At 43.9% G+C, this 234,286-nt stretch overlaps 2 protein-coding genes and 2 pseudogenes across 2 annotated transcripts; 1 reads left to right on the top strand and 3 right to left on the bottom strand.

The window, feature by feature from the left end:
* Positions 1–13,266: 13,266 nt before the first annotated feature.
* LOC126416418 (TOG array regulator of axonemal microtubules protein 1) lies at positions 13,267–76,509 on the bottom strand. Its single transcript, XM_050084138.1, has 6 exons — positions 76,344–76,509; positions 68,402–68,551; positions 58,789–58,981; positions 48,232–48,380; positions 33,581–33,739; positions 13,267–14,454 (listed from the first exon to the last, which is right to left on the bottom strand). The coding sequence occupies exons 3-6, from the start codon at positions 58,960–58,962 to the stop codon at positions 14,331–14,333; spliced, it is 606 nt and encodes a 201-aa protein (XP_049940095.1). The 5' UTR covers positions 58,963–58,981; positions 68,402–68,551; positions 76,344–76,509; the 3' UTR covers positions 13,267–14,330.
* Positions 76,510–87,088: 10,579 nt separating this feature from the next.
* LOC126417347 (5S ribosomal RNA) lies at positions 87,089–87,206 on the top strand (annotated as a pseudogene).
* A 2,576-nt stretch (positions 87,207–89,782) lies between these two features.
* Positions 89,783–160,553, bottom strand: LOC126417066 (uncharacterized). Its single transcript, XM_050084959.1, has 3 exons — positions 159,350–160,553; positions 109,106–109,206; positions 89,783–90,249 (listed from the first exon to the last, which is right to left on the bottom strand). The coding sequence occupies exons 1-3, from the start codon at positions 159,508–159,510 to the stop codon at positions 89,783–89,785; spliced, it is 729 nt and encodes a 242-aa protein (XP_049940916.1). The 5' UTR covers positions 159,511–160,553.
* LOC126417352 (5S ribosomal RNA) lies at positions 155,566–155,683 on the bottom strand (annotated as a pseudogene).
* Positions 160,554–234,286: the final 73,733 nt, after the last annotated feature.

Below are 234,286 nucleotides of genomic sequence, written 5' to 3'. Positions count from 1 at the left end.
TACACCTCCTGATCAGTGCATTTGGGCTAGGTGTTGGCAGCTGTGCTACATTTACAATCCATTTTAGAACACAGAACGAGATGTTCTGTCATGATCGTATGGATAGATCTGACCTAAAATCGATAGAATTGCGAAAAATGACGAGAAAATAGGTATAAATTGACCGAATATAGACCGAAATGCAGTTAAATTGAGGAAGTAGTTTGCTATCTTCTGGTTCGCGCCGAACAATTTGTATATGGGACCAAGTATGCAGCAACAGGAGGAATCCAGGAAAATGTGGACATCGAAACGAAGGGAATAAGGGAGGCAGTGATTTTTTTCCCTTTGAGGTAGCATTATACTGTATGTCTATTGAGGTACCAGTGACACACGCGAGTTGACTACTGTACTTAATGCTTTTTGGGGAACGATTCATTTCTAAACTTACTCCTATCTGCGTTAAAGGATAACAGAGAGTGAACTGGGTGATCGATTGAGATGGAGTTGTAACGAAATATGATTTAATGGCTGACAGATTCATTCTAGAGAAGGATAAGTTGATGGAGGTCAATTTTTTTTGTCAAGTGTTCTGTCCGGTTGCATCAGTCACGTAACATAGCCCTCGTTCTACTTGTATACAGCTACGTGTTCCGTATGTGTTTTAAAGCACTGTCTACGTGCGATCGTTAACGGTAAACCTGTCTGTCATCAGAGGACTTCCATCTCATGTGCAAAGAAACTTGACACACTCCTCTAAACGAGCTTTGGTTTATGCGATCGCGCCTGTCGCATCTTGTGTGTGTAAAATCGAGCCTTCAGCATCATGACTAAGTTATCGGTATGAGCTTGTGATGCGCTACAATCTCAGTGTACACATTTGCCTGACATATGTTGTGTTTACAGAGTTAGTGGCGGAATGACTTGTAATTTTCACATGTCGGACGCTGTTGCTATGCGTTCATCTGTTTCTTGTAAGATGTATCCACCGCTACTGTCATTTTATATAGGCCTGATGCAGGCATGGTATAATTTCCGAACCGTGATCGGATGTGAACAGCTGACACTAAACGTCTCCACAAAGCTATATTGTGCTCGTATGATGCAAAGTAAATGTTTTGTGGAAGTAGTTTTTTCGTTTTACGATTCGATAAGATAGTTCAGCGTAGAGAAACTGTGAAGAAGGATGTATGTCTGATAGGCCGGAAAGGTAATCTATCTAACATTATAGCCCGTTTTTAAGTGCAGAACGTTGTAGTCTTAGGAGTGCGTGTGTTTATGTTCTCTCTCTTACCAATACCTTCCAAGTACAGATCCTAGACTCTAGAAGAATAGAGTTGAGAGTGCTCTGTGACTCCCATACGCAGGGAGATGTATCGTAAATTAAGTACTATGCTCGAGGTCTTAGAAATATGTAGAGTGCTGTCTTGTATACTTCGATGATTTAAGTGTTTGAGAATTAACTTTGAATGGGGGTGGTAAGTAATCATCTATCCATGTTCGCAATGATACTCGCCGAGTAGAGAATGGATGGTTTAGCTATGATACTGAAAATGAGAAAACATGCTGTCACATGATTGGCTGGTGTTGAAGTTAGTGTAAAATTGTTCCCGCTATCAAGTTTCATGTTTATTATTAGAGTACATGGATGGTGTCTTTTCCATCCCATTCCTGCATTGGTTAGCAGATAATGATTGACTGATATGGCTTGTTTGAGTTGGGGAAAACGTTTTCGTGGATGGATGGCAGCTTCCGGGAGTTGCTAGCAGCGAAACAGTGATCCTGTAGATGAGTGCAATATGAGGAATGAGTGGATATGGAACACGGAGCCATCATCTATTCCGTCACTGTGACACATGAGTTTAAATGTAGAGGTCGTCAATCACTTTCGGACAGTAGTTTGGAAACTCTCCATAACGCTACCAAACTCTTCTAATTTCCTTATGTTGTAAGTGTGTTTTATTTAAAAATGATAGATTGTTATGCTATCCGCCATAAGAATACTATTTACACCGTGCAATGTCTAGTTTTCTGTGAGAGGTCGTGGATCAGAGCATCTTAATGTCAGTTTTGAATCTGACACAGACCTCGAAGTCGTGGCAGAAAACGAAATGTTTGGCAGCGTACAAAAGCGTGTTAGAAAAGAGTTTGAATCGGGACCAGAGGGAGCGTCTCATACGATAATTTGCTTAGTGTATAGGTGATGAAACTTTAAAAGTGGTCTCTGCGGGGTCTGTATATTTAATAGAATCGTGTCATAAACACAACAGGAGTAGCAGTAGCAGTTTGACGTGAGAGCCGGTGAGGAAGGGGCTATATCGCTAGGAATGCTTCGATGGCAGCATTCTACGCTATTCTGGGCACGTATTGTGAAATCTCTTTCTTCGCACTGGAGGCTGACGGCAGCTATGTCTCATGGCGCTCACATCGGTGCCTTGGTAACTTCTACTTGTTATGAGCTTTTATAGTTCGTAATTTTTATCTCTTGGGCTGATTGATTTGAATGGAAGTGGATCTGTAGTACTTGTATGTAGTTTGGGGATGTACCACATTGCCCGCATTTCCACCGAATGGTCAAAATATGGTCCTGTTGCAGTATCTCAGCTCGATCTGTTTCTACACGGGTTGCATAAGGTGTTGGATATGTCTTTCTCCGACTTCTGCTCAGTTCAGACTCAAATTGGAATGAGCACTTGTGGAAAGCTGTAGAAATGGGTGCGACTGCAATATGTGTAGGGTGTGATTAAAATGAGGTTGTAATTTTACTGTAGCTGACAGGTTTGAGGAAGGTGACTCGTTTAGAGATATGAGAGTGCGCGAAATATGATTGACTTGTGGGTGTGAGCCTATGCAAGTATGTGTTTGAATGGACGTAATTTCTAACATATAGCATAACGTTAGAGATCTGAGAAGTTAGTGTATATTTTTCTTCTTACGACCCCAATCAGCACATCATCTACTACTACTGTCTGTCATTGCCTATAACTGAGCAGATATATCGCGGAACCTCTGATATGGTCTGGAGACAGAATGCGTTGCAAAGACTAATGAATTATGTAGTTGGGTGCGGTGTGATGGATTCGCAAACAGCGCTTGCATACCACGTTCCTTAGCCAAATCACTTTCAAAGTTCAATGATTCTATCCCTAGGCTGTATCGCTGGCTGATAATAGGTATTCCTATGATCACCGTCATGGTATTTGTCCAGAAAAAATGACCTCATTCATAGGTAATGTCGTACATCGATTCGTAATGAGGGTATAAGTTTTAACATGGATACTCGTGTGCACCTACAGAACCAAGACTGTTACAGTAACGTGCGCTAGTTGCTGAGATTGTTTTATTTTCTTTAAATTCTCACCGATTACGTGTGTCTTTCTAGGACACAGTGGCAGGACTCGGAATAAGAACTTAAGAGACATGCACGCCCATCGATCAGTATTGTTTTGTGTGGTAGGCAGTCAGTTATTGACGAAGTAATATACTTAGTATTACTGATGGGTGCGTGATATGTTCGCATTTGAGCATCAGGTTTATAAAGTATGTGTGCTTTTGGAAAGGAGATGAGGATGCCCTGTTGTGGGGGAGGGGGGGGAGGGCAAGGATTTGACTTGGAGTACTGTGATAGCAGTAGGGGGAGATTGTCCAGTTGTAAGGACGGCACAGCAATTTCCAGAGCCACTGCCGACAAGAGGGTGTATTTCCGATACCTCGCTCATTCTCGGATGTTGTTCGATTGAGGGCGCGATCGTAACATTTAATTGTAGGTACAATGATAAAGATATATGCGACCGGTTTTCAGGCATGATTCCGTGTATGCGAAGTCCGTGGTAGTAATGACTGACGTCTCATGTTAACAGCAGCATCCGTGCGAATGTAGAGGCCTCTTCGATTGAAGGAATGTATATGAATTAACTTTGCCCTCGTCTAGATGGGCAAATAGCGAACTAATACTTATTATGTGTTGGGCGGCTTCCGTGATCAAGTGGAACTTTAGGAAGATGGTCTGATTGTGATGGAGTGTTCTTCCCTCCAATGTAAATTGTTCGGTTGACTGTTCGTGCACATTTCAGGTCTTTATTTAGTTGAGAGAAGATCGAATGTGGTCTGTGGAAGATACGATTGCCTGTTCTCTAGACATGGGAAAGACCTTAGTTGGCTTGTACATTAAATGGATGATTTGGAGTATGTTAGATCAGCGAGATCGGTATTCGCAGGTGGAAATATGATTTTTCATGTTTTTGTTTCTAGTTACTCAGTGGTCTAGAAGACACTCCACGTAGCTAAAGTTTAGTGTTTGTATAGAAATGATTTCGAGTCTATATGTCGGGAATTATGTTGCATTGGCGATCAGGAGGCTACTGCTTTGCAGTTGATATCGCGAAGTATAGGGAAAAAGATGGCGGAAATATGTGTGTTCTTGTAATCCCCGAGTCTGGAGATGTGCGTAGAAAAGCGAGCAGGCAAGGAAGCAGAGACCGTAACACGTTTGTGTCGAGGGGGAAACGTTCGCCAATTTGTAGAATAGTTCTGAGAGTGACTTCAGATCGCTGATTTAAAACGGGTGATTTTGTATGGTGGGGGGTATGAATTGTATGTTTACTAGATCGACACAGTACTTGGTGATATATTGCTGGGATGGTGATTGGTTTCATGCTCCAATATTCTTGAGAGTCTGGTATGTGTATATACTGTATTGTAAAGTTACTGTGGTTGACAGTGTGTACACTGTGTATATATTGCATTGTAAAGATAGTATGGTTTATGTTATGGCGTGACTAGAGAGGATGACTGCGTTTCCTATCATGAGAGACGTATAGATTGAGCAGATTGATAATGACGAGGGTATGAGATAGAGTTTTAAGTGGAAAATTATATGCGCTATTGATACTGAAGCACAGTCGTCAAGAGGAGAGATTAATTGTATATTGATTGGTGTCATAGTATAGCAGTAATCATAATATTTAATTGTAGTTACCCTGGTAAATATGTTCCTTGCTTCGAATATTCATGTGAGTCAGGTATGTATTTGATAATGTGAAGAGAATTCTGCAGGTTTAACTGTCAATGCAATTTAGCGATCTGTGTAAAATAACCGCTGGAGGTCAAAGAAAGAATAGGTGGATGGTGCTTTGATACCGGCGGCATCAGTAATTCGGCGAGTAAATTGGATTAGGGCAAATGATATTGTTGGATCATTAAGATGCTTTGTGCTGGGATGTGGGAGGCTCTACACTGTGTGAACATTTGCATATGTTGAGAGCAGGATTGGTATAATATGATGGGGTTAGGCCCACGAGGAAGACTGCATTGGACGTTAGTGTGCGTAATTTTCGTAACGAGGTTCTGTTAGGGCATGAATTTCCATGCATAAAAGCTGAGAGCAGACGAAAACTAGCACAAAAGCGCACGTTAAGTACTTCTGTGGGGACTATGGAATTTGCTAGAGTTAGACTTGGTTATTATTTTAGATAGCGAGGAACGGCCCATGCACTTGGTTCTGCTTGGAGTGCATGCTATGTAAATAAGCCCCCGCCCCTGTCTGGTCGTGTCATCAATGGTGGCTACATACAACTTTCGTCTGCTTTCGGGGGCATCTCGTGACTGCACTCCTTCCTGATCATGTCAGCACGTGTGTCTAGGTTAACACATATTTGGATGGGAATTTCTCAGAAATGAAATATGAATAAGATGCCATCGCTCGCGGGACGTGGGTGGGGCCTGTGCATGGTTTGACAGTTGATGGCCTCGTCGACTATACGTGCGACCAAGTCATCATCAGTGTCTAGCGGAAGGGAATTTCTCATGTGTTATGTATGAAAGGGGGTGCCACCAACATATGTTTATGGAAGCCAAGCACAGGCTGTGCGCAGTTTGACATCTGACGGATGCGTCACTTATTGCTACCCCCTGTATACTCTACTGGACAGGGGGTGGCGGACTGTGCTTGCATGCATTGATTGCATTATTTTGTGAGCGGCTCTGTAGTCCCTGCTATTCACTATTTGGACAGTTTATGAGTACTGATCATGTCTACACATCTGTGTGAAGAATTATTTAGGAGCAGTTTGCTATTATGTACTGTAATTACGAGTTGGTTGCACGTCTGTGGGCTGTGCAACATGACCCCAGGCACATAAGGGTGGATGTTTTGTATCAGTGTGATAGATGTAATCTATCCTTAAATAAGTTGTTTGACAATAAATAGAGTGCACTCGATCCTTACTCTCCCCAGCAGACCAGAGCAGGCTGAGTCGTTTCCCCACCATTTCCCATTACCATCTTGGTTTGTGTCACGAAAAGGACGACAGCGTCCTCTGCTGGTGGTATTGAATACTATACCTCGTGGAGAATACGCTGTTTGCCGCCATCATGGATAACTGCACTTGCGCCATCAGCTGGTGTCACGGAGGCGTCTTCTGTCAGCGACGAAATGTACTAAGACAGCTGGGGTTTTGAACTCGTGGTGAACCCACTAGGTGGCGCCATTTTAGATTACGGTATTTACGTCATCAGCTGATGTCACTACAGCGTCCTCTAGTGGCATCGATATGAACTAAGTCAGTTGGGCTCTGGACTCAGTGGCGAATACACTGGGTGATCGTGTGCCTCTAATTCTTTAAATAAAGGCTGATGTATGATTTCAACAGTTGACGATTAGCAAGCAGAGTCTTTTAGATGGATTATTATTTTGACAATTTAGGAGTTGTTTGGCTATCTGTACATAAATGCATTGCATTATTTACGAGTGGTTTGCATGTCTGTAGGCTGTGTAATGCGTCATTTTTGACAGTTTTCAATTAACAAGCGTGTGTGTAGAGCCTTATACATGAGTTATGTAGGAGTAGTTTGCAGGTCTGTATGCTGCGGAGCATGTCAGAGCGTGTGTTCTGTGATACATATACTCCACCCCTAAATAAATTGCGTCCAAATTCCTCTCTCCATCAGACTAGTGTGGGTTGAGTCCTTTTACCATTAGTGCAGGCCTATTCACCGGCTGCGGCGACCAGGCAGTACCACGTGCTCGCTAACTGTCAGACGACATGGCAGCTGTCAACAGCCCCAATGTGCTCCCCAACTGTCGGACGGCGAGGTGTGTTCGGGACGTCAGAACAATCTTGAATAACAGTTCTCGCGTGATAAGCTGATGTCACGACAGCTCGCTGCCCTGTTGTACGAACATCTGTTGTCAGTATGGCATGAAGTACCCCGACTGCTGCCGGCTGCTACCGATCAAAACTGTGGGGTTCATACGCTGCTGTAGTTCCCAGTACCTGTACTGTACAGTGTAGTGTGTCGTTTTGTTTGTTCAAAAAATGGTTCAAATGGCTCTGAGCACTATGGGACTTAACTTCCAAGGTCATCAGTCCCCTAGAACTACTTAAACCTAACTAACCTAAGGACATCACACACATCCATGCCCGAGGCAGGATTCGAACCTGCGACCGTAGCGGTCGCGCGGTTCCAGACTGTAGCGCCTAGAACCGCTAGGCCACCCAGGCCGGCGTTTGTTTGTTGACTGTGTGTTCCGTTGTACATCTTACAAAGATGAGTGCTGTAACAAAAAAAGAGGAGACTTGTGACTTTGCACCTAAAATTAGAAGCACTAAGATGACTTGACAAAGGAGAAACAATAAAAAAAACTTGCTCTCGAATATGGTGTCGGTGAAGTTACTGTTGGTACTCGCGATGAAACCGACTTAAATTGGAACAGTTATCTTCACAGTAATGCTCACACGAATCTCTCAGTCGAAGAAGTATAAAGAAGTCAGATTTCGAAAAAAAAACAAGTGAGGCATTGTTCATGTGGTTTACCCAACAGAGACAGAAGGGTGCTCCGATTTCTGGCCCAATCTTGCAAGAAAAAGCTTTGTTTTTCAGAAACCAGCTGCAGGAAGGAGACGAAAATTTCACCGCTAGTGTGGGCTGGCTCGACAAGTGAAAGAAGAGGTATGGAGTGCGTCAACTAAGATGTATGTGGAGAAAAACTCTCTCGTGACGCTCAGGCCGTTTCAAAATTTATCGCCGAGTTAAAAAAAAATCATAACTGACGAAAATTTGTGAAGAAAAAACTGCTCCTGGGCACAAAAAAAGCAAAGAGCGGCTCACAGTTATGGCAGCTTCAAATGCAACTGGAAACCACAAACTAAAACTAGTTGTGATTGGGAAGTCTGCCAAGCCAAGAGCATTCAAGAATGTATCCATCTCAGCTCTTCCGGTTGTCCATACACATCAGAATAATGCCTGGATGAATCAGGAAATCTTTGAGAACTGGTTTTTTAACTCATTTGTACCTGACTGCAAGAATTTTTTAAAAGAAAGGGGACTGTCATACAAAGCAATTTTGCTCATGAATAATGCGTCCTCACATCCGAATGCAGGAGAACTGCAGTGCGACGGTATCTGCGCCTTGTTTTCCCACCAAACGTTACCTGTCTCATTCAGCCCATGGATCAGGGCGTTCTGGAATGTCTAAAAAAAAGTATCGACGGTGATTGCTACAATCCTGCATTCCGAAGGAAACGAAAGCATTGTAGGAGCTTTGAAGAAAGTGACTTTGAAGGACGTCGTGTACTGGATTAGCGAATCTTGGAGCGAAATAAAGTCAGACACAATTTCTAAGTCATGGAGGAAAATTCTACAGGAAAGTATGCCAGACACAGAAACTGAAGATTTAGCAGATGAGGACGATCAACCATTGTGTAACTTAATCAGAAGATTGCCAGGGTGTGAAGAGGCAGAAGAGGTGGAGGTAGGCGAGTGGTTAAATTCGGACGAACAGTTGGAAGTGACAGACTCTTGTATAATTGAGATAGTTAACATTCCATCGCAGTGTGAGAGTGACCAGGATGACGAGGCAGAGGCTGCACCGATGATGAGCCACACCGATGGCTACGCTGCTCTCGAGGCCGCCATATGCTACGTGGAACAACAGCCTCCTGCGACACCAACTGACCTACTTCTCCTGAGACGGTGGCGTGACATTGGCACGAGGAAACATTGCAGCTTCGCCAAACAAAAGAAACTTCACTATTACTTGTCTAAATAAATAATTATTGTTATTCTGCCAATGCAAATGCATGTGTAAATACTTTTATTTTAATAAAGTTCATATTTTGACCTGTATTACTTACAATAACATAATATTTCTTTTTCCCATTTAAATTTCGATAGTCCGAGTTTTCGATAGTTCGAGATGGTTCCGGTCCCGTTCACCTCGAACTATCGAGACTCTACTTTATTCCCATTCCAATCACATGTGGAGCATGGGAGGAATTACAGCTTAAAACATTTTTGGCTGTCAATTTGCTTTAGATGAAGAGGCGCACGTATGAGTACAATGATGGTTCTGTAGCCAACTACAGACATTTTTCCATGAAGGTATTGACCATCTCAGAGTGGTATAAGTGTACTAACACTTATGGCGATTAATTTTGAAATAATAAACAGTGTACTCATTTTTTTCATCTTTCTCATTGTATATTGGCTAGAGACGGTCAGAACTCCTAGTCTGGGAAATATTAGTATACAATGGTAAGGTTTTTTGCTTGAAATACTAATTCTCATTGCTTTCTTTTACAATAAAAGAAAATTATTGCACACTGCAGAGTACTCCTACAGCAGTGGCCGATGAGGCTGTGTACACTCACTGGAAGTACTTTTTCGATATTATACTTTTTTATACTTTGTAGTTTCCTCAAGAGACACAGGACTCATGAAATTTTGGAGCATACATGTTCAGTATGTTGTTGCAGGTTAACTTAATTCCAGTGAAAATGCCCAGAAGCTTTATGGCCGCTGTGTCATCCAGCGATGCATTATCACTGAAGCTACATGTCATCATCTTCGTTTTGTCTTCGTTAATTTTCATATTGTTCAAGGTAACCCAAGCCTTGTTCTGACTGGATAGGACTTCTGCTGGGTGAATAGCATGAATGACACACTCCATTTCTGAGAACATCGTTGTGTCATCTGCAGACTTTCTAGTGCTTTATACTCTTCGTCATCTTAACCCTGACTTGTATTCGTAACTAAGCCAAGTAGTCCTGTTTTCATTGACCTGCCCTTCTAAAAGCCATACTGTGAACCATAAACTAAGTTATTTCCTTCAAAATAACTCAATAATTGATCTTTCATTATGGACTCTATTACTGTGGCTAGTACTGGTGTTATAAAGGGGTATCCTGTAAGGAACGTAACTTTCGTGAATGATAATGTCGCTGTAAGTCTGGCGAAATATACTTCTTGACTGAAAATTCCCAGAGCCAGTATTCATAGAATTCTGAAAGAAGATATGCACCTTTTGGGCTATAAAATTCAACTAACACCAGAAATGAAGCCAAACGATCACGAAAGGCCCACTGGCTGCTTGCAAATTTCATCAAAAATATTATGTTGACTGATGAGGCTCATTTTCTGTTAAACAGCTTCATGAACAAGCATAGCCGCAGAATTTGGGGCACAGAAAACCGTCTAGCAATTGTAGAGATACCATTAAATCCAAAATGAGTGACTTCGTGATGTGGCATTTGGGCTGAGGGAGTAATTGGGCTTTACTTTTCCAAAGATAATGCCAGAAACGCATTAGCAGTGGGCGGCGAACGCTACCGCAATAGCTTAAGAGCGTTTTAATGCTCTGAACGTTTGTGTGAATGCTCAAGAGCTTTGATTTCAGCAAGATGGCGCAGTCTGTCACACATAAATTGCAACAATGGATTTATTACAAGGAGGGGTAGGGGTAGTGAGAGAGGGGCAGGAAGAATTGATGGGCAGAGAAAGTGGAGAGGAAGAGATGGACCAAGAGATGTGCACATTATACATCACACCACACACACACACACACACACACACACACACACACACACACACACAAACTCACACACTCACTCACACTCATACACACACACACACACACGCACACACACACACACACACATTTGTAACATAGCTCCAATAGGAGCAGAGATATGGACAAAACTGAGTTTTTTCAGCCAGTGACATGTAGGCTATGCTGCCCAACAGGCATGATGTGTGGGAACTGTATCGACCTGCCTAATCGACCTGCTTTGTAGGGCAGCGCACACATCAGTGGCAGAAAAGTTGTCAAACAGCTGATGCATAGGCTGCCCTGTACGACCTGTCTTGTGGTATAATAGTGTCAGCCTGCTTCATTGATCTCTTTTCCAGGAGATGGGTTGTCCCCACTCCTCTTTAACCTGGTACTGGACAAGATTATCAAGATGTAGGAGAAAGAAATACCTGGAATGAATATGACAACAAAGGACAAACGAATCAATATAAAATGCCTTGCTTTTGCTGATGACCTAGCAATAAATACGTGGACTCCCAAGGAAGCCAAACATGCTATTGAGAAACTTCATGAGGTTGCCATCAAAACTGGACTCCAAATTTCTTACGAGAAAACACAATTCATTGACTCCAAAAGTTCAAATCTGAAACCACTTGCAATGAAATATGGTGACATCAACAAGTTAGGTACTTCAAGTACTTGCGTGAAACGATCAGCAACACTGGCAACGAAAAAGTAGCTCACAAAACACGAGCAGAAAAATTGCGTAAAGTTTATACAATGACCTGGAACACATACAATAAGAAATCGCTATCCACCCAATCCAAACTTCACCACCATCATACAGTCACTCTTCCAGAAGCGCTCTATGCAACTGAAACAACATCATTAACCATCAACATTAAGAACACTGAGAGAAGGGAAAGACAAATACTTACGAAAATATTTGGACCCAATATTCAAGATGGTATCTGGATGCGCAAAAGCTCTGAAGAACTGTACGCAAAGACTGAACTTTTCGTGTCAGTTGCATGGAAATGACGATTGAAACTCTACTGACATTTAGCAAAAATGGACGCCTGTAGAATGACCAAGAAAATCTTTCTTATCATCAAAGGAACTCGCCAAACCAGAGCACACTGGCTAACAGAAAGCCAAAATGACCTCACGGAACTCAGTATTGACCCACTTGGAACCACATGGACTGCGTACAGACAAAATATCAACTCTCATAAGTTCACAACCAAACACTCGACGGAAAAGAATCTGAAATTGAAAAACGCATGGACATGAGAAAGAAGACAGACACATAGTGATAGGATGAGGAAGTTTTGGGAAGAAAAGAAGAACAAGAAAGCTAAGAAGACCAGTGCTAATTAATGGTTCGTGTGCTCCTCAGAAGGCGAAACGAATAAATAAGAAATAATATTCGGCTGTAGATGACTCAAGAATATCCACAGTCAAATATGATACACACTGGGTGATCAAAAACCTGTATAAATTTGAAAACTGAATAAATCACGGAATAATGTAGATAGAGAGGTACAAATTGACACATATGCTTGGAATGACATGGAGTTTTATTAGAACCAAAAAAATACAGAAGTTTAAAAAATGTTCGACAGATGGCGCTGGACAGCAAAACGTCAGTGACTGCGCGTGACAATCGTGTATGAAAGGAGCTGTAATGAGAGAGAGAATCAGATGCGTCAGCAGTCGCAGCATGTTGACGTTACCTGAAAAGGAGCTTTTAGTGAAGCTGTATTATCAGAATGGGGAATGTGCTAGTTCAGCGTTACCATCCTACCGCCATATGAAGGGGATTTAAACGGGTAAAGGTCCATTGACAAATGCAGCTGTGGCGAGAATGATTTCGATGTTCGAAGCCACGGGTTGTTTAGACGGTAGATCCCTTAGTGGCCGACCGAGCACAAGGCGTAATGCTGCTCATGGTTTTCTGCTTATGTTTCTTCGATCCACAATCCATGTAAAATATTGTGGGCATGTGGAAGGATGAAACAATAAACGTGCTACTTATTGTTTCACTGAGATGTCATTTTAAGCTAAATCATACTACCTCAAAATTTACTTGGTGCTATGTGGAGAAACATTATGAATCCTTATTAGCTTTAGCATCAGCAGATACCGTCACCAATCAGAAATCATTGTTGTGGAAGTATTTGTACAAGTGAATCAAACCCCTCATCACTCTACCATCCTTACAGACACAATACTTGGAAATTTCGTCCTTCATTTCTGGAAATAGGCAAGAAAAAGTTTGCAGTTGATACTTCAGGCTGTGGTCAGGTAGGTCATAAGATAATATTTGCGAGTAGTTGGACAACAGATGGTAGCACCTATTAGTCTGCACATTTTAAATGTGTAGAAAAAAGTTGACCTATCAAAAAAGTACAGAAAAGTGCAACTAAAACATAAGTAGTAGTAGTATTTATTTCATTTTGACTTTGGTCAATAAGTTAATTATGGACATTTTATCAGCAAGAACTCAAAGGATACAGTGCCTAAAATTCCTAACTCATGTCAGAATTTATGTAACATCATATAACAACTGTAAACAATTTTTATCAACAGTAACATCACAGAAACAATGCAAATAAGTCAACAGCAATATAAGATAAATATCCTGCAACATCTCTTTACAGTGAGGAATTAACTTTACTTTTCTGTGGTAATATTACGAATATTTTGACATTTCTTTGTACAAAATGCATATAAGCTTATCATAGAAAATACGTTGTAACATATTTTGACATACATGAATAACATTAAAAATAGCTTTCTTGATACACAAAATTCTCTAGGTGTATTTAAATGAAAATAAACTATCACATAACAGATTCTTTGACTTACATCAGCCAATTTAACTTTTAACAAACGTATTTGATAAAGGTCTCATAATTAATTATACATTACCCTTGATCTAAAAATTCCTCATTTTTCTGTTGGCAAAATAATGGCTGTATTACTGTATGCTGTATTTGGACTTCCTTGTCCATTATAGGATGCTTGTACAGTTCTTTATCGATACTGAATGATCATTTGATATGTATCTTATACAATATATACTATTCTTCAATATATTAATGTACTTAACAACAGTATCACATATATGGACGGAATTATATGTACATTTAGAGCTTTCTTAAACTAAGCTGAAAAATTCTGTAGGACAGGATATAATTAGAAAATGAAGTATCACATTAATATTATGAGATAATGAAGCATCACATTCATTAAGTGTTAAACTAAACACCTGTTTCAAAATGTTATGTTACAGATAGGTTTTGTACATTATATGTGCATATACTGCAACTGGCATAGCAAGATATGACAAAATGGCACTACTGTGTTAACAAAGGAATTTATGTAGAAAAGTATCATGGAAGGGATGTTTATATTATCCCTATTAGAAACATTCGATACATTACTCCGTTCTAGCCCCAACAGAAATTATTTACATTACTTCACAGACATAGAACTGTTAACAACCTAAATCTGTCAGCATCTTCAGTCATCCACATTATTTCAGGCTCTGGAGAGTTTTCGAGATGTTTCGTAGTACCTGTTGTGGTACTACTTCTGAGAGAACAGTTGCAAAGTTTGGGTGGAATACAAGGTGCCTGAACATTGATTTCGCGTGACATCTGCAAAAAAAAGTGACGATATTAGTATATTTCTTGTGTAAAATTTGGAAGTTAGAGTTTATGTATCTTATAATGTCAATACATATCTACATTTCCATATCATACTACTGGTAACATGCAGACATGGATGTAATCGTCAGATCAATGGATTCATTGTCGCACTGGAGAATGAAATATACAGTAGGATCAAGTAGTAGAGTTGACATGCATGGGAGAGAAGACTCACTTTCTGTTTACGTACTTGCTGATATGTGGCGGAAACAATCTGTTAGTAGTGAGTTAGTAGTTATAGAGGAAAGCAATGCTACAAATTCGCAAATTTTAGGAAGAAATTTTCTCACCGACTGGCTGTGCTGAATATGTGAAGTTTCATGAGCATAGTACAGTTTCTTATATGATGTGCATGCCAACGAGTTAACGAAAAACTGAAAGGTGGAAGTGATAGACAGATTAACGACAACAGCGTGTGGAGTTTTTGATGCTATTCAGACACTTTTACACTAAAAAGGCAAGGTGTGTCTCCTTCGATATTGCTTTAGAACGGTTGATGCATGAAAGAAGTATGAGAGAAGCAGCATAACTAAAAACAGGCATCAGTTTATTGTGAAGCAGTTTCACGCTTTTAGTATAGTTTGCCTAAATCCCCTGTGTTATGCTTGCAGGTTAAATACATCATGCCAACGAATCGAGCTTCTTGGAGTGAAGGTGATTTGAGAAATGTGGTGAACGCTGCAATGAGTCAGAAAAATTCAGTGAGGATAAATGTGTAGAATGTCTGGAATTTTACTCTGAAACCCTATCTAAAGCTGAATGATTACAGTATGTAATGTGCAAACGGTAGTTGCGAGAAGATATTTCAGTTTATGACAATATGTGTGCCCTTTGTGGAAGAAATTAAAAGAAACAGCAAGAAAAATTACAGTTATACAAAAGAAGAAAATACTTTCTATCTTGTAATTTCTAAGTGTTATTCTGACATCTTCATTGTTTCCATTGGCTTGAAATTGTAATACAAGCTTCTTAAGCCAGTTGTAAACCAGTAGGCAAAACTTGCCTTGATAATGAAATGAACTGGTTCCAGAGCACAACCAAGAGCCGTCTCTTCTACCCATGGTGCTTCAGCTTAACTACCATAGGAGGAGAGCTGGCAGAATAGAATCTTATTAGAAACTTCTTAAAATTCCGATTTCAATGATGTGTTTGTAGAAGCAATCTTTCTTCAAAAATGGGTAATGAGTGCCAAACATTTGGCAACCATTTATATTTTTACATATGCACTTTAACAGGATTTAGACAATGTTTTCGAAATGTGCAACATCACTCCTCACTTTATCGTACAAAGCTTCGAGAACAATGAAGCATCCTCGCATTTTCCTTTCCTTGATTAAAATCCATTCATAGGACAGACACAGGAGAGAAGTTTTTGTATATGCTACGACAGTCTTGAAGTAACCACCACATCCATATCATTAGAGCATTAGAAATTGTTGAAACTGCTGGATCAAATAAAATTAGAAGCTGCTATAAATTAATAAAGTAAGACTTTCGGTGAAACTTGCTTCCTGTACTTTTGGTTAATTCCCATTCCCAATAGCTGCTTATATGTGTCTGGCGCTATTAGTCTGAAATGCCAATTCATTTAGAGGTGTAAGTAACAAGGGCAGTCATTCTTGGCATAGTCTTAGATATTATAGCGTCTCCTAAATTTCCAAAATTTGCATCAACACAGCTTCAAATGGTTCAGATGGCTCTGAGCACTATGGGACGTAACTTCTGAGGTCATCAGTCCCCTAGAACTTAGAACTACTTAAACCTAACTAACCTAAGGACATCACACACATCCATGCCCAAGGCAGGATTTGAACCTGCGACCGTAGCGGTCGCGCAGTTCCAGACTGTTGCGCCTAGAACCGCTTGGCCACTCTGGCCGGCCAACACAGCTTCCCCTGGTAACTGTTTGAGCTCTGTGCCAGTACATGTAAGTCGCATACATTGGTAAGAGCTGAGTACTATGAATAACGATACCAGTGAGGTGCACTCATTATACTCAAGAGTAGTTAAATATTACTATGTGCAGAAATTAGTGCTATAGTAACAAGACGTCCCGTTTCCGTTAGCTGAAGATGGAGGCAGAGGTCGGACTGTTTGCAATAAACCCTGGTCAATTATATTAACATACTTTGTCTTATTTTGAAGCTATTTTTCGTATTTTTGCCTCAAAGGTGAAGCGACAACATTTTTTTTTGTAATCACACATTGTTACCAGCGGTATATAAAAGGTGGACTGAAAGTCACAAAGGAGATACAACTACGAATAACGTTTTTTATTATTGCACTGTAGAATAGTAGGTAAGAGCAGGAATAAAATTTTGTTAAAAGCGAAGAGAGACGTTCCTAAGTCTGCTGGCTATGCAACGGTGTCTTCTAGATCTGTATCTACATACATACTCCGCAATCCACCATACGGTGCGTGGCGGAGGGTACCTCGTACCACAACTAGCATCTTCTCTCCCTGTTCCACTCCCAAACAGAACGAGGGAAAAATGACTGCCTATATGCCTCTGTACGAGCCCTAATCTGATCTTTGTGGTCTTTCCGCGAAATATTAGTTGGCTGCAGTAAAATTGTACTGTAGTCAGCCTCAAATGCTGGTTCTCTAAATTTCCTCAGTAGCGATTCACGAAAAGAACGCCTCCTTTCCTCCAGAGACTCCCACCCGACTTCCTGAAGCATTTCCGTAACACTCGCGTGATGATCACACCTACCAGTAACAAATCTAGCAGCCCTCCTCTGAATTGCTTCTATGTCCTCCCTCAATCTGACCTGATAGGGATCCCAAACGCTCGAGCAGTACTCAAGAATAGGTCGCATTAGTGTTTTATAAACGGTCCCCTTTGTTACGCCCAAATATTTAATCGAAGTGACTGTGTCAAGCGCTACACTATTAATGGAGTATTCAAACATTACGGAATTCTTTTTCCTATTCATCTGCATTAATTTACATTTATCTATATTTTGAGTTAGCTGCCATTCTTTTCACCAATCACAATTCCTGTCCAAGTCATCATGTATCCTCCTACAGTCACTCAACGACGACACCTTCCTGTACACCACAGTATCATCAGCAAACAGCCGCACATTGCTATCCACCCTATCCAAAAGATCATTTACGTAGATAGAAAACAACAGCGGACCTACCACACTTCTCTGGGGCACTCCAGATGATATCCTCACTTACGATGAACTCTCACCATCGAGGACAACGTATTGGGTTCTATTACTTAAGAAGTCTTCGAGCCAGTCGCATATTTGGGAGCCAATCCCATATGCTCGTACCTTAGTTAGGAGTCTGCAGTGGGGCACCGAGTCAAACGCTTTCCGAAAGTCAAGGAATATGGCATCCGTCTGATACCCTTCATCCATGGTTCGCAAGATATCATGTGAAAAAAGGGCGATTTGCATTTTGCAGGAGCGATGTTTTCTAAAGCCGTGCTGATGCATGGACAACAATTTCTCTGTCTCAAGGAAATTCATTATATTCGAACTGAGAATATGTTCGAGAATCCTGCAACAAACCGATGTTAAGGACATTGGTCTGTAATTTTGAGGATCCGTCCTTCTACCCTTCTTATATACAGGCGTCACCTGCGCTTGTTTCCAGTCGCTCGGGACTTTACGGTGGACAAGAGATTCGCGATAAATGCAAGCTAAGTAAGGAGCCAATGCAGTAGAGTACTCTCTGTAAAACCGAATTGGAATCCCATCAGGACCTGGTAATTTAATCAGATGTCAACACGGGAGGCCTGAAGTATAAACAAGCTGGAAGATCGTTTTTTCAGACTATGTGACAGGGATGCCAAGACAATTACTCAGAACTGTGACGACTGTGCTGAGCAGACATAAAGCTCTACTGTAGCGAAGCTAAAGTTAGTAACTTCAGTTAAAGATGCCATAAGGACGCCATTCAGGACACAGACTTCGTATAAAGAAGGGCTCTGAAACATTGAAGTTACATACCAGAGCACCCAACAGCACTGACGAGCTCAGAAAACGAGAACAAATTCAGTCACCAGAGAGAGAGATAGGGGGGGGGGGGGAGAAGAGGATTCAGTTATCTGCCTGCCATAAAACCTCTGGTCCCCTCAAGCCCTTTATCAGGGTGAGGATACTCCATCTGCAACACAGATACTGATGGAAGACTAGCTTTGTTAAGTTGCAGGAAGCTCAGGTTAATTTAACAACTGTCTACAAGCTGCCACCAACTTGGAGTCCATTTATGCAAGTCTGGAGCCATCTGTCTGCAGAGGGGACTTCTGATGTGCAAGCTGCGGTGCTGCCGGTCACAATGGTGACTGACTGAGGATGGGGGCCAGGCCGATCTTCTGTGGATGAAGAACTGGGCTGCCTATCTACAAGCTGCTCAACCTCGGCTCTGGGCGCCTGAGTCACCACTATTGGGGTAGTACGAGGGTCAATCCAAAATAAATGCACACTATTTTTGTAAAAATACAGTTTTCATTCTGCATGTGTGAAAGTTTTACAGTGTTTAGATACATCCTTTCCGCTTGTTTTCAAACTTAGTTCAACGTGTTCCCGTGAGTGGCGCTGTCACAGCATGTCTTCAAGATGGCTGCTACACTTGGCGTTCGTCAAAGGCAACGTGCTGTCATAGAATTCCTGTGCTGTGAAAACGAGACAGTGGGAAACATCCACAAGAGGTTGAAAAAGGTGTATGGAGATGCTGCTGTCGATCGCAGTACAGTTAGTCGGTGGGCAAGCAGGTTACGTGATGAAAGCGGGCACAGCAGTATTGAGGATTGTCCTGGCAGCGGCAGGCCTCGTACTGCACACACTCCAGACAATGTGCAGAGAGTTAACGGATTGATGACTGCTGACAGACACACCACAGTAAACGAATTGTCACGCTACGTCGCAGAATACTGAAAGTGTTGGCGTTAAAAAAGGTTTGTGCCAGGTGGCTTCCCAGGATGTTGACAGTGGCTAAGAAAAAAAAACAAAAAAAAAAACGGTATGCAGCGGACTTTTGGAAGATTACGGGAATGGTGGAGATGAATTCCTTGGAAGAATTGTGACAGGTGATGAAACATGGCTCCATCATTTTTCACCAGAAACGAAGAGGCAGTCAGTGGAGTGGCATCATGCAAATTCACCCAAGAAAAAAAATTCGAAACCACACCTTCTGCTGGAAAAGTTATGGCTACAGTGTTTTTTGATTCCAAAGGACTCTTGCTTCTGGACATCATGCCAAGTGGAACCACCATAAATTCTGATGCATATGTGACGACACTGAAGAAACTTCGAGCTCGACTGAGTCGTGTTCGACCACACCGGCAAAAGCAGAATGTTTTGCTGTTGCACGACAATGCACGGCCACATGTCAGTCAAAAAACCATGGAAGCGATCACAAAACTCTGATGGACAACACTGAAACACCCGCCTTACAGTCCTGACTGGCTCCATGTGACCATCATCTCTTTGGAAAACTGAAAGACTTTCTTGGTGGAACAAGGTTTGAAGATGATGACTGCCTTGTGCACGCTGCCAAACAATGGCTCCAACAGGTTGGTCCAGAATTTTACCGTGCTGGTATGTAGGCGCTGGTTCCGAGATGGCGTAAGGCAGTTGAGAAGGATGCAAATTATGTGGAGAAATGAAAATATTGTTCCTAAAGTATGTCTCTACACACTGTAAAACTATCAAACACGTAGAATAAAAGATGGATTAAAAAAAAGTGTGCATTTCTTTTGGAGTGACCCTCGTACAAGCACTGCCTTACCGGATGTATTACTGGCACTGCCACTCAGGCTGTTCTTTGTGTTGCTGGTGAGTCTCAGCAAGTTCGTTGCTGGACACTGACGAGCTACCTCGCACTTTCAAGCAGTGCAGACTCAGCACGGCTGCTAGGCAGTCGAGAAGAAGACAGAGTGACTGTAAAACTCTCGCCAATAAATGATTGAGAGTTGAATAATGTTTCATTGGCAACTCTTCGCTCCACACCACAGGGTCACTCACCTCCACTCTTCGCTCGACTTCCTGACAGTAACACGACCCTGGTTCGAGTCGTAAAAGTATTTCTTCTTTTCACCTTTCTTTTGTTTCCGATTCTGAAAGAGGAAGAGTGGGAGACTGACCATGGAAAAAATGACCACCGTTCAATGAACCAGACTTCTGGAGCTTTACTTCAAAAACCAGATGTCAATTGTTCTCACACGGTGAGCATATCGGCAACATTTCAACACCAGGACTGGAAATCCATCCTCCGTCGCTTGATTCAACGTTTCAGATGAACAGCGTTCAGTGTGCAATCTATCCTGACGTTGCAGACCCAGTTCAGCCTATTCAGCGGACAACATCCACCGAGCCCGAGACAGTGTTGGTGAGGATACAGGAACTTCAGTACGAAGACATTCTGGACGATTGGAGTTGGCAAGGACGCTACATTAGCGAATTATAAAATTCGATTTGGATCTCTTTCTCGACTGAATCCAACTGGTGCAACAGTAAAACACACACGGATTATCGTCAAAGCCTTGTATGTGCACTTCCAATACAGTTGTTGGCCACGGAAAACAATTATTTCATCCACAAGTTGTTGTTGAGCGACAAGGCGCATTTTTCACCCAATGGATTTTTGTTAACAGACAAAATTATCGGTTTTGGGGCAGTAAAAACCTATACTCCATACATGAGCAGGAACTGCATCCACTGAAATGCGCTATGTGATGTGGTATGACGTCAGAAGTGATCACTGGGCCATACTTCTTTGAAGATGATGAAGCCGAAGCATGACGGGACTGGTGATCGATATCGAAATATGGCTGCGACTACCGTGCGTCCTGCAGTGGAGAACAGACTTGAGACACGGCTTCAACAAGACGGGTCAACGACGCAAAAGGCAGGGGCCTCCTTTGGGCTTCTGAAGACGATTTTCAGCCATCACATCACAATAACATGAACTAGCCCCCCCATTTGCCTGACCTCACTCCACCTGATTGTTTTCTTTGGCGATATCTGAAGGACGAAGGGTATGTGTACAAACTACAAATAGCACAGGAGATGAAGGAAAACATTCGTGCAAAAATACGGGCAGTCGCACCAGAAGTATTGACCCCTGTCATGCGCTACACGAGACCCGTATCTGTGAAACCTATGACGTCAGACAGCCATGTGAGATTATTCCACACATATCTGTAAACAGTCTCTCACCTTTAGCCTTTATGTCATATCAATGGAAACTAAAGAAAAACCAAAAAAGTTATTCACAATTATAAACCCTACGTGACTTTTGGCTCACCCAGTGTTAGATTTTATTCAAAGAGAGTGATATGGTGTGATTCCGTTAACTGTTCATCTGAAATATTTCCGGAAAAGATCAAGATATCGTAATAATTGTGTTTGCTCCTTGTTGAACAGTGAGAAAGTCCTCAACAAACGACATAGCTATATGAATTCGAGGACTGTCGGTGTCAACTTCGAATTTCGATATGAAATTGTACCAGTTTTTTGCTGCTAGTATTGTATTACGCAATGAAACTGATTCGGTGGCGTTTCACTCTTTAAAATTCGGTCGCTTAATTCGAAGTAATTACAATATTTAGAACTTAGGATTTATCTGTTTTGAGTATGAAAGTGATTGGTTTGTTAGGCGGAAGTTTGTGATCTCATATGCAAATAAAGAAATGTCGGCGGTCCAATAAAGAGGACATAGTGCGCTGCACCGCAGCAAAATTACAGACCAGTATCCCTAACTTCTGTTTGCTGCAGAATCCTTGAACATATTCTCAGTTCGAATATAATAAACTTTCTTGAGGTTAAGCAGCTTGTGTTAACGAATCCGCATGGGTTTTGAAGGCATCGCTCGTGCAAAACACGGCTTGCCCTTTTCTCACATGAACTATGGATGAAGGGCAACAGGCAGATTCAGTATTTCTAGATTTCTGGAAAGCATTTGACACGGCGCCCCATGGCAGGCTGTTAGGAAGGTACGAGCATATGGAATAAGTTCACAGATATGTGAGTGGCTCGAAGACTTCTTAAATAATAGAACCCAGTATGTTGTCCTCGACTCTGAGTATTCATTAGAGACAAGGGTACCGTCAGGAGTGCCCCAGGAAAAATACGAGGGTTGGAACTTAAACAATGGCAACTATTTATACACAACCGACACAAAAGAGTTACATGCTTGCAGCTGTTACTGTCCTTCAAAGTAGTCACCAGAGTTGTGTAGAACCCGTTACTAGCGATGTGGAAGGCGTAGTATACCGTTAGCAGAGCCTGTTCTGTTTGGAGCGGTCTATTGCCTGTCGAATCTCTGGAACAGTTCTGAAACGAATGCCACGAAGTGGTTCCTTCATCTTCGAAATCAAGTCCGGGGAGTATGGTGGATGGTGCAGTACTTCCCAGTCCCATCGACCGAACAGAGCAGCCACAGATTGCGCTGTATTCGCCCGCGCATTGTCGTGCAAAATGATGGGTGGGTTGCGCAGTATATGTCGCCGCTTCTTTCGCAAAGCTGGTCGCAGGTGATGCTCCAAAACCGAACAGTAATACTGTGCATTGACGGTCTGTCGTGGAGGAACGTAATGGGTTAGGATAACACCATCACAGTCGTACACGAGAATCACCGTAACTTTCACCAGAATGGAGCTCTGACGCATTTTCGACTTTCGCGGCGACCCCTAATGACGTATTAGTTGGATTGGCGTTTCAGTTTTGGCTCGTACGATGTGGCCCACGTGTCATCCAATGTTACGATACGGCGTAAGAAAGCCTCTCCCTAGCGCTCATAGCGCTCCAAGTGCGTCTGAGCAGCGTCGTAACGCATCCATTTCTGCATTTCCGTCAAGTCATGCGGAACCCATCGTGATGCAATTTTTCGCATGCCTAGGCGTTCCTTCAGGATGCGAAGCACAATCGTATGAGCTAATCCGGTTTCGTGGGCGAGCTCACGAATCGTATGGCGTCGATCACTGTCCACTAACGCGGAAACAGCATGCACTTCTTCTTCAGAGACGCTAGGACGACCAACCCTTCGTTGAAGGCTTTTATCCAACGTGCCGCTGTTCTGTACGGCAATGCCGATTTCCGGCACGCCTCTGACCTTGATGACACTGTCGTGCTGTAACCTTGGTGACACTGTCGTGCTGTACGACCTCTGGCACACTCAATCTTGATCCAACTCCGTTGTTCCTCTTTCGAAAACATAGCGACACAAGTGACTGTGTTTCCCTCGACTGTGCGCACGCCGGTGACGTGGGAAGGGCGAGTCCGTTTGCTCGGAGGTAAGGTAGGTGTGCCAACAGCGTGTGCCATCAATGACAATAGTAGATTCCATTGCATAGTGTCTCCACAGCAGTGTATCCACTATTAAGTTCCAACCTACGTATCTAAATGATTTGGTGGACAGTGTGGGCAGCAGTCTGATAATGGGAATCTCTGGAGGGAAGGCGGCGTTCTTTTCGGGAAACACTACCGACAAAATTTAGAGACCCGACATTTGAAGCTGACTGCCGAACGATTCTGCTGCAGCTAACATACATCGCTCGTAAGGACCACGAATACAAGATACGAGCAATCAGGGCTCATACGGAGGCGTACAGACATTCGCTTTTCCCTCGCTCTATTTGCTAGTGGAACAGGATGGGAAATGACAAGTAGCGGTACAGGGTACCCTCCGCCACGCACTTTACGGTGGCTTGCGGATTATCTATGTAGATGTAGATGCAGACATAGGTTTAGATAAAAGGGGCACACAGGAAACGTGTCTGTGTTGCTCACGTGTATCGAGTGCTAGTTAGTTAAAAAAAAAAAAAACGAGAGTTGTGCAGAAAGTAATGGTTCAAAAATGGCTCTGAGCACTATGCGACTTAACTTCTGAGGTCATTAGTCGCCTAGAACTTAGAACTAATTAAACCTAACTAACCTAAGGACATCACAAACATCCATGCCCGAGGCAGGATTCGAACCTGCGACCGTAGCGGTCACGCGGTTCCAGACTGAAGCGCCTTTAACCGCACGGCCACACCGGCCGGCGCAGAAAGTAAGTTCTGATCGGTCGCGAAATGGAAACCACTGGGAAAATCCGGTAAAGCTTTGCGCAGATGTGTTGGACAGTGTCTCTAGTATGCCTGTCGATCGTGTCGCGTCGCTCTTTTCAGTTTTGAGTGAACAGAGAGCACGTAAAGGTACGTAGGGAATAGCGTCTCCCGCCAAGTATGAGGGTCTGGTTGGAGATTTCGCCTGTGTTATACAGCCCACATAACACAACTGTCGGGCAGTTCCTTCTTCGTGCCAATTCTCGGCCGCACACTGCAGGGGCAATGTAGATGCTCCTGGAGCGTTTCCGATGAGAAGTGTCTGATCAACCACAATACAGTACGTAATTGGCTCCCCCTGAGTCTCACCTCTGCTCACAAGAACCGCTGGCTATGAAGACAAAATTTTTCCACAGACAACGAGATGCAGACCAGTGCAGATAACTGTCCGAAAGCACAGGCGGCTGCTTTCTATGACGAGTATATTGGAAAGTTGATAGAACACTACGACAGAATTCGAAGTTGGAGCTACAACTATGTAGAGTTTTGTGACGGCTCCCAAACCCAAGGTCCTCGGCGGTACTCGTGGGGCAGCCATTGTATGAAGCGTGGGTAGTGACCAGGATGTAGCTATGTCTGCTGGCCGAAAAATAATTAATGACAAGAATTGCGCCGGCTAGAATGAAGAGATAACTTATCTTTATTTCTGACGAAACTTGCACCAGCAATACAAGTCCAAGTAATATCCAAGAGTAATCCGTGTACTGAGCCTAGTCGAATACAACAGCAATTATCACACTGCAATGGCTCCGCTATAAACTCCGCGAAAGGCTAGCAATAGACAATCGACAATAGACTGTCCGTCTCGGGCCAGCGCTCCTCCTCATATGCGAAAGGCAGAGGGCGCTGCGGGCCCGAGCTCAGCCATGGCGCGACCTCTTCCGTCGGCGGTAACGCCCTGAGACGCCGACGGCCGCGACAGGAGCTGTGGCCAGCGATGTCACGGTCAGGGCGCGCGTGCGCGAGTTGGTTGGTTGGTTGGGTCCGTGGATACAACATAGAGTAGTAGGTGGAAAGTGTGCCTAAAGCCGTCGGCACACGGACCGTGCATCCGAACGTTGAGCGTGCCGAGTTTCTGACGTCAGAGCGTGGAATAGCACGTTCGGGAGTTTTTCCGAACGTGCAGAGCAATATCTGGCATGTCAGATATTCTGAGCGTGTGTCTGAGCGTTGACCAATGAGATGGGAGAACGCCACATACGTCACACGCACGCGTCTCCTTTCAGTACAGAGTTGTGAGGCGCCATATTGGCATTCATCTCAAGCCTATATGTGTATATGCTGTTTCTGAGCACCAGCAAATTGAGAATCACTGGGAAACCCGTTGTTAATTGTGTGGTTCGTTCTAATAAAATAATGAGAAACATGACATTCGTGGCAAAAGAATTATTGTAACTTGCGTATTATGAGAGTATGCTATTTGAAGGCAGCGACACACTGAAGATCCACGCAAAACGCATTGTACTTGGTACAATTTGTTATAATTAAATTTCAATTAGTAACATAATTATCTACGATTAACGTTTTTAGCAAGGGTAATACAATATGGCTAAGTCCAGTGAACGAGTTGTTGGTGTAGCGTAATGAGTAGCGTCTCTTTCCACTAATCAGTATAGATTTGGTCGGTGGCTCGCGTCGTAGGACTTCCAAATTTTTTTTCCTAACATTCGCGTTTTTATTAGGTTCTCATACTTTATTATTAGTTTAATATAAGTATATGTTATAATATTTGATGTTATGTAAATATACGTTCACCTTTCTTTGAGGGGTGACTTTGTTCGATTGGCTTAATCTACAGGACAGCTTGCGCTACTTCTATAAAGATATTTTGCTCCTTTTTCTTTTACGCTTCGTAATTCACATGTTGCAAAGATTCTGCTACTGGGTAGGAATAGTGATCAAGTAAGACTGACCTTGGGGTTTTACTAAAATGTGGGAATGATGAAATAACGTTTATCTTGTGCGGAGAAGTATTTCAAATTTGTACCGCATTGTTTGTAACGGAACTTTTATAAGCCTGTGTCCTTATTGATTGGACATGGTACTTTCCTTTTCGCGGACGATGAAGGAAATGTGCATTTTAATAGAGCCGACGTGAAAATTTTGCGTTCGCCCGTTGAGTAAACAGTGTGATTTACTAACTAGAAACATCCCTCAACTGCCGCCGGAGTGCGTTGCGATTGCGTATAGCACGTAGGGGCCCACGTACCGTATGCACAAGTCTCATCGTCCCTCAGCGTTCAGCAGCACGTTCAACTTGGCACGCTCAACGTTGACGTTCGACAGCACGGTCCGTGTGCCGACGGCTTAACTGTTGCAAATGGAACGTTTCTGGTTTTCTCTGTAGTTTCCATTTCGCGACCGATCGGAACTTATTTTCTGGACAACCCTCGTAAATAAACGTCTTTCACAAACCAAGAGATACGAGGGCAGTTCAATAAGTAATGCAACACATTTTTTTTCTCAGCCAATTTTGGTTGAAAAAACCGGAAATTTCTTGTGGAATATTTTCAAACATTCCCGCTTCGTCTCGTATAGTTTCATTGACTTCCGACAGGTGGCAGCGCTGTACGGAGCTGTTAAAATGGCGTCTGTGACGGATGTGCGTTGCAAACAACGGGCAGTGATCGAGTTTCTTTTGGCGGAAAACCAGGGCATCTCAGATATTCATAGGCACTTGCAGAATGTCTACGGTGATCTGGCAGTGGCCAAAAGCACGGTGAGTCGTTGCAAAGCGTGTGTCATCATCGCCGCAAGGTCAAGCAAGACTGTCTGATCTCCCGCGTGCGGGCCGGCCGTGCACAGCTGTGACTCCTGCAATGGCGAAGCGTGCGAACACACTCGTTCGAGATGATCGACGGATCACCATCAAACAACTCAGTGCTCAACTTGACATCTCTGTTGGTAGTGCTGTCACAATTGTTCACCAGTTGGGATATTCAAAGGTTTGTTCCCGCTGGGTCCCTCGTTGTCTAACCGAACACCATAAAGAGCAAAGGATAACCATCTGTGCGGAATTGCTTGCTCGTCATGTGGCTGAGGGTAACAATTTATTGTCAAAGATTGTTACAGGCGATGAAACCTGGGTTCATCACTTCAAACCTGAAACAAAACGGCAATCAATGGACTGGCGCCACACCCACTCCCCTACCAAGAAAAAGCCATACCCTCAGCCGGTAAAGTCATGGTTACAGTCTTCTGGGACGCTGAAGGGGTTATTCTGTTCGATGTCCTTCCCCATGGTCAAACGATCAACTCTGAAGTGTATTGTGCAACTCTTCAGAAATTGTAGAAACGACTTCAGCGTGTTCGTAGGCACAAAAATCTGAACGAACTTCTCCTTCTTCATGACAACGCAAGACCTCACACAAGTCTTCGTACCCGAGAGGAACTCACAAAACTTCAGTGGACTGTTCTTCCTCATGCACCCTACAGCCCCGATCTCGCATCGTCGGATTTCCATATGTATGGCCCAATGAAGGACGCAATCCGTGGGAGGCACTACGCGGATGATGAAGAAGTTATTGATGCAGTACGACGTTGGCTCCGACATCGACCAGTGGAATGGTACCGTGCAGGCATACAGGCCCTCATTTCAAGGTGGCGTAAGGCCGTAGCATTGAATGGAGATTACGTTGAAAAATAGTGTTGTGTAGCTAAAAGATTGGGGAATAACCTGGTGTATTTCAATACTGCATAAAACAACCCCTGTTTCAGAAAAAAATGTGTTGCATTACTTATTGAACTGCCCTCGTACTACATGTGCTATTTGTTCTTCACAAGAACGTGTAAGGAACGCAAAGAGAAGTGTTGAGTTGGTTGCACAAAGATGTCCCACAGACGGCGTCCGGCGTGAATGACAACTGAGCAAACGTGCAACAAATTGTTACTGGAAGGCCACTGGAATACTACGCAGAGGGAAAGAATATAGTGTGCAACGAGCGGAGCGAACGAAATTGGTGTTCTGGCAGCTGTCACTCATTGTTCGCAAGTCAACTGCAGAGAAACCGCGAGTGCCTCTGCAGTAAGTGAGGCCAGCTTTGTTCGCATTTTGCGCGCAAACAGCTTCCATCCGTTTCACGCGTGACTTCACCAGGAGAACTGTTACTCGGTTCTCTTGTAACTTCAGGATAATAGGTTTTTTCTTCAAAGAATTATCTTTAGCGATGCAGTTACCTTTACAGATCATGGACAGCTGAACGTAATAGCCGGCCGGAGTGGCCGAGCGGTTCTAGGCGCTTCAGTCCGGAACCGCGCGACTGCTACGGTTGCAGGTTAGAATCCTCCCTCGAGCATGGATGTGTGTGATGTCCTTAGGTTAGTTAGGTTTAAGTAGTTCTAAGTTCTAGGGGACTGATGACCTCAGAAGTTAAGTCCCATAGTGCTCAGAACCATTTTTTGAACGTAATAAATGTTTAAATCCGTATCTAACTGCGTCAAATTTGCCAACAGAGGTAACTTTTGTAGTTTAAGTAACAACAGATAAATTAAGAACTTGTATGTTTACCTCTCCTCGGTTCTCATCTTTGGGATTAGTTGTGTGCTAGAAAATGAGCTTATAATGCGAAACATATGTCGTACAGCGTAATAAAGTTTGTCGAACAAGACTAAAAAAGTGTAAGAACACAGTAAGAAATACGTGTTATTAGGCGCTGAGAACCCGCAGTGGCTGAGGTAGGTGAACATTTGAGGAAGTGGAGTGCGAATATTTGTTGGTGCATTGTTAGAGACTGCATGATTCGTCTTTCCTTCATCGAAGAAACCTCTAAGGTTAAAAGATATGCACAATTTGTAACCGAAATGTTGCCCTTTGTCAATGAGGAAGTATCACTTGGGAAATGTAGACGTACGTGGGTGCCCCGCTTCGCTCACCCGCCTCCTTCGTCGCTGGATAGCACGTGCCTGTTAGGCGCTCCTGGAATTTTGACTCTGTGGTAAACCCAAACATGAAGCCTGTGCACAAGTTCCGACGACCTAATAAAACATCGCAGTGTTGCAGCAAGCGTTATGACACAGAAGGAACCTCCTCTGGTAGTACAGGTTCCTTGCTCACGAGCTGCAGTAGACGGTGGGGATTTCAAACAACTGATGACATAAATGGAATATCAAGGAAGTGTTTATGAGTACATTCTTCTGTGATTTCCCTTTTGTTGCTGTTACTGATGTAATTTTGTAACGTAAGTGTACATCTCGATTTTAGACTCGAAATGCGAAGTTATTATTTTTAACAACCTTTATACATTTTTCTTGTTTCACAAACTGATCAGTTTCTGACGGGGACCTTTCCTTGAAGACTCTGGCACAGAAGCGGAAGCAGAACTCTTACTGTACTTAACTGACGAACAATCCCAAGTTCCTACGTCCTTTGCCTTCCAGTTGGTTTGTCAGTCAAGTGTCGTTAGCGTCAGTTTTTAAATCTTTGTTTCACTATTTCGCTTTTATGAGCAGACTATTTTAGCTGTGTCAAGCTGGAGTACCCCATCAGCCTGATGCGACAGTTTCGTGTAACAACACGAACTTCCTCATAAGACAGCAGTCGGATTCATGTCTGTGTAAAAAGGGGAGTCCACGATATTGGGATCACGGATTTGCTTCAAACTTTGTAATCCTTTAGTAGGCCATTAAAACAACATAATGTGCAAGCAGTAAGGTGTAGTACTCTGGCAACGCCGAGAAAATCGCAAGAGAAATTTTAGGCGTCTGTTATGTAACTGATGAATTTGTACGAATGTGCCGATAGTAGCAAGTCTTTATGGTCAAGTGATTAGCGTTCGCGCTTGGCAAGTAGGGCGAAGCTATGGATCGAATACTGCTAACACTTATATTTTAATTTATTTTTCGATTTTCATCACTGGTGTAATTTATATGATTCTGAGAGAACAAAATCACATGCATTTTGATGAAGTTGTAGTAAATTTCATGTGTTATTTGACTAGTTACCATTTGTAATTAAATTTTCAAGGAGGAGGGCCAGGCTTGGAAAACCGAAGTCAAACCTCGATAAGTAATGATAGCAATGACGTTACGCACAATCAGTAATATAGTAAGTCACAATGTGCCAGACCAAAAGAGTAATGCGCGATTACCCGTCGGATGTGCTCTCGACATCACTCGTTGCAGGATGATATTTATCATACATTCAAGGTAAACATAAACTGACACTTGATGTAAATACTTCATGCAAATACACGTGTTTTTTTCGTTATATTACCTCTCAAATGTCATACAAATTAAATAATACGACCAGCGATGAAAAATAATAGATTAATAATTAATTTTGAACAAGAGTCGCCGGCCGCTGTGACCGAGCGGTTCTGTGCGCTTCAGTCCGGAACCGCGCTGCTGCTACGGTCGCAGGTTCAAATGGTTCAAATGGCTCTGAGCACTATGGGACTTAACTTCTAAAGTTATCAGTCCCCTAGAACTTAAAACTACTTAAACCTAACTAACCTAAGGGCATCACACACATCCATGACCGAGGCAGGATTCGAACCTGCGACCGTAGCAGTCGCGCGGTTCCACACTGTAGCGCCTAGAACCTCTCGACCACCCCCGGCGGTCGCAGTTTCGAATCCTGCCTCGGGCATGGATGTGTGTGATGTTCTTAGGTTAGTTAGGTTCAAGTAGTTCTACGTCTAGGGGACTGATGACCTCCGATGCTAAGTCCCTTGGTGCTTAGAGCCATTTGAACCAGTTTTGAAGCAAGAGTCGAACCCTCGCCTCAAGCACTTTCGGCTTACGAAGCTCGAATGCCAATCACTTTTTTTTTTATCTAATTTTGTTCGTTATTGTTCGTTGCATTTGCTCAGGGCGGATGTCCCAGGACGTCCGTTCAAGTTAATCGTTGATCTGTTCAATCGGTTTTTTTTTATTACAGAGGACAGCGAACATCGATTTACCACCACGAACTCGAACGTCCGACACCTATACACAGGTACATAAGCCACATAATAGACGTGTAAAACTTCTCTTGCGATTATCCCGGAATTGTCAGAGAAGGGCACCTTACTACTTGAACATTATGTTGTTTTAATGGCCTACTGAAGGTGTACAAAGTTAGAAATAAATCCATGATCCCAACGTCGTAGCGTCCCCTTGTGAATACTGTGATTTCTCCGAAACTACTAATCGGATTTTTAAGAGTGAAATGCCATTGAATGTTTCCCTTTTAGAAATACGGTACTAGTAGCAGAAATTACTAAAGTTCTCGTATCTGAAAAAGTGAAGCTGATACCGATATCCTTGTAATTAATATGGCTATGAAAGGAGACAATACATCATTGGGCGAAGATTTGTTCATAATTTACACTACTGGCCATTAAAATTGCTACACCAAGAAGAAATGCAGATGATAGACGGGTATTCATTGGACAAATATATTATACTAGAACTGACATGTGATTTCATTTTCACGCAGTTTGGGTGCATAGATCCTGAGAAATCAGTACCCAGAACAACCACCTCTGGCCATAATAACGGCCGTGATACGCCTGGGCATTGAGTCAAACACAGCTTGGATGGCGCGTACAGGTACAGCTGTCCATGCAGCTTCAACACGTTCCCACAGTTCATCAAGAGTAGTGGCTGGCGTATTGTGACGAGACAGTTGCTGGGCCACCATTGATAAAACGTTTTCAATTGGTGAGAGATCTGGAGAATGTGCTGGGCGGGGCAGCAGTCGAACATTTTCTGTATTCAGAAAGACCTGTACATGTGGTCGTGCATTATCCTGCTGAAATGTAGGATTTTGCAGGGATCGAATGAAGGGTAAAGCCACGGGTCGTAACACATCTGAAATGTAACGCTCACTGTTCAAAGTGCCGTCAATCAGAACAAGAGGTGACCGAGACGTGTAACCAATGGCACCCGACACCATCGCGCCGGGTGATACGCCAGTATGGCGAAGAGGAATACACGCTTCCAATGTGCGTTCACCGCGATGTCGCCAAACACCGATGCGACCATGATGGTGCTATAAACAGAACCTGGATTCATCCGAAAAAATGACGTTTTGCCATTCGTGCACCCAGGTTCGTCGTTGAGTACACCATCACAGGCGCTCCTGTCTGTGATGCAGCGGCAAGGGTAACCGCAGCCGTGTCTCCGAGCTGATAGTCCATGCTGCTGCAAACATCATCGAACTGTTCGTGCAGGTGGTTGTTGTCTTGCAAACGTCCCCATCTGTTGACTCAGGGATAGGGACGTGGCTGCACGATCCGTTACAGCCACGCGGATAAGATACCTGTCACTCGACTGCTAGTGATAAGAGGCAATTTGGGATCCAGCACGGCGTTCCGTATTACCCTCCTAAACCCACCGATTCCATATTCTGCTAACAGTCATTGGATATCGACCAACGCGAGCAGCAATGTCACGATACGATAAACCGCAATCGCGATAGGCTACAATCCGACCTTTATCAAAGTCGGAAACATCATGGTATGCATTTCTCCTCCTTACACGAGGCATCGCAACAACGTTTCACCAGGCAACGCCGGTCAACTGCTGTTTGTGTATGAGAAATCGGTTGGAAACTTTCCTCATGTCAGCACGTTGTAGGTTTCGCCACCGGCGCCAACCTTGTGTGAACGCTCTGACAAGCTAGTCATTTGCATGTCACAGCATCTTCTTCCTCTCGGTTAAATTTCGCGTCTGTAGCACGTCATGTTCATGGTGTAGCAATTTTAATAGCCAGTAGTGTATTTGGGCGAAAACAAGATTAAGGTGTCTTAACCTGTTCAGGAAGTATTTGAGCTCAGCTGGATACCCATGTATAATGCAGTTAAATTCCGACCTCTCTGTTACTCTGCGCAGAGTACTGTAGTCGAGCATCGTAACACGTGAAGCGAGCACTGTGGTGAAAACAAATGGACGAAACCATTGTCCAGCAGGGAGAAGCAGGGGGTCGGTGTTTTCATCTCGTTCGTAACTGTGTGACGTACTGTAAACTTTGCAGATAGCTTCCTCGGAGAGTGACACGAGGTCGCTGTCGTCGCGCACGCGTGACGTACCTGGTGTCCAGACTGCCCTCGGTCAGCAGCGAGGAGCCGGTGACCAGCAGGCGGCTGCGGAGGTCGCGGGGCGCAGACAGCACACGGTCTGCGCCCAGGCGCGCCGTCAGCGCCGCCAGCAGCCGCGCGGCCACTGTGCGAACCACGGCGTTCTGGTGGCTGCCGGGGAGCGGAAACAGCGTGAGCTAGCATTCTGACTGACACACACACACACACACACACACACACACACACACAGTCTCTCTAAGCAGTTAGTACACACATGACACACGTGACTTCAACAAAGTCCGTACACTGTACTGTGACCAGGGGCTAGTGTAACTGGTTAATACAAACCATACAAAAATGCACGGAAGTATGTTTTTTAACACAAACCTACGTTTTTTTAAATGGAACCCCGTTAGTTTTGTTAGCACATCTAAACATATAAACAAATACGTAATCAGTGCCGTTTGTTGCATTGTAAAATGTTAATTACATCCGGAGATATTGTAACCTAAAGTTGACGCTTGAGTACCACTTCTCCGCTGTTCGATCGTGTGTATCGGAAAGCACCGAATTACGTAGGGATCCAAAGGGAACGGTGATGGACCTTAGGTACAGAAGAGACTGGAACAGCACATTACGTCCACATGCTAACACCTTTTTATTGGTCTTTTTCACTGACGCACATGTACATTACCATGAGGGGTGAGGTACACGTACACACGTGGTTTCCGTTTCCAATTACGGAGTGGAACAGAGTGTGTCCCGACATGTCAGGCCAATAGATGTTCAATGTGGTGGCCATCATTTGCTGCACACAATTGCAATCTCTGGCGTAATGAATGTCGTACACGCCGCAGTACATCCGGTGTAATGTCGCCGCAGGCTGCCACAATACGTTGTTTCATATCCTCTGGGGTTGTAGGCGCATCACGGTACACAATCTCCTTTAACGTACCCCACAGAAAGAAGTCCAGAGGTGTAAGATCAGGAGAACGGGCTGGCCAATTTATGCGTCCTCCACGTCCTATGAAACGCCCGTCGAACGTCCTGTCAAGGGTCAGCCTAGTGTTAATTGCGGAATGTGCAGGTGCACCATCATGCAGATACCACATACGTCGACGCGTTTCCAGTGGGACATTTTCGAGCGACGTTGGCAGATAATTCTGTAGAAACGCGATGTATGTTGCAGCTGTTTGGGCCCCTGCAATGAAGTGAGGACCAATGAGGTGGTTGCCAATGATTCCGCACCATACATTTACAATCCACGGTCGATGTCGCTCTACCTGTCTGAGTCAGCGAGGATTGTCCACGGACCAGTAATGCATGTTCCGTAGATTCACTGCCCCGTGGTTTGTGAAACTCGCTTCATCGGTAAACAGGTAGAACTGCAACGCATTCTCTGTTAATGCCCATTGACAGAATTGCACTCGATGATTAAAGTCATCACCATGTAATTGCTGATGTAGCGACACATGAAACGGGTGAAAGCGGTGACGATGCAGTATGCGCATGACACTATTTTGACTCAGTCTACCGGCTCTCGCAATGTCCCGTGTACTCATGTGTGGGTTCATGGCAACAGCAGCTAACTCACCAACTGCCCCCGCTTCTCCTGTGACGGGCCTGTTACGGACCCGTTTGCGTGCTACGACCATACCTGTTGCATACAGTTGGCGGTAGATGTTTTGCAATGTGCGGCACGTTGGATGCTCTCTGTCCGGGTACCGTTCTGCATACTCCCTGCAGGCTTCAGCTCCATTTCGTCGACACTCGCCATAGATGAGTATCATCTCCGCCTTTTCAGAGTACGAATACACCATGGTCACAGTTCCTACAACACTACACTATCACAGACGTCTGGTAACACGGTGTACTACAGTTGGTCTGCGTGCGGAGACGAATGCAGAATAACAATAGCAGCAAGTGCTACATGCGGACACTGCGTCAGCCAGACCAAACCACAACAGTGCACTACAGCCACACTAGCCGGCCGAAGTGGCCGTGCGGTTATAGGCGCAGCAGTCTGGAACCGCGAGGCCGCTACGGTCGCAGGTTCGAATCCTGCCTCGGGCATGGATGTGTGTGATGTCCTTAGGTTAGTTAGGTTTAACTAGTTCTAAGTTCTAGGGGACTAATGACCTCAGAAGTTGAGTCCCATAGTGCTCAGAGCCATTTGAACCATTACATCCACACTCGTAAACACGGTCGTCATCGTAAACATGTCCCTGCAGATGCTGCTCGCTGACCGTGGCCCGTGTTTGTTACAACACGCAACTGAACGTCGGAGGTTTCAAGCGTCAACTTTAGGTTACAATATCTCCGGATGTAATTAACATTTTACAATGCAACAAACGGCACTGATTACGTATTTGTTCATATGTTCAGATGTGCTAACAAAACTAACGTGGTTCCATTAAAAAAAACGTAGGTTTGTGTTAAAAAACATACTTCCGTGCATTTTTGTATGGTTTGTATTAAACAATTACACTAGCCCCTCTCCTCACGTTCGGTCTGTGGAATCGGTTCGTCAGTATTTGATGTGGTTTACGAAATATATCCAGCGGTAACGTTAGGTGACTCACCCTATATATATATATATATATATATATATATATATATATATATATATATATATATATATATATATATATATATGTGTGTGTGTGTGTGTGTGTGTGTGTGCGCGCGCGTATATAGAATATTAATGCTTTTATTTGGAATTAATTTTTTGGAAGGCAGGAACCAAAAAATTTGCCCCCCCCTGACCGAGATCCTGGATCCGCCCCTGACTGTGACACACTCGACAGTCTCCCAAAGAGTACTTGACATACTGACGTGCTACCGTTGCCATCGATAGTTGCCTCTTGAAAGAGTATGGAGAATGAAACTTCGTGGCAGATTAAAACTGTGTGCCCGACCGAGACTCGAACTCGGGACCATTGCCTTTCGCGGGCAAGTGCTCTACCATCTGAGCTACCGAAGCACGACTCAAGCCCGGTACTCACAGCTTTACCTCTGCCAGTATCTCGTCTCCTACCTTCCAAACTTTACAGAAGCTCTCCTGCGAACTTCTGTAAAGTTTGGAAGCTCTCCTGCGAACTTCTGTAAAGTTTGGAAGGTAGGAGACGAGGTACTGGCAGAAGTAAAGCTGTGAGTACCGGGCGTGAGTCGTGCTTCGGTAGCTCAGACGGTAGAGCACTTGCCCGCGAAAGCCAAAGGTCCCGACTTCGAGTCTCGGTCGGGCACACAGTTTTAATCTGCCAGGAAGTTTCATATCAGCGCACACTCCGCTGCAGAGTGAAAATCTCATTCCAGTATGGATAACGATTGTTAATCAGTCATTTGTGAGCTTTGGGGTTGGGGACTAGGAATATTAACGGACGAGTGTTTTATAGAACACTGACCGTTGCGTTGCCAAAAATGGTTAACACTTTTCACTGCACTAGATGTCTGCTTTTACATCAGTGTTCATCAGTGAAAGTGTGGTGTAGCCAACAGGAGTCCCCCCGGTTCCTGCTATCGACATCACAAGGACGCTGCTCGCTATTGGAGCGTCGCTGGCCACACCGATTAGACGGAAGTAGTGAGACACGTCCACCGAAGTTCTCTGCGTCGCCATCGGCAGCCTGTCTCGAAACGGACTGAAGCACCGACACGAGACCAGTTCTGTGCCAGGCCACATTCCAGTCAACGTCTAGTCCTCAGAGAGCAGCAAGAAGAGTACCGTGTCTGGCTACAACACGGTTAGAGAGGATCAGTTAGACTCTTCAAGTTAGTTGGAAGTCCTTCCATATGTTTGTGAACTTTGTCTTTGAACAGTGCTACGATGATGAGCTACTAGTGAACAACAGGGTTATGAGAAAGTGCTTCGTGCTGTATTTCTGACCACATTATATTTCAACACAAAGACTGGTTCTGTCTGTCGTATGAATGTACCTACGCTTGTAAGTAGGCTGTTTAGGTTTTTATGCTGGTAACGCCACGTAGCCCTCTATATGAAAAACACTGGCTGTGCTGTGTGCAGTCTGTGGCTGGTTGGCATTGTTGGAACATTCGCTATTGTATTGTTGGGCAGTTGGATGTGAACAGCGCGTAGTGTCGCGCGGTTGGAGGTGAGCCGCCAGCAGTGAGCAGTGGTGGATGTGGGAAGAGAGATGGCGGAGTTTTGAGAGCGAATGATCTGGACGTGTGTCCATCAGCAAAAAGGAAATTTGTAAGACTGGAGTCATGAAATTATATATATATATATATATATATATATAATGACTTTTGAACACTATTAAGGTAAATACATTGTTTGTTCTCTATCAAAATCTTTCATTTGCTAACTATGCCTATCAGTAGTTAGTGCCTTCAGCAGTTAGAATCTTTCATTTAGCTGGCACTATTGGCGCTCGCTATATTGCAGTAGTTCGAGTAACGAAGATTTTTGTGAGGTAAGTGATTCATGAAAGGTATAGGTTATTGTTAGTCAGGGCCATTCTTTTGTAGGGATTTTTGAAAGTCAGATTGCGTTGCACTAAAAATATTGTTTGTCAGTTTAGTGTTGATCAGAATAAGTAAAGAGAGAAATGTCTGAGTACGTTCAGTTTTGCTCAGCTGTTTGAAAATCAAATAATGTAAGAGATTTATCAGCACAGTAATTCATAAATTTTTCTAAGGGGACGTTTTACGCTCTAATCCACAGCCACATCAAAGAAAATCTATAACAAAAGATAAGTGGTCATTTATCACTTGTTTGGAGCCCAATTCATTTGTGGCAACGCATCAAAAAAAAAAAAAAAAGTCTATATATTATAGTGAAATGGCCGAGCGCGAGCGGTTCTAGGAGCTTCAGTCTTGAACCGCGCGACCGCTATGGTCGCAGGTTCGAATCCTGCCTCGGGCATGGATGTGTGTGATGTCCTTAGGTTAGTTAGGCTTAAGTAGTTCTACGTTCTAGGGGACTGATGGCCTCAGATGTTAAGTCCCATAGTGCTCAGGGAGGAGGAGATTAGCGTTTAACGTCCCGTCGACAACGAGGTCATTAGAGACGGAGCACAAGCTCGGATTAGGGAAGGATGGGGAAGGAAATCGGCCGTGCCCTTTCGAAGGAGCCATCCCGGCGTTTGCCTGAAGTGATCTAGGGAAATCACGGAAAACCTAAATCAGGATGGCCGGACGCGGGATTGAACCGTCGTCCTCCCGAATGCGAGTCCTGTGTGCTAACCACTGCGCCACCTCGCTCGGTCATAGTGCTCAGAGCCATTTCAACCATTTTATAGTGATAAGTGCACTTTCTATATCTGTGCAAGTGTGAATGAGGTAAGAACTGGCTGTGCTATGACAGTTACAGTATCGGTAAATGTGGAGTTGAACATAATTCAGTGAGATACTTTAAACTGAGTGTCATTAGAACTCGTGAGTGCAAATACTTTTGTGCATGCATCACTTCTAGACATCAGCAGCCAACCACATTGCAGATTAGTTATGCAAACACACGTGAAAGACAGGTGTTGTGTTTTCATACTGCTCTAAATGGAATGGCCAAAAGTCACAGGAAGGGTTTTTCCACTTGAAACGTGCTGTGTATGACGCTGAAATGTTGCTGCTGGATGTGGTGTATGGCACAGGCGTAGATACAGTCTCTGAGTAATCTGTTACAGACAAGTGTTAATAAATATGGCAGCACATCATGATTTTACAGAATTTTAATGTTGGATGATTACTGCTTCAAGATGCATAGCTCACAGCGTATCTAAAATTACACAAGATACGGCTTCGCAAGGTCAACAGTGTCTAGAGTAGATCTTCAGTGTGGCAGAGACAGTGGTTCCACATGTGTAAACCACTGCACTGGAGCACTGCAAAAGTTCGGTGACCGGATGTCCTGTTACCTTTGCAGAGCTGTACTGTAACTTAGATATCTGCTGACTCACAAGTGGATGTCGGAATTCTTATGTTGACATCTTGACACAGAATGCAATGACTGGTATGGGCCTGTGATCAGTGACCAGTGGTGGCGTACAGCAAGATCTGATGAAGCCCAGTTTCAGTTGTTGGTTGTTTGGAGGTTAAGGGACTAAACAGTGATATCAGTCCATTGTTCAAGAGGTACCAATCTGCAGTCATTGTTGTTGTTGTTGTTGTTGTTGTTGTCTTCTGTCCTGAGACTGGTTTGATGCAGCTCTCCATGCTACTCTATCCTGTGCAAGCTACTTCATCTCCCAGTACCTACTGCAGCCTACATCCTTCTGAATCTGCTTAGTGTATTCATCTCTTGGTCTCCCTCTACGATTTTTACCCTCCACGCTGCCCTCCAGCACCAAATTGGTGATCCCTTGATGCCTCAGAACATGTCCTACCGACCGATCCCTTCTTCTAGTCAAGTTGTGCCACAAACTCCTCTTCTCCCCAATTCTATTCAATACCTCCTCATTAGTTATGTGATCTACCCATCTAATCTTCAGCATTCTTCTGTAGCACCACATTTCGAAAGCTTCTATTCTCTTCTTGTCTAAACTATTTATCGTCCATGTTTCACTCGATACATGGCTACACTCCATACAAATACTTTCAGAAACGACTTCCTGACACTTAAATCTATACTCGATGTTAACAAATTTCTCTTCTTCAATCATTGATGTCCATCAGAAAATTGATCAGATTATGAAAGCATGTAAGAGCGATAAAACTGAGGCGCTGAAAGCAATATTGATGCCAGAGCTGAGAAGTAAAATTATGTGTGACAGAGCAGAGGAAGGTTCTCCCAGGGCTCATCTGTGTAGAGAGAACCCCCGGCCACATACACCTGCTGCCAACCTGACTAAGAGTGAAGACAGTTACAGAGTAAATAATCGTTTCTAGTCAGGTGAAGGCTCAAAGTATTGAACTACAGTTGGGCAGATAATAATAAAACGAGGTGACAGAAATAACCAGGTCAGCAAGTGGGTGGAGCCAGGCAAGTTTCCCCAAGGGCTCTGTATGCGGCAGGAGCAGCCCCTCCCATTGCTGTCCCACCTCCGATCCTTTGTAGTCTAAGAGGCGAACAGCATGCATCGCAAGGCCACCCCTAAAATAGAAAATAGGGTGCAATTCAACGAGAAGAAAAGAGAGATGACGAAGACAGCTGATGAACGAAGCAGTGTCAAGTGCCTTTCAAACCCAGCATGTGACAAGAGGTGCACCATCCCCAGCCACTTTGCACCTGCTTCAAATGCAGTTTAAGATATTATATCTGAGAATAAAAACAATTTTCAGGGAGAAAACCGAGAACGACTTCCAGTGTCCTTTTGTCGTTCAGCAATATTAGAGGCAAAGAATCTGGAAGACCTCACTTAACATGGGGAGCCAGAAGGAGGGAGCATTCCAGCAGGGTGTGAGCTGCTGTCTGTAAGGCCCCACAACCACAACGTTAGGTTGGTTCGTTGTTGTTGTTGTTGTTGTGGTCTGCAGTCCAGAGACTGGTTTGATGCAGCACTCTCCATGTTACTCTATCCTGTGCAAGTTTCTCCCAGTACCTACTGCAGCCTACATCCTTCTGAATCTGCGTAGTGTATTCATCTCCTGGTCTCCCTCTACGATTTTTACCCTCCACGCCATGGGTTAATCTGGTATGAGAGATGTGAATGCGATATAAGAGATGGGATTCCTTCTGTGAGGAATAGAAGGAGAAGCGGCATGCAGCACTAGACTCCATGGCAGTTGTAATGGTACTTGAATTACGTAACCATTACAGCACCTCACCTCAACCTCTCGATACCAGCAATATCCTACTGTGTTTCTGTAAAATAGTTAACAGATTTCTGTAACAACATTCAGATTTGATTTCAATAATGTATAGGTACTTCGATACATCGATATTTTTATATTGCAATGATATTATTCTTATGTGTATTCTTTCTTTTGTCACTATGATCTTTGACATACTTGTAACTCTGATTTTTGGGCGTTTAAGCGGTTATTAGAGAGTCAAGTTTTGGTCGTCATATTAAAAAGACGCAAATTGTAGTCAGTTTATGAAATGTGAACTTTAACAGTGAGGAAGATATTTTCAAGTGTGTTTTATATTGTGAAGTGATGTTTTGGAACGAGTTACGTGATATTGCAACAAAAGTAATAAAAAGGAAGTGTAACTTAAATTCGGAGTGCTGATTACTTTTTTACATCACCATTGTCCTAACTTGAAAAAGTTTAATCTTCAAGAATGGTTGATGAAACACATCTATAAAACTTTTGAATATCGCAGAATAACACCTAGGCCTCTTTGCATCCGAGCTTGGAATTATCACTACCTATATTTTCGACGATTGAGCCATGAGTTCACAACAAGACCAGCGTGGGAAACATGAAAAGATGAGTGCCTAGATTATCCATTATTTCAAGAAATGACTTTATTAAGTGTGCTCTAATGACACCTGCCACATAATATAACACCTGCCACATAATATAACACCTGCCACATAATATAACTTTGTTGTTGCCTGAAAATGCAATATTTAGCAGTGTGAGCAACAGTACAATCATAATTAATTTTTGACCTTTGTTGTGGTAGGGTTGTTAGACAGTGCAGGATTTATTGGAGTGGACAGTACCCCACCAGATGTCATTCCATCTATGAGTGAGGAGAGGTCGTAATTGCACCCACAAATTCGGAATTTGGCTGGTCGAAGCGAGTGTTGGGCAAGTAATCGTTTCTTTTGTGAAATGGTCGACCATTTCATTTGGTACAATACCCACACGAAATCAGACACAGAGAATGACTACTGAACAGATAGTATGACTAAGGTCAGAGAGAAGGTCATGAATAGCAGATATCACAGGATGATAAGAGTAACATCGATCAGTGGCCTGGAGTACTTTTTGAGTCACTACAAATACACCGTCGAGAGGCGTCTGTTTATTAAAACTTTGTGCTCTGTCTTTGACAATCAGCTTCACTGTAAATACATTAAACGTTCCTGGCATCAAATGTTGCTCCTGACCAGCATGAGTTGTAACAACATATCCCATCTCATCCTTGGATTTAGAGCAATCAATGTAAATAATGGTAGCACCCTGATACTCTGAAGAACAGAGACATGCAGACATCGAAAGGCAATGGATGCGGACAAGAAATACAAGACATAAGAAGAAAATTATTACAAAAGAGTAACTGTAATTTATTACAATGAAGATAATATTATTTGGAATCAAAATCAGGTCAGTGCATTAAATTTTGTGCAACGTTTTCTGATTTTATCCTCAAATACGGTTGCTGAATGTCGTCCATGTCCAAGGTTGTTTATATTATTTGTTCATTTATTTACTTACTTGTTTATTTCGTTATTTGGCCATCTAGGGACCACAATAAGCTTACAACAATTGTGATAAGTGTTATCCTTCCATTTTCTTTTTCAAGCCGGATGTTTTTCACTAATACACTGCATCTAGCAAGACCTTCGTCACACCACTTGGCACCAGTCGTTCAACTGTCTTGAAAGGTCCCAAAAGTTTCTACAGTTGTCCTGAAGGTGTTCTGATTGCATGTGTCTTCTGCTCCTATATCCTTTTCTTCCAGATATTTTTTGATATTTGTACCACAGCATTCTTGTTTTTGGTTTCGAGTAAAAAATGTTGATCACGTCTTTCATTCATTTGGAGTCCTGCGTTCAGCCATAAAAGCGAACTCTGCATCAGTTTAGTGTCTCCATATTTTTTTCTGTTTTAGACTAAATTTCTTGTTTTTATCTCTGTTCGTAGATCCCATTTTATGGCATGGACCCAGTATATTGTGTAAGATCTCTCTATCTCTCTTTTTCTTTATACTTCTGGAAGTAAACATCTCTCAGAGAATGCAGACACGCTGGTCTAGATGAACTCTGGTGTTTTAAAGGTTTCCAGGGGATATGCCACATAATGTTGTGGAAATTGGAAGGTGGAATATATAAATGAACTGGACATTTATTTTGCAGATAATTTAAGAATGAATGGAAATTTCATGTTACGAGAGCGAAATAGTCGTGTGTGACATCTGTGGAATAATCGACTTACGGCAGTGAGAGTGGTATCTCTGAACTTGTGTAGCTTTGGCTCAATTGTAGAGCGCAGGTGATTGAATCCCGGATTTCCGCGCGTTTGCCGGTCGAACTTGAAGGAGTTGGCATTCGCGCTGTTGCAGTTACATGCGATATGGGAGCGAAAAATTCAGTATTGTGGAAACAACCCGATGAATCCACAAGTAAGATGAATTTTTCGAACCCTGTGGACAAGGAAGATTTTTTTTTTACAATGTACAGCATTTGCTAAAATTATTAAGAAATTACTTTATTGACGACAGAATCACCTTGCGTGATGGTACCATATTTACAAAACTGTAATAGAAGATCTTCTGCAGTACAAGACAAGTGATCTTTCGATCACCTATCACACTTAGGAAGGTGACTTGAATGTGAGAGGACGTATACATCAAAACGTTAGATTGGCTGCACAGCTATTTCCACGTCGCACTGCACAAGCTGTGAGGTATGTCCTCCATAAAGGTCGTGAAGGAAGTTTCAAACGAATTGACATACAACGTTTTCGACGTGTTAAACTCGAGGTACACCTTAGATCAGAAAGTACCTCTTAGAAGTGTTTATGGTTTAAACCTCAGAAGTCAAGAAAATTTCCTGAAGAGGGTTTTCGAAATTTCCTCGAATATGCGAGTAGGGAAAAGAAATAGGTTCTCCCATTTCAAAAAGGATTTGCTACATCAATAAATTCACTTTTTGGACATTTTTACAGATGTGAAAAATGCTGGGGCAACATACATCGTGATTGTCAGGTTGAATCAAGATTGTTTCGAAAATTTCTTTTCTAAAATTCGTGATCTTGGTGCTTTTTACAATATACCACGCCCTTTGAAGTGAAAAATAGAATACGTCCACTAATACTGACTAATAATGCGCCTAATATACCTTTGTCCCTTGATGCTTCCATTGCAGAGGACAGAGACCAAAATTCTGCAGAAGTAGTGTGAGAGTTCCAGAACTTTATTTCTAGCGAGTTGTGCAACAAAGTATTTGACACATAACATCACAGTATTTTATATGATGATTTGTTTGGTGGTTGCGATCTTGGTGATTAAGCGAGCTCCAGTGAAGACGTCGCAATGCCTTAAAATACTTGGCAGGATACATCGCGTTCAAGTGGAAAAGCATCGACAGTTCATTAGGAATTACAACTGCAAAATGCCATTCGATGCAAAATTAACAGCGAAACAAGACTGGATAAGTGTGCTTTCGCAACGTCGGCTTACTTCTCCATCACCAGAGTGGTTTATTACAATATAAGATTTCGAATTTATTTTTGCCTCTTTTCATGGAGCAATATATTTCACGTTGCAAAAGCGTGATGGAATCATTAGCAGCACTAGTACAATCAAGATTTCCCGAAATCTAAAAGGGAATCATTGATTTGTGTGTAAGGAAGAGAACTTTCAGCCGCATTAGATTTTTGGATAAAGGAGCCAAATGAAATGCAATGAAGAGGGCATCGGCGAAAAGAAATTTTAATTATCTTATGTTTACCGTTAGAAATATGTTCTGAAATAGTGTTTTGTTTTCTGCACTAGACAGTGCCACAAGTTCCTACAAGAAATCGTAACACGACACGCACACAAATGTCATAAAAATGGTTCAAATGGCTCTGAGCACTATGGGACTTAACATTTGTGGTCATCAGTCCCCTAGAACTTAGAACTACTTAAACCTAACTAACCTAAGGACATCACACACATCCATGCCCAAGGCAGGATTCGAACCTGCGACCGTGGCGGTCACGCGGTTCCAGACTGAAGCGCCTAGAACCGAATGGCCACAACAGCCGGCACACAAATGTCATACTAACAAATGTAAATCCACCTGATGACGCGGGTTTAAACCACTGAAACGCGTCGTGGAGATAAATAAACAGTGACTGGTAACAGTAAACTTGTTGTTTCATTTAGTGTGCTCTGAACTGCACCGCTTTCAGCAACAGAATTAAATTTTCCGGGTCAACATCGTAAGGAAAGTTTCGTCATCTTTATCATAACATTCTCTACATATGTTTCAACTAAAGTCGATCGCAAAATTGTAAGATATTCTGCGCAGTCACGGTCTTAAGCTGGAATTATTGGTGAAGAGCACCTACAGCTAACATTGGATATTGAGAAGTGTTGTCATCAATGCTCTTTACGCTTTGTTTTTCCTTTAGAATATTTCTAACAGTGATTATTTCGAACCATCTTGATCCCCATCAACGAGATGCTCAAAATCGAATGAAAAGAGACACGAAAAATATTTTACTCTCTGAGATACCCACTAGCGAGTGCGCGACTGCGTGAGCGCTGGCTGCCAAGTGACGCAACACGTCGCTGACCAATGAGAATGTACTTGCCGGAATGGTCACCCTCTCTAGGTACCATGGTAGGGCGGAGAGTAGTCGAGTGTTGGACACGGAGTAAGCTGGCAGAACTTTAAGCATAGTGCATATTGGAGGAGGATTTTACTGAAGAAAATTGTTAGGTATTATTAATCTGATGGAGGGACTTACAGACGCAGCATTTATGGAAAACAGAGAATGGATTCGCATTATGGATATGTTTTGTAAGGTAATAATTTTTTTGCTGCGTGTACTGATATCTTGATTCTTGCAACAGAATAGTCCATTTCCCACCTCAGTTTAGGTTAGTTCAGTTTAATTAATTTCAATTTGCATAATAGTAAAAGCATTGCCTTGTAAGACTTCTGTAAAGGAAGTAATGTTTTTGGTTTTCTGTGAGTGTTTTGTTCATGTGAAATAAGAGTTTAAAATACAGCATTGTCATTATAATGAAGAGATTAGTATTTTCATTGCAAGTAAGAAGTTTTATTAGCATGAGAAAATCGTCTCAATCTTTCTCCCTGTAGCTTAGTTTTACTTTAGCATCTGTCAAATGACGCGATTTCTTCGTCCTGTGCTCTTGATGCTGATTACGCTGTAATTTTTCAGGTGGGATTATTTTCATTTTTTGTTAGTTTTTCCGTTTCTCATCTCACGTTTCCATTGCGCAAATTCTAAGCATTTTCTTTGTAATTCAGATTTTTAATGGACCAATGAACAGTGTATATTTCTACACAGTTACTACATGATTTCAGTGTTCAAATTTTTTTGGGCAGTGCGCAGTTTGATTTTGGTTGTGATTTTTGAGTAACAATTTTGATTTAATGGGATATCGTCTCAGTTATGTGACTGGATTTGTGATTTCCTGTCAGATAGGTCACAGTTCGTAGTAACTGACGGAAAGTCATCGAGTAAAACAGAAGTGATTTCTGGCGATCCCCAAGGTAGTGTTATAGGCCCTTTGCTGTTCCTTATCTATATAAACGATTTTGTAGACAATGTGAGCAGCCGTCTTCGGTTGTTTGCAGATGACGCTGTCGTTTATCGACTTATAAGGTAAACTCATCTGAAGATCGAAACAAATTGCAAAACGATTTAGAAAAGATATCTGAAAGGTGCGAAAAGTGGCAGTTGACCCTAAATAACGAAAAGTGTGAGGTCATCCACATGAGTGCTAAAAGGAACTCGTTAAACTTCGGTTACACGAAAAATCAGTCTAATATAAAAGCCGTAAATTTAATTAAATACCTAGCTATTACACTTACGAACAACTTAAACTGGAAGGAACACATAGAAAATGTTGTGGGGAAGGCTAACCAAAGACTGCGTTTTATTGGCAGTACACTTAGAAAATGTAACAGACCTACTAAGGAGACTCCCTACACTACGCTTGTCCGTCCTCTTTTAGAATACTGCTGCGTGGTGTGGGATCCTTACCAGATAGGATTGACGGAGTACATGGAAAAGTTCAAAGAAAGGCAGCACGTTTATCGCGAAATATGGGAGAGAATGTCACAGAAATGATACGGGATTTCGGCTGGAAATCATTAAAAGAAAGGCGTTTTTCGTTGCGACGGAATCTTCTCACGAAATTCCAATCACCAATTTTCTCCTCCGAAAGTGAAAATATTTTGTTGATACCGACCTACATTGGGAGGAACGATCACCACGATAAAATAAGGGAAATCAGAGCTCGTACGGAAAGATATAGGTGTTCATTCTTTCCTCGCGCTATACGAGATTGGAATACTAGAGAAATGTGAAGGTGGTTCGATGAACCCTCTGACAGGCACTTGAATGTGATTTGCAGAGTATCCATGTAGATGTAGATATAATTTCCTGCACAGTAAACGCCAGTTAGGTTAGTCTTTATGTAAATGTGTGCACTGAGACATGCTGTTCGCTTTCAGTTCAATGTTTTTATAACAGAGGAAAGTACATTCAGTTTTGAGTAAAAAACAGCCAAACATTTAAATTCTCTTGAACGAACGAACGATAGAGTCTGAGCAAATAACTTTCAAAATTATGTAATATTTTCAATAGACAGTATGAGAATTCTGGATGCTTAAAATACCTGTTCATAATGTATTCTGTAATGCACGTGGTGTACTGGACAACACACAAATACATTGATATTAAGGAAAAGGTTGTGTTATGTGATAAAACCAGATTTCACATATCTGGACCCGCTAATAATCAAAACATTAGAATACTGTGCTAACGAGGTGCAATTTGTTTCCAATGACAGCTGTGTGGAGCAACCTCAAATACTTTCACCGTTAGGCTGTGTCGGAACCTACCTGGCACCTTTGGAGACAATAAGTTGGACGGCACGTGCTGGAGGCAATACATCCGCCATCTTGTCGAGGGCGGCGTTGCAGTCAGCTCGCAGGAACCTGTTTGTGTCTGCGGATCGGTGAAACAGCGAGCCCACCAGTTCCTCCACATCCTGCGGAACACAAAAAAACTATTTGATGGAGGACCTTAACATGTTTACTGTATATTACATGATGCTAATAGAGTCAACTGTAATAAAATCTACTTTATCCATTTTATAATTTTCAAGAAACACTTTTTTAAATTTATTAACAAAAAATATTGAGTTTTTCTGCAGAAAATATTTTTTGTGAACTTTCTAATGGGGAATAATAATGAATGTAGTACCAGAGGTGGCTTTTTATGTTATGCAGAGTCTCTGAAAACGTCATTCAGTTATCTATGATAGAATAATGGGGCATATGTATTGAAAATTTTAGTTTGCGGGAAATTGACTTTAAAGAAAAAACTTTCGAAATTTGTTACTTACAGTTAATTAAAACTGTCCTGCTGCATATGATGACCCTTCTTTGGCCTCTAGCAGGTCTTTGAGCTTCTTTTTCATCTTCCTGGATGTTTGTCTTGCTTTCTTGGCCATAATAGTTGCAGACCTGTCTATATCGGCTATCCTCATTTTATCGCAGTGTTGCAGCCCAGTGATCATATTTTCACCAGGATTAATTCCCAGCTTTTTGGTACCCAACACTTTCCAATGTTACCACAGTTGAATGTAATAACAGCATCATGAACTCCTAGTTTCATTGTATGCATGCCTACAAATACAGTTTTAGGAAGGCGGTTCCAAATTATGCTGTTGAAACATTCATTTGGGTTCTGTGTCTGCCCATGCAGACATTCACTTAGAAGGTCAGGATGAGCCAGGTCTCTGAAAATAGGTTTAATTGCTGTAATAACAGCAGCAGGAAGAGGATGCTGGTGAGAATAAGATTCTCCAGTTGCCGGAGCCCTATTGTATTTGCACCAAGAACTTTCTCCTGATGGACACAATCCATGACATGGCTTATCATCAGTAGAGGACTTATGGAAGAAAATGGCCCAAACATCTCTCTTCATTGCCTCCAGATTGTCTTTATTTCTCCTAATTGCCAGCCCATAGTATACCTGCAAGTTTTCTATTTCAGTTTTAGTTAACCAACCCTGTCCAGTCGACAATTTTCCATCTTCCAATTTTTTCCTCCCATATCAACAGTTAGTTTTCTCAGCCTTGTTCCCAAACGTTTTTGAACATGGCCTACACATTCTATTTTGCTAATAATGGCATCTCCATATGGCTTAGAGTTCATCACATTGTTGTATGCCTTACTGTCACCATCGCCCAAATATTTGGTGTACCGTACACCTCTTGTTTCTATGGAGTGATGAAATATTTGTTGTACCCCATGAACTTCCATACCACCACTTGTTCCTCTAAAATTAGCCACACAAAATGGTTCAAATGGCTCTGAGCACTATGGGACTTAACTACTGTGGTCATCAGTCCCCTAGAACTTAGAACTACTTAAACCTAACTAAGCTAAGGACATCACACACATCCATGCCCGAGGCAGGATTCGAACCTGCGACCGTAGCAGTCGCGCGGTTCCGGACTGCGCGCCTAGAACCGCTAGACCACCGAGGCCGGCTTAGCCACACAGTTGTGGTCTTTATGTTCACTGACTTTAAAACATTTGCAGTATTTAGACATTATCTCCACATCACACTTTACCGATATCTACACTCGTGGCAGTCACTACTCCATTTAGAGAAGTATGTCCTCTTTTCTGCCAACTTCCATCAAGTGCAACTGCAATATCCGAACATCCATCATTTTCTTCCACTGCTTCCCTAGCAGCCAGTTTCATGCTTTCCTCATTGACCTCACATACAGCTTTCTCTAACATTGCAGCCAGTTTTTCACATTTATTTCGTGGTTAATGTAAGTTCATCGCTGAACAAAATCTTCTCCCTGCAGCCATGCCCTAGTCAATGGATCATAAGGCATAAACTAATCTAGTACTGATTTCATAAGAGCCACTTGCATCTGGTTTTGAAGAACTCATAAATGAAATCACAGCTGAACATTGAGTGCAAATTAAATCCAAAGCAATTGCTAGGCCTTTTCTCCCACTGGCACTCTCACAAATTTTCACACTCTGTGACTCACCACACTGTCTACATTGTACAAATTTAGAAATTACATCTGATAATATTCTCAAATTTATAATAATGTTACTGCACCCCTTGTCACTTACAATAAATTCGTTGTAACTCTCTTGAAATTGTGAGAGCTTCTTTGATGATGCACTTGTTGAAGAATTACAAATAGAAACATCGTTGCCAGGCGACATAACCCCTTGTACAGAAAGCTTTCTAAACTTGTTTCCTCTAATTTCTCGTTTCTCGAAAATGCCTTTACGTTTTGTCATCTTAAATAAACACAACAAAACACACGTAAACAAGCCCTGCAAACGTAAGTATAACAACTACTCGCAATCACACTTGAACAAAACTAACCGTGTGTTTGAAAGTGTGTTGTTTACAAACAGCAGAAACAAAAGAATACCGACCGTTGCATTCCAAGGATAGCCAAGACACTCAGGAATAAAAAAAATTCCCTAACGTGCAATGTAGGGGATGTAAAGATCTAAAATATATGCAGAAAAGTGGGTGACAGAAAAGTGGGCGTGGCACATAAACACATGTGGTAGGAAGATGCTCTTTAAATGCTCGAAAAACTTTTTTTCAGCAAAATCCTTTTCAGAGTAGTTAAATAAAACCTTAATCTATCGAAATATGATGAAAACCGAAAATCGATTTTTTTCGGCCTGAACCATGGTGTGGTCTCCTTAAAATCCAATAAAACTTGTGGTCGCAAAGAAAACAATTCTGTGTATTATTGTCCCATCAAATTTGAGGTTATTAAATACGTAGCATTTGTTCATATGAACAAGTAATGAGTGAAGTCTCAACCTGGCATTCATCTTAAGGTATTTAGGGATACCATGATGAAAATAAGAATGTCTTGTTGGAGAGTGGATCCCACAAGGGAGGTCAGAGTTTAGCGACCCATCAACGACGAGGTCATTAGAGACAGAGTGGAAGCTCGGACTGGGAAATGAAATCAGGCTGTTGACTGTGAGTCTACTCTCCTACCAAAGCGCAATCTTCCTTGGCGGTTTATTAGTTAGTTAATTGGTTACATGTTCCATAGATCATTTGAATGGTTCTTTTATCGAAATGATGAGGAACGAGTTAGTTTACAGCATATGTACACATGATTAGTGTTAACATCAATGGAAATATAATTTTTTAGTCCTTATCAAGCAACTACACTTGAAAACTAGTTTTAGTCCTTGTTTTTGGTTACTGATTTTTTTAAGAGTCGTCCACGGAATAGAAGGAGTTGTCTGGAAAAAATGATTTTATGGTAGATTTGTAGATTTAAAACTTGCTTTGTTATCTGTCAGACTTTTACAGTATTGAGCAAATGATCAAAAATTTTTGTAGCTGCAATCTGAACTCCTTTCTGAGCCAATGACAGTTGTAATAGTAGATAATAGCCGGCCGCTGTGGCCGAGCGGTTCTAGGTGCTTCAGTCCGGAACCGCGCTGCTGCTGCTGCGGTCGCAGGTTCGAATCCTGCCTCGGGCATGGATGTGTGTGATGTGCTTAGGTTTAAGTAGTTCTAAGTCTAGGGGACTGATGACCTCAGATGTTAGATCTCATAGTGCTTAGAGCCATTTGAACCATTTTGAATAGATAATAAAGGTGATCTTTTCCGCTGATGTTGTGGATATGGATAATTCTGGACGAATTTAGTTAGGGAGTATATGTATTGTGATAGTACAGTCAAAATGACCAACTCCGTGAAGAGGCGCCTGCGTGACGACTAAAAGTAAACGGCACACTTTATTCTTACTGCTCGTTTCTGTGCAATCAGTACTTTTTACCTCTTAAAATTAATCCATAAGACATTACTGAGTGGACATACGTGAAATACGTAAGAAGGTTAATTCGTTTATTTCCAGGGCTAACAATTATATGAAGAGCAAAAGTTGCTGAACTTAAATGTTTTTTAGCAGGTGAGTAATGTTTCTTCATGTTCAACATTCCATCAGTAAGTGCAACCGAAAGTGTAGAGCAATCTACCCAGTTTACCAACTTATCTTCATGTGCTACAACAGTTGCTGATATACCTCTCTCTCTCTCTCTCTCTCTCTCTCTCTCTCTCTCTCTCTTTTTTTTTTTTTTTTTGAGTCATCAGACTTTTGATTGATTTGACGTGTGCCGCCATGATTTCCTCTTCTGTGTCAACCTCTTGATCTCAGAGTAGCACTTATAAACTACATCCTCAATTATTTGCTGGATGTATTACAATATCTGTCTTCCTCTACAGCTTTTATCTTCTACAGCTCCATTGAGTTCTGCAGAGTCTATTCCCTGATGTCTCAACAGATGTCTTATTATCCTTTTTCTTCTTGTCAGTGTTTTCTATATGGTCCTTCCCTCGCTGATTCTGTGGAGAACCTCGTCATTTCTTACTTTATCAGTCCACCTAATTTTCAACATTCTTCTGTAGCACCACGTCTGAAATGTTTCTATGGTCTTTTGTCCCATTGCTCTCACAGTCCATGTCTCACTGCCGTACAGTGCTGTGCTCTAGACGTACATTCCCAGAAATTCCTTCCTCAAATTAAGGCCTATGTTTGATATTAGTAGGCTTCTGTTGGTGAGCAATACTCTTTTTATCAGTGCTAGTCGGCTTTTTATGTTCTCCTTGCTCTGTCCGTCTTACGTTATTTTGCTGTCTAGGTACCAGAATTCCTTAACTTCATGTACTTTCTGACCACCAGCCCTGAAGTTAACTTTCTAGCTGATCTCATCTCTTGTATTTCTCATTACTTTAGTGTTTCCCTGGTTTACTCTGAATGTATACTTTGTACTCATTCCATTCAGCAGATCCTGCAATTCTTCTTCACTTTCACTGAGGACAGCCGTCTCACCAGCGAATTTTATCATTGACATCACTCACCTTGAATTTTAATCCCACTCTTGAACCTTTCTTTTATTTCCATCATGACAGTGCTCATAAGAGGTCAAACGATGTGCTGTACTGGTTTGACAATGGACTCGTATTTCGTAGGAGTGCATTGCAAGTCACTGTTATTATTTAGATTTTCTATGGTTTCCTTAAATAATCTAGGAGAATGCCAGAATGGGATCTTCGAAATAGTTATGTCAGATTTTCTGTTCCCAGTGACTTAGTCTTTGACATACTTGAATAATCATAGTTGAAATCAACAGCTGTATTGTAATCCAACGTCGTTTATTCAAAACATGCATGAGTTTCTACGCAGAGAAGTGTCATCTTCAGGCCCGAGGCGTAATCTGCCGTCAACGTACGAACCACAATCATAAAGGCCAACGGAGTCTTCAAATGGAAACAGTACACATTATTAAGCATCTTACGCCAGCACATGCAACCAACAAAGTCTAGTGCAGCGGGGCCAAAAACCAACTGGATTCAATAACTTCCAGTAACAAACCCACCAATGGTCAAACGGCAACTCAGATTTTACCTGTTTGGCATTCGTGAAAAAATCTTTTGTTTCTATGTTGACGTGAAAGAGGGCAAGCAGTTCAGCATACGAGAAGCAATATAAATTTAAGAAACATCTGAGAGAACACGCTTCGAAGATTCACCCTGAAAGCTTGAATGTAATCACATCTTTCCAAAAAAAGTCACCAGTCTTAAATTGGTCAGCGTAAAGCCAGTAATAAAAATTTCAACTATGAATTGAGCTTCAAGCGCCACCTGTGAGATTGTCATGGTGAGACTTCAAGCAACGCATCTGGAAGGAAGAAAGTAAAGTGCTGTCTTTGCTTTTGAAGCATCATCAGGAAAGTGCTATGTAGGCTATCTAGACGTGATGCATTATATTACTAAAGAAAATTTGCAGCTCTCATCGTTTTCTGATTTTGAAGAATGGAAAGCAAATACTGAGAAGACAAAAAGACATGTCTCAGTTAATAAAAAACGTGCCCTCTGAAGTGGCTGGTGATAATACTGTGAGACGACTTTATACCTGCCATCGCTCAGATCACTCGGTCTCGAAGATTAAAGTTATTAAGACCGCAGACCGCTAGTGGGCCTGCCAATTAATATTTGCTTCGACCTATGGTGGTTACGTCAATGATTTGTGTCACATTGATTAACTGAAAGAGAAAGAGCCAACATAGCTGCAGATGTGCTGGAAAAAATTAAATACTCAGTTGCTGGCTTTGAACTGGGAAGGACTGATCTCCTGGCGAGGAATGATTTTGCAAATATTTACAGTGATACAACCTGTGCTCATCCGTCAGACATCAGAACGACGCAATTACTGCAGAGGCTTGGGTGGATGAAATCATTGTCTGCTATTCTATGAGCCCCGAGGGATAGTTAGCGAAAGTCATCCAAGCCTGTAAACTTCTGATTTTGTGTTAATTTAATGAATTAAGCGCAGAGTGAAGAAATATCGACATGAGTTTGTTTGTATGGCTGCAATGCTTGGACTAAATTGGTACGACTTTGAAATAACAACGTTATTTCAGAACGAAGCTTTCACTCTGCAGCAGAGTGTGCGCTGATATGAAACTTCCTGGCAGATTAAACTCCTGACCTTTGCCTTTCGTATTCTACCGTATAAGCCGCACTGAGGCACAAGTTGTGATATAGCTGTGGCTAGCATATGGTGCCCTGGAGCCCTTCTGTGCACTTTGTAGTGGTAATTTGCGTGGCTAGTGATATTTAAAGGACCATATAAAGAGGCACACAACACTGGGAATAATGAGGCAGTCCGCTCGCCACTCAGACTGTTAGATCCCTGGATTTCACAGGTGATAGAGACACTCTAATGAGGCTTGCAGGAGTCCTGAGTCACTCAAAGAAGGACGGGATTTTCAGTGTTGTGCTGTATGGTACTGTCCAGAGCCCAACTAGTAGGTTTGAGTATTATGGGTTGGCCTACCAGCTGCTAGTATCTGGAGAGGACTCACTGTTCTTGAAGAGACCAAGCCTGTTTCTGTGGGAATGGGACCTAGAGCAGTTACCGTCACGTTCGCTTGGTGTGTTGGAAATTCTGCAATGTACGAACAGTGGTCCGACTTGCCTATTGCCGCATGATATTACACAGGGATTTCCATTACAAACTTTGAGAGGGGAGTGTGGCCTAACTGGCACTCTACTTGATATGTTGTAAGTTGGGAAATTATTTAACATTGCAGTTTCACGCCATTGGAAAGAAGTAAATAAGATTTTGCCTGATTGCTGTTTGCTGCAGTGCAGGTGCAAGTGGGGGATCGGTTGCAGGGACGCATGATTGTGAACACTCTGGAATCACTGGTCTTAGAAGAGACTTCACTTGCTCGATTGGTGAGGGGACGATCATTCTGGTGTTCTGCGCCGGGACGTCATGCTGATGACTTAGTGTGACCCACAGATTCTGGGCTGGTGCAGATCTCGTGCTGATCCCATCTTCACGTCCATTGACGTAACACGAGATTCATGAGCATTTTGTGCAGAACCAGCTTGATAAATGGGAGTTTACCATTTTATAAGGGCACACCGATGCCACAGTGTTGTTAGATTCCAATTATGAAGATAGGTTCTTTTGACATAACTACATAAGCTTCTGCGGCCGGTATCATGATCATTAAAATTCTTCTGGGTATTGTACCGTGTCACTGTACAAAATATTTTAATTATAAACTTAAAACCAATGTTTCGATCACAACAGCCTTTCTCAGGGCAGCAATTGCCTGAGTAGGGCCGTTGTAATACTGTCCAATCGTTGGTTTTAAGTTTTTAAGTAAAGTAATTTATACAATGACATGTTATGATATGCAGAAGAATTTTAATCATCATAGTTTCATTTACTTTTAGTCTGGACAACCAACAACTGTGTAGCGAAATTCATACTCATTGTGGTTACTCACATCAGTGACAGATGTGCAGCTCAGTCCATTATAGTTCCCTGCACGTCATATTTGTACTGATAAATAGTCTATCATGTTAGATTTGTATTGCCAGTCTGTTGGTTTTCTTGTATATGAAGTCGAATTTTTGCAATAAATAACCATTATACTTTGATTTCAGTTTCATTTAAAGTAGGTAGTGTTCCCTTCATATCATTTTAATTATCAATTATTTTTAAAATACAGTTATTAACTGATTTTGTAGCAATTCCCCGCCCCAAGTTACAGCCAAATTTCGGATAGCTTAGTTCCATTTTGTTAAGTGTATTATCATTGGGTCTTAAGGGGTATGTTGGAGTCTAGATGGTTTCTGACTCCAGTAAGGATTTCCAAGTTCACACACGTAGGATATTGCAGAATTGGAATATAGTATCAGAATGATACAATAACAGAATGTGTCAATGGCTAAAACAAAGTACACAATGCATGTTCTTGACAAAGGTTATGTGGTGAGGGTTCCATTCTGTTGAGAAGTGAAAGCACAGGAAAAGTGAAGTCCAAAGATCTTAAAACATCGATCTTTATTCACTCGAGGAGACATATACGGTCATATCAGAAATATTCAGAAGGCAGTATACAGAGTCTTTTTACCTTACCCACTGTTTTTTTTTTCTATGAAAATTTGGGGGGGGACGGCAAATTAAAATTACTGTGGCTTGATTCCTTGCATTACTACAGAATTAAATATCTTCCATAAATGTTTCCCTTTATGGCCGAGCTTAGGTCCACCATATTTAAGAGACGCCTGTGAGTTTCCCCTTCTCATAGTGAATCTGCACCCTTTGTGGCATCCGGTCCTGGACGGACGACAGGGTTCGTTTCACATTTCCTGAAGGCTGACTCTTTCGGCCTTTTACTTAAATGAGAGCGAAATGCTCGTTAACTCGCAGCAGGTGAGACGGCACGGCCTGGCGGGCATTGTATACAAGAGTATATCAGGGCAGCACAGGGCACAGATGTGCTGTGAAGAATCTATATGTCATAGTTACAACAGTGCCGAGTAACCTGTAGGGGCAGAAGGAGGCTGAGGGAAGCTGACGTTGTAATTATCAAAGAGCGCTCCACTTGCCTGCTCCAGAGAAACTAAGTCAGAGGCACAGGGAAAAGACGTATAAATAAGCGACCCTGGAGGCTCAGTCAGTCCTGTCGCCATTCTTTCTGCACCTAGGACAAGAGAAAATGACGACTGTCTAAGTTGTAGGCCAACCACGATGACCTCTGGTGATGGATATTTGTGGCCAACTGGCTACCTGAAACTACCGCCAACCACTGTTGCACGGATGCACCATATCTTTGGCAGGACTGGCCGCACCTTGAAGCTGCACTGGCGCGAGGAGCGAGAGATCTGCTAGCCTCTGCTCTCTGGGTGACATCGGCCGGTGGTCTGGAAGCTGCTGCATGCAGGGCGTGATCTCGCGGCCTCTCAGGTGCAGAGCTGTCTGTGGCCACTTACTGAGCTGTTCTGGCAGACGACCACGGCTGCTAAGGCTTACTACAACGAAGGCAGTTGGCCGTTTCCCTTCAGCACTCTACATGGGGTGCACAAATCGTGCTTGAGGGATCAGTCAGTCGAGTCATGGGCTGCTGGTGCAGCCAACACATACGGCGGCAACTTAGCCATGGCGTAAGTAAGAGTGCTACGTCTGGAAGGCTGGGCGATTGGACGCCGATACAGCAGATTGTGCCATTGGCATTGGCATTGACGCACACACATACTCTGTGTGGCGCCACTTTCTGGGAGCTGTGGGAGGCTGGCTGTGTACCTTCAATGCAATAAAGTCAATGACCCACTTTCCGATGTTTCTCTTCGGCGTGAGTCAACCCTATCTCCCAAACCGTACCTCTAAGTCATTCTGACATATTAGAACCCCTGAGCTTGGGGGTTGCAACAATTTGTTCTCAGATATTTGGCTTCTTTTGTGGATGAACCACGTAGCAAAGGTATCAAAGTCCTCACAGAATCGTCGTAAAGGATAACCAAAACAAAGCAATCAACAGCACAAAATACACTACTATGAGTGAACACAGTGGGAACAGGTTAACTTTCAGTGTCAACAGATGCTACCAGTTTCATACCACTAACGCTAAAATCAAAACTTTCTTCCTTAGAATGGTTTAAGTCGATTTCTCATTCTGATTTGCTTTGTTACACTGACAGTCTGTATGCATTCTGCCATCTGAAATGTATTGTGGAATGTTTTGACATTCTATTCTACGACATTCAGTCTGAGTCGACCTTAATGTGAGAACAGCATCGACATAGAAAGAAGGTAATATTGGATATCTTTCAACTTATATATGATACACTATCACTCTTATACATATCTAAAGCTTACCTGAGACATGTAAGTGGGCAAGAAAGTCACACTGCCTCCATCAGTTTCCATCCCAAAGTAACTGCACTTCTATAATGTTACTAACAAACGATCAGACTTTCGATTCACATCACAAATTCCAAAGCACAGATTCCGCTGCTTGCGAGTGAACTATCCAAATGGCAAGTACGAACTAAAGTTCGCGTCTTACCAGGTCCGGCGTGCGCCGCAGCCCCACGAAGAACTCGCCCGCCGCCTGGCAGGCAGCTCGCGCCACCTGTGAGCGCAGGTTGCGCACGTGGCGCGACAGTGCTGCCGCGACGGCAGGCGCCTGCAACAGCACCGAGTCCGGGTGGTGGCGCACCAGTCGCACCAGCACCGGCATGGCCGACAGCACCTGTTCCCTGCAACACAGGCGTGGGCCACACCTGACGAGTACTCCGTACCGGTAACAGTCAGTGGGATATACCGGGTGGGCTGAGGCCACTCGTATGTATATCTGACACATATATCCCTCCACCTCCAGGCACCCCATATCTTGTCTCAGGGCAACTTAGACAGCCTCCCTCTTCTTGACCCAGAATTTCTACCTGTCCTACCAATTTTAGCCAAGTTCCCATACACTTTCCTTAGCTCAGCCCTCCAATACCTTTCCTAGTCTCCTCTACCAATCTCACTTCTTCTTGTTCAAGCTTCCATTTACGAGGGGTGTTTGAAAAGTCCGTGCAAAGTCCAAGAGATGGCACCACCAGCGCGTACCGAGGTCAAGTTTAGTTAGTAACATCTGTGGAAAGAATGCACACCAAGTTTCAGCGATATTGGTCCATTTCTTTGTGTTTGGCATTCGTGTCAATCAAGAAAGTCGAGTGATTGTCAAAAAATGGACGAAAAAGAATTTCATGTGGCCATTAAACATTACTTTATGAAAGGCAAAACGCCTCAGAAGATTAAAGAGAAGCTTGATAAACATTATGGTGACTCTGCGCCTTCGATTAGAACAGTTCATAAGTGGTTTCAAAATTTTCAGAGTGGCCATATGGACACAAGTGATGCTGAACATTCTCTACGCCCTGTGGAGGTTACGACTCCACAAATCATTGATAAAGTCCATTATATGGTGATGGATGAAAGAAGAGTTAAGGTGCATGAGATTGTTAGTGCTGTGGGCATCTCGAATGAATGGGTACATAATATTTTGCATAAACATTTGGACATGAGAAAGCTACCCACAAGATGGGTTCCGCAATTGCTCAGGCTTGACCAAAAACGGAATCGTGCAAGTATGGTTTGCAGCTGTTCAGGAACAATCCACAGGACTTATAGCGTCGTTTCAACACTGTGGATGAAACATGGATACATTACTGACCAAGCAACAATCCAAGCAATGGATTACCAAGGGAGAATCTGCACCAAAAAAGGCGAAGACCATTCCTTCGGCCAGAGAGGTTATGGCGACTGTCTTTTGGGATTCAGAAGGGATAATCCTTATCGACTATCAGGAAATGAGTAAAACTATTACAAATGAATATTATTCATCGTTATTGGATTGTGTGAAAACCGAGCTGCAAGAAAAACGCCGGTGATTGGACCGCAAAAGAGTCCTTTTCCATCACGACAATGCACCAGTACACACCTCAGCAGTTGTGGTCGCAAAATTTATAGAAATAGGATTCCAACTCGTTTCACATCCCCCTTATTCTCCAGATTTGGCTCCCTCGGATTACTATTTGTTCCCCAATTTGTAGAAATGTCTGGTGGGACAAAGATTTTATTCAAATGAGGAGGTGATTGCAGCAGCTAATAGCTATTTTGCAGACTTGGACAATTCCTATTATTCGGAAGGGATCAACAAATTAGAACAGCGTTGGACGAAGTGCATAAGTCTAAAAGGATGCTATGTCGAAAAATAAAAAAAAGGTTTACCCCAAATACGTAAGTAGTTTTTATTTTTGCACAGACTTTCCAAACGCCCCTCGTATATATTCCACTTCCCAGCCCAAAATTATCCCCTAACCCCAGAAAAAGCGATAAATTTATGTGTATCGCCGTAATGGATAAGCTTAATCTTTATCTGTATCGCCCTGTTGCCCTTCATCCCCACAACTTTCCCGCCAACATAGCATTTACCACTGCAAACTGAACTTGAGAGACTTGCAAAATTTATCATCATCATCATCATAATCGCCATAATCATCATTGTTATCAACATCATCATCATGACTGAACTAGACACACTGTCACCACTTGTAAATAATCAACAGCAGTAATCTTTATTTTGTTTTTAATTCTAAAGAAAGGACGAATGTTCCGTATTCAGGGATATGACAGGAACAATTGCTTGAAGGAAAACGGTTTAGTAAAGAGGTTCTCTAAAATGCATAACTTAGAGCTATGAGCACTTGTTCATCTTCACATCTGTGAAACAAGTCTCTTGTACTGAAAACGTACTCATAGGACTTAAGGTGTGCAGTTTAAAGCCCATGTGTACTAGACAATTTTTTTTATGTTTTGGTGCTTACTACATGCTCCTAAAATATGGAAAGCAAAAATCTTGCTATAGAAGAGATTAGTTTCATAGTATCAAAGATGCAGAAGTGCTCATAGCTCTTAGGATATGCACTTCAGAGCCCATTCAGATGTTCATTCCTACCATACCCCCGAGTTTTGACTATTCCTCCTGGGACACCCTGCCTAGTGTTTCAAAGTCTTTGCATAAAAAATTTCTAGAGATTATAGATCACCTCATGAGGAAAAGACTTTAGTTAGAGACAAAATGTATATCGACACTCCCAGCGACGCCAGGCCACTTTTATTTGAATTCGCTAGTCCTGGAACGACGAGATTTCACCAAACTAGTGTGCTGTATCTCCATACTACCCACACCAGTAAATCGATATAGTGATTTTCAACAAGAAAAACAGAAGAGTGAGTATCTCTAAGAGTGTTAAGATATTTTAGGAACGTATTAGCCACTTCATCTTGTCTCCGTTCACGCAAAGTGATTGCACAATAGGCAACACACGTTGCACGCACACACCACGGGTTCCCTACGCCGTGCTGCCAGTCAACAATAAAGAGACACCCAGCGTCATAAAAAGTTGCTGCACACGACGTAACCTATCATCCCAACATGTCTGATGTAAAGACTTTGCAGTACCCTGTCTATAGCCAGTTCCACAAGAAAGTGTACGCCATAATTTTAAATGCAACGTCTGCAGTGACATCGCTGGTAGTGGTCTTGAATCTGCAATCACTGCGCTTTTGCGCAGTGTATACATAAAGTGTGAGAGTTGAATGTGTTGTTTTGATGGCTGCAGTTTAATATTTTGCGTTTATTTAAAGCCAATTTAAACTTTGAAAAGTGTGCAATATTTAGCAAAAATGTTTTCTGAGCTATTTGGTTTGAAAGAGGATAATGATCCGAAACATAGCAGCCAACTCCAAACAGGGTGGAAACAAGACACTGGAGTGTCGATGATGGATTGGCCTGCAATGTCTCTGGACGCAAATCCGATCGAAATATTTGATCGATCATTAAGAGGAACCTTAAAGGAAAGTCGATATATGTTTCGAAGCAGCTGCCATATAAAATCAGGACGATATCGAGATAGTTACTGAGAGAATATGCAGAAAATCTCGTGAAAAGCATCCCAAAAAGGTGCCAAGCTATAATCGATAATGGCAGCGATTGGATTAACTGTTAGGTAATTGTGCGATTAGTAATAAAATGTATTTTCGTGTAAATGTATATATTTAAGATATTGTCTTTTACTTCATACAGATAACTGCGTACACTCTTTTGTGGAGCTGATTGTATATGCAATTCGCCTGAAGAGCAACAATATGGTTGCTGCCAGTTGTGGGGGAATTAAATGATAAATAAATTAAAAGTAATTATATCATTAAACTCCCTCTAAACTAGCACTGTGAAGATAGGCAGACTCGGGAGAAAGAGGAGAATGGGAAGAAAAGTGAAGAAACACTGTAAACCATTCTCAAGTTTTCTTCACAAACTGAAATCGTCTAATCCAGTGGTAGGCAATCGTTAATATGCAGGCGACATGTGATCCACGAATATTGCGAGACCCGCAGAGCCATTATTATTTTGGTCGCGGTGCAATGGTTATTTCGCTTTTAGAGCACATTCACACTCAATTGTTCCTCATAACGCCATGTCAGACTGCTATGCAACGTAATTGTTGTAAAATGACTTTATTATCTGAGCGTTCTGTGGTTGTAAACGAAAAAAGAATTCCATGAAACAGTAAAAATTCTATTTAAATTTCACCTCATGCCTAGCCTCATACGTGCTGTCAGGATAGTCAATGAATTCACATGGGCCGAGTGCAGTGGAACACAGGAGAAAGGGGAAGGGGGGCACCTCGCAGCAGCAAATCCCCATCACACAGTCTACATCAGCTGTGTTGTCTGTTATTATGCCCCCTAAGACAAAAAAAAGTCGACACACCACAAAGGAATTTTCCGTATGGGATGTAAATCGGTAGATATGATGTACATGTACAGACTGTAGCGGCACCACTGTTTAGGATAGGGAAAGTTAGTTTTTTCCAATATTCTGAGCACAAGTTACAGCCAGGTGTGGGCAGGATTGCAGCGAGTTATGCATACCAACAGTTGTGAAGTTGAATAGAGGCCACAGGGCAAGAGGATACGTAGTGGTTTTGCATGTCGCAAATCACAGGCAGAAGGGGCCCACTGGCCAACCTAGCATGCTATGAGTATGTGACGCGAAGCGGTGCATAAGGAAAAACAGAGGCGCACAGCTGCATATAAATAGGTGCGGGTTTCTAACGGGATTCATTCAAGTATGGCAGGTCTCCTGGACGGCTGGGCTACACGCAGCAGTAGATGGGGCTCCAGCATTCCAGTCCACGGCGGGTCGCTGGTTCGACCCTCTGAGGACGACGCAGGGTCCATAGCCAGCCAGTGCCGAGCCACTCCACGGCTCACTACCATGGACAGTCGTCCTGGCTTCCAACACACGCCGGAGGCATTCCGAGGCGAGGGACACAGATTCAGACTCTGGATCGCAGGCGCTTGTTTTCGCTGCGATCTTAGCCAAGCTGGCGAGAAGCACACAGCTGGCCGCCTGCAGCTCCCACCGAGCAGCGCTGAGTCGGCAGAGTCGCCGACCACTGAGTCAACTGCTGGCATTCTGACGACAGCCGCAATCTGTTGCCGTACAAGACCGACTCACAGCTGTGCGTGCACGAGTCACTGAGGAAGCCATTCTGCGTGAAGCCATTTTGCAGACAGCGAAGTGGTGTCCTCAGCACTGCGGGACCCAGTGACACAGATTGAGAGGAATGGAGGCACTGTAGTTGGAAACAATAAATCACTTGGAAAACTCAGACGAGTCTTAATACGGTGCCTTCTACCTCTTCGCGCTATATTTGGTGCTGCTGCTACATTCGGTGGCAGAATTTGCCACTACAAGACAAACAAATGACTACAATTTCAGAAAAATCGGATTTTTATTCAAGAGAAAGAGCTTCACAAATTGAGTCAATAACGCGTTGGTCCACCTCTGGCCGTTATGCAAGCACTTTTTCGGCGTGAGATTGATTGACAGAGGTGTTGGATGTTCTCCAGAGGGATATCGTGGCAAATTATGTCCAACTGGTGCGTAAGATGTCAAACTCCTGGGCTGGTTCGACGGCCCTGCCCATAATGTTCCACACGTTCTCAGTTGGGAACAGATCTGGCAACTTTCTGGTCCAAGTAGAGTTTGGCAAGCATGAAGATAAGAAGTAGAAACTCTCGCCATATGCGGGAAGGCATTATCTTGATGAAATGTAAGCCCAGGATGGCTTGCCATGAAGGACAACAAAATGGGGTGAAGAATATCGTCGATGTACCACTGTACTGTAAAGCTGCTGTAGACGAAAAGCAAAGTGGCGTAGCTACGAAAAGAAATTGTACCCCAGACCATCACTCCTGGCTGTCAGGCGGTTTGGCGGGCGACAGTCAGGTTGGTACCTCACCGCTGTGTGGAGCGTCTCCAGACACGTATTTTCTGGTCATCAGGGCTCAGATTGAAGCGGGGCTCATCACCGAAAACAATTATACTCCAGTCAAAAAGATTGCAGGCCGCCACAGAAATGATGTATAGACAGTGTTTCACAGGATTTAATCTTCGAATGCCTTGAGGCAGTTCACGTTCAGACATGCCACACAGCACAAATAGTCACCTAAGAGGTCTAATTATACACTACTAACCATTAAAATTGCTACACCACGAAGATGACGTGCTACAGACGCGAAATTTAACCGACAGGAAGAAGATGCTGTGATATGCAAATGATTTGCTTTTCAGAGTATTCACACAAGGTTGGCGCAGGTGGCGACACTTACAACGTGCTGACATGAGGAAAATTTCCACCCGATTTCCCATACACAAACAGCAGTTGACCGGCGTTGCCTGGTGAAATGTTGTTGTGATGCCTCGTGTAAGGAGGAGAAATGCGTACCATCGCGTTTCCGACTTTGATGAAGGTCGGATTGTAACCTATCGCCATTGCGGTTTATCGTATCGCGACACTGCTGCTCGCGTTCGTCGAGATCCAGTGGCTGTTAGCAGAATATGGAATCGGTGGGTTCAGGAAGGTAATACGGAACGCCGTGCTGGATCCCAACGACTTTTGTATCACTAGCAGTCGAGATGACAGGCATCTTATCCGCATGGCTGTAACGCATCCTGCAGCCACGTCTCGATTCTTGAGTCAACAGATGTGGACGTTTGCAAGACAACCATCTGCACGAACAGTTCGACGACGTTTGCAGCAGCATGGACTATCAGCTCGGTGACCATGGCTGCGGTTACTCTTGACGCTGCATCACGGACAGGAGCGCCTGCCATGGTGTACTCAGTGACGAACCTGGGTGCACGAATGGCAAAACGTCATTTTTTCGGATGAATCCAGGTTCTGTTTACAGCAACATGATGGTCGCATCCGTGTTTGGCGACATCGCGGTGAACGCACGTTGGAAGTGTGTATTCGTCATCGCCATACTGGCGTATCATCCGGCGTGATGGTATGGGGTGCCATTGGTTACCCGTCTCGGTCACGTCTTGTTCGCATTGACGGCACTTTGAACAGTGGATGTTACATTTCAGATGTGTTACAACCCGTGGCTCTACCCTTCATTCGATCCCTGCGAAACCCTACATTTCAGCAGGATAATGCACGACCGCATGTTGCAGGTCCTCTACGAGCCTTTCTGGATACGGAAAATGTTCGACTGCTGCCCTGGCCAGCACATTCTCCAGATCTGTCAGCAATTGAAAACGTCTGGTGAATGGTGGCCGAGCAACTGGCTCGTCACAAGACAACTGTCACTACCCTTGATGAACTGTGGTATCGTGTTGAAGCTGCAGGGGCAGCTGTACCTGTACACGCTATCCAAGCTCTGTTTGACTCAATGCCCAGGCGTATCAAGGCTGTTATTACGGCCAGAAGTGGTTGTTCTGGGTACTGATTTCTCAGGATCTATGCACCCAAATTGCGTGAAAATGTAATTACATGTCAGTTCTTGTATAGCCGGCCGCAGTGGCCGAGCTGTTAAAGGCGCTACAGTCTGGAACCGCACGACCGCTACGGTCGCAGGTTCGACTCCTGCCTCGGGCATGGATGTGTGTGATGTCCTTAGGTTAGTTAGGTTTAAGTAGTTCTAAGTTCTAGGGGACTTATGACCACAGCGGTTGAGTCCCATAGTGCTCAGAGCCATTTGAACCATTTGAAGTTCTTGTATAATAGATTTGTCCAATGAATACCCGTTTATCATCTGCATTTCTTCTTGGTGTAGGAATTTTAATGACCAATAGTGTAAGACATCCAAATACATGGCAATCCAGAGTGATCATCTGACTATCTTGCAGCATAACCGACATTTGTCTGAAAGTATACAACACAATCCAGCGAACTTTATCAGAGACTTTGAGCCGTCATTAGTTATCCCGATTGACTGCGTCTCGCCCAATAGTGTGGAATCACTATCATATGAGTTGGACCGTTACTAAAGGGATACGTTTTCTATTCGCAGGTAAATTCTTAGTCAGTCTTCAGAAACATTCTGTATTCGCCGTGCGTTAAAATGTTAGTTTGTACCTCCATGGCGGTGGGGGATGGGGACTGGTATGAGTTAGCGTCACGTTTGGTGGGCGTATGGGACATCGAACCACAGGGAAACAGATGAAATACTACACACACATACTGTCAGATGTGCAGACGTTATTCTCGTATAAGTTAATGCCCGTCTGCCTCGGACTATTTTGCTGAAAGAATATCTTGCAGGTTAAAGGATGGATTCCAAGGTCGTTCAGCGGCGTCTCTGGATCTTAAAACTGCAGTAGCTGTGTGAGAAAGCAAACTGCAGATAGTTATACAACGCTTCTCAGGAAGGTGTGCGACCACTTTTGGAGATACTGAACTCCCCGTCTCTGCAGATAATGAACTGTCTGATGCTCCCATCTATGATCCATCTGCGACGCTGTTGTGGGGAACGTAATCGTTTTTGATGTTTATCACCTCGCATTGTGTCTAGATCGTTATAAAGTCAACATCGTCCGTTGAATGTTAGAAGTCTGAAGTATTGAGCTAAACCAACGCGTTGTGTTTGTGTCTGATGTGATAGAAGAAGAAACAGGAGTCGATTTAGAAGAGATAGGGGATCCAGTATTAGAATCGGAATATAAAAGAGCTTTGGAGGACTTACGGTCCAATAAGGCAGAAAGGATAGATAACATTCCATCAGAATTTCTAAAATCATTGGGGGAAGTGACAACAAAACGACTATTCACGTTGGTGTGTAGAATATATGAGTCTGGCGATATACCATCTGACTTTCGGAAAAGCATCATCCACACTATTCCGAAGACGGCAAGAGCTGACAAGTGCGAGAATTATCGCACAATCAGCTTAACAACTCATGCATCGAAGCTGCTTACAAGAATAATATACAGAAGAATGGAAAAGAAAATTGAGAATGCGCTAGGTGACGATCAGTTTGGCTTTAGGAAAAGTAAAGGGACGAGAGTGGCAATTCTGACGTTACGGCTAATAATGGAAGCAAGGCTAAAGAAAAATCAAGACACTTTCATAGGATTTGTCGACCTGGAAAAAGCGTTCGACAATATAAAATGGTGCAAGCTGTTCGAGATTCTGAAAAAAGTAGGGGTAAGCTATAGGGAGAGACGGGTCATATACAATACGTACAACAACCAAGAGGGAATAATAAGAGTGGACGATCAAGAACGAAGTGCTCGTATTAAGAAGGGTGTAAGACAAGGCTGTAGCCTTTCGCCCCTACTCTTCAATCTGTACATCGAGGAAGCAAAGATGGGAATAAAAGAAAGGTTCAGGAGTGGAATTAAAATACAAGGTGAAAGGATATCAATGATACGATTCGCTGATGACATTACTATCCTGAGTGAAAGTAAAGAAGAATTAAATTATCTGCTGAACGGAATGAACAGTCTAATGAGTACACAGTTTGGTTTGAGAGTAAATCGGAGAAAGACGAAGGTAATGAGAAGTAGTAGAAATGAGAACAGTGAGAAACTTAACATCAGGATTGATGGTCACGAAGTCAATGAAGTTAAGGAATTCTGCTACCTAGGCAGTAAAATAACCAATGACGGACGGAGCAAGGAGGACATCAAAAGCAGACTCGCTATGGCAAAAAAGGCATTTCTGGCCAAGAGAAGTCGTGGCGGGCCGTATCAAACCGGTCAGTAGACTGATGACCAAGAAAAAAAAAAAAAAAAGAAAAGGCCCCGGTACCTGTAGCAGCATTGTACTCACCACTCGTGGCTGTCGAGGTTCTGCAAGCAGTTGGAGAGAGATTCCCTCGGCGTGTCGACAGGCGGCAACGCCGGCGGGAAGAGCTGCAGCTGTTGGGACTGGGCCTGCAGCTGCAGCTGCGACGAAGAGCGGCCGGCGCCCTTTACCACGCTGCAACCGAACACAAAAAATGGTTAAAATGGCTCTGAGCACTATGGGACTTAACATCTGAGGTCATCAGTCCCCTAGAACTTAAGAACTATTTAAACCTAACTAACCTAAGGACATCCATGGCCGAGGCAAAATTCGAACCTGCGACCAAAGCAGTCGCGCGGTTCCGGACTGAAGCGCCTAGAACCGCCCGGCCACCGCGGCCGGCACCGAACACAAACACGCTGTTTCTGTAAGTCCCAAAAGAAACAAACCTGTCGCATATTCTTTCCGACCGATACTGCAGTCCTCAACAAGTAGCTCAACCGTCTTTTGGTAATCTGAAACGTTCAATAAACTCCTACTTGTCGCCTCAAGACCGTGACACAATCTCTCAAAATGAAAGAGTATCTCTTTAGCATTTACGCGGGAAGGTCGTGTGAAATTAAGGACTGCGGACTTCATGATTACGGAATCCCTTTGTGGAATACGTTTGCTGCTATTATTATAAGAAGAAGATAGTTAATGGGAATTCAGAAAATGTATGGAAGAGGAAGGCATGAGCAGCATTCTTGTGGATGTGGAGGGCTTTTCCCATTTGGGATTCAGAATTGGAGTGAAGTTTCTGCTTGGCTGCTTTGTACACAAACGTATCCCACAAAGGTATTCCGTAATCATGAAGTCCGCAGTTCTTAATTTCACACGACCTTCCCGCGTTTAATCCCTCACCATAGCGTTTGCCCCCCCCCCCCCTTCTTCCTTTCTCACGCTGTGTCTCCCACGTCCCAGGCAAACCCAAACTCCGTGCAGTCAAATTCAAATGGTTCAAATGGCTCTGAGCACTACGGGACTTAACATCTGAGGTCATCAGTCCCCTAGAACTTAGAACTACTTAAACCTAACCAACCTAAGGACATCACACACATCCATGCCCGAGGCAGGATTCTAACCAACGACCGTAGCGGTCGCGTGGTCCTAGACTGAAGCGCCTAGAACCGCTCGGTCACAACGGCCGGCTCCGTGCGACCGCCAGCTCTCAGTGCTGAGTTCAGAAGTGTAAACTGCGTTTACAGCCAACCAGAAACTTCACTCCAGTCCTGAATCCCAAATGGGAAAAGCCCTCCACATCCACAAGAATGCTGCTCATACCTTCCTCTTCCATACATTTTCTGGATCCCCTTTAAATATCTTCCTCTTGTAATAATAGCAGCAAGTATAACAATAATTACTTTGTGAGTTTCAACGTTCTGGTGCAATCTACCATTTATAATTCTCCTTGGATACTTGCATGTCCGTACATGTCCTTCTCAGACCCCTGTAAGGTTACATGGGAACGGGACTTACAGCTGAACAGGAATACGAACCTCACTGCGTTCATGTCGAAACTTCTCATCACTGATACCTGAAGGCTACGTTAAAGACACACTGAAACATTTCGTGTTCCGACTGGGGATCGATTCCGCCATTTTTCCGCTTCCAGGCACGAACTTTGCCACTGACTCCCAGGCCTGACAACTGTCTCATTACTCATGACGACTTCAAGGAAACCTCATAGCACTTTTCCGATCCCAAGTTCAAGCATAGCGTCCAAAATGTCTTACCTACAATGTCAGCCTAACCCACGGTTTCAAATATCCGCTAAACTCTCCCTGTTGCAAATCCAATCACATCCTTAAAGAATGTCCTACCTTACGTTTCCCATAGTTATGTATCATACGACGCAGTATTTCTGACGATAAAGCTATGGAGTAGAAAACCTCTCCCGCATTGTACAAACGGTGCTTTCACGCGAGTAATCACCACTAACCGTACAATTAGGGTTGGTTTTAGACCAGCGCTCTGAGTAGCAAGCAAGTGACTGCTGACCAGGTTAATTGTCGTAGCACTCACACACACACACACACACACACACACACACACACACACACACACACGCAACATCTTGTCATGTCAACTACTTGTCCTCTGAAGCTGAGTTACATTTACGTTTAGGGCGCGCTACATAGATGCTACTAGCGCCTGGGGTTATCTATTACTGTCTTCTAATTGTATACTCAGTCCGCCCCAATAGCTGAGTGGTCAGCGCGACGACGGATTGCCGTCCTACGGGCCCGGGTTCGGTTCCCGGCTGGGTCGGGGATTTTCTCCGCTCAGGGACTGGGTGTTGTGTTGTCTTCATCATCATTTCATCCCCATCCGACGCGCAGGTCGCCCAATGTAGCGTCGAATGTAATAAGACCTGCACCAAGGCGGCCGGATCTGCCCCATCAGGGGTCTCCCGGCCAATGACGCCAAACGCTCATTTCCATTTCATTGTATAGTCAAGTTGCGTACATCGGCTGATTTTATGTTAACTGTGTGCCACAATGGGGTTATTAGCGCCAGGGAGTACTTGAGCTGAAATAATAAGAACGTGTGCCTCGGAAATATCAGCATGACTCTTAGTTCGATGACCAGTATTGCCAAGGACCTTTACTTAGAATTTCAGGGAGGTCTGGAATGGAATCCACTGAACTTAACCAGAAGAAGTAACCTAAAGAGAACTTGCGGCTCTGGTCTTGTAAGACTGGCATTAAATATCGGGAAATCTGTGTCCCTCTCACGTACTAGTTCACCACTGCCATAAAAAAATAAAGTCTAATTTTGAAGACAAGCGTATCCTGTGGGAAGTAAGTAAGTAAGTGAACAGCAGGACCGAAGATAAAAGGATGAACGAGATGTCTGATCTGATAAATATAGTGACTGTTGATCTCTAACGTTATTAGAGAGTGCGAGACAGATGTCTTCTTAGTTACTTAGTTAGTTAGTCAGTTAAATGTCCCATAGATCATTAATTATTTTATCGAAATTATGTGGAACGACTAAGTTTACAGGATATATATACATGATTAGATTAATGAACACATTTTTTTTAGTCCTACTCAGGCAACCATTTAGTTTTTTTATGAACTTATATTTTTTGCAGGCTATCTGTTTTTTAAACAGAAATTTGTCCATGAACAGTTGTCCAGGAGAAATGATTTTGCATACATATATCAATTACATACATGTGCACTGATGAGCCACAACATTATGACCATCTGCTTAATAGCTTGTATGTCCGTCTTTGGAACGAAGTGCATCACTAATTCTGCGTACTAGGGATCCGACAATTTGTTAGAAGGTTTGTGGAGGGCATGTAACACGCGTAAATAACAGACCTCTGGTTCGCGTACGCTGTGATGGCGCTCGATAGCGACCCAGAAGGATGTCTCCCATAGCGTAATACTGCTCCCACCAACCTGTGTCCGTGGCGCGCTGCACGTTTCGAGCCTCCATTTACCTCGATGACGGCGTTTGTGGAGACGACCATCGACCTGGTGTACCAAATTATGATTCACCCGAAGAGCGGACGCGTTTCCATTGATCAACGGTCGAATCGCGATGGTCCCGTGCCCAATGTGATCGTAACTGACGATTCGTTGGGTCAACGTGTGAACATGTGGTGGTGACCGGCTGCGGAGCTCCACGTTAAACAACGTACGATGAGCGGTGTGCTACGAAACACTTGTGCGTGCACCAGCATTGTACTCGTTCGGGAGAGATGCCACAGGTCACCCTCTGTCTACTTTACAGAGAATGCAAGCCATCGCACCCCACGTTCTGTGAAGAATCGTGGATGTCCAGCCATTTAGCGCTTAGTGGTAGTCCTTCTACCTCTTTCCGCAGATGCTCACGACATTAGCAAGTGAACATCCAACCAGCTTCGTCGTTTCCGAAATACTCGTTCACAGGCCCCGTGTAATAATAATCTGCCCTTTGTCAAAGTCGCTTATCTCAGTCGATTTCCCCATCTGCAGCCCATATCTTCGCTAGGGTAATCGCCGTCCGTGTCTGCTAGGCTTACCGCTTTGATACCGCGTCACATGCCCAGGCGGCTTACAAACTTCGCGGTGGGCAATGTCCATAATCCAGAATGAAATTTTCACTCTGTAGCGGAGTGTGCGCTGATATGAAACCTCCTGGCAAATTAAAACTGTGTGCCGGACCGAGATTCGAGCTCGGGACCTTTGCCTTTCGCGGGCAAGTGCTCTATCGACTTTTTTTTAAATATATAAGACGATGACCTTTATAGAACAAAATATTCCTGGGAAACGTCAATAAGTGGACTTTTTTTTTACATAATGGTGTTACAATAACAAACACAAACTGCTTCTATCTCTTTTTTTATAAGACGATGACCTTGTAAAATAAAATATTTCTGGGAAACGTAAATAAGTGGACTTTTTCGTTATAGTGAAAAAAATATCCTGCTTCTGTCAGTACAAAACAATAACGGACCACGTTCCTCTTCTTGGACACGTACCTTGCTAATCCCGTTATACGAGGGCTATCCACAAAGTACATTACGTTTTGGAATTAAAAATAAATAAAGTATTGGAATTTTTTTTTATTATATACAGATGAAAGCCAGACTTAAATAATACTTTTCTGCATAGTTGCCATTTAAATTAAGGCACTTATCGTAGCGATGGACGAGCTTGGAAATTCCTTCGTCGTAAAATTCGGCCGCATGCGCCTTCAACCACGTGCTTACCTCTTCTTGAAGCTGTGCGTCGTCATCAAAACGCTGCATAGCCAACCACTTCTTCATTGCTGGGAATAAGTGGAAGTCGCTCGGTGCCAGGTCGGGACTGTACGGCAGATGAGGAAACAACTCCCACTTAAAAGATTCGAGAACTTCACGAGTGGCATTTGCCGTGTGGGCCCGGGCGTTGTCATGAATCAGCAAGATCTTTGAGCCCAACTTTCCCCTGCGCTTGTTTTGTATTGCTCTTCTGAGGTAGTGCGGAGTTTGGCAATACCTTTGAGAGTTTGTTGTAGTGCCTCTTTCCAGGAAATCCACAAAAATCACACCTTTTCTGTCCCAAAAGACAGTCGCCACGTGGTTGAAGGCGCAGGCGGCCGAATTTTAGGACGAAAGAATTTCCAAGCTCGTCCATCGCTACGATAAGTGTCTTAATTTAAATGACAACTATGTAGAAAAGTAGTATTTAAGTGTGGCTTTCATCTGTATATAATAAAAAAAATTCCAATACTTTATTTATTTTTAATTCCAAAACGTAATGTACTTTGTGGATAGCCCTCGTACCTCGCCTTAGTGCCGAGTACATCTTCACCTGTGGTGGTGGATCCTTTCCACTGTCCTGGTTCTTTCTTGTGCTGATATTTATAGGCAATAATTACATTCTCCTACCCGGGATACCCCAACTGGGTAGGGGATCAAGCAAGGCACTCCCTAAAAATTAGCGTAATATGTTCGATATCTCGGATGTCTCATAAGCTGTGAGTGATGTTCTTGTAGTAAGGCCCAAGAGTCGAGTATATTCTTACTGCCGTCTCGGAAAAGATAAAGCACAGTCAAACCTCGAATCCAAGTCACAGGGCTTGTCTTTGTTCTGGGATAATAGGTCATATCTGGGAGAAGTAGTTTCCGTGGTTCTATTGCTTGCGACACCACCCGAAGGAGGAAGGCAATCATTTTTTGGACCAAACACCATACGTCCGCCGAAGGCCCGATATCAGGCGATGTTCATCTGTGTCTATTATAACATTGCACTGCGGACACAATGGCTCGCCCGCCATATTAATTGTATGCAACCTGGAACGAGTCACGTACTTCCCATTTACCACCTGGTACCACAGTGCGCGCTTTCCCGTATCAAGGTGCTGAGCTACCCAAGTACGACTCACGATCTGCCCTCACACCTTCAATTCTGCCACCATCTCGTGTCCTACCTTCCAAACTTCACAGACGCTCTCCTGCGAACCTTGCAGGAAATTTCATATCGACGCGCACTCCGCTGCAGAGTGAAACTTTCATTCTGGAAACATCCCCCAGGCTGAGGTTAAGCCATGTCTCCGCTATATCCTTTCTTTCAGGAGTGCTAGGTCTGTAAGGTTCGCAGGAGAGGGTCTGTGAAGTTTGGAAGGTAGGAGACGAGGTACTGGCAGAACTGAAGCTATGAGGAGAGGTCGCGATTCGTGCTTGGGTAGCACAGTCGGTAGAGCACATGCCCGCGAAAGGCAAAGGTCTCGAGTTCGAGTCTTGGTTCGGCATACAGTTTTAATTTGCCAGGAAGTTTCAGCGTTCATAATGGTTTTGCTGAACAGGGCAAGTGTTAGTTGTAACTTTGGAGATGTCAGTTTCGAAAAAACCGACTTTTTTTTTTTTTTTAGCAAAACATGGCAACCGTGGCGCCACGTTACAATGTGTTGATGCAAATTTGATCCTCGAAACATACAAATAACTGAGTAACTAACTAGTACAATGACTCTCACGGTCTGGCCTCGTGTTGTAAGGAACGTCAGCCTTTGTGACGTGGGTCTGTGGCAGTGCGATATATACACTACTGGCCATTAAAATTGCTACACCGAGAGGAAATGCAGATGATAAACGGGTATTCATTGGACAAATATATTATACTAGAACTGACATGTGATTACATTTTCACGCAATTTGGGTGCATAGATCCTGAGAAATCAGTGCCCAGAACAACCAACTCTGGACGTAATAACGGCCTTGATACGCCTGGGCATTGAGTCAAACGGAGCTTGGATGGCGTGTACAGGTATAGCTGCCCATGCAGCTTCAGCACGATACCGCAGTTCGTCAAGACTAGTGACTGGCGTATTGTGACGAGCCAGTTGCTCGGCCACCATTGACCGAACGTTTCCAATTGGGGGAGAGATCTGGGGAATGTGCTGGCCATTTTCTGTATCCAGAAAGGCCCGTACAGGACCTGCAACATGTGGTCGTGCATTATCCTGCTGAAATGTAGGGTTTCGCAGGGATCGAATGAAGGGTAGAGGTACGGGGCCTAACACATCTGAAATGTAACGTCCACTGTTCAAAGTACCGTCAGTGCGATCAAGAGGTGACCGAGACGTGTAACCAATGGCAACCCATACCATCACGCCGGATGATACGCCAGTATGGCGATGACGAATACACACTTCCAATGTGCGTTCACCGCGATGTCACCAAACACGGATGCGACCATCATGATGCTGTGAACAGAACCTGGATTCATCCGAAAAAATTACGTTCTGTCATTCGTGCACCCAGGTTCGTCGTCAACTACACCATCGCAGGTGCTCCTGTCTGTGATGCGGCGTCAAGGGTAACCGCAGCCACGGTCTCCGAGCTCATAGTCCATGCTGCTGCAAATGTCGTCGAACTGTTCGTGCAGATGGTTGTTGTCTTGCAAAAGTCCCCATCTGTTGACTCAGGCATCCAGACGTGGCTCCACGATCCGTTACAGCCATGTGAATAAAATGCCTGTCATCTCGACTGCTAGTGATACGAGGCCGTTGGGATCCAGCACGGCGTTCCGTATTACGCTCCTGAACCCACCGTTTCCATTTTCTGCTAACAGTCATTGGATCTCGACCAACACGAGCAGCAGTCTCGAGATACGAAAAAGCGCAATCACGGTAGGTTACAATCCGACCTTTATCAAAGTCGGAAACGTGATGGTACGCATTTTTCGTCCTTACACGAGACATCACAACAACGGTTCACCAGGCAACGCCAGTCAACTGCTGTTTGTGTATGAGAAATCGTTTGGAAACTCTCCTTATGTCAGCACCTTGTAGGTGTCGCCACCGGCGCCAACCGTGTGTGAATGCTCTGAAAAGCTAACCATTTCCGTATCGCAGCGTCTTCTTCCTGTCGGTTAAATTTCGCGCCTGTAGCACATCTTCGTGGTGCAGCAATTTTAATGGCCAGTGGTGTATATGGACTACATGTTTGAGAAGTTATTCATCTGACCTGGAGCGTGACGTCAGCGTCCCCCTGCCCTGAGCAGCGGCAGGCTTGACGAGCAGCGCCCCAGCCCGCCTGCTCGCCGGCTGCGGCCTCCTGCTGCCGCCCGGGGCTGCCGGAGGACCCTCCACGTCGAGGCGGAGGTCGATGACCGGCGGCCGGGTGACGGAGGGAGCGTGGGGCGGCAGCACGGGCCCGGCGGCGGGGGCGGGAGTGGGTGCCGGGGCCGGGGGCGGCGCGGGCTCCGCCGCGGACTCCGCCTTCGGCTCCTCTGGGGGCGGAGAGGGCGGCTGCCGGTGCTCCTCCTGCCGGGCGGGCTCGTCTTGGGGCGGGGAGGGCGCGCGCCTCTGCTGCGGCACCGCCTGCGGGGGCGTGGGCGTCGGAGTCGGCGTGGGCGTGGCCGCTGTTGTAGCTGCAGGCGTGGGCGTGGCCGCGGGGGCTGGAGTGGGCGTGGCCGACGGTGTCGGGGCCGGCGGGGGCGTCGCCGCCACCCCCGCCGTCGGCTCCAGTTGCGGCTGCGGCGAGGCGGTCTGCTGCTGCGAGAGGCGTAAAGTGTACATTCTGAGAATGGAAGTCGTTATGGGTCTGCGTAATGTTAGCCAAAGCTGCTGCCTTATACAGAACAACAGGCTATCTTTACAACACATTATAAATGTAGCTTATGTCTGTCCAAATGTTTGTAGAGTATCGTGTAAAAATTTGAAGTAAATCGATCAAGAACTTTTCGAGATTTTTGGTAACGACACTTCCCCTTTGTACATCACATATGTATTTACGTATTACAATAACAGAAACTGTGTAGAGGTTGTCTGTCAAAATGATCGTTAGAGAATTGCGTAAAACTTTGAAGCAAGGTGGTCAAGAACTTTTCGAGTTTTTTGCTAACAACGTTTCGGCTTTATCTGTATATTTATATATTAAAAATATGTAGCCTATGTCCATCCGAATGTTCGTTAGTTTATCATTTTAAAATTTGAAATAAATCAATCAAAAACTTTTCGAGATTTTTGCTAAGAATGTTGCTCTCTCTCTCTCTCTCTCTCTCTCTCTCTCTCTCTCTCTCTCCCTCTCTCTCTCTCTCTCTCTCTCTCTCTCTCTCTATATATATATATATATATATATATATATATATATATATATAATCTGTATGCTATGTCCGCCCGAACTTTTATTAGAGTAACGTGTAAAAACCTGAAGTAAATGGCCTAGAAGTTTTAGATGTTTTTGGTAAAAATCTTCAATGTAACTGCTTTTATATAGTAGTACAGTTTTTAAATGTATATTTATGTACCATTTACATTAAAAATGTGTAGCATATGTTCGTCCAAAGGTTTATTGAAGTATTACGAAAAATCAGAAGGAAATCAGTCAAGAACTTTTCAAACTTTTCTCTGAAAACTTTGTCCCTTTATGTAGTATATATAGCATGTATATTTAAAGTATATGTAGCCCACGTCCGTCCGAAAGTTTATTAGAGTATCGTGTAACAATCTGAAGTAAATCGATCAAGTACTTTCCTAGGTTTTTGATAGCAACGTTAAACTACGACTTGTGTTTGTACAGTAGCACAGAATGTAATAGCTCTAGAGGGCCTATTTCAATATTTTTTCTTTATTATTTTGCCTCATTCCTTATGTTTAGCAATAAATATCAATACATTCATATATTACAAGAACATAAATATTTCAATGCATCTGCATATATCTTTGCTACAAGAGAGCCTGTTTTCGACTATCGAAACGGAACACTCGAGGGCGATGGCGAGAGCAACACTCATTATTGACGTGGGGCATGGCTGGAGTGTTGGTTGTCATCCTTACAGACACGGATAAAACAAGGAAACCAAGATGTGCACCATACCTTACGCAGAAAGACAGTGATTAATAATGACATGGGTAAACTGTGGACTGAACGCCCTGTTTTATGCGTGCTTGAACTGAGACAGTTTTCGCGTGTGCAATGGACGCAAATCGGTAGGCCGCTGGAGAAACAATGCGTGAGCACGATATCAGTTTTCCACGTTTGGAGAATACTGCTTTGATCTGAACAACCCTTGAACTGTGTCGTACAAATCAGTGAAGTGAAACTGTTTTGCTGTTGTCTTGGAGGACGATACTGTGTGGACGAATATTCTCCGTACTTCAAATTGTGCACACTCTGAAACTGCAATACCGCGACATCAAGCTCACAACGACAGCTATGACAGTAGGGGAGTCCCATGACTACCTGAAACCGACCTGGAGGCCTTATTTTCAATGCAGAATTGCCGATTGCAAGTTCCAGCATGTCGCACCGTCGCTACCACACTATCTCGGAATCCTGGAACGAGGTGAGGTGCAGCTATTGCTCAAACTTTCTATAAAGACTTCGAAATCAGGGGCTTCCAGTTGAAAAAGTCCTTTAGTATCTCCCTTCTGCTAAAAATACAGTTTTCTTCCAGTCATAATTATACATTTTCTCAATCTGCGACACCATTGTTACTGCAACAGTAACCAATGTAGTGTTCGCTCCTATTCCTCACTAAAAATTTTCTGCTACTTAGTAAAATTCATTCAATGTACCTGCATGTTACGCAGATCCTAATTTCTCAAGTAAGAAATAAATAACTGTCGAATGAACAGATTTGCAACTCGCCATTGTACGGCGTGCGCGTGACCCTATCGTAAGTAAGGTTTGTTCTGATAGGCTGCGAACTGAATATCGCGCGTCATTCGATTTTGACAGTTGGTGTTCACACGTTTAGGGCTGGTTTGGGAGTAACTGAGCGCATTAATGGGGGCATGTACTCTTATTATTCAACAAAATTAGTACTACAGACTGTACTTGCTGTCATCATCATCATCATCAGTGTTCTGCCAAAAAGCAGGTTTTCACATGGAAGTTCTCCAGGCTGTCCGGTCTTCTCCCATCCTCTTCAGGTCTGCATAATTTCCTCTTCCCTTTACGTCGTCTGTCATCTTGTATCTCCTTCTTCCTCTCAGTCTTCTCCCACAAACCAATCCTTCCAAAGCATCTGCTAGCAAGCACTCCCTTCTCAATGAATGTCCCAACCAGTTCTTTTTCCTTTCTCTTACAACCTTCAGCAGACATCTTCTCTCACCAACTCTTTCCAATACTCTTTCATTACTCACTCTTTCCATCCAGCTTATTCTCCCACTCCACATCCACATCTCAAATGCTTCTAACCTTTTTTCATCCTCTCGTCTCAGCGTCCATGTTTCTGCCCCATATAGTGCCACACTCCAGACAAAACATTTGCCCAGCCTTTTCCTTTGTCCTTCATCAAATTTGCCACATAAGAGTCTCCTCTTTCTGTTGAATGCCTCCTTCGCTAAGGCAATTCGAATTTTCACCTCCTGGTGACATCTCAGATCTTCAGTTATTGTGCTTCCAAGATATTTAAATGCACTTGCTTGGCTAATGGTAGATTGTCCTATTTTAATATTGGACAGTCTGCGTCTTGTACTGATGACCAAACTCTTTGTTTTTGCTGTGTTTATTTGCATCCCATATTCCACACAAGCTTCATTCAGATCTTTCAGCATGTTATTCACTGTCCTCTCACTTTCTGCCACTATGTACTTGTTGTAACGACACTTAATATCAGAAAACTATGTTTATTTAATTTTCTTGGTCCTGAGTTTTTCATGTTTGAGTAAAGGTACAAGTCAAGTACATGCGTACAATTTTGATGCTTTGGTGAGACTTCAACGCGTGGAATTAGTCACTTAAGTTGGTAATATAAAGAGCTTAGGTCATCACATAATTAAACGATCATTTACATTATTGATATCTGTGTCGACTATTTCCGTTGTGTTATATACCCGAACATGTTTCCAGGGTTTTATGTTGTCTTCAACGCTTCGCTTTGCTCCGTTTCTTGCCTGGAAATGACAGCAGTACTGTCCAATAATACACTTAATCGTGGACATTACTTGCACGCAGTCAGCTTCTGCATTACACTGACGGAGATGAAAGTGTGAACGAACGCTACCAACCTGATACTCCAGAACTTCCATGCCTGTGGGATATATTGACTAAAACATCATCTTTAAGTGACCCTACTTTCAGTATAGAGAAAATTAAGGTGACCAGATGCAATTGCTTAAAAAGGAGGAAAAACAGCTTCAAAAAGGAGGACAAAGGAAGAAAAAAGAGGCCATATCAAAGGGTCAACTGCAGATGAGGATACCACCCGTCAGCTTTCGACAAGTCACGTGTCTGCCTGGAATTACTCGTAAAACTAGTAGTTAATTATTACTGATGGTCAGGTGGTGGTTAACTGACAATATAAAAAATTAAAAACATTGATTGTGGTGACAATGTGGCGTCAATGGTTTTGTTATGTCATGAACACGGAATTGTTTACAAAGCGAAAAACGTAAGACCATTCACGTCCCTTCATTCGACGCTCCGCTACCAATTCAAGCAGCAGCTGACGACATGTAAACTGCACTTTATTTCTTACCTTTATTTGCCACTGAGACGTACGTTCCAGCTCCACATATCTTACATTCCGCTTCAAATTCATTTCTCCCTTTCTTAAAGCCGGATATTTGCAGGAAAGGATATCACAAAATGTACACTTTCGTTTAGGCATAGCCAAATATTTTACGTAACTCACTCGGTTAAAAAATACACTCACAAATCACACTTGCACTACAGGAAGCCAAGCCAATACAAAGCGAAGATACGAAACGAAAATTTTAAACAATCGATATTTGCCTTCGCTTATAGGTAGATCAACGGTAACATCGACGATCCTGGTGCCACCTACCAGCACCGCCTTCGTGCATGTTTATCACGAAGGCTGTGCCAATAGTCAAAGAATTTAAGGAAAGAGCCAATAGAACAGGACGAATTGTAAATTTAACTGTATTACGCTCAACTTTGCGAAAAAGCCGGACATTGTAAAAATCCGCCTGGATCCCGGACAAAGAGCTAAAAAGGAGGACATGTCCGGATTAATTCGGACGTCTGGTCACCCTAGAGAAAAGTCACTCCTACAGATGCAAAATGGTGTGAGTACACGATGACTTTTTATAACGTCTAACGTTATTGGAAATTTTCAGATGCGTATTGCAAAAGCGTGCCTGAAGGACGTGCGACGTGCACAGCATCTTTCGGACTGTGAGAAACGTGGAGTCACTGGCATAAGGGTCATGGCAGCGTCATATCGACAGACCGCGCGGACAGTTGGCTGCAGTGCGATGACTTCAGAATCAGTAATGACGAGATGCACTCTGGACAACAGAGTAGCAAGGAGGGTAGGCGCTGTCCCTTCCAGATGGACTACAACACATTTAGACTCGAAGCCTTTCCGTTGAAGAAAACACGTACCAGGTCCCTCCCAGCCTTTTAAAGAGACGGTACTTCTCAGCCTTGTGTAAATTGAATACATCCTCATGTAATTTTATTCTCTTGTGGGATTTTTCACCAGAAATGGGGTATCGAAAGCAAAAGGATCGTACTATCCTCTGTTAATTCCACTTTCAAAGTGAATAAGTTTTCCCTCTTTCATACAAGGATCTCATCAGAAGATCCGATAACTGCGGGTCGCGTACTGTAGTCGTTGGTACAAACGATATGCACACATTAAATTGGCTCAGATTAGAGTGGAGGTGGCGTAGGCAGAAGCATGCACTCTATACTGTAACACATATAATGGTGACTTAAGCTGCATAAGCACTGGACGCATTGCAGCCATTCCCTACCACCTTAACGAGTGATAATTTATCTTGAAATCACATAATTTCCAGCTAGGGCGTTTACTACATTACAGTTTATTAACACTGCTGCTAATTATCTGCTATGTAATCAGCAACAAAACTTGTGCCACCTCAGTCGATGAGACAGTCTTGTCAAATTTGTCATCATGTGCATGTAATCAAAAACAGAATATTAATGAGGAAAGTGATACGTGTCAGGAATAATTCAGAGCTGCTTCACTTAACATTTTGTATCACTGCTGCTCCAAGAGGTGCCGAACAAAAATGGAAAGCAAAAACTGTTGACGCTTTCATTAATCATAACAGATTGTTGAAAAGATCGGGATTGTGTCATTCATTATTTAAATAATGAAACACTGCACCGTTTTCGTATTTTTTCATTCTTAGCACTACGCGTTTCGAGAATTTCTCAGTCATGACCAAATATTAACGTGTTTTCTGTACTGATCTCTCTCTCTTGCACTGCAGTCCTCTTTTTGAAGTAGTGACGTACTGTGCCTCCTCCATTATGAAGAAAATCACACACACTGTGAAATTGCACAAACAGTATGAGTGACGATGCAGTATAGTGCAAGAGAGGCACAAGAACACACATACAAATGTCACACAAAATACTTACGTAAATATTTGCACTTGCCTATGAGAATAAACTCTCTCAAGGCGTAATGCTAAACACGAAAAAAGTGCGTACCAGCTGCGCCGTTTCGTTATTTAAGTTAGAAACGTTTGAGCCACGCGAAGAGAGCAAACAGCCACAGGTGGCCAAACAACGAAACACGCGAGGTTTGCGTTCGAGTAACGCAAAGGTTTCATGATGATCACAACGATGGCGACGCTGCGCATCTGCCGTAGACACGCGTTGAGAACGATTGCAATCGGTTGTGATACCGTTACTCGAACGAAGCTGGTGAAGCATCTGGGGATACTCGTAGATTCTTTAAGACTAAACAATGATTCACAGAAATGACGCATAGCAAAACCAATCACATCAAAGTAATCACGGCACTGAGGTGCATGTTTTGAGACAACGTAATGCACCCAGGAACACTGTCGAAAGTGATCGTTTGTGGGGAAGCTTACTGTTGCGTGGGCATACTGGCCTCCAAATCTTTGAAAACGGTTCACTCCACATCAATAATATTATGACAGGGTAATTCTTCCATATTTGCGTCTTTTCAGAGGTGCTTCCGGCCAAAAGTTAATTTTTGTGGATGACAACACGCGACCGCATCGAATTGTGTACGTGGAGAAGCTCTTGGAACGACAGGACATTCAGCGAATGGATTGGCCACCAGTTCCCCCCGACTCAGATGCCGTCGCACAGGCGTGCGGTGCACTGAACAGATATATTGCAGCACGTCCGCGCGCACCAGCGATCATCCGGCAGCTGTCAATCGCCTGGTGGAGGAATGGACGACCCTGTTACAAGAACTCCTTACGAACCTTGATGTCAGCATCGGAGAATCGCAGAGCACGGACTACTGTCCGCGGGAATCACACGGTCTATTAAGAACCATGTTCCGCCATTTGTAAAGTCCAGGAGTCATCATAAATCGCGATGACTTCTACATCTACATCCATACTCCGCAAGCCACCTGACGGCGTGTGGCGGAGGGTACCTTGAGTACCTCTATCGGTTCTCCCTTCTATCACAATCTCGTTCGTGGAAAGAAAGATTGGCGGTATGCCTCTGTGTGGGCTCTAATCTCTCTGATTTTATCCTCGTGGTGTCTTCGCGAGATATACGTAGGAGGGAGCAATATACTGCTTGACTCTTCGGTGAAGGTATGTTCTCGAAACTTTAACAAAAGCCCGTACCGAGCTACTCAGCGTCTCTCTTGCAGTCTCCACTGGAGTTTATCTATCATCTCCGTAACGCTTTCGCGATTACTAAATGACCCTGTACCGAAGCGTGCTGCTCTCCGTTGGATCTTCTCTATCTCTTCTATCAACCGAATTTGGTACGGATCCCACACCGGTGAGCAGTATCAAGCAGTGGGCGAACAAGTGTACTGTAACCTACTTCCTTTGTTTTCGGACTGCATTTCCTTAGGATTCTCTCAATGAATCTCAGTCTGGCATCTGCTTTACCGACGATTAATTTTGTATGGTCATTCCATTTTAAATCGCTCCTAATGCGTACTCCCAGATAATTCATGGAATTAACTGCTTCCAGTTGCTGACCTGCTATATTGTAGCTAAATGATAAAGGATCTTTCTTTCTGTGTATTCGCAGCACATTACATTTGTCTACACTGAGATTCAATTGTCATTCCCTGCACCATGCGTCAATTCGTTGCAGATCCTCCTGCATTTCAGTACAATTTTCCATTGTTACAACCTCTCGATATACTACAGCATCATCCGCAAAAAGCCTCAGTGAACTTCGGATGTTATCCACAAGGTCATTTATATATATTGTGAATAGCAACGGTCTTACGACACTCCCCCATCATCCGCAAAAAGCCTCAGTGAACTTCCGATGTTATCCACAAGGTCATTTACATATATTGTGAATAGCAACGGTCTTACGACACTCCCCTGCGGCACACCTGAAATCACTCTTACTTCGGAAGACTTCTCTCCGTTGAGAATAACATGCTGCGTTCTGTTACTCTCTTCAAGCCAATCACACAATTGGTCTGGTAATCCATATGCTCTTACTTTGCTCATTAAACGACTGTGGGGAACTGTATCAAACGCCTTTCGGAAGTCAAGGAACACGGAATCTACCTGGGAACCCGTGTCTATGGCCCTCTGAGTCTCGTGGACGAATAGCGCGAGCTGGGTTTCACACGATCGTCTTTTTCGAAACCCATGCTGATTCCTACAGAGTAGGTTTCTAGTCTCCAGAAAAGTCATTACACTCGAATATAATACGTGTTCCAAAATTCTACAACTGATCGACGTTAGAGATATAGGTCTATAGTTCTGCACATCCGTTCGACGTCCCGTCTTGAAAACGGGGATGACCTGTGCCCTTTTCTAATATTTTGGACGCTACGCTCTTCTAGAGACCCACGGTACACCGCTGCAAGAAGGGGGACAAGTTCCTTCGCGTACTCTGTATAAAATCGAACTGATATCCCATCAGGTCTAGCGGCCTTTCCTCTTTTGAGCGATTTTAATTATTTTTCTATCCCTCTGTCATCTATTTCGATATCTACCATTTTGTCTTCTGTGCGACAATCTAGAGAAGGAACTACAGTGCAGTCTTCCTCTGTGAAACAGTTTTGGAAAAAGACATTTAGTATTTCGGCCTTTAGTCTGTCATCCCCTGTTTCAGTACCATTTTGGTCACCGAGTGTCTGAACATTTTGTTTTGATCCACCTACCGCTTTGACATAAGAACAAAATTTCAGTGTAATTATTGTCGTTAAATAAAAGTGTCATCTATTTTGGTCTGCTTTCTGTACTGTATCGTAACAGTTTCTTTATGTATGGCCCACTTTCATTGGACTATGTCACTTGACAGTGACGCGTCATGCTAAAGTTTTGCATACAACTGTGTAATACGTGACGAGCCTCACGCCTTGGGAAGAGTCGTCGCACTTCTCACGATTTTTTTCGGAGGACTAGCGTCTGTCTGCAGGCAACGTCATTCGAAACACCGTAAGCAGAGTAGTACGAGGACCGCATTCCATGTGAATATGGCTTTTGTGGGGCAGGCTATTGCAACCGTCGCGAAGAGGTGCAAGGATCATCAATGGCGCACTCGATAAAACAACCACGCACAAATCACCTGTACCCTAGCTTCGCCTCGAGTAGAAACAAGGAATGAAATGAGGCGAGACGAACGCCAGGTTTCTGGGACAGCTTAATTATTGAAACTATCCAAATATAAACTTCGGGAAACCTAATAATGTGGGATTGGGGGTTAAGTTTAAGGAAATGTTGGAATTCTGCCCTAAATTTACTAAGATCTCGCCAGTCGCCTCATCCACGGGAGCAGGAAGGTGCTTAGAGAATGAGCGTGTCACGGAACGAGAGTGTGGGCTCCGAAAAAGGCAGGTTTCGAACCTGCGACCGTAGCAGCCGCGTGGTTCCAGACAGAAGCGCCTAGAACCGCTCGGCCACCGTGGCCGGCTGACGGACAGGGACTGCAGAGCATTGCAGAGGGTAGTTGTATAAAATCGGCTGCAGTCAAACTCAGCTATAATGAAGTGGCAGTCCATCAGCAATACGTCAGTCCGGTCAGAGTCCAGGTAGTAATCATAACAAAACAACTCGCAGCACACATGACTAGCTCGGTCGTCGGAATATTGTGCAGAAAAAATGGAAAGAACAACTCCGCCGAATACACGAAAGTGCACCATTAATAAGTCGTGCCAAACTTACCTGATATATCACAAAATAAGGGAAATTAAGACTCATCTTGAGATATTTATTGAACACTTATAAGACCAATGTTCACAAAATAAGAGAAATTAAGACTCATCCTGAGATATTTATAGAACACGTATAAGACCAATGCTAAATTATGCTTCGGAAGCTTGCTTATTAACGTCAAAAGATATTGGAAAGCTAGATGCCGTCGAGGCCAATGGCTTGCCACAGTGGTAACACCGGTTCCCGTCGGATCACCAAAGTTAAGCACTGTTAGGCTTGGCTAGCACTTGGATGAGACACCGCCATGGTCTGCCGAGTGCTGTTGTCAAGTGGGGTGCACTCAGCCCTCGTGAGGTCAGTTGAGGAGCTACTTGACTGAGAAGTAGCGACAGTGGTCCCGAAAACTGACAACGGCCGGGAGAGCGTTATGCTGACGACATGCCCATCCGCATCCGGTGACGTCTGTGGGCTGAGGATCACACGGCGGCCGGTCGGTACCGTTGGGCCTTCAAGACCTGTTTGGACGCTGTTTTTCGTTTTTAGATGCTCTTGAGAGAAAGAAGAATCGTTGGGCCAACCCTATGAACGAGGAATGTAGAAGAAGTAGAATCATAGGATGTATGCTGTACAGTATCTAATCAAAAGTATCAGATAGCCTTATATAATTAAAAACTGAGCACTGGATGCCACGAAGGCAACGGCCTTGCCGCTGTGGATACACCGGTTCCCGTCAGATCACCGAAGTTAAGCGCCGTGTGGCGTGGCCGGCACTTGGATGGGTGACCATCCGGGCCGCCACGCGCTGTTGCCGTTTTTCGGGGTGCACTCAGCCTCGTGATGCCAATTGAGGAGGTACTCGACCGAACAGTAGCGGCTCCAGTCAAAGAAAACCCTTGTAGCGACCGGGAGAACGGTGTGCTCACCACACGCCCCTCCTATCTGCATCCTTAGCTGAGAATGACATGGCGGTCAGATGGTCCCGATGGGCCATTTGTGGCCTGAAGACGGAGTGCTTTTGGATGCGACGAGAGGCGGACCCGCCAGACTGAAAGAAGGCGGGGAGTTTTGTGTTGCCAGTAGAGGAGCAGTAACGGCATAATGCGTCGATCAGGAGAGCTCAGTTACTTCCAGTGTGGACTGGTCATTGGATGTCACTGACTAACAAATCCACTAGGGACATTTCAGTGCTTCTAAAATTGCTTAAGTCCACTGCTGGTTCTGTGACTGGGAAATAGAAACGTGAAAGAATGACTACGGGTAAATGGAGACCAGGGAGATCTCACATACTAACGGACGGGGACTGCGCAGCGTTGCAGAGGGTGGTTGAGTAAAATCGAATTAAATCATTGGAAGATATCAGTCGTGAGTTGCAAAGTGCTAACAGGAGTTCAGCTAGTGCTGTGGCTGTATGTGGCAAGCTAAAAATAATAGGGTACAACAGTCGAGCAAGTCCTAATATGTCACAAATTTCTTTAGTCAGTGCTAAGCGACGGTTCAGATGGCGCAAAGAGCGACGCCACTGGACACTGGATGGCTGGAAGCGAGTGATCTGGAGTGATGAATCACGCTGTACCCTCTGGCAATACAAAGGAAGGCTTTGGGTTTGGTGAATGCCTAGAAAACGTTACTTGCCATCATGTCTAGTGAAGTACAAAGGAGATGGTACAAAATTGTTAAGGCTTTCGTGGCCACCTGTTGACAAACTGCCTATTGGCTTCTTTCTCGGGTTCTTCGACTGACGTTCATCTAATGATTTTTCTGACGTGGAGAAATCGGCCGTGGCAGAGCACGCACTGAATGAGACCGACCACGTAATAAAATTCGCCGACACGGAAGTTCTGGCTGTAGAGAAGCACTATCACACGCTCTTGTTCAGAGAAGCTGTAGAAATACAAAAACACGCGAACAGTTTCAACAAGAAAGAGGAAAGCCTTAAGGTAAACGGATCCTGGCTTCCCGTACTGCAGCGAACGACCGTCGCAGATAGCAAGAGGAGAACCGCACCGGAAATGACCGCGGAGAAGCCCTCGGACGTTGGCGCGCCAGGTACATATAGTCTGCGGCCACGAGCTATGCTCCAGTTCACCACCGGCAATGGAGTGTGAAGCTTTAACAATGCCGGCCACTCGTGCTGGCGAAACGTCAGAAAAATCATTAGATGTACGTCGGCCGAAGAACCCGAGAAAGAAGCCAATAGGCAGTTTGTCAAAGGAGATGGTGTTGGGGAAAGCATGAGTACTACGTGGTTGTGCTGTCGTCCCCTCACTGTTCTTAGGAAAATGCTAAATGTGGAGGGATTTAAATGTGGAGCCCAATGGAACACCTTTGCGATGAATTAGAGAACGTCGACTTCGTTGCAGATTCCAGTGTCCTACATTAAAACCTTCTCTGATTTGGACTCTCGAGGAAAACTGGGCTGCCATTCCTCCACACCCATTCAGACGCTTCACTGAAAGTGTCCCCAGCAGAGTTCAAGTAGTCATGAAGGTGAAGGACTGATACAGCCCATATTCATGTTCACTAATGGGTGTCGAAATACTTATGGTCAGACAGTGTATATAGTACTCACCTACGGGATGGCTATGACCCACCCCGGTTAGCCAACTTTATTTGCTTAGTGGCATAGCTCCACCCAACATCAGACGAGCTATAGCAAGCGAAGCAGAGCGCCTCAAGCAGCTGCGCGACCAGCGCCATCCTCTCTTCGGACAAAGCCTTCCACACACACGTCTAAAATCAAGACGGAGTTTCGTCACCTCAGTTCAACCGCTCGAAACCTCAAAACAAAAGGCCAGATTGTCAAAATGGCAAGCAACACTGCCTACGGGAGACCAGGCACCTCTAATCTCACCCAACGAACAATTGGCCTCTGGAAATGAACTAAAATGGCCATTATGGAGAACCCTCAACCGCCTACGAACTGGGGTAGGCAGATGCAACGTAAACATGTGTAAATGGGGATACCGAGACGGGACGGACACGTGCCAGTGCGGACAGACCCAAACAATGGACCACCTCCTGGAATGCAGCAACATGAGGGAAGTGTGCAGGAAAGAAGATCTGGCAAACGCTACGGCAGTGGCAGTTAAATGCGCTGAATTTTGGCGGGACGTGATATGATATATATACTATGTTTGTCTTTATATTGTAATGTGACTCCCCATTTTGGATTTGTTTTATTTATACATATGTGTATTGTATTTGTATTTGTGTGTATATGTAATATTTGGGTTGTCTATGGCTTGGACACGATTAATAAATAAATAACCTACTGAAGAGTAGTGAAACCAGTGAGATTGAAATGTGTGGGGCACATGTGACAGGGAAACGGCGCGGGTGAGGTTCAAAGAGTTTGGAGTCGACCGAGAACCAAATGGACAGATAAAGTCACGGAGGAGCAGGACTGGGCTGTAGTGGATGGAAGGTTTGAATGTTGGATCGTGATAACTGGCGGAGAATTATTGTAGAGCCGGAGTAAAAAAAGGAGTAGAGGAAGGCTGAGGGGTTCAGGCGGCCAGTTTTGCCCCGACCTATTTGCGAGTGGGACAGACAGGCGAGGCGCGCCGGCTCGGCTACCTTCCCACTGAGGGCGCGCAGCTTGGCAGAGCGGTGCGACTGCTGCAGGGCGGCCGCCGCCTCGGCGGAGCTGCCCGAGGAGTGCGGCGGCTCCAGGATCTGCGACTGCGCCGCCTCCGCCTCGTCTAGGCTGCGGCAGTCCAGCGACGCGTCCAGCTCCAGCTCCAGCTGCGTGGCGGCGGACGGCGGCCGCGGGCTGACTGCGGCGCTCGGCGGCGGCTCCACCGGCGGCAGGAACGACAGCTCGGCCGGCGGCGTCATCACAGAGGCCGGCGGAGCTTAACGGTGGGCAACACACAGACAGTCAGTGTCAGCGTCGGTGCAGCGTGAGCAGCTGGCTGAGTAAACACCAGCGTCATAAACTCTAGCACCAAAGAAACTGGTTCAGGCATGCGTATTAACATACAGAGAAATGTAAACAGGAAGAACGCGGCGCTGCAGTTGGCAACGCCTATAAAGGGTGGTCCATTGATAGTCACCGGGAGGAGTGGCCGAGCGGTTCTAGGCGCGACAGTCTGGAACCACGCCACCGTACGGTCGCAGGTTAGAATCCTGCCTCGGTAATGGATGTGTGTGATGTCCTTCGGTTAGTTAGCTTTAAGTAGTTCTAAGTTCTAGGGGACTGATGACCTCAGAAGTTAAGTCCCACAGTGCTCAGAGCCATTTGAACCAAGCTATTTGATAGTGACCGGGCCAAATATCTCACGAAATAAGCGTCAAACGAAAAAACTACAAAGAACGAAACTCGTCTAGCTTGAAGGGGGAAACCAGATGGCGCTATGGTTGGCCCGCTAGATGGCGCTGCCATAGGTCAAACGGATATCAAATGCGTTTTTTAAAATAGAAACCTCCATTTTTGTATTACATATTCGTGTAGTACGTAAAGAAATATGAATGGACCACTTTTTTCGCTTTGTGATAGATGGTGCTGTAATAGTCACAAACGTATAAGTACGTGGTATCACGTAACATTCCGCCAGTACGGACGGTATTTGCTTCGTGATACATTGCCCGTGTTAAAATGGACCGTTTACCAATTGCAGTAAAGGTCGATATCGTGTTGATGTATGAGTATTGTGATCAAAATGCCCAAGGGGCGTGTGCTATGAATGCTACTCGGTATACTGGGCGACATCATCCAACTGTCCAAACTGGATAGTTACGTTATTTAAGGAAACAGGAAGTGTTCAGACACATCTGAAACGTCAACCACGACCTGCAACAAATGATGATGCCCAAGTAGGTGTTGTAGCTGCTGTCGCGGCTAATCCGCACATCACTAGCAGTCAAATTGCACGAGAATCACCAATCTCAAAAACGTCGGTGTTGAGAATGCTACATCAACATCGATTGCACCCGTACCGTATTTCTATGCACCAGGAATTGTATGGCGACGACTTTGAACGTCGTGTACAGTTCTGCCACTGGGCACAAGAGGAATTACAGGACGATGACAGATTTTTTGCACGCGTTCTATTTAGCGACGAAGCGTCATTCACCAACAGCGGTAACGTATACCTGCATTATATGCACTATTCGGCAATGGAAAATCCACGAAGGCTGCGACAAGTGGAACATCAGTACCTTGGCGGGTTTTTGTATGGTGCGGCATTTTGGGAGGAAGGATAATTGGCCCCCATTTTATCGATGGCAACCTAAATGGTGCAATGTATGCTGATTTCCTGCGTAATGTTCTACCGATGTTACTACAAGATGTTTCACCGCATGACAAAATGGCGATGTACTTCCAACATGATGGATGTCCGGCACATAGCTCACGTGCGGTTGAAGCGGTATTGAATAGCATATTTCATGACAGGTGGATTGGTCGTCGAAGCCGGATCTGACGTCCCCGGATTTCTTCCTGTGGGGAAAGTTGAAGGATATTTGCTATCGTGATCCACCGACAACGCCTGGCAACATACGTCAACGCATTGTCAATGCATGTGCGAACATTACGGAAGGCGAACTACTCGCTATTGAGAGGAATGTCGTTACACGTATTGCCAAATGCATTGAGGTTGACGGACATAATTTTGAGCATTTATTGCATTAAAGTGGTATTTACAGGTACTCACGCTGTAACAGCATGCGTTCTCATAAATGATAAGTTCACAAAGGTACATGTATCACATTGGAACAACCGAAATAAAATGTTCAAACGTACCTACTTTCTGTATTTTAATTTAAGAAACCTACCTGTTACCAACTGTTCGTCTAAAATTGTGAGCCATATGTTTGTGACTATTACAGCACCATCTATCACAAAGCGAAAAAAGTGGTCCAACTAAAACATTCATATTTCTTTACGTACTACTCGAATATGTAATAAAAAATGGGGGTTCCTATTTTTAAAAAACGCAGTTGATATCTGTTTGACCTATGGCAGCACCATCTAGCGGGCCAACCATAGCGCCATCTGGTTTCCCCCTTCAAGCTAGACAAGTTTCGTTCTTTGCAGTTTTTTCGTTTGACGCTTATTCCGTGAGACATTTGGCCCGGTCACGATCAATGGACCACCCTGTATAAGACAACAAGTGTCTCGCGCAGGTGTTAGATCGGTTACTGCTGCTATGATGGCACGTTATCAAGATTTAGTTTGAACGTGGTTTTATAGTCGGTTCAAATGGTTCAAATGGCTCTGAGCACTATGGGACTCAACTGCTGAGGTCATTAGTCCCCTAGAACTTAGAACTAGTTAAACCTAACTAACCTAAGGACATCACAAACATCCATGCCCGAGGCAGGATTCGAACCTGCGACCGTAGCGGTCTTGCGGTTCCAGACTGCAGCGCCTTTATCCGCACGGCCACTTCGGCCGGCTATAGTCGGCGCACGAGCGATGCGACACAGCATCTTCGAGGTAGCGATGACGTGGGGATCTTCCCGTACGACCATTTCACGAGTGTACCGTGAATATTTGGAATTCGATAAAACATCAAATCTCCGACATCGTTGCGGCCGGAGAAAGACCATGTAAGAACGGTCAGCGGGCCAGAAGTGCAACCCTTCCGCAAATTGCTGCAGATTTCAATGCTGGGCCGTCAACTAGTGTCAGCGTGCGAACCATTCAACGAAACATCGACGATATGGGTTTTCGTAGTCGAAGACCCGATCGTGTACCCTCGATGCCTGTACGACACAAAGCTTTACGCCTCGCCTGGGCCCGTCAACAACGACATTGGGCTGTTGATGAGTGGGAACATGTTGTCTGGTCGGACAAGTCTCGTTTCAAACTGTATCGAGCGGATGGACGTGTACGGGTATGGAGACAACCTCATGAATCCATGGACTGTGCATGTCAGCAGGTGCTTTTGAAGCTGGTGGAGGCTCTGTAATGGTGTGGGGCGTGTGCAGTTGGAATGATATGGGACCCCTGATACGTCTAATACGATTCTGACAGGCGACACGTTCGTAAGCAGCGTCTCTGATCACCCGCATCCGTTCATTGTGAATTCCGACGGAGTTGGGCAATTCCAGCAGGATAATGCGACATCCCACACGTCCAGAATTGCTACAGAGTGGCTCCAGAAACACTCTTCTGAATTTAAACACTTCCGCTCGCCAGCAGACTCCTCAGACATGAACATTATTGAGCATATCTGGGATGCCTTGCTACGTGCTGTCCAGAAGAGATCTCCACTCCATCGTACTCTTACGGATTTATGGACAGCCCTGCAGGTTTCATGTTGTCAGTTCCCTTCAGCACTATATTATTCGAGTCCATGCCATGTCCCGTTGCGGCTGCGGCACTTCTGTGTGCTCGCAATGTCCATACAAGTTATTAGTCAGTTGTACCAGTTTCTTTGACTCTTCAGTGTATAACGCAAGCCGGCCGGTATGGCCGTGCGGTTCTAAGCGCTTCAGTCTGGAACCGCGTGCCCGCTACGGTCGCAGGTTCGAATCCTGCCTCGGGCATGGATGTGTTAGGTTAGGTTTAATTAGTTTCAAGTTCTAGGCGACTGATGACCTCAGAAGTTAAGTCGCATAGTGCTCAGAGCCATTAGCACATTTTTTTTGTATAACGCAAGCAAGTTTGAGAAGTAGCTCCCACAAGAGTGTGGAAATACACTGCCGGAAAAAAATGCAACACCCTGAAACGACTGCGTTGACTGGCGCAAGGGTGTAATAACTGCATATTAGAGAATCGTGATGTTAGTTATTCATTTGTCACAGTCACCGGTGATCAGATGGCGCTAAATAGGCCTGTTCGTGAGCCCCGTGTTTTGAATCTGCAGGCAGTAATTGTGCTGAGTTTATAAATCAAGAATTTTTGTAACATTCATTCTAGGTCCAGCCACACCCCACCGACGAGTACTTATTCCAGTAGAACAGATTCAGCCATTTGAACGAGGCCGCATTGTGCGCCTTTGGGAAGCTGGATGGAGGAATCGACGGATGCTGCACTGTGTGTAGGATGTACCGGTGGTGTGTCGCTGTTTTCAACTGTAATGCGTGGAACATTTCCGACACATGTAGAGCAGGTTCTTGACGTATCCGCAGTACAGACGCAGGTCAAGATCGACGCGCTGTGCGACAGCGGTGGTCGATCGACCGGCACACACGTTCGAAATCCGGACAAGTGTTGCACCTACTGTGTCATCAGGGACCATAGGACCCGTCTGCTTGCTGCAGGGTTAAGATCATGTGTTTCTGTGGCCAGGATACCACGATACCGTCGACCATGGCCACTCTGGTGTTGTGAAGGATTTGACTGGGGAGTGGATTGTCTTCAGTAATGCGACTGAGTTCTATCTGTATGCGAATGAAGGACATACATATGTATGGCGCAGACTTGTGAGCTGCCTGTTCCGGAGTTCATTCGCCCATGACACGCAGGTCCCATCCCAACAGGCTTCATGTTGTGTGGGGCCGTCAGTTACAACATTCGGTGTTTTTGCAGGGTAAAGTGACGAGTGACCGCCACAATGCACTGGCAATGGCTGCTGCCACTTCTTCGGCAGGAAAATGATGTGCTTTTTCAGCAGGACAATGCACGTCCTCATACGTCTACTGGGGCACATCGTGCTTCCCTGGCCAGAAAGACCATCAGATCTCTCGCCAAGTAAACAAGTGTGGGACATGATGAAGCGGGAACTTACTTCGTTCTCCATTGTCTGCATGAACCATTGCCGAACTGCAACAAACAGTGCTTGGGGCAATCTATCGCAGGATGCCATTCTGCACCTTTACGATCGTTTGCATGCGGGAATACACGCCTGTGTTGCCGCCAGAAGGTGGGCGATGTGTACACTGTGTACTGATACGACAGTTTGGGCACCCTTCACTGTGATATGTGTGTTTCATTTGGGTAAAGTTCTTATCAGACACTCATTTAGTGAAGAATTACCTGTCGCCTCACTTGACGATACGATGACCTTGTCCTTGAGCGTGCTACATTTGTTTTTCTGCTGGTGTTGTTTCTTGCATCTTGCTGCACGTACTTGCCGAAATTGCGAGATGCTGGAAGATTTTCTCAAACTTGCACAAGTTTTGTATATTCCGTACTCGTACGAATACGTCAGCGTCGAGAAGGGGAATGGCGCAAAGACTCGTGGACCGTAAAAAATGTAGCATTGGCATCCATAAAAAAATACACAATTCGCCACAGTCAGCCACAGAAGTGCGAAATGAATTTACCAGTTATCTTGTTTCACCACAAGGGGAAGTAGAATGGCTGTATAGACGCCTCTGAATTTTAGCTGATTATTTAATCAAAACTAGACATGATTGTCTTAATGGGAATTCCGAGATCGTTCATTAAATAAAAATATGGCGTTTCAGTCTTTGATCGCTATTCTTTACTTTCAATGACCGGTTTCGAGCTAGCTGTTATGACAGCGAACTGATTGTTCTGTACTGACGAGTTACTCTGTAATTGCAATATATGATCTGAAGATGGGCAGCTAGCCCGAAACCGGTCATTGAAAATAAAGAGTAGCGATCACAGACTGAAACACCATATTTTTATTTTGATTATTTAATGTTATCGCAAGCATAAATGTATTGCAGTTTTAATAAAAATAGTAAATACTGTTTGCAAAAATCTAAGAGTAATTAGAAGGCGATCTGTTGCTGATACAGCGTGCCGCATTTTTGTATCCTCTTTTTGAATATTTGGCTGTACAGTAATATGGTGTGTTCGAAACTTGCATACGACATTCTCAGAAACTTTGGAATCTGAACGATGTCCTCCAATTTTACTTCGTTCATTTGTGTTTCTTGATAACATAAATATGTACGCCTTTGTATCCATTTCTTCGCACGAACATTCCTTTTTTCCTCGAGATTTCGTTTTTCACGATTTTTCCTTATTAGTGAGAACGCAAGACCATGGCGACTCTTCTTCGACTAGCCTTTAACATGAAGTGACTCTAGCGGAAACAGTTTAGCAGATGCTTGCAGCAGGTTCCTGAAAGAAATTTGTGAAAGTGGCTTGCAGATGTAAAGTAGCGCCAAGTTTATGTTCTAATGTAACGACTCAGCAAGGGCTTGCAGAAGTTACTTGCGGAAGTTATTTACGAGTGGTCAAGCGCCTTAAAGACGGGAGTGCTGTGCTGAACGTACTGATACCAGACGCCGTTCTCGGATCGTTACATAATGATATTATGGCGTGTGGCGTTACACGCACGCTAGCAGAGATAGAGCTCAACAGTCTAAGTCTACCATATCGACCAGGGTGCGCTAAGTTCTTTGGGAGACGGACATTCGTTGGCCAGTGCCGTGTAGACAACGCGACTTTTTCGATCCGAACTTACACGCATTTTCCAGTAGACAGTAGGCACAGAGTGTGTAGGAGGCGAGAGTAAGCACGGGGGCGTGGTGCGAAGGGAGGTGGGTGGAATTTCTTGTGAATCAAAGTTACAGTAAATATTGGGATTATTGAGATTGAGATAAATGCCGACGGATGATAAGAAGCGCAAGTACGACAAAGACAAACGGTCGGGTCGCGGCGCTATCATACCGCTTAGGCAGCTTCGGCACGGCTCCACATACTTGTCGCTACTTTCCTTATTGATGAGTCACTTTTATTTATAAACAGCTCTGCACGTACACTGCATGACAAAAAAGTCAAGCACCAGAAAACGTGATCGGACATCACTGTAACTTCGTATTCGTACACACCGTCAGTGGGAATGTAAATGATTAGAGCTGCAATCCTCTGTGACAGGCAGAACGGCCACAGAGTTCATTAGTGTTGTTCGTGTTTAGTGTTGTTACCAGGCCTCTTAGGGTATATGAGGCGCGTGAAAAGCATCACATGTTCAGTGAGCATCGTGAAGTACACGGAGACGCCACGTATTCGTATGAGGCGATGTTATCAGCGCCTGACAGAATTTGAAAAGGGCCTCTTCGTGCGTCTCCATTTATCCAGCTGGTCGAATTGTGCAATGTCCAGATTTGTGGGACGTTCGGATATCAGAGAGGCCCGTCGCTGTCCAGCACCATAGCATGAGGCTGACTCGTCGTGAATGTTCCCGTCGATCATATCTGACCACCATAGGTCGGATCTTATCGACGGCGTCATGTTTCTACTACCTCTGCTCACGGTACTGGAGCAATTTACTACTGGTATTTATACTTCAACATAAGTGACTATGCAGGGTGGTCCATTGATCGTGACCGGGCCAAATATCTCACGAAATAAGCGTCAAACGAAAAAACTACAAAGAACGAAACTTGTCTAGCTTGAAGGGGGAAATCAGATAGCGCTATGGTTGGCCCGCTAGATGGTGCTGCCATAGGTCAAACGGATATCAACTGCGTTTTTTAAAATAGGTACCCCCATTTTTTATTACATATTCGTGTAGTACGTAAAGAAATATGAATGTTTTGGTTGGACCACGTTTTAGGCTTTGTGACAGATGGCGCTGTAATAGTCACAAACATATGGCTCACAATTTTAGACGAACAGTTGGTAACAGGTAGGTTTTTTAAATTAAAATACAGAAAGTAGGTACGTTTGAACATTTTATTTCGATTGTTCCAATGTGATACATGTACCTTTGTGAACTTATCATTTCTGAGAACGCATGCTGTTACAGCGTGATTACCTGTAAACACCACATTAATGCAATAAATGCTCAGAATGATGTTCGTTAACCTCAATGCATTTGGCAATACATGTAAAGACATCCCTCTCAACAGCGAGTAGTTCGCCTTCCGTAATGTTCGCACACGCATTGACAATGCGCTGACGCATGTTGTCAGGCGTTGTCGGTGGATCACGATAGCAAATATCCTTCAACTTTCCCCCACAGAAAGAAATCCGGGAACGTCAGATCCGGTGAACGTGCGGGCCATGGTATGGTGCTTCGACATACATTAATTCGCCAAGGTCGCTGATATTTCAATTGTCGCAGCCATCGTGGATTTTCCGTTGCCCAGTAGTGCGTATTATGCCGGTTTACGTTACCGCTGTTGATGAATGACGCTTCGTCGCTAAATAGAACGCGTGCAAAAAATCTGTCATCGTCCCGTAATTTCTCTCGTTCCCGGTGGCAGAACTGTACACGACGTTCAAAGTCGTCGCCATGCAATTCCTGGTGCAAAGAAATATGGTACGGGTGCAATCGATGTTGATGTAGCATTCTCAACACCGACGTTTTTGAGATTCCCGATTCTCGCGCAATTTGTCTGCTACTGATGTGCGGATTAGCCGCGACAGCAGCTAAAACACCTACTTCGACATCATAATTTATTGCAGGTCGTGGTTGACGTTTCACATGTGGCTGAACACTTCCTGTTTCCTTAAATAGCGTAACTATCCGGCTAACGGTCCGGACACTTGGATGATGTCGTCCAGGATACCGAGCAGCATACATAGCATTTTGATCACAATAGCCACACATCAACACGATATCGAGCTTTCCCGCTATTGGTTAACGGTCCATTTTAACACGGGCAATGTATCACGAAGCAAATACCGTCCGCACTGGCGGAATGTTACGTGACACCACGTATTTATACGTTTGTGACTATTACGGCGCCATCTATCACAAAGCGAAAAAAATGGTCCAATTAAAACATTCATATTTCCTTACGTACTACAGGAATATGTAATAAAAAATGGGGGTCGCTATTTTAAAAAACTCATTTGGTATCTGTTTGACCTATGGCAGCGCCATCTAGCGGGCCAACCATAGCGCCATTTGTTTCCCCCTTCAAGCTATATGTTTCGTTATTTGTAGTTTTTTCGTTTGACGCTTATTTCGTGAGATATTTGGCCCGGTCACTATCAATGGACCACCCTGTATATGTCTTTGGATCTCAGGAGAATATCCACTATGGAAAACAGTGATGATGCTGCTCATCACATTACTGACATTATGATAATCGCCTACTATGATTGTTGGTAATTTGTTGCCGAGTACCTCATGTATCACTGCACATGACTGAGGAAAATTACATGGAGTTCAGATGTGTTGGTACACTGAATGCAATCCACATTGGTCACTATTAAGTTGTTGAACCTGCACAAAACAAAACTAAATGGACTTTGTGATGCAGTCACGTCAGCATGCTAATAGGCTTCAGCCTGACTCTTCCTTTCCCTTGTCCAATCCTATACCATTATCTTGACGATTAGGATTGTATACTGATTCTGCTTTACATGATTTATTTGTGAGCAATCTTATTTACGAGACAATTTACTCTTTGTATATCCAGATTATGATTTATACTAGTGCACCTGAGCACTATCAGTTCTTTCGAGTTTAATGATGTTATACAGTTAGATAAATTTACCACACTTTTGTAGTAAATTTATGTGTCAAATTTGTTAAACCTCGCTGGAAGGTTGTGAAAGGAGTCTATTGGGGCAAATTTGTATGTGGCACTCGAATATGATTTTATAAACGATGTATGTCTTTGATAGGCTTTATACCGCTGCCTCTGTAAGGCTCCAGACCCTGATTATGGGAGTGTTTCGCGCAGTTGTAGGTAGCTGTCTGTGAGCGAAAGACGTTGCAGTACGCAGTTTTTATGGTGTGCTGTGTGGAACCACCAAGTGTTAGTTTAATTTAGGATCTACGAGAACATGGAAGCAGAAGTCTTCATGCAAGCCAGGTTCAAAAATGGCTCTAAGCACTATGGGACTTAACATCTGAGGTCATCAGTCCCCTAGACATAGATCTACTTAAACCTAATCAACCTAAGGACAACACACATATCCGTGCCCGAGGCAGGATTCGAACCTGTGACCGTAGCAGCAGCGCGGTGTCGTACTGAAGCGCCTCGAACCGCTCGGCCACAGCGGCCGGCTGAAAGTGTGGTGTTTCGGAATTAATTTGTTGAAGCGTGTGATCTTTTGGTCGTAGAGACAATTCGGCGTGGCATATTCTGTGTTCTTTATGGAATACTTTGGAGAGCACTTCTGACACAGAAGACCACTGAAATGACGAACGTTCAACTCGCTAATAGTGGTGGGTCAGTGATTGTTAGATCGAAAAATTAACCGGGTCGGACTTGTAGAAATTCTGGCTGCTTTTTCGAGTGAAATATGTTGTATAGACGGTGAACTTGGAATGATAGAGCATTTGCCTTATTAAATACGGACTTGATAGCCATTTCATGTGCTTCCTTATGAATAAAAAGACGTTAATAGAATTTTCAAATTCTTACTGCAATTAAACTGCATTATCCTACCGCCCGAAATTTGTGAAAATGAACTTACAGTAACTGATTTGCAATTTGAGTTACGCAGCCTCTGTGTGGTAGGTATTAGGTAGTGGTTTCATCAATGCTGCCTTACACTGCCAAGCGTGTATCTACTACTGCAGAGTGAACGGACGTCGGAAGGAAGAAATATGGAGGTAGGTGAACTTTTCAATGAAAGTGACTGAGAGAGAGTAAGGAGACTAAAGAACGACCGAACGACCAAGCCCCGCCGCACAACATTTCGCTACATCTTCCAGCTGCTTCTCTACATAGTCGCAGTTCCGACTTACAAGGAACTGCTTGAGTGTGAGGTTGCAAAAGCCAATGATGTTACGGCATTCGATATTCCGCACCCATATTGTTTACCATGCAACCACAATATTGACTGTAATGGCAACAGGGGTGGGACTGGAGGTATCCAGTGGTGAGCTCAACATGAGGGTGCGGACCATAGTGGAACTGCTTAGTCGATGAGTAACTCACAACAGAGCTACAGAGCTACAGTGCTACTTGTGTTCATACAGAGCAGAGTAATGGCAACGATAAAGAAAGTAAACACTACATTATATTTACAACAACAGTTACCGAAGTTGACATGTCGTCAGAAAGGAACCCAAGGAATTTCGCCGAGTGAGAAAGAAGATGAATCATAGCGTTTCTGCAAGATGAGTCAGTGGGAAGTGCGTTATCGAACACGCTCGGCTGCGCAGACAGTGCACATGAGGAGTATTATGATGATACATGCTTAACAAGTGAAAGTGATATAGAAACAGGCGTCGAAGCATGTAGTTCATCATCCTTGCGGATAGGGAGCCACAATTCCCATCTCCCGTGAAACATAGTAAAGGACAATAGTCGTCCGAGGAGCGGGTACTGGACATAATTACGTACGTGCAAGATCATCCGCAGCATAGTAAAAAAACAATTACGAACGGGGTTTGAATAGGTCCGCAGCAATATGACAGTATAGTGCATAAGAAAAACTACGGATGTTTAAGAGAGGACAAGGCGCACTTGTTACAAAAACTGGTGTTTGTGCCTTTCAAGGCTGCTCGATGCAATTAACATGATGTGCATGATGGTGACCTACAACGTTGTGCACATCAAATTAAGCGCGACATAGACTACAGTCAATTCAAGGGAAGAAGTGGATGGTTACGCGACTTCAAACAATGCTACAGAATTGTAAGACGTAAGATATGGAAATTTCAAACCAAGCGTCAACTTGATGATGCACAGCAAATTGCGGAACAGGCCCGAAAATTTGTAGATGAGGTAAACAAACTTATCCCATCGTTCAGTACGGAATTTGTTTTCAGCTCCTACCAATAGTGATTCGAAGAGGAAATGCATATGAAATAAACCCTGGAAATTAGAGGTATCAAGAGAGTTGTATCAAGATCAACTAACATCAATGCGTTAACGCATTCGTATACAGTTATACCGAAGGCTAATCTAGATGGTGAACTGGCTGGAAAGTCATTTATTCTGCTGCGAGAAGTTGGAGGTTCTCTGCCCCCTACGATTCCTTCTCGTGCGCGTGATCTTGCGTGGACGGTAGATAATATTTACGCCATAGCAAGCAAGAGTGGGAAAATAGAGGTAAGGGAATTACAAGTATGGTTTGAGCACTGCGTTTGGCCAGTAGCTGGCCAAAATAATTTATTTTTCCTTGATTCCTGATTTGCGTATAAAAATCATACTCCTCAAGAGAAAATTATCCCTCCTGAAAAGTGCATGATATTGGATTTCATACCAACTGGAACCACTGGACAATTTTAGTCTCTGAATGTTTGTTTTTTCTGTGTCTAAGAAACATATTAGAGCACTATCAGCAGCTGCGCCTTAAAGGATATCCAGTTTCACGATGAGCTCCACAACAGACTGTTTCGCATTCGGTTGCTTGCCATCACATTTCATCAGTTCTCATCACCCTGTTACTATATGCATTCTTTAAGAGTGGGTACCTAGCGGAACGTCCTGCATGGTTTGTAGCTCCCAAGGAGTTCGCCTTCGGTGTTGATGACAAGAATATTCGTGATCACTGTGGCACGCCATTTTTCATTCGGTGTTCATGGTTCAAGTTAATGGTTTATTTTGAATATTTATTGAATGCCGACGATGTCCATTTTGTGAAGTGTAATACACACGTACCGGAGAAGGTTGATCTCTGCAACTCCTGGACACTCATTTTCTGTTGCCCTCCTGATGCACATGGTGAGTCATTAGCAGTTAATATTTTTCTTGTCATAATTGTTAACGTAACACTGTCAAATGAGCCTTACTAAACACTGAATTTGCGACCTCGCATTCAAGGGATCTCTTGCTAGACATTAGTCTTAGCGTGGTACCGACTTTCCAATAGCGGCTGCCAATTCGCTACACTGGTCTGCAGCTAGTTCTCTGTGCCAAGATGCTGTCCTCATAGTCAGCGGTTCATTTGAACAAAGAGACGAAAATGAGAGGGAGCCAAGTCTGATCTGTGTGGTGGGTGGTTAAACGCTTCCCATCGGAAACACTGCAAGAGCGTCTTCGTTGCACGTGCAGCGTGCGGCCCAGCTTTACCATGAAGGAGGCCACGCATGTCAGCCACGTTATGTGGGCTGCATAAAATCGGGCGGAACCCTGCGACACGAGGAAATCGAATGACAGCACTTGGCGGGAGATCCTACTGTTCTAGGCATCTTTACGTGTTCACTGTGTGCTGAGAAATGAGAAGAGCGACGTGACTCTATCGATGGGCATACTAGAGTCACTGCGAAACACATCTGCGCAAAGCTGCATAGCATTTTTACTGTGGTTTTAATTTCGCACCCGACTGGAGACTGAAAAAAATAGCCCTCGTGTCTGAGCTGTTTGTTGCATCGTAGGTCTAATCTCGTCCTCCGACAGAGTTTGGAAGAGATAGAGAAAGGCATGCAGAAGTTCCTCAGTAAATATTTGAGTGTGTAAAAGGGTATTGCCAGTATGTGATCTGATCTTTCTCAGTTCGATTAACGCATGCGTGTAGCCCCGTATTTCTGTCGCTACAATTGTATTGTGACTTGTTCACGGATGTTCTTATTTGTTTATTTTGTTTTCCTTCCTGTCATTGTCCCACGGCCGCGGAATTAGCTTTTATTTATTTTCATATTTTGGCAACTATTTATTATAATTTTGTGGATAGGTGTCTTGCCGTCATGACAGACGTAATTTAATTTACGGGAAGGAAGTTTTGTGCAAAAATAAAGTGAAATTTGTTGTGAGTGGTATCGTGTTTTAACTGTTTGCGTATTGTGTTTTCTGAGGCGGAGATTGGGGACCACATCGGGTTACGTTCAGTGAAGCGTGGGTAACCGCCCTCAAACCACACTAGTTCTGGCCGGCCTGTGACAGCAAGGGTCGCTTAGTCCGGCTCTCGTCCGTATATCATACGCTTCTGCGACGAGCAAACAAGTCAGTTGGCACAGACAGTACACGGGAAATACGTGCCTATGTAAAATCTTGAATCGCGCATATTTCTGACAGATCCAAAGAAAAATAGCGTAGCTAACTGTTTTGGTAACCATGAATGCTATGAAGTCTGCCTTCACCCTAATGCATATTAATAGCACCTCTAACAAACAACTGTGTGTGCTGGACAGAAAAATAATTGTAAGAATAATAATCAGATGGGCTCTGACTTGTAAATAAAATTAAGTAACAAGAGTAAATTAGTCTACACTGAAGCGCCAAAGAAACTGGTATAGGCATGCGTGTTCAAATACAGATATATGTAAACAGGCAGAATACAGTGCCTATATGAGACAAGCGTGTGGCGCAGTTGTTACATTGGTTACTCCTGCTACAATAGCAGGTTATCAAGATTAAAGTGAGTTTGAACGTGGTGTTATAGTCGACACACGAGCGGTGGGACACAGCATCTCCGAGGTAGAGATGATGAGGAGATTTTCCCGTATGACCCTTTCACGAGTGTACCGTGAATATAAGGAATATGGTAAACATCAAATCACCGACATCCCTGCGGCCGGAAAAAGACCCTGCAAGAACGGGACCAACGACGACTGAAGAGAATCGTTCAACATTACAGAAGTGCAACCCTTCCGCATATTGCTGCAGATTTCAATCCTGGGCCAGCAACAGCTGTCACCATGCGAGCCATTCAACGAAACATCATCGATATGGACTTTCGGATCCGAAGGCCCACTCGAGTACTCTTGATGAATGCACTACAAAAAAACTTTACGCCTCGCCTGACCCGTCAATACTGACATTAGAGTGTTGATGACTGGAAACATGTTGCGCCTGTCGGACGAGTCTCGTTTCAAACTGTATCGAGCGGATGGACCTGTACGGGTACGGAGAGAACCTCATGAATCCATGGACACTGCATGTCGGCAGCGGACTGCTCAAGCTGGTGGAGGCTCTGTAATGGTGTGGGGCGAAGACACGACTCTGAGGGGTGACACGTACATAAGCATCCTATCTGATCACCTGCATCCATTCATGTCCATTGTGTACTCCGACGGACTTGGGCAATTCTAGTCGAACAATGTGACACCCCACACGTCCAGAATTGCTACAGATTGGTTCTAGGAACACTCTTCTGAGTTTATACGCTTCCGCTGGCCACCAAACTCCCCAGACATGAACACTGTTGAGCATATCTGGGATACCCTGTAAAGTGCTGTCCAGTAAAGATCTCCACTCCCTCGTACTCTTACGGGTTTAAGGATAGCCCCGTCCAGTAAAGATCTCCACTCCCTCGTACTCTTACGGGTTTAAGGATAGCCCCGTCCAGAAGAGATCTCCACTCCCTCGTACTCTTACGAGTTTATGGATAGCCCTGCAGGATTCATGGTTTCAGTTCCCTCCAGCACTACTTCAGACATTAGTCGAGTCCACGCCACATCGTGTTGCGGCACTTCTGCGTGCTCGCGGGGCGCTTACACGATATTAGGCTGGTACACCAATTTCTCTGGCACTTCAGTGCTAAACTTGAGGTTCAGTGGCGATCCTAGTACTCAGGTATGTAGCAGTGATATTGTGGTTTTACAGATCACTGTCGACTGTATCAGGGACCAGCAGGAGAACCGTCTACGCGTGTCTGGTGCCCACGCGCAACGCTACGGGGCGCTGCTCAGAAGAAACCCTGATGACATCAGTACTGACAAAGCACGCCCATAGGTGGGTAAAATACACTACTGGCCATTAAAATTGCTACACCACGAAGATGACGTGCTACAGACGCGTAATTTGACCGACAGGAAGAAGATGCTGTGATATGCAAATGATTAGCTTTTCAGAGCATTCAAACAAGGTTGGCGCCGGTGGCGACACCTACAACGTGCTGACATGAGGAAAGTTTCCAACCGATTTCTCATACATAAACAGCAGTTGACCGGCGTTTCCTGGTGAAACGTTGTTGTGATGCCTCGTGTAAGGAGGAGAAATGCGTACCATCACGTTTCCGACTTTGATAAAGGTCGGATTGTAGCCTATCGCGATTGCGGTTTATCGTATCGCGACATTGCTGCTCGCGTTGGTCGAGATCCAATGACTGTTAGCACAATATGGAATCGGTGGGTTCGGGAGGGTAATTCGGAACTCTGGATCGCAAAGGCCTCGTATCACTAGCAGTCGAGATGACAGGCATATTATCCGCATGGCTATAACGGATTGTGCAGCCACGTCTCGATCCCTGAGGCAACAGTTGGGGACGTTTGCAAGACAACAAACATCTGCACGAACAGTTCGACGACGTTTGCAGCAGCATGGACTATCAGCTCGGAGACCATGGCTGCGGTTACCCTTGACGCTGCATAACAGACAGGAGCGCCTGTGATGGTGTACTCAACGACGAACCTGGGTGCACGAATGGCAAAACGTCATTTTTTTCGGATAAATCCAGCTTCTGTTTACAGCATCATGATGGTCGCATCCGTGTTTGGCGACATCGTGGTGAACGCACATTGAAAGCGTGTATTCGTCATCGCCATACTGGCGTATCACCCGGCGTGGTGGTATGGGGTGCCATTGGTTACACGTCTCGGTCACCTGTTGTTCGCATTGACGGCACTTCGAACAGTGGACGTTACATTTCAGATGTGTTACGACCCGTGGCTCCACCCTTCATTCAATCCCTGCGAAACCATACATTTCAGCAGGATAACGCACGACCGCATGTTGCAGGTCTAGTACGGGTCTTTCTCGATACAGAAAATGTTCGACTGCTGCCCTGGCCAGCACATTCTCCAGATCTCTCACCAATTGAAAAAGTCTGTTCAATGGTGGCCGAGCAACTGGCTCGTCGCAATACGCCAGTCACTACTCTTGATGAACTGTGATATCGTGTTGAAGCTGCATGGGCAGCTGTACCTGTACACGCCATCCAAGCTTTGTTTGACTCAATGCCCAGGCGTATCAAGGCCGTTATTACGACGAGAGGTGGTTGTTGTGGTTACTGATTTCTCAGGATATATGCACCCAAACTGCGTGAAAATGTAATCACATGTCAGTTCTAGTATAATACATTTTTCCAATGAATACCCGTTTATCATCTGCATTTCTTCTTGGTGTAGCAATTTTATTGGCCAGTAGTGAAGTATGCATTGTCGCACGTGTCTTCTGATTGTATTTGAGATCGCCCTTACACGAGTTACATCCTCTGACAATTCTACATGGCACGTTGTCACTAACAATCATAAAATTTCAAGGCGAAGTGGTGGAAATGTATTTTTAACGTAAGAAACACGCAAACATCTGCATTTATACTCTGGGAGCCACGTTATGGTGTGGAGCTGAAGGTACTTTCTGTACCACTGACTCTTCTTCCCGTTAAAGCCGTAAACGGTGCGCGGGAAAATATATAGCTGGGAAGCCTACATGTGAACTTTAATCTCTCTCATTTTACCTTTGTGGACTTCTCGCGAGATATATCTCTCGCAATGCCTGTCTCTGGAGTTAATGAGCATCTCCATGACACATTCGCTCTTAGTAAACGATCTTGTCGCAAAAACGTCCTGCAATTTTTTTTGTATCCTCTCTATTTGCTCTGTCATACCTTACTGGTATGGCTCCTAGACTGACGACTTTTTTACTTATAATTCCAATGTATGAAATAAAATCATATCTGCATGTGATAGTAATGGGTTAATCCAGGATATAGACTAAAAAAGAAAGAAACAGGAGGAAATATTACTACGCTGATACTAGTTACTGAACCATGTGTATTCCTGAAACAAAATAACTCGAGTAGCACTTCTGAATAAGTTGAAAATATGTTGGCATAGTTCCTTCTGTCCCGCATTATGATCTACAAAATACATTGATTTTCCATTATCCTTTCATCCCCAGGACACAGTGAAGGCTGGAAGTAATACAAATGTTGCTCTCCAGCAAAAGCAATTAAAAATGAACCTAGATTTATATATATTTTTTAAAAAAGATGAAATATTATTTTTCTAAAACTAAGGAGATGGTTAACACTTCTGAGAATAAAAACGGGTTAAAACCTTGTTTTTTAAAGAGCTGTTAGCTGCACCTATGAAGATAATAAAGTATTGCACTGAACTGAAGTGAAAGGATCTACTCCACGAAATGGTGATTAAAGAGATGGAAGACTGATTGTTTCTGTCGAAGTGTAGTCAGCGAGGGAGCAGTTAGATTTTTATACAGGGGTAAGGCGAATATACTATGGAAAAATTAGTGGTGTGAGGACATGGTATTTTGGGATAAGTGTAATTGCGATGGAGATGATGTCCTGTTTAAGAAAAGAAAAGCTGGAAAGGGAAAAAAGAAAAAGGAGAAGGATAGAAGAGATAGCAGAAAAAAAGGAAAAGGAGACAGGGAAGAAGCAAAAAAGAAAAAGGAGAAACACGGAAAAGGACAGGGTGGGGAAAGAACAGGAATCGGGGGAGAGGACGGGAAAAGGGGTAAGAACAGGAGAAAGGAGAAAAGGGAAAAATACGCAAAATGAGGGAACATGAGAAATGGAAAAAAGGTAAGAATATGAGGAAGGGAAAATAGCAGGAGAAAGGGAGTGAAACTGTGATATGGAAGGAGAATGAAAGAGTGAGAGGAATTTGGAAGTAAAGGGGAAAGAAAAAGAGGGAAAAGTGGAAGAAAGAACAGGGACAAATGAAATAATAGGAGAAGGCCAGAAAGATGACGAACCAAAGAAAAGAGAAAAAGATTAAGAAGTAAAAGTGGAAACCGGAAAGAAGAGGAAAGCCTAGGATTTCTTCTGTGACGAAAAATGGGGAGAGTTGGGTTGATCTGATAAAAACGAGTTTGTGAGTTGCACTGTGAGAGGATAGGAAGTCCAAGTAGGTGTAAGGTTGAGTGATATTTTGGTACAAAACACAAAAATTAAGATGAGTGAATATAGTAGAAGAGAACTAGTTTATTATGGGGAACTTCAGAGGCCAGTAAAGAAGCTTTTTTGTGTGTATAAGCAGAAGTACCTGTGTTGTATTGAAAGTGACTATTACTTACCAGTGAGCAGTATGGATGTGTCCTGGCGGACGTTGCCAGCTCTAGCCAGCACCGGTTTCTGCGGTATGGCGAACTCCTCGACTGTGGTGCTGCGTGAGTCCCTGAAAATGCAAAAAAACGTTGCTGTATTAACGAACAGGGCGTGTAGTGCTGCGTCAACGTCTGTAGTTATGTAGAAATTCAGTGTTTTCCATTACAGTTGCAGAAATACTGCTGCCATCTGTGGTGTCACTGTCTCCATCACAACAACACTAATGTTAGTTACAACTGCTGCAATAAACTGAAAAAAGTGCCATATTAGTTTCATGACAGTACCGTAATTATTCGAATTTCAGAACTGTATTTGATGTATGATGTAGATTTCATATGATGTACATGCACCTTGTGCTGCAATCATTAATGCCATTAAAGGGCGTGGCATAAAATCAAAGAAGATTTAAATATGTTTGTTTGGAATAGCCCTGCACGCAAGACGGCAAAGCATCAACTGTGATGGATCGCGACCAACCAAACAGTTTCCAGATATTTTCGGTGGGTACCATTTTGTAGCCGGTATAAACAAACCGGGAGGTCTCGTCCTAAATGTGGAAGAGGCTCTGCGAACGGATATGGAACCCATCGTCGTGTACAGCAGGCCGCAAATTGTATCGTAGCTCGTATCGGCACGAATGCCACCTCCCTGTTGTGTTCTGAGCGCTCCCTCGTTCTCCTCTGATTATTGACTGAACTGATATTTAAATCAGCTTGCTTCACTCGTGGCATGGAAGCACGTTCCACAATTTGCAGTTATCTTACACAGACCCTGTAGCAGACCTTTGGTTTGGAGTCGAGAGGAAGACCTAAACCGGAGCCTCAGAATATCATGTGACGATCTCGGATGCAAATTTCTTCACCACCTATGGTGTCACCGCCAGACACCACACTTGCTAGGTGGTAGCTTTAAATCGGCCGCGGTCCATTAGTACATGTCGGACCCGCGTGTCGCCACTTTCAGTGATAGCAGACCGATCGCCACCACACGGCAGGTCTAGAGAGACGTACTAGCACTCGCCCCAGTTGTACGGCCGACGTAGCTAGCGATGCACACTGTCGAAGCTTCGCTCATTTGCAGAGCAGATAGTTAGAATAGCCTTCAGCTAAGTCAATGGCTACGACCTAGCAAGGCGCCATTAGTAACATTGCATGTATCTATAGAGTCTCCCTTGTATCGTCAAGAACGATGTATACAAATGATGGATTAAAGTTAAGTATTCCAGGAGCTACGTACTTTTCTTTATAGCATTCATTACTTATCCTGTTTCAGACTTCACGCCCATCTGCGTGAGCTTAGCGCGTGCCTTTCGGCTTCCTCGCATTGTGTCTAGGCTGTCTTGCCTAGACACAACACCACCACTGTCAGGTAGCAGAGTACGTGAGACGTGATTTTTTTCTTTTTTAAATTTGAGAAGTTCCTCTGTAGACTCGATGCTGAATCTGAGAAAGAAGTGGATGAGGCACGGTAATCACATATGACAACATTCATCCTTAAAAAAAGAGAAACTTTTAAAATGGTATCAATTAACTGCACGAGAGTCCACGGTAAGGTCCCAAAAAGACAAACCTATTAAAAGTAATAATGCCCACGTAGTACTAGGAACGGAAAGCTGGCTGAAACGGAAAGTGAATTACCAGCCAAATCCTGATTTAAAAAAAAAAGTGAGAATTCAGAGAGTGTATTTTACGAGAAGAATAGGGGGACATGTTATGTCCTCCTGAGTATATCTTGAGAAATAAATACGATGGAAAAACAAGAGAAATTAGAGCTCATTCAAAGGCTTACCGACTGTCGCTTCTTCCTCGCACGCCCGACCAGGAAAAGAGGCAACCAAAAGTATGAAAGACATTCTTATACCAACTAAAGCTCATATTACGCGGAACTTTATTTTTCTGTGACTAGTTTCGACGTGGCGTCATCATGTGGCAGATTTCAGTGTATGAACTAAGTGTCCGTGGTAAGGACTTTGCTAAAATGTAGCAGACGTATCTTCTGCCTGACCCTGTAAGATGGTCTGCCGTTTATGGAAGAAATGAAGTAATTCTCCCATAAAACAGGTGCATCAGTGGCTTTTAAATGATTTTTGCTGTGTCAGGACCTAAATTCCCTCTCATATAATGAGGATACATTCATGTTGCTCATTGGTATTGGACACGTGCCAATGGTACGGCGTTTTCTAGTCCAGGTGAACTGTAGCAACTTCATTAGCTGTCTTGTCGAGGCCGGCCGTGGTGGCCAAGCGGTTAAAGGCGCTACAGTCTGGAACCGCGCGACCGCTACGGTCGCAGGTTCGAATCCTGCCTCGGGCATGGATGTTTGTGATGTCCTTAGGTTAGTTAGGTTTAAGTAGTTCTAAGTTCTAAGGGACTGATGACCTTAGAAGTTAAGTCCCATAGTGCTTAGAGCCATTTGAACCATTTGTCTTGTCGAGGATACACACTGCTGCGTATGCGCAGACGCTCTGCACAACGTTATAATCAGAGGGCGCCTCGCAGCTTGCGGTATCATAGCATAATAATAAGGCGCATATTAGATGGCGCTCATACCAGGGACTACTTAATGCTACAATTCATATTTGCGCCACATCCGCCATTAGTTACGTCTGTCAGCACACAGTCCTGAAACCCGGAACTGTTTGATGCAGCCGCCAGATACACTGAAGCGCCAAACAAGCTAGCATAGGAATGCATATTCAAATACAGAGATGTGTAAACAGACAGAATACGGCGCTGCGGTCGGCAACGTCTATATAAGACAACAGGTGTCTGGCGCACTTCTTAGATCGGTTAGTGCTGCTAGACGGCAGGCTAGCAAGATTGAAGTGAGTTTGAAAGTGATGTTATAGTCGGCACACGAGCGATGGGACTCAGCATCTCCCAGGTAGTGACGAGGTGCGGATTTTCCCGTGCGACCATTTCACGAATGTATCGTGAATATCAGGAATCCGGCAAAACATCAAACCCTCTACATCGCGCCGGGGATAGATCCTGCAAGAACGGGACCAACGACGACTGAAGAGAATCGTTCGTCTTGACAGAATTGTAACCCTTCCGCAAACTGCTGCAGATTTCAATGCTGGGCTGTCAATAAGTGTCAGCGTGCGAACCATTCAACGATACATCAACGATGTGGGCTTTCGTAGTCGAATGCCCACTCGTGTACCCTCGATGACTGCACGACACAAAGCCTTACGACTCACCTGCGCCCGTCATCAGCGACATTGGGCTGTTGATGAGTGGATATATGTTGCCTGCTCGGACGAGTCTCGTTTCAAATTGTACCGAGCGGATGGACGTGTACAGGTATGGAGAGAACCTCATGAATCCATGGACTCTGCGTGTCAGCAGAGGACAGTTCAAGCTGGTGGAGGCTCTCCTTTGGCGTGAGGCGAGTACAATTGGAGTGATATGGGACCTCAGATACGTCTAGACACGACTCTGACAGGTGACACGGACGCAAGCATCCTGTCTGACCACCTGCATCCATGCATGTCCATTGTGCATTCCGACGGACTTTGGCAATTCTTTCAGGACATTGCGACGCCCCACACGTCCAGAACTGTTACAGAGTGGCTCGGGGAACACTCTTCTGAGTTTAAACACTTCCGCTGGCCACCAAACTCCCCAGACATGAACATTATTGAACATACCTGGGGTGCCTTGCAACGTGCTGTTCAGAAGAGATCTCCACCCCCTCGTACTTTTACCAATTTATGGACAACCCTGCAGGATTCATGGTGTCAGTTCCCTGCAGCACTACTTCAGACATTAATCGAGTCAATATCACGTCCTGCTGCGACACTTCTGCGTGCTCGCATGGGCCCTACACGACATTAGGATGGTGTACCAGTTTATTTGGCTGTTCAGTGTACAGTCGATGGTTTCACCAGGACGACAGTGAACCCCGTGGAGGAAATGCGCGGTGTCAGACGGCTAGCGGCCGAGAGGACAGACTTATTATTCGGCCGGGTAGGATCGTATGTCCACGTCACGCACACTGGTGTCCAAAATTAAAACAACAAACCGACATTTTGCAAGGCTGCATTTATTTTGCCACAAAACAGTATAATCAGCTGATAGTATAGTAGTATGTAAAGAATACGGAACTTAAAAACTGCAACAAGCGTAACGCTAGGCAAAAACGTTCTTTGTTTTTTTCTAACTTAACGGATTTACATACACATTCCGACAGCTGGTTAAATCGCTCATTATGGGGTGTGACCACCCCTTGGAGAAATACAGGCCTGACAAACGACGAGGTATGCTGTGAATGATGTCATCAATCTCATGTTGAGTCAATAACGCCTATTCTTTCTGCAGCGCTACTTGCAAGTCTTGGAGACTATTTGCATCCCAGACGTGCTCTATGGGACTCAAATCGAGAGAGCGGGCAAGCCGCGCCGTGCTTGCAATATCTTCCGTTTCCAGGAAAACATCAACCACGCGTTCTGTGTGAGGTCGAACATTATCGTCCATGAAGTCTGGACCCACAGAACCTCGCAGCAACTGCACCTTGGGTTCCAATATCTCTCCATAATAACCAACAGCATAAACCTTGCCGATTTAACCGTAGAATTTCATGAAGAGGTGTTTGAGTGGTCAACATAATTCCTGTCCACACCATTAGGGATCATCCTCGATATCAGTCTGTCTCCACAATGGTTGCGTCCAGAAATCGTGTTCCACGTTCCCTCCAGATGGGAATACGTCGAGAATCACTGTCCGGCCTAAAACGTGAATCATCTGCGAAAAGAACATTGGCCCACTGTCCGACCGTCCAGATGATATGTTGACGGCTCCACTCTATACGTTCCCTTCTGCAAGATGCGTCAGATGTACACATGCATCAGGTCTCCGACAATAAAGGCCAGTCTGCTAAAGCCTTTTGTACACCGTTTGCCTCACTACAACAATTCCAGTGGATGCTGCGAGGTCAGATGCCAGTTGCCGTACGGTACTAAGGCAGTACCGTTGTGCCCTTACAGCCAAACAACGGCCCTCTCTTTCTGATGTTACACGTGGTCGACACTGCCCTGGTCTTCGGGATACAATTTCGATCTCTATAAATTGTTGCCACACCCGAAAAACAGTGGAACTATTCACATTAAGCCATCGGGCCACATCAGCTTTTCGCGACGGCACTTATATGTAAAACATTCTCGTTATTCTTGCCGTGTCAGTTCTGGATAAAACTTGAGCTTTAGACGATTACCTCTATCGTCATCGTCAGGAGCTGACTGTCTTCACTGCTGCTGTGGTAGCCTTCTTTATAGCCCGTGGACAGCTTCTGATTGGTCAGCTTATGATTGGTCGGCGATTACGTACTGCCGCCGCAGATTATGTCACTGTGTGCGCCGGTGGCGCCACCGCTTCCGTTAGAACGTAAACCTTGGAAAGAACGTCTCTGCTGCTTCTCTGCATCAAGCGCTCGTTTCCATGCACAGCTCAGATGGTATCCGCTATCGCGGTTAAAGTCCTTTATGCTCATTCTTATTTCAACAGCCTCCTTAATAACAGAATCCCAGTACGTGGAGGCATGGGACAGAATTTTTGTTTCATCGAACAAAATTTTATGTTTGTTCGTGAGGCTGTGCTCCGCAATTGCCGATTTCTCCAGTTCTCTATTTTTAATGTGGCGTTGGTGTTTTGCACAGCGGCCGGAAACGATAAGAATCGTCTGACCTATATAATTACTTCCACACTCACAGGGTATATTATAAACTCGATGGACCCTGAGGCCGAGATTCTCCTTAACTGGGCGCATCATCTCCTTAATTTTCTTAGGAGGACAAAAAACCGGTCTTATACCTCGTCTACGCAGGACTCTTCCTATTTTGCTGGAAATCGCGCCACAAAAAGGAAGAACCGCAATCGGTGTTTCATCCTGTGAGTGTGCAGCATTTTCACGTTTCCTTTTTTTGGAGAACGCTGCCCTTATATCGCGTGCACCATAGCCATTCTTTCGGAACACGTACTTCAGATGGTTAATCTCGGACCTTGAGTCGTCCTCGTCAGAAACAGTTTTTGCTCTATATACCAACGTGTTCAAAACGGCTCTCTTCTGAGCAGGATGATGGAAACTATGTGCATTAAGGTATAAATCGGTATGCGTCGGCTTACGTTATACAGAGTGGCCGCCGGCCGTTGTGGCCGTGCGTTTCTAGGCGCTTCAGTCCGCTGCTACTACGGTCGCAGGTTCGAATCCTGCCTCGGGCATGGGTGTGTGTGATATCCTTAGGTTAGTTAGGTTTAAGCAGTTCTAAGTTCTAGGGGACTGATGACCACAGATGTTGAGTCCCATAGTGCTCAGAGCCAATTGAACCATCTGAACCTTAATTTTGGACGCCAGTGTACACGGGCTTGTCCGCAGCGAGGCAAGTAGCCACAAGGACAGCACGTCGACGTCTGCAGCGCCGCGCGCTGTCAGCAGTCAGCACGGAGGCCCAGCGTTGCGGCCACTCTTGATGCGGCAGCGGAAAGGCGCGGACTGACGGCGGGCCGCCAGATGCCCAGCACCGGCACACAGGAATGGCAGTCACCGTGTCGCGATCCCGCGTACATTACCGCGGTGGACGTGTCCGCATGTGGAGACGCCGAGGAGAACGAATTTTGCCACACTGCATTCGTCATCCTCATAAACACCTGGCGTGTGTCTCTTCGCAGTTTATGGGCGCTCAACAGCAAGGCTATCAGCGCCCGTACGAAAATTAAGCGGTTAAAGTGGCTAAAAATGTCGTCATATAATAATCTCACGTAGTGATTAAAATTCTTCTGGGTATTATGCCGCGTCATAGCTAAAAAACTAACAGCAATATTAAACTGAAAAAAAATCATAAGAAAGGTAGCTAAAACTAAAGGGAGCAGAACACGAGAAGAAGGCAAAGAAGAGAAGCTTCCACTGGTACACTTACCATACGTAGAAGGCGTCAGTGAACGGCAAGGCAACGTCCTCCACCGACGAGGTTTCAAACCGATTTTTCGAAGCAGTCTCAGGATCCACGAAATGATAGGCTCCACCAAGGATGTAGTCAACAATCTTAACACTGCAGGTGTTTACGAACTACGGTGTGAGTGCGGAGCTGCCTACATAGGAGAAACCAGGAGACCTGTCACCTTACGAGTAGCAGAACACGAACGCTATGTACTATTACAACAACATAATAGATCGGCGATAGCGGAACACCAGCGTGACTGTGGACAACCTATCAGGTTCCAGGAAGCCCGAGTACTGGCGAAAGAATCGTGGATGCGAGAACGCAAAATACGGGAGGCGATCGAAATTATTAAGCAGCCTGACAACATCAACAGAGAAAATGGCTACAAACTCCCGGCGTCCTGGCTGCCGGCCATCCCAGTCCAACGGGCCGCGAGCGGTCGCGGGGCAGATGCTACACGGGACTCGGACGTATCTGCACAAACATCTGTAGTGCAACTGTCAGTCCACTTCTGCGCACACCAGGAGGAAAACTTGCCGGCCAGAAGCCGAACGCTGATTGGCGCACAGCTACCAATCGTCGACGACATGGACATCCACGAATAGCCTCTTTCCTTCCATCTTCCCTTACGTCATGACTAGACAGTCATATGAGAGGGCCAATTAAAAGTTTTCAACAGTGACGTCAGACATCGATAGTCTGTAATAAATAGAAGCACCTATCCCCATGCAAAACCAGTCGTGCCCTGAGGAAGGCCGTTGCAATTCGGCCGAAAAGTCGGTTTTAGTTTATTATTGCTGTTAGTTTTTTAGCTATGACGCGGCATAATACCCAGATGAATTTTAATCACTATGACACTGGCCGCGGAATCCTACGTTCTTACATCAATAATCTCACATCCCTTAAGTTAACATAAAATGCCTGAAATGTGCTAAAACTTTGATTGGAAACAAGGACTACAAGAGAAGAGATAAAATAACTAGACAAGGGAATGTGACTGGTTGACCACTTACAAGAACCATGAATGAACCGACCAGCCGGGTAACAGATTAAAAACGTATCCCTCAAATTGCAAGTAACATTTCGGGAAATGGACAAAACCTTAAAAAGTCCTACCACATTAGTTCGTTTGTGAACTGAAATAGAGGGCGAATTCGTTGGCACATGAGCCGATGCCCTCTCGTCTGAAAATAAAACACAATATACTAAAATGTGGCGCACTATGGCCTGTACGACACAAGTACCACGCACTGGAGGGTCCTTCCACCGATACAAACTGGCGTGACGGTACGGGGTACCCTTCGGTACACCACACGATCGTCTCGTGTCAACATAACCAATAATATGGACAGCAGTCGTCACTTTTTTAAGATCGGTTGCTGTACCGTACCCTCGAGGTCTCTGAGGCATTTTTGAACAAGATAACGCAGGACCGCATGTTCCCCGTGCTGTCCAGTTCCGCCTCGATACAGAGGGTGATCGACTGCTGCGCTGACAAGCACAGTCTTCACATCTCTCACCCCCTGAAAAAATCTAGTCACGTTTTGCCAAGAGAGTGGCAGGCCATCAGTAGCCAGCAACCTCGGTTACTGAACTCTGACAGAATCGAAGCATCACGCGATGATGTAGCCGTACCATTCATTGAAGTGCAGGTTGACTCGACGCCCAACCTGGTTAGACACGTCGTCGCTGTCAGAGGTAGTAGCGCCGCGTACCCAGTTATGATCCCTGTACACCCCCCCCCCCCCCCCCACCCCACCCCTTACCCCAATCATACACACAGAGCAAAAAAAAAAAAAAAACTTTCCGACAAATATGATCATGTATTAAGTAAAGTCGTATGGCTATGTTGGCTGCGACACCCCAAGGGGTAGGTTCAACCACGTAAGCGGAAAGAGTTTCCTTCCTTCGCGGTCTAATGGAATCTTCCCTTGCGGACATGTGAAACTTGTGTCTTACACGTATTTCTAGAGTATAGGTGACAATAATGGGTGCTTGTATAGTGTGCTGTTTCGCCTCTGTTCTGTTATGATAATAAGAGGAGGGAGAGGGTGAAAGCAGGGGTCGGCACACAGCGTACTCTTTTCGAACAGCACCAGCGGAGGGGGGAGGGCCGACCTTAACGTCTCCAATCGATGGATGGATGATCGTCAACAGTGTCACATGCTCCCACTTATGAGACGCTGCGAGCAAGTCGGAATTCAACCCAGGATATTGTCGCGAACGCTGGTGATGAGTAACTTAACGCCACCACCTCTTCTCCCCCTTCCAACCATATAGTGGCAGTGAAAATTTCGTTCATCATCACAACGGAAAAGTTATTAATTGGTGTTCTGCAAATGCGCTTGCTCTGAACTTTAACAAAACACAGTACATCCAGTCATTCAGTGTTCATGTGAAAATTGATAGAAGGAACAGTAGCATGACTCTTACCTCCACCTGACAGTAACATGTAAGTAAACTACAAATTGCAAAGGGTTATGATGAGCAACGGAACTTCCGACTCTGCCTTGGGAAGCATTGTAAAATTTTTATAATATAATAGAGGAAGAGGGTAAGGATGATTCCAGACATTGCCATGAAGAATTGCTTTAGATATTGTCTCTCGAGGAACTGAAGCCACAATTGCTCCTCTCAGAGAGTGTTCACTACTGTAGATGGCTGGATCACAGTTGATAATGATGATGATGAATTGGACAAAATGTTCCAGCATGGTATGGGAAGCTTCACCTTAGCTTGCCTGGAGAATTACATTATTCCTGACAGCATTAACAGCATATCTAGTTCATCTCCCCGGAATACTCTAATCATGCTATTTCCTGCGCTTTGGATTGATTGGGCTGTGAGATTTTTTTAACAGGAATTACATAATAGTTATTCTAGTCGATTAGAAACTTGACTTCTCAAGTTGTGACAGTTGCAGGCCTGTGTCAAAAGTGACACAATCTACACTGGACAGTTCAATTGAAAAATACTTATAAATACGAGGTGTGGCTAGAAAAAAATCGGACTAGTACTGGTGAAACAATAAAACGAATGCAATAAGGCTGAAAGTCACGTGGCCTGTCACGTGACTCTCGCTCCGCCTACTGCTCGAGTTTCATCTGCCTCCTGCACTCAGTCTGCCCGTAGCGTCTGTTTTAAGTAGTTGACGTTTTGTCTGTGCGTCGGAAAATGTTGAGTGTACAGAAAGAACAGCGTGTTAACATCAAATTTTGTTTCAAACTAGGAAAATCTGCAAGTGAAACGTTTGTAATGTTACAACAAGTGTACGGCGATGATTGTTTATCGCGAACACGAGTGTTTGAGTGGTTTAAACGATTTAAAGATGGCCGCGGAGACACCAGTGATGACACTCGCACTGGCAGACCATTGTCAGCAAAAACTGATGCAAACATTGAAAAAATCGGTAAACTTGTTCGACAAGATCGCCGTTTAACAATCAGAGCAGTGTCTGAGCTAACAGGAGTTGACAAGGAAAGTGTTAGGCAGATTCTTCATGAAAGTTTCAACATGAACAAAGTGTGTTCAAAAATGGTTCCAAAGTGTCTCACAATTGAACAGAAGGAACGCCGAAGAATGATTTGTTCTGACATCCTGGAAAACATTTAAAGTGATCCCACCTTCTTACAAAATGTTATTACTTGCGATGAATCGTGGTTTTTTACTTACGATCCCGAAACTAAACGCCAATCGATGCATTGGAAAACTCCTGGTTCTCCACGACAAAAAAAAGCACGAATGTCAAAATAGAAATTCAAGGCAATGATGATTGTTTTTTTTGACATCAAAGGGATTGTGCACATTGATTGGGTACCAGAGGGACAAAAAGTGAATCAGCATTACTACATTAGCGTCCTGGCTACCCTACGTGAACGAGTACGGAGAAAACGGAACGATTTGTGGAGAAAAAGGTCATGGATCCTTCACCAAGACAATGCCCCAGCTCACAGTGCGTTGTCAGTGAAGACGTTTTTGGCAAAACACAACATTCCCATCTTAGATCATCCACCCTACTCACCTGATTTGGCCCCCTGTGACTTTTTTCTCTTCCCTAAAGTCAAGTCAGCTTTGAAAGGAACTAGATTTGAGACTGTTGAAGCAGTAAAAGAAAAAGCGACGGAAGTAATGTATGGACTTACCGAAAATGATCTGCAGCATTGCTATGAACAGTGGAAAATTCGTATGGAGCGGTGTAGAGACCGAGGAGGAGATTACATTGAAGGAGATAACATGAAATTGTAAAGAATTGTAAATAAATGTTTTTTCCAGCATCAGTCCGGTTTTTTTCTAGCCACACCTCGTATACTCGATATTAAGTGATAATCAATCACAATTCATATCGGCTTAATAAAATTCTTCTCTTTTTGAGGCCTCTTTGTCAACGATAAAATTGCAGTTAGCAATACACCCCGGAAGGCGTCTTGCAATAGTCGCCGATACGTCGGAATTTTATAGTTGACAACGCGGCCTCAAACACAGAAGAAATTTATTGACTGTGACAACGGCCGCGGAAGCCTACATTCACACAGTACATCCAATTTTCTGCTGCATAAATATAACATATCAAGAGAAGTCAGAGCCAGGGTAGAGCATGCTAAGATTTTGGGTGTACATATAGATGATAATCTTAATTGGAAAATTCATATTTTGGGTCTCCTAAAGTGACTAGGTTCAGTAACTTTTGCAATCAGAATAATTGCCGATTCTGAGGATACAGAAATTAGTAAGCTAAAATACTTTGCAAACTTTCGCTCTGTGATGCCATACGGAATAATATTTTGTGGTAACTCAACGCTTGGGCAAAAAGTATTCACAGCTCAAAAGAAAGTAGTTAGAATAATGTATGTGGCTCATAGTCGCACATCTTGTAGGCATCTGTTTAAAAGGTTAGGAATTCTTACAACAGCCTCACAGTCTATTTGCTCTGTAATGAAATTTGTTCTCAGCAACATGGACCTCTTTATAAACAACAGTGACATTCATGATTATAATGCCGGAAGAAAGTAGGACTTACACGATCCTCTACTTAACCTATCGTTGGCACAGAAAGAGGTAAAACACGTTGTAATAAAACTTTTCGCTAAATTAACCAGATGAAATAAAATGTCGGACAGACAGCACTAACAGTTTCAAAAATAAACTGAAATCGTATCTACCTTGACAACTCCTTCTATACCATAGATGATTTCATGACTATGCATTTTGTGCCATTTAAGGGAATGGGGTAGGTAATAAAAATTTAAAGCTTAAAAAAAAAGGGAACCTTGATTCATGTGTGCATTTCTTTTGCACTAGACACGTTCCACATCATAACGGTTACCATGAGACTGATCATTGGAACACGTAACTAACTAACCCCTCAAGACGATCGCCACCGAACATGCGTCGTCCATTAGCGACCGCGTCTGAAGCTGCGGAGGTGGTTTGGTAACGTGTTATGCCCTCTACATTGTATACGCTCAGTAAGAAAAATTTCGTCGTCATCTGTCCTTCACGATATTGCAATTGCAGCGGCGAGCAGTGTACTATGTTCAGGTTTTCTTTGGTTATCCTTAAATCTCATGAGTCGAACGCCGGAGTCATTCTTTCAACAGACCTAACCAGTTCTTCCTCCCCCCATGAACCATGGACCTTGCCGTTGGTGGGGAGGCTTGCGTGCCTCAGCGATACAGATGGCCGTACCGTAGGTGCAACCACAACGGAGGGGCATCTGTTGAGAGGCCAGACAAACGTGTGGTTCCTGAAGAGGGGCAGCAGCCTTTTCAGTAGTTGCAGGGGCAACAGTCTGGATCATTGACTGATCTGGCCTTGTAACACTAGCCAAAACGGCCTTGCTGTGCTGGTACTGCGAACGGCTGAAAGCAAGGGGAAACTACAGCCGCAATTTTTCCCGAGGCCATGCAGCTTTACTGTATGGTTAAATGATGATGGCATCCTCTTGGGAAAAATATTCCGGAGGTAAAATAGTCCCCCATTCGGATCTCCGGGCGGGGACTACTCAAGAGGACGTCGTTATCAGGAGAAAGAAAACTGGCGTTCTACGGATCGGAGCGTGAAATGTCAGATCCCTTAATTGGGCAGGTAGGTTAGAAAACTTTAAAAGGGAAATGGATAGGTTAACGTTAGATATAGTGGGAATTAGTGAAGTTCAGTGGCAGGAGGAACAAGACTTTTGGTCAGGTGAATACAGGGTTATAAATACAAAATCAAATAGGGGTAATGCAGGAGTAGGTTTAATAATGAATAAAAAAAATAGGAGTGCGGGTAAACTACTACAAACAGCATAGTGAACGCATTATTGTGGCCAAGATAGACACGAAGCCACACCTACTACAGTAGTACAAGCCAACTAGCTCTGCAGATGATGAAGAAATTGGTGAAATGTATGATGAGATAAAAGAAATTATTCAGGTAGTGAAGGGAGACGAAAATTTAATAGTCATCGGTGACTGGAATTCGAGAGTAGGAAAAGGGAGAGAAGGAAAAATAGTAGGTGAATATGGAATGGGGATAAGGAATGAAAGGGGAAGCCGCCTGGTAGAATTTTGCGCAGAGCACAATTCAATCATAGATAACACTTGATTTAAGAATCATGATAGAAGGTTGTGGACGTGGAAAGGGCCTGGAAATACTAGAAGGTATCAGATAGATTATATAATGGTCAGACAGAGATTTAGGAGCCAGGTATTAAATTGTAAGGCATTTCCAGGGGCAGATGTGGACTCTGACCATAATCTATTGGTTATGACATGTAGATTAAAACTGAAGAAACTACAAAAAGGTGGGAATTTAAGGAGATGGGACCTGGATAAACTGAAAGAACCAGAGGGTGTAGAGAGTTTCAGGGAGAGCATAAGGGAACAATTGACAGGAATGGGGGAAAGAAATACAGTAGAAGAAGAATGGGTAGCTTTGAGGGATGAAGTAGTGAAGGTAGCAGAGGATCAAGTAGGTAAAAAGACGAGAGCTAGTAGAAATCCTTGGGTAACACAAGAAATATTGAATTTAATTGATGAAAGGAGAAAATATAAAAATGCAGTAAATGAAGCAGGCAAAAAGGAATACAAACGTCTCAAAAATGAGATCGACAGGAAGTGCAAAATGGCTAAGCAGGGATGGCTAGAGGATAAATGTAAGAGTGTAGAGGCTTATCTCACTAGGGGTAAGATAGATACTGCCTACAGCAAAATTAAAAGAGACCTTTGGAGAAAAGAGAACCACTTGTATGAATATCAAGAGCTCAGATGGAAACCCAGTTCTGAGCAAAGAAGGGAAAGCAGAAAGGTGAAAGGAGTATATAGAGGGTCTATACAAGGGCGACGTACTTGAGGACAATATTCTGGAAATGGAAGAGGATGTAGATGAAGACGAAATGGGAGATACAATACTGCGTGAAGAGTTCGACAGAGCACTGAAAGATCTGAGTCGAAACAAGGCCCTGGGAGTAGACAACATTCCATTAGAACTACTGACGGCCTTGGGAGAGCCAGTGCTGACAAAACTCTACCATCTCGTGAGCAGGATGTCTGAGACAGGCGTAATACCCTCAGACTTCAAGAAGAATATAATAATTCCAATCCCAAAGAAGGCAGGTGTTGACAGATGTGAAAATTACCGAACAATCAGTTTAATAAGCCACAGCTGCAAAATACTAACGCGAATTCTTTACAGACAAATGGAAAAACTAGCAGACGCCGACCTTGGGGAAGATCAGTTTGGATTCCGTAGAAACATTGGAACACGTGAGGCAATACTGACCTTACGACTTGTTGTTGTTGTTGTGGTCTTCAGTCCTGAGACTGGTTTGATGCAGCTCTCCATGCTACTCTATCCTGTGCAAGGTTCTTCATCTCCCAGTACCTACTGCTACCTACATCCTTCTGAATCTGCTTAGTGTATTCATCTCTTGGCCTCCCTCTACGATTTTTATCCTCCACGCTGCCCTCCAATACTAAATTGGTGATCCCTTGATGCCTCAGAACATGTCCTACCAACCGATCCCTTCTTCTGGTCAAGTTGTGCCACAAACGTCTCTTCTCCCCAATCCTATTCAATACTTCCTCATTAGTTATGTGATCTACCCATCTAATCTTCAGCATTCTTCTGTAGCATCACATTTCGAAAGCTTCTATTCTCTTCTTGTCCAAACTATTTATCGTCCATGTTTCACTTCCATACATGGCTACACTCCATACAAATACTTTCAGAAATGACTTCCTGACACTTAAATCTATACTCGATGTTAACAAATTTCTCTTCTTCAGAAACGCTTTCCTTGCCATTGCCAGTCTACATTTTATATCCTCTCTACTTCGACCATCATCAGTTATTTTGCTCCCCAAATAGCGAAACTCCTTTACTACTTTAAGTGTCTCATTTCCTAATCTAATTCCCTCAGCATCAACCGACTTAATTCGACTACATTCCATTATCCTCGTTTTGCTTTTGTTGATGTTCATCTTATATACTCCTCTCAAGACACTGTCCATTCCATTCAACTGCGCTTCCAAGTCCTTTGCTGTCTCTGATAGAATCACAATGTCATCGGCGAACCTCAAAGTTTTTACTTCTTCTCCATGAATTTTAATACCTACTCCGAATTTTTCTTTTGTTTCCTTTACTGCTTGCTCAATATACAGATTGAATAACATCGGGGAGACGCTACAACCCTGTCTCACTCCCTTCCCAACCGCTGCTTCCCTCTCATGTCCCTCGACTCTTGTAAGTACGATCTGGTTTCTGTACAAATTGTAAATAGCCTTTCGCTCTCTGTATTTTACCCGTGCCACCTTTAGAATTTGAAAGAGAGTATTCCAGTCAACATTGTCAAAAGCTTTCTCTAAGTCTACAAATGCTAGAAATGTAGGTTTGCCTTTCCTTAATCTTTCTTCTAAGATAAGTCGTAAGGTCAGTATTGCCTCACGTGTTCCAGTATTTCTACGAAATCCAAACTGATCTTCCCCGAGGTCGGCTTCTACTAGTTTTTCCATTCGTCTGTAAAGAATTCGTGTTAGTATTTTGCAGCTGTGGCTTATTAAACTGATAGTTCGGTAATTTCCACATCTGTCAACAGCTGTTTTCTTTGGGATTGGAATTATTATATTCTTCTTGAAGTCTGAGGGTATTACGCCTGTCTCAGACATCTTGCTCACCAGATAGTAGAGTTTTGTCAGCACTGGCTCTCCCAAGGCCGTAAGTAGTTCTAATGGAATATTGTCTACTCCGGGGGCCTTGTTTCGACTCAGGTCTTTCAGTGCTCTGTCAAACTCTTCACGCAGTATTGTATCTCCCATTTCATCTTCATCTACATCCTCTTCCATTTCCATAATATTGTCCTCAAGTACATCGCCCTTGTACAGATCCTCTATATACTCCTTCCACCTTTCTGGATTTCCTTCTTTGCTTAGAACTGGGTTTCCATCTGAGCTCTTGATATTCATACAAGTCGTACTCTTATCTCCAAAGGTCTCTTTAATTTTCCTGTAGGCAGTATCTATCTTACCCCTAGTGAGATAAGCCTCTACACTCTTACATTTATCCTCTAGCCATCCCTGCTTAGCGATTTTGCACTTCCTGTCGATCTCATTTTTGAGACGTTTGTATTCCTTTTTGCCTGCTTCATTTATTGCATTTTTATATTTTCTCCTTTCATCAATTAAATTCAATATTTCTTGTGTTACCCAAGGATTTCTACTAGCCCTCGTCTTTTTACCTACTTGATCCTCTGCTGCCTTCACTACTTCATCCCTCAAAGCTACCCAGTCTTCTTCTACTGTAATTCTTTCCCCCATTCCTGTCAATTGTTCCCTTATGCTCTACCTGAAACTCTGTACAACCTCTGATTCTTTCAGTTTATCCAGGTCCCATCTCCTTAAATTCCCACCTTTTTGTAGTTTCTTCAGTTTTAATCTACATGTCATAACCAATAGATTATGGTCAGAGTCCACATCTGCCCCTGGAAATGTCTTACAATATAAAACCTGGCTCCTAAATCTCTGTCTTACCATTATATAATCTATCTGATACCTTTTAGTATCTCCAGGATTCTTACCTTACCTTACGACTTGTCTTAGAAGAAAGATTAAGGAAAGGCAAACCTACGTTTCTAGCATTTGTAGACTTAGAGAAAGCTTTTGACAATGTTGACTGGAATACTCTCTTTCAAATTCTAAAGGTGGCACGGGTAAAATACAGAGAGCGAAAGGCTATTTACAATTTGTACAGAAACCAGATGGTACTTACAAGAGTCGAGGGACATGAGAGGGAAGCAGCGGTTGGGAAGGGAGTGAGACAGGGTTGTTGCGTCTCCCCGATGTTATTCAATCTGTATATTGAGCAAGCAGTAAGGGAATCAAAAGAAAAATTCGGATTTGGTATTAAAATCCATGGAGCAGAAATGAAAACTTTGAGGTTCGCCGATGACATTGTGATTCTGTCAGAGACAGCAAAGGACTTGGAAGAGCAGTTGAACGGATTGGACAGTGACTTGAAAGGAGAATATAAGATGAACATCATCAAAATCAAAACGAGGATAATGGAATGTAGTCGAATTAAGTTGGGTGATGCTGCGGGAATTAGATTAGAAAATGAGACACTTAACGTAGTAAAGGACCAAAGTAACTGATGATGGTCGAAGTAGAGAGAATATAAAATGTAGACATGGCAAGGAAAGCGTTTCTGAAGAAGAGAAATTTGTTAACATCGAGTATAGATTTAAGTGTAAGGAAGTCATTTCTGAAAGTATTTGGAGTGTAGCCATGTATGGAAGTGAAACATGGACGATAAATAGTTTGGACAAGAAGAGAATAGAAGCTTTCGAAAAGTGGTGCTACAGAAGAATGCTGAAGATTAGATGGGTAGATCATATAACTATTGAGGAGGTAGACGTCAAAGTATAATCCTCCTTCCTGCGTGCTAGAACATTCTGATCATAAATAACAACAACAACGAGCGACAAACGAATAGTGCAACCCCCATGCTTTCGCTCTACGTGTGTTTGTACACACAGGTGAAAGAGCTGCGCAGTAGACGGTCTTTACGGCTACCTGTAAACGTACGCCGTTTACGACCCGAGATGCGAGGGTTAATTTTCCCGTCGTTAGCGTCGTTAGACTGTCGTTTGCACAGGCGACGGATCGACGCCAGCTCAGCGGCGCAGTTTACAGCGACGGCTGGCAGTGTGGAGATAGGCCGAGCGACGACGCACTGCGACTGTTTGCCGAGTATAATCTGCACTCCGCCATCTTTCCATTAGGGGCAGCATTTTAGCCATCAGTAGATAGCACTGCGCACGATCGTCCTAGAAATGCGTGTTATCGCGAACGCCGTTTCTGCACAGAACTGCGAATTCGAGCAATGCACAGCGGACATTGTCAAAGATTATTTACAGTTACATCGTCCGCCTAAAAAGTTCCGAGATTGATTTTATTCCTGGCGTATAAGTGCCATCGGAGTAACTAGGCTGACAGCTTGAACCGGCACCTGCAAACAACATACACTGACGGATTAAAATCGCACCACCAACAAGGCGTTGCGCGACATAAACGAATGTTCGTAGGCACGTATCTACCTCTGAAAGAAGATGTCTATTCGGTTTTCGCGCCAGTCGCATAAGAGTGGCGCTGGTAGTGCCACTGTGAAAATGGAAACCAGGTCTGCTTTAAATCTCGCTGTAACGGTCGTGAATGATAGTTACCTATGAGACAGCACGTGGTGGGGAACCTCACTGGGTTTAGTTGGTTGGTTTGATGCTGAAATGGACCAAACTGCGTGGTTATCGGTCCCTTGTTCCATTGAACTAAGTCCATGGGATAAAACGGAGCCGGCCGGGGTGGCCGAACGGTTCTAGGCGCTACAGTCTGGAACCGTGCGACTGCTACGGTCACAGGTTCGAATCCTGCCTCGGGCATGGATGTGTGTGATGTCCTTAGGTTAGTTAGGTTTAAGTAGTTCTAAGTTCTAGGCGACTGATGACCTCAGAAGTAACATAGTGCTCAGAGCCATTTGAATTTGATAAAACGGAAAGCAAACAGGACACAGGACATACCACAGGAGTTCTAAATGGACAAAGAAAAACACAAAAGCTGAACACACTAGGGACAACAGAAGACAAGAAAAGCACAGACAAACAAGAAACAGGCAGAAGTGAAACAACAGCAGAGCAGATGTCCTGGGCTGGCTGATCACGAGGATAAAAAAAGGATGAAGCAGCCGCTCTGCAACACATTAAAATCTCTAACCTGAAGGTACTAGGGTAGAGAGCACAGCGAGACAAAGGACAAGAACTAAAATTTAAACCGAAGAATAAAAACCAGCGCCCGCATCTCGTGGTCGTGCGGTAGCGTTCTCGCTTCTCACGCCCGGGATCCCGGGTTCGATTCCCGGCGGGGTCAGGGATTTTCTCTGCCTCGTGATGGCTGGGTGTTGTGTGCTGTCTTTAGGTTAGTTAGGTTTAAGTAGTTCTAAGTTCTAGGGGACTTATGACCACAGCAGTTGAGTCCCATAGTGCTCAGAGCCATTTGAACCAATAAAAACCAGCGTCAAGGAGAAAATGTAAAACCAAGTTAGCCGTGGAGGCATCTTCTCCTAAAATCGAAGGAAGGGAGTCAGGGAGATTAAAATTCCGTCGTAGAGCGGCTAGATGTGGAAAGTCCACCAAAAGGTCGACGACTGTCAAACGGGAACCGTAGCGACAACGTGATGGGGGCCTTACGCCGGAGAAGATAGCCATGCGTCAGCCAAGTGTGACCGATGCGAAGGCGGTAGAGGGCCACAGAGTCCCTGCGAAAAGCCCGCAGAGAAGACTTCCACTCAGTTGTGGTCTCCTTGATGGCGCGGAGTGTATTGGGCGTGAATAAGCTGCGACGTTCGGCATTTCAAATCCCGAGAACTTCGCGGCGTAACACCGATCGGAGGTCAGATTGGGGTACACCAATCTCCAGAAGCGGCTTACGAGTGGCCTGTTTGGCCAGCTTGTCAACGAGCTCATTTCCCGGGATTCCAACATGCCCCGGAGTCCATACAAAGACTACTGAACGACCAGATCGTTCGATGGCATAAACTGACTCCTGGATAGTTGCTACCAGAGGATGGCGTGGGTAGTACTGATCAGTGGCCTGCAAACAACTCAGCGAATCACTGCAGACCAGGTAGGACACACCGGAGCACACTGGGTTTGAACGAGGTCGTGCAATAGGGCTACGGGAAGCTGAACCTTCCTTCTGCAATATTGCAGACAGACTTATCAAGAATGTGGCCACTCTATGCTGCTGGCAGCGGTGGTCGCGAGGATCTATGGTCGCAAGAAGACCGGGCTCCGGCCGGAATCATGGCACTACCGAGAGGGAAGATCATCTTTTTCGGCGTGTGGCTCTGGCGCATCGTACTGTATCTGCATCAGCAATATGAGAAGCAGTTGGCACCATAGTGATGCAACGAACTGTTGGAAATCGATTACGTCAAGGACTGCTCCGTGTTAGACGCCCCGTGGCGTGCACTCCTCTGACCCCAAACCACCGCCATTTGCGACTTCAGAGCTCATTGAATGGCAGCGAGGAGGTCCGTTGTGTTTTCTGATGATAGCTTGTTTTGCCTCGGTGCCAGTGATGCCCGTGTGTTGGTTAGAAGAAGGGCAGATTAGGGCCTGCAACCAACCCTCTTCCGTGGTAGACACACTGGACCTACACCTAGAGTTATGGTCTGGGATGCGATTTCATGTGACAGGGGGAGCACCCTCGTGGTTATCCCCCAAGAATGCAAAATCGTATGTACGTCTGGTGATTTGACCTGTTGTGCTACTATTCGTGAACTACATTCCAGGAGATGTTTTCCAAGATGATAACGCTCGCCCACATACCGCTGTTGTGACCCAACAAGGTTATGCGCAGACTCGGTGAATAAAGGAACATACCGAAAACACTGACAGGGAGAAAGGACTGTATGATACGACATCTGTTAAGACATCAGCGAATAACCTCCATGGTACCAGAGAGAGCCGCAGAGAGCAAAACCTGTAGGGGAAGAGAGAGATTGGAATACGTCCAGCAAATAATTGAGGACGTTGGGTGCAAGTGGTACTCTGAGAAGGAGAGTTTGGTGCAGGAGAGGAATTCGTGGCGGGCCGTACCAAATCAGTGAGAAGTCTATGAAAAAAAAAAGAAGAATAGTGACGTATAAAATTAAGCCACAGTCTGTCAAATGTCCATGTTGCCTATTGTACATCCAACAGGCAGCTATAAGTCTGTCAGTCTGCTCCTCTCCTTTTTTTACTCGGGTTTCATACATCAATGACAATGTAAAAAAAGGAAAAAAACAATGTCGATGCAAAAACATGAGAAATGTGCAGACACGCTCTTCACACGCATTTCTAGTACCGCCTGAAACATTCGTTTATGGCCCTTCGCTCCGTGCGGGCAGGCTCACGAAAAGACAATAGAAGGCAAGAGACCTAGAGGAAGATCACGAGACAGATAGCTGGTGGGAGTAAAGGAATTTGTGAAGAAGACATGAGAAGAATGGCACAGAGTGGAGAAAGAAAGTGGTGGGAGAACAGATGGAGAGCGGTATGTTCCAAAGAGACCGAGCCAGGGGCTCCATACTATAGAGCAGGATGATGACAAAGACACAAGTCGAAACAAGGTACTTATTTACGACTTGTACGGCAACCAGATGGTAGTCGAAGGGCATGAGAGGGTAGCAGGGACAGGGGGCAGAGTGAGACGATGTTGTGGACTATCCTTCATGTTATTCAGTCCGTACATTGAGCAAACAGGTAAAGGAAACCAACGACACATTTGGAAAGGGATGTTAAGTTCAGCGAGGAGAAATAAAAATGTTTGAGGTTTCAAAAAATGGCTCTGAGCACTAAGGGACTTAACTTCTAAGGTCATCAGTCCCCTAGAACTAATTAAACCTAACTAACCTAAGGACATCACACACATCCACGCCCGAGGCAGGATTCGAACCTGCGACCGTAGTGGTCGCACGGGTTTGAGGTTTAGAGACGGCAAAGATCAGTTGAACGGAATGGATGTTGCCTTAAAAAGAGATAAAATGATCATAAACCAAGGAATATAGGCAAATCAAATCAGGCGATGCTAAGAGAAATATATTAGGAAACCAGACTGTAAAATAAGATAAGTTTTCTATGGCTGAAGTAGAGAGAGAGTACAAAATTCTGATTGGAAATAGCAAGAGAAGGGTTTCTGAAAAAGAGATATATAAATTTAGGTGTTAGGAAGCATTTTCTGGAGGTGTTTATCTGGAGTGTAGTCTTGTGTGGATGTGAAACATGGATGATAAACGACTCACACAAGAAGAGAACAGAAGCTTTTGAAAAGTGATGACAGAAAAATGCTGAAGAACGGGTGGACAGGCCATATAACTAATGAAGAGATACTGGACACAACTGGCGAGGAAAGAAACTTGCTATACAACTTCACAAAGGTAAGGCGTCAGTTGATAGGCCTCATCCTGTGGCGTAAAGGAGTCGTCTTTTTGGTAACGGAGGGCAGTACTCAGGGTAAAAATTGTAGCGATAGACTAGTTTTTGACTACAATAAACAGGCTGAAGTGCTTGCATTAGTGAAACAGAGATGAATGGGTTTGCACAGGTCAGACTGGCGTCGAGTGGTGCATTAAACCGATCTTCAGACGGAAGTCCAGGCAACAGCGCAATTGCTGGGTTCACCCATGAGCTCAGTCCAGACTGCCACCAGCGCCGTCACTGCAGTCAGCTGGGAATTAGGACACAGCAGGTGTTCGGTTGGATCGTTAACCGCTCGCTGTCAAATCTTTTGCGAATGGAGAAATCATCGTGAGATTTTCAGGCAATATTTCCTGTGGATGCAGTTATTTCCACGGTCTTCTGTATCCCCACGGTGTTTACCATAGCTGATTCTTCGGTCTTTAAAGGCAGCATTCCATCCCAAGGACACGAGGGTTCCCTTAATATTCATCCGTTCCTTCGCCCTTTTTTCTTTGACAAGGTCACTGACTGCCTGAGGATGACTTCGCTGGCCCCAGTTATTTCAATAATTTTAAAGACTGGTTCTGTCTATAATAGATGTACACCAAATTAAAAGCTGGGTCTGACATTAACTCTTATTATAGGATTTATTTTATTGAATATGTGAGCGTGAGAAAACATTAAATGTCAACATAGCGTCATTGAGTGTTATCGTCTGTTAAGCTTCTTATATTCTCTACTTTCTTAAATTCACTATTTAATTCAAGATTTTCTGAGTTTATCACATAATTTTTTTTGTAAACGGAGCGCACACTGCTGCGACTGCACCTCACTTAAGAGGAAGACAACTGATGCGAGAATTTTATTACATCTGACCACTGCTCACAGGAGCTCAAATAGCTCTCGTATCGCAATAACATATGAATATTAGAGGCTGACGTCGTTGGTTATTATATTTCCACTGATAACTTAGTAAGTGACCATTTTAGGAGGGTATTGTTTCGAATCTACGAGTACAACGGAATTTTCTCGCTGCAGCACACTGTGTTAATACGAGACCTCCTAACAGCTTAAACCTGTGCGTCAGACGGTCTAGAAATGGGATCTCTGCCATTCATAGAAAATGTAACTTTCCACCAGTCGTGGCAGTAGTTCTGGCTGTTCGCTAAATTCTTTGTGATGTCTGTAGAGGTTGACTGACGCGCGCTAAAATAGCGTATTTAGTACAGCAGTACGGGCGTCCGCAGAAATTTATCCAAGGGGGAGCAAGGTTATATAATCGTTAATTTCTTATACAACTGATGCTTTGAATTTGAAGAAATTTCGTGTCTCAAGAATAAAATTTCAGAAGTACAGAAATCGTACTGTATACTAGACCACTGATCGTCATTCATTCAGTATGTTTTTGACGGTAAATTATTTATTAATTATTGACATCTCATAAGTCTACGCAACGCATTCCCGCTTATATCAGTAACTTGCCTTTTGTTACCACCTTTTTGAGTTAATTTCAGATCATTACATCGCCATATCATTGATTCAAATGTATTCGTCGAGTTAAAAAGTAAATTATTCAAAAAATATATTTCCATTCACACACCAATAAGAAGATGAAATTAAAAATCGTAATTAGAAAAAGAATTAGTACGAACAAATATTGCCGGATATTAGTTAAAATATTCATCAAAAAATGCTGTTGTTTAATACTCTTCGCAGCAAACTTAAAAAGAAATAAGGCTTACAAAATCACTTTTACAACATTGATACTATCTATAATGCTTTGTTTGCTTACAAAATCATGTCACTAGATTTATTTGATTATTGTCATGCCTCATATTTTTTAAAATATTGACTGATATAATTAAAGTTGAACAAAATGTAACGTAAAAGCTACATTTTTGGGTGTTTGCGCAAAGTGTAAACTTAGGCCAATATTCAACTGGATGTATGTGGGAAACTTCGCAACCCCCCCCCCCCAAAACTGACATACGACTGAATCACGGCGGTTCTTGTGTCCCCAGTTTGATACTATATTGTGCAGCCATGCCAACTGGGTTCCAGAATTTGTAAGTGTATGACTGTATTACATTACACAGAATTCGAGGGGATGCTAACCTCCTGGGCCAGACAATTTTTGCAACCTCGAAATTTCACAAATTAAATTAGTTTTCGGGAGTAGAAAATGTTTTTTTTTTCCTTTTTCTAAAACTGCTGCGTTTGGGTCCACACAGATAGTTACTGCATAAAACGGCGGTGGTTTTCAGAGACTACTAAAAACTGCTCTGCCGCCTAGAACTAAATGTAGTCTTACCAACTGAACACAGCTCTTGTTTGCGCGCTGAGAATAGGCCAACTACTGATGTACAGCGACAAGAAGGAAGTCTCCTTGTGGAAATCGGGGACCGATGTCTCGGTATACTATAGACAGGTTTATGTAGTACTGGCGAGGGAGTAAAGAAGTGTCTTGGGCTACTTCGACACTGTTCTGCAAAGGTTCACAAGACAAACAACGCCGAAGCTGCCACCGTCACAAGCAAACAGCACGATGTCTCGTGAACAGCCTGACAGAGCAGCAAACCTAAGTTATGTAGTGATTGTTAAACCAACCAGTATTTCTCATTGTGCACAGTAACGCTAAATCTTTGGTTTAGTAGAACTACAACAAACAGTCTTAGCTAGAGATGTAGGAAAATTCTCTAATGAATTAAGTCTGAAACATAGATTGCAGCGGGGAGGATACGTCTCCCCCTCATGCTACACCCGTCCCCCTCCCCGACCCAACATCAGGTTATAAAGTTTAAACGATCCAAACACAAAAAACCAAGAAGACTCCACAAGTATGCCTGAATGTAAATCTTTCAGAAGACGGAATTGACAAGGCCAACAGTGTGAACCCGGGCGTTAGGGCCTCTGAATCTTTCACAACAGTTCCCGCACGTTGAACTTCTGGATACAAGATGCCGGATGTGGAGTGCACATCACGCGAGTACGCGGGGGAACGACCCGCGCGTTGGCCGTTGCACCAGCACAGCGTGACTCAGCGTTTGCGCAACCCGAACGGAAGCAAGCAAACAGTTGGCATCGCTCCAGGTCGCGTTCGCTTTGTGCATCCGAGATTGCCAGTGAACTAGAGAAACAGGAAGTACAGCTCACGAAGTTGCCTGCAGATACGGAAATCAAAGACCAACGTCGATTTACCTTAGGCAGTCACGTGAATAATCGAAACCTTTACCTCCATGTTCAGCTCGGTTCTTGTGTGCTCTGTTTCTGTAACCGCTATAGGAAACCGGTATTTACTCTCAGTGAAATTAAAATGGCACGTAACTGTGCGTTCTGAAGTGTATTTTAAGACGATCGAATTTGATGCTAACATCTATCTGGGCAACGGCTCATGTAGTTCGCGTGACGCAATGTGGTATTAACTACCATGTCACTAATGAAAGCGGTCTTAATTCACATAAAAATTGAATGTGTCTGCTTGCAGAATGAAATATTAAGTTCAAATGGCTCTGAGCACTATGGGACTTAACATCTGACGTCATCAGTCCCCTAGACTTAGAACTGCTTAAACCTAACTAACCTAAGGACTTCACACACATCTATGCCCGAGGCAGGATTCAACCTGCTATTGTAGCAGCAGCGCGGTTCCGAACTGAAGCGCCTAGAACCGTTCGGCAAATGTTAAGTCTGTGTAGCTTACTTAGCACTAGTACGAATAAGTTCGTTTCATCTTCATTATCCTGCCAGGTGTTCAGCAAGAATCACAACATACGGCCTCAGACATCTTTTATCACTTGCCCAATAACATAATATTTCTGACCTAGACTCACCACAAAGAAATTATTTGAATGAGACGGAAATACGTAGATGTGATGTACATCTACATCTGCATCTACGTGGTTACTCTGCAAATCTCACTTAAGTGCCTGGCAGAGAGTTTATCTAACCATTTTCACAATAATTCTCATTATTCCACTCTCGAACAGCGCGCGGTAAAAACGAACACGTATATCTTTGCGTGCGGTCTCTGATTTACCTTATTTTATTATGGTGATCGTTTCTCGCTATATAGGTCAAAGTGTCAACAAAATAATTTCGCATTTGGAGGAGAAAGTTGGTGATTGAAATTTCCTGAGAAGATTCAGTCGCAACGAGTAGCGCCTTCGTTTTAATGGTGTCCATCGCAAACCCTTTATTATGCCCGTGACACTCTCTCCCCTATTTCACAATAATACGAAACATGTTGCTCTTCTTTCAACGTCCTCTCTGTATTGCGTTAATCCTATCTGGTGAGGACCACAGACTGCGCAGCAGTACTCCAAAAGAGGACGGACAAGTGTAGTGTAGGCAGTCTCTTTAGTAGATCTGTTACATTTTCTAAGTGTTCGGCCAATAAAACGCAGTCTTTGCTTTGCCTTCTCCACAACATTTTCTACGTGTTCGTTCCAATATAAGTTGTTCGTAACTGTAATTCCTAGGTATTTACTGCCTTTAGATTTGACTAATTTATCATGTAACCGAAGTTTAACAGAATCCTTTTAGCGTTCGTGTGGATAACCTCACGCTTTACATTATTTAGGGTCAACTGACAATTTACGCATCATTCAGATTTTTTTTCTAAATCGTTTTGCAATTTGTTTCGATCTTCTGATGAGTTTACTAGTCGATAAACGACAGCATGATCTGCAAACAACATAAGACGGCTTCTCAGATTGTCTCCTAAATCGTTTATACAGATGAGCAACAGCAAAGGGCCTACAGCACTACCTTGGGGAACGCGCGAAATCACTTCTGTTTTATTCGATGACTTTCCGTCAGCTACTACGATCTGTGACCTTTCTGACAGGGAATCACGAATCCAGACACATAACTAAGACGGTATTCCATAAGCACGCAATTTCACTACAAGCCGCTTGTGTGGTACAGTGTCAAAAGCCTTCTGGAAATCTAGAAATACGGAATCAATTTGAAATCCCTTGTCAACAGCATTCAACACTTCGTGTGTGTAAAGAGCTAGTTGTGTTTCACAAGAACGATGCTTTCTAAATCCATGTTGTCTGTGTGTCAATAGACCGTTCTCTTCGAGGTAATTCATAATGTTCGAACACAATATGTGTTCCATATTTCTACTGCTTATCGACGTTAATCATATGGGCCTGTAATTTAGCAGATTACTCCTACAACCTTTCTTGAATATTGGTGTGACCTATGCAACTTTCCAGTCTTTGGGTACGGATCATTCGTCGAGCGAACGGTTGTATATGATTGTAACAATGGATCTATTGCATCAGTATATTCTGAGAGGAACTTACTGGTATACACTCTGGACCACAAGACTTGATTTTATTTAGTGATTTAAGTTGCTTTACTATTCCGAGGATATCTACTTGCATGTACAGACAAAAATACGAGGGTTGTCCAGAAAATAAGTTCCGATCGGTTGCTAAATGTAAACGACAGTGAAAAGCAGAAACATTTTATTTGCAAGAGTTAGCTACACTTTCCAGATACTTCTCTACATAGTCGCCGCTCCGACAGAGACATTTGTCGGAGCATTATACTAAATTTCCAACATCACCATCATAGAAGGCAGCTGCCTGTGCTTTCCGATAACTCTCTACGCTGGTCTATAGCAAGTAGCCTGCGCCCAGGTGTTGTCTTCGTATCCAGCGTTTCATGTGATCAGAGATGATACTCAGGACGAGCCAATTAGGGCTGTGTTGTGGGTGATCGAACACTTCCCATCGAAATGGCTGCAGGAGCGTCTTCACTGCCCCTGCAGAGTTCGGCTGCGAATTGCCATGAAAAAGGAAGTGCGTGGCAGTTGTGTTAGGTGGGCTGCGTTCATTAAGGCGAAACCTCTCAACGAGCCCTCCTCCTTGGCGGGAGACGTCGTGGTTCTAGGCATCTTTACTCTCTCACAGTGCGCTCACAACTGAAAAGAGCGTCTTGATGCGATCGACGGTCATACTAGAGACACTATCCAACACATCTGTGCAAAGCTTCATCGAGTTTTCACTGTGGTGTCCATTTCGCGACTGATCAGAACTCACTTTCTGGACAACACTCGTATAAACAAATGGCAACACGTTCAGAAAAATTGATTGATTTATTCATGAGAAAGAGCTTCATAAATTGACCAAGTCAGTAGCTCGTTGGTCCACCTCAGACCCTTATGCAAGCAGTTATTCCACCTGGCATTGACTGATAGAATTGTTGGATATTCTGCTGAGGGATATCATACCAAAATCTATCCAATTGGGGCATTAGATCGACAAAATACCGAGCTGGTTGGAGGGGCCTGCCCATAATGCTCCAAATGTTCTCAGGTGGGGAGTGTTCTGGCGACCTTGCTGGCGAGTGTAGGGTTTGGCAAGAATGGAGAACAGGAATAGAAATTCTCGCCCTGTGAGGGCGGGCATTATTTTGCTGTAATGTAAGCCCAGGATGGCGTGCCATGAAGGGCAACAAAACGGGGCGTAGAATTTCGTCAACAATTCACATTGCTGTCAGCGTGCCGCTGATGACACCCAAAGGGTCCTACAATGAAATTAGAAATGGCACCCCTAACCATCTCTCCCAGTTGTCGGGCCGTATGGCAGGCGACAGTCAGGTTGTTATTTCACAGTTTTCTGGGGCGTCTCCAGACACGTCTTAGCTTTATATCGCAATCTCACAGACAGGAGTAGATATAGTCACGAATTCAGTTTCGAACCGAGACCTGATGAAACTCGAAGACATTTCTGTAGACGCTAATGTAAAATCATTTATTCTGGGAAATAGAATAATACCATTTGGTATTTTTTTGTGGTCTTTCCGCATCATTTGTGTAAATTATGACACATTTTAGGCAAGTTTAACACTAAGTTAATTGGAATTAGAAGAAGGGATCGGTTGGTAGGAAATGCTCTGAGGCATCAAGGGATCACCAATTTAGTACTGGAGGGCAGCGTGGAGGGTAAAAATCGTAGAGGGAGACCAAGAGATGAGTACACTAAGCAGATTCAGAAGGATGTAGGCTGCAGTAGGTACTGGGAGATGAAGAAGCTTGCACAGGATAGAGTAGCATGGAGAGCTGCATCAAACCGATCTCAGGACTGAAGACTACAACAACAACAACAATTGGAATTAATAGAGCTACGAAAAACTACGAGGGTGAGTCAAATGAAAACCTTAAATATTTTTTAAAGTATTATTTATTGTGCAGAAGTGGTAGAAAGCTGTATCACTTTTCAACATAATCTCCCCCACGCTCAATGCAAGTCCTCCAGCACTTACAAAGCGCATAAATTCCCTTAGAAAAAAATTCTTTTGGTAGTCCGCACAACCACTCATGCACCGTGTGGTGTACCTCTTCATCGGAACGGAACTTCTTTCCTCCCATTGCGTCATTCAGTGTCACTCGGCGGTTTTCCTTCACTATGGTTTCAACTGCTGCAATGTTCTGTGGAGTCACAACTCGTTGTGCCTGACCTGGACGAGGAGCATCTTCCACTGAAGTCACACCATTTGCGAACTTCCTACTCCATTCATAGACTTGCTGCTATGACAAACATGCATCACCGTACTGAATCTTCATCCGTCGGTGAATGTCAATAGGTTTCACACCTTCACTACGCAAAAATAAAATAACAGAACGCTGTTCTTCCCTGGTGCAAGTCGCAAGTGGGGCGGTCAACTTTATAATGATACTGCGACGGTATGTGTGCATCTGCACTATGCTGCCGCCTACAGGCCATTCTGCACGCTGTTTGTAGCACTCTTACCCGTGCCCTGAAGACGGAGTGCATTGTTGTCAGTGCAGGCGTGTAAGATCTTCAAATGCAGTATGATAAGATTGTCTCATACTAGTCCATCTCAAACAGCTATTACAAATTCTTACTCTGAAACACAAGACTTGGCAAATTTCAACGTATTACAAAACAGGAAAGACCGCGGTTGAAGTGCGTCATGCAGTACTTCAACTGAAAGAGCAGCCATGTTTACCAGTTGCAAAACAGAAAGACCTGTTCACGATATTGCCATTTCTTTCTCGACAGCACAGGAGGCAACGCCTCTTCTTCGGCCATCGCCTATTGTTCTTCTGCCTAAATAGCAAAATTCATCTACTACATTTAGCGCCTCATTTCCTAATCTAATTCCTTTAACGTCACATGATTTAATTCGTCTGAATTCCATTACCCTTGTTTCACTTTTTTGAAGCTCATCTTATAACCTCTTTTCAGCACACTATCCATTCCATTCAACTGCTCTTCTAAGTATTTTGCTGTCCTTGAGAGAACTACAATGTCATCGGCAAACCTCAAAGTTGTCGGTTTTTCTCTCTGAACTTTTACTTCTGCTCAAAATGTTTCTTTTCAATCCTTTACTGCTTGCTCAGTGTACAAGCGAATAACACCGGGGATAGGCTACAACCCTGTCTCGCTCCCTTCTCAATCATTGCTCTCTTTCATGTCCTTCGACTCTTTATAACTGCAGTCTGGTTTCTCTACAGGCTGCATATACGTTTCGGTGTCTGTGTTGTATCCCTTTATTTTACTTTATTTTATTTTCTGAGTCATCAGTCTTCGATTATATTCTTTTCCGGTTTAATCATAGCCCACATTTCACTACCACACACCGCTGTGCTCCGAACTTACATTCTCAGAAACTTCGTCCTGAAATTAAAGGCTATGTTTAATACGATTAGACTTCTCTTGGTGAAGAATGCCATTTCTGACAGTGTTTGTCTACTTTTTACCTCCTCATTGTTCCGCCCGTCATGGGTTATTTTGCTGCTTAGGCAGCAGAATTCCCTAACTTCATCTACTTCAAGATCACCAATTCTGATGTTAAGTTTCTTGCCGTTCTCATGTCTGCTAGTTCTCATTACTTTCGTCTTTCTTAGATTTAATATCAGTCCATATTCTGTACTCATTATTCTGTTCATTACTTTCAGGAGACTGTGTAATTCTTCACTTTCCCTGAGAATAGCAATGTCATCAGCGAATCTTATCATTGATATCCTTTCACTTTGCATTTTAATTCCGATCTTGAACCTTTCTTTTGTATCCGTCATTGCTTCTTCGATGAATATATTAAACAGTAGGGATAAAAGACTACACCCCCGTCTTACACCCGTCTTAATCCGAGCATTTAGTTCTTGGTCGTCCACTGTTATTGTTCCCTCTTGCAAATATTGCATATTACCTGTCTCTCACTATAGCTTACCCCTATTTTTCTCAGAATTTCCAACACCTTGCACCATTTTACATTGTCGAACGCTCCTTCCAGGTCAGCAAATCTTATGAACGTGTGTTTCTTTTTCTTTAGTCTTGCTTCCATTATCAACCGCAACGTCAGAACTGACTCTTTGGTGCCTGCATCTTTCCTAAAGCGAAACTGATCGTTATCCTCAATTTTCTTTTCCATTCTTCTGTGTATTATTCTTGTAAGTACTTTGATACATGAGCTGTTAAGCTGATTGTGCAATAACACTGTGAAACAATGAAAATGTAAATAGAATGAAAATCGCCAATTCCTATAAATTCTAATGTGCTGATCGCGAATATCACAAAGACAATTCAAATTTAGCTCTAGTTGTCATTTTACACTGTTTTATTACGGTGAGATAATTATAAACGGATTTTTATGTTAAGTTTAAAATCAAATAGTATAATGGTTTGTCAAAGTCATAATAACTAGTAACAATGGATTATATTATTGTCCCTGGTCTTACTTGTGTGCAATATTTTGGATATAAACATTTTGATACCAATTTTAGTGATCTTTTTGTCTCCTTCTTCTTCAACTTCAGTGAATACTTTTTGCACATTTGTTTCCAGATTAACTACCAGTTGTTCAAGTTGACTGCTATTGAAGTGAACAAAAATGCCACGAGTTTGTGTTAACAGTGCTAACACATTTTGCTATGTGTGTGGAGAAGTGACATTTGCTTCACAAAAACAGCAAATAACTACATTGATTAAAAAAGCTTACAGTTGTTATTTTGGGTGCAAAGAAAATTTCTCGACCTCCGCTATCGGGAGGAGAAATGTAGGGTCCTCCTGAATAGGTCTGGCGTGCACTACGCGCCGGAAGCGGCTACAAGGGTAGCGGATTACGTGTGGAGTGCATATGTAGGTTTTTTTAGGTTAGAGAATTCCCTTCCTAGGCCCGCCAAGATGCCTCCTGAGACATGACAAGGTAGTAGTAGGCAAAACGCAACAGGGAATAACAATATTAATATTGTAATAGTAAACTGCAGGAGCGTCTATAGAAAGGTACCAGAACTGCTCTCATTAATAAACGGTCGCAATGCCCACATAGTATTAGGGACGGAAAGTTGGCTGAAATCAGATGTAAACAGTAATGAAATTCTAAACTCTGATTGGAATGTATACCACAGAGACAGGCTGGACAGTGAAGGGGGACGCATGTTTATAGCGATAAAAAGTGCAGTAGTATCGAAGGAAATTGATGGAGATCTGAAATGTGGAATAATTTGGGTGAAAGTCACGGTTAAAGCAGGCTCAAACATGGTAATTGGATGTCTCTATAGGCCCCCTGGCTCAGCAGGTGTTGTGACACAGCACCTGAAGGAAAATTTGGAAAATATTTCGAGTAGATTTCCTGACCATGTTATAGTTCTGGGTGGAGATTTTAATTTGCCGGATATAGACTGGGAGACTCAAACGTTTATAACGGGTGGCAGGGACAAAGAATTCAGTGAAATTTTTTTAAGAGCATTATCTGAAAACTACCTTGAGCAGTTAAACAGAGAATCGACTCGTGGTGATAACGTATTAGACCTTCTGGTGACAGGCCCGAACTATTTGAAACAGTTAACGCTGAACAGAGAATCAGTGATCATAAAGCGGTTACTGCATCGATGATTTCAGCCGTAAATAGAAATATTAGAAAAGTTAGGAAGATTTTTCTGTTTAGCAAAAGTGGCAAGAAGCAGATTTCAGAGTACTTGTGGCTGAACACAAAAGTTTTGTCTCCAGTACAGATAGTGTTGAGGATCAGCGGACAAAGTTCAAAACCATCGTACAATATGCGTTAGATGAGTATGTGCCAAGAAAGATCGCAAGAGATGGAAAAGAGCTACCGTGGTACAACAACCGAGTTAGAAAACTGCTGCGGAAGCAAAGGGAACTTCACAGCAATCATAAACATAGCCAAAGCCTAGCAGACAAACAAAATTTACGCGAAGCGAAATGTAGTGTGAGGAGGGCTATGCGAGAGGCGTTCAATGAATTCGAAAGTAAGGTTTATGTACTGACTTGGTAGGAAATCCTAAAAAATTTTGGTCTTATGTCAAAGCGGTAGGTGGATCAAAACAAAATGTCGAAACACTCTGTGACCAAAATGGTACTGAAACAGAGGATGACAGACTAAAGGCCGAAATACTAAATGTCTTTTTCCGAAGCTGTTTCACAGCGGAAGACTGCACTGTAGTTCCTTCTCTAGATTGTCGCACAGATGACAAAATGGTTGATATCGAAATAGACGACAGAGGGATAGAGAAACAATTAAAATCGCTCAAAAGAGGAAAGGCCGCTGGGCCTGATGGGATACCAGTTCGATTTTACACAGAGTACGCGAAGGAACTTGCCCCCCCCCCCCCCCCCCCCCGTTCTTGCAGCGGTGTACCGTAGGTCTATAGAAGAGCGTTGCATTCCAAAGGATTGGAAAAGGGCACAGTTCATCCCCGTTTTCAAGAAGGGACGTCGAGCAGATGTGCAGAACTATAGACCTGTATCTCTAACGTCGATCAGTTGTAGAATTTTGAAACACGTATTATGTTCGAGTATAATGACTTTTCTGGAGACTAGAAATCTACTCTGTAGGAATCAGCATGAGTTTCGAAAAAGACGATCGTGTGAAACCCAGCTCGCGCTATTCGTCCACGAAACCCAGAGGGCCATAGACACGGGTTCCCAGATAGGTGCCGCGTTTCTTGACTTCCGCAAGGCGTTCAATATAGTTTCCCACAGTCGTTTAATGAACAAAGTAAGAGCATATGGACTATCAGACCAATTGTGTGATTGTATTGAAGAGTTCCTAGATAACAGAACGCAGCATGTCATTCTCAATGAAGAGAAGTCTTCCGAAGTAAGAGTGATTTCAGGTGTGCCGCAGGGGAGTGTCGTAGGACCGTTGCTATTCACAATATATATAATTGACCTTGTGGATAACATCGGAAGTTCACTGAGGCTTTTTGCGGATATTGCTGTGGTATATCGAGAGGTTGTAACAATGGAAAATTGTACTGAAATGCAGGAGGGTCTGCAGCGAATTGATGCATGGTGCAGGGAATGGCAATTGAATCTCAATGTAGAGAAGTGTAATGTGCTGCGAATACATAGAAAGAAAGATCCCTTATCATTTAGCTACAATATAGCAGGCCAGCAACTGGAAGCAGTTAATTCCATGAATTATCTGGGAGTAAACATTAGGAGTGATTTAAAATGGAATGATCATATAAAGTTGATCGTCGGTAAAGCAGATGCCAGACTGAGATTCATTGGAAGAATCCTAAGGAAATGCAATCCGAAAACAAAGGAAGTAGGATACAGTACGCTTGTTCGCCCACTGCTTGAATACTGCTCAGCAGTGTGGTATCCGTACCAGATAGGGTTGATAGAAGAGATAAAGAATATCCAACGGAGAGCAGCGCGCTTCGGTACAGGGTCATTTAGTAATCGCGAAAGCGTTACGGAGATGATAGATATACTCCAGTGGAAGACTGCAGGAGAGACGCTCAGTAGCTCGAGAACATACCTTCACCGAGGAGTCAAGCAGTATATTGCTCCCTCCTACGTTAATATCGCGAAGAGACCATGAGGATAAAATCAGAGAGATTAGAGCCCACACAGAGGCATTCCGACAATCCTTCTTTCCACGAACAATACGAGACTGGAATAGAAGGGAGAACCGATAGAGGTACTCAAGGTACCCTCCGCCACACACCGTCAGGTGGCTTGCGGAGTATGGATGTAGATGTAGATGTAGATGCAACAGTTGTGCCAGCAACCTCAGGAATTGGATGCATGGGAAAGGAGTTCTATGCCCTCTGCAGTGCGCATGATCTGGCGTGAGCCAACTAACCATGTCAGTCACTGCTACTTTTGTATGGCTCCTTCTATCAAGAAGGGAATATCTACGAAGAAGAAGCGGACAGTGATCTATCCTAACATTCCATCTGCTATACGACCAGTTCTACATGGGGAAGGACTGCCAATACCTGAACCACCGACAATGTACGAGATTACTTCTGATGGGGATTCTGAATGTCCTGAACCATGTACATCACAAGATCTAGAGTTTCTTCCAAATATATCATCAATTGATGATTCACAAAAATTGTCTCAAAATGAGTTAAATGAGCTCATTAGAGATTTGTAGCTCTCTAAAGCTAAGGCTGAGATTTTAGCACCAAGATGGTAGCAGTGAAATTTTCTGGAAAGCAATGTAAATGTTTCATTCTACCGCAGAAGAGAGCAGAAGATAGTCTTGTGGCATGTGTAGACATAAATGGTCTAATGGAGGCTCTGAGAATTAATTACAACCATGATGAGTGGAGACTCTTTATTGATTCGTCAAAGTTGAGTTTAAAAGCAGTGCTTATACCTAGTGGTAATGAGCTACCTTCTATTCCAGTTACCAAAACATGAAAATTTTACTAGAAGCCATCGAGCATAATGACTTTCAATGACAGATTTTTGGTGAGTTGAAAGTGGTTGCACTGCTATACGGTATGCAGTTAGGGTATACCAAATATTGCTGCTTTCTCTGTGAATGGGATAGCCGAGCTTGTGCATTTCATTACATTTAACATGAATATCCCATCAGAAAATCTCTTCAACCAAGTATAAAGAACATTAAGAGTGAACCTCTAGTTGACCCTAAAAAGATTCTGCTCCTGCCCTTGCAACATCAAGTTGGGTCTCATGAAAAACTTTGTTAAAGGAATAAACAAAGATGGTGACGCGTTTAAGTACTTAAGGCAAAAATTCCCTTATTTAAGTGATGCCAAAGTAAAGGAGGGCATCTCTGTAGGCCCACAGATTCGAGAGCTCTTTGGAGGCCATACTTTTGATGGAATCATACAAGGTGATGAGAAGCATGCATGGGAATGTTTTAAGACAATCTGTTTACAGTTCTTAGGGAAACAACGAGCAATAAATTACAAGGAGATTGTAGATAACATGTTTTCATTTTATGAAAAACGTTGTTCGTCATTGCAACATGTCACTGAAAATGCGTTTCTTACATCTCTCTCTCTCTCTCTATTCGTTTAGTCGGTTCCGACTCTTCGTGACCCCATGAACCAAATCACGCCACTTTTTCCTGTCTTGCACTATCTCCCGTAGACCTTCCAGGTTGGAACACATTGCTTCTGTGATGCCATCGATCCATCTCATCCTCTGACGTCCTCTTCTTCTAGTTCCTTCAATCTTCCCCAGCATTAATGTTTTTTCCAGCGAGGCATGCCTTCGCATTGTGTGTCCAAAGTAGGCCAGCTTTTGTTTTAAGATTAGACCTTCCAGGGAGAAATCTGGTTTAATTTGCTCCAATATTGATCTGTTGGTTCTCTTTGCAGTCCATGGAACTCTAAGAAGTTTCCTCCAACACCACAATTCGAAGGAGTCAATTCTTCGCCGTTCAGCCTTTCTAATGGTCCAGGTCTCACATCCATACATCACAACTGGAAAGACCATAGCCCTCACAATACGGATCTTTGTTGCTAGTGTTATATCTCTGGACCTTATAACCTTGTCAAGGTTTGACATCGCCTGTCTACCGAGCAACAGGCGTTTCCGGATTTCATGGCTGCAGTCACGGTCAGCAGAGATCTGGGAACCGAGATAACTGAATGTGGTCACTACCTCCATGGTTTCTCCTGCTATATCCCACGAATTGGTAGGTGTAGTTGCCATAATTTTCATTTTCTTCACATTCAGCATAAGACCAGCCTTTTCACTTTCGTCTTTCACCTTCAGTAAGAGTGTTCTCAATTCTTCTTCACTTTCTGCCAACAGGATCGTATCATCCGCGTACCTAAGGTTGTTTACATTTATTCCAGCTATTTTAATTCCTGTTTCTCCTTCATCTAGCCTCGCATTCCTCATGACATGTTCTGCATACAGATTGAATAAGTACGGTGACAGTATGCAGCCTTGCCGGACCCCTTTCTGAATCGTTATCCATTTCGTTGTTCCATACATAGTTCTCACCGTGGCTTCTTGGTCAAGGTATAAACTCCGTATCAGATGAATGAGGTGATCTGCTACGCCCATGTTTTTCAGTACGTTCCATAATTTGCTGTGATCGACGCAGTCAAAGGCTTTGGCATAGTCAATAAAGCAGAGGTACACATTTTTCTGGAATTCTCTCGCTTTTTCCATAATCCACCGAATGTTTCTGACATAGTCATCTTGATTTCTTCCCCAAAGACTGTGGTGCAGTAAGTGATGAAAATGGGGAGCGATTTCATCAAGATATTGCCACATTTGTGACGAGGTATGCCGGAAAGTGGAGCCTTACTATTTTAGGAGATTACTGCTGGACTGTCATAAGGTATGTTCCCGAGTATGTGTATAAACGTCAAGCCAAGCGAAAACGGTAGTCTTCTGAATTTATCTCTGAACAAAATATGTAATTTTTCTTTTGTGCTTTATATAGTTCTGGTACAAAGTAGACTTACAAAGTATTTTCATTCACGTAATATTATCTTCGTTTTTTCTTAATATTTTACTGTTGTACTTCCAGAATGGCACTGAAATTTGTCAATGCATAACATATAACATAGTTCAAGTAATTAATCACTTAAAATTTGTTATGCTGAATCTTGGAACATGAATGCATATTTAGATAGTGAGTTATTTATACAAAAATGTAGATTACTTTCAAAAAACTAGAGCTAAATATTTAAGTAGATGATGATTTTGTACTGAAATAAACAGAACTAACTCAAAATCATGCAATTTATACACTTTCACTTCAAATTTGTTGTTCAGTGTTATTCTCGCCTTGTGAGCTCTTGTAGTCTTCGGAATTGTGTGGAGGATTTTTTTCCAAAAGTCAGATGGTGTGCCGCCAAACTCATACATTCTACACACCAACGTGAATAGTTGTTTTGTTACCACTTCCCCTAATGATTATAGAAATTCTGATGGAATGTAATCTACCCCTTCTGTCATTTTCGATCTTAAGCCTTCCAAAGCTCTTTTAAATTCTGATTATAATACTGGATCACTTATATCTTCCATATCAACTCCTGTTTCTTCTTCTGCCACATTATCAGACAAGTTGAAATGTTCAAATGTGTGTGAATTCATAAGGGACCAACCTGCTGAGGTCATCGGTGTCCCTAATCAGACAACTCACGGAAGGTTGTTTTGAATTTTCTGTATGGTGAGTCAATCCTTGCGACAATAATTTATTTTTAGATTTCTTCACTTTCTCATGCAGCCATTTCTCCTTAGCTTCCCTGCACTTCTTATTTACTTCGTTCCTAAGTGGCTTGTATTTCTGTCTTCCTGAATTTCCCTAAACATGTTTTAAGTATTTTTAAGTTTTTCTCAGTTACCCATGGTTTCTTTGCAGTTACCTTCTTTTTACCAATATTTTTGTTTCCAACTTTGTTATTATCCTTTTTAGAGATATCCATTCCTCTTCAACTGAACTGCCTACTGAGCTATGGCCTATTGCAATATCTATATCCTCAGAGAACTTAAAGCGTATCTCTTCATTCCTTAGCACTTCTTTGCATGTTGACTCTTCCTGATTTGTCACTTAAACTTCAACCTACTCTCATCACCAATAAACTGTGATCTGAGTCTATATCTTCCCCTGTGTATGCCTTACAATCCAGTGTCTGATTTCGGAATCTCTATTTGAACATGATGTAATCTGACTGAAATCTGCCCGTATCACCTGGTCTTTTCCAAGTATAGCTTCTCCTCTTGTGATTCTGGAACAGAATATTCGCTATTATTAGCTGAAATCTATTGCAAAACTCAGTCTTCCTCCTCTCCCATTACTAGTACCAAGCCCATATTTTCACGTAATCCTTTCTTCTATACCTTCCCCTACAACCGCATTCCAATCATTCATGACTATTAGATTTTCATCTCCCTTTATGTACTGAATTACCCGTTCAATATCCTCATACACTCTTCCTACCTCTTCCTCTTCGGCTTGCCGCGTTGTCATGTGTACCCGAACTATCTTTGTCGGTGTCGGTTTGCTGTCGATTCGGATGAGAGCAACGTTATCCCTATTTTAGGGATACAATATTTGTTCACGAGCACGAATAAAGGAAGCTGGCTTTTAAAGATTTACTTTTTAACGGATCCACTTCAAAAAAATGGAATGCTGCGGTAGACAATTGCTTAAGAAGTTGAGGCAATCACAGTCAGATATGACTTTTGTCCCTCTTCCTTGGTTGCATCATTCTGTAGGGTATTTTCAAAAGTGGTTTTTAGAAGTAAATGTTTCTGAAACACACAGCTGCGGAACAAATTTAGACAACCGACACAAATCTTAGTAGAGGAAAAGACCACAGTTTCAACAAGGCTAGAGTTACAACTAAATGCTAGTTGAGTATATTTATCAAAACATAAGAGATTTTTTTAACAAAAGGAATATACTTTATGCCATTTTTAGAACATTAGAAGTGGAATGAGAAGACTCAGTTCGATTATTCATTCTTTTAGATAATGTTGCAGCTTCTGCATAGGAGGGGTACCTTGGTGTCTTTTTTTGGAAACAGTTCATCATACAAATACCACTCTTGCGCACATAGCTTTACTCCAGTGTAAGCTTATTCATAGTTACAGTAAATGTTGTCCAATACTAATGTAACGGTGTCAAAGCAGACAACAGAGATAAACATATAGTTTAAGTCGTCACTTGACAGATTAGGAAGTTCATTTGTCTTAGTTTTCGTTTGGTTGCCATCCTTGGACTAAGTTACGTACTGGGAAACGGGTTTATAACACGAAACAGGTCGAAACAAGGGCAAAAGGGGTCTCGTTTAGTTAATACAATATATAGTGTTTCACAAAGGACGAACAGCTGAATTAATTAAAATGGTTATAAGTGAAAACTCTGTTTACAGAGGTGTTCTTTTTTCTCGAATAATTGCAGCACGCAAAGAAACACTTAAGCAGCCATTCATCCCGTGCCTCTACGCGACTCATGAAGGAAAAATCGAAGTAATGTCTCACTGCTTATATTCGCCTGATTTATCACCTAACGACATTTGTTTGTTCCCTCATGTGAAAAAGGAAAATGAGTGTACAGTGTTTTTCGTACTGGGAAAATGTGATCACTCTAAAAATGAGATTGCTTACAAAATTCTAGTGCAACCCATCCTAGAATATTACACTAGTGTGTGGAGCCTATCCGAAATAGGACTAACATTGGGCCTTTGGGCATTGAATGTATAACGAGGAGGACCATGTGACTGGTGACAGGTTTGTTTGACTGTGGAGATAACGTCACGAAAATGCCGGAAAACCTGAAGTGGTAGACATTCCTAGTTAGACGTACCAGGTCTGCGAAAGCCTACTTACATAGTTCCAAAAAACAAAGTTATGTGAGGAATCTGGGAATGTACTACAGTCCTTACGAAGGACTGCGAAAACAAGATCAGATTAAGAAGCACGTGTGGCGGAAATATCGTGTTACGAAAAGACTTCACCCGGTTGGACACCTGAAAATACTACCAACACACAAACAGTCCATTCAAGAAACATCATATTACGAAAAGACTGCACCCTGCTGGACACCCGAAAATACTAGAAACATACAAACAGTCCATTAATCGGAGAAGCTTAAAATCAGACAGAACTTTCCTTATTCTTGTGTGATCGAAGCGCGTATTGTCCTGGTGTCCGATTCTCGATGTATCCGTAGGCACATTTATTTTGCTCGCGTGCGGATGACTGCTGCTAATGAGCTATATCGAAGGAAAACCTTTTACATCACGTGGAGTGTGCACAGGGCTGTCATAAAAATGAGAAAATCAAACTGTTGTTAAGCCGCTAGGTATTTTTAAAAAAATCTGCGTGGTTTTTCGCAGTGGTGGGTCTGAACCGCGGCAACTGTTTATGATCTGAGACTAGTTGATGACGTTTCACACCGGTCGTTTCATTTAGAAGTTAGTGCGAATGTGCCGGATAATAAATTGTTGTAACAACAATCACTGTTGCATCCCTAGTTTGACTTAAACATCATCCCTGCAAAGTAGTTTCAAATAGGTTTGTTCTGCATAAAGGACCAAACAACAGAACAGCCAGAGGACATAATCTGTATAAGCAATATCACAGAAGGAAATGACACGTTAAAGTGTTGCATTCGTAGTGCATTCCGTTAAAAAATCGCCATCGTCTGCCCATTGCGCTGTTTACACCTTTTAGACGACGGTAGCATCGTTCAGCGTTCCTCTATAACACGCCATAAAATGGACGTTATTTTGGAGACACACGCCATAACATGGACATTATTTTGGAAACTCGCATGTTCTTTCGCTCTATGATTCTAGTCATATCTGTAACACAAGCTATACTGATCTTTTTTTTCTTTTGTCTTCGATGGGCCAATTAAGAACAGTGTGTCAACTTCAATTCATCACTCGTGTTCTTTTCTTTTCTTGCAGTGCTCTGTCTGTTCACTATGTTTTTTCTTCCTGTCTTCTGACCGCTTCGAACCAGTTTGTTTTTCCTCTCTCCACCCACAGAGACGCATTTAACCAGGCATTGTACGCGCGCTACATGCAGGAATGGAATGGGGCGAAACCCTCATATGTGGTAGTTAGGAAAATAACCTCCGCCAAATACAGGGTGTTTCAAAAAGAACTTTACAACTTTGAAAATCCATATAAATTAATTCATAGTACCTACAGATGTGATTGCAGTGTCGATTTGTAGGGAAATACATCAAGTTTTGTCTCGCGTAGTTCGCTAGTGCCGAATCGCACCATAAGGAGCGTTAGCGGCAGTTGCGTTAAAGATGACTGCCTTCACTGGACCCGAGAGTGCTAGCTGTGTGTTTTGGTTTGAAGAATCGAAGTCGGCGACAACAGTTCAGCGTAATTTCCCGCCGGCCGAAGTGGCCGTGCGGTTAAAGGCGCTGCAGTCTGGAACCGCAAGACCGCTACGGTCGCAGGTTCGAATCCTGCCTCGGGCACGGATGTTTGTGATTTCCTTAGGTTAGTTAGGTTTAACTAGTTCTAAGTTCTAGGGGACTAATGACCTCAGCAGTTGAGTCCCATAGTGCTCAGAGCCAACGTAATTTCCCTACTAAGTACGCTAAAGATCCTCCTAGTAAGCCTATAATTTATGATTGGCATAAATGTTTTGTAGAAACAGAGTGATCGGCAAGACATGGAAAATCTTTAGGTCGTCCAAGCACATTCTACGACGCCGTTGAGCGAGTGAGACTTCGTTTTGTCGACGGTCCTACGAAATCGACCCGGAGTGTATCTCGCGAACTGCAAATCCCACATACGACTGTTTGGCGAGCGTTGAGAAACTGTTTGCATTTGAAAACGTACAGACTGACGATCGTACAAGCAATAAAAGACCCTAATAAAATTGCTCACAAGAACTTCTGTACGGGTATTTGAAATCGATTACATGAGGATGAAAATTTCTTGGACAAAATCATATTTTCTAACGAGTTGACTTTTCACTTAAGTGGCAAGGTTAACACAACAGCTGTAGGGTTTGGGACAGTGAAAATCCACAACAAACATTGCAACATGTTCGTGATAGCCCTAAACTGAACGTTTTTTGTGCATTGAGCAAGAACAAAATGTTCGGCCCCTTTTCTTCCGTGAGAGAACCATCAACGAGATAGTGTTCCTGGATAAGTTACACCAATTTTTGATTCCACAGATCGATGTGGATGACCAAGAACGAAATGTTTACTTCATACAAGATGGTGCACCACCCCACTATTTGGCTGACGTCCGAGATTTTCTCAGTGACGGCTTTCCAGGTCAATGGATGGGTCGTGATCCGCCAATTGCATGGCCCCCACGTTCCCCAGACCTGACACTACTCCATTTTTTTTATGGGGTTTCATCAAGGATATCGTGTTTGAACCTTCTGCGCTGGCTTCTCTACCTGAACTTAGAGAAAGAATTTACACCGCCACTGAGCAAGCTACACCTGCAATGCTACAGCGAGTTTGGGAAAAAATTGACTCCGATGGTATGTGAGCAGGATAACCAACGGAAGCTACATACAACACGTTTAGTGTAAAGTAAAAAAAAACTTGGTGTGTTTCCCTACAAAATAACACTAAACTCTGCTCTATATCTTCTTTCAATAAATTTATATGAATTTTTAAAGTTGTAAAGTCCTTTTTGAAACGCCATGTACTTCCCAGCGGTTCGCAATGTATGGAAGCAGAGTGGACCTGGAAGAAATCTTAACATGCTATGTACGCACTGCGCAGCGGTTTATAGAGCGTGTACACTACCTGATGAAAAGTATCAGGAGACTCCCGCGTAACGCGGAACCGACCACCACGTGTCACGAGGGCGCAGCTGCCAGTGTAAAAGGATGCGGTGAGTACTGTGCTGTCAGTAAACAAGCAACAACCGCAGGACGGTTCGGTCACGAGAGATCAGTGAATTACTGTAGATTGTGGACTAGTCACTGGATTCCACCAAGTAACAAATCCATCAGGGATATTTCAATCCTTCTAAAGCCGCCTAGTACCACTGTAGGTGATGTGACTGTGAAGTGGAGACGCGAGGGGACAACCGCAGTTAAACCAAGACCAAGGAAGACATCAATAAGTGACGGACAGCCACCGTCGAGCGTCGCGATGGGTGGTTGGAAAGAATCACATGAAATCAGTGGAAGGAATCACTCGTGAATTCCAAACTGCTGCCGGCAGTCCATTTAGCACAGTGACTGTGCGTATGGGGTTCAAAAGAATGTATTCAATGGACGACCAGCTCCTCGTAAGCCACACATTTCTGTAGCCAGTGCTGAGCGACGCTTGAGGTGGCGTAAAGAAAGACGCAATTGACGGTGGATGACTGGAAACGAGTGATTTGAACCACGCTATATACAGCACCAATTCCATGGGAGGACGTGGCCTTGGCGAATTCCTGGAGAAAGTAACCTGTGATCGTGTAAACTGCCAACAGTGAGGTACGGGGAGGTGAGGGTGTTTTTGTGGTTAGGGTGTGGTCCCCTTATTGCTATTAAGAAAACGCTAAATGCGAAAGGACGTGAACACATTTCACAGCAATGCGTACTGCGTATACTAGAGCAACAGTTCAAATGGTTCAAATGGCTCTGAGCACTAACAGCTGATGTCATCAGTCCCCTAGAACTTAGAACTACTTAAACCTAACTAACCTAAGGACATCACACACATCGATGCCCGAGGCAGGATTCGAACCTGCGACCGTAGCGGTCGTGCGGTTCCAGACTGAAGCGCCTAGAACCGCTTGGCCACTCCGGACGGCAGCAGTTCAGATACAGTTATTGTGTCAGCAGGGCAATGCACCCTATGACACAGTATCTGTGAGGCAGTGGTTTGTGGCCAGTAACAACATTCCTAAAATGATCTAGCCTGCCCTGAGTCGAGTCCCCACTTCTGTAAAATATCTGTGAGTATGCGTACGGAACGATTTGAAGTGGAATGATCATATAAAATTTATTGTTGGTAAGGCGGGTGCCAGGTTGAGATTCATTGGGAGAGTCCTTAGAAAATGTAGTCCATCAGCAAAGGAGGTGGCCTACAAAGCACTCGTTCGACCTATACCTGAGTATTGCTCATCAGTGTGGGATCCGTATCAGGTCGGGTTGACAGAGGAGATAGAGAAGATCCAAAGAAGAGCGGCGCGTTTCGTCACAGGGTTATATGGTAAGCGTGATAGCGTTATGGAGATGTTTAGCAAACTCAAGTGGCAGACTCTGCAAGAGAGGCGCTCTGCATCGCGGTGTAGCTTGCTGTCCAGGTTTCGAGAGTGTGCGTTTCTGGATGAGGTATCGAATATATTGCTTCCCCCTACTTATACCTCCCGAGATCACGAATGTAAAATCAGAGAGATTCGAGCGCGCACGGAGGCTTTCCGGCAGCCGTTCTTCCCGCGAACCACACGCGACTGGAACAGGAAAGGGAGGTAATGACAGTGGCGCGTAAAGCGCCCTCCGCCACACACCGTTTGGTGGCTTTCGGAGTATAAATGTAGATGTAGATGAACGCAATGAGATGTGTTAGGACGTCGACTTCTCTTCGGACAGCAGCTTAGAACACCACTACGTTCTCTGTTTTCGGCCCTTGAGGAAGAATGGGCCGCCATTCCTCCACAGACATTCAGACACGTAACTGGAAGCGTCCTTGGCAGAGTTCAGGTCATCGTGAAGGCGATGTTCGACCCATCCCATATTAATGTCTGTCAACAGGTGTTCGGATGCCTTTGACCAGATCGTGTGCCCCTGCATATCGTTTTGGTAGGGACTACGAAAACAAAATTAGAGTAATTATAGTACTCACGGAGGCATTTTAGCAATCACTGCAATCTCGCTACATACACGAATGAAATGCGAAGAATGTCTAACGTGTAGTAGAATGCAAAATACGCGCGGCACATCGGTTTGTAGAGAATGTCCGTTGACGAAAATTGTGGTGGTGGGGGAGTAGTATTGGAGTAGTACTCCGTGGAAGAGAGAAATTAACATATTTCAATGATGTACGTGTAATACCAAACGGGTTTCAGCAGATTAGGAATCTACTCAGCAGATTATGAAACTGAAGTCCATCCTTTCATATCTGAAAGTAAACTAAACTCCTCCCGAAAAGGCCATGAAAGCCCAACGGTACCGACCGGCCTCCGTATCATCCTCAGCCCACAGGCGTCACTGGATGCGGATACGGAGGGGCATGTGGTCAGCACACCGCTCTCCAGGCTGTATGTCAGTTTGCGAGACCACCGGAGCCGCTACTTCTCAATCAAATAGCTCCTCAGTTTGCCTCACAAGGGCTGACTGGATCCCGCTTGCCAACAGCGCTCGGCAGACCGGATGATTACCCATCCAAGCGCTAGCCCAGCCCGACAGCGCTTAACTTCGGTGATCTGACGGGAACCGGTGTTACCACTGCGGCAAGGCCGTTGGCATCTGAAACTAAGGAACGGGAAATTCGTGATCATCTTTGTCGATTTCAGAAAGGCCTTAGACTCAAGTGATCGAACCACCTTATTTTAAATTCTTGAAGAGAGTGTCTTAGATAACGAAACAGAAGTGATTATTCAGCAAACCGCGACTAACACGACCTTGAAAGTGAGGTTCAGAGGAGAGTTGTCTGCTGCCTTTCAAACCACGACAGGAGCGAGACAAGGAGCTCAACTATCGCCTCTGCTCTACAACTGGATTTTTTTTTCTGGAAAAGTCTTCCGAGAATGGTGGAAAGAAATGGACAATTCAGGGGTAGAAAATGAGGTAAAGCTAGACTACAAGTATATGAATCTTACAATCGACTGTCAAGGCTTTACAGATAATCTACCCATCTTTCACGCTCCATACATGCGGCAGCAAAACAACTTAAACAACTGAAGACACAGGCAACGAAGGCGGGGCTTTAAATCTCCTCTGAGAACGTGCAGTTTATGGCAAACAAAATCAGCGCCAAGAGAACTGTAGGTAGGACTGGGTAAAGTTAAACAGGTAGAAAAGTTTAAATACCTAGATGAATGAATGAAGGATAACCTGTCAGAGACGGAAACCTTCGTGTCATACGTTAAAATTATGGAAGTGGTCTGTTAACTAGCTAAAGTCACCTACAACAAGTGATTAATACCCCCAAACATCAAAATTAGACACTAATCCACTGTTGTTCGACTAGAGCTCTCTATGGGGCAGGGACTCTTACAATAAATTTGAGGCCAAAGAAAGAAAGATTTTGAGAAAAATTCCGGGTCGTATATAATAAACAGCGACAGAACTACGAACCGCACGTGTGTGTTGGGTGGAAAGGTACATGCTCTTATGGGTTACAGTATTTAATGATTTTGAACAAAAAACGTCAAATGAACGTATGTCTAGTTCTAAACAGTTTCCGAGGAAACTAATGAAAAGAATGGGGAACTGAAGAAATGTAGATGATAATAAATGAAATATTGTGATCTAATGTTTTGTTTAAATGTGTACATTTCCTCACAACTGACGTTCAAAAACTCCACCGTGACTGCAGTGCATTTTGCAGCTCCTGTTGACAGTTGCTGTGTTCTTGATCTGAACTCAAGCATACAGCCCTTTACTTGAGTAATGCTAACTACTAAAGGCCTAACGGTACCGACAGACCGGGATGTCATCCTCGGCCGATGGGCGTCACCGGATGCCGACATGGAGGAGCATGTAGTCAGCACACCGCTCTCCTCGTCGTCGTCAGTTTTCGTGACCGGAGCCGCTACTTCTCTGTCAAGCAGTTTCTCAATCGGTATCACAATGGCTGAGTGCACCCTGATTGCCAACAGCGCTCGTTCAGACCCGGACGGTCACCAGTCGAAGTTGTATTCAAGCCCATCAGTACTTAACTTCGACGGGCTGTTGGGAACTGGTGCTACCGCTGTGGTTGGGTTTGAGTACGTGCGTGTAAAATACGAACGAGAAGTTGCATGTAATAAAGAAAGTTTTGGCTGATGTTTTTGTCGAAATGTCAGTAACTGGAGGAGTGAGCGCACATGGTGTACAAGTCAATTTTCGTGAAGATAGGTTGGAATCCTACTGCTGGAAGCAGCGGGCCAACTAAGTCAATGTATATGTTGAGGAAAAACACGTGGTTTCTGAAGAATGACCTATGATCTGTAAAGACAACACTACGTAGCCTAATGTTGCTGCGGATGTATCCGCATGTGAGTGTGGTGAAGAAGAATATGCGACTGATGCCCCTGGTTTTCAAACAGTTGTATGCTGTGTGCGGTTAAGAAAAGGATATAAGTTTATTTGCAATTTTTTGTACAGGATCAACAATATTATCATCCCTCAAAGCATGTACCTCCCCCCCCCCCCCCCAATTCACCCATATAAGCAAGTGGAGAAGGTATGTGACACGATTCGGAAAAGAAGGACTGCCTTTTTGGCCATGTGACGCGAATGAGCCCACGACGGATGCAGTAGTATGTTAACGTTCTTTCTGGATAAGACAGCAAAGGGGCAGGGTTCACAGAAGTTGTAAAAGATGTAAGAGAAGTGGGAATTTCTCCTAAATTCATGCAGGAGCGAGATCCGTTTAAGGAAAAACTAAGAATACTCAAAGATTTCCAGGAAAGGCCGACGCTGAAGGCAAGGAATGCGTGGGTCCGAGAGAGAAAATACCAGCGCCGGAAACGAGTGCGGGAACACAGGGCGGCAGTTGAAGCACGTGGAAGGAGACGGTCGAATTGACGCGGTCGCTAGATAGCCGAAATGACGGAGGAAGAGGATATGCATGCAGTGAATGTCGTGAAACTTCCTGGCGGATTAATACTGCGTGCCGGACCGAGACTCGAACTCGGGATGTTTACCTTTCGCTGACCAATGCTGTACCGACTGAGCTACCCAAACACGACTCACGACCCGTCCTCACAGCTTCACTTTCGCCAATACCTCGTCTCCTACCTTCCAAACTTCACAGAATCTCTCCTGCAGACTTTGGAGAACCAGCTCTCCTGAAAGAAAGGATATTTCGGAGACATGGCTTAGTCACAGCCTAGGGGATATTCCCAGTGCGCTGGTGTGAAACTTCCTGGCAGATTGAAACTGTGTGCCGGACCGATACTCGAACTCGGGACCTTTGTCTTTCGCGGGAAAGTACTCTACCACCTGAGCTACCCTAGCACGACCACCAATTTTAACCTGACACGAATTTTCATATCGGCGCACACTCTGCTGCAAAGTGAAATTTCATTCTGGAAACATCCCCCAGGTTGTGGCTAAGCCATGTCTCCGAAATATCCTTTCGTCTAAGAGCGCTAGTTCTGCAAGTTCTGCGCCGGCCGCGGTTGGTTCAAATGGCTCTGAGCACTATGGGACTTAACGTCTAAGGTCATCAGTCCCCTAGAACTTGGAACTACTTAAACCTAACTAACCTAAGGACATCACACACATCCATGCGCGAGGCAGGATTCGAACCTGCGACCGGAGCGGTCGCGCGGCTCCAGACCGGCCAGGGTGGCCGAGCGGTTCTAGGCGCTATAGTCTGGAACCGCGCGACCGCTACGATCTCAGTTTCGAATCAAGCCTCGGGCATGGATGTGTGTGATGTCCTTAGTTTAGTTAGTTTTAAGTAGTTCTAAGCTCTAGGGGACTGATGACCTCAGAAGTCCCATAGTGCTCAGAGCCATTTGAACCATTTTGCAAGTTCTGCAGGAGAGCTGCTGTGAAGTTTGGAAGGTAGGAGACGAGGTACTGGCAGAATTGCAGCTGTAAGGACGGATCGTGAGTCGTGCTTTGGTAGCTCTGTCGGTACTTGCCCGCGAAAGGCAATGGTCCCGAGTTCGAGTCTCCGTCCGGCACACAGTTTCACAGCGCACACTCTGCTGTAGAGTGAAAATTTCATCCTGTAGTGAAGATCCTCTTCTGAAGAGGTGCTCTCGCTTCAGTTACCACAACCAAATCCGACACGCGCGCGCAACAGTCTGTCAGAGTGGTTGGCTCGAGCGGGGGTATCGAGTGGACGCGTGGCGTGCGCGAGCGGTGCCGTGGCAAAGAGCGCGGCGCGGCATGGCGTGGCGTCACGTGACGTCAACGCGCGATCGATGGCGGCCGGCCGAGTGCGGGCGGGCGGCAGGTGGTGTGTGTATACCTGTGCGGCGGCGGCTCGCCCACGCCGTGGCCCATGTTGTTGTTGGCGTCATCTCCGCCTGCCTTGGCGGGCGTCACCGGAAACACCTGCGACTTCTTGAGGAAGGCGACGCGCCGATGCCGGCGCTGGCGCCAGCGGCAGCAGAGCGCCGCCGCCAGCATGCCGACGTCCCGGCGTCGCGCTACGACGGCCAGCGCACGTCTCACACGCACCGGCTAAACGTAGTTCCGCACGTTACTCCAGGGAGCAGTAGCCACAAACACACGCTCGTGAGAGACACTGCTCGTCTACTGTGTCGACCAAAACAATTGTATGTTCGTCTGGAAGATTCTCCAGCGAACAGTCGCCACGGCCACACACACGGGTGAAAAGCACTGGCTGTCTACTGCGTCGAACAGGACAATTTTACGTAGTTCTGCTCGTTCCTCCAGCGGACCGGCGCCACGAAAACACACGCTAGTATCACTGATTGTCACTTCCGTTGTTGAGAATTTTACGTAGCTCCGCAGGTTTTTTCCAACGAATGATACGGTATTATCGTTGCGAGGCAGGGTTGTTCACTCATGTTCTCAGACAGAAAAGCTTAAATCAAACGATTATCCGTCACTGGCTGCAATTTCAGACACTAGCAGATGAACCGACAGGGGGTACGAAAATATTATACGATTCCCAAGAGAAGCGACGCCTTTGCGTGCAGATTACACTAGCGAAACACATCTCACAGTAGCTGTCATCTGGAGGCGTGTCTTGCTCGATGTGTAGTTCGTAACTCTCAATTACTGGCGGCTTTTTATGCGACTCTCAATCGAGCGGATATGGTAAGTCCAGAAGATCTGCTTGGACTGTATTGGTACAAGAGAAATGTGCGCGCCATAGAGTAGTGACAGCAAGTGGTTTCGGAAATGTGCTTCCATGTGAGAATCCTGAGCCGTGTCACCTCGCCATCCTGCAGTCTTCCAGAGTCGTTGGTCTTTCAGCGTCCAGATGCGTTGAAATAACTGCGAGCCTGCACAGTAAGTAATGAATTACAAGGGAGATTTTTGCCTTTCAGTATCTGGAAACACCACTGTGGCAATAGATTTACGAGAACTGCTGAGGTTCGTCCGTCGCACCGGCATAGACTGCAGGGCGTAGCTGGCGTTGCTTCGGGCAGGTGTCGTCTGTTTCTCGCCTCCTCGCCCGGCTTCCGGCTGCGGGCATCCCGGTGCGGGCGTCGCAGCTGACTGACGCACGGCCGCGCCGTCGCGACGGAAGCCGGCGTCGGCGTCGGCGGGTCACGTGACACCCGGCCGCCGCCGCCACCCACGCAAGCACGCCGTGTTGCTCGGAGGGGCGGAGGTGGGGGCGGGAGGGCACCGGCGCCCCAGCGCGCGGACGACGTTCTCGCTCTTCACACGTCTGCCAGTTAAAGCCGACACTGGCGGGACGTCAAGGGGGAAGCGCCCGTGCAGTGGGACGAGTTTTGCGATGTCACAGAGTGGAATTTCACGTAGAGTGGAAAGGAGAATCAGACACGTCAGATTCCTGCAGAGTGGAAAGGAACGTGGCCAGTGACGTGTATGGTCGTTTTCTACGTCACAAGCACACCTCCGGGAAAAGCCGTATTGGATTATGTCGTACGCAGTTCAGTCGGCATTAAATGGTTCTCGTGTTATAATTTACGTGCTGTGAGTCCAGGGTGTCTCAAAGAAAGGTGTCACATATTCCTACAGGAGCTGGTGCTGGTCAAATGGTTCAAATGGCTCTAAGCACTATGGTACTTAACATCTGACTTCATCAATTCAAATGGTTCAAACGGCTCTGGGCACTATGGGACTTAACTTCTGAGATCATCAGTCCCCTAGAACTTAGAACTACTTAAACCTAACTAACCTAAGGACATGACACACATCCATGCCCGAGACAGGATTCGAACCTGCGACCGTAGCGGTCGCCCGTTTCCAGACTGTAGCGCCTAGAACCGCTCGGCCACTTCGGCCGGCAGGTCATCAATCCCCTAGAACTTAGAACTACTTAAACCTAACTAACCTAAGGACATGATACATATCCATGCCCGAGGCAGGATTCGAACCTGCGACCGTAGCAGCAGCGCGGTTCCGGATTCAAGCGCCTAGAACCTCTCGGCCACATTCTCCATTACCGCTGGTAATTCGTGTCGCAAAAATCGTAGATATACAGTGCTTGTTAATCTGTTTGATGAAGTGTATGGCCCTTATGAGTCTGTCGCGGACGATTTTAATTTTAATAAAGTCTACCTGCTGTAGAAATATTTGACACTTTTTTAAAACTGTCTATATATTCTCATAGAAACAGCACATTGATCTGCAGAAAACGGGTTTGTTAGTATGGCTTTTTACGATAGTTCGACGACAACCAGGAAACGTCAAAAACACTGTCGTTTGCTACGCAACGAACTGGTGTACCGCTGAAATAGTAGACAGGTGCAGATACTCACGATGGAGGAATCTGAGATGTGTTGTCAGCCCTATTTGTAGCCCAATCCGGGTAACAGATTAGAAAGAGGCCATTTCCAGTGAGCTATTTACATAGCCACGCACGGTCTTTTGCTCCTTAGTCAGTAAATCTTCTATTAGAAGAATTTTTCTTTCCCTTAATCCTAAGCTAAATATACGCTTACTATGCTAACGTCTGTCACCTACTGGTTGCTATGTCAGGCAATACAGTGTCAGGACTTCTACACATGTAGGCTTGTTTTCATATTAGAACTTAAGAACTTTTAACATCGTGTAGCCCCGTCAACAACTGTGACAATTAAACATATAACAAGTCAGTCTCAGTTGCAAATAGAAATAAATCTTTACCTAGGTTTCAGCCAAAATAATTTGGCCTTCCCCAGAAGCTATTGACACTAAACTATTACGTGCCAAAGTTTGGCCACGTCAAGTATAAAACTATAGCACCGTAGTACCCAATCATAACTCTACATTACTTAGTTGAAGAGAAACAGCAGGCTGGGTGGACGAGGTCGGTAGGCCGCGAGAGCTGCCAGGAACTAATCGCAGCGAGCAGCTATGTACTGAGCAGAAAGGAGAAAGATGAATACTCCCCGTACACTGATGTCATACAAGTCATGGCATCCCTCCTAACATCGTGTCGCGCCTCATTTTGCCCGATGTACTGCGGCAACTTGACGTGACATGGACTCAACAAGTCGTTGCAAGTCCCCTGCAGAAATACTGACCCATGCTGTCTCTATAGGCGTCCAAAATTGCGAAAGTGTTACCGGTGCCGGATCTTGTGTACCAACGGACCTCTGGATTATGTCCCATAAAGTTTCGATCGGATTCATGTCGAGTGGTCTGGGTGGCCAGATGTTTCGCTCGAACTATCGAGAATTTTCTTCAAACCACTCTCGTCTCGAACAGTTGTCGCCCAGTGACAAAGCTCACTGTCATCCATAAAAAGGCCATCGTTGTTTGGGAACATGAAGTCCCGGTATAGCTGGAAGTGGTCTCCAAGTAGCCGAAAATTATCATTTCCAGTCAATGATCGGTTCAATCGGACCAGAGGACGCAGTTCATTCCATGTAGACGTGGACCACATAATTATGGAGGCACCGTCATCTTGTTTGCAAGGCACAGTGCCTTGTTGATAACTTGGATCTATGGCTTTGTGGGGTCTGCTGCACACTCGAACCCTATCATCAGATCTTACCAAATGAAATCGGGACTCATCTGACGAGACCACGGTTTTCCAGTCGTCTAAGGTCCTACTAATATGGTCACGAGCCCAGGCGAAGAGCTGCAGTTAGTGTCGCGCTGTTAGTGTTCGTCGTCTGTTGCCATAGTTCATTAACGCCAAATTCCGCCACACTGTTCTAACGGATACTTCGTCGTACGTCCTACACTGATTTCTGCGCTTATTTCACGCAGTGTTGCTTGTCCGTTTAACACTGGCAACTCTAGGTAAATTCCGCTCTCTCGGTCGTTAAGTGAAGGCCGTCGGCCACTGCGTTGTCTATGGTGAGAGGTAATGCCTGAAATTTGGTTTCTCAGCACACTCTTGACACTGTGGATCTCGGAATATTGAAACCCCTAAGGAATTCCGAAATGGAATGTCCCAAGCGCCTAGTCCCAACTACCATTCCACGTTCAATGTCTGTCAATTCCCGACATGCAGCCATAATCAGGTGGGAAACCTTTTCACACGAATCACATGAGCACAAATGACAGCTCCGCCAATGGACTGTCCTTTTATACCCTGTGTACGCGACACCACCGCCATACCGCCATCTGTACATGTGCATATTGCTATGCCATGACTTCTGTCACCTCAGTGTGTTAATGTCTACCAATAGGTGTCCGGATACTTTTGATCAGATAGTGTATAATAGTCAATACTTGTCCAATGTTTACTGGAAATAAAGTCCCGTTTAACGTCACCAGCCACGAGTAGAAAGTGAAAGTTTTCTTAGTTCTTTGCTGTTCAGCTTAAACACGAAAGATACTGACCGAGGCAAGTTAAATGCACACACTGAAACATCCCCTTAGAAAAATTTATAAATGACAGTGCTGGAAAACCTCTACGTTATTTGATTTTGAAACAGCTGAGCAAAACTGAACGTACTCAGACATTTCTCTCTTTACCTATTCTGATCAACTCTAAACTGACACACAATATTTCTTTTTTTTAGCGCAACGGAATCTGACTTTCAATAATCCCTACAAAAGAATTGCCCTGACTCACAATAACCTATACCTTACATGAATTACTCACCTCACAAAAATCTTCGTTACTCGAACTACTGCAATACAGCGAGCGCCAGTACTGCCAGCTAAATAAAAGATTTTAACTACTGAAGGCACTAACTACTGATAGGCATAGTTAGCAAATGAAAGATTTTGATGGAGAACAAACAATGTATTTACCTTAACAGTCTTCAAAAGTCATAATATATATATACCAGTTCATGACATCCAGTCTTAGAAATTTCCTTTTTCTGACGGACACATTTCCAGATCGTCCGCTCTCAGAACTCTGCCATCTCTCTCCCCACATCCACCACTGCTGGCGGCTCACCTCCAACTGCACAACGCTACGCGCTGTTCACAGCCAACTGCCCAACACTACAATAGTGAATATTCCACGCCACAGGCGTACACAGCACAGTCAGCGATTTTCATACAGAGCGCTACGTGGCGTTACCAACATAAGAATCTAGACAGCCTACTTACAACACCTTCACCGCGCACTCGTCGCTGATTAACTGCGGTTTTACGGACGTAGCTCCACAATGGCGCCGTCCCTAGCTCTGAGTGTCTGTCAGTTCGGCGCTTTCTACCCTATAGTCATCTCATTGTTTCTCCTGCACCCCAACTAGTATAGCTAAGCCAACTGCTTGGTATACTACGAGTAGTTAGTACAGTTGACTGCTGACGCGGAGATCCTGGATTGTAGATAAGGCAACCAAGAGAAACTCAAATTGCAAGAACATTTTAATGTTTTTTTAAAAAATTAGACGCTGGATATAGGTTCAAAAAATCATTTATACTACACGTCGCTGTTTTCAGGGATAAGAACTAATCTGTACAGCACCAAAACATCAAAGTACGTCCCTGCTATCATAAGTGTAACATTTTGTTGTCTTTCTTATTATTTTTATGCTCTAAAACATCGTCGTTGCTAAAGAGGAGAGAAACTCTTGCTTTTTAAAATATACGAACCAAGTAAAATACAAGAAATGTGCAACTCTCCCAGAATATAATAGCGTCTTAAACAAAAGCAATCCAGGGAATATAACAGCTAAGTACGTGCTACAACCAGACGTCAAACTGTTTCTGAAAGTAATGGGAATGGCTCTTGTATGGTTAACTGGATACAATAGAACAGACTGTAAAACGAAAGGAAAGAAGCAGGTCAAATTTTTTTTTTTTTTTTTTTGGAGGAAATCATGGAATTAGCTCTGGGGAAAGCGAAAATAGTGCAAAATTGAACTCCCGGAGACGGTGTGCAAGATGAAAGACGAAAAATGCAAGATCGAGTCAAAAGAGAGATTTGACGAACACGTACAAGAGGAATCAGTAGATATGAAGATTAAAAAAGAGGAGTAGCCGGCTGATGATGAAGCAGATGAGACTAAACCGACTCTGTGGACCCTAAAAAGCATCATGGCGCTCTCTTAAGCTAAAATGCAAAGGACTAAGTTCATTAAACAGCGAACTGGGTCTATTCTTGTAATTGTGTGGTGCTACAAACCTATTAACCTACCAAACTTTCCTTTCTTTGTGATGTGATGTTTGTATATGCTTTTCTTTTGAGATCCCCACCGGCTACAAATAATAGAACATTGTACACTGTGAAGTGATTTTCACTTATACGTGAAGTGTTCGAAGTTCGCAGAGGATGCAGTTTTCTGTAGGAAGGCAGCAACGCTTGAAGCCTGTAACGAAATGTCAGCCGAGCTGCAGACAGCAGCTGCAGGGGCTCGCAGTGACCCCGACCGCAAATACGAGGGCTGCCAGAAAGTAAAAAATGGTTCAAATGGCTCTGAGCACTATGGGACTCAACTGCTGAGGTCATTAGTCCCCTAGAACTTATAACTAGTTAAACCTAACTAACCTAAGGACATCACAAACATCCATGCCCGAGGCAGGATTCGAACCTGCGACCGTAGCGGTCTTGCGGTTCCAGACTGCAGCGCCTTTAACCAGAAAGTAAGTTACGATTGATCGCGAAATGAAAATCACAGTGAAAATAAGATATGTTTCATTTGTAACAGTTAGCTACACCTTTCAGCTACTTCTCTACGTAGTCGCCGTTCTGACTCAGACATTCGTCGTAGCGTTGTACCAACTTTCCAATACCCTCATCATAAGGCAGCCGCCAGTGCTTTCCGTCAATTCTCTACGCTGGCCTAAAGCTCGTTGTCTGTGCCAAAATGTTGTCTTCATAGCCAGCGGTTCGTTTGAGCAGAGATGAAACTCAGTGGGAGACAATTACGGGCTGTGTTGTGGGTAACCAAACATTTCCAATTGAAACGATGCAGGAACATCTTCATTGCCCCTGCAGAATGAGTCTGAGAACTGTCTTGAAGAAGAAACCGCACGACAGTTATGTAATGTTGGTTGCATAGCTTCAGGGGAAAATTCTCACCCGGCCCTCGTACTTGGCGGGATACACTATTTTCTATAACATCTTTACGCCCTCACTAGGAGCTCAGGAATGAAAAGAGCGACATAATTCTACCTAGAGTCATACTAGAGACACTGCCCAACACATCTTTGCAAAGCTTTATCGGATTTTCATAGTCGTTTCCATTTCGCGACCGATCGTAACTTACTTTCTGGGCAGCCCTCGTAAATGTAACTGTTGCGCGTAAATTCAAATACGTCCGGATAGCCGGGAGCGTTAACGAGCCGCTTACGGGATTCGGGTAGGCGAGCCTGCCCCTAGTCGAATACGCGTCGGGGATTGACGACGAGGGATGCGGAGCCTGCCGGCCTGGACGTGGGTTTTAGGCGGTTTCCCACGTCCAGCTAGGTGAATACCGCTCTGCTATCCAAGGCCCGCCTCGGGTACACGCTACGCAAAAGTTTCAAAAACGTTCCCATATTTGAATAGGAGATTTACTCTAGACGCAGACAGATAGATGTGCCACACAAATTCTGTCGTCTGTCCGCCTCGGTGGCTGCGTGGTCATCGCTGCGCATTGCTAAGCAAAAGGGCCCGTGTTCGATTCCCGGCCGGGTCGGTGATTTACTCCGCTCCGGGACTGGGCGTTGTATTGTCCTTACGTTCGCATCGTAATAGCCACTATGTCCGCCTTTGGCACGGATAACAGCGTCATGGAATGAAAGCAATGAGGCCTTGGTAGGTCGCTGGAGAGTGCTGGCATCGCATCTGCACACGGAAGTCACCTAATTCCCGTAAATGCCGGGCAGAGGGGCGATTAGCTCTGACGTCACATTCAGTCACATCCAAGTTGTCTTCAATCTGGTTCAGATCTGGGGAGTTGAGGGCCAGCACATCAATTGCAACTCGCCACTGTGGTCCTCGAACCATTCCCTCACACTCCTGGCCTTGTGAAATGGCGCATTATCTTGTCTAAAAATGCCACTGCCGTCGGGCAACATGATCGTCGTGAAGGGGTGTACGTGGTCTGCAACCAGTGTACGATACTCTTTGGCTGTGATGGTGCCTTGCACGAGCTCCTCTAGACTTACGGGTGCAGACGTGAATGTTCCCCAGAGCATAATGAAGCCGCTGCCAGCTTATCTCCGCCTCGCAGTACAGGTGTCAAGGAGCTGTTTCCCTGGGAGAAGATGGATTAGTGCCTTCCCGTCGGCATGATGAAGATGGATACATCAGACCATGCAATGCTCTGCTACTGCTCCCAAGTCCAGTGTCGATGATCACGTGTCCATTTCAGTCGTGGTTGCCGATGTCGTGGTGTTACATTGACACATGCATGAATCGTCGGCTGCGGAGGCGTATCGTTAGGAGTGTACAATACACTGTATGTTCAGACACACTTGTATTCTGCCCGGCATTATAGTCAGATCTTAGTTCCGCCGATGTTAGCTGCCTGTCGTGTTTTACCAGTCTGCCCCGCCTGCGACGTCCGACATCTGTAATGAGCAGTGGCCGCCCGACCCCTCGGCGTCTGGACGTGGTTTCACCTTGGTTACGCCACGTGTTAAGGCACTCTCCGCAGCATTCCTCGAACATCCGACAAGCCGTGCAGTTTTCAGAAAAGCTCGCGCCGAGCCTCCGGACCATCACAATCTGTCCTCGGTCAAACTCAGATAGATCGCGCGCCTTCCCCATTCTACACACGGACAGTAGGCTCACTTCACCGTACGCGAGCCTGACTAGCAGTTATTCCTGGCCAAGTGACGCTGCTAGCGCCTGGACGTTGCATTCATATATACACTACTGGCCATTAAAATTGCTACACCACGAAGATGACGTGCTACAGACGCGAAATTTAACCGACAGGAAGATGATGCTGTGATATGCAAATTATTAGCTTTTCGGAGCATTCACAAAAGGTTGGCACCGGTGGCGACACCTACAACGTGCTGACATGAGGAAAGTTTCCAACCGATTTCTCATACACAAACAGCAGTTGACCGGCGTTGCCTGGTGAAACGTTGTTGTGATGCCTCGTGTAAGGAGGAGAAATGCGTACCATCACGTTTCCGACTTTGATAAAGGTCGGATTGTAGCCTATCGCGATTGCGGTTTATCGTATCGCGACATTACTGCTCGCGTTGGTCGAGATCCGATAACTATTAGCAGAATATGGAATCGGTGGGCTCAGAAGCGTAATACGGAACGCTGTGCTGCATCGCAACGGCCTCGTATCACTAGCAGTCGAGATGACAGGCATCTGATCCGCATGGCTGTAACGGATCGTGCAGCCGCGTCTCGATCCGTGAGTCAACAGATGTGGACGTTTGCAAGGAAACAACCATCGGCACGAACAGTTCGACGAAGTTTCCAGGAGGATGGACTATCAGCTCTGAGACCGTGGCTGCGGTTACCCTTGACGCTGCATCACAGACAGGTGCGCCTCTGATGGTGTACTCAACGGATCGTGCAGCCACGTCTCGATCCGTGAGTCAACAGATGTGGACGTTTGCAAGGCAACAACCATCGGCACGAACAGTTCGACGAAGTTTCCAGGAGGATGGACTATCAGCTCTGAGACCGTGGCTGCGGTTACCCTTGACGCTGCATCACAGACAGGAGTGCCTCTGATGCTGTACTCAACGACGAACCTGGGTGCACGAATGGCAAAACGGCATTTTTCGGATGAATCCAGGTTCTGTTTACAGCATCATGATGGTCGCGCCAGTGTTAGGCGACATCGCGGTGAACGTACATTTCAAGCGTGTATTCGTCATCGCCATACTGGCGTATCACCCGGCGTGATGGTATGGGGTGCCATTGATTACACGTCTCGGTCACCTCTTGTTCGCATTGACGGCACTTTGAAGAGTGGACGTTGCATTTCAGATGTGTTACGACCCGTGGCTCTACCCTTCATTCGATCCCTGCGAAACCCTACATTTCAACAGGATAATGCACGACCGCATGTTGCAGGTCCTGTACGGGCCTTTCTGGATACAGAAAACGTTCGACTGCTGCCCTGGCCAGCACATTCTCCAGATCTCTCACCAACTGAAAATGTCTTGTCTATGGTGGCCGAGCAACTGGCTCGTCACAATACGCCAATCACAACTCTTGATGAACTGTGGTATCGTGTTGGAGCTGCATAGGCAACTGTGCCTGTACACACCATCCAAGCTCTGTTCGACTCAATGCCCAGGCGTATCAAGGCCGTTATTACGGCCAGAGGTGTTTGTTCTGGGTACTGATTTCTCAGGATCAAATTGCGTGAAAATGTAATCACATGTCAGTTATAGTATAATATGTTTGTCCAATGAATACCCGTTTACCATCTGCATTTCTTGTTGGTGTAGCAATTTTAATGGCCAGTAGCGTAATTATTATTTGCTTTTACGGCCTCATTGGACCACTTTGGTCAATCATTTCCTGGTCCTCTTCGTCAATAAGCGCATGTTTCGTTCTTTCTCAACTGCCCAGTATCTTTTCATTCGTTCTGATCTTTCCTATCTTTCCTCACCTGTAAATACCCTTTCCATTGTGTGTCGTTTGTCTACTTTTGGTTTAAATCTTACTTTCTTGTCTTTGAGTTTCTCGAGATTTTCTGTCTTGTTTTGCACATCATCCAAGGTTATATCTAGTTCTCCCATATACTCTTTAATTTCCTTGATCCATCCTACTTGTTGCTTCACATTCTACAGTTTCTGCATAATTTTTCTCGCTATTCTGGTTTCTGGTCTCCTCACTATGTGGTCAAAGAAAGAAACCCTCTTTTTACGTATAGTATCTGTTATGGGCTCCAGTTCCCTGTACACTACTTCATTCGGCACTATCCGCCACTGTCCTTCCTTCTGGTATTTTTTATTTATGCATGTTCTAGGTATTCTTCCCTCTAGGTTTAGTATTTTGTCGATTCTGTTTCTCTGAGCGACTTTAAAAAGAGTCTAGCTTGCGTATGTTACCTCTGGCTGAACCACCGTATTGTACTGTTTTAATTTTGTTTGAATTGATAGACAGTTCTTACTGTGCATAGACCATGTTAGTTTTTGAACTTTTGTATTTTACTGGTTCTTTCTTGCCAAGCAGGTTTTTCATACAAGTTGTGTGTTATAATCTCTCCATACACAAATATAAATATTTGTTCTCTGTCCCGAGGGGAATTGGTGGCTTTGGGAACGATATCCGGCCACAAGCTACCGCTAACATTGCCGCCTCCCAAGTAACAGTGCTCATCTAATAACGAGACTGAAAAATGAAAGGAAGCACATGCAGTAGAAGAACAAGTGGAACATTACGCTAAGTAGATGAAGATACACAGAACAGTACACTTACACAATTACAAAATATACGACAAACCACTGTAAACCATAACTGCCGTAAAATACCTATGGGTAACCTTTGGTAACGGGCCAGAGTGGAGTGTCTACATAAAGAGAAACTGCAAGAAATCATATGGCAGACCGATACTCAGTGGAAGAATCTTAAGGATATCTAATTCACCCAAGAAACAAGTGGGTTACAAAACACTTCTTGGGCCGATTCTTGAATACTGTTCATCAATCTGGGAATCTCACCTTGTTGGATCATTACCGAAGATAGAGAACATCCAACGAAGAGTTGAGCGTTTCGTGACGGGACCGTTCACTTGGAGCGAGAGCGTTACGGAGGTCTTCAAGATGTTCCAGCGTCAGGCGTTTCGTATCACGCAGGCCTTTACTGTTCAAATTTCGAGAGAGAACGTTCAGGAAGGAACGGGAAACGTATTACTTCCTCCCACACATAATCACAACATGTAAATCAGAGAACTGCAGCTCATGCGCAGGTTTACAGACAACCGTTCTTTCCGCACGCCCTTTATGAATGTAGCGGGGAAGGAGGGGAAGGCAGTGCTACCAGAACCTTCCGCCGTGCGCCGTAAGGTGGCTTGCAGAGTGAACAAGTAGATTGTGCAGGATTACTGCAGGAAGATGTAACAACCTTTTTATTTTGTGAGCAGTTCATGATGTAACGAGACTTTTGGCAAATGACAGTACACAGAGGGACACGTAATTTTGTTACACAGTCGGTAGTGTTAGCTTCTGGATCAATCGGGATAGTGGCACAAGTTTCAAAACAGCGAACGAAACACTTTTTATGGCTGTTGAGAAGAAAACCAGTCTCAGGACTGAAGACCACAACAACAACAACAACAACGAGAAGAAAACGACAGCTATGTAACGCTTGTTAATATTCTCCCTGAAACTTGTTAGGGAAATGCACTAAAACTGAGAGGGAAGTCTGTCACACCCACGGTTGTAGTTTGGGATGAAGTGCCAGACGCATTACCGGTTCAAAAAGTAATTACTGCAGGAGTTAAGCTCCTTCACCTAGCTGATTTGTGATAATCATACACAGGGGGTGGACAATAATATAGAATCACCAAAAACGCAATACATCACCACGCCCGATATGCTGCAGCAAAATTGTCATTCGAAACAGCTTGCGGTCGTCTCGGAATACGTATTTATAGGTCCTGCCGGCCGAAGTGGCCGTGCGGTTAAAGGCGCTGCAGTCTGGAACCCCAAGACCGCTACGGTCGCAGGTTCGAATCCTGCCTCGGGCATGGATGTTTGTCATGTCCTTAGGTTAGTTAGGTTTAACTAGTTCTAAGTTCTAGGGGACTAATGACCTCAGCAGTTGAGTCCCATAGTGCTCAGAGCCATTTGAACCATTTTTATAGGTCCTGTATGGTTTTCAAGGAAATTCCACACCATTATTTCAGTAAAAGAGCGGCAAGTTCAGGTAACGAAGACAGCGGTCACAGACTCTTCCTTCCAAAGCAGAACACAAAGGCTCGATAATACTGAGTTCTAGTGAGTGTGGCGGCCAGAGGAGATGGAGAAATGCATCCTGGTGCTCACAAAACAAGTCATGGACGATGCAGCCCTGCCGTCTTGGAACGCAGCATCACCATTCGGGAATTGTACCGTGGGATGGAGCTGGTCATCCAGAATGGTTACGGAATCCGCGGCAGCAATGCGACCTTGTTAAGTACCCATGGGGACCATGAGGACCACGATATGGGTGCCCAAATCTTCACCAAACCTCCTCCATGTTTTACTCTTGAGACGTAATATCGGCCAGAAGTGTGAAACAAGGCTCACCCGACCAAACGACTGCCAACAATTCTTCCGTAGTCCACTTTTTACGCCTTCGACACCACGTGTTTCCCTTTCACGGGCGTTTGCATCGCTGACGAGTGGTTTTGGAGTTCCAAGTCACCCTGCAGTTCCCAGCTTACGCAGGTCACCTGGTGTCGCTTTGGGGATGTCAGGGTGCCCGAGGACGACAATCAGCTCTGCAGTGTCTTTTGCGTCTGTCGTCCACTTATTTCTCCCCGGAATCCTCTTCAATTGTTGTGCGTCACGACAACGGAACACACAGACTTTCGTCCGAGCTGTGAGTTAACGAATGATGTTCTTCCGCTTTTCCTATATGCCGTATAGATCTTCGATAGAGTGCCTCTTGAAACAGCAAACAGTTCGGCTACCTTGGTTACGGAAGCGCCTACCTTATGAGTACCAACACACTGCCCATTTTCGAAGCCACTTAGCTTCGATATAAAGCACTCACAATTACACAGGCCACTATTCTGACCACGACTGACACCTGAACTACACAGACGCCATCCGTGGTCAAGAACAAATGAGCAACCTGCAGGCCTGGCTATCATCTGCAATTACGTCCAAGCACGTATTTTGATCCGAGTTTCCATATCGCTGTTCAAACCGTGTACATGGCGTTACGTATTCATTCCATTAGGCGTAAACGATACGTTTCCGTGCACTGGTTTGTCTTCAGTATTCCGGCTACTCGATCAAGTCCTTTAAGAGTGTAGAGGAAATACAGCAACGTCCTGCATTTTGTCTATGTGTCGGCTAACAAGACGATAGAGCTGACCGTATGTACACTACTGGCCTTTAAAATTGCTACACCAAGAAGAAATGCAGATGATAAACGGGTATTCATTGGACAAATATATTATACTAGAACTGACATGTGAGTACATTTTCACGCAATTTGGGTGCATAGATCCTGAGAAATCAGTACCCAGAACACCACCTCTGGCCGTAATAACGGCCATGATACGCCTGGGCATTGAGTCAAACAGAGCTTGGATGGCGTGTACAAGCACAGCTGCCCATGCAGCTTCAACACGGTACCACAGTTCATCAAGGGCAGTCACTGGCGTATTCTGACGAGCCAGTTGCTCAGCTACCATTGACCAGACGTTTTCAATTGGTGAGAGATCTGGAGAATGTGCTGGCCAGGGCAGCAGTCGAACGTTTTCTGTATCCAGAAAGGCCCGTACAGGACCTGCAACATGCGGTCGTGCATTATCCTGCCGAAATGTAGGGTTTCGCAGGGATCGAATGAAGGGTAGAGCCATGGGTCGTAACACATCTGAAATGTAACGTCCACTCTTCAAAGTGCCGTCAATGCGAACAAAGAGGTGACCGAGACGTGTAACCAATGGCACTCCATACCATCATTCCGGGTGATACGCCAGTATGGCGATGACGAATACACGCTTCCAATGTGCTCTCACCGCTATGTCGCCAAACACGGATGCGACCATCATGATGCTGTAAACAGGACCTGGATTCATCCGAAAAAATGACGTTTTGCCATTCGCGCACCCAGGTTCGTCGTTGAGTACACCATCGCAGGCGCTCCTGTCTGTGATGCAGCGTCAAGGGTAACCGCAGCCATGGTCTCCGAGGTGATAGTCCATGCTGCTGCAAACGTCGTCGAACTGATCGTGCAGATGCTTGTTGTCTTGCAGACGTCCCCATCTGTTGACTCAGGGATCGAGACGTGGCTGCACGATCGCTTACAGCCATGCGGATAAGATGCCTGTCATCTCGACTGCTAGTGATACGAGGCCGTTGGGATCCAGCACGGCGTCCCGTATTACTCTCTTGAACCCACCGATTCCATATTCTGCTAACAGTCATTGGATCTCTACCAACGCGAGCAGCAATGTCGCGAAACGATAAACGGCAATCGCGATAGACTACAATCCGACCTTTATCAAAGTCGGAAACGTGATGGTACGCATTTCTCCTCCTTACACGAGGCATCACAACAACGTTTCACCAGGCAACGCCGGTCAACTGCTGTTTGTGTATGAGCAATCGGTTGGAAACTTTCCTCATGTCAGCACGTTGTAAGTGTCGCCACTGGGGCCAACCTAGTGTGAATGCTCTGAAAAGCTAATCATTTGCATATCACAGCATTTTCTTCCTGCGTCTGTAGCACGTCATCTTCGTGGTGCAGCAATTTTAATGGCCAGTACTGTAGTTTGGAGCCGTCTATCCGACAGTTACGGAAAACTCTGGAATGGAGCATTGGTGACTTCGGATGGCAATGATGTTCTCCACATTTGTGAGGTAATGTTTCTTCGTTCGGGACGACATTTATATGTTTTAAAATACGTGACCTAATATATGACGGGAAGGTTGTGACCTGGGATAAACAAGTCTCCTTAATAACAGAAAGCGCTCACGAATTGTAGGTTGGCGTGGCAGCAGGATGATCCCACATTGCATTCAAGCTAAGTGTACAGACTGGAGAGAAATATTTGTAAATATTGCATTTTTGTTACTGTATGCTACAAACATCTGTTGTTATTTGGCAGCGTAGGATGGAACCAAGCATGGGTTTGTGAATATTATGAAAATTGCATAACCCTGAAGAAATGATATTTTTTCCAACTAAAATAAAATTCAGATGAGAAGCATAAGGAAGAGTTCATAAGAAAGGCAATAAACAAGACGTTAACAACTCAAAAAAAAAAAAAAAGAAAAATATTTCCAGCTGCACATAAAATTCTTTCCAAGATTCTAGTTATTAGAGTTGAAACAGCACTGGACAGTTATTTAGGCAAAAATAAAATTGGTCTTAGGAAGGACAGATCATTTTCTGAACAAATATTTAATATGAAATTAGTCGTTCGCTACAGGTTACGGATTTCATAAGACACTGTAGCAATGTTTATTGATTTCAAATAGGCCTTTGGGTCTGTTGACAGAGAAACTATCGATAAAATAAACCGAGAATTTGGTGTAAAGTCTAAATTTCTAAATGACGTTCGTGATACACAGACACAATCCTTGAAGTTGAATTTTTTGGAAAAATATCTCATCCCTTCAAAATAACCACAGGTGTACCGCAAAGTAATAGCCTATTATTAGTTCTTTTTAACTGTGTCTTAGACAGAACACAGAAAATTTGGAATGAAAAACTGAATGGATAGAAGTTCGGGGTAGGAAACCAAATTAGTTTTTTTTTTTTTTTTTTTTTTTTTTTTAAGCTTACGGGACTTAACTGCTAAGGTCATCAGTCCCTAAGGGTACACACTACTTAACCTAAATTATCCTAAGGACAAACACACACACCCATGCCCGAAGGAGGACTTGAACCTCCGCCGGGACCAGCCAACAAAATTATTATAATAAACTGTTCAAATGTGTGTGAATTTCTTAGCGACCAAACTGCTGAGGTCATCGGTCCCTAGACTTACACACTACTTTAACTTATGCTAAGAACAACACACACACCCATGCCCGAGGGAGGACTAGAAGCTCCGGCCGGCCGAGGTGGCCGAGCGGTTCTAGGCGCTGCAGTCTGGAACCGCGCGACCGCTACGGTCGCAGGTTCGATTCCTGCTTCGGGCATGGATGTGTGTGATGTCCTTAGGTTAGTTAGGTTTAAGTAGTTCTAAGTTCTAGGGGACTGATGACCTCGGAAGTTAAGTCCCATATTGCTCAGAGCCATTTGAACCATTTTTTTCGAACCTCCGATGGGAGGGGCCACCCAGTCAGTGACATGGCACCTCTATCCGCGCGGACACTCCGCGCGGCTAGAGTAAACTGTCTCGCATTTGCGGATGACTTTGGTATATTTCCTAAAATGTGACATCTGCTGTAATGCAAATTACTTTTGTACGAGAAATAGCCGTTAGGAACAGTTTAGGAATTCAGGAAGAAAAAAGAGTTTTTAACGGACATTAAAAACGCACAAAAATTTCTAAAAACAGATATTGGCCAACAGAGAAGGTTAAAAAATTGAAATATCTTTGGGAGGTAATCCAAGAACATGGTTTGAAAAAAGCTTCTATATCAGAAACGATGAAAAAAATGGGAAGGGCATATGGTATAAATAAAAACATTTGCAATAAAACAGTGCCTGTTGAAAACTGCAAACGTAAGGCCTTAAATGCAGTAGTGTATTCGAATGCTCTACATGCAAGTGAATGTCTAGCATTAAAATATAATTTAGATAAATCAAAAATATTAGAAAAACGAATCACTAGGAAATATTAGGCCGACGAAAAACTATGGAAGGTTGGAAATTACAAAGTATCGATGACATTTATCGTAACATAGCAAACATATCAGAAGTAACGAGAAAAACAAGACAAATTTTTTGGACATTTATATCGAATGCAAGGCAGTAGATTAACCAAAAAGATCTTCATATTTGTAGGATAAAATGTCAATAAGAAATTGGACCCACAAAGTAAAAAAATGATTTAGGAAAAAATAATATAAAAGTTGAAGAAACAACTGACGAAGATGTGTTTAGAAAAGTACGTAATATCGAATGATTACAAGCCAGGAGAGCGAAAAAAAAAATGATCTGAATTGTTCAGAAAACAGGTAGAAAAAAATAGATAAATAAAGCACAGGAATAAAAGAACAACGAATAAGGAATTGGAATTGGCACATGGTACTTAATTGACCGACCCAAGAAGAAGAAAAATTAGTACAGAGTGTGATACGCATGTGACTAGAATCACAGAGAGAAAGCGCGTACGTGTTTCGAAATGTATGTCCATGTTATGGCGTATTGAAGAAGTGGACTGAACGTTGTCTGCTGTCGTCTGACATGTGTAAATAGTGCAATGGACATTACACAGAGATTATTTAGCGACATGAGGTAAGCAAGTAACATTTCAAGGTGTCGTTTCTTTCTGCGATACTTCTTATACAGATTTTGTCCTTTGGTTGCTCTGTTGTTTCGTCCTCTATTGCAGAACATTTTTTTTAAACTATTTCGGAAAGAACGGCATTTAAGCCAAACTAGAGACGAACAGTGATTGTTGTTACAACAATTGGAAATTGGAAATTTGTGGTAAGGGCTTAAGGGACCAAACTGCTCAGCTCATCGGTCCCTAAGCTTACGCACTACTCAATCTAACTTAAACTAACTGACACTAAGGACAACACACACAGCCATGCCCGAGGGAGGACTCGAGCCTCCGACGGAAGGTTACAACAATTTATTGTCCCGCACACTCACTAATGTCAAAACGAAGTGACCGATTGCAGCCGTCACCGACCACTCTCAGATCATAAAACGCTAGCCTCGGTGCAACGCCCACCACGGATATAACCCCGTAGCTTTTTCAAAATACCTAGCGGATTAATACCGGTCTGATTTTCTCTTTTGTGGGACAGCCAGACTCCCTCTCTCTGATGCGAAACGTTCTCTTCCTTCGATATAGAAAGTAATCAACAATCAGACACTCTCTCCCTGATACGAAATGTTCTCTTCCTTCGGTATAGAAAGTTAATAACAGTTGTTAGAATCTGCCGCGGACTTCAGCAAAATAAGTATGTCTATCGATACAAGAATAAGTGAATGGAAGAGGAAACGACAAGCGGTTCCGTCACGCAAGAATAAGAAAAATTCTAGCATACATGCTTCTAACTCTATGCTGTGTTATGTAATATGCTAACAACTGAACGTGGAAGATCAATACAGCTGTATCGAACTTACAAAAGAAGAACGAAGGCAGTACCAACAAGTGTGCCCAGAACGTATACGTCTAAATTACACATAATAGCAGGTAAACTTCGATTGGGGCTAAACTTTTCAGTAAGAAGAAGCACAGAAATCCGTAACTCTACGGAAAACAGAAATATTGAAAATTGAAAATTAATAATAATAATGGTCTGGAGTAGGATACTTTGGAACGGAAACTTTGGGTCGCAAAGCGGTGTACTACTTATTATTTATTCACCTTGTGCATAAATTTTCCGGTACATTACGAATGTCGTCACCCTGTAAACATGGTTACCGTAAATTAAAACTGTAAATACACGCTGATTGGAGACATTTCGATTCAACCGATTTGGAAGTTTGTTTTTGATATCACTATCAACCTAAAAGACTTCCAGACCAGTTCCCCACCCCTTTTTGTTACCTTTTCCTGTCAGTCCAATCGTTGCCTTCATCTGCCCTAAATGAAGAAACTCTTTCGACTTCACTGCTAATTTACACTATTTTCTTTCCTATATATTGGCTATACACTATTTTTACTTCTTTGTTTCTGACTTTCTTGACAACTTTTAAAATTGTTCTATTGTGCTCTTACCATTTTAATTGGAGTTTATCTGTACTGAAAGGCAAACAGTACAGTTTTATGACCAAATCGAATTTGGTGAATGGAAATTTGTGGGAAGGTCTTATGGGACCAAACTGCTGAGGTCATCGGTCCCTAAGCCTACACACTACTTAATCTAACTTAAACTAACTTACGCTATGGACAACAAACACACCCATGTTCGAGGAAGGACTCGAACCTCCGACGTGGGGAGCCGCACGGACCGTGACAAGGCTACTCATACAGTGCGGTTATCTCGCGCGGCCCGAATTTGGTTCAAAATGTCCTATTAAACACATTATTTTTCCATTTATACAGTTTAATTATATGAAAACTTCCTGTAGGACTGCTGAGAATGATTTTGATGTTCTCGTATGGATTACTTCCAAATCTTCACCATAGTGATGAAGTCTACTGGAGACTCCATAAACGACGCACATATTCCGCAGTATAGTAACATCGATTGAGTCAAATGCTTTCTCAAAATTTGTGAATCTCAGGCCATTGGTTAATTCAGATTCATTGTTAAGTTTCAATAATTTCAATTGCGATTTTCGAGTGGACTATTCCGTTACATGCACTTCTAGGGGCAGATAATTCCTTTCCCAATTAAAACGCAATGTATTTTCTATACTGGCGGTAATGTCTGTTTTCTTCATTATGGAATACATAAAATACTGCATTCTATGGAATCGTCTTCTTACAAGAAATTCTGTGATAAAGTTTATAAGTTACTGTTTATTACTTTTTCCTTAGACATCCAATTTTTATCGAGACACCACCATCTAATGGCACTTTTCCTTCCTTCATGTGTCGATGGTTTAATAGAACCTCATCTGGCATTACTTAGAGAAAGCTACTTTTATTATTGAGTATGCATTTCTGATTCATATCGTGAGCTACATAAGCAGTTAAATCTTGAAGTAATTGTAAAATTTTCTTTATTTGAAGTCTTATTTGATCATTTGTCACATTAAGTGATGAAACATAATTTACACCCTTCAAATTCTTATTACTTTTAATATTTTCAGCTATTTTTCATTGCAGTTTCTCACATGCTCGTTAAGACATTTCCGAATAATTTTTTTCGGGATTACGTGTTCTACCACGTTCCTTTGAAGTTTCACAGCCTCTGATAGCTCGGAATCTACATGATCAGTTCGTTTACAGACCACGTGTCAGTTGCGACCTCAAGCCAGCACTGTAAGATAACAGATACTCAGTGTCCATGTGGTTCTTAATACTATGATGTTTCGGGCAGCGTAACTTGCTGTGACAGTGCGAGAGAGAGTGAGAGAGAGAGAGAGAGAGAGAGAGAGAGAGAGACAAAGATATTGTTTATTACTCTGTGGCGATCAGCGCTCACATAATTATTCTTAGGATATAGAGCTTTTGTTCTTCTTAAGAGAAAATTTTACTAGAAGAGAGCCATTCTTGTGATGTAAAAATCGACGCCATTGCGAGTTTTGATTCACATTGTAAAATATATGTGTATATGGAAGGAAATCAGTTAATAGAACAATAAAATATTGTTCATTTCTAGAAGGTACGTATTATTCTACACCCAGCGTATGCTTCTACTGTGATTTAATAATAAATACCAGCTTGAGAACAGTTCCGACGGGAGCGTTCAGTTCTAGTGAAATAGTTCGATTTTTTCTTCGGAAAAGAAGTCACTTCATGGATCATTCAAATCCACAATAGTACCTGGACATTTCTCAGAACTGAAAGCAATCTGATTGCTATTCAACAGAGCCCCGAAGAATATTTCTCCGTACTTTGGTTACCACTTTCAGCTCAACACGGTATCTGCAGCATCTGGAGCGGAAGCGGAAGCGTGTAAGCGCTATCAGTTTCACACATCGCCCTGTGTACGCTGTATGTATTTACCCACAACAGTGAACATGCAGTTACTCACACACATAGAAAGACAATACAAGGTGGTGTGGGAAACATTTCAGTATAAAGGTCCTGTAGAGCTAAACAGTAATTAGCCTAGTAGCAGTAGTACTAAAGAAAAAAAAAATTTTCAAAGGAGCCTTTATAATACATGTAAGTACGGCGAGTTGCAGTTATTAAGCGGGCTCTTTTTATGCAACGCTGGCAGATGAGCTGTAAGTCCATGTTTCTCCCCGATGGAGGAATCGGTCATGGTGGTTCTTCCTATGGGTATTAACTGCTGGACGACATGAACATGCGGACCTTTCTTGCGAATCTGTTAACCAATATTATTGATTATTAACGCCATATATTTTCACCTGAATTAAAATTAAAGGCAGACTATACATGGGTTTTCTAACAGACGAGATCTCTTCCACTATGACACAATCGCTCTGGCGACACAGTGACACTTTCATGAAAGTTAAAAGTGTGCACAACCAAAAAGTTTGTACAAACAACAGTGTTTTAGTAAGTACGGTGGTGATGGAGGCAGTACGTTTTGGCTGCGAACTTCAGAGGTCTATCTCTTTGACTTTTACTACCACTAGAAAAAGGACGGAAAAAATCCTCGGTTCGGCGAAGTTAATGATTAAATTTCTAAGAAAAATCACCAACAATGGGGTTGTCAAAGACGGCAGAATAGCGATCAGCGGTTAAAGGCACCCTCTTGACCATGCTTTTGGAATCTGCACCTAATGGCGGAACAGTCAACAATGATCACTGCTTGAAAATAAAGTAGACAATGGATATCACTGCATTAAACAGAATGTGTATCCGCACGATACGTGGTCTATAACTGAAGAAGTGTCATAATGATCTCTACACTGACAAAAGATATCGGGTTACTCCCCTGTCAGGTATCCGCGAGGGGACTACCATCTGGGAGGTAACTGTGAGAAAAAGATTGAATAACCAACGAAATCTCAACGAACATTTGATGAAGCGGAGCGTGGAATGTCATAAGTCTGCAAGTGGTAGGGAACCTAGAAAACCTGAAAACGGAAATGCGAGTATTCAATTTAGATGTAGTGGGGGTCAGTGAAATGAAATGGAACGAAAATAAGTATTTGTAGTCAGGTGAATAAAGAGTAGTATCAACAGCAATGGAAGATGATTTAACGGAAGTATGATCCTTTGTGAACAGGAAGGCAGAGCAGTGGACTGTAAACAGTTCGATGACAAGATTCTTCTCATCAGAACCGACCGCAACGCCAACAACAATAGTTTAGGTACACGTGCCGTCGTCACTAGCAGAAGATGATGATGATGAGAGAGAATATATATATATATATATATATATATATATATATATATATATATATATATATATATGTGTGTGTGTGTGTGTGTGTGTATGTATATATATATGAGAACACTGAAAGGATAAAAACAATATGTAAAGCGAGATTAAAATCTAATAATCGTTGGAACGCTGAGTTGAAGAAACGGAGGACAAAGTTACGGTATACTATGGGCTCGATTGCAGAAAAGGTAGAGGAGAAATACAAGTTGAGTCCCAAAATTAATTTAGGTAGTGATGACAAGTACACTGTTCAAGCACCGCAGGAGGAGGAAATATGTGATGGTCAACTGGGTAACAACATTGTCATACAAAGATTCCATAATCAAATATGGGATTATAAGGCGTATCCAGAAGCAGATTTTACAGCTTAGTAATGATGAAAAGTATATTGAAGTATGAGAGAATCGTTTGGAGGAATCAGCGTGTATGGAAGTAGATATTGCGATACTGAGGAATGAAAATGTGTTTTTGAAGTTCTTTGAGGTGGGAGATACAGCGCTAGTCAATACCACAGAAAGAGTTCAACTAGAGAGGAATGGATATCCCTAAAAAGGGCAATCTCAGAAAATGGACAGAAAAATACGGATACAAGCCAGGTAATTGCGGAGAAACCTTGGGTAACGTAAAAAATACTTCAAATGCTCAAGGAAAGACGAAAATACTAAAATGTCGTGACAATTAAACTTATACTCGATGTTAACAAATTTCTCTTCTGCAGAAACACTTTTCTTGGCATCGCCAGTCCACATTTTATATCCTCTCTTCATCGACCATCCTAAGTTATTTTACTTCCTAAATAACAAAACTCATCTACTACTTTGTCTCATTTACTAATCTAATTCCCTCAGCATCATCTGATTTAATTCGACCACATTCCATTATCCTAGTTTTGCTTTTGTTGACGTTCATCATATATCCACCTTTGAAGATACTATCTATTCCGTCCAACTGTTCTTCCAAGTCCTTTACTGTTTCTGACAGAATTACAGTGTCATCAACAAACCTCAATGTTTTTATTTCTTCTCCGTGGATTTTAATTCGTACTCCTATTTTTTCTTGGTTTCCTTTACTGCTGTTCAGTGTACAGATTGAATAACATCGGGGATAGGCTACAAACTTGTCTCACTCCCTTCTCAACCAATGCTTCCCTTTCATGCCCCTCGACTCTTATAACTGCCATCTGGTTTGTGTACAAATTGTAAATAGCCCTCCGCTCCCTGTATTTTACCTCTACCACCTTCAGAAGTATTCCAGTCAACCATGTCAATAGCTTTTTCTAAGTCAACCAATGCTAGAAAAGTAGGTTTGGCTTTCCTTAACCTACCTTCTACGTGAAGTCATAGGGTCAAATTGCCTCACGTGTTCCAACATTTCTACGGAATCCAAACCGATCTTCCACGATGTCGGCTTTTACGAGTGTTACCATTCGTCTGTAAAGAATTCGGGTTAGTATTTTGCAGCCATGACTTATTAAACTAATAGTTCGGTAATTTTCACACCTGCTTGGTGATTGGAATTATTATATACTTCTTGAAGTGTAAGGGTATTTCACTTGTCTCATACATCTTGCTCACCATTCTTCTTCTACTGTATTTCTTTCCCCAGTTCTTGTCAATCGTTCCGTATTGCTCTCTCTGAAACTCTTTACAATCTCTGGTTCTTCCAGGTAATCCAGGTCCCATCTCCTTAAATTCCCACCTTTTTGCAGTTACTTCAGTTTTAATCTACAGTTCATAACCAATAAATTGTGGTCGGAATCCACATCTGCTCCTGGAAATGTCTTACAATTTAAAACCTGGTTCCTAAATCTCTGTCTTACCATTATATAATCTATCTGAAACCTTCCAGTGTCTCCAGGCCTCCTCCACGTACACAGTCTTCTTTCATGATTCTTAAATCAAGTGTTAGCTATGATTAAGTTATGCCCTGTGCAAAATTCTACCAGGCGCTTTCCTCTTTCATTCTTTACCCCCAGTCTGTATTCATCTACTATTTTTCCTTCTCTTCCTTTTCCTACAATCGAATTCCAGTCCCCCATGACTATTAAATTTTCGTCTCCCTTAACTATCTGAATAATTGCTTTTATCGCATCGCACATTTCTTCAATCTCTTCATCTTCTGCGGAGCTAGTTGGCATATAAACTTGTATACTGTGCTAGGCGTGGGCTTCGTTTGTATTTTGGCTAGAATAATGTGTTCACAATGCTGTTCGTAGTAGGTTATCAGCGTTCCTATTTTTTTATTCATTATTAAACCTACTCCTGCATTACCGTTATTTGATTTTGTATTTATAACCCTGTATTCACCTGACCAGAAGTCTTGTTTCCCCTGCCACTGAACTTCACTAATTCCCACTATATCTACCTTTACCTATCCATTTCCCTTTTTTTAAATTTTCTCATCTACCTGCCCGATTGAGGGATCTGACATTCCACGCTCCGATCCGTAGAACGCCAGTTTTCTTTCTCCTAATAACGACGTCCTCCTGAGTAGTCCCCGCCCGAAGATCCGAATGGGGGACTATTTTACCCCCGGAATATTTTACCCAAGAGGACGCCATCATCATTAACCATACAGTAAAGCTGCATGCCCTCGGGAAAAATTACGGCTGTAGTTTCCTCTTGCTTTCAACAGTTCGCAGTACCAGCACAGGAAGGCCGTTTTGGTTAGTGTTACAAGGCCAGATCAGTCAATCATCCAGACTGTTGCCCCTGCAACTACTGAAAAGGCTGCTGCCCCTCTTGAGGAACCACACGCTTGTCTGGCCTCTCAACAGATACCCTTCCGTTTTGGTTGTACCTACGGTACGGATACCTGTATCGCTGAGGCACGCAAGCCTGCCCACCAACGGCAAGGTCCATGGGGTGGGGTGGGGGTGGGGGGGATACAGGAATAGAGCACTAAAAATCAGTAAGGAATGAATTCAATAGGAACTGCAGGGAAGCGAACGTGAAATGGTTGCAGCAAAAGTTTGAAGAAATAGAGGTGGATAAGATTGTCGGAAGGACAGATTCAACGTACAGAATAGTTATAAGAATCTCCCGTGAAATTAAAAGCAATGGAATCAACGTTAAGAGTGCAACAGGAATTCCGCTGTTTACCACAGAGGAGAGAGCGGACGGGCGGAAAGAGCACACTGAAGTCCTGTGTGAGGAAGAGGAACTGTCTGCTGCATTATAAAAGGAGAAATGGATGTTAATTAGGAAGTCATATTAGGTTCAGTCTTAGAGTTTATCAGAACTTGCAAATAAAGAAAGCTGAAGTAACAGGACAGATAACATAACTTCAGAATTTCTAAAATTGTTGGGCGAAATGCAACAAAACGACTATTGAAGCCTGCCCTCGGAAAAACAACTCGCGAAGAAAGCAAGGACAAAAAAATGCATGAAGTCTCGCAACACAGAGTCAGCAAAACTGTTCATACATCGCTGTTGCTGACAAGAATAATACACCGAAGAATGGAAAAGAAGCGTGAGAACCTGTCAGGCGACGATCGATTCGGATTTGGGAATGGTCTAGAGTTAGTAAAAAGCAAGTCATGTTCATAGAATATGTCGCCCTAGGAAAAGCTTTGGACAATGTAAAATGGTGCAAGATGTTTGAAATTCTGAGAAAAGCAGGATTAAGCTATGGGGAAAGTTGGGTAGTATATAATAATACATACAGGAACCAAGAGGGGGCAAAAATGTGGTTCAAATGGCTCTGATCACTAAGGGACTTAACATTTGAGGTCTTCAGTCCCCTAGAACTTAGAACTACTTAAAACTAACTAACCTAGGGACATTACACACATCCATGCCCGAGGCAGGATTCGAACCTGCAAGCGTAGCGGTCGAGTGGTTACAGACTGAAGCGCCTAGAGCCGCTCGGCCACATCGGCCGGCAAGAGGAGGCAATTAGAATAAATAAGTGCTCGTTTTACAAAGGTGTAAGACAGGGTGGTAGTCTTTGTTCTATACTGTTCAGTTCAAAATGAACATCGAAGAAGACTAAGAGAAATGAAAGGAAGTTTCAGGGCAGGGATTAAAATTCAAGGTCAAAATGGTATCAGTGATAAGATCCGACGATGGTATTGCTATCCGTACGGGAGGAAGAATTGGAAGTAGATGAAGCGAAGGAATTTTGTAGTCTTCGAAACAAAATAGCACGTGACGGGAAAAACAAGGGGGCCATTAAATGCAAACAAGAAACAGACTAGCACAGGTAAAGTGGGCTTTCTTGGACAAAAGAAGTTTGGCAGGATTAAACATCGACCTCAATACCAGGAAGAAATTTCGGAGACTGTTCGTTCGGAGCACCGCGCTGTATGGAAGTGAATCGTAGAGTATGTGAAAACTGATAAAAGAAGAAAATACAAGTGTTTGGAAAGATGGGTGGACCGAGGGGAGGTTCTTCGCAGAAGTGGTAAGGAAAGGAATGTGCGGAGAACAAGAAGGCGGGACCGATGATAGGACACGAGGTAAGACATCAGGGAATAGCTTCCATGTTACTAGAGGGAACTTTAAAGGATAGAAACTATAGGCTAAGAAAGATGTTGGAACATAATTGAGATCGTTGGGCATAATTGCTTCTCTGAGATGAAATGTTTGGTACAGGTGTGGACGTCGTGGAGTGGAGGGGGGCGCATCAAACAAAAGTCAGAAGAATGACGTCACGAAAAACATGTACTTGTCTTCCTTCAAGCTTTGACCTAACTTAACTAGGCAATTACAGTGGGACGTGCTTTAACAGGGACTTCGAATCCCTCTAGTAACATGGAAGCTATTCCCTGATGTCATACCTCGTGTCCTATCATCGGTCCCGCCTTCTTGTTCTCCGCACATTCCTTTCCTTACCACTTCTGCGAAGAACCTCCCCTCGGTCCACCCATCTTTCCAAACACTTATATTTTCTTCTTTTATCAGTTTTCGCATACTCTCTGCAATTTTCAATTAACAGACACTGCCACAGATGTAAGAAACTATTAAGATTATAAAACTTTGTCACAGGAAAACAATGAAGTTTAGTCACCATTTAAACTATTATGATACGTAGAAACAGTTCAATGTACACAACTTTCAATACCAAAATTATGGTAATTAACCTGATGTGAAAGAGACAAACAACAATACAAAATCATTACTTGGTTAAGACGTTATAAATGGTAACCAAACCACCTGAAGGTGTGTCTCCTGGGACCAACACTCCACACAGCTCGCACATCCGTAACATTTGACACTCCTCTGCGGTCTATCATTTAAGACTGCCTGAAAATAGCATAAGATTTATGAGAGTATGGAAATAGCATGAAACTTTAATGACACATTAGAAGCACTTGTGTATGACTTGAGAGAAGATGAACTTTTTAGCCAAGATCGTTTGTAAACAACGTTTATTGTCGATTGCCGGTTTCGGTAAGCATGCTTCCCATCTTCAGATCTCGATAAAAGTGTGTTGCTTAGATGAGCGAGTTCATTTGTACAGGAAAATGGAGGACTGCAACGACAAAGTTTGAAGGAATATTACACACAATGAGAATACTTTCTCTTTTTTTTGAGGATATACCAGGATAACACGTTCCTTAGTAATTATGTGCAAGAGCCATGCCATGATATGCAACAACAGCAGCCAACTGAAGTTACTGTTGTTCTTTTTCTAAGCCTTGGGTGTGCCCTATCAGACGTTTCTCTTCACATGAGACTCTGGATCCAAGATGAACTACAAACAATGTGGCTCGCTGGCTAAGTAGACTTTTTCTTTCGGTCGCCAGTCTTCTGACTGGTTTTGTGCGTTCCGCCACGACTTCCTCTATTGTACCTGGCTTTTCATCCCAGAACAGGACTTGCACCTCACTTACTTACCACGTTGGCCACACAAACCGTAGACAGTCCGCCCTGGTAGCTGAGTGGTCAGCGTGACAGACTGTCAATCCTAAGGGCCCGGGTTCGATTCCCGGCTGGGTCGGAAATTTTCTCCGCTCAGGGACTGGGTGTTGTGTTGTCCTAATCACCATCATTTCATCCCCATCGACGCGCAGGTCGCCGAAGTGGCGTCAAATCGAAAGACCTGCACCAGGCGAAAGGTCTACCCGACGGGAGGCCCTAGCCACACGACATTTCCATTTCCATTACCGTAGACAGACGGTCTTTAGCCTCGCCACATAGCCTCCTCCATCTTCCTCGGTACATGTATCCTTCTCCAGCCAATTCCGTCGTGTTCATATCCCCTCTGATCCTGTCAATCCATCTCAGCCGAGAACTGTTGCCTCTGACGTCTTCTTCTTGACGCATTACGTGGCCATGACACTTCAGTCTCCTCTCACTAATCACAACTATGTTGACCAGCGATTTATACCAGTCCTGCAGTTCGCGATTTTACCCTTTTATCCAGTCGTCTCTATCATTGAATGGTCCAGAAATCTGTCTCAGAACATCTTCTTCAACTGTCAGGAGTTTTCAGTCTACTTTTTGTGTTAGAGTGCAGGTATCTACTCTGCATAGGACGGCAGGTTGGGTTACTGTCCTGTAGGTCTTAACCTTCGTGGACATCGATTCGAGTAGGGACTTGTGCAGCTGTCAGAGTGCAAGCCTTGGCATGTTCCCTGCTTGAATTCTCGCCATTATTTCCTGGTCTGTCCCATTCCTTTCACTGAGTACTGCCCCAAGATATCTGACCTCTTTTACCCTTTCAAAAAGTCTGTCATCTACATTTAAAGATCTGTTACTGTTCTTTCTTCTCTCCACGACGTATTGGGTCTAATCCATATTTATCTTCAAGCCTGCTCTCATTGCCTTTTCCATCAACACTCTTGCCATCTGAACCAGATCTTACTCATTCTGTGCTGTTAAAACTGCATCATCCGCATAGGTCAGAGTATTGATTCTTCTACCCATCTGTATTCCTATCTCCAGGCTAGATTCTTTTCTCAGAGCTCTTTCCAGAGCCAGATTAAACAAAAGAGAGGCTGTCTCCCTGCCTCGCTCTAGTCTTCACCTCGAACTTCTCTGACACCTTTCCATTCACTTTCACTGTGCATGTTGTCTCTTGTATACACGCTTGTGTTAGTTTTATTGTCTTTCTTGGAACCTGTGCTCCTCCAGTTCTTGCCATTTTGCTTGCCTGTTCACACTGTCATACGCTTTTGGAAGTCAACAAAATGACAGTGAATATCTCTGCGAAATTCCAGCTCTTTGGTAGCATTTGCTTTATTATTGTAGTTGGTCTACGGTTGATTTTTACCTTTCTAAATACTGATTGTTGGAATCTTGAATGGTGTTAGCCGCTTCAGCAACAACTTGTTAAGGATCTTATAAGCTGTGCATAGTAAGGCAATTCCTCTGTAGCTGTTGTATCTCACTGGATCTACATTGGGCATGGAGTTAGATCCTTTCTTGACGAACCTGACTGTCCCCTAAACGTCTCTTGTATTGGCTACTGTTCGCTCCTTTCCTGCCAGTGCTATCTTCATGTTTATACGTTCTTGCTTTTCTGTTCGGAGGACTTTTCTTGTTGCTCTAGCTGCTTCCGTCTATCCCAGCTTTGTTCTATAATCTTGTTTGTTTTTCAGCCATAATCTTTCAGCCGCTTTCCTCTTATTGTCTGCATCTCTACACCTATCGCAAACCATCCTCTGCTCCTCCTCCTCCTCTCTGACTGTTTCAGCATCTCATCTGCGTCGTGTTTGACTTCTATCTCCAGTTCGAACTATAATTTGTCTACATAATCTCCGTCTTTTTCCAGGGCAGCAAATCTGTTTCGAATTTGAATTGCATATCTGACTCCTCAGTCAGTGGATCTGTGTTTATTTTCCGGACTACTTCTCTTCTCCTGCAGTTTCCGCATTGTATCCTTTCGCGAGTAATTACGCGCACAAGATAGTGGTCTGATCCTATTTCTGCACCTCTGAGATTTTACCTTCTCAATAACACTTCTGTATGTAGCATGTGCTAACATGTGGTCTGTTCTGTTCTGAATGTTTTAATCGGGTGATTTACAAGTTATCTTATAAATGTTTTCGGAGGGAAGTATGTACTCACAACCGTAACGTTTTTCGAAGTTGCCAGATGGACTAGTCTCATTCCATTGTTGTTGGAGGAATCGTGTAGATTTCAGGGTCTTGTGTAGGGTCTCAGAAAGACCTCTTTTCTACTTAGGCACTGGAATCACCTAAGAATACTTCCACATCGTACAAAGGTGCTTCTTCATATATTGATTCTAGGTCTTTGTAGAAACTGTCTTGTTCACTATCGTTTTTATCTTCTGAAGAGCACGTGCACATATCATCCTTAATGAGTTGTTAGATATATTCCAGTCCCTGTCTTGCCCCTCTCACTCTCTACAGCTGCCTATAGTATCAAGTAAGTTATCTCCTAATGTCTCAGCACAAGTCGTATCTGCTTGTTCCTCCTCCTTGTCAGTGTAGTCCACCGAATTTTAGACGTATTTCTATAGCACCACATCTCAGACGCCACGATTCTGTTTCTTCTGCTGTTTTCTCAGAATCCATGATTCACTATATTCCAAACGTACAGTCTTAGAATTTCTTTTGCTGAAATTAAGGTTGCTGTTTGATAATAGTAGACTCATTTTCATCGTGTAGGGGGGCTCTCTTTTTTTGTGCTCGTCTATTTTTTGTGTCTTGGTTGCTTTGGCCATTGTGGCTTTTTTCTGTTGTCTTTCAAGGCAGCAGAATTCCTTTACTTCATCTACCTTTTGGTTCGCTACTCATCATTGCTTTAGATTTGCTTCGGTTTACCATCTATCTATATCATGTACTCAATAGACTGTTCATTTAGTTCTGCAGGTCCTGAAATTCTTCTTCACCTTCACTCAGGATAGCAATGTCGACATGGAATATTATTAAAGATATCCTTTCACCCAGTATTTTAATCCCATTCCTGAATATTTCCTTTCCTTCGTCGATGTGAAGACTGAACTGTCGTGGAGAATGACTGTGTCCCTTTCTTACATCTTTTGTAATCTGAGAACTTGCTTCGTGGTCTTCCATTCTTATTATTCCTTTTTCGTTTTTGTACATACTGTTTACTACCCGTCTTTCCTTATAGGTTACTCCTATTTTTCTCAGAATTGCGGACATATTGCACCATCTCACATGTCGAATGCTTTATCTTTGTCGATAAATCCGAAGGACGCTTCTCAGTTTATCTTAAGTCTTCCTTCTATTATCAAACGCAACATCCGGACTGCCTCTGCGGTGCCATTATCTTTTCTAAAGCCTAACTAATCGTCATGTAACAGGTCCTAAATTTATCTTCCGATTCTTCTGCATATCATTCTTGTCAGAAATTTTGATACTGAAGTTTTTAAGCTAACTGTAAGAGGTTTTCGCATTTATATTCTTGGGAGAGAATTGGTATATGTGATCATCTATTGAGATTAGTGTCTTTTATACGATCAATGTGATGGGAGATATGTAGGACAAATCACCGGGAACAAAGAACATATCAGAACATGGAAATATGGCGAGAGCCACTCAACTTTTGTGTGGATGACGTTTTTCTGATAGTCTGATTGTATGTCTCCAGTCTCACATATTCTACAAACCAACTTGATTAGTCGAAATTAAGCCTTAATTTGTAGCGGGTCCTGATAATTTTGCTAATAATGTTACCTCTTTTATATTTTTGATGATTTGTATATAGTTCTAAATGCACGAGCGCTGGTTCCTCCACCCCCCCCCCTCTCGCCCCTCCCCTCTTATAACTGGCCGTGTAAGCGCGATCAATTGAAAACGCCCACCTTCAGTAGTACCACGCCGAAGAAAGCCTTATGGTGTTCAGTCCCACCTCCCAACTGAACAGGTTTACATTTTCTTTCACTATTAGTATGTGTTTCGACGAGGCGAGAGATGCTGGAAGAAGAGTCTGTCGTCTCTAAGAGCACTGGTCTCCTAAAGGCAGACAGGCCCGCGATGCAGCAGTTGCTGTGCTTCATAGGCGCCGTCGAGAAACGGAGTTGTCCTTCCGAACATGTTAGCGGTAAAGGCTTGATAGGAGGACATTTCTGGATGTTGACGGTGGTATGTTATAATCTTAAAATAACAATTTTCTTGTGCTGGCCCTTTTCGCTGCAGCTGTCTATAAATTACAATAGCTCAATGGAGAAATTCCTTTTGCATTTTCATTTCTCTTGTGCACCAGACGCGTTTGCCTTAGAAGGCTTCTTCAGTGGGTGTCCTGAAATATTCTGGGATTTTTTTGGTTTGCACATACAGCTTATAATTTCCACATATAGACTATAGATTTAAAGCAATTCAATGAGATTTTTATAATAAAATCGAAAAGTGGTTAAAAAGCAGCGTCTGTTAAGTCAAACAGGTTTCTCTCAGGTGGAAAACTGATTGAAAGTTTGCAGTTTTCCTTTTGGTCGCTGTTTTCCACGAATAACACTTTAAGTGCCATTTTATATGTGTATAGCGTGATTCGTTTCTGTAAGTGTTGCCAATTTTCTCAGGTTTTGCTTTCAATTTTTTTTCTCTGACTATCTGTGTGCTGATGTAAGTTTTCTCTCTCTCTCTCTCTCTCTCTTTCTCTCTCTCTCTTTGTGTACTGCTTTATTATTTTTTTCTTTTTTTCACGTACATTTTCATTCTTGGGAGAGAAATGGGGTTTGTGATCATCTATTGGGATTACTGTCTATTACATGATCAGTGTGATGGAAGATATCTAGGACAAAACAGCAGTACACCTGACACACGGGCAAAGAACATACCAGAGCATGGAAATATAGGAGGAGCCACTCAGCTTATACAGTTCACTTAAGATAAAATAATCATAAACATACTATAGGAGTGAAAGACATGAAAATATTACAAGAAAATTATCACATATACAAAAAAAAGGATGAAAAGAAGGAAGATACTACTAAATGACTAAGTGAATGTGACTAACTACTCGGAGTTTACACTGCTTGATCGTATAATAGACAGTAATCCAAATAGATGATCACAAATATTTCTCTCTCAAATATAAAGGTATGTGAAAAAAGAACACACACACACACACACACACACACACACACACACACACAACTTACATCAGAACACGTATAATGACAGAAAAAACAATTGAAAGCAAAATCCGAGAATGTTGGGAACACTTACAGAGATGAATTGCACTACACAACAGAAAATGGCAGTTAACGTGCTATACGTTGCAAACAGTGCCCGAAAGAAGAACTGCAAAATTTCAGCCAGTTTGCCACCTAAGAGAAATCTGTTTGGCTTAAAAATCATGAACTAGGCATTGATTTTTAAGTACTTTTCCATTTTATTATAAAAAACATCAATGAACTGTTTTACATCTTTAACCTATATGTGGAAATGATAACTTTTATGTGCAAAAGAGAAAAACCATGTAATGTTTCAGGACATAGAGAAGATAAATGAAAAACAACTTAATGTGCAGCATGCGAAAGGCGTTTATCTTTTGAACTACTATAATTTTAATTAAAAAATTGTTATAATCACCCATTTCCAATGACGGTTTCCTGGAGACTCCTCTTCGTTGTAAGGCAAAAGCCGTAACTGGTAGCTCCTCCCATTTGTTCCCAACTGGAAATCCCTCTGCTGCACTGCCATGTCGCCTGGTTCTCGGTTGAGAAGGGCCAAGACTCTTTAAAAGACCTGATCTCCAGGAGCCCGCACCATCCTTACGAGTGGAGACTGTAGTACAATGCAGCTCTTGGATTTTTTAAATGATGAATGTTACTGTTCTTTATGCGTTACCTTCACTTGGTAAATTGTCAGCTAATTCTTCATTATTAAACATCTTGCTACATTAAAATAACTGCAAATTTATAAGTGTACGGTATTAAATATTTTAGGAGCTGCACAAATAAAACGAATTTCAGTTTATGTCGCAATATGCGCTTGGTCTACGCAGACGTTGATTCCACTAACATTTTCACTAATAGATAGGCGATTCACAAGGAAGGCTTGTATTACACTACTGGCCATTAAAATTGCTACACCACGAAGATGACGTGCTACAGACGCGAAATTTAACCGATAGGAAGAAGATACTGTGATATGCAAATGATTAGCTTTTCAGAGTATTCACACAAGCCTGGCGCCGGTGGCGACACCTACAACGTGCTGACATGAGGAAAGTTTCCATCCGATTTCTCATACACAAACAGCAGTTGACCGGCGTTGCCTGGTGAAACGTTGTTGTGATGCCTCGTGTAAGGAGGAGAAATGCGTACCATCACGTTTCCGACTTTGATAAAGGTCAGATTGTAGCCTATCGCGATTGCGGTTTATGGTATCGCGACATTGCTGCTCGCGTTGGTCAAGATCCAATGACTGTTAGCAGAATATGGAATCGGTTGGTTCAGGAGGGTAATACGGAACGCCGTGCTGGATCCCAACGGCCTCGTATCACTAGCAGCCGAGATGACAGGGATCTTATCCGCATGGCTGTAACGGATCGTGCAGCCACGTCTCGATCCCTGAGTCAACAGATGGGGACGTTTGCAAGACAACAACCATCTGCACGAACAGTTCGACGACGTTTGCAGCAGCATGGAATATCAGCTCGGAGACCATGGCTGCGGTTACCCTTGACGCTGCATCACAGATAGGAGCGCCTGCGATGGTGTACTCAACGACGAATCTGGGACCATGAATGGCAAAACGTCATTTTTTCGGATGAATCCAGGTTCTGTTTGCAGCACCATGATGGTTGCATCAATGTTTGGCGACATCGCGGTGAACGCACATTGGAAGCGTGTATTCGTCATCACCATACTGGCGTATCACCAGGCGTGATGGTATGGGGTGCCATTGGTTACACGTCTCTGTCACCTCTTGTTCGCATTGACGGTGCTTTGAACAGTGGACGTTACATTTCACATGTGTTACGACCTGTGGCTCTACCTTTCATTCGATCCCTGCGAAACCCTACATTTCAGCAGGATAATGCACGACCGCATGTTGCAGTTCCTGTACGGGCCTTTCTGGATACAGAAAATGTTCGATTGCTGCCCTGGCCAGCACATTCTCCAGATCTCTCACCAACTGAAAACGTCTGGTCAATGGTGGCCGAGCAACTGGCTCGCCACAATACGCCAGTCACTACTTTTGATGAACTGTGGTATAGTGTTGAAGCTGCATGGGCAGCTGTACCTGTACACGCCATCCAAGCTCTGTTTGACTCAATGCCCAGGCGTATCAAGGCCGTTATTACGGCCAGAGGTGGTTGTTCTGGGTACTGATTTCTCAGGATCTATGCACCCAAATTGCGTGAAAATGTAATCACATGTCAGTTCCAGTATAATATATTTGTCCAATGAATACCCGTTTATCATCTGCATTTCTTCTTGCTGTAGAAATTTTAATGGCCAATAGTGTAATAATTTATTGTTTGTAGTAATGATGAATGTATGACGTATGTATTGCTGTCTGTTCCATATTTAACTGGTGTCTGTAGTGGCATTTCACGGCAGTCGTGGGAGCTACGAGATGGTCAGCTAGGGAGGATGCGGTATCTGGCGGCAAAAGCAGCAAACAATCGCTGCAACTACAGGCAGCAGCGAAGCTTGACCAGTACTTTTACATATTATAAATTAAAATCACGAACTTCGTTTTTCAATCTGCATGTTAAGGTTAATGTCAGGAACTACTGTAAAGATTTTGATATAATTTCCACTAATAAATGTACTGATTCGCTTCAAGGTTTGGTCTGGCACTCACATTAGAAAGAAGTCACCTGGACTTAGATACTTAAGCTACCCGCTGGCATCTGACTGTTGAAATTCCTCTTTTAATTGGGAATAACAACTACCTGGGCGGCTCTCAATGTTGAAATTTCTTAGGGATACGTTTCCAGCCGACACCGTCTACGTCTTCATTATTGCCCGCAGGCCCTGCTGTCCATCATCGTCATCGCCTCCACTGCCAGATATGGCCATTGCTGCCAGTCCTCGCTACCGTCATCATCATCCCCTCACTGCCAGACGGCGCCGTTACTGCCAGTCTTTACTGCCCGTCCTGCATTGCTGCCAATCCTCATTGTCTGTCAGCACATTCGAGCAGTCCTTGCCCTTACTGCTGAACGGCGCCAGTGATCACCAGACCCACATCTTCACTACCAGTCTAACCATCCATCATCAAGTCACCACCATCGCCACCCTCATTTGACGTTGTGTGAACCTACAACTATGACACCAACAGTCATCTACCCGCACCTGTACTCCACACCCACCTCCACTTACTCCTTTACGCCCTACTCGCTGACCCCTCCTGCTCTTCCCTCCTTTCCTTCCTTCCGCACCATTCCGATAACATCATCCACCTTCCCACTCTCACACACTACATCCTCAGACCTAATTAACTCCTGATTTATCGATGTAATAACTTCAGCATATACTAAAGCTCCATTGCCACCGGTGCTGTCACCACCACTGTCACTTCTGTCATCAATGTCAGAACTGCACCTGCCAGCTGCTCCATCAGTCCCTACTACTGCTCTATTGCCACCGCTGTCATCATTACATCTGGATCAAGAAGCAGAAGCACCAGCCACACCTACCCCAGGAACAACCAGACCAGTACCAACAACATATACCAAAGCTGTGGCTGCGTCAGGAGCATCTGCATCAGCTTCAACCCAACTAGCTCCAGGCAAGAAAACTAAGAAAAGTGGTACAAAATGTCGTCCCACTCCAGAGTCAATATCCTGTGACACCCCATTCTCAAACGATCCCTGCCAACCACCAAGTGTAGATATCTGACCTATCTCTGATACTCAACTGCTGCCCAATCAGCCCCACACGCCAGAATCTATGGAGTCCACTTCCATTTCACCCAAGGCATCTCCTACAACGCGTTCCTTCATTTCAGCACATACCAGTACCAAATTACTCAACTCTAAAACACTTCCCCTCGAAATAAAAAAGTACCTTTCAAACCTCAACATATCACATCTCTTACCCTGAAAAGACTCCGTAATCATAAAATCCTCTGATCCTGACTTCGGAACCCACCTACTACAAGGGTACATTCCATCACCTTTGGTCCACATGCCTCCCTGCTCTCACTCAGCCCACCACGACCCAGGCAAACTTGCTCCCCTCCCCCCCCCCCCCTCCGCCGCCAACCAGCTCTTAATGCTGTGATCAAGAAGTGGACACCGAGACCACAGTGGTGCAAGTTGAGTGGGAGATAAATTCCAATCCTGACTCCCATATCCGAAAAGCCCTTCAACTTCATCAACATCTGGTCCTACATTCCCCATGCATATCTCTTTCAAAGTTCCCTTAATCATAGATCACCTTCAGAATGGAGCCTTCACCTATCATCGCAAACATAAAGTTCAGCCTTCTGAATCCGAAACCCTAGCCTACCGTTGCGGCAAATGCATCATCTACAACAATCATTTAACTTCCGGCTGCGAAAATCCTCCTACCTGTCACTGCAAAGCCAACCACCCATACCAACACTGTCCCAACCTCTGGGCCCATCCACCTGCAATACTTGCAACCAGTCCCATCTCACTTACTCCTACAAGTGTACAGTCAAACATCTTCCCCTGAACTGACCGTCTCCAGTCGCCCTATTGACACGCCACTCCTCCAAACAACTCCCAACATCCTATACCTACTGCTGAAGACATCATACTTTTTCATCACCACTGTGCTCAAAACATCCATCCATTTGAACTTTCACGTATCCTCTGTCAGGTTACCCTGGCAGGCCCACTCCATATTTCATTGAAACGCCACTGCCACATATTCCCTGAAGTACTGTCACTTCCTCTTTTCCCGAGTAGACACCCCAGTTTAATGCATTTCATCCCACCCTTGAGCAGCCCCTCCAACCCACAGCAGCCAATATCCCTTCCATCTCCACCGCTTTCACAACCGTACCGACAAGTTTTCTTGTTCTCCGTAACTTCAATGACAGCTCCCTGTCCTCACCTTTTATTTCACTCTCCATCACGCTACCACAGTCTCGTACCTGGAGCTGGTCGTCAAGCAGACGCCACATCAGTATCATCATCTGCTGCAACTCGTCGCCTCCCAGCAGCTCGCCGTGAAACACCAACTCCACAACATCAGTGTCATCCAGTAATTTTCAAAAATCATCTTTTGTACATCTTTCTATGTTTTAAAACTTTACATTATTATGTAGACTGAAAATCTGCTGTATCGCTGCTGCCAGCCCAACGTCACATGGGGGAATGAAACGAAAAAAAAAAAAAAAAATTCCAAGTTGGCGTTGGTCTTTAGTGTGTGTCTATGTCAAAAATATTGTGAAAAGGATTGGTTAGTAACTCACTACATAGAGATTACTACTCTACGATATCGTCAGTTAGCAATCCATCCTTTCTACAGTGAAGCGCCAAAGAAACTGGTATAGTCGTACGTATTCAAATACCGAGATATGTAAACACGCAGAATACGGCTCTGCGGTCGGCATCGTCTATGTAACACAACAATTGTCTGGCGCAGTTGTTAGATCGGTCACTGCTGCTACAAGGGCAAGTTATCAAGATTTAAGTAAGTTTGAACGTGGTGTTATAGACGGTGCACGAGCGATGGGACACAACATCTCCGAGACAGCTATGAAGTGGGCATTTTCCTGTACGACCATTCATGAGTGTACCATGAATATCAGTAATCGGGTAAAACATCAAATCTCCGACTCGCTGTGGCCGGAAGAAGATCCTGCAAAAACGGGGCCAACGACGACTGAGGAGAATCGTTCAACGTGACAGAAGTGCAATCCCTCCGCAAACTGCCGCAGATTTCAGTGCTGCGCCATCAACAAGTGTTAGCGTGCGAACCATTCAACGAAACATGATCGATATGGGCTTTCGGAGCCGAAAGCCCACTCTTGTACCCTTGATGACTGCACGACACAAAGCCTTACGTCTCACCTGGGCCCATAATACCGACATTGGGCTGTTGGTGACTGGATACATGTTGCCTGGTCGGACGAGCCTCGTTTCAAATTGTATCGAGCGGATGGACATGTACGGGTATGGAGACGATCTCATGAATCCATGCACCCTGCATGTCACAGGTGACTGTTCAAGCTTGTGGAGGCTCTACAATGGTGTGGGGCGTGTGCATTTGGAGTGATATGGTACCCCTGGTACGTGTAGATACGACCCTGACAGGTGACACGCACGTAAGCATGCTGTCTTATCACCTGCATCCATTTATGTCCATTTTGCATTCCGAAGGACTTGGGAAATTGCAGGAGGACAATGCAACACCCCACACATTCAGAAACACTCTTCTGACTTTAAACACTTCGCTGGCCACCAAACTCCCCAGATATAGACTGGGATACTCAGATGTTTAGGACGGGTGGTAGGGACAGAGCATCGAGTGACATTATACTGAGTGCACTATCCGAAAATTACCTCGAGCAATTAAACAGAGAACCGACTCGTGGAGATAACATCTTGGACCTACTGATAACAAACAGACCCGAACTTTTCGACTCTGTATGTACAGGGAATCAGTGATCATAAGGCCGTTGCAGCATCCCTGAATATGGAAGTTAGTAGGAATATAAAAAAAGGGAGGAAGCTTTATCTGTTTAGCAACAGTAATAGAAGGCAGATTTCAGACTACCTAACAGATCAAAACGAAAATTTCTGTTCCGACACTGACAATGTTGAGTGTTTATGGAAAAAGTTCAAGGCAATCGTAAAATGCGTTTTAGACAGGTACGTGCCGAGCAAAACTGTGAGGGACGGGCAAAACCCGCCATGGTACAACAACAAAGTTAGGAAACTACTGCGAAAGCAAAGAGAGCTTCACTCTAAGTTTAAACGCAGCCAAAACCTCTCAGACAAACAGAAGCTAAACGATGTCAAAGTTAGTGTAAGGAGGGCTATGCGTGAAGCGTTCAGTGAATTCGAAAGTTAAATTCTATGTACCGACTTGACAGAAAATCCTAGGAACTTCTGGTCTTACGTTAAATCAGTAAGTGGCACGAAACAGCATATCCAGACACTCAGGGATGATGATGGCATTGAAACAGAGGATGACACGCGTAAAGCTGAAATACTGAACACCTTTTTCCAAAGCTGTTTCACAGAGGAAGACCGCACTGCAGTTCCTTCTCTAAATCCTCGCACAAACGAAAAAATGGCTGACATCGAAATAAGTGTCCAAGGAATAGAAAAGCAACTGGAATCACTCAATAGAGGAAAGTCCACTGGACCTGACGGGATACCAAAATGGCTCTGAGCACTATGGGACTCAACTGCTGTGGTCATAAGTCCCCTAGAACTTAGAACTACTTAAACCTAACTAACCTAAGGACAGCACACAACACCCAGCCATCACGAGGCAGAGAAAATCCCTGACCCCGCCGGGAATCGAACCCAGGAACCCGGGCGTGGGAAGCGAGAACGCTACCGCACGACCACGAGATGCGGGAACGGGATACCAATTCGATTCTACACAGAGTACGCGAAAGAACTTGCCCCCTTCTAACAGCCGTGTACCGCAAGTCTCTAGAGGAACGGAAGGTTCCAAATGATTGGAAAAAGAGCACAGGTAGTCCCAGTCTTCAAGAAGGGTCGTCGAGCAGATGCGCAAAACTATAGACCTATATCTCTGACGTCTATCTGTTGTAGAATTTTAGAACATGTTTTTTACTCGAGTATCATGTCGTTTTTGGAAACCCAGAATCTACTATGTAGGAATCAACATGGATTCCGGAAACAGCGATCGTGTGAGACCCAACTCGCTTTATTTGTTCATGAGACCCAGGAAATATTAGATACAGGCTCCCAGGTAGATACTATTTTTCTTGACTTCCGGAAGGCGTTCGATACAGTTCCGTACTGTCGCCTGATAAACAAAGTAAGAGCCTACCGAATATCAGACCAGCTGTGTGGCTGGATTGAAGAGTTTTTAGCAAAGAGAACACAGCATGTTGTTATCAATGGAGAGACGTCTACAGACGTTAAAGTAACCTCTGGCGTGCCACAGGGGAGTGTTATGGGACAATTGCTTTTCACAATATATATAAATGACCTAGTAGATAGTGTCGGAAGTCCCATGCGGCTTTTCGCGGATGATGCTGTAGTATACAGAGAAGTTGCAACATTAGAAAATTGTAGCGAAATGCAGGAAGATCTGCAGCGGATAGGCACTTGGTGCAGGGAGTGGCAACTGACCCTTAACATAGACAAATGTAATGTATTGGGAATACATAGAAAGAAGGATCCTTTATTGTATGATCATATGATAGCGGAACAAACACTGGTAGCAGTTGCTTCTTAAAATATCTGGGAGTATGCGTGAGGAACGATTTGAAGTGGAATGATCATATAAAATTAATTGTTGATAAGTCGGGTACCAGGTTGAGATTCATTGGGGGAGTCCTTAGAAAATGTAGTCCATCAACAAAGGAGGTGGCTTACAAAACAATCGTTCGACCTATACTTGAGTATTGCTCATCAGTGTGGGATCCGTACCAGATCGGGTTGACGGAGGAGATAGAGAAGATCCAAAGAAGAGCGGCGCGTTTCGTCACAGGGTTATTTGGTAACCGTGATAGCGTTACGGAGATGTTTAACAAACTCAAGTGGCAGACTCTGCAAGAGAGGCGTTCTGCATCGCGGTGTTGCTTGCTCGCCAGGTTTCGAGAGGGTGCGTTTCTGGATGAGGTATCGAATATATTGCTTCCCCCTACTTATACCTCCCGAGGAGATCACGAATGTAAAATTAGAGAGATTAGAGCGCGCACGGAGGCTTTCAGACAGTCGTTTTTCCAGCGAACCATACGCGACTGGAACAGGAAAGGGAGGTAATGACAGTGACACGTAAAGTGCCCTCCGCCACACACCGTTGGGTGGCTTGCGTAGTATAAATGTAGATGTAGACATGAACGTTATTGAGCATATCTGGGATGCCTTGCAACGTGCTGTTCAGAAGAGATCTCCACCCCTCGTACTCTTACGGAGAGCCCTTCAGGATTCATGGTGTCAATTTCCTCCAGCACTACTTCTGACATTAGTCGACTACATGCCATGTCGTGTTGCGGCGCTTCTGCGTGCTCGCGGGGGTACTACATTATATTATGCAGGTATACTATTTTCTTTGGGTCTTCAGTGTGTAAACGGTTCACCTAATTCAGCCTTTACTTCTTCGATCTTATGCTAACAAGTACAATTTCAGTCACTGTTTCCGTGCCGCTCTGTCTCTCACAGTTCTCTGCCAGTTGTAGCCTGCGACTTTCTTCAGCTCTTCACTCCGGCCGTCGCGTGGTCTGCCTTGTGACCTCCGTATTCCACTTGACTTATCTCTAGTACTGGCTTTGTCCGTGTTACATAATTTTTGCACGATATGTCGTGACCATTTTCATTTTAGTTTCGTTACCCTTTCCACAACATCCTGAACGCTGTTATGTCTCAACTTATTTTCCGATCTTTTGAGACTTAGCAGTGACCTTTACATAGCTCTCTGCGCTGTTCAAAGTCTTCTTCGGACAAACTCGTTCAAAATCCAAGTTTCAAAGCCATATGTTTGTACGGGAAAGATACATTGTTCGAGAACAACCTGTTCTCCAAATTTTTTGGGACATTAGATTTTAAAAAAACGGTTGCGTCTCTTCCTTAATCCGTCAAACGGACCTAGATTTGGTTTTAATCAGGTTTTCAATCCCCTCGGATATCGATTAACGGCCCAGAGAAACACATTACCTTTCTCTTGCAGTAACGCACTTGTTGTTTATAATATCTATTTCGAGCTAATTTACAGGGTGTTTATAAATGAATATCGGGGTTTTACCGCTTTATAATATTTAATACATAAAATTTACAGTTATAAATGATATGTCAGATGAAAGAGTAACTCAAACAGTTGTGTTTGGCATCAGTGTGCATGCGCAGCGCGCAATGTTTCCGCCGCAATTGGTTGAACTTCACTGTACCCAAGCGCTAGAAAGGTCCAATGACAGGACTTGCTTTACATGACCTCCACGGTCACCCGACCTAACGCCATGCGATTTTTTCCTTTGGTGCTTCATCAAAGATATAGTGTACGTGCCTCCGCTACCAGCAGACCTCCCTGTATTAAGAAACCGGATTTAAGCAGCTGTTGCTACAATCACTGAAGACACACTTATTAACGTTTGGGAAGAGCTCGGCTATAGGTTTGATGTGTGACGTGCGACAATGGTGCTCACATTGAACATTTATAAGGTTCTTGGTAAAACTGTTTGAGTTGTTTTTTCATTTGACATATCATTTATAACTGTAAGTTTAATACAATAAATATTATGAAGCCTTGAAACCCCGATATTCGTTTATAAACACCCTGTATTTTAATGGCGACTTTTTCACAGGTACCGGATAAATATTTTACAGAGGAGTGTGTAACGTTTCGATTGCGTCACGGGCGCGAGCTGGTTTGAACGCCCGCCTAACAGCGCCGCCGAAGCCAGCGCGCGTCGCCAAGGAAGCGTCCACTTGTAGTAGGCCACACGTGTCAACGGGGCGCTCCGGCGCTGCCGCCTTCCTTCTGGTGTGTTCTCAGTTCGGTCCCTGTGTGGCGGCAGCCCACGGACCCGGCAGAGGCAGATCGCACTGCGAGGGCGCGTCTCGCCGGAGGTGCCGGCCCGACGTCGTTAACGGATCCACCACCCAGGATAAGGCGTCGCTACGTTAGCCTGCTCTGTTCCTCTTGTCTGTATGCGAGTTTTGGCGTACTGGAAAGTTGGACAGTGCCAAGGTGCACTGTGTTACTGATGGTGGCTTTTAATCACACAACGAAGATGTACACATTACAGACTGCAGCCATTTATCACTAATTGACGTTAAGGGGGGTAGGACGTCAAACGGGCCGACTTGGAGCAGGAGAGGCATCACAGGACATTTTAATTTCCAGTGTCCATACTTTTTCAAATAAATTCATAAAACGTTGTCAGCATCACCAGGAAGGATTCAGAATTCACACCCATTGCAGTGGAAGTTCGAAAACATAACAAAATAAATTTTTTACGTCCGAAACTTCATCATTTTTTTCACTTACTGTATTTGTTGCTATAGGTACACTTTTATTCATAAGTTACAGAGATTCTTCGATGAATTTTCACAGCATACATATCATACTCACATCTACATCTACATCCATACTCCGCAAGCCACTAGACGGTGTGTGGCGGAGGGTACCTTGAGTACCTCTATCGGTTCTCCCTTCTATTCCAGTCTCGTATTGTTCGTGGAAAGAAGGATTGTCGGTATGCCTCTGTGTGGGCTCTAATCTCTCTGATTTTATCCTCATGGTCTCTTAGCGAGATATACGTAGGAGGGAGCAATATACTGCTTGACTCTTCGGTGAAGGTATGTTCTCGAAACTTTAACAAAAGCCCGTACCGAGCTACTGAGCGTCTCTCCTGCAGAGTCTTCCACTGGAGTTTATCTATCATCTCCGTAACGCTTTCGCGATTACTAAATGATCCTGTAACGAAGCGCGCTGCTCTCCGTTGGATCTTCTCTATATCTTCTATCAAACCTATCTGGTACGGATCCCACACTGCTGAGCAGTATTCAAGCAGTGGGCGAACAAGCGTACTGTAATCTACTTCCTTTGTTTTCGGATTGCATTTCCTTAGGATTCTTCCAATGAATCTCAGTCTGGCATCTGTTTTACCGACGATCAACATTATATGATCATTCCATTTTAAATCACTCCTAATGCGTACTCCCAGATAATTTATGGTATTAACTGCTTCCAGTTGCTGACCTGCTATTTTGTAGCTAAATGATAAAGGATCTATCTTTCTGTGTATTCGCAGCACATTACACTTGTCTACATTGAGATTCAATTGCCATTCCCTGCACCATGCGTCAATTCGTTGCAGATCCTCCTGCATTTCAGTACAATTTTCCGTTGTTACAACCTCTCGATACACCACAGCATCATCCGCAAAAAGCCTCAGTGAACTTCCGATGTCATCCACAAGGTCATTTATGTATATTGTGAATAGCAACGGTCCTATGACACTCCCCTGCGGCACACCTGAAATCACTCTTACTTCGGAAGACTTCTCTCCATTGAGAATGACATGCTGCGTCCTGTTATCTAGGAACTCCTCAATCCAATCACACAATTGGTCTGATAGTCCATATGCTCTTACTTTGTTCATTAAACGACTGTGGGGAACTGTATCGAACGCCTTGCGGAAGTCAAGAAACACGGCATCTACCTGTGAATCCGTGTCTATGGCCCTCTGAGTCTCGTGGACGAATAGCGCGAGCTGGGTTTCACATGACCGTCTTTTTCGGAACCCATGCTGATTCCTACAGAGTAGATTTCTTGTCTCCAGAAAAGTCATTATACTCGAACACAATACGTGTTCCAAAATTCTACAACTGATCGACGTTAGAGATATAGGTCTATAGTTCTGCACATCTGCTCGACGTCCCTTCTTGAAAACGGGGATGACCTGTGCCCTTTTCCAATCCTTTGGAATGCTACGCTCTTCTAGAGACCTACGGTACACCGCTGCAAGAAGGGGGGCAAGTTCCTTCGCGTACTCTGTGTAAAATTGAACTGGTATCCCATCAGGTCCAGAGGCCTTTCCTCTTTTGAGCGATTTTAATTGTTTCTCTATCCCTCTGTCGTCTATTTCGATATCTACCATTTTGTCATCTGTGCGACAATCTAGAGAAGGAACTACAGTGCAATCTTCCTCTGTGAAACAACTTTGGAAAAAGACATTTAGTATTTCGGCCTTTAGTCTGTCATCCTCTGTTTCAGTACCATTTTGGTCACAGAGTGTCTGGACATTTTGTTTTGACCCACCTACCGCTTTGACATAAGACCAAAATTTCTTAGGATTTTCTGCCAAGTCAGTACATAGAACTTTACTTTCGAATTCATTGAACGCCTCTCGCATAGCCCTCCTCACACTACATTTCGCTTCGCGTAATTTTTGTTTGTCTGCAAGGCTTTGGCTATGTTTATGTTTGCTGTGAAGTTCCCTTTGCTTCCGCAGCAGTTTTCTGACTCGGTTGTTGTACCACGGTGGCTCTTTTCCATCTCTTGCGATCTTGCTTGGCACATACTCATCTAACGCATTATGTACGACGGTTTTGAACTTTGTCCACTGATCCTCAACACTATCTGTACTTGAGACAAAACTTTTGTGTTGAGCCAACAGGTACTCTGAAATCTGCTTTTTGTCACTTTTTCTAAACAGAAAAATCTTCCTACCCTTTTTAATATTCCTATTTACGGCTGAAATCATGGATGCCGTAACCGCTTTATGATCGCTGATTCCCTGTTCTGCGTTAACTTTTTCAAATAGTTCGGGTCTGTTTGCCACCAGAAGGTCTAATATGTTATCGCCACGAGTCGGTTCTCTGTTTAACTGCTCAAGGTAGTTTTCAGATAAAGCACTTAAAAAAATTTCACTGGATTCTTTGTCCCTGCCACCCGTTATGAACGTCTGAGTCTCCCAGTCTATATCCGGCAAATTAAAATCTCCACCCAGAACTATAACATGGTGGGGAAATCTACTCGAAATATTTTCCAAATTATCCTTCAGGTGCTCAGCCACAACAGCTGCTGAGCCAGGGGGCCTATAGAGGCATCCAATTACCATGTCTGAGCCTACTTTAACCGTGACCTTCACCCAAATCATTTCACATTTCGGGGACCTTTCTGTAGACGCTCCTGCAGTTTACTATTAGCACATTAATATTGTTATTCCCTGTTGCATTTTGCCTACTCCTACCTTGCCGCGTCTCAGGAGGCGTCTTGTCGGGCCTAGGGAGGGAAGTATCTAACCTAAAAAAACCACCACGTGCATTCCACACGTACTCCGCTATCCTTGTAGCCGCTTCCGGTGTGTAGTGCACGCCTGACCTATTCAGGGGGACCCTACATTTCTCCACCCGATAGCAGAGGTCGAGAAATTTGCACCCCAGATCTCCGCAGAATCGTCTGAGCCTCTGATTTAAGCCTTCCACTCGGCTCCAAACCAGAGGACCGCGATCGGTTCTGGGAACGATACTACAAATAGTTAGCTCTGATTTCACCCCGCGAGCGAGGCTTTCCGCCTTCACCAATTCCGCCAACCGCCTGTACGAACTGAGGATGACCTCTAAACCCAGACGGCAGGAGCCATTGGTGCCGACATGAGCAACAATTTGCAGTCGGGTGCACCCAGTGCTCTCTATCGGCGCCGGTAGGGCCTCCTCCACATCTCGGATGAGACCCCCCGGCAAGCAGGCAGAGTGAACACTGGCCTTCTTCCCCGACCTTCCCGCTATTTCCCTAAGGGGCTCCATCACCCGCCTAACGTTGGAGCTCCCAATAACTAATAAACCCCTCCCCCCGTGTGCCTGCTCGGACCTTGCTGAAGGAACAGCCACATGTCCACTCACAAGCAGAGCGGGCGATGCCACACGGCCAGCCTCCACATTGACCCTCCGCCTCGTGCGCCGTGAACGCCGCTGAACCCGCCACTCCCCTTGGGGAGAGGGTGGCCCAACCGCGCCCAGTACACGCGAAGATGTCTCGACAGCAGGGACAGTGGGTGAAGCATGTAACACCTGGGGTGTACCTTGCGACGCACCAGACTCCTCACTGCCGCTACACTCCGAGGCAGCAGCCTGAAGACGGCTGACCGCGGCCATCAACACGCTCAGCTGTTCGCGAACAGTGGCCAGCTCCTCCTGCGTCCGTACACAGCAGTCACACATCCTATCCATCCTAAGGAATCAATTTACTGAAGAGAGTTAATCAACCTTTAACTAGACTGCTAATTCACTAAAGGCGGCTGTTTATTCACTAAACTGTGGTTGCTAGGCACTTCATGTAGAAAACAATGAAAATAGCACTACCTGTCTCTGGACTGTATTGAAAACAAACACTAGCAGTACTGGCACTATGGTTGACTAAAGGGACTCTCTGACTGTGTTCAAAACAAACACGAAATCTATGGAACTATTAATAGCACTCGACAATTAAAGCTTCCTAAAAGAAAATACACACGGAAGAAGAAGTGACAAGTAAGAAAAATACAGTTAATACTTAAATTAAGGTAGCTCGCTGCACAGCAGACGTGAAGCAGACGGCAGTTACGACGACACTGACTCTACTGGCACAGGTGTATGAAACTCTAGAATTTATTTAATTTATGAAAAAACGAATGAACTGTTATATTTTAAACTTCATGTTTAGCAAAAACATAAATTTTATAGTTAATTACCTCAATTTTTACCACAATTTTTAGTAGATTTGGAAAATTCTAGAGTTTCATACACCTTTAAGTATGGTTTGTACGCTGTGCAAAATTCATCCAAGAATTTCTCTTATTTATGGAGAAAAGTGTACCTATAGCAACAAATGCTGCCATTAGTAAGTGAAAAAAATGATGAAATTTCACATGTAAAAGAAACTACTTCGTTATGTTTTAGAACTTCCACTGCTATGAGTGTGAATTCTGAATCCTTCCTGGTCATGATGACAAAGTTTTATGAATTTCTTTGTAAAAGTATAGACACTGGAAATTGAAATGTCCTGTGGTGTCTCTCCTGCTCCAAGTCGGCCCGTTTGACGTCCTACCCCCCTTAAGAGGCTGGCATTATCTTGTGTTGCCCTCTGGATGACTGTCAGTATGAATTCGAGAACATTCAACAATGTCAGTTGCTGCTAAGATTAATTTTGATCTTTGTAAACGTTGCTGGCCCCCTTTATCTAAACTGAGTTTCTGTCACATTTAACGTGGGGGCCGATTTGAAGTGACTAGTGTAATTGTTAACTTGATATTTAAACTGTTTGAGAGCGTTATATTTTAAGCGAATGCGGGTGCCAGGTTATTTCCTTAATTTCGTTCTTGGCTCGATCTTATTTAATGAATTTTTGAAAGGGTTGAGCAACTTCCTGCGTAATGGTATCTTGTATTGTTTAAATCAGTTTGTATTTTGGGGGTCGTTATGCAAGGTCATTATAAAATTCCTGAGAGATCCCATTTGTATCGTTTTAAATGATTCAACGTTTTGGGCGTCATTGTTTTTTATGCTTATTGTAAAACAGTAATTCTGTCACTCACCTCTTCATTGGGTATTCACTTTAGCGCTTGGGTTTCTGTGTTGTTTAATAAAAACAGGTTATTTGTTGTCACGCGCACCTCTCGTACCTGGCACTCGCTCTACCATCACAGACAGCAGTTCTCTCAAATTGGCGGCTAGCACTACTACATCGCCTGCACATCTCGAGTTACTGAGTCTTTTCTCGTTTATTCTAATTCCTCTTTTCTTCCATATACGCCGAGGGATGTAGCGCAGTTGTTATCACACTGGACTCGCATTCTGGAGGACGACGACTCAAACACGGCTCCGGCCGTCGCTTTCTGGAAATGCGGGGATGGTTCCTTCGAAACATCACGGCCGTTTTCCTTCCCATCCTTGCCTTATACGAACTTGTGCTCCGTCTCTGATAACCTACACTACTGGCCATTAAAATTGCTACACCACGAAGATGACGTGCTACAACGCGAAATTTAACCGACAGGAAGAAGATACTGCGATATGCAAATGATTAACTTTTCAGAGCATTCACACAAGGTTGGCGCCGGTGGCGACGCCTACAACGTGCTGACATGAGGAAAGTTTCCAACCGATTTCTCATGCACAAACAGCAGTTGACCGACGTTGCCTGGTGAAACGTTGTTGTGATGCCTCGTGTAAGGAGGAGAAATGCGTACCATCACGTTTCCGACTTTGCTAAAGGTCGGTTGTAGGCTATCGCGATTGCGGTTTATCGCATCGCGACAGTGTTGCTCGCGTTGGTCGAGATCCAATGACTGTCAGCATGATATGGAATAGGTGGGATCAGGAGGGTAATACGGAACGCCGTGCTGGATCCCAACGGCCTTGTATCACTAGCAGTCGAGATGACAGGCAACTTATCCGCCTGGGTGTAATGGATCGTGCAGCCACGTCTCGATCCCTGAGTCAACAGATGAGGACGTTTGCAAGACAACAGTTCGACGACGTTTGCAGCAGCATGGACTATCAGCTCGGAGACCATGGCTGCGATTGCCCCTGACGCCGCATCACAGACAGGAGCGCCTGCGATGGTGTAATCAACGACGAACCTGGGTGCACGAATGGCAAAACGTCATTTTTTCGGATGAATCCAGGTTCTGTTTACAGCATCATGGTGATCGCATCCGTGTTTGGCGACATCGCGGTGAACGCACATTGGAAGCGTGTATTCGTCATCGCCATACTGACGTATGACGCGTCATGATGGTATGGGGTGCCATTGGTTACACGTCTCGGTCACCTCTTGTTCGCATTGACGCCACTTTGAACAGTGGACGTTACATTTCAGATGTGTTACGACCCATGGCTCTACCCTTCATTCGATCCCTGCGAAACCCTACATTTCAGCAGGATAATGCACGACTGCATGTTGCAGGCCCTGTACGGGCCTTTCTGGATACAGGAAATGTTCGACTGCTGCCCTGGCCAGCACATTTTCCAGATCTCTTCCCAACTGAAAACGTCTGGTCAGTGGTGACCGAGGATCTGGCTCGTCACAATACGCCAGTCACTACTCTTGATGAACTGTAGTATCGTGCTGAAGCTGCATGTGCAGCTGTACCTGTACACGCCATCCAAGCTCTGTTTGACTTAATGCCCAGGCGTATCAAGGCCGTTATTATGGTCAGAGGTGGTTGTTCTGGGTACTGATTTCTCAGGATCTATGCACCCACATCGCGTGAAAATGTAATCACATGTCACTTCTAGTACGATATATTTGTCCAATGAATACCCGTTTACCATCTGCATTTCTTCTTGGTGTAGCAATTTTAATGGCCAGTAGTGTAGTTGTCGACGGGACGTTAAACACTAATCTCCTCCTCCTGTTTCACAGAATTTTCCATCTCAAGGACTGCAAGAAATAACTTCGGGGATAAGTTGCCGTCGCCGTGCTTTTTAAATGATTGAGGAGATAAGATGTTCCTCCACTGGTGGCCCAGGGCAGCCCTTCTAAGGCTTTCCATAGAAACCTCTTCAAAGATCTGCGTATACTAAATGCTGCCTCTCAGTATGTTTACTCCTTAATGAAATTTGCTCTAAATAATATATCTCTCTTTCCAACAAACAGTTCAGTTCATACATACAATACCAACAACAAAAATGATCTGCACAAGGACTTAAAAGCACTTACTTTAGTTCAAAAAGGGGTCTACTACTCAGGAACACTCATCTTCAATAATTTGCCCACAAACATAAAAAAACTAGTTTCAAATAAAGATCAGTTTAAAAGGAGCCCGAAAGACTTACTAGTGGCCAACTCCTTCTACTCCATTGACGAATTTTTTAATAGAAACAAATGATGTATTGTATATATTCATACTATTAGCATTGTTATTTCAGCTTAAAAAAATTATTGACATGTTCCACATCCACGAGGATCTCCTCAGGACGAATCTATGGAACGAAAAACTAATCTAATCTAATCTAATCTAAAGGGATATAGCGCCGACTATTCCGCGACTGGACACTGCACACCACACAGTCATCCGTTAAAGGTGAAGCGACTTCTCGGTCGTGAAATAGGGATTCTCAGTCCCCCAAGTGCGCGAATTTTACATACTGACGAACCCATCCAAATGAAAGTGGGCCTCGTCACTAAACCGAACCATATTCACATCAAAATTCCCACGGCCAACCCCGCTGTTTGAACGTCCTAACGCAAACCGTTCAGAAGCTTTGATGACTTTATTTCACGTTGTTCAATAATTGTCACCCTGTATAAGTGCTGATCTGGGATGGAGAGTTTGGCACAAGACACGAAGTCGTGGGAGGGCCGCGGCATATGAGCCAGAAACTGGCGAAAAAAACCTCAATCCTAGCCACAGAAAATTATGGACTGTGGGAAAATCGAACAAACGGAGAATCAAAACGTCAGACATGTGATGTTAGACGAGGGTGCTGAGAAGTAATTGGAATGGTAAGAAATGAGGATGTATCGCAGAGAAACGGTACGAAAGGTGTGTACACTGTCTGAAATGGTTCAAATGGCTCTAAGCACTATGGGACTTAACATATGAGGTCACCAATCCCCTAGACTTAGAACTACGTAAACCTAACTAACCTAAGGCTATCACACACATCCATGCCCAAGGCAGGCTTTGAACCTACGACCGTAGCGGTCGCGCGGTTCCAGGCTGAAGGACCTAGAACCGCTCGGCCACAGTGGCCGGCCACTGTCTGATCAAAAGTAGCGGAACACCCCTAGTAAGAGCATTCCCAAATTTGCCTAGTACGATATTCCTTTAATCGATGCATATTAATAGGAAGATTAAAACACCAAGAATGACCAGTACTACAGCAGCGACTGAGTTGCGCTGCTGCATGGCGGCCATGGCGCTGCTGGTGGACTCGTTACTCCTCACGTTTAACTGTTCCTGTTAATATACATCAATTAAGGAATATCGCACTAGGCAAATTTGGCCCCACTATTACGTAAAATTTCTCTTTAAAAGTCATTTTGTATGTAAGGGGACCAAACCGACCCTTTCCGTCGTCAATGGGCGTCACATGAAAGAAGTGTTGATCACTATTTTTTGGGCTCAATTCAGCTAAACATTGCAAAACGAAATTGAAAATATCTGCCGAAACAACAGAGGAAATGAGTTTGATCACTCATGGAAGAAACGCATATGTATGGCCATATTGTCCGTAGTTGCTTTACAATTGTTCTGTTGTTACAACTACAAGAAAACGTGTGTCTTTCTCACAAGATGCGTTTCGCTTTATTGAAGTAGGTATTGTCATTGCTCTGTCGTTAATGATATTTACAATTTGGTTTGCTTTAAAGATTGAAAAACTGGTCGTTAACAATTTGTTGGTTTTTACTTACGGTAATTTGGCTGAAAGTATGTGACATATGCGTAACTGGACGAAACCATAGGCAAAAAATTAGCCATTTCCTTTCATTTACATTTGTACATGCAAATGTCTCTGCTTTGTTGTGTGTGTGTGTGTTTGTGTGTGTGTCTGCTTAAAAAGAAGCACTGCTACGCCTTCTAGGGACGACTAATTAGTCACAAAAGTATGACCCTGCGTAGTATAGTAGCAGAAGGGAGAATGTTATTGATTTGCTTGGTTCCTCTAGTTCAGGGCCGGCCAAACGCTGCACAGTGTGCAGACGTGCGGAAGTGCTGCACATGTGCGCACGTGTGCGACAGCGACATCTGTTATTAGACATGCGTCCTAAATGAACGGCGGCGGCTCCACTTCCCTGTGGTACAAGTAAGAACGCAACATATCCAGTCTCGTTTATCCCTGGTGACCGTAACCTTAACAGAGAAGTACTGAGAAATGGCAAGTACTGTGAAAAAGCAAAGGACGGGAGATCAATGTTCCCAGTCGTTTAAAAATGACTGGGAACTGCAATTCTTTTTTGTAGTACATATCACAAAGACGAGTGTAGTGTACTCAACAGTGAAGAACGGCAAGGAAAGTTAAATGTCCTTCAGAAAATGGATGACACACATCAACTCGATTTTACTGAACGTCAAAGTAACTGATACTTCTTGAACTGTTAGTTTCTTGTGTTACATTTATGTCTGTTTTACTGTACGCTGTACAATGTACTGTTTTCAATTTTCCAGAAAGACAACCACTCTAAATCTTCACTGCGAGCAAGTTTTAAAATCCCATTAAGAATTGCACAATCTGGGAAACCCTTTTCCGAAGGGGAGTTTGTGAAAGGGTGTCTGACTGATGCTGCAGAACTTGTGTGTCCCACGAACGTTAGCAGGTTTCAAGAAATCAGTCGATCCAAACAAACAGTGACAAGACGTATCAGTGCCATGGGCGGCGATCTGCACAGGCAGCTAATAAATAAGGCTAAATACTTTGTTGCTTTCTCTGTTGCGCTCGATGAAGCAACAGTTCTTACAGTTACAGCCCAGGTTGTGATATACATACGAGGTATCGATAACGCATTTTGTGTAGCAGAGGAGCGACATCTGTGCATAGAAACATGAACTGCATGAACGCTGACGGCTGCGGCGTGCACGCTGTGGCCCGGAAGTTGCACATGTGCAAGAGCACCGCACGCGTGCAGAATTTCTGGCCGGCCCTGCTCTAGTTACCGCAACTCAGGAAATCTTGAGGGCCAGGCATTACTGGCGACCGGATACTTTCAGAGTAAATAATGAAATTGCGGAAAAAGACAACGGTACCTTTCGTGACTGAATCCAATCGGCAACATTGCTCCACATTTGCCCTCAAGTGCTGAAATCGCGGTTGTGCCGCATTTCTGTTGGTGGTGGAAGTACAGGAAGTCGCCATGCGATCTCATCTCTGAGTGAACAGAACGCTTTTAAGATTTCAGATACTGTACTTATTCATGGAACTCCTCGCTACCGGACGTGTAAGATGGTAATGCAGTCTTCTGCCGCCTAGCGGCAACGACCGATCCTGCGATAAAACGTCGTTAGTCGTGCATTACGCTCCGCATGCAAATACTGGCCGGCGGCCGTGTATGAGCCCCTGCGTGGCAACTGCGATAACTCAAGCGGAACAAAATAAGCCGGCAAATGACCGCTGCGCGAACTTTGACCTCTCAGACCGCTGGAAGTAGATCACGTCTCCAGCGAGAGCCATTAATCTAATTCACGGGTAACGATAAACATTTTCACAAAGATTGTATGCAGATACATCTGTTTCATTACCACAGGAATTACAACTTGTATATCACCCGATGTACAAACATGTTATTAGGGCACTCTCAGTGAAGTGTTATCATACACTGAAGCACCAAAGGAACTGCTATAGGTACGTGTATTCAAATACAGAGATGTGTAAACAGGCAGAATAGGTCGCTGCGGTCGCAACGCTCATGTAAGACAACAAGTGTTTGGCGCAGTTGTTAGGTCGGTTACTGCTGATACAATGGCAGGTTATCAAGATGTAAGTGAGTCTGAACGTGGTCTTATAGTCGGCGCACGAGCGATAGGGCACAGCATCTCCGAGGTAGCGATGAAGAGGGGATCTTCCCGTACGACCATTTCACGAGTGTACCGTGAAGACCCGGTAAAACATCCAATCTCCGACATCGCTGCGGCCGGATTAAGATAGTGCAAGAACGGGACCAACGACGACTGAAGAGAATCGTTCAACGCCACAGAGGTGCAGCCGCTTCACAAATTCCTGCTGATTTCAATGCGGGATCACCAACGAGTGTCAGCGTGTAAACCATTCTACGAAACATCATCGATATGGGCTTTCGGAGCCGAAGGCCCACTCGTGTACCCTTGATGACTGCACGACACAAAGCTTTACGCCTCGACTGGGTCCGACAACACCGACATTGGACTTTTGGTGACTGGAAACATGTTTCCTGATCGGACGAGTCTCGTTTCAAATTGATGGACTTGTACGGGTATGGAGACGATCTCATGAATCCATGGACCCTGCATGTCCGCAGGGGACTCTTCAAGCTAGTGGAGGCTCTGTAATGGTGTGAAGCGTGTGCAGTTGGAGTGATATGAGACTCCTGATACATCTAGATACGACCCTTTCAGGTGACATATACCTAAGCATGCTGTCTGATCACCTGCATACATTCATGTCCATTGCGCATTCTGACGGACTTGGGCAATTTCAGCAGGACAATGCGACTCCTCACACGTCCAGAATTGCTAGAGAGTGCTCCAGGAACACACTTCTGAGTTTAAACCCTCCGCTGGCCACCAGACTCCCCAGACATGAACATTATTGAGCATATTTGGGAAGCCTTGCAAAGCGCTGTTGGGAAGAGATCTCCACCTCTTCGTACTCTTACGGATTTATGGACAGCCGTGCAACATTCATGGTGTGAGTTCCCTGCAGCACTATTTCAGACATTAGTCGAGTCCATGTCACGTCGTGTTGCGGCACTTCTGCCTGCTCGCGGGTACCCTACACCATATTAGGCAGGTACACCAGTTTCTTCGGCTCTTCAGTGTATAAGCACGCACACTGACACACAAACACACACACACACACACACACACACACACACACACATACACAGTATCAAACTAGCACTTATAATGGGCACCTGAATACAGTAAAATTTCGCAGCCCACGATCACAGTTACAATGGTACAACAAATGAATGTCATTTGTGTACTAAGGCGAGTAACAGCTAAATACGTGTACGAGTGTGAATGAATTGTACGTAATGCCGCAACAGCTACAGAACGTATTAAACGTTCAACACTTTACGCAGAAGTGTTTTCGCTAGAGAAAGGGCGAGAGTATTCAGTTTCTGTGGCTTCATTTTTTTAAGGTTTTGAGTTCTCGCTTCGGTTGGATTGTATGCGTTTTATCATTTGGTGTCCTAGACGTGTTAACTAGATGTGCGGCTATGGCATTTGGTCTTACAGCTGCTTTTTGTCGTTGTGCTGGTGGGCTGCTACCCAGTTTTCTCAGCAGTGACCATGCTTGCCTGCTAGATGTTTGGAAATTGAGGCTTTCTACAGTTTCCGTCCACTTTTGTCTTCTGGCAGGATCCAAGATATGAAGCATTTCATCCGCTATTTCCTGAACTCCGGATTCACGGAAGCTCTGGTATAGTTCTTCGCTGGTTTGGGACCATCCAGGGATGTATTCTTTGCGGTACCCTCTTGGTATGTGCTTCTTGGCCGTGCTTATCATGGCAGCAACAAATCTTTGGTAATTTTTGCTAGTAGGCGGTATCCATCCCAAACATTTGTCCAGATATGTGGAGAACCCAGTCCAATTGGCTTTTTTTAAAATTCCATGGTGGGCGAGGAAGTAATTAGGGGAATTTGAGTTCCTACCTCTATTATGATTGGACGGTGCGGAAAGTCGGGCAGAACTCTACGCGAGGCCATGAGAGGTTGGTCTCTGTTGTTGGACGAGACGAAACACAGGTCAGGGTTGTATTCCCGTCTCCAGGCAGCTGATCTAAACGTGAATCGATCCTTAGCATCGAATACATGGTATAAGTATTCGTCTTCTGCCCATTTTGCTAGTGCTTCTCCATTTGCATCATTGTCTTTATACTTCCACTGTTCATGATGACTATTGAAATCCCCAACGTATGCAGCTGGATGTGGCTGAGTTTGAAGAACGTGGGCTGGCTAAGATGTAGCAAGCAGCTTATAAATATCGGAGACGGTAATGCTTCCGATTTTTGTGACAACGTTATGAATGTCTTTGTTGGTGGATGTAGAACGAACACATTGGATGCAACAAAACACACATGGTTATTCATATGTGAGAGTAACTCTGCAAGTGTAGATTCGTGAAACACTTCGTAGCCTAGTTGAAGAGCACACTACTAGGGGGCAGACGTGTCACATCACGTAGACAAATCATTGGCTCCGTATTGGCGTTTCGACTAACAGTAGTTCGCATCTGCAGGCAGGAAACCCAGTGGCCAGGTGACCCAAACGGGCTACTGTCGTTGCTGCTTCGCCGCAGCTGCAGCAGCCACTTCTGTGAGTCGCAATCACGTACTGACCTTTGTCACATCACAAACTGTGTCCATCTCAGCACCTGTAATGTGAATTTAAAACTTGGATAAATGCTCTATCCACTGAATACGTTGAGTTTCACGCAGTTGCATTCCAAAATATGTATGGAATATTCCGTCGGTTCTGGGAGGAACATCGACATATTAAGAACTTGAATACACACTATTAATATTCCACAATAACATTTGTTCAATAATTCGTTATGAATCGGCTTTCAGCTTCTTAGGCCATCGTCATATGACTTAATACCAAAGAGATAGTCCACACAACAGCGAGAATTCATAGCTGTACAAAGATTGTTGTACAAAGATATGTGACATTTTATGACTATATCAATCGAACACGCAAGCATGATATACTGCCTAAAGAGACAATGAAAAAATAAATCTTACATTACAGTGTATTCAAATATTAAAACTATATGAATGTATAAGCCAAGTACGTTGTACAAGTTGGTTGATTGGTTGGTTGTTTGGGGCAGGAACCGAACACCAAGGTCATCGGTCCCATCGGGTTAGGGAAGGATGGGGAAGGAAGTCGGCCGTGCACTTTCAAAGGAACCATCCCGAATTTGCCTGAGGCGATTTAGGGAAATCACGGAAAACCTAAACGAGGATGGCCGGACGCGGATTTAAACCGTCGTCCTCCCAAATGCGAGTCCAGTGCGCTGACCACTGCGCTACCTCGCTCGGTGTGTTGCACAAGTGAGTAATGGCACAGGCTACTAGACTGACCGACGGAATGAAAAGAGTTGGAGACTGAAAAAGAAAGATTCTACCTTCGCTCAACATGCTCTGAATGAACGTAGAGGAACTAAAGGCAGAAAACTAACATCACGTGAAAGTCTGGCCGTTAATAAACCTCAAGCAAAGAATCGTGGCCTGATCCTTAATGACCAAATACAGTTCCACACCTCACCCTTACTAAAGTAGCAGCAGTCGGTTATTATTTCTCTCAGCATTAGATAACAAGCTTGTCATAACTGTTCCACGACTACATTCCATAGACTTATTTTTTTGCCCCCCCCCCCCCACCCACACCAACGCGCCCCCTTTTTTTCTCCTGCTAATCACATTCACTAGTTTGACCCTATGACGTAGTAGCCTGTGCCATTACTCACTTGTACAACATATTTCGCTTATACATTCATGTTGTTTCAATATTTGAATATACTGCAATATAAGATTTTCTTGTTCAGAGTCTGTGGATGTTATATTATATTTGTGTTTTTTATCGATATAGCCATAAAAATGTCATACATTTGTACAACAGTTTTCGTACACCTATGAATTCTTGCTGAAGTTGTGTGGATTATCTGTTTAGTATGAAGTTGTCTGACTATGGCCTAAGAAGCCAAAAGCCGGTTCATAACGAATTATTAAAGAAATAATATTGTGAAACATTAATACTGCGTATTCAACTTTTGAATACGTATTCCGAAACCTTGGAGTTACTTATGAATAACCCTGTGTAAAGATGCGTAATACGAAGCCTTGCTGAAAAGTAATGCCTCCGAATTTTGCATTCTGTCCACAATATCGGTTGAGGTATTACATGTCTTGCATACTTCTCTGTCGACTTTCCCGCTTCGGTGACTCAAGTTGCAACCCTCTGCCGCTAGATGGCTCCGAACGGTAGCGTGCAATAGAGAGCCAGAGAGTGGCCAATCGGCCCGTGGCCGCCATGTTTTTACCAGATTGCGCGCGGGACTTGCAATTTGTCAGCTACGCAAGCAGAAAGCTAGCCACTTCACGAGTAAATTAAGGCATGTGCTTGACGCATGAGACCAAAGCAGATCTTCTAGCTTAATACTCGGTACATGATCAAAACAAATTCCATTCGTCTATGTTTATATAGGCCTAAAAAATCTGTGAGCAAATGGAAGTATCGTGAAGTAGTGTGTATGTCTGCCGAATTTCAACAGCTGTATTTTATGATGCTATACAAACATGGACAACTGATTAATAAGAAAAAGAAGTTTCATTTAATGTACCTCAGAGTACATGGTGCTATTTCAGATTTTTCCGTGCGGATATTCATCGCTGAAATTGGTAAGCTCTTGTCTCTTTCCGCCCCAACATAATGCATTTTAAGCGTACGTCGATCTTATATCATTTTCTTATGCTGGCAAAACACGCCATTCTGTACACATTTTTAGGAATTCTGTACCACAGAAAATGGGAAAAATATCAATACTTATTTACTCTACTGAAACAGCAGAAAGTAATTCAAAATAGGTAACTGAATATCCACACGATAAATATAATTTACGGTAATGTGAATAGCCAAGACTACAGAGCCAAGTGCGAGTCGCCAGTCGGAAACACGTAGACTTAGGGTGCCGTATACATGTTAAAACATATCGTATCACTCAAGAACCATTCAAAGTCTAGAAAATAACGTTTAAAGAAAGGCTGGATTGAATAGGATTCCGACTCACGACGTTCGCATTACAATGAGCATCGTACATCCATCTTCACTTCGGTTTTTGCACCCAACAGCGGAGCAACCAGGCATTCCTCTTGACTCTCCTTAATGATTTCGTAATTCATATTATTAGTAACACTCAGTAAATCACTTTAAATAAAAATTTTGCCTCTAAAATTGCTGTGAAGCTCTAAAAGTATCGTCATAGATCCCAGCAACAGAGTGACTGTAAGGTAATTTACATAAATGGAATCGACAGAGCACATGCTAAAGTCCTTCAATACTTTCCGCATTACAACCTGTACATAACTGTACAATGGAATTTACGTTCGAAGCGTCGAAGAGAACCAATAGTACAGAATCACACACAGTACCTATTTATACTCGTGCCAAGTCAGCGTCAGTTTGGTAAAAACATGGCGTCCTCGGCTCTCAGCCAATGAGCGACGCTATCACCATTGGCCACTCTCTTCCTCTATATAGACTCTCTAGCGTGTAACACGGCGGTGTGTGAGGAACAGCGAGCTGCAGTCGAGTTTGTAGGAAAACTCACCCACACGTGGACGACCTCTGCTTCAGCATACAATGCCAAGCCACACACGAGCCATGTGACAACATCTACAACAATCCGATATCTTGATTTCTCTGTCATCGATTATACTTCATACAGCCCCGACTTGGTTGCATCTGATTTTCATTTGCTTCCAAAACATAAAGAATACCTCCTAGGTCTTCATTTTAATACTGATGATGCGGTGCAAGCACATGTGCGGGTGACGGTATCAATAAACTGGTTTCTAATCGGGAGAAATGTGTTCTTTGCCAAGGTGACTATGTTCAGAAATACATATGTACGTTTAATGAATAAAGATACACAATGTTAATAAAGTTAATCTTCAATAAGGACAGATCAATTACTAAGGCTGTTTTATTAAAAAAGCTTTAAATATTTTCACATAAAAAACCAGAGGCATTACGTTTTAGCCCGTCCTCGTAAATTATCTCAAAGCTCGGAACAGATTTACTACAGGAAACGTGACTTTTGACATAAGCTAAATTTTTCTTCGTTCAATATATGTCTTTCAGATTTGATAATTTATCCCAAATTTTCGAATACACATACATGTGTTTTAGAGGGCATGCTGCATTTACTACATATCTTTGACTGAAATAAAACTGGCGTTCAATAAATAATGCAAAACATTTTCTCCTAAAAGCAGCTAGTTTTATTCATGATTCCAATACACCATATTATGCTCCACTATTTTGGCTACAAAACCCTATTTTCCATGATAATCTCCGTTCAGTGAGACGATCTTACGCCCACTGCGCTGGGAGAACCTGACCGCCCGCGTGGTAGCACCCTACTGGTAGATGGCCGTTGTGGCCGAGCGGTTCTAGGCGCTTCAGTACGGAACCGCGCTGCTGCGACGGTCGCAGGTTCGAATCCTGCCTCGGGCATGGATGTGTGTGATGTCCTTAGGTTAGTTAGGTTTAAGTAGTTCGAAGTCTAGGGGACTGATGACTACTGATATTAAGTCCCTTAGTGCTTAGAGCTACACTACTGGCCATTAAAATTGCTACACCAAGAAGAAATGCAGATGATAAACGGGTATTAATTGGACAAACATATTATAGTAGAACTGACATGTGATTACATTTTCACGCAGTTTGGGTGCATAGATCTCGAAAAATCAGTACCCAGGACAACCACCTCTGGCCGTAATAACGGCCTTGATACGCCTGGGCATTGAGTCAAACAGAGCTTGGATGACGTGTACAGGTACAGCTGCCCATGCAGCTTCAACACAATACCACAGTTCATCAAGAGTAGTGACTGGCGTATTGTGACGAGCCAGTTGCTCGGCCACCAGTGACCAGACGTTTTCAATTGGTGAAAGATCTGGAGAATTTGCTGGCCAGAGCAGCAGTCGAACATTTTCTGTATCCAGAAAGGCCCGTAAGGGACCTGCAACATGCGGTCGTGCATTATCCTGCTGAAATGTAGGGTTTCGCAGGGATCGAATGACGGGTAGAGCCACGGGTCGTAACACATCTGAAATGTAACGTCCACTATTCAAAATGCCGTCAATGCGAACAAGAGGTGACCGAGACGTATAACCAATGGCACCCCATACCATCACGCCGGGTGATACGCCAGTATGGTGATGACGAATACACGCTTCCAGTGTGAGTTCACCGCGATGTCGCCAAACACGAATGCGACCATCATGATGCTGTAAACAGAACCTGGATTCGTCCGAAAAAATGACGTTTTGCCATTCGTGCACCCAGGTTCGCCGTTGAGTACACCATCGCAGGCGCTCCTGTCTGTGATGCAGCGTCAAGGGTAACCGTAGCCATGGTCTCCGAGCTGATAGTCCATGGTGCTACAAACATCGTCGAACTGTTCGTGCAGATGGTTGTCGTCTTGCAAACGTCCCCATGTGTTGACTCAGGAATCGAGACGTGGCTGCACGATCCGTTACAGCCATGCGGATAAGATGCCTGTCATCTCGACTGCTAGTGATACGAGGCCGTTGTGATCCAGCACAGCGTTCCGTATTACCCTCCTGAACCCACCGATTCCATATTCTGCTAACAGTCATTGGATCTCGACTAACTCGAGCAGCAATGTCGCGATACCATAAACCGCAATCGCGATAGGCTACAATCCGACCTTTATCAAAGTCGGAAACGTGAAGGTACGCATTTCTCCTCCTTTCACGAGGCATCACAACAACGTTTCACCAGGCAACGCCGGCCCACTGCTGTTTGTGTATGATAAATCGTTTGGAAACTTTCCTCATGTCACCACGTTGTAGGTGTCGCCACCGGCGTCAACTTTGTGTGAATGCTCTGAAAAGCTAATCATTTGCAGCATCTTCTTCCTGTCGGTTAAATTTCGTGCTTGTAGCACGTCATCTTCGTGATGTAGCAATTTTAATGCCCAGTAGTGTATTTGAACTAGCGCTACTGGTCGACGTTGGAGCCAACGTCTTCCTATACCAGTAACCTCCCATCATGTACGTACTGTTTCCCGCAGAGTACATCCTTCATTAGACCAAACACAAGGAAATCGAAAGGTGTAAGATCCGGGCTGTAGGACGGATGAACATTAAAAGTCCAATGAAGTTTTGTGAGCTCCTCTCGGGTGCGCAGATTGGTGTGGGGCATTGTGTTGTGACGGAGAAGCAGAAGATCGTTAGCATTCTGCGGCGACGTACACGCTGGAGTCATTTCTTCAATTTCCTGAGGGTAGCACAATACCATTCAGAGTTGATGGTTGCCCCACGAGGGACTACATCAAACGAATACGCCCTTCAGAGTTCCAGATATTGTCGCCATAACTTTACCGTCTGTGGGTGCAGCTTTGAACTTTTTCTTCGGAGGAGAGATGGTGTGGCAGCACTCCATGGATTGTCATTTTGTTTCGGGTTCGAACTGATGAATCCATATCTCATCGCCTGTGACGATGTTCGACAAAAAGTGTCACCATCAGCTTCTCAACACGGAAGCAATTCCACGCACATGGTCCTTCGTTGGTCTTTACGGTCTTCTTTTAGGTGCTGACACATTGTTCCACCAGTTTTGGTGTGTGCCCGCTGTGTTCCTAGAACACTGCAGGCACACACCCAAACTGGTGGAACAATGTGTCAGCACTACCAACAGAGACGTCAAATTGTGCAGCAAGGTGTTTGACTTTTGATCCGTCGATCACATTGAATGAGAGTGTCCACATGTTCCAACACTATAGGAGTTACAGCTGTGTGCAGCCGGCTGGCGACTCTGTTGCAATGGTGACAGACGTCTCGCACAACGACTCAACGTGCTTTTGTTACTGCCACGTTTCCATAGACATTCTTCGTACCCCAGGCAAATTAGTAAGAAAATCAGAAAATTGGGGAAAAATTTATAAAGTTTTGAAACTTCGGTAAACTACTCATACGGCATATAGTAATAAGACAGAAAAGTTCCCTTTCGTAGGGGTGGCGCGTCACCCTTTAATCCCCTCCAAAAGTCAATTTGTACCATATTGTAGATTTACACGCAAAAAGGCTCATTTTTCGAACAGGGCTCTTAGTAGTAAATATATTCCTCGCAAAACTGTATACGAAAATGATCTTGTGCATCTTTTATTTACACGAATGGTATTTAAGGTATAAGAATTGGAATAGAATTCTGTTAACCTAATAGTTTGCAGTTTTTGCTGCCTAGCAAAGTATTTAAATGTAAAGCGTAATCAAGTGTATGAAAATATTTAGTATCCTATATATTCTACTTGAAGATATTTCTTTTGCGATCAGTATAGTTGAAATAAGGAGTACATGCCAACAATGAAAAGGTCAAGTTCCCCTACCCATTCAGTCGTCGCTCCCCTACGACTATTGTCGCTGCCATGTCTTCCTACCTAGTGTCCAATTCAGTTGAGTTAATGTTATGAACTGTCAAAGTAGTGCCAGAGAGTTCTGTTTTGAAGACAGTATTCATCAGTTTGTGGTGTTATGAAGTGCTTCTTCTTAGTCTCATTTATTTTGTCTGGACTGGGAAAACAATAATGGTGGACCCCACTACCGGTTTCGTTTGTGGTAAATCTGTTTCGGAAGGAAATATCAATAGTGACGAAGGGCTTGGAAACACTGACAGGCGTCAGCAAGGTTCAAAATGGCTCCAAGCACTATGGGACTAAACATATGAGGTCAGCAGTCCCCTAGACTTAGAACTACTTAAACATAACTAACCTAAGGACATCACACACATCCATGCCCGAGGCAGGATTCGAACCTGCGACCGTAGCGGTCACGCAGTTCCGGACTGAAGCGCCTAGAACCGCTCCGTCAAAGCGGCCGGCGGATCAGCAAGGAAGGGAAGGATGGGGCTCATAGTCTTCTACAGAATGTTGGATTGATTGAAGTGCATAAGGTATGTCGACGTGAATATATTAAGGAACGTAATATAAGGAAAGGAAAGTAATTAATCAGAATTTTAACACAAGCAGACGATAAAAGTTTGAGATCCTCTTCCTTTTATCCATTCAGTTCAAAAAAAGACTGTTTCATATGTGCTAAAAAGTGTGACATAGAGGCGGAAACAAAAAAAAAAAAAAAAAGAAAAAAAACACTGCACAAACGGCGTGGAGTGATTGAAGTTCGCTCTTCAACTGTGAAACGATTGTTGCTTGAGACAGCAGAGAAACGCAATGATGATTTCGGTATAAAGGTTGCGGAACACATCAACAGTGTTTTGTGTTTAGTAGCTGCAGAAGCCCGTTATTATCAAGATTTATATGCCAAATTAATGTCGAACCCCTCCTCTGTTCGGATAAGAGGCAGCCCTCGAGGTGCCAACTTTGATGCCGCTTTTCAAGAATTATGCATATTTGTAGATAGTTCAGAGGAATCTCAATTTGTACTGATCGAATGTTGCAGAAAGTTAATGAATGTCTCCCAGAATGAGACACAGTGATTTTAAGTCAGTTAGACCGTCAGCGAGAGCGCACCGCTAGTTCTTGCTACTAAGGCGAGTACACCGTTCGCTTGTTACATATTTTTACGAGCTTCAAAGAGGAGCGACTTATTTTCAGTTATCTGTGTATATACCAGTTTATTTTTGTAATTTCTTGCGTGTTCGAGTGCTTAGTAGGCACAACCTTTTATTTCAATAACAGTGTAGCGTACAGTACCGCTGTTGCTATCGACCGTTGTGTCAACTCTCGTATCGTGCAGGCTTTTGTTTGTTTGGTTAGAACAGCTCAGTGTCTGTTAGACCGTCAGCGAGAGGGCATCGCTAGTTCCTGCTGCTAATAAGGCGAGTACACCGTTCGCTTGTTATATATTTTTACGAGCTTCAAACAGGAGCGACTGCAGTAATGGATAGGAACTGTGATTGTTGTGTACAGATGCGAGCTGAGCTGGCGCCCCTTCGCTCACAGCTTCAGACTGCGTTCGCTTCCGTCACACAGCTTGAGGCTGCTGCCAAGGGGCGAGGGACGCCGAGCACGTCCCACGTGTCCTCCGATCGGTCCACTGCTGTGACCTCCCCGGGAGCTGCCTGCACAGAGGTTGACCCCTCGCCCGTGGTCGAGTGGGAGATCAAAATCAAAGGGCTCTGGGCACTATGGGACTTAACTTCTGAGGTCATCAGTCCCCTAGAACTCAGAATTACTTAAATCTAACTAACCTAAGGACATGACACACATACATGCCCGAGGCAGGATTCGAACCTGCGACCGTAGCGGTCGCACGGTTTCAGACTGTAGCGCCTAGAACCGCTCGGCAGGCAGTGGGAGATCATTCCAAAGTCTGGCAGGCAGCGAAAGAATTTCCGAGGGGCCGATTGTAGGGCCTCCCCGATTCGTTTGACGAACAGTTTTCGGACGTTATCTGTAGCTGACGGTGTCTGTGAGCCAGATGCAGTCGTTCACGCTGTTCCAGAGGAAGCTTCTCGTCCCGCAAGATCTGGGCATTCACAGAGGGTGGGTTTACTAGTAGTTGGGAGCTCCAACGTTAGGCGCGTAATGGTGCCCCTTAGGAACATGGCTGCCAAGGAGGAGAAGGAAGCCAGTGTGCACTCCGTGTGCATTCCGGAGGGAGTCATTCCGGATGTGGAAAGGTTGTTTCCGGATGCCATGAAGAGTACAGTGTGCAGCCAACTGCAGGTGGTGGCTCATGTCGGTACCAATGACGTTTGTCGCTTTGGATCGGAGCAGATTCTGTCTGGTTTCGGGTGGATAGCGGAAATGGTAAAGACTGCCAGTCTTGCTTCCGAGATTAAGGCGGAGCTCACCATCTGCAGCATCGTTGATAGAACCGACTGTGGTACTTTGGTGCAGAGCCGAGTGGAGGGTCTGAATCAGAGGCTCAGGCGGTTCTATGTCAGTGTAGGCTGCAGATTCCTTGACTTGCGCCATCGTGTGATGGGTTTCCGGGTTCCGCTTAATAGGTCAGGAGTCCACTACACACAGGAAGCGCTACACGTGAGCGGGGCTGTGTGGAAGGGACTGGGCGGTTTTTTTAGGTTAGAGGGCCTTAGGGAACCATAGAAGGGAAGCGCTACACGTGAGCGGGGCTGTGTGGAAGGGACTGGGCGGTTTTTTTAGGTTAGAGGGCCTTAGGGAACCATAGAAGGGGCTCTAAAATGGCTCTGAGCACTATGCGACTCAACTGCTGAGGTCATCAGTCGCCTAGAACTTAGAACTAATTAAACCTAACTAACCTAAGAACAGCACACAACACCCAGCCATCACGAGGCAGAGAAAATCCCTGACCCCGCCGGGAATCGAACCCGGGAACCCGGGCGTGGGAAGCGAGAACGCTACCGCACGACCACGAGATGCGGGCCATAGAAGGGGCGTCCGTGTAAAAGTGAGCAGGTAAAACACAGTAAAGTAGTTGTAGAAACGATTGGTATTGTAGTTGTAAATTGTCGTAGATGTGTTGGGAAAGAACCAGAGCTCCAAGCCCTAATAGAAAGCACTGAAGCTCAAATAGTTGTAGGTACAGAGAGCTGGCTAAAGGCGGAATTAAGTTCAGCCGAAATTTTTTCAAACGATCCAACAGTGTTCAGAAAGGATAGATTAAATACAGTTGGTGGTGGAGTATTTATTGCTGTCAGAGGTAGTTTGCCTCGTAGCGAAATTGAAGTAGATAGTTCATGTGAAATAGTATGGGCAGAGGTTATACCTGACAATCGGACTAAAATATTAATTGGATCGTTTTACCGCCCCCCCCCCCCCTACCGCCCCCCCCTCACCCCGCCCCGACTCAGAAGACATAGTTGCTGAACAGTTCAGAGAAAACTTGAGTCGTGCAGTCTGTGATTTTCAGAGCGCTACGTGGCGTTACCAATATAAGAACCTAAACAGCCTACTTACATATGTAAAATCACTGAAAATCACTGGCTGTGCTGTGTGCAGTCTGTGGCTGTTCCGTATTTCTGTGTCCCTCTTCCCGTATTGGGGCGCGAATATGCTCTGAAATACGTAATTCTTGTATTACCTGTGTCAGCTGATCTTGTACTTCTCGGATTTCTCTTTTGTACTGTGTATTGATTTGATTTTGATTCTGTTTGAATTTTCTAATTTGTTCATACTCTTCTGTGTCAGTGAAGGCTACAGGTCTTGTGTCATTCAGATCATCATCTACCTTTGTAGATAAGTTAGTGACCCTATCCGAAAGTTCGGCTACTTTCTCCGATAGTGAACACATTTCCTCAGCGTGTTTTTCTGAACCAAGTTTCAGAGTGTCCATTTGTGTTGAAATCGTATCTACTGTGTCCTTTAAGTTTTCTTGAGTTTTTGCAAGTTGCGTAACCGAATCGGTAGATGCAACTGAGTCAATTTTAGCTTGCAAGGTGTTGTGATTTTCATGAACAATGGTTTGCAGTTCTTTTATGGCTGCTTCGTGATTCTGTAATACATTTTCATGCCGCGAAAAAATGGGTTGAAAATGCTCACAAATTTGTGTTTTTATGTCATTACAGACTTTTTGACATTTCGATTCAATGTTATGTAACTCACTAGTTAAATCTTCACGTGTTTGTTCAAGTGTGGTGTCTAACTTTTGAAGATTTTGTCCCATTGCGTCTAACTGTTGCTGTGTTTGTCTCTGGTGTTGTTCCATTGTGTCTAACTTTTGAAGATTTTGTTCCACTGCGTCTAACTTTTGCTGTGTTTGTCTCTGATTTTGTTCCATTGTGTCTAACTTTTCAAGCTTTTGTCCCATTTGTTGCATTAATTGTAATAACAATGCACTGGTGTCTGAAACATGTTCCTCAGTGCTTTTCGGCAGTGAATTTGCACCGGCAACATTCACATTTTGACAAGCGGAAAATGTGTCTTGACTCATTTGAGAAAACGGTAAGAACCCAAAACCTGAGTCTGTAGTATTTGCAATATTGTGTTCTGTCATTCCCGATTCCTGAGGCGAGCTGTTGCCGACCAATCGATCGATAACGCTTCCCAGTTCACTACCTGTTTCACTGTCTACACCATTGTTTGCCGCCCGCTCCATTTCCCTATGCGCAATTACCAAATTACTACTTTGAACATTAGTTAATTCATTACCCAGTGGTGCTGGCAAGCTACGCTCGTCGTCACTATCATTTCTCAATTTACTTTGGAGCCTAGTGTTACGTTTTTCACACGCCATAATTGTCACAATATTTCACACGATAACACAGAAAAGCACAATTTGAAGTGCAAAAATAGGAGAACACATTAACATAGCACTGAAAATAATATCTAGTTAATTGCAAGCGTAGCTGCGAAATACTTGGTGCAAATCTATATGCATGCCACAACTGTTTTGCTGTACAACAATGAAAGGCTACAACTACAAAGGGGATTCTCTCTACAATTACGCGCTAGCAATAAACAAAAGCTACACTAAATACACAAACTACAAGAAAAAATCAGAAGATTCCAGTGAGGTATCCTAGGCTAAGGGTCGACATATGAAACGTCCCCTTTGAACAATAATACAAGACTGTGCTTATACTGACACACAATATTTTGTTAGCGCAACGCAATCTGACTTTCAAAATTCCCTACAAAAGAATGGCCCTGACTAACATTAAACTATACCTTTCACAAATCACTTACCTCACAAAAATCTTCGCTGCTCAAGCTACTGCAATACAGCGAGCGCCACTACTGCCAGCTAAATAAAAGATTCAAACTATGGAAGGCACTAACTACTGATAGGGATAGTTAGCAAATGAAAGATATTAATAGAGAACAAACAATGTATTTACCTTGATATCATCATATATAAATATAGCAGTTCATGACAAATTTCAAAACTCCGCCATCTCTCTCCCCACATCCACCACTGCTGGCGGCTCACCTCCAACTGCGCAACGCTACGCGCTGTTCACAGCCAGCTGCCTAACACTACAATGGCGAGTATTACAACAATGCAAAGCAGCCACAGACTGCACACAGCACAGCCAGTGATTTTCAGAGCGCTACGTGGCGTTACCAATATAAGAACCTAAACAGCCTACTTACAATGGCTTCAATGAACCCTCGATATGCTGGAAAAATTATACGTTTAAAGCCGGTGGCAGGCATAAAACGTCACCCGAAATTGTACTGAATGCTTTCTCAGGAAATTATTTTGAACAATTAGTTTATGAGCCCACTCGAAGCATAAATGGTTGCGAAACCATACTTGACGTTTTAGCTACAAATAATCCTGGACAAATAGTGAGTGTTGCGACGAATACAGGGATTAGCGACCACAAGGCAGTTGTTGCTAGGCTGAACACCGTAACACCTACAGCCATCAAAAAGAAACGCAAAGGATATATATATAAAAAAGCTGATAAAAATGCTCTTAACGCCTTTTTAAGAGACAGTCTCCACTCCTTCCGATCTGATCATGTAAGTGTAGAAAAGTTGTGGAATGTTTTCAACGAGATAGTATCAACAGCGATTGAGAGATATATACCACATAAATTAATAAGTGATGGTACTGATCCCCCATGGTACAAAAAACGGGTCAGATCGTTGTTGCAGAAGCAACGAAAAAAGCATGAAAATTTAAAAGAACGCAAAATCCCCAGTTTTAGAGAAGTTCGAAATATGGCGCGCACTTCAATGCGAGATGCTTCTAATAATTTCCACAACGAAATTCTGTCTCGAAATCTGGCAGAAAACCCAAAGAGATTCTGGTTATACATAAAGCACACCAGTGGCAAGACGCAATCAATACCTTCACTGCGCGATAAAAACGGTGGTGTCACTGATGACAGTGCCACTAAAGCAGAGTTATTAAACACGGTTTTCCGAAACTCCTTCACCAAATAAGACGAAGTAAATATTCCTGAATTCCAATCAAGAACAACTACCAAGATGAGAAACATAGAAATAGATATCCTCGGTGTAACAAGGCAGCTTAAATCACTTAATAAAGGCAGGGCCTCCGCTCCAGATTGCATACCAGTCAGGTTCCTCTCAGAGTATGCTGATAAAATAGCTCCATATTTAGCAATTATATACAACCACTCGCTCACAGAAAGATCCGTACCTAAAGACTGGAAAATTGCTCAAGTCACACCAATACCCAAAAAGGGAAGTAGGAGTAATCCGCTGAATTACAGGCCTGTATCACTAACGTCGGTTTGCAGTAGGGTTTTAGAACGTATACTGTATTCGAACATTATGAAGTACCTCGAAGAAATCGATTTATTGACATATAGTCAGCACGGATTCAGAAAATATCGTTCTTGTGAAACACAACTAGCTCTTTATATTCATGAAGTAATAAGTGCTATCGACAGGGGATGTCAAATTGATTCCATATTTTTAGATTTCCAGAAGGCTTTCGACACCATTCTTCACAAGCGTCTTCTAACCAAACTGCGTGCTTGTGGAGTATCGCCTCAGTTGTGCGACTGGATTCTTGATTTCCTGTCAGAAAGGTCACAGTTCGTAGTAATAGACGGAAAGTCATCGAGTAAAACAGAAGTAATATCCGGCGCTCCCCAAGGAAGTGTTATAGGCCCTCTATCGTCCCTGATCTATATTAACGACATAGGAGACAATCTGAATAGCCGTCTTAGATTGTTTGCAGATGATGCTGTCATTTACCGTCTTGTAAAACCATCACATGATCAAAACGACTTGCAAAATCAGTTAGATAAGATATCTGTATGGTGCGAAAAGTGGCAATTGACCCTGGCTAAAGAAAAATGTGAAGTTATACACATGAGTTCTAAAAGAAATCTGCTAAATTTCAATTACGCGATAAGTCACAAAAATGTGAGGGGTGTAAATTCAACTAAATTTCGATAATGCTGGCTTCACTATTGCAACAATGACGGGCAAAGGTACATTCCATGCTATGGGTGGAATCAGGCATGTGACTACTGGGAGAGCGATAGAACGTGAGAAAGTGACGAAACTCTGTCATGCTGAGCTCTACAGAAACAGCAAGTACCCAGAAAATTAGTCTGCTAACGTTCCGAAGGCAGAATAAAGTTAGCATTGAAGAAATTGTTCTGCAAAACGTCTACTCAGAAGAATCATTCGCTAAAGCAGCAGTGCCTACCAATCACGATTTTACTTGGATGAAAGGAAAGTTCTTAGAGCTTTCTATTACTGCATGACAAGGTTTTATGGAGAAAATTGCAACTAGAGAACCTTATACACAATCAAATGTATTAGCGCTTCCATTCGTCAACAACCCACCCACAGGTTATTGCACTATTTTAACAGCTTTAACTTATGTCATCACGGAGAGTAAGAAGCTCACACAACAAACATGTATCGTAACGTTTGATCAAACCACTCTACATGAAAGCTAAGGATATAGTTGGATTGGAGGCTAATGGAGGGAATGAGCTATTCACTAATATAGTTATTCGATTAGGAGGCTTTCACTTGACTATGTCTTTTCTAGGAGCAATAGGGTTCTTAATGAGAGACAGTGGACTGTCTCGACGTTTGGAGACTGTGTATGCTGCAGTTTCGGTTCACCGTATACTTTCTGGTCTTGCATACAAGAGGGCAATTCAAGCTCACTACGCAGTAATGTGTGCTCTTTCCATCATAATACTGGAAGAAACGACAGTCATGGAGGAGGAGAAGCAACATATGAAAGAGTGTATTTCTGATATGAGTGGAAATGGTGCATCTTTCGGCATTTGGAAAAAGATCAAGTGATTGAAAAGGTGCAAAATAAATTTTTCAACCCAAAGGATGATATTAAGCAAAGAGGGAAAATTTTCCAGTTACGGATACAGTACATTCAGCTTTTCATCTTGGCACTGAATTTCATCCAAGCAGAGCGTATGGGGAATTGGGAACTCCATATAGGATGTGTGAGAGCTATGCTTCCAGTATTCCATGTAGCTGGACACTTTTCTTAAGCTAAGGCGTGTCATTTGTACCTTCAGGACATGGAAAAACTGAAAGAAACTGTGAAACCCGCGGAGTTCGATAAATTCACCAAGGACAGCTTCTTCACGGTTCGACGCACTGGTAAGTATTGGTATGGAGTATGAACCAGCATGACGATAGAACAAACTCTTATGGAGAACCTGAAGAGTGTTGGAGGTGTTTCACACGGAAGAGGTTGCACAGATAGTGTGTTGAACCGATGGATTTGCGGTATACGAATAGCCCATCACATATATGAAGCTATGGAACGGTTCTGCAATTTACATTCGGTTTCAAGTGGTCAACATGTTGAACTGAGGAGTGGGAGGATAGAAGTTGAGAAAATTCGCAGAAGATTTCAGCTATGGTTGCGACAACATACTCCATTTGCTTATAAGGTGCAACTGTATTAATTAGGATCTGGATTAGCAGCTTCTCAGGAAGTAAACTGCTACGAAGCTGTGTCTGTTGGTGAAGAGGCTCTTCGAACACTAGTTACTGACTCGCCAAAATCTGGTTCTCTGAAGCTTAAGCGATCCAGCATGGTTAGGACAATGTGTATGTCAACTGCTAGGCTTGAAAATAACATAACTGAAGAGATACAACACAGTTATTTCAGAGAATACTGTGCACGTTTCATTCACCTGATGATTTAAAGGAGTGCTTCACGTACGAATTATCGAGTGTACCAATGTCTCTGTTTGACAGCAGTGGATTGACGAGGAAAACAAAAAAGTCGTCACTGTACAATCTTTTCAGTCAAGTACCTGAAAGGAATATTGACAACAATGAATCTAAGTTCTTTGTTATAGAGGGAGGATTTCTTATCCACCACGACGTATGGCCCGAGAATGGAACGTTTGGTGACAGTTATAAAACCTTAATAGCTTACATTCAGAGGCATTATAAAGGTGACATTGCTGTTGTATTTGACGGATATTCAGAAAGCTCTCTGAACGTAAAAACTATTGAACGCCAAAGACGAACGATGAAGTGGACGTCACGAGAAATTTTCTTTAACGAGGAGACGTTATTCGTTGAATCACAATCTGCCTTTCTTAGTAACATCAGCAATAAGGAAATGTTTATTACACAGCTTGTGCAAACACTAGACAGTTTTCGTATTGAAACCAGGATTGCGGATGACGATGCAGATGTTGAAATTGTTGCAAAAACAACAAATGCCTAAAATTTCACCAGAAAATGATTATAGTGGATCAAGATGCAGATCTTCTTGTGCTACTTTTCGCTCTTGCTCCAGACGACACAGACATATTCCTAATGAAGGAAGATAACGTAACATTAGAACAAGGTGTTACAGTTCTAAAGATACACGTTACTCCTCACTCGTTCATGAATGC

This window comes from Schistocerca serialis, chromosome 8 (genome assembly GCF_023864345.2).
Source record: "Schistocerca serialis cubense isolate TAMUIC-IGC-003099 chromosome 8, iqSchSeri2.2, whole genome shotgun sequence".
Classification (NCBI taxonomy): domain Eukaryota; kingdom Metazoa; phylum Arthropoda; class Insecta; order Orthoptera; family Acrididae; genus Schistocerca; species Schistocerca serialis.
Note: the sequence above shows the minus strand (reverse complement) of the source record. Positions and strands in the feature narration are given on the sequence as shown.

What these genes read in the sequence shown, in the direction of transcription:
- LOC126417066 (XM_050084959.1), bottom strand. Translation starts at nt 159,510, where the DNA reads ATGCTGGCGGCGGCGCTCTGCTGCCGCTGGCGCCAGCGCCGGCATCGG. An exon ending in GGCGAGCCGCCGCCGCACAG is followed by an intron (nt 109,207 to 159,349) that starts GTATACACACAC and finishes TTGCATTTTCAG; the next exon opens with GGACTCACGCAGCACCACAG. An exon ending in CACATCCATACTGCTCACTG is followed by an intron (nt 90,250 to 109,105) that starts GTAAGTAATAGT and finishes CCCACCGTTAAG; the next exon opens with CTCCGCCGGCCTCTGTGATG.
- LOC126416418 (XM_050084138.1), bottom strand. Translation starts at nt 58,962, where the DNA reads ATGCCGGTGCTGGTGCGACTGGTGCGCCACCACCCGGACTCGGTGCTG. An exon ending in TGCGGCGCACGCCGGACCTG is followed by an intron (nt 48,381 to 58,788) that starts GTAAGACGCGAA and finishes TGTGTTCCGCAG; the next exon opens with GATGTGGAGGAACTGGTGGG. An exon ending in GAGGGCAGTCTGGACACCAG is followed by an intron (nt 14,455 to 33,580) that starts GTACGTCACGCG and finishes TTTTTTTTGCAG; the next exon opens with ATGTCACGCGAAATCAATGT.